The following is a 254,648-nucleotide window of genomic DNA, read 5'->3' as shown; positions in this document are numbered from 1 at the left end:
CTGACAGGAAATCATAAATCCAATTTACCAATTCAAATCATACACTGTAGGCACACAATTTGATTAGAAGTTGCTTAAGAGGAATGGTATTAAACATCCAGAAATCTAGAAATATGAAATCAATTTGAGATCCCCTGTTGATAGCGCTCATTACCTAACAGGAATAAAGAACTAGTTGACTTCAACAAGAATATTTTCTGTAACCACGCTGTTTGTTAAGAAATCATTATCTTCAAGGTAGTTCATAATTTTTGCACACTGCAGATCTTCCAAAATCCTATGGCAATTCAGCATTAGTGATCTGGGTCTGTAATTCAGTGAATTACTCCTATTTCTTGAGTATGGGTGTGACTTGCACTACTTTCTGGTCAGTAGCTATGGGTCTTTCATAGAGCAAGTGATTGTATAAGTTTGCCAAGTAAGGAGCGATTGTATCAGCATGCTCCGAAAGAAACCTAATTGGTGTACAATCTGGACTAGAGGACTTGCCTTTATTAAATTATTTAAGTTGATCTGTTTCATCAAGGCTATCTACTTCTGATTTACTCATGTTGGCCGCTGTTGTTGATTTGGATTCTGGAACATTCACTTTATCTTCATTAGTGAAACAGTTTTGGAAAACTGTGTAACTCGCAGTCATCAGTAATATTACCATGTCTACTGCACAGTGAAGGTATTCATTGTACAAAGGAATTACAGACATGGGCTGCTTGTGGGCATTGATTGAAATAAGTGGGGAAAGTTGAAAATTTTTACTGGTCCAGGTCTTCTGCTTACTAGACCATTAAACCATCCGGGCACAATGGTCATTACAACTGCCCGGACTACCCTAGCACACCTCCTGTCAGATCCAAAGTCTCAACTTACCCAGACATTACTTATGCAGTGCCCCTTGCCCATTGTACTCATTACTTGCAGCATTTTGCCAATTCCCCTATGAGTCCAAGCCTGTTGTCTGAAAGAATGGACACCACATAAAGGTATTGATTGTGCCTTGCTGCTGGTATACTTTACGTAGGATCAGAATCTCTTTGGATTTCTGTCAGTTTACAAGACAGGGTTCAGCATGGAAACTGTTAAAATACCTCACGTTGAAGACCACTCTGAATTTCAGGCTTCAGCAAAACATCACCAGTCTTGGATATTTTGCTTTCGTTAAAATTCGGCAGGTCCCCCCCCCCCCTCCTCCCCCTCCCCTCCCAACCCCCACCACCACCCTACCACATGTTGCTTCCACAATAGTGTTGTGTACCATGGAGGATCAGTATCATCTCTTATTAAGTTATTTGATGTCTCTCTCAACTGCTGTTGATATTATCTCTTTAAAATTAATCCCCATCTGGTCTATGCTTACATAGTCAGTTTGAAAGGAATGGATACTGTCCTAAGGAGGCATCAATTGAATTTTTTTCTACTTTTTTAAACAGATATATTTCACATTTACTTTTAGTACATTTGGATATTTGGGTATTCGGTCTTGCCACAACCACCTTATGTTTACTAATCCCTGTATCTATCATGATGCTCCCTTTTTGCTACTGAGCAAGGTGGCACAGTGGTTAGCACACCTGACTTGTATTCAGGAGGATGAAAGTTCAATCCCGCGTATGGCCATCCTGATTTAGGTTTTCCATGATTTCCCTAAATCACTTCAGGTAAATGCTGGGATGGTTCCTTTGAAAGGGCATGGCTGATTTCCTTCCCCATCCTTCCCTAATCCAATGAGACCAATTGTAACACTTATATTGATTAGGAATAGGTTTATTTATGTAACTGTGTATCTGCAATTTATGAAGTGTGTATCCTGTGTTGTTTGAACTCCTTGATGTATGGCAAGAAAATTAGAGTTTTGTAATGTATGTATGAAAAAAGCAAAAGAATATGTTGAATTTTTAAATTATTATAATATGAATATGTTTATGAAAAAAGTATGTTTGTTAAAAGCTGGTTCATACTTAGGGCACTTGTATTTGTAACATGTAAACACTGCAGGGAAGTCTCTCCACAACGAAAGTAGCATGGCATGATGTAAAAGATGGGTTTGGCAGTCGAACTGACTGGCTCCTTTGTGTGAATGGCATGCAGCGTGTGGCTAGCCTTAGCAGAGTACACCTGAATGGTGCTAAGAGAGGCAATTGGAAGCTGCATTAGAAGGGATTTGCCTTGGATGTGGATCTACCTGTTACTTGGTATTCATGGAATAATGGAATGGCTCTAATATGTTGAAAATCTGACACCAAAAAGAGATTTTAAAGAGCATTCGCACATCAAGAGCAGTGAGTACAGTTAGCGTGCCACCAATCTTTGCCACTGCTTCACAGACATCATACATTCAGTTAAGTAATTTATATGGGCATGGACCAGTTAAACTGTGTGTTGTTTCAACAATAATCACATTAAATGTCAACTCATGTTCGAAATCATAACTTCATTCCTGATCACAAACCTAAGCAGAGTCTTCACCTATGTGCTACTAAAACCGAGTATCCTGATTTAAATGAACAATTCTTGCATTCATGTGTTTAAAAGTGATTTTTTGTCTAAAGTAAAAGGAGTAGCAAAAGTTAAAGTAAGAGTAACATTTGGATGCCTTATTAATGAACTACTCCAACTGAAATTTATAAGGTAGGGAGTTTAAGTACAAAAATTCAAAGATCAGTTAATAGGAAAGTGAAAATCTGAATTATTTAAAAGCTAAAAACCACAAAAGTGAAGTTGGATAGGATTTTGCTTAAGTATTCTTAGTTTATTATAAAATATAGTTTTGTAGGATTACAGTGCAAGGTTGTGTAAATATTATTGGCAAGAATAAAGTTCAAGTACATATAAATCTTTAATGAACAGATTCATGGTAATACTGTTAGAAGTGAAGTTATGTACATTTTCAAAGATAGTGTAGGTTTGGTACCCGTCATGAATGGTTGCTTTTGAAGTTAATTAAACCCATTGTTGTACTTTATTACCTTGCAAAGTAATTTAAGTGAATGATTAGCTTTTAGAGTTAGTTTTTACTATTGCAATAATCAAAGATCCTTGGCTAGTGAAACTATACCAGTTTATAGAGCCACATCATATTCTCCACCTATTCAGAAAAAACTGAACATTACTGTTACTAAGGAAAACTGCTATGTACAGAGGAGCTTAAACAGTACATTTAAAATATTATTCATCTTTGTGTTTTTCATGTCAGTCAAGATAGAAGCCCCTCATGTCCAAAATTAGTTCTGCACGTCGTGCTGTGTTGTTTCAGTATTTGATTAAGTAATGCTCTTGAGTATGGCTGTCATTAGTATGAGCTAGGTGCAATTTTGCTCCCCGTACTTTACTGGGGTGTGTGTGTGTTATTGGTAACTGCTGCTACACAGAGTGCACTGTGTCAGTTTGTGTATCCTGTTTGCTATTCAAAGGGAAATCTCAACAAAAGTAACTTCAGTAACTAATATCCATTTTTCTCAAATATATATTTCTAAATTAATGTGCCTAATTAGGCTGGCAACCATTCTTTTTTTTTCATTCATTTATGATTTCACCAATTCTGTTAACTCCCAAAGTTAAAGCCCATTTGGTTTTCCTGTTAACTTCACAAAATTCGAAATTATTGTCTGATACCCTTTTCCATTAGATTCACGCATGGCCGAACTTTGAAATTCTCTCAGAGGGTAATATTAGCATGTTTCACGGCATGTTATTGTTATACGATGACCTCACTGTTTGGTCTCTTCCACTCAACCAACCTAACAACCAACCCTATTTGCTTGGGATTCTTGTAGCTAAGAGGTCAAGTATGTTTTTGCAACCATTTACACTTTGAGTGCACTCCTGAACTAACTTTGCAAAATAATTTCTGGAGAAAGTATTCATTATGGTTTTGGGATTTGTTTTCTCCTGTCAGTATATGGTATTCGACACAGAACAGGGTGCATTCCTGAAGGCATTGGAACAAATGAGGTGCCTTCAGACCAAACAGTTTCTCTTCTTCTGTATTCCCTTAGTGCCGTACAAGCCTTGGAGCTGATGTACCTAGCAAAGAAAATTATAGAAACAATACAGGACACACTTCTCCTGGTTGAACAGAAGGGGAAGCCTGTGTGTTTTTGCTGGATATGTGGAAATATGAGCAAATGTGCAAGCTGACCAATCACCCCAAATAGTCTAGCAGGCAATACTTGCATATTTTGCCATTTCCTTATAGACATTCATCTTAGTGTTGTCAGAGAGCCACGTAACTGTGGGAGGAGTGGCTTGCAGTGAGGCACAATAAGTTGTGGTCAGGGAAGACAACCATCTGGTCATGGTGGTTACTGATACTCTGTTCACAGTCCATAGCCTTAAGGAAATACTGTTTCTTCTTGGAAAAATAAATTACCATGCTAAGTTCATATTGAAATCAGACGCACTACTTGTGCAATTATTGTGCTGTTTAAGAAAGGAGATACTTTGTACTAGTCAGCAGTATGCAAATGGGCACACAAGAAGCTGAAAAAAGTTATTTCACTCAGCACACTGTTTAGCTACATATCTGAAGAAGGTAGCAGTGGCTCAGGCACCAACAGTGAAATGATAGAAGTTCACAGAATTTCTGCCAGAAGGCATCCAGACAATAGTAGTCACACAGTAGAACACTTACCTATACTCAGAGAAATTGGTCTACAATGACACCATCAGGCTGACATCATGATAGAGAACAGATTGATACAAGTGTAAACATCAGAGAGAACTGGCAGTTCACAGCTAGATACAAAGATATTCTAACTTTGTCTGGACCACTGCTTGCACTCTGGAGTCATGTGATGGGCACATGTGTGTTTTACTCTGGATCGGTCTGTATACCCATGTGCTTTGGACAAACTCGGCATGTTATAATGGATTTGTGTTGGAATCTTTTGGACCATGTTTTGTGCTAGCCTGCAGCAACCAAGTCGCTCCACACGCTTTGCAATCATTTGTGCGCATGCATGTGTGTTGGGGGGGGATGTTTCTATTTTGTGTCAGCAAGAAAATCTACAGATTTGTCTGTGGTGACAAGAAAATAAAAGCACTCATGCTAACATAGAACTCAGATACAAAACCACAATGAAATTTTCGCAGTTTAGGAAAAGACAATTGAAAAGGCAAAAAAAGGCATAAGGACATACATCATCAGTTCCAGCTGCAGGTCCTCAAACAGCTCATGCTGCAGAAGGATGGACTGCCACATTAGACCTCACCTTTTCAGCCAGATGAGGAAGAGTTGGACAATTACTATTATCAAGTGCTGCTCCATTTTAAAGTGCCTAAGATTGCCAATATTGCTGCACACCATAGACCTATCTTCTTTGTACCAGCACCAAAATCACTTTATTCTTTCACAAATTTCGGCTGCTAGTAGATAACGAATTCCATCAGTAATGATGATTAATCGAAACCCTCAGCTGCCAACAGGTATTGTTGACATACCTTAATGGGGACAGCTGAAAATGTGTGCCCCCACTGGGAATCGAACCCGGAATCTCCTGCTAACATTGCAGGCGCTCTATCCATCTGAGCCACCAAGAGCACAGAGGATAGCACGACTCCAAGGATAGAGCGTGTGCAATGTAAGCAGGACATCCCGGGTTCGATTCCCGGTCAGGGCACAGATTTTCAGCTGTCCCCATTAAGGTATGTCAACAACACCTGTTGGCAACTGAAAGTTTTGATTAATTATCATTTCTTTCTAGAGAAGTTGCATGGTCATCATTGGTATCTGTTCTTTCAGAACGGTTACTATCTTCATATAATCTCATGAGTGTTTTTTAAATCCATACTACTTTGCCAATTTACCATAAAAACACAGTAGGAATATACTGCGTGCACACGCGTGCGTGCACATGCGTGCGTGCACACGCGTGCGTGTGCACGTATGTTCACACTCGCCCCTCCCTTCCCCCCCCCTCAGAATTTTTCTTTTGTTTCCTTTACTGCTTGCTCAATATACAGATTGAATAACATCAGGGATAGGCTACAACCCTGTTTCACTCCCTTCCCAACAACTGCTTCCCTTTCATGCCCCTTGACTCTTATAACTGCCATCTGGTTTCTGTACAAATTGTAAATAGCCTTTCTCTCTTTGTATTAGACCCCTACCACTTTCAGAATTTGAAAGAGAGTATTCCAGTCAACATTGTCAAAAGCCTTCTCTAAGTCTACAAATGCTAGAAATGTAGGTTTGCCTTTCCTTAATCTATTTTCTAAGATATGTCTTAAGGTCAGTATTGCCTCACGTGTTCCAGCATTTCTATGGACTCCAAACTGATCTTCCCCGAGGTCGGCTTCTACCAGTTTTTCCATTCACCTGTAAAGAATTCATATTAGTATTTTGCAGCAGTGGCTTATTAAACTGATAGTTCAGTAATTTTCACATCTGTCAACACCTGCTTTCCTTGGGATTGGAATTATTATATTCTTCTTGAAGTTTGAGGGTATTTCACCTGTCTCCTACATCTTGCTCACCAGATGGTAGAGTTTTGTCATGGCTGGCTCTCCCAAGGCTAACAGTAGTTCTAATGGAATGTTGTCTACTCCCGGGGCCTTGTTTCAACTCAGGTCTTTCGGTGCTCTGTCCAACTCTTCACACAGTATCGCATCTCCCATTTCATCTTCATCTACATCCTCTTCCATTTCCATAATATTGTCCTCAAGAACATTGCCCTTGTATAGACTGTCTATATACTCCTTCCACCTTTTCGCTTTCCCTTCTTTGCTTAGAACTGGGTTTCCATCTGAGCTCTTGATATTCATGCAAATGGTTCTCTTTTCTCCAAAGGTCTCTTTAATTTTCCTGTAGGCAGTATCTATCTTACCCCTAGTGATATACACCTCTACATCCTTACATTTGTCCTCTAGCCATGCCTGCTAGCCATTTTGCATTTCCTGTCGATCTCATTTTTGAGACGTTTGTATTCCTTTTTGCCTGCTTCATTTACTGCATTTTTATATTTTCTTCTTTTATCAATTAAATTCAATATTTCTTCTGTCACCCAAGGATTTCTACTAGCCCTCGTCTTTTTACCCACTTGATCCCCTGCTGCCTTCACTACTTTATCCCTCAAAGCTACCCATTCTTCTTCTGCTGTATTTCTTTCCCCCATTCTTGTCAATGGTTCCTTTATGCTCTCCCTGAAACTCTGTGCAACCTCTGGTTCTTTCTGTTTATCCAGGTCCCATCTCCTTAAATTCTCACCTTTTTGCAGTTTCTTCAGTTTTAATCTACAGTTCATAACCAATAGATTGTGGTCAGAGTCCACATCTGCCCATGGAGATGTCTTACAATTTAAAACCTGGTTCCGAAATCTCTGATACCTTCTAGTATCTCCAGGATTCTTCCATGTATACAGCCTTCTTTTATGATTCTTGAACCAAGTGTTAGCTATGATTAAGTTATACTCTGTGCAAAATTTTACCAGGCGGCTTCCTCTTTTATTCCTTACCCCCATTCCGTATTCACCTACTAAGTTTCCTTCTCTTCCTTTTCCTGCTATTGAATTCCAGTCACCCATGACTATTAAATTTTTGTCCCTCTTCACTACCTGAATAATTTCTTTTATCTCATCATATATTTCATCAATCTCTTTGTTATCTGCAGAGCTAGTTGGCATATAAACTTGTACTACTGTGGTAGGCGTGGGCTTCGTATATATCTTGGCCACAATAATGCATTCACTATGCTGTTTGTAATAGCTTACCCGTATTCCTATTTTTTTTTTTTTTTTTTACTCATTATTAAACCTACTCCTGCATTACCCCTGTTTGATTTTGTATTTATAACCCTGTATTCACCTGACCATAAGTCTTGTCCCTCCTGCCACCGAACTTCACTAATTCCCACTATGTCTAACTTTAACTATCCATTTCCCATTTTAAATTTTCTAACCTACCTGCCTGTGTTATAATGTGAAGTTTAACAAATATATTTCAAGGATGACACAATACATGTAAGTCACAGATCAAGTAAACAAAGTAAAACGTGTGTACACTGTAACATTCAAATCAGCACTGAGTCCAAGTCTAGCGGCCGCTGGCTGGCTGGCCACTTAGGTGGCAGTGCTGCTGCATGGCTGGCAGACAGCACCGCATGTAGAGGATGGGCATAACTGCGCGGTGGCACTTTGAAAGATTGGCGAGTCACAATAGCCTGATTAAGGGATCCGACATTCCACACTCCGACCCGTAGAACGCCAGTTTACTTTCTCCTGATAACAATGTCCTCCTCAGTAGTCCCCGCCCGGAGATCCGAATGGGGGACTATTTTACCTCCAGAATATTTTACCCAAGAGCACGCCATCATCATTAAACCATACAGTAAATCTGCACACCCTCGGGAAGAATTATGGCTGTAGTTTCCCCTTGCTTTTAGCAGTTCGCAGTACCAGAACAGCAAGGCCGTTTTGGTTAGTGTTACAAGGCCAGATCAGTCAATCATCCAGACTTTTGCCCCTGCAACTACTGAAAGGCTGCTGCCCCTCTTCAGGAACCACACGTTTGTCTGGCCTCTCAACAGATACCCCTCCGTTGTGGTTGCACCTACATTAAGGCTATCTGTATCGTTGAGGCATGCGAGCCTCCCCACCAATGGCAAGGTCCATGGTTCATGGGGTAAGGGAGGCTGCCTCTGATATGGTCGGATAAGCTTGTGACAGGGCTGGAGTAGAATGTACTTGGGAGAAAAGGAGGGGGGGGGGGGGGGGGGGGGGAGATTGGGCAGGTCTTGCCCTAGGTCTTCCACAGCAATATGACCCCTATGTAAGGGGTTGGGAGTGGCCTAGGGATGGACAAAAATGATGCATAGGTAGTATGAACAATGGAGTATCACAGTAGGAGGGCTGGGAAAAATCTTGTGTAGAATGTCCCTCATTTCAGGGCATGATTATAGGTAATCAAGGCCATGGCAAGGGATATGGTACAGTTGTTAAAAGTCCAGGATGGTACTGAGTGACAAGGGGGCAGTTCTTGTGGCTGTGTTGGGGTTGGTGGGAGGATTTGAGGATTATAAGGATATGCCATGGGAAATCTGCCTACGGACTTACTTGGGGGGGGGGGGGGGGGGGTAGTGCCCATCTGTCAAGGCCCTTGTGAGACCTGGGCCAGGGAGTTCTCATCACTGCAGATACACTGGCTGCAGGTGGCCAGGCTACAGGCTGTATGGAAGAGATTATTTGGTGTGAAAGGGATTACAGGTCATCCCATTATGAACAAAACTGTCATGTTGGCACTGTGCATTTAGAAGTAACCGTGATTGATTACAAGCATGTTAATCAATCTTAGGCCATTTGGGTGACACAACTTGAAAGTTTGCCGTGTGAGAAAATCCTGTATGTCACCAGTCATATGCCGAGTGACTCACCAGAGACATGATAATATTATCAGGTTTGAGTCCTTGTGGAAGCATATGTGCCCAGTGACTGTACTTATTTCAAGTAGTAAAGGGTAAAGCAATCAGTTACAAATAATATTCATTGCAAATTTCAATTTTGGTTACTGTGTGGCCTCTTCAATGCTAAACAATATAAAGAACCACTTACAATAAAGTAACATACATGCCTTGATATATGTACAGTTGTATAAGCTTTAAATGTGAGTCAGTGATAAAATACGCACCAGTAAATGTAATTTAAAACATTGAAACCACATCTATACATACAGTCCCAGTGGGACTACTCATGTCAAAGGTTGAGTTCACACTGAGGCCACTGTTCAGATTTATAAAAATGTTCAGATGTGTGTGAAATCTTATGGGACTTAACTGCTAAGGTCATCAGTCCCTAAGCTTACACACTACTTAACCTAAATTATCCTAAGGACAAACACACACACCCATGCCCAAGGGAGGACTCGAACCTCCTCCGGGATCAGCTTCACATCACATTTACAACACAATGAACTTCAGTGTACATCATTCAGTCATATAGTGCTCTCTTCAGATTTGTGACATGTTGCCAACATGTATTAAATTTATTTTACACTTCATATGTTTGTTATTTTATTATTTTACACTTTATAAAAACTTGAGTACATAAAACAAATAGGTGGTTGTAACTAAAAACAGTGACTAATGTTTTACAGCTATACATACATAATGGTAACTGTGTGAACTAACCAATGGCAGTAGTTCTTGCTCCACACTTTACTATTAGACATAGTTTAAAAGGTACAAAGCATGTTGTTCAGATAACTAAGTTATTAAAATGTGTAATTAAAACAGTTTTACAATCTAAGTGCAATTGAAGGAATTGGTACAGACAAGAATGGAGTTATAATGTATCATACCAACAGCAGTATGTCAGAAGGACCTGAAATATATCTGCTTTATAATGTCCTCTCTCGTAGGTTTCACATAAAAACACTTTGTAGTTTAATCAGTTTGGTATTAAAGCTGATAAACTTTCAACCATATATTGTAATAATGTGGGGAATACATTATATTTGTTTGCAGAAAACATGCAAATCAGTAGTAGTGTAATCATAAACAGATCATTATTGTCAGATTGGTGTGTCTGTTGGAATCAGCCAATAGTAGCTGAATCCCAATGATTTTTAAAAAGTTCCCAAAACTGGGAGCTTCTCATGGCCACCTGCTCATTAAGCAGCATCTCGAGAGATGACACTTGCTGGTAAAAAATTTCATACTCCTGCAACAGGTCCATACATCTCCCTTTCTCACATGGATGGAGCATCCTCATATGTGAGGACAAAACTAGTGCACTATGTCTACTTTCAAGAAGTTGGGCAGCAAAATTACAATTTTCTGCCACATTTTTAAGATCTAAAACTACGTGTTCACTAGACCTGGCTTCAATTTGTCTACCAGTCGGGATGTTGATTTTTCTAGACACCTGACCTACAGAAAAGATTTTTTTTTGTTTTGAAAATCCATCCTAGTTATCTGTGGTAGAAAACATCAAATTTACTTTTCATTATCTACAAAGTGATGCCACATTGTCACTAATTTTACCATAGCTTGCTAAACAAATGTACTTATTATAGCTACAACAACGTCTTCTTCAGTATGCTGTTACACGTGTTGTCAACAAAATTTTGGAGGTAGTTATTAACCTCAGCAATATATTTTATTGTATTCAGCTCAGCTTCATGCTCTATACTTGAAAGTGGAATGTTTATTAACCAATTGATGATTAAATTAAAGTATGCTTTCTAGTGCTGACTGGGGAAGTGTGAGGTGAAATTTATGATAATGTTGGTACATGATCTTTTTCTGTAAATTCCAAATTCATGTTTCTGATTTAAAATAGTAATCTTGAAATCCAAGGTGTTGATTGATCTGTTTGACTCCATCTCACATGAGAATTCAATTTTACGATGTAGACCATTGAACTTGCTTACAATTGAGGTGCTGAGAACCATGAAGGCCTAAAGCAAACTGTCATCAGTTTTGAGATTATAGCATGTATACATGCACCTGAGATCTGTATATCTTATGATGATGAACCAGCTTTATCTGTAGACACTCACTGTGTATGTGAAGATTCACGAAAAGCTGCCTCACTGATTTCTTGGATATTCATTTTCATATGGACCCAAAGCATGAAGCATATTTTCTTTGCTGCATGCTGCTCAATTATTATCTAGGATTTACAACATAATTTAGTGTCTACATGATATACATGGTAGTAATATTTCATGATCAGAGGTGTACCAGCAGTCTTATCTGAACTTCAGTCTGCAGAATGTGCTTAATGAAAATGTTGATAATGAGGATGGTGGAATGCTGGAACAGGTCTTAATTGTATGTGTTGTGCATTCAGTTTCTATTCTTTATGATCTGATTGTAGTTTCACATTCCAAACTTTACAACTGTCAAAAGGTAGTATGTGGAAATTTTGTGAATTAACATTAATAATAAACATAACCGTAAATATGAATTGATATTCATAACATAAATTGAGTACATAGTTTTTTTGTAGAAAATTTGTGATGTTAAGACTTGATTAAAAACGACTTGGGCTTACAAATTGGTGGTTTGCCTTTAAATCTTATTTGCACCAACATTTCTTTTTCTCAAAACTAGGTTTCTGTGCTTTGGGCCCTTATGGTTCTCATTGTGTCTCAATTTTAACATCTTCATCAGTGTTTCTAATTAACAGAAAAGTATTGTCTCAAAGGTCCTGAAGAAATGTGTTCTCTAAATGACTGATAAAAATACCAGCTAACTGTGTACTCACTGATTGCATCATTGAACAATTTCTTTTGTGTTACGAAGTTCTGTTTAATGATTTGAATGGTGTCATTTATCAGAATGTTAGTGCATAAATCAGTTATATCTAATGAAACTAATATAATGTCATTTTTGACAACGGTTAATTTTTTCAGCTGGACCTTTATTTGTGCCCTAAGGGAAGGAGTATGTCATTTCATTACACTGAAGTGGTAAATTTATTTTAGTTCACATGGTTACCACCATGTATGTTTAACTGTAAAACAATATTCACTGTTTTTAGTTATGGCCACCTTATTTGGTTTACATGCACAAGTTTCTGTAAAGTGTAAAATAATAAAGTGACGAAACATATGAACAGTAAAATAAAGTTAACACATGTCAACATATCATATGTGTAAAGAGGGCACTATAGATTAGTATGACATACACTGCAGTCCCCTGTGTTGTAACTGTAAACAGTGGCCTCAGGGTGAACTCAACCTCTGAGTTGAATAGTCTGATTGGGACTGTGTGAAGGTATCTGGTTTTCATGTTTTAATTTACATTTACTGGTAGATATTTTATCATTGACTCACATTTACAGCTTATACAACTGTACATATAACAAAGCTGGTATGTTACCTTCTATTAAATGGTTCTTTGTCTCTTTCAACACTGAAGATGGCAACACAGTAACCAAAATCTGGATTTGCAATAAAAATTATTTGTGACTGATTGCAGTACTCTTTACTACTTGAAATAAATACAGCCTCTGCCCAGATCTGCTTCCACATGGAATCAAACTTGTTAAAATTATATCCTGGCTGGACAAGAGCTACGTACTATAAATACAAAAATACTCAAGTTAAACTCTGTTTTGAACCAGCACATCAACTTCAATAAGCCATGCATTGCAAGAAATATAACATTGGCGTATGTACAGGCGCATCTCAGAAACAATTACAGCAAGAAGGTGTTTAAATGCAAATGGAGATGGGAAGTGACTATTATGAAGTGTGAAATTGGGGAACTTTATTCAAAAAGAAGCCTCAGAATTCTCAGTACTACCATAAGTATATTTACAGAAAAACTTAGAAGTGTTATCTTTCATAATTTTCAAACATGTAATCTTACTTAATAAAACCTTCTACTCAGATTCAGACACTGTTCATCTTTGAACCTTATCTAGAAAAGGTTTTACAGTAACAAACATGTCACATGTCATTCTTAAACACTGAAAGGTTTCTTTACTCTTGTTTTTTTTAAATGAGTTCCATCCATTGGTCTGGAACATAAATGAAAGATAACTGTCTTCACCTTTTCTCAAATAACCCAAAATCACAGTCACAGGACAAATGCATATGACAAGGTACTAAATACTTATGTTCCACAACATAGAATCTTCCTGACTGTGCTAAGTGCATCCAAAAGCTAACCAAAGAGAAGTTTTTATTTTGGCCAAAGCAAGAATCTGAATACACAATAAGGAGAGGTGCATGGTCAGGAACCAGTGCTGTAATATACTGCCTAAAACATGAAGTAATGTCATACACCGCTCTACCAGCTACATGTTTTTTTGTCATCAGTCTACTGACTGGTTTGATGAGCCGCCACGAATTCCTTTCCTGTGCTAACCTCTTCATCTCAGAGTAGCACTTGCAACCTACGTCCTCAATTATTTGCTTGATGTATTCCAGTCTCTGTCTTCCTCTACAGTTTTTGCCCTCTACAGCTCCCTCTAGTACCATGGAAGTCATTTCCTCATGTCTTAGCAGATGTCCTATCATCCTGTCCCTTCTCCTTATCAGTGTTTTCCACATATTCCTTTCCTCTCCGATTCTGCGTGGAACCTCCTCATTCCTTACCTTATCAGTCCACCTAATTTTCCACATTCATCTATAGCACCACATCTCAAAAGCTTCGATTCTCTTCTGTTCCGGTTTTCCCACAGTCCATGTTTCACTACCAATCAATGCTGTACTCCAGACTTACATCCTCAGAAACTTCTTCCTCAAATTAAGGCCGGTATTTGATATTAGTAGACTTCTCTTGGCCAGAAATGCCTTTTTTGCCATAGCAAGTCTGCTTTTGATGTCCTCCTTGCTCCGTCCGTCATTGGTTATTTTACTGCCTAGGTAGCAGAATTCCTTAACTTCATTGACTTCGTGACCATCAGTCCTGATGTTAAGTTTCTCGCTGTTCTCATTTCTACTACTTCTCATTACCTTCGTCTTTCTCCGATTTACTCTCAAACCATACTGTGTACTCATTAAACTGTTCATTCCATTCAGCAGATCGTTTAATTCTTCTTCACTTTCACTCAGGATAGCAATGTCATCAGCGAATCGTATCATTGATATCCTTTCACCTTGTATTTTAATTCCACTCCTCAACCTTTCTTTTATTTCCATCATTGCTTCCTCGATGTACAGATTGAAGAGTAGGGGCGAAAGGCTACAGCCTTGTCTTACACCCTTCTTAATACGAGCACTTCGTTCTTGATCGTCCACTCTTATTATTCCCTCTTGGTTGTTGTACATATTGTATATGACCTGTCTCTCCCTATAGCTTACTCCTACTTTTTTCAGAATCTCGAACAGCTTGCACCATTTTATATTGTCGAACGCTTTTTCCAGGTCGACAAATCCTATGGAAGTGTCTTGATTTTTCTTTAGCCTTGCTTCCATTATTAGCCGTAACGTCAGAATTGCCTCTCTCGTCCCTTTACTTTTCCTAAAGCCAAACTGATCGTCACCTAGCGCATTCTCAATTTTCTTTTCCATTCTTCTGTATATTATTCTTGTAAGCAGCTTCGATGCATAAGCTGTTAAGCTGATTGTGCGATAATTCTCTCACTTGTCAGCTCTTGCCGTCTTTGAAATTGTGTGGATGATGCTTTTCCGAAAGTCAGATGGTATGTCGCCAGACTCATATATTCTACACACCAATGTGAATAGTCATTTTGTTGCCATTTCCCCCAATGATTTTAGAAATTCTGATGGAATGTTATCTATCCCTTCTGCCTTATTTGACTGTAAGTCCTCCAAAGCTCTTTTAAATTCCGATTCTAATACTGGATCCCCTTTCTCTTCTAAATCGACTCCTGTTTCTTCTTCTATCACATCAGACAAATCTTCACCCTCATAGAGGCTTTCAATGTATTCTTTCCACCTATCTGCTCTTTCCTCTGCATTTAACAGTGGAATTCCTGTTGCACTCTTAATGTTACCACCGTTGCTTTTAATGTCAACAAAGGTTGTTTTGACTTTCCTGTGTGCTGAGTCTGTCCTTCTGACAATCATATCTTTTTTGATGTCTTCACATTTTTCCTGCAGCCATTTCGTCTTAGCTTCCCTGCGCTTCCTATTTATTTCATTCCTCAGCGACTTGTATTTCTGTATTCCTGGAACATGTTTGTATTTCCTCCTTTCATCAATCAACTCGAGTATTTCTTCTGTTACCCATGGTTTCTTCGCAGCTACCTTCTTTGTACCTATGTTTTCCTTCCCAACTTCTGTGATGGCCCTTTTTAGAGATGTCCATTCCTCTTCGACTGTACTGTCTACTGCGCTATTCCTTATTGCTGTATCTATAGCATTAGAGAACTTCAAACGTACCTCGTCATTACTTCCTACTTCCGTATTCCACTTCTTTGCATATTGATTCTTCCTGACTAATGTCTTGAACTTCAGCCTACTCTTCATCACTACTATATTGTGATCTGAGTCTATATCTGCTCCTGGGTACACCTTACAATCCAGTATCTGATTTCGGAATCTCTGTCTGACCATGATGTAATCTAATTGAAATCTCCCCGTATCTCCCGGCCTTTTCCAAGTATACCTCCTCCTCTTGTGATTCTTGAACAGGGTATTTGCTATTACTAGCTGAAACGTGTTACAGAACTCAATTAGTCTTTCTCCTCTTTCATTCCTCGTCCCAAGCCCATATTCTCCTGTAACCTTTTCTTCTACTCCTTCCCCTACAACTGCATTCCAGTCGCCCATGACTATTAGATTTTCATCCCCCTTTACATACTGCATTACCCTATCAATATCCTCATACACTTTCTCTATCTGTTCATCTTCAGCTTGCGACGTCGGCATGTATACCTGAACTGTCGTTGTCGGTGTTGGTCTGCTGTCGATTCTGATTAGAACAACCCGGTCACTGAACTGTTCACAGTAACACACCCTCTGCCCTACCTTCCTATTCGTAACGAATCCTACACCTCTTATACCATTTTCTGCTGCTGTTGATATTACTCGATACTCATCTGACCAGAAATCTTTGTCTTCCTTCCACTTCACTTCACTGACCCCTACTATATCTAGATTGAGCCTTTGCATTTCCCTTTTCAGATTTTCTAGTTTCCCTACCATGTTCAAGCTTCTGACATTCCATGCCCCGACTCGTAGAACGTTATCCTTTCGTTGATTATTCAATCTTTTTCTCATGGTAACCTCCCCCTTCGCAGTCCCCTCTTGGAGATCCGAATGGGGGACTATTCCGGAATCTTTTGCCAATGGAGAGATCATCATGACACTTCAATTACAGGCCACATGTCCTGTGGATACACATTACGTGTCTTTAATGCAATGGTTTCCATTGCCTTCTGCATCCTCATGTCGTTGATCATTGCTGATTCTTCCACCTTTAGGGGCAATTTCCCACCCCTAGGACAAGAGAGTGCCCTGAACCTCTATCCGCTCCTCCGCCCTCTTTGAGAAGGCCGTTGGCAGAATGAGGCTGACTTCCTACAACCACATAAATATTGTTACATCATTATTAGAGGCATTATGTACACAGAAGTTAAATGTTCACAGCTGGTGTTTGTAAAATGCAATTCCTACAGACAAGTGGGGTGCAGGTAGACATTTTTGCATGTCAAAAGCAATGACCATAACAGAGTTATTAGTTTTTGAATATTCTGAATCAGTTTCGAGACTTTCATAGGCAGTACTAGCCTATTTAACATGAAAGTTTAGTTTTGCTTTTAGTTCCTTCTTTTTCTGAGCATCTTTCTCAGATGAAATTTGCTTCTTAAGGTGATCACAAACTTGACTGATGTCACTATGTGGTTTTGCAAAACAAATTTTGAAAAACTAATAAAATATTTTATGATACATGCCAATGCTACGAGGTTCCTTGTTGCAGTATTTGCACTTAACTTGATAAAGACTGTACATCATGCTAATATTTAGATCTGTACACAAATACATCATGTTGGGCTTCTTTTCCCTAGAATAGTGACTTGAATGCATAGGGAAACTATTTACATGAGCCCATACAAATTCCTGGTCCTCCTTGCTCCATTTATTTTGTTATGTCTCCCATGCTTATCCACCATAAATAAAATGTTTAGGTTTTAATGTCATGTTGCACATAAATCTGCCATTGTTTTGTATCATGCAATAGGGTTGAGAGTGTCACTGATATGATACGCGAGTTGAGGTGGCAGTCACTGAAACAAAGGCAGTTTTCTTTGCAGCGAGATATATTTATGAAATTTCAATCACCAACTTCCTCTTCTGAATGTGAAAATATTTTGATGACACCTACCTATGTCGGGAGAAACGATCATCATAATAAAGTAAGTGAAATCAGAGCTCGAACAGAAAGATTTAGGTGTTCCTTTTTCCCACGCTCCATTTGAGAGTGGAATGGTAGAGAAGTAATATGAAAATGGTTTGATGAACCCTCTGCCAGGCACTTAAGTGTGAACTGCAGAGTAACCATGTATATGTAGATGTAGAATGTATGTCTAGTGTTGTGTTGCGTAATAAAACACACAAACTTACCACAGGAGTTCCAAGTGTTTTCTTTCATTGAGTCACATGGGGTAGACATGTATTGCTTATACCAAATATTGCTAGGAAAGCTTTCTTATGATATACACGAAGACAGTAACTTGTTCTCGAAAGAACAGTTACTGTTGATGACCGTGCAGCTTTTCCCTGGAATAAATGATGACTAACTGAAAACCTCAGCTGCTGACAGGTGTTGTTGATATACCTCGATGTGGACAGCTGAAAATGTGTGCCCCGACCGGGATTCGAACCCAGGATCTCCTGCTTGCATGGCAGACACTCTATCCATCTGAGCCACCGAGGACACAGGTGAATAGCGCGACTGCAGGGACTTACCCCTTCCACGCTTCCCGTGAGACTCACATTCCCAACTGTCCACAATTCTACATATGTATTGTACCTTATAGACATTTGCCCACTCACTCATTACTCGCGCACGCTTTGGCAATTCCTGTAAGAGGTTGGGCAACCTGTGCGCATTCGCACAGACGAAGGTCAATGGCTGGGTAGCCTTTAACTAGCCGGGCTCGAATCCCGGTCAGGGCACATATTTTCAGCTGTCCACATTGAGGTATATCAACAACACCTGTCGGCAGCTGAGGTTTTCAGTTAGTCCTGCTTTCTTATGAATCTAATCATCTGCCTCACCTACAGTAACCTTATAAGTGTTAGGAGTCTGCTGCCTTCTTCTCTCTGGATCAGTGTACCTCCATTTGACAGGATTCATATTCACAATTACAAATATATAGGAATTATGAAGATTGTTGTTACGTAGATTCCAGAAATCATTAAATAACTTCTCTCCTGTGCCTGCAGGTACATTATTGAAGCATTTTCTCACACAGGCAGAATCTGAACCTTGTAATTTTACCTTTTTCAACACACCCTTATAATTACTGTACTCTTTACCACTGTTTAGCTTCTTCTTCTCCTCAATTTCTTGGTGCCAATTCTGTGGATTATGCTTCCTCTTTTGATAATCTCCACTGATTTTCACACTTTTGTCAATGTTTCTTATTTCTGTATTTGCCATGTTCACTATTTGTATTGTGTACTGAATGTGCCAATACTTCAAACATTCTAAACTTAGTTCCTAAAGTGATTAATATAACATATTACACAAGGCTTATATTTTGTGTTTACACTTTCATTAATTCCAATATAATCTAACTCTGCCCCCAACCATGTTCAAATTGCACTTAATTAACTGTTGTTTGTTTATAATTTAGTGCAGCATTGTCTATCCTGCTACTCAGCTGTTCAGCTTCTTTCTGTTAGAGGCAAGCTGGAGTGTAGTGGAATATTAGCTCGATTTTGACATTACAGACATCATATCTAGTGAAATTCAAGAAATTCTCGTTGTTGCATTACATCCAAGTGTGATATTTAGGGATTAGACCAATATAAATTTTGATAGTTCCCATACCCAGCAAGAGATGGCAGCAGTTACATCCAAATTTATACATTTGAGGGTTAGCCCATTTTTCTGCACATCTTCAGTTGTCACAAAAGTGGATAAGAGAAGTTCACCAGTTGTAATAAGTGAAACTGAATATGTTGCAACAAAAGAAAATTTTTTGTGACAAAAATACTATCATGGTCAGTAAAGATTTAACCACAGAAGCATATAAGCAAGTTAATGAAAAATTAAAAGAACATAGTGAAATTTTTTCACCTAAAGAAATTTACTTCTTCAGATTAATAAACCCAAGTAGTCCCACCCATAGGCACAGTTCACGCGGAAATGGCATGGTGCAGATGTTTGGCAGGGACGAGGCACAGTTTCATGCCACCTCCGCGTTGACAAATGAAGCAATTCACACAGACGTGGGATGGCAGAGTCACATCACTTTGTGAACTGTGCCAAATCCATTTGTAGCCATGAGTGGCACACTGAAACGACACAAGGTGCGCTGCTGTTTTCATGAATTTGAAGTTATTCAATGTGCCTAACAAAACTATTTTATATAGGTGAAGTAAAGCTACCTCTGTAGTTAGTTTCCCAGTAAAATTTTTACTTTTCACATAAAAATTAAAAACCACTGTTTTGAGATTTGTGCTTGTTCTCCACTATGCAGGCTCTCTCTTTCAATTTTGAGGAAGCTACTTGGTAAAAGAAACTAATTTTTCTGCAGCCTTATGTTCAGGTTTTCTTTTCATTATTGCCCATAGTTACAGTGGTATCATCCAGAGATTGTTGTGCCATGCCAAAGTCATCTGCATGAATTGGTACCTCAGACATTAGCAAGGACTTGCTGCAGTCGGCAACGACGTGTGAGCAGCGTTCCAGAAGACGATGCCTCCCTCTCAGCAGCAGCAGTACCCTCACATTTAGGTTAGAATAGTGTTAAGCATGCAAGAGCTCAGCCCAGTTCAAGATCTCAGCTATAGTAATCAACATCATAGTACAGGACCAAGTTGCTAAAGTTTCAGATGAACTTGTTGTTAATGTTGAACATTGTACCTGAAGAAATAGCTTGTTAATTAGTCCCTGAAGTGATGCTTTGCTAGTCCATGAAAGTTCTAAATTACCTAGTACTCCTATGGCAAAGAATTGTGTCAAAGTTAAGTAAATATTTTATTCATTTATGTGATAAAGTGAACTACAATTTTATGTGTTAAAATTTGATGAGCCTTCTCCCAGAGGAATCAAAGAAACCATTGCTTTGCCCAGATGAAAGTAGTTTTACACGTGTAACATAACACACATGCTGGAGAAGGCCCAGCCAGCTAAATTAAGATTTTAAAATACTGAGAGCATGAAAGTATTGTTCAGCCGCAGCGGCAGCAGTCCGACCACCAACTTGAGCAGTAATGGGGAATTCCTAACCCAGCAGCCATTAGTGAGTTCATACAAAGGACTGGTCAGCACAGGTACCAGGCAGAAAATTCTATGCTCATTAAAGGAACTGTGGTGGACAGAATACTTGGACAGTGCTACAAACTGAGACGCCTGTTACTTCTAAAAGTGAAGGAATATCAAAGTATTACGGGAGTGGCTTGAAAAGTTCTCAGAATCAAGTAGGAAAAAAGTACTTACATCACTGAAACTTTTTTTTTGTTTTTCAGTGTAGTTTCCTTGTGGATTAATGCACTTGGTCCAATGATGTTCCAGTGCCTTGATCCCATCTCAAAAATGAGTTTCTCCTAAAATGGGCCAAATATTGTTCCGAATGTCCATTCTCATGCGTTTTTGTCCAGCATCAAGAGCTGCACCACTCATCTTGCAGATAATTTTTTCATTTCTAATTCTTCAGTTAAAATGTGATATACCCTTCGAGATAACATCTGGCAAGTGTGAGCAATTTCACGCACTTTCAATCCATGATCCCCCATGATCATTTTGTGCACTTTTGCAATGATTTCTGGAGTACTGACACATCTTGGCCAACCACTGCGTGGGTCATCATCTAAGCTCTCCTGACCAAATTTAAATTCATTTGTCGTTTACTGAGTTAGGTGGCGCAGTGGTTAGACACTGGACTCGCATTCGGGAGGACGACGGTTCAACCCCGCGTCCAGCTATCCTGATTTAGGTTTTCCGTGATTTCCCTAAATCGCTCCAGGCAAATGCCGAGATGGTTCCTTTGAAAGGGCATGGCCAACTTCCTTCCCCATCCTTCCCTAATCCGATAAGACCGATGACCTCGCTGTCTGGTCTCCTTCCCCAACCCAACCCAACCCAACCCAACCCATTTGTCCTTTTGGCAACAGTTGAATATGGTGGAGCAGAATCCCCTAGTGTATTCCAGAAACCAACATGAATGTCCTTTGCTTTCATACCTTTCTTTATGAAGTACTTAATCATTGCTCGGATCTTGATTTTTTCCATCTTCGCGGGAGTGCACCAAATTACCAAGCAGTCATGCCACTTCTATTGAAGTCCTGATATTTCTGATATCTCTAATAATACACAAGTTAGCTTTTGAATGCAAGCAAATCAATTGAGAATCACATAAAGTTTAATCACAAATAAGCACTATGTGTGATCTTGACAGACATTGTATTAGACTGCAGCCTTGCACTCAAGCTATCACTAATGAAAATTGCACAGCCAGAATCAATCTAATATCAAGCTATAACAGACTTGGTGCATACCAGGGTCAGATCATCATGTCCTCCACATGAATGCTATCAGTGAATCCAGCATGATGCTGTCATCAGTCATCCATGTATTCTAGTATTTAAATATTTCTTTAATACCACACTATGCAGAAGTACACTATTAATTATTTATGTGAAATTTTATGTATGTAAAATATGTTGTTTGGTGCTGTCTGAACCAGAAAGAACTGAACTTTTATATTTTTGATTGTAATAGTATCAGGCAAAGCACAGTAGTCCATTTTACTGAGCTAGGGATTTAAAAGAGACTGTAAGTGGGAAAGGAAACAGAAAGTAGCCTATATGTGGTTGTGCATCTTATTGGCACTGAGCAGTACTGGTAGGGTGTCCAGTTGCCACCTGGTAGTCAGCGGATGGTGAGAAAAGGGAGTTCATGTTACGCAAGCGAAGAAGCAGTTAAGTTCGAGGAGTCGTAAGAACAGTTTTCAAGTGATGGATGAACTTGGGTGGCATGTGGTCACACTAGACACTTTAACAATTAATGGGACTCTGAAGATATTTGTGTGATGTGGAAGTTAGTTAAAACGCAGCAGCTGAGACGTATCATTGAGTTGAGCTTTACAAACAGTTAGTTACCCTTTTCACTATTAAGTCATTAATGAGATTTCTCACCCAGGATTGTCTGAATGATTTTGAATCCATGTTTCATCAAAAATAATTTTCTCCAATTGCAACTGCAAATGAGATTCATACTGTAGTGATCTAGGTCCAGAAGCCACTACATGACAAGCGGTATTGCATGGGGTCTCGAAGAAGGAGTCACAGCAACTCATGTGCATATGAAGTCTATCAAAAATTAGAAAGGGAAAAGAGTGGCACAAGGCAGGTAAGAAGAAGGAAGCAAATGGACTGCAGTTATGGTGTGTAAGGGTGCACTGCATCCAGCAGTTGGTATGTCGATAGCAGTGCAGAAATTGGCATCAGCTCCAGCTCCAGCATCCAAGGTGACTGAAGTAACGTCGGCATTTCTACTTACGGCCACTGCAGCATCACAGCAACAGATATGTTAAGTACTGATGCCAATACTGTAACTATGAGTGACATTGCAGGGCTGACATTGGAACTGGAGATTGTAATGATTAGAGATTCACCGAGATTGTGTGGATTGGAGACTGCAAGTGTACCAGAAAGTTGAAAATCTGATAGGGAAAATATAATTGGGGAAAACACGATGTCATGGTTGAAGCAAGCATTGATGGACTTAAAATTCAAAATCTTTCAAATGTAGAAACAGAAATGAATAACTCAAATGCTAGTATTTCAAATGTAAGAACCTATATGACTGCTTGCATCAATGATGTCAAGGTGGAGGTAGGGAAGGGACAGTCTGAATTAAAAGGCAAGCTAGGAAAACTTAGCTCAGAGGTAGGTGATATGATGGAGGAAAACTAACTAGCGTACAAACAGAAATGTGAAGACTTTCAAATGAAATGGGTGCATACAGAGCAAAGTGGAATCAACAGATAATTCAGTAGATATGAGAATAGGAAAATTGCCGAATCAACTGGGTGGCAGTGTGGGGTTCTGCATACAAAGGCAGAACAAGCTTAAGACAACAACTTGTAATGCTTTCAACAATTTATCTGGGAGAGTTGCTGAACTTAAAAACATGGTCACTCAATTTTAAAGTAGATGGAGAGCAATATGAACATCAGATTAAAGAAATAGGTTTGAAATTGGATGCTGTGGCAACAAGTCAAATTACAAATATAATAAATGTACCATGTGGTGGAGTATGTAATGCCAAGTATTTCGCTAGTGATGGTAAATATCATCTAATGAACTTTACTGCAGCATGTGGGGATGGATTCATGACAAGTATGTCAGATGATGCAAAGATCAAAATTGAGAAAAGCTCTTTGAAAGGGAAGCACAGTCCTAGGTGAATCTTATGAGTAGTATTTTTACTAATTATCAGGCAGTTGAGAAAGTGATCTTGAGTAAATTTTGGAGTGGGATCATACCAACCCAACTACAGAATGAATTCTTGAATGACCTGAGTTATCAAATTGGATGTTTATTCATTTGGGAATTTTGTGTGTGAGAAATCAAAAAAACTAGTTCATGTAAATAGGCCACTGGGTACCTTAACAGAGATAACACCTCTTAAGGGAAGATTATGAGAATACTAGCAGTTAAATTTGGTACACAGACAAGTCCATCAACAAGTTTTTAGATTTCATTGAAAAACAGGAGCAGGCATTAAAATGCAAGCCACAACAGAATTACAGTAATTGGAAGGGTGGTGGATATCTACAGGTGCAGGACAGTGATTTTCATGGACAGAACCAGAGTAATAATAATAATAATAATAATAATAATAATAATAATAATAATAATAATAATAATAATATCCCAATACCACAACAGATAAATGCAGACTTTGCAAACAACAAATAGAAACAGTAGATCACATCACAAGTGGATGTACAATACTAGCAAATACAGAATACCCCAGAAGACATGACAATGTAGCAAAAATAATACATCAACAGCTTGCCTTACAACATAAACTTATAAAACAACATGTTCCCACATACAAGTATGCACCACAAAATGTACTGGAGAACGATGAATACAAATTATACTGGAACAGAACCATTATAACAGATAAAACAACACCACATAACAAACCTGACATCATACTCACCAATAAAAAGAAGAAATTAACACAACTAATCGAAATATCCATACCCAATACAACAAATATACAAAAGAAAACAGGAGAAAAAATTGAAAAATACATCCAACTGGCTGATGAAGTCAAGGACATGTGGCATCAGGATAAAGTTGACATGATACCAATTATACTATCAACTACAGGAGTCATACCACACAATATCCACCAGTACATCAATGCAATACAGCTACATCCAAACTTATATATACAACTACAGAAATCTGTAATTACTGATACATGTTCAATTACCCAAAAGTTCCTAAATGCAATATAACACATACCATACAGTTAAAATGAAGTGACGCTTGATCAAGGTCCGCATCACTTTCCATTTTTAACCAGACTTAACGTCTGAGAAAGTAAAGAAATAATAATTTTAATAGGCAGAATGGGAATAATTTTCAAAGGGAAACTTCCGAGGTGGGAATATGTGAAATCACGAAAGAGAGTGGAAATCTCAGAGTCAAAATCACCATGGACCGCAAATGTGGGAGATAAGTTTAAAATATCTTGTTATCGGCACGTCTCAGGTCCTGGATTGGCAATCTGACTGGGCATGAAAAAGGACACAAGGCTATGAAAATCAAAGGAGGTATGAGAGAATGGGAAACAGGGCTCAAATCATGCAGATGAATTTAAATTCAAGTATAAATAAGAAATGGAAAGCAGTACAGAAGGAAAGGAGGAAGGTTTAGAAGTAACAAAGTGATTGACATAGGTGATATAGGGTTAAATAATCTATTTTGTATGGAAGAGGAAGATGGTTTTAAGGGAAATAATGTAGAAAAGATGGGAGAGCCAAAATCAGAGTCAGCAGTAGAACCAGTCTCAGTGGGAGGTGAATTTGCAGAAAAGTCCAAGGAAGCACTAGTTTATGGCAATAATGCAATAGAAGTGGAGGTCGTCAATGTAAATATTTGTGTCTGTGAAGGTGATGTTGCAATTGACTTATCAGCTGGAGATGAATGTATTAATTTAGTGGCAGAAATAGGTAATTCAGTTATAAATGGAGAAGTTGATGGTGATTTTTACTATGAAAATAATGCAGTAGCTGGAACTGATGAATCTGAGACAGGTATCTGTAGATTTGTTTCCTGAAATGGAGGTGAAGAAATTATACTTGAAAAGGATGAGGATGTAATGAATATGTTGGAGGTAAATGATGAAAATAGAGTTACTTGCATTCAATGAATCAATTTTGGGTAAGGATATGGATACAGAATGGTACATTAAAGATGAAGGTGATTATTTAGTTAAAGACTGGAGTTTGTATGGCTTAGTGACAAGTCAAAGTGGTGAGAGGACTGGAAAAGTGCAGAGATGAATTAGGTGTGGAGGAGATATATTCTGAATTATTTAATGATGAATGCAAGGTAAAAGAGTTGTCAGGAGTGAATAGATGTAATAATTCTGTGTAAAAAGATTCTCATGTTATTTCCATCCATGATGAGAATGAGACCAAAGAGATAGATGATGACATGAGTGCTGACTAGACGGAGAAAACTTGGAATAATTATATGACAGAGGATTGGTGATTCTGTAGCCAGGCATATAGGGAGTGTAGATTTATGTGGGAAACTGAAAGAGGGAAATTATGAAGGAGCTGGAGAGGAGGAAAATATGAACCAGGGACTAGTGATTTAATTGAGGAGTTAAGAGTAGAAAATAATGATGATGATGTCTGGACAGGAGGTGGAGAGAAGAGAAGAGACAAAAATTATTTGTTGTGGGAAAAGTGCTTAAAAAAGGAAAGTAAAGAAAGTTTACAGCCTATTATAAAATGCAAGTGGACAGGGAAAAAATATTTGCTCTTTCAGACTCAAGGAGTAATGTGTCAGTGGTAATGGAAAGTATTGTAAAGGAAATAAAGAGTGAGAAACTGACAGTTCTTGCAATTGAACGAGTGAAAAATCAAATCAGTCACAGGTGGACTCAGCAAGCCTGTAAAACAGAAGATGCTTTTAGAATTTAGTTGTAGTAATTATAAGTTCAACATGACATGCTTCACTGTAAATGTGTTGATGAAAGATATAACTGGAGGGACAGATTTTATTTGTAAATATGTCATTGCTAAACTGCAAGTGAACATGTTTAGAGTTTGTTTTGAAGGATGAAAAACACAGAGCAAAGTTCAAGGATATGCTCACTGGCAAGCAATGAGTGTGCACATGGAAACAGTGAACAGCTGGAATGAAGAAGGACTTGTGATTGAATAAATACCAAATGTGGTGAAACCAATAAAAAGTATCACTAGTGAGGGGAAAGATGAGCTTTGCAAGTTACTGAAGCAGTATGAGGATGTCTTCTCTGACAAACCTGGCAGAGTTGCTGATTTTGAATACAATGTTAAAGCAAAACAGCATGAGCCGATACATGTGAAGCCATATTATATTGCAGTTGCATATAGGGAAGCAATAAGGATGAGGCTGAACCAGATGTTCAAATGGGGTGCCATACGACACTGTACTCATGACTACTGCAGCCTGATAATTGATGGTGTTGGGGGTTTCAGTCCAAGTACTGGTTTGATGCAACTCTCGATGCTACTCTATCATGTACAAGCCTCTTCATCTCCAAATAACCACTGCAACCTACATCCTTCTGAATCCTCTTACTACATTCATCTCTTGGTCTCTCTCTACAGTTTTTATCTCTAAAACTCCCCTCAAATACTAGACTGGTGATCCCCTGAGGTCTCAGAATGTGTCATATCAACCAATCCCTTCGTCCAGTCAGGTTGCACCACAAATTTATTTTCTCTCCTACTTTATTCAGTACCTCCACATCAATGATGTGATCTACCCACTTAATGTTCAGCTTTCTTCTGTAGCACCACATTTCAAAACATTCTAGTCTCTTCATGTTTAAACTGTTTATTGCCCATGTCTCCCTTGCATACATAATGTCACTCCATACAGGTAATTTCAGAAAAGACTTCCTAACATTTAAATCTATATTTGATGTTGACAAATTTCTCTTCTTCAAAAATGTTATTCTTTCTATTGTCTGTCTACATTTTGTATCCTCTCTACTTCATCCACCATCAGTTATTTTGCTGCTTAAGTAACAAAACCCATCTATTACTTTTAGTCTCATTTCGTAACCTAATTCCCTCAGTGTCACCTGATTTAATTGTACTATATTCCATTATCATTTTTTGTTTTGTTTTTTTATGTTTTGTTTTGTTGACATTAATCTTGTATCCTCCTTTTAAGACACTACCCATTCTGTTCAACTGCTCATCCTAGTCCTTTACTATCTCTGACAGAATTGCAATGTAATCAGCAAAACTCTCAGAACTTTAATTCCTTTTCCAAATGTTTCTTTTGTTTCCTTTCCTGCTTGCTCAGTGTACAGACTTAATATCAGTGATAGGTTACAGCTCTGTCTCACTCCCTTCTCAAACACTGCTGGTCTTTCATGCCCTTCAACTCATAACTTCTGTCTCATTTCTGAACAAGTTGTTAATAGCCTTTTGCTCCCTGTATTTTACCCCTGCTACCTTCAACATTTGAAAGAGTTTATTCCAGTCAACATTGACAGAATAGGTCTACAGATGCTATAAATATAGATTTGCCTTTCCTTAACCTATCTTCTAAGAAAAGTCATAGGGGCAGTACTGCCTCATATGTTCATACAGTTCTTCAGAATCCAAACTCGTCTTCCCCAAGGTTGGCTTATACCAGTTTTTTCCATTTTTCTGTAAGGAATTTATGTTAGTATTTTGCGACCATGACTTATTAAACCGATAGTTTGGCAATATTCACCAGGTTTATGTACCACTGAGGTTTGGATGGTGAAAGCTTTTTATTGTCTTACTCTTAGTTTTCCTACCATTAGACTTTAAAAATGTACATGAGAATCCTCAACAAAATGCATGAAACAACATGATCAATCACAATAGGCACATCTAGCGAAATATAATATATCAATATAATCAATAGCTGGACAATCCTTTCTTGGGAGGCCAGACAAAATTGTGGTTCCTCACAAGGGTACAAGACTGTTCTTGAGTTGCAAAACCAAATGCCAATTGAATCACATTCTTGAATTCAGCAACATATGCAGAAGTACTGTACCCTCATGAGGAACCACATGTTTGTCTGGCCTCTCAACAGGTGGCAAGATCCATAGTTCATCAGTGGGGGGGGGGGGGGGGGGGGGGGGATCTGTAGTCATAGTAAATAAAACGGACAATTCAGTGGGGATATTGCTTGATACAATGAAATTAAACAAAGTAATTGTCAGATAACATGGTTAACTGAGTAACATGGCTGAATTGCTACAGAGCTTCAAGAATGTTAAACTGATATCAAGTAGAGATTTAACCTCACGATTCTGGAAGGTCGAAATGGTGGAATAAAGTAGGCAATATATTGCATAGCTACTACAAACAGCATAGTGAACGCATTATTGGGCCAAGATAGACACGAAGCCCGTGCCTACTACAGTGGTACAAGTTTATATGCCAACTAGCTCTGCAGATGATGAAGAAATTGATGAAATATATGATGAGATAGATGAAATTATTCAGGTATTTAAGGGAGATGAAAATTTAATAGTCATGGGTGACTGGAATTCGAGAGTAGGAAAAGGGAGAGAAGGAAACATAGTGGGTGAATATGGATTGGGGGAGAGAACTGAAAGAGGAAGCCGTCTGGTAGAATTCTGCACAGAGCATAACTTAATCATAGCTAACAGTTGGCTCAAGAATCATAAAAGAAGGCTGTATACATGGAAGAGCCCTGGAGATACTAGAAGGTATCAGATAGATTATATAATGGTAAGGCAGAGATTTAGGAACCAGGTTTTAATTTGTAAGATATTTCCACGGGCAGATGTGGACTCTGACCACAATCTATTGGTTATGAACTGTAGATTAAAACTGAAGAAACTACAAAAAGGGGGGAATTTAACGAGATGGGAACTGACTAAACCAGAGGTTGTACAGAGTTTCAGGGAGAGCATAAGGGAACAGTTGACAAGAATGGGGGAAAGAAATACAGTAGAAGAAGAATGGGTAGCTTTGAGGGATGAAGTAGTGAAGGCAGCAGAGGATCAAGTGGGTAAAAAGACAAGGGCTTGTAGAAATCCTTTGGTGACAGAAGAAATATTGAATTTAATTGATGAAAGAAGAAAATATAAAAATGCAGTGAATGAAGCAGGCAAAAAGGAATAAAAACGTCTCAAAAATGAGATCAACAGAAGTGCAAAATGGCTAAGGAGGGATGGCTAGAGGACAAATGTAAGGATGTAGAGGCTTATCTCACTAGGGTAAAATAGATACTGCCTACAGGAAAATTAAAGAGACCTTTGGAGAAAAGAGAGCCACTTGTATGAATATCAAGTGCTCAGATGGAAACCCAGTTCTAAGCAAAGAAGGGAAAGCAGAAAGGTGGAAGGAGTATATAGACGGTCTATACAAGGGCAATGTACTTGAGGACAATATTATGGATATGGAAGAGGATGTAGATGAAGATGAAATGGGAGATGCGATACTGTGTGAAGAGTTGGACAGAGCACTGAAAGACCTGAGTTGAAACAAGGCCCCGGGAGTAGACAACATTCCATTAGAGCTACTGACGGCCTTGGGAGAGACAGCCCTGACAAAACTCTACCATCTGGTGAGCAAGATGTATGAGCTAGGCAAAATACCCTCAGACTTCAAGAAGAATATAATAATTCCAATCCCAAAGAAAGCAGGTGTTGACAGATGTGAAAATTACAGAACTATCAGTTTAGTAAGTCACAGCTGCAAAATAGTAACGCGAATTCCCTACAGATGAATGGAAAAACTGGTAGAAGCTGACCTCAGTGAAGATCAGTTTGGGTTCCGTAGAAATGCTGGAACACGTGAGGCAATACTGACCTTATGACTTATCTTAGAAGAAAGATTAAGGAAAGGCAAACCTACGTTTCTAGCATTTGTAGACTTAGAGAAAGCTTTTGACAGTGTTGACTGGAATACTCTCTTTCAAATTCTTAAGGTGACAGGGGTAAAATAAAGGGAGCGAAAGACTATTTACAATTTGTACAGAAACCAGATGGCAGTTATAAGAGTTGAGGGGCATGAAAGGGAAGCAATGCTTGGGAAGGGAGTGAAACAGGGTTGTAGCCTCTCCCCGATGTTATTCAATCTGTATATTGAGCAAGCAGTAAAGGAAACAAAAGAAAAATTCAGAGTAGGTATTAAAATCCATGGAGAAGAAATAAAAACTTTGAGGTTTGCCAATGACATTGTAATTCTGTCAGAGACAGTAAAGGACTTGGAAGAGCAGTTGAACGGAATGGACAGTGTCTTGAAAGGAGGATATAAGATGAACATCAACAAAAGCAAAATGAGGATAATGGAATGTAGTCGAATTAAGTCAGGTGATGCTGAGGTAATTAGATTAGGAAATGAGACACTTAAAGTAGTAAAGGAGTTTTGCTATTTGGGGAGCAGAATATCTGATGATGGTCAAAGTTGAGAAGATATAAAATGTAGACTGGCAATGGCAAGGAAAGCGTTTCTGAAGAAGAGAAATTTGTTAACATCGAGTATAGATTTTTCTGAAAGTATTTGTATGGAGTGTAGCCACATATGGAAGTGAAACATGGATGATAAATAGTTTGGACAAGAAGAGAACAGAAGCTTTCAAAATGTGGTGTTACAGAAGAATGTTGAAGATTAGATGGGTAGATCACATAACTAATGAGGAGGTATTGAATAGAATTGGGGAGAAGAGGAGTTTGTGGCACAACTTGACAAGAAGAAGGGACCAGTTGGTACGACATGTTCTGAGGCATCAAGGGATCACAAATTTAGCACTGGAGGGCAGTGTGGAGGGAAAAAATCATAGAGGGAGACCAAGAGATGAAGACACTAAGCAGATTTGGAATGTAGGTTGCAGTAAGTACTGGGAGATGAAGAAGCTTGCACAGGATAGAGTAGCATGGAGAGCTGCATCAAACCAGTCTCAGGACTGAAGACCACAACAACAACAACATTTGAAGGATGAAGTTACAAGTTTAATGCAGTTCCTTTCAGACTCACCATATCTGTGACAATATATGTGAAGGTGTTAAGTCATGTGTTGCATGCAGAACTGATGAGCAGACTGGGAGTGTATGTTGATGACATGTTGATTGCAATGAATTCTTGGCATCGGCACTATGAACTAATGGAAAGGGTACTGACAGCATTAAGATAAGGTGGAATGACTTTTAGACTAGGGAATTGTAAGTTTGTAAGGACTCATATTTAATTCTTGTGGCATACATTGGCATCAGAAGGAATCCTGCCAAGTAGCTAGAAACTTAGGGCAGTCACTGAGTGCAAGTGATCAACCTCAAAAAAGCATTGAAAGTCATATTTACGACTTTTTTCTGGCTGTTGAAAAAGTACTTGGTGTGGAAGTGGAGTGAGGATTATGAGAGAGAATATATGAGAATAAAAGATAGTCTGAGCAACAGTAAACTGTTGCACTACCCCAACATGATGTTACCATTCTGCCTAGTGATGGATAGCTCAGACTATGGAATCAGATGTGAGATCTTCCAGGAGAAAACAGTGACTGGCATACTACAGCATGGAAGTGTGGACTTTGCCAGTCCTGTGCTAAACAAGCATGAAACAGGCTATAGCATTTCAGAGAAGGAGTTGCTTGCTATAGTGTATGGCTTCCAGCAGTTCCACCTTTATTTGGAGGGCTATGAGCTGATGGTGGCATCAGACCATAAGGCTCTGAGCTATCTGCAGGCGTACTGGTTGCGGAACAGGAGACTGATGTCCTAGGTGATGTTTGTTTGATAATTCAGTTATACAATCCATTGCATCAAAGGGGTTGAGCATTGCATTGCAGATGCACTCTCCCATTTATCCATTGAGGATGAAGATGGAAATGACAGAGAGAAGCAGGAGGAATATCAATTGCTATATATGAAAGGGGTAGAAAGGAAAAGGGACATATGAGCTGTCTGCAAAGACTTTAGGCACATGCAGAACAAGGATCTGGAATTAAAAAACACAAAAGTGAATTGTAATGGGAAAGGATATGAGAAAATATATAAAGGGATCCTTTTCTGCAGAATGAATAACCAAGTGAAGGACTGGAGAGTATGTTTTCTGTGGGACTATGTAGATCATGTAATTGAACACAAATATTTAAGTTATGTTCACTACAGTGCTCATATCAAATTTTTATACAAATAAGTGCATATTAACAACCTAGCAAAGAGAATGCACACACAGTTAGCCACCTGTGACAAGTACCAAAGAGTGAAGCACAGTACAGTGATGTATCAAGGGGAGATACAAAGTATTATTCTGAGCAAAGCAGAAGAGTTACTGGCAATTGATAATTTCAGTCCATTGCCAGTTCGTTGTCAGGGCATGAAATACATCTTTGTGGAGGTGGATATATTTTCAAAGTTCATGAAGTAGTACCCAATGTGGGAAGCCAGTAGTAAGACTGTGATTGCAAACTTAGAGAAGGATTAATTTATGAAGGTGGCAAAACCAGAAGGAATACTATTGAGCAATTGGTCACAGTTTATGTCATGTTCCTGTGATAGCTTTTTCCCAAAATAGGGGATAAATCATGTTAAAATATCATTGCATCAGCCAGCAAATAATACAGTGGAGCACTATAAGAGGGTGATATAGTGGTTGTGCAGGATATACATAAGTAATAAACACTCATAGTGGACAGAATTTGTACCAGCATTTGAGGATGTGCTCAACAGTGTGAAAAGGAATGCCACAGGCTTCTCACAGTTTGAGATCAAAACCTAAGTTCCTGATATCCAAGTTCATTGAATTCCCCCAAAGAAAAGTATTGATGGCTGCTGAAAGAGAAAAATCAGTGTGCAGAACAGATGGAAAAAATGGCAGGTGAAACAAAAGATGATACAATAGTCAGTATAGTACAACAAAATACCAGATTGGTGACAAAGTATTTGTGCGAATAAAAGAAATGTTGAGCAGTGTAGCTGAGGCAAGAGAAAGTATCTGAATTATATCATGGACCATTTTTAGTGGCGGCATGTCTGCATCCAAGTGCCTATCGGTTGAAGTATCCGGTATCCGAAAAGCTTCTTGGATTATGAAAATGAGCAAATTGCACTTGCATAAAATGAGATAAACTGTGTCACATGTTAAAATGTAATAAAATTTTGGGGGATAATATGAACATTCTATTAGGTTAAAATGTGCATTAATGGTAGAATTTAGGAAATGTATGGACACACATTTATTTTGGTATGTGGAGGTCATGTTATGTGTAAATACTTTAAATTACAACGTGTTACAAGACATTTGTTAGTCAGGTGTGTTTTGCTTTTATGTAGCATATAAAGTTGTGCATGTACAAGCTGATAAGGCTTTGAATTATTGGTCTAGGTGGGTAAAGGTATTTTAGTTTAATAATTTTGGAGGGGAACATTGTAATATACTTATAAAGTTCACTGGATGGTTATTTATCAATATTTTCAAATTGAAAGTAAAATTCAGGAAATAGAACTGAACTAAATTATGATTTCATCTGAAAGATTAAAAGATGAATATAATAAATTAAAAGTGAGTTGTTGCTTGTCAGAGGAATTTGTTTAATGAATGCAACCTGTTTTCATTTTATTCTAGGTTTTTCTTTTTAAAGGAGCATTTGAAAATATGGTTAAGCAATTCTGCTTTACCTTTGTTACAATAAATTTCAGCTCCTGTCTCATGTGTGAATGACGGGACACTAGTTTTGGTGCCACTAACATCTTTTACAAATGACTATAATTTCTTAGGGCTTTGTGAAAGATCATTTGACAATATTCTGCTGTGGTAATAACTGAAGACTCCATGCATTGCTCTCTTGATAGGTAAATGGGTTTTATTCAACATCTCTCTATCTACAGTCTTGTGCTCTTACACATATTATGCAGCAGTCTCTGGCTGATTAGAAGTTTATGTACAGTGACTGCATATCATGAAGTGTCCCTCCCATCATGAACTGTTCTCCTGGGCACATATCCATCCAGGGTATGGTCAACTACTCTTTTAAACTTGAGCCATAGTTCCTCTACATTCTCCTGTCCTGAGCTAAAAGTTTCAAGTTTCTTATTTAGATATGACTGCTCCTTTATCCAGTTTAGTGAACATATAAATCTTTCTACTTGTTTTAGCTGCCCTTTGTAATTTGGTACTCATTTTTGCAACATCTGTCCCATGACCACTAATACCAGTTTGTATATGGACATGCTCACAGAGGTCATGTCTGTTTTTTGTCATTTATATCTAATACATTTCGCCCATAAGTTGGGTTCCAAACTATTGGTCTTAGACAGTTATCAGAGAAGGAATTTAATAATGTTTCATAGGATATCATGTCACGCCCACCACTAAAAACAGTAATTATCTCAACTGGTTGTTGGGTGATTAGTCTCCTCTGATGATTATAGCATGATTAGGAACTTACATACAGGCAAACTGAGAGTTTTTTTCTAAAGTTTTTGGTTATATCAGGAGGTGAGTTTGGTGCCTGATAGAAGGATCCATTTACAATTTTGTGCCCATCCCTGATACTGAGTTTTGTCCAAACAACCTGATATGCAGCTTCAGTTTCTATGTCAGTGGATTTGAGTTTCTGGTCTACAATGACAAATACGCCATACACAATTTCCCATTTGCCTATCCTTTTGATATAAGCTTAAATTTTCCCCAAAAATCTCACTCTGTCAACTTCAGGTTTTAATCAGCTTTCCATACCTAGCTTTGCTGCTTTTTAGGAGTGCTTCAAACTCTGGCATTTTGTTGTGAATGCTTTGACATTTAATCTCTAGAATTTTAATATTGTCACCTATTGGAGGGAAGGGGTATTTCTTTGGATCTTATACTGATACTTTTGGGTTTTCTACAGCTATTGTTATCTGGAGCATATGGAGAGTCACCCAACCTAAACAGACACTTGTATGTACTCCACACACAGTCAGCTACTTGGGTAGCAGAACGTGTTGTTTAGCACACAGTTGACACATGTAGGGGGACCTTACAGTGCTCAACCATATTACACAAGTCTAGGAAGCCATAGTTTAGCTTGTCACAGAAATTTTGAAGTTTCTGGTTCAAACCTTCCACTTGACTCAGAAACAGGGGAAATGATCTGTTCTGAGTATAATGCTGAATTATGGTGAGCTTCATTAAAAGTTCATGAGCAAGGCCAGTATTCTCAACCTTCACTGCAAATGTAAGGAATGATCCAAGTACGATCTCAGAGCCCAGATGATGGGCATCGATTGTCCCAATGTGCACAACAATCTGCATTTGGTTACACTCTGTTTCCTCAATGGCTGCCAGAACAGACTCTTCAACATGTTGAATGAGACTCACAGGCATACACACTGAGTGGACACTGTGTTCCTTCCTATCCACTTCTGCCTTTTCCCTAACAGATACTGTTTGAACTGCATCTACCCTTTCATGAGTTGAAAATCATTAACTATATTTCATAATAATTATTCAATTGCTTAGGTTTATTCATTTTGACTTTGAGGATTGTATATAGCTGCAGAATATCAGTATAAGAATATTGTTGAAATGATACTGAATACAGGTGTGCGTGAGGTTGACGTATTAAGTACTCATATGACTTACCTTTTTTCACACAGAATGACATGTGTAATCGAACAAACATTCAAAACACATTTGGCAGATGTGTCGCCTTCCCCCACCTCTCCTCTCACCTTTAATATCACACAAATAGAAGGATTCCGGTTGTCACTCTGCTAGACAATACATCATACTTGTCTGTGGGATGGAGCGAGTGACAACCAACCAGTGCACACAGAAGTTTAAAATCTGTGTATTCTGAAGGTAATAACTCCATACTATCAGAATTATCATGCAAATTTTCATGCAAATTTTCATGCAGGATCATTGCTGGGGTTGATATCTTGCGAGTGTGCTTGTGCCTCTTTAAAGTATGAGATCAGGTGGGTCGTGTCTCCATGTAAGAGGAAAACAAGTCCCCACATGCACACTGCAAAAGCAGCAGGAGGTTAAGCTATCTCTGGCCAAAAACCGTTATGAAAATCAGCTGTATCGACCATTCCACTCTCAAATAGCATGTGGTGAAAAGGAACATTCTTTGTATTAAATACCTAAATCTTTCTGTGCTCTTAAAATAGCTCTGTATCATGCTACCACCACATGGAGGATTGCTAGTTTATGGCCTATGAGATGATGCAGGCATAAAATGCAGCCCTGGAGCAGCATGAGGGGGGTGCTGGGAGATAAGGTAAGCCTGGTGCTAGTGCACTCTGGGTACCATTAATGTGTGGCAGCACCACTAGTGACTGGAACACTATGGCAGATGGCCATCAATGTATTGCATGACTGAGCATACCACCTGTAGTGTGTTTGTAATTAAATATTACTGCACACATACCCTGTGATGTATTACAAATGTTACTGAATGCTTAAATAAATAGATTATGCAATACTTGTCTGTTCAAAGCAAGTGGATTCTTCCCACTCCTTGCAGTACAGTGTGACCATATAAAAAATATAATTGTTAACAACCCCGTCTGGCCATAAATGTCCTGATAATTAAAGCAGTTACAAACATAATCTCTAAAATGTGCCCTGTGTTGCAAATGTTGCGAAATGTTTGAAACATATCAAACAAGCCAGCTTTCCATTTTAGATTTACAAGGAGAGGGTCCAACATTTTTCATGGAAAGTTGTATTCTCAGTGCTATACATCGGAAGATCATCTATAAACAAACATATTTTATGTACCGTAAATTGTGGTGACTTTGTACCACATTTTAATGTTTTACTCAAACAACTTTTTTCTACATAGTTATTTTGAAAATCTGTGTAGCTTATATGAGATGTATACATGCTTCATCCAACAGAAGTATTATCTATTTCCTGAAATAAAATTTTCTGCCACAAATAACGCCATAAACATGGCAGAAAGTCACCCTGTAGGGGGTTGTGGCTTTGTGCCACTGTTTTCTTCTTGGTTTTTTCAATGCTAAACAGTGAGTGGCCTTGACACCAACTTTCAAGGTATATTTGTGACAATAAAAAGTAATAAGTTCCAAAATAATTATATTTTACTATGTAATTAACATATTACTACAATTTTTACTTCACAAAGTTACTGGACCAATACTTTTTTAAATTCATCAATTTTTTAAATTCATCAATACATAAGAGTCCTCTTTTTGATTTATCTCTGGAGTCTTAATTTTTTGAAGAATGTTTGCATACGAATACAAGATTACATCTGTGACTTTTGGCCACTTCCAAAATAAACTACGTTTTTGGAAAACATTCACATGAGCAGAGTCAGTTTCGGTTGCTGTAATTCACCAAGGGAACAGCTCTTCCTCATACTGCAAAATCACATAGTCCCCCCCCCCCCCTCCCTGTAAAGAGAGTTTTGGAGGGCATTACACATAGTGCATGGTTACTGTCATGCCACACACAGATGCAGACTCTGTAGTAAAGGTTGTTTCTGTTTCACTGTTTACTGACATCCCACTACTGCTATGCTGGCACAGAATGTTTTCTTCTTCACTGCTGTTACTTCAACAGTATGTTTGTGATGGTCTCTTCTTTTCATTTTTACCCATTGATTTGCTATTTACCTCTGGCTACACTTTCTCTTGCCATCCTCTTTTGTTTTGATTTAGTGTGAATGTTGCCAAACTTTTAGTTTGTTGGATGCTGGAAGGTATTGTCATGGTGCCAAGCTGTCGCAATATGTCTTTGCTAACATAATTTTAAAAAGTCAAGGAAATGTAGGTGTGATGAATAAAATATGCTGACAAAAGAGAACAGCAAGTCAGAATAACAACTAATATTTTAACAGCAGTAACACACAATCCAGATTCACTATGGGACAACTTGAATGTCTAAGGAGGATCAGCCAAATGAGTGTTCTGCAAACACTACAGTTCACTGTATCTTCACAGTATGCACTAATTGCTGAAAAGCCATGCTGCCTGAGAGATCTTAATCTGTCAACATGTGGCACGAGCCTTGCAAAAAATTCATCATTGATCCCTGGGCTACTGATGAGACTGACTCTAAATAGGTGCAAGTATCTACAATCCCAATTAGATGTTCTTCCACATTTACTAGAATACATTCCATTGAACATAATTTAATCTGTTGGTACCAACAACATGGATGTTCTGCCCATACCACAGAAATTAGTAAAAAAATTCCAACTCCTGACTCACTGCCAGTAATCTCAAACATTTCTGAGGAATTAATGTGTAACATACCATATACACAAGTAGTAAGCTGGTATGATGTGTGCACTTCAGTGGTTTTTAATATTCCAGTCTTTTTTCAATAAATTAACTACTTTTTGATTTTGATTAGTTTAATCAGGTAGCATATAATAAACAAAGTGGGTGTCACCCACCTTGAGTTTAATCAAAAACTAGTTAATTCATTGAAAAAAAGGTTGGACTATTAAAAACCACCCAAGTGCACCCAACATACTCACTCACAACTTACTACAATGCTTCACAGCATCTATGATTCCACAATGAATCCAATTAATTTAAAACAAAACTTCCAAATTATTAAATTCATTATCATTATTTTTAAGTTTCTTCATTCATTTATATCTATATTTAATATTTTCATCTTAAAAAAATTGAAAATCCCAATTACTAATTATTTTCAAATATCTGTCTGGCAAAATAATTTAAAATACATTATTAAGTTCCAAACATATTTTATCTCCATATCTAGTATGAAAATGTTCACAGCCTGTAATGCAATATAAAACATTTATTTGTAGCTCACCAATCTTTTTAAATATATTAGTATTATTAATGTTGTTGAGCTCCTTCAAAAAGGCTTCCATGAACATAGAAAAAAATTTTTTTAGTAATTTTAAAAACTGTATGGTATTGTATCGTAATTTTCTAGAACAATTCTCTTATCATACTGAAATGAGAAACCTTTTTTTAACTTTTGTTCACTTAGTTTTTAGTATTTATATCTCTAGTTATTTGATTGTACTCAAATTGTATTTTGTTCTTTACTTCATCCTCAGTTAATCTTATCATATATTCACCATTCAATTTTTGAAGATTATTATAGTTTAAAGTCAATCCTTTTACTTCCATATCTGTTTTTCCATCGGTTTTTCTCATCATAATAATTTTTACATCCTGTTAAAGCCCAATTTGTAATCCATTCATTATATGCTAAGTCATATGTCCAGTTATCTAGGATAAAATCCATTTACACAGTATTTTCACCATTATCAATATATACTACACTACCCATACCAAAATATACAACTGTTTCTCATAGTTTATCCAACTTACCATACAACCTAAGCCCTACATTTGATGCAGTGAATGCTGCTATAGAAATATTTATAGCTGTGGTATTTTCCACATAATAGTGCTTGAAACTGTATTTCATCTGGACCATATTGTCATTGATAAAATTTGTATCTATATTATCATCCAATAGTACAGGGTATCCATAAAGTCCCTTTACAACTTCAAAATTTTATTACAACAGCAGCTGTTGAAATATTTTAACAACATTTCTTTTATTGTAATCAGTTTTTTTTTTTTTTTTTGGAGGCTATGGCATTACAAATCCTTTGCTTTAAGTCAGAAATGTCCCATACCTGTGTTTGATAACTGATATCTTTTAGATACCCCCATAAAAAAAGTCCAAGGGAGTGATATCTGGCGAACACAGTAACCAAGGAATTGGCCCATCCCTCCCAATCCATCTGCCTGGAAATTTTTCATTGCTGAACCAACGAACATGCAGTCCCCAATGTGGTGGCGCACTATCTTGCTGGAAATTGGTAGTTGATTGTAAGTCAATCAGTTGTGGTGTTACATATTCGGTCAGAAGGTTGAGGTAAACATCTGCAGTAATTGTTGACTCGTTAATGAAAAATGGACCAATTATTCTGTTGCACATGATTCCACACCACACATTCACTTTTGAACTATCCTGGTGAAGCTCCCTAGTCACTTTGTGGTGTTCAGACCCCCAGATTCTCACATCGTGTCTGTTTTATGTCCCAGAAACATGAAAAGTTGCCTCAGCACTGAAACAAACTCGCTGGAGGAATGCTTCGTCCTACATAAGGCGTTCCAGCATTTGAGTGCATACTCTGTCTGGTTTGGCTTGTCATTTGGCTCAAGTGTCTGCAACAGTTGCACTTTGTAAGGGTACAATCATAAGTTCGTGTGGAGGACCTTATGCACAGTTGAATGTGGTAGTTGCAGCTGTCTGGCAGCAGTGCAGATGGACTTCGTAGGTGAATGACTGAAGACATTTCAAATGAGATTGATGTTTTCCTCAGATGTTCTTGGTCGTCCGCTCCTCCCTTTATCTGACACTGCCCCTGTCTCCATAAATTTTTTGTGCCATGCACGGACTGAAGGGCATGAGAGTGGTTCTCTTTCATACTTCGCTCTGAAGTTTCGTTGAGTCTGAACATCCAATTTTGTCTGAATAAACCGGGACACACATTGTGCATTCTCTTCAGGAGTTGCCATTTTATAGAGGTTCAGTTCCTTCCATCAACATAGTATCTGAAACACCAAATTTTACTATATATAAAAACTTTACTAAACAGTGATTACAATAAAAAAATATTGCTAAAATATTTCAACAACTACTGTTGTAATAAAATTTTGAAGTTGTAAAGGGAATTCATGGACACGCTGTATATTATAAATTTTTTCTAAATTTGTAACAGACTCCGTTTCACTCAGATTTTGACATTATCCAAAGTTTCCCGATAAAGAATTCAGACATATTTTAGTGACATTACATATTCCAGTATTCTCTTTCTCTTATCAGGATCTAAGTCAATATCTAATTTTTCTTTCACTTATTTGATTTACTTCTCATCACTTCAAATCATGTTTACTGGTGTCTAATTTCATTTTCATAAAGTTTTCCACATGATTTTTAAACAACACGTTGCTTTTATTTCTAAAATCCCATACTTCATACACATCTAAAATTTTATATCTGTCTTCTACAACTTTCTTTACTTCATCGGTTGTACAGATTCCTAGAAAACTTATTTTCTCATTGTTGTGATTACATCTATTTATTTTCTCTTCTGCGCATATGACACACAAAGGAAACAACAGGTTTTCATTTTTATCAATCTTTATTCGTCATGGCAAAACAGGATGACACAAATTTCTAGGTGCCAATAATGTACAGTTTATAAATCCATAATATTCACTGTTATAATATTTTGGTTCATATATTTTACTGGATGTTGATCAGGATAAAAATCGTAAAATTGTACAGTTGGATAAGGAACACATACATAGATATACCTTATTTTTATGATTATGCCACCTGCTTCAGCTCTTAATTTTATTGTGTTTGTATGGCCACCATAAGAAGCATCTCTTGAATTCAACAGTTCGACAGATTCTGGTTCTCTACTACATTATATCGAGTGCTCCATATTTCTGTACTTTTAATTAATGGTTTTTGATATAAATCATCCACTGAATCTTGATTTTTGTTGTTAATCAGTTCTAAGGCAGTTTACTCAACCATGCCAAAAACAGCCATGATACTGATAAACAGTATTTATTTATTTATCAGATCTGTCTACTTTTGCTCCAGCTATTTTTTGTTTCTTTACTGTTAAGTGTGTGTTGGATATTTTTATTGTTTAAAATATTTAACTAAGCTATGGACTCTTTACCATAATTTTCTTTCTGTTCTTTATCGACTATGGCAATCGTATTTTTATGCTAATATTTAGATCTGTAAATACCCATACAAACTCTAGTGATTGTTAAATGGCAGAATGGCTCAGTATTTGCTATTTCTACAAATTTTTTTCTTAGTTCAATACAAACTTTTCTCAATTTGTCTACATACTGCATTCGTAATTTTCTTTAACTTTTTCACTATACCATTCAATGAATCCTTCTCTGTCTTTTGGTTTCATAGTGCCAGCACATTCATATTTAATATACAGAATCAGACGTTTGTCATTTTCATCTTCTTTTGTATTGAATAAATGTGGAAAATATCCTTTCTTCAGATTCTCGAAATCAAATATTTTTGGATATTTACTAAGTTTGTATTTTACAAAATTACTGCTATCTATTATTTTTAGACCAAACTGTTTGATCTCCAATAACATTAATTTAGTCCTTGTGTAGATGTTATAGAGTTTTATTGTATGGGATGTTCAAAAAGTCCCTCCGCAGTGCCACATGATTGTTAGCCGCTCATACCATATGATTGTACGCCTGCCTGGGTTACTTCCATTCAATTGGGGTACACATTCAACACTTCATGTGAACATTTTTAAGTAAAACTAAATATTCAATAGATTAATAACTTGTACTTCACTGAGTTTCATTTCGGTATCTTCACTGTGGAATATGGCATGTGTTGCTAACAATCACATGTCACTGCAGAGAGACTCTTTGAACACCCCATATTTTGAATACAGTATTTGAGAATAAATTGTGAAACATATCCTTTTGAATAATTTGCTATGAATGTATAACTCTTGATTTCTTCAGATATCATCCACCTACAGACTTCTTCATTTGTTTTCAATTTATAAAGAGTGTCGCCATCAAAATTGTAAACAATTGTGAGATTTGGTGTATGTATTTCTATTCCTGTTCACTCATAATCAAAAAGCATGTAATTTTCTGTGTATGTACAAGGAATGTCCTCCAATTTTCCTTTTTCACGACATTTAAACTCTTAACTATATTATTGCAACTGGCATATTTAAAAACATGATACTTTTTAAATTCATCATTAAGATAGCAAGTGTTTTTTTTTTTTTTTACAATTCGGACAGCTGTTGACTATATAGTCTCCACGAAATTTTCTTTTACAAAAAAACAACGATTTTGCAATCTGTATTACATTTACCATTAATGTGTCTTAATTTTTACTTCTTTTTTACAGATCGTATATTTAGCAGTGCCACATTTATGTACTTCTGATCTCGAACAAATTTGTTTACATTCTGTACATTTACAATGTATGTCACAAACTCTTTGGTGATAGCTTAAATATTTTTATTATAACAGTATATATTGTAATTTTCACGATATATTTTATTTTCTGTAGTTTTGTGTTCAGTGCGAAAGTATAATATACTATTTTTCTTGTGTATTGCACTTACGTTTGTTCTTGCTGTTATATGGTTTATTACCTTTATCACAGAAACGTGATGATGCTAAGAATGCAAACATACTGATAATTACGTCAAAATGATTGCGATTTTTACACATACATATTTTTATTTCTTTCTCTTCACTTTGAAAGATAATTGAAATGAAATTTTCAGCACATTTGTTTATTTGAATATCCAATAATTTTGAATATCGTCTAGAGTAAATTTTATTTGAGTATCCAATAATTGCCCACATTTTGAATATCACCTAGAGTAAATCCTTCTTCGTTTAAATCATCTAACTGATTACATAAAATGTGGTTAGCTCCTTTTGTAATCTGTATTTATCTCCTACTAAAATTTTCTTAATTTCAACATCAGTTAGTTCTCTTCCTAAGATAACATATGTGTGATAAGTTAATGCAACTATTAATGCTCTAGGACAACACAGGTTATCAGTATGATTAATTCTGGTACTGCATGTATTAGTATTTTTATCATCAGCTTAAATCATTATTTTATTAACTTAACCATCTCTCGGAATTTTTAACATTTGAATATTAAATGTAGTATTTGTTATATCAATAGACTCATCAGATATTACAATATATCTGATTTTATTGGATAAAACTTGAACAGATTCTTCAGTGTTGCTAGATGCTTTATTTCCTGTAGATATTAGATAAAACATTTGTGGATTTGAAACCTTTATGTTCAGTTTAACTTTTCTTCCGAATTTAGTTCTCTTTTTAGCTACTTGTACAGTAGAATTGAAAGCTGTCGTTATATAACCTCTTTTATCAATAATGGTGTATCGTTTACTAATATAACGACCGTTAAATATTATTTTATAATCAACTGACCAAGATTGAAATGTTTAATTAAATTTAGATCTTATTTCTTTCATCTCAAATAAATCGTTTTTGGATGGCTTGTTCTCCTTTTGTTGCTGAAATGGAAAAATTTGATCAAGTCTCACGACTTTTTCGTCAAATCTAAAAAATAATTTATATTTGGCACACGTTTCTCTCTTGATCCAGCATTTTGGAATATTTTTTGATGAAAAGGGAAGTCATGTAAAATTGAATTAATTAATTCGGATTTAATTAATTTACTGTGTCCTCTAATACCAAGCAGTGAGTTAAGTTACTTTCATATTATTGACTGTCTGTTTAGGAATAGATACATTACGCAATATTATTAATTTCATTAATTCATCTTTTATTAATCTATTGTAACTAGTTACGTTATTCCTTCTACAATAATCACGAAGTTGGGCAATCACGAATTGCTCCATTTTACTGTTTTGTTTATTAAAAATAAAATGTAATAGGATTCTAAAAAGGTTATTTTCTTTGAACTGAGCTTTCTTATTTCTTGGTAATTAAGAGATTTAAAGGAAAAAGTACAAGATATGTTTTTTTGGTAACCTAATATGTTTTTAAAAAGCAAAGTATGATCGCTCTCACTGCACATCTAAACCGTCTTCAGACTGTGTCTGCTTCAGCTAGTGCTGAGACTTATGATTTTTGGTGTATTCTATTAAACATTATTTACATTTTTTGTTAAGTTTACCTTTCTGTGATGGGTTTGTATAAAAACAACTTAAATCTTTAATTCCTTGACAAACATTACATTTTTTGACGATGGTTCAATATGTTCTTCATCTTTTTAATAGAGTGTAATATCTTTGAATGTTCGTCATTTTGGTTCCATTGTATGTGATTTTTATAAAAATATGTAGAAATATTTTTCCTGCATACAAAAGGAATTCATCTTCCATTGTACAATCTTACGTGTTATTCATTTACACATTGCCTACACATAGTTCTATAACTGTCTTTTGTGTATCTCTATGAAGTAAAACTATCAAATGTCTTCTGACTATTGTAATATATACAAAATTTGGATTGGATAAAGACAGTCTGAAGACTGCCTCAGGAGTTGCCAGTCTGAAGAATGTAACGGAAGATGCTGGATGGCTTTATATAAAAAAGTTATTAGATTTTTTGCAGATTTTTTAGTTTTTGCAATGTATCTTTTAAAAAATTTATTACCTTGGGAACTAATCTGATGATTCATTACAATCAACAAGAAATGAAGATAAATCAGTTGTACTAGCTCTAACGAATTTTTTGTGAATTCATTCTACCCATAGAAAGTATGTCTTGAAAAAATACAACAATCCATTAATATACCTAAATGCAAAATTGATTCCTGTAGGGAATCCAGAAAATGGTCTATTTATTGTAGCACACGTTTTGTTTTTAAAATTGCATTCACCCATATCTGCATATAAAAATCATTGAAGAATGTATAGGTTTTATCTGAATGTGTATTGACTACGCCAGTTAACTTCACATTTTGATGTAATCCTGAGTTAGAAAGTGGTTTTGGATATCCTGAAAAAAATTGTAATGTTTTCAAATTTATTGTATATATTATACTGCCAACAACTAAAATAACTTCATCAATAGGTCTTTGATATATTCCATCTATTTTTTTGTAAATCTTGTGGTAAAAATGTTAACCAATTAGTTATTAGTTGGGCGCTGCCCAAGTCGGTGACTAAAGCCAGCTGTTGCTGGCACAAAGGCTGCTCCATATCACTACCTATCCACACCAACTTTTGACAAAAAAAATATATAAAATTCCATTGACAAATAAGTGTTCAAACTTCTTAACTTGACATAAAGATTCAATTGGGTCAGATGAAACAACAGGCAGTTTTTCGACTATGTTGGTATCGATAGTGTTTACCACACAAACTTTGATAGTGTAGATATAATCTCGAGATAATTCTGACTGTGAACTATTATAGTATGGATACATTATTGCCCCATAATCATCATCTGTGTGTTCTATACCTAATGCATGGCCAATTTAATATACCAAAACTTCAAATGATTTGTTTTATAATTTGGTGTATCCAACAAATCCCCAAGTACCTTGGCTCTTTGTCTTCCATGAGTATTTCCAAAGGATCATTAATCATAGTTGGTAAAAACGCATGACCTAACACATTGCCTTTTCCATCTAGATCCTTTGGACAACGTTGACCACATATTTCATAATTATGTAGATATGATTTATTTGTAATCAAAATATCAGGATTATTGTCATCTTGATGAAATTGGATAACAAAACACGTTTGCCATAAATGAATTTTTTACTTGTAACACATTTTCGTTACGTCTTTATAATATTATTTTATATTTTTCTTATTACATTTACACACAGTTGTTCTATAGTCAGTATTTCTGGCTTTTATGCCACATCAAGGTTGATTCATAAATTTTAAATTTTCTACACTTAACTCACCAGTTTATTTCAAAACCATATGTCACCTGAAATATGATTAATGCTTTATTATGTTCATCGTTACTGCCACACGGGGTAGTCACGCAGTGTGAGGCAGCTCCTCCTGTCAGAGGTTTAAGTCCTCCTTCGGGTATGGGTGTGTGTGTTGTCCTTAGCGTAAGTTAGATTAAGATAGATTAAGTAGTGTATAAGCCTAGGGGCCGGTGACTTCAACAGTTTTATCCCATACGAACTTAACACAAATTTCCAAAATTTCATCATCAATCACTTGAATAAGTTTTGTATCATCCTGGCAGCTGCAGAAGCAGTGGAAGCTGAAGCAGCCTTCCTGGCTGTGCCAGTCTTCAGAAAGTATCTGAATATCTAAGTAAACATAATCATTCAAATATTTCATTGCTTTACTCTTTTAATATGTAACTACTATTTTCACAAACAACAGTTGTAGAAGAATCTTCTTTTATATAGAAGTAAATATTATAAGATTAATCTAAACCCATCCATTTTGGATGTATCGACTATATTTGTTAATGAACTTGATCTATAAATAAATTTTTGATTTCAAATAAAAAAATTAAATAAAATTTTTGTTATTAAATACAATCAATCATCAACATGGAGCAGCCTAAAGGCTGCTTTAGTCGCTGCTCCATTCACAAGAAGCTTTCATATAATGATAACCATGTGTTTATGATAATTGGTGAACAAAATAATCCATGGCTCAAAACTAAAGATAATGTTGTAATTTTAGAATGTAAAAAAAAGTTCTCAAAGACATAGATGAAGATCACAAAACAATTTTTGAAAATTTAAGGTCCTCCAACTTGGAGAGTCTAACTTAGAATGAAAAAATACAGTATTTATCAATGAGGAAGCTGCGGCCTATTTCTACGATTTATAGCAGAGAATAAGAGAAAACTTACATATTATTTGCTATCGCAATTAATTTAGTATTTTGAATGACTACACTCAAGAAGAATTGATTCATGATCTATTTGATCCTGCTCAACAGATTATTCAATTATTTTCTTTTAACAACGTTTCTCCTGATTGGATAAGAATCAAGTTTTGTTAACCTTTTATCAACACATTCTTTATAAAGAATATGATACATTTAGTTATTACAAATCGAAAATTTTGATTAGTTAATCATTTAACACAAGAGTTAGCTTCAGCAGTGTCAGCTCAAGTAGCCTTCCTTGTTGCACCAGCCTCGTGGCTGTGCCATTCGCTACCTTCGTTCTGTTCCATCATTTTCTCCATGAAAGATACTGATAGTTGATATTTTAAAATGTTTTCCCAGTTAACTTTATCTTTAAATTCTGTAATAAAATCTTCAGACAATATATGTGTGTGTGATATATCATTCCAGTTTAATCTATCTTGAAATTCACTTATAAAATTGTCAGACAATTCTTGATCCCAAGCTATAGTATCTCAGTATAATTTATCTTGAAATTCTCGCACAAAATGTTTAGGTAAATCTAGCTCAGCTGATGTGTATTCCCAATCTAATTTATCTTCAAAGTGTTGCATAAAATCTTAAGACAAATTTTGACTGTATGATATATCATCACTAGTTACTTGATTTTGTTAGTAAAACCTTCAGATAATTTTTCATTACACGATATTCTAACACAATCCTTTTTGTCTTCAAATTCTCTGATAAATTCGTCAGATAATTTTTGATATCTTGATATATCTATTCAGTTTCCTTTATCCTGAAATTCTTTCTAAAATTTTTGATATCTCGATATAAGCAACTTGGCAAACTGATCTTGAAATTTTCTTATGAAGTTTGCAGACATTTCACGACGCCATAATATATATTTACAATCCACTTTATCATGAAATTCTCTCATAAAGTTTTCAGATAATTTATAATATCCTGAAAATTAATGTCTCCATGCAGCTACACCCAATGGATTTCCCTTTTTAATACAATCAACAACTATGATTCCATACATTTCATTTGTTGAATATAAACAATATAATTTCCAAAAACTTAAATTTAACACATAAGATTAATCGTAAGTTTTTGTTGTTTAGCTTATAGTTCATGCACTTCATTGTTCTTGTTCGTATATTGTTGTTTTTGTTAGTAAGATCATGCACATTTGATGAATTAGTCTCAGAGAGATGAACAGTAAGTTTTTTCCTCAGTCTAGCATATCCTTATACTACTGGCTGTTTTGCTGTAGCTTTTAATTCATTGACTTTTAGTGCTTGTAGGTTCTCCATTGATTAGAGTTACTTTTAATTAGAAAAGTAGAAGCTGACTATTGCAAGACAGCTGTAATTATGAAGATTTTATGCTTTATGTATGAAGATATCTGGGGAGCTAAATATTTAGCTGCCCATGATAATATAGGTTTTCATCGCCATTAAAGAGTTAATGTTAAATTTCTTAATGAAAATAATTATTAAAAAATATTTTTCTTAATACAAGTTATTTTCATTAAATTGCAGCTGTCTCAAGTACAATGAATGCAGTTTGCGATTCAGAATAATCTATGATGAATATTTAAGAATTTATTCAAAAGAACAAATACCAGTGAAATTTAGATTGGTGGTTTGTGGATATTTGGTTTCCACTCTTTGAAGGGAAAAATGTGTTGATAAGTAATAGTAATTTATTGTTTATTTATGAAAACCTTCAGGTGTCTAAAAGTTATAGATACCCGGAATAATGTAGATTTTCCAAGATATGAAAGAAAATATAAAGCTTTTCTACAGAAAAAGGAAATCGAATTTGAAGTAATACAATATTAGGGCACTATTTTGGATGTCTACCCATTTCTTGAAAATTAATGAAAAACTTGTAGTAAAAAGAATTTAGCCCAGAAAACATGGCTTAAATAATCAGTTGAAAATTTTTATGAATCAATAATGATGATGAACTACCAGAACAATGCATTGGTGGTTATCTCAAGTATACAGCAAAATATAAAACTATTGAAGTTCAACAAGGAAATTGCAAAATAAACTAAAATTTCGAGAAGAACAAAAACAATGATTATAATAGCCATTAAAAAGTAAATAATGTCTATAGCTAAAAAGTAAGATATCGCATGTAGTAAAAACGGAGAATGAACAGATTGTTTACATTGCACATTATTTCAAATTTGATGGTGTATTGTCTGAGAATAACCTTTCAATAAGATTCTCTAATTTCAACAGTGGAAGACCTAAACAAGATAAATTATTTTATGTCAGAAAATATCAATGTATAAATTATAAATTAGTAGAACATATACTTCATATTTTTTTTGGAATACATATAGTAGCTAATTGTGAAGATATACACAATATTCACTTCAAAAAGTAGTTGAATCGTAGTAACTGGATTGCGATTTTCTTACGCATATGAATCCACATAAATTTTGTGGAATCACCGGTCTCTCAAACGTAATGTCTGGAACAAAGGTTCAAATTTCAGAGGATGATGTCCACTGTCTGAAAAATTCCAAGGTGCTAGGAATTTGATAGCCTGCAGAAACATAATATTCCAGCAGATAATAATATATCCTCTGCAGAATTAAGAATACTAAAAAAGTCTAATAAAAATGATTTCCTACAAATGTCAGCCTTAGGTAGTACATCAAATGTTGAATCATCTATGATGAATGTATTTGATTTTATTCAGATGAATAAATAACAGCAAAATTTAAGAAGTTGTTTAAAATATATCTGGGTTCCATTGTTTGAGGAACAAAGTCTTGATACAGATGATATTTTATGTTTTATTCGTCATAGTCTGACTTATAATGCAGAGCCTGTGATGGCAGGCTCTGTAAAAATTGGAAATGTAAAGTAAAATTGTACTTAGTTTTTAAATAATTACAATCTTGACAATATCGAAAGAATACCTAATAATCCAGTTGCTTTTGAATATGAAAGAATACAGAATGAAATCATAAATACAACACCAAATGTTTTAAATAAGAAAACTTGGATATTTTTATTAACAGGAAGAAATGTTAAGAAACTTGTAATGAATTTGAAAAGAAAAGTTGCTGATGAAATTAATAATTTCTATATGAGGCTTGTAGATACACTATTTCATTACCTGAAGTATACAAGGAGTATGGAACAAAATAAATCTCGTCAACTTGAAAATAAATTAAAAATCGAAGAAGAACAAAATCCACAACAACAACAACAAGTAAAAGATAAGGAATGGACACAATTAAAAAGTTTGATGTTTGATGTAGTAGAAATCAAGACAGAACTAATTATTTACATTGTACATGAAAGCAGTATGCTAAGGAAAATTATTTCGAAGTTGGTGTTGTATTGCCTAAAAATTATCTTTCAAGAAGATTCACTAATTACAACAGAAGAAGGCCTAACAAAGATAAAATATTTTATGTCGAAAAATATGAATCTGTAGAATATAATTTGTAGAACATATTACTTAATATTTACTTTGGTGTACATGGAGTAGTGTAAAGTAAAGAAATATACAATATTCACCTCAACAGTCTATCTTATTTTGTTGAGAAATTATGTGAGCAGTCCAGTAATATTAGTAATGAAATAAATGAGATGAGAAAAAATATTTGCGAAGAGATTTTGAAAGTCTCCTATTGAATTTATTCGAGTTTTAATCCAGGAACAAAGTCACCATTTGACATTTGTATTAGATAATTTGACGGAAAAGAGCATAGACAAACTATAGAAGAACTTCTTGAATCTAAAGGATATAATATTCATGCAAAGAGATAAATATAGAATAAGTCAAAAGGTATTATAAGATGCCAACACAAATTCACACATAAATTTTGGGTATCCATAGTCTGTTTTGTCAAGTATTCTTAAGCAATACATATTTCAATACCTTTTAGATATAATCAATTATTCACATTATTAACAGTTAATTGATTTGAGAATACAGATGTATCTTCATGTGTATAACATACGGCTAGAAAGAATGAAAGTACAGGTTTTTTCTTCCTTATTTTAGCCATTTTATATAAAAATGATCACTAATAAATTATTAGACCCATATGCCAGACAGGTTAAAAAGTTGTGAAAATTTAATGGTAAACTGTTTTTGCTAATGAATCAGGTTCATATAATTAAATAAAATCAAAATCAAACAAAAAATGTTTTTATTTGTTGTCAGCGAGTCCATGCACATCCAATTCGATGAATTTATTTGAGTTTATTCAAAATAATAACAGCACTGTTTATAGCAATAAAGAAATTCTTCTAATAACTGAGAGAGGGAATAAGGCATGATTTGAAGCTAAGTACCTTTGTGATATTTTAGTATTCTAAGTCTAGAAATCTATAGGTGATAATGTTAGTGGAATAAATATTAAAAATTATAAGGAATCAAAACGTGAACAGCAGTTAGACTTACATCCAGTCACAAATTTTATTAATGAACCAGGCATATTTATGCTAGTTTTGAAGTCAGTTGAACCTCTTTCTGAAGAGTTTTGAGATTGGGGGGGGGGGGGGGGAGATGATGAAGTTTTATCTTTCATTAGGAAATATGGTCAATGTAAACTACAAACAACAACTGAAAATTTACTAGAACAAATTATAAGGAAATGACTATGTGTGTACTGAAGAAATTCAAAACTTAGAAAGACCAGAAAAATGTTTAGACAACAACTTAGTGGAAAGGTGAAATAATTAGAGAAATGGAACCACATGCCATTGTACTAAATGAAGATATTAATTTGAGACAGATATTTGTACATTTAAACTTAATTGATGTTGATTGTGAATATAATTATCATGTTATTAGTACATAAAGACGAAAATTACAATTGCAGTTATGTGGGATTGTAGACCTGAACTGTGAATAAATGCTGAGATTTGAGTACGAACCTAACTCAATAACTTTACACCAAAGAATGAGGAAAATTTGAGGATTGGTTACTGTCAGAACTATTTTAATATTTTCGATAACTATACGCAAGAAGACTTGATTAATCACATAATAAATCTCCATTAGACTGAGTTCTTATAAAATAACATTTTTTTTATCGACCTAACCGTTGTGTGAATTATCGAATCACAACAATTTAACATAGTCTTGATTCCCTTTGTATCTCAATACATTCTCAACTAAATATGCAGCTGGATAATTAGTTTTCTGTAACTCATAATCATAAGAATTTCCTTTTACTTCTTCATCATTTGAATCTCTTAATTTGTATGTGATTGGATTAGAATGAATAACATCTTCAATTTCGTAAATATAGGTGAACCAATTAGCTGTATAAGTTTTTTCAAACATTCCTTTAAGTTTACTAATTATAACTTTATCACCTGTTTTAAATTTAGCATAAGCTGAAGCAGATGCAGTCGCCAATCTTAGACCTTCAGCTGGGTAATTCATCAACCATAAAAACAGCATGAAAATATTTCATTTTTAACTTCTTAGGAAGTTTTTCTACGTTAAAATTACTTAGTGTATTAGGGTATATACGGATTATTTGTTGCATTTTTTGACTCCAGGGACAGCTGAAGCAGCCTTTGGGCTGCATCAAACACCTGATTTGTTCTTCATTGCTAAATTATGTCATTTTGCTCTTCTAATTCTTTATCAGCTTTTTTCTTGTGTATTACTACAATGGCAATAGCTGCAGTTCCACCTGTTAGTGAACCAGCAGTTGCTAAATATGGTAATGCAGACAGTAATCATGGACGAAATCCACCTTCATGTTTTATTAGTCTTGAACCTTCTTTCTTTTTTATTAGATATTGAATAATTTTTTTCACAACAGGTATACCTAATATTGTTGGTATGTGTGATGAAAAGAACCTCAAGTAGGATGCACGACACAGAACTTTAACCGAGAATTTTTAAACCTAAAAATTACGTATGTAATTATATACAGTTGCATTCATTATTCTTTTTATAAATAGCCGTTTTCATGTTGATTATGGTTGCATTTTCGATTTTTAACGTCGGTTAATATTTGACTGTGAAATTGAGAAAAATCGATCAATTATTCAGGCCTGCTGGCGGAAAATATTTCTTAGCTGCTGTCTGTAAAGTGGCTCGTGACTAACCAAGTATTTATCACTAAGCACTGTGGGCAGAATGTATTGCCACGCTATCAAACCACAGTTTACTGGATGGCTGCCAGCGAATGAGCTGGTTCACGAAACAGCTAACAGATGTCTCATTTTTGTTCTCCAATCAACTTCGTTCCTCAAATACCAAGTACACATTACAGTTTGTGAACGTTATTTCCTTGCACTGTGGGGCACAGCTGAGTTGCTATAGAACTGGTTCAGCTTGCCACTACTATTCTAATTTGCTATCGTCGTCTATTGCTTGAGCCCATGAAGAAGAAGACGAAGACGACCGCCAGGAGCAGCTCATCCATTGCATGTGCACTGGCAAAGATGCAGCAGAAGAAAATGGATGGATAACGAGTAGCAGCCAAGCCACAGTCCAACTGCGACATTCACCAAAAAAACCCGGCCAGGCGAAATGAAATAAAGAGAGTAACATCAGAAAAAAACCCACCAAGTTTCCTTTCAAAAGGCGCCGAAAGGTTTTGTTGTTTTTTAGAGCCATTTAAAGATTATTTATTTTTTAAATTTCTCCTAGTACACCCAAAGCTCCCAGAAAAGTTTCGTAGTAAGTAGTAAGTGGGTATGTTGTGTGCACTTGGATGGTTTTTAATTGTCCAACCTTTTTTCAATGAATTAACTAGTTTTTTATTTCGATTAATCAAACGTCTTTTACTTAACTTGAAACACAGACTAATAGATTTCACTTGTTGAAAAAACGTTGGACGATCAAAAACCACACAATTGCACCCAACATACCCACTTACTACTTACAAAGTACTGCTAAACATATTCATTACCAAATAGTTTGGATTTCAAAACGGGCTGTCAACTAAACACACTATTTATCTTGACTGACTATATTGCAGAATCAATAAATGAGAAATTGCTACCCTGGGTAATATTTTGTGGCTTGACTGAGGTTTTTGATTGTGTGAACCATGATATACTGATGTAAAAGTTAATATATTATATAACAGTAGTGGCAGCAGCACCATCGTTTCTATCTTACTTTAATGACAGAGAGCAATTCGTATCAGTTCCACGTCAATTACATAATGGCAGACTCTCATAATTTGAAGCAAGCAGATATGGCATACCACAAGTTTCGTTTTGAGATCATCTGTTATTTATAGTATAGATAAATGATCTTCAATTTGCAGTTTCAGAAGATGCAAGTTTTGTACTTATTTCAGTTGATATTAAGTATACGAATAAAAAATAGTACTAGTCCTTCTACTGACAAGGCAGCTAATGTAATGTTCAAAAGTATCATGCAGTGTTACCTAGTGGTTTTCTGCATAGTAGTTGCTCTTCTAAATAGCATCCCATATCAGCAAACCAGTTGTGTCTTTACATGTGGTTACTTGTACTTTATGTATTGGGGCTATGTACAACTCTGTTTAAAAAGAATAGCTTGTTGTAATCACAGGATCGAGCCACACATGTCTGCTTTCATGCCCAGTGGCTGATTCACTGGAGTTAATAACCCATAGTTGTGAGGCTCCACTCAAAAAAGCTATGCACTAGCTAGAATTGCGAATTACTAAGATAAACAGAAACACATAATAAAAGATAAATGAATAATTAAATATCAAGGGCTCTATTCTAGTGTATGTAATTTATGCAGATGACTGAGAATTATGTTGAATAATTTTTATTCAAGAAAAGACATCTCAGACTTACTGGCGATTAAAATTGTGCGCCAGACCGAGACTCAAACTCGGGACGTTTGCCTTTCGTGGGCAAGTGCTCTATCATCTGAGCTATGCAAGCAGTACTCACGACCCATCCTCACAGCTTGAATTCTACCAGTACCTCATCTCCTACCTTCCAAACTTCACAGACGCTCTCCTGCAGGCATTGCAGAACTAGCACTCCTGGAAGACATATAAAAAATGGGAAGTTGTCATACGATATTCATTTAAAAAAAGACTCAAAATACCAGTATCAAATATACTGAAGTTATGTTGAGAGCGTTAAAAGAATGGCAGCAAAATTGCAATCTCAATAGTCATCAAAGATAAATAAAAACTAAGTCCATTTTGTAATCACAATACACAAAATATTCACCTGCTCAAAACAGTTCAGAGTTAACACAATGATTTACAAATTAACACTCTTGAGATGATGGGTAGAAACTCGATCTCTGTCTATCCACAGTTCTCTAGAGTCCTACTCTGGGACACATTCAGATCTCTCTTAATATAAAGTCCCTTCAAAAGCATCGGCCGTTCACTGCCCAGAATCACTCACTTGATCAAACATCATCTGATACCGCATACAGGTCTGCCTTCTTCCGGAATGAAGATCGAAGTGTCCAGAACGGCTCCCTTGAGCTCTTCATTCGAGAAGTAACGGTCTCCACTTGACTCCCATATTGTTCTCCCAATGTCTGCTTTTACATTGGCTGAAGGCTGTCCCCACCAAAAACACACCGTTGTTAAGTTCTACAGACATGATTTGGTCAGCTTGAGTACTTTCCAGACTAAACAAGTTTATTAAAACAATATTTAAATAAATAATTGTTATAAATATTTGGTCAAATGCAAATTATTCTCAATAATTACAGTTAAAGGCATGTTCATAAATATATAAGCTAGTATACTTGTGCAAGTGCACTCACATTAAATGACAGTCATCTGTCATTAAACATTGTTTAAAATATTATTTATGCCTTCTTGACAGAAGTGTATTTTGGTTCTCTTTCCAATTGTGATGTCTACTAACACATGGGGCTGAGCACTTTGAAAATCATACTTGCAATCAACATTTAAATAAAGTTGCTAGAAAAGTAGTAAACTGTTAATTAAATAACTATACAAGTATGTCAAGAAATGGGGTATTCGTACTGCATTCATATGCTATGTAATTGTGGAGACTATGATATTCTGACAAACATTTAAATAGTAATGACGATGTAAAAGACGCCATAACACAACAACACAAAACAGATTATAGACGAGTGGCTTTCTGGGATGATAGCTATCTTGCAATGCTATGATATGAAATATCATTAGTTCTGCAGTTTAAAAGATATTGAAGTTTTGGTGTGAGATTCGATGCACCTCTTTTTTCAGAGGTCACCAATGTATTCAGAGTCAAAATTATTATAGATTCTCAAAGAAATGCAAAAAGCCATCTTTCAGCTTGTTTGAGACACAACCATTTTTGGTGCACCTCCTGCACAAAAGCCATGCGAGCAACAGCCGTCCAAATTTCCAGCCTTGGGATTTACTCAATTCGAGCGACGCTGCTCATCGTTGTACCTGGAATCACGTCTACCAGTCACCTAGCCAGACCTGCCACTGCACCCATGAGACCTGACCGTGCTAGCATTCAGCTATACAACAATTTCATTTTACCTTGTACCAATACTGGACGGCCAATTAGCTTGTCTACAAATGCATAACATTACAATCAACAAATGGCTCTTGGATTATCATGGAACTTTGACAAGGCAAAATTCAAACAATTCAGTAGTTCTTCCAGGACTCCATAAGCTGTAAGTTCCTCAAGCAATGAAATACAAGAAGTAGAAAGTATTAAGTTGTTGAGACTACAGACAGATCACAACCTCAGTTGACAATCAACTGCCTAGAATTAATTAAACACTTTTGTTCAGCCATGTTTATAGTACACATGATTACTTATATCTATGATTTGAAAATGAAGAAACTAATTTATTCTGTATAATTCCATTTACCAGTGAGTTCATGAATCACCTGCTTGGGAAATTCAATTTACACGAATAGTATTTTCAGAATACAGAAATGTGTTATGAAAATTATATCTGGTATTAATTGAAGAGTCTCCTGTTCAGAGCTGCTCAAAGAGCTGAGTATGTTGACAACTACTTCACAATACAGATATTCACTACTGTCGTTTGTTGTTATCTATATTTCTCTTTTTTGCAAAAAATAGTGAGAAATGTGAATATAACACTAGGAGCAAAAACAATATCTACAAAGATCTTGAGAGGTTAACATTATTACAGAAAGGAGTCAGATAGATGGGTATATATGCTTTCAAAAACCTACCAGAGCAAATTAAATATCATGTCGATAATTTACTGGAGTTTATGAATGAATTAAAGAACATTCTATTGTACAACTGCTTCTACTCCATTGAAGAGTGTCTTCGTAATTTACTATCATTCCACTGTTTTGCTCGTAGAATAAATTACAAGGGCCAATCAAAAAGGTTCAATTTCAAGGGTATACAGTCCAGAATCAGTATGCCAATCAGGCAAAAACCCGTGTGAGCATTGGGATAATCATCCCACTGACACACCAGGTTGAGGATATCTGTTTGGTAAAACATTATGTCCTGTTACACATCCTTGTTCAACAGGAATTGTTGACCTCTCGAGGCCTTTTTTAAGGGACCAGTGGTGTGATAATCACTAAGGAGAGAGATCAAGACCATAGGGCGAGTGCTTGAGTGTCTCCCACTTCAGTTGGCTTAAATTACGCACTACGACATATGCGATATGGGGACATGCATTATCATGAGCCAGCAGCACAGCTTGTCGCACCATTCCACAAATTGGTTTTCGACATACGTGCTGCCCCATACACGTTCTTCATCCTCTGATGGTGGTGTCTGTGCTTCGACAGCCAAGAAAAGAATAACAGCACACTGGTTCTGTTTGGGCATATTTGGTAATATTGTCCCCATAGTTCAGATTCTCACATTTACCACATGCAGGTCGGAAAGACAGGAATGCTACACTAATCTTTTACCTATATTTCGTTGCTTATACTGGGTATTTCCCCTAAGAGCTATCAGGCACATTTTTCTCTGGTGTTTCGGCAGATAGTTTCAATTTCTTTTTGCATTGAGTACCTGTAGTCTGCCAAAACAGTTCCTGCTCATCATATCTTCCATGTGACGCCCATTGTCAATTGAAAGCGTCGGTTTTCCCCATTACAAACAAAATTACTTTTAAATGGGGATTTTGTGTGTCAGATCGACAGAGCAGTCGGAAAATAGTGTAGTCCGATATTCATTTTATCGATATGTGTTAACAGTGGCATTAAAACTCGAAGAATAAACTGCAATCCAGCAGCGACTTAGTAGTGCTGCATGCTTGGCGGTGGCAGTCAGTACGGTCCAGGGCGATGCTGTCACTGCTGGGGTATTGGATATATTTCTAGTTTAACCGTCCCTGTAAATACATATCGACAAAACGAATGTCGCACAAGACTAACCTGGAGGCCGCTCTATCGAATGGGCACTTAAAATTCCGCTTTAACAATAATTCTGTTTCCAACAGAAAAATCGTCGCTTTCCGTCGATAATGAGCGTTGTATGAAAGACTTAGTGAGCAGGATTTGTTTGGGCTGACACCAGCTATACAATGCAAAAAGTAGCCGCAAATATGTGCAAAGACATCGGACAAAGTATGCCTGATGTCTCTTAGGAGAGAGACACTGTAACCCCACATTGGAGTCGCGCAACGTCACATAAACGCTGCCGCATTATCTTAAAAACAGAAACTTTATAATCTCCCATTATAAATGTACATCCTTGATTTCTTTCTACTCCCTAGCGATCACTCTCCATGGAATCCATGAAATACGACTACTGTAATGTAACTGTTATAGAACTCCTTAATAGATCTTTTCAGGATCGTTGGTTCAGTCATTCGGGAAACAAAAAAAGGCCTGTAACGGGAAACAAAAAATGCTCTGTATGTCCAGCAGGCTCTAGACTTTCATATTTGGGGAAAACTGAAATACGAAGTCTACAAGGAATTACCGACATCTATGGACGATATGAAATCCCATAAAACACTGGCCCATGGTACAATAATTCGTGATTTGCAATTGAAGTTCAATACGTAGCATCCTCTGTCCAGAACAACCTAAGAGCATGTATCAAGGTGAACATTTGGAACAATTCAAATGACAGTTTCACTAATAAATGTACCATTCATATATGAGTTACGTACTTCCTTACATTAGGACCAGTACAGCAGGCATTTATAGGATCTTTTTCGTTTATAGTAGGACAGCGACGCTGTTATCTTGTTCCTATTCGATCATTTTCCACGAATGTTACATCGTTGAAGTCCTCTTCGAAGGCTCTTTCTAATACACAGAAAAAAGTATTCCATTTAGAAAAACAAACAAAAACAAAGGCTGTGCCATAATAACGCGACAAATTGTGCTCTATAAGCTCGAGAAAGTCACACCTAGACTGGTGCAAGTAATCTTATCGACATTGGGCTCATTTGTAATATTTACTGTGAAAGTGAAAGTCTTTGAGTATCCAAAGATGTAATGTTAGAGGGTTTTGAATTGTGATGTTTGATACTTTAAGGAGCAGTTGTTTGCATCGGTTCGAAGTGGGTTTTGTGTGGTGGTGTGAGAGAAGCGGGGTGTGAAGAAGTGCAAAACTTTTTTGGTAAGTGTAATTTATACAGTTTGAAGAGATGTATAATGTCATGACTCACATGGCAACTTATTTCGCAATATACGAGCGAAGTGAAACTGATGTTATCGTTTTTCGTGAATTAAAGAGACTTGAGACTACTAAGATTATTCAGACATTAAGTTTTGTAAACTGTGTACATTTGGTAACAAAACAGTTGTTACGTCAACAACAGCAGACAATTGGTGAAAGTCAATAAGAAAAAAAATCTTATTTTGCGTGTCCATTTTATTTTAATTGAAAGTGATAATGGTAAATTTCAGGGGCGTTAATGTGTCTCATATTGTTGTTTCTCATGGTTAAATGGTGAAAATGAGCCCGTGTGAGGGATTTAAATCCGTTAACACAATAGGATAATAATCCAGGGCTATTATGTATATCAAGACACTATTACTGTATGTGAAAACTCGTATTATATGTGGCGCATGCACTGAAATTTTTGTGAGCAATTTAGGTATACGAACGTAGTCTCAGCTCAAACATTAGTTTAATCATTACAGCGCATAGTGGCATTGAAATATACAGATTAATGTTTTATAGTGTTAGAAATAAACAAGCACACCTGTAACGTCGATGCATCAGAAAAGAAGTGAAGTATACAGCCCGAAAACTATTCGACCAGGGGCCCCCATACTTCTAGGCAAAGCGGAGGGGTGAGCGCACCCCTCCCTAGCTCTCAGGGAAAAGTGAGAATATGATGTATTCAGGTGTTTTCCTTTCAAGAAAACGCTTTAGAAGTCAGGATTACACAGGTTTTTAACAATTTCGGATCGGACAATTTTTTATTGCCATTCGTGTAACAAAATATTAAAAATACACCATTCCCTGAAATCTAGCCCGACCCCCCCCCCCTTCCAAACGATCACATTCGCGCCCTCATTTTCAGCGACTTCCACAGTGATACACCACAAAAAAAGTATCTTTATGTTAACAGAATTGTGTACTGTATAACATACTGCTGTGCACTGTGAATGAACTTCCATGGAGTTGCAATGTAAGTGTTTAACTGTGCTAGAAGGTGTAAAAAAATCGTTTAAATAGCGTAAGGACTTTTTTTGTTTGTTGTGGACAGTTACATAGTACACATATGCCTGCATCTTCATGGACATCTCCTCACCATTCTTGTAATGGGTGTCTAGTGTTTTACAGTGGGAATTTTGCTTTAAAGTGTGTTTGGTGTAAAGGTTATATTTAGGGGGATTTGGCCCATATTAGGGGGTAATTATTGTGTTCTTAAATAACTTCATTAATTTTAGAAACCCGTATTTAAAATACATCATTGGAACATGTTTAAATTTGAGCTCAAGTACAGAATTGGTTAAAATTCTGGGATCGTAATTCTTTGTCAATAATTTTCAAATTATTACTGGGTTGCAGTCATTTGTGACTGGATCTATTGAATGCTATGTCTTGGCACCTTTGTATTTGTTCAGTCTAATACAACATCAAGTCTGTTGTTCAATTCACATTGAGATTACATTTGATTTTCAATTCTTTCGTTGCATGTCACTAGTTTTTACAAGAGTTTGTCATAACCGTGTGAAGTAAGCACATTGTCCTCACCTGTAATTAGGGCTCATTTCCAATGGACATTGATTGTTAATGCAGCAGTATCCTCAACTTTTGTGTTTTTAAATGTGTTGATGTTTGTTTAGCATCAGCGTGTGCTGTTTGTGCCTATATTTAGAATAAACGTTACTAGCCCACTGTAAGTAGAGTCTGAATGGGTTTGAAACTGAAAAGCTAATTATAGTATTTCAAACTGTCTAATTTATAGTTTTATTTAGTCCTTTTAAACATAATTTTGTTTGTTATTTTCCTCAAGAATGTGTGTTGGCTGTAAATTTTCTTCTGGGAGACTTCAGTTAATGCTTCATTTTCGATTAATTATGTGCAGGCGATTTCCTCCAGATCATGTTTTCAACTTTGGCACTAAAATTTGCATTAGAAATCATTATTTTTCATGCGCTGGGTGCTTTTGTGTAATACTTACTGTAAATTGTTTGAGTGTGTGAGGACATTGGGGTAAAAACATTAAACATAATGCAGTAAAACACAACCACCCTGAAGAAGTAATTTAAATGGTTAGCGTCTTCCCACGTTTTTCGCTGAGAGGATCTACAATCGTAAAACTGACTCTTTTCATATCATAGCAAGAGGTTAAAATTATGATGTACAAAACATCCAAATAACTAAGATTTTATTTATTTTGTGTATGATTTCATTTGTAAAAGTTTTTCTTTTGTTGTAGTGAAAGATTGATCTGTAGTGTAGCACGGGATCTTAAGTTGGGTTGTTGGACAGCTATAATTTGAGTTGGGGAAACAAGTAAATGTGAATGAAGAATATAGGGTGTGGCAGCACGTTGATCTGTATCATAATCTAATTTATATATCTTGTTATATTTAACACACTTTGCCATGAAAACTAAAATAACTAGGTAAATTCGGAAAACCCATTTTACATAATGGCCAAGTATTGGATGCGTATTATGTACATACATTGTATACAAGCCATGAAAAATGTAAGGGATCTGCTACATAACTACCACTGATGTGTGTATCCCATAGTTTTAACAATTGTGCTGTGGTACATTTAGCCCTCTACTTCCACCTGTATGTAGTCTGGGTCAAGGTAGAGACATCCCAGAGGCTTCAATATGACAGTAGAGTCTCTTGAAACTGTACCTATGGAGCACTAGCTTTTGGTGAAGCAGGTTATAGATGATAAATTTTGGCAGTTTTGGCACATCTGACTGTCTAAATTTTACTGGTATGGCAGTAGTCATCACAAATTATGATAATGAATGACAGAATGGTCACTTCGGAAGTGAAATGTATGGTAGTTGCAGTAAGATTTCTCGTTACATGCTGGAATGACCATTCTCAATCTGGGGAAGATACCTTACTGAAACGCATTATTTAAATTGCCTGAGTCTCAGAAAACATGACAGGGAAAAACTTGAACATTTGCAGTAGGAGCTGCTAGTGTATAACTGTCCAGAGGTTGAATATGTGTTTATGTGCTGCACCATGTATGCTGCCCACCCCTGTTAGCTGAGTGGTCAGTGTGGCGGAATGCCACGCCAAGGGACCCGGGTTCGATTCCCAGCTGGGCAGGAGATTTTCTTGACTCGGGGACTGGGTATTGTGTTGTCCTCATAATCATTTCATCCCCATCGCCTACGCACAAGTCACCCAATGTGCCGTCAATGCAATAAGTACTTGCCCTCGGCGACCGAACTTTCCCGAATGAGGGCCTCCCGGCCCACGATGCCGTATGCTCATTTCCATTTGTACCATTTATGCTCAGAGAAGTGTGTGACAAATCATGCCACTTTTTTCAAATACTTATGCATAGTTCCTGTTGATCCATTTCAGTAAAGACCACCAAGCAAGGTGGTGCTGTGGTTAGCTCACTGGACTCTTATTTGCGAGGGTGACAGTTGAGATCCCTTTCTGGCCTTCTGGATTGAGGTTCTCTGTGATCTCCCAAAATCACTCCAGGCCAATGGTGGGATGCTCTCATTAAAAAAGGGCATGCCCAATTCCTTTTCCCGTCCAATCTGAGTTTGTGCTTCATCTGTAATTATTGTCCCCACTTTTGGTGTGGTGCTTGTCTGATGGTGGCCCACATCTTACTAGACTACTTGAATTTGGCTGTCTTATGACGAAACCTTATAGTTACTGACACACTGCCTCTGGTGCTCCTGGACAACACCAAAGCGGCTGATCTCGTTTTCCGTTTTACCTGTGAAAGTGGTTTCTACTCTTCTCTCTCTCTCTCTCTCTCTCTCTCTCTCTCTCTCTCTCTCTCAGGTAGGCTGCATTAGCCTCCTCTCCCACTTGAGAGATGGGTGAGGTGCCCTGTTACCCACTTCAACCCAGTGGGTTGCATATTATGTACATACATTGTAAATAAGCCACGAAAAATGCAAGCTGCCCTTGCTCAGTGGTCTGGTCTGGCTTCTGCCCTTCACAACTTTTTAAATCCTGTTATTGTTTTATATCTGTTGTTTGTTTATTGCTTTGTCATCATTGTTCTCTTTCCTAAGATTTCATGAACTTGCCCAAGTAGCTAGTTTTCTTGCAGCAACAGAGGGGGAGGAAAAACAGGTTGGATGCAGAGGGTACATCTTCAGTTGCTTAGCATGCCCTGGGGTCTTCTAGCTGCTTCCTGGGTGGAACAACTCACCCACCTTCCCCTCCTTACCCCTCTCTCACTTCTACATGCTTTTATCTCTTGTTTTATTGATTCCTTGAGGGCTATTCATGGCTTGGTGCATATAGGATGGAGGGACTCACCACCCCGTAGTCTGGTCTCTTTAACCCCATCAGTCCTATCCAACCTAATGACTGTGCAGTCGATGGTATGTTTAACTGTAATCTTCCATGGTAGAGATCCCAGACAATAACTCTAGCAGTGGTCAGATGAGTGTTTTGGCGAGAATTACATTTTGTTGGGTGTGTCTTAATTAATGACTTATATGGATGTTTGATATCTGTTTCAGTTGTATCCTTAGAATATGCAGCTAACATAAAGTAGCTTGTGTATTCTTCAGACAGATGTCAAATATTAATTTTTAGAATACTAACAAAATGTAATTTATTCGCAAAACTCATGTTACTGATTCTTCTCTATAAACGGGATTCCAAAATTGAATTAACAGATCTATCCACAGAAAACTTCACCTGGCACTGGTAATGTAATATGTTTATGCAAATTATAATTGTATTTGTTAACGGTCATATTTTGGAGCAAAACAAGCCAGTAAACTGGACAAACAAGAAATTTTACAAGTGTTGAGCATTTAGTTGTTAATTTTCATGCATAATTTGGAGTAGGTGATCAAAACTTGCAATATTTTAGGGTTGTGTGGATGTTTCTGTTTCTTACAGATACTTTTTCTTTTTGGTTTACTTGTGGTCACTTTATAAGTTATGAATCTCTGTTGCAACTTTCCTTTTTTCTGGTCATTGACTACTAATATATTGCAAAATATTATGAATGTGATTTTTCTATGTTGTGAGGCTGATAACTTATTGTTGGAGAAAGACCCATTGTACACCATTGAGAGTATTATTAACAATTGTTTTACCCCTCTTCTTAGCTACTATCAGGCTGCAGATAGTTGGGCAGTTTTAGCGTTTGCAGTAAATAAGCTTGTTCTTACTGGGTACACACAATTTCTTGAATGTGCCAAGGTTCAGTGCAGGGTCCATTTCTGTTCTTGTCATACCTAGTTGAAACTCCATCTCGTGTTATGTGAAGTAGTTCTCCATCAATCCAAACATTATTAAACACCATTGAAGCGTCAAAAGAAAGTGAAACTTGAACTAAAATTCCAGATTCATTTTTGAATGTACTACTACTTCAATGTAAAGTTGTCCTCTACCCAAAGGTTGGCGTGGAAACCTCTAGTACTTTACTGAAATTTTAATGTGCCCTTCGGACCGCGGATGAACTCAGTAATTTATACATATACAAATCATTGCGAGAGATGATAGAAAAGCATTGCCTGTAGAGTTCTTTACAACACAGTTACTGAACATCCCTTCAGCCTAAAAACTGTTGTGGATATTTTAAACACTTCAGTTTTTAAATGAAAGTTAAAAAATTGATTTCTGTGATTGTGTGTGTGTGTGTGTGATTGTTTGTTTTTGTGTGTGTGATTGTTTGTTTTTGTGTGTGTGATTGTTTGTTTTTGTGTGTGTGATTGTTTGTTTTTGTGTGTGTGATTGTTTGTTTTTGTGTGTGTGATTGTTTGTTTTTGTGTGTGTGAATGTTTGTTTTTGTGTGTGTGAATGTTTGTTTTTGTGTGTGTGAATGTTTGTTTTTGTGTGTGTGAATGTTTGTTTTTGTGTGTGTGATTGTTTGTTTTTGTGTGTGTGATTGTTTGTTTTTGTGTGTGTGATTGTTTGTTTTTGTGTGTGTGATTGTTTGATTCTGTTAAAACCAAATGGGGGCTACTGATATATTTTTTGTTCACATGTTCTGTTTGTGTATTGGTGAGGAGTATGTTACCTACTACCTCAGTTTTAATGTTATTTGATAAATCCCTCCCAAGAATTGCTTATTTTGGAGTTTTTACTAAATTATTTTGAAAAGGGTCCATTCTGTGATCTGCATGTTGGTTGGGGTAATTGTAAACACCTGCAGTCATTCAGGATAATTTTACTATGTTGTAGAACAGTGTTAGATTACAGTTTCGCTGTTAGCAAATCCATACCTAGTCCAAGCTTTGAGATTGCCGTTTCCATTTACCCCTGAGATAATGGGGTAAATGTAATTTTTTTTATTATTTCAGTCAGAATCAAAAGATTAATGAATCAATGATCAGAGTTTGTATTTAAGGCCTGTTATGTCTTAAAATTACAAAAAGGACTTTTTTAAATTTGGCTGGCTAGTAATTACTTCAAATCAGTCCAAAATTTTTAAAAATTGTTTCATATTACCCTGCCTGACTCTTATACATGATTTTCTAACAGAGGACAGTTTCATTATACACATTTAGTTTTGCTTATATGCTATATACTTCACTGCATATATCACTTTTGGTGGGCTTACTATTTTCATTCGCCATGAGAAAGGCAAAGTTGTGCGATGTAGCTATAAATAATTAGAGCATATTCCATTTACAGAAAAGTTTAGTTTTACACTTAAACTACAATGCTGGCAGAATCGTTTTTGTGTGGTAAATTATAGTAGTGTTAATGCTGTGAGATGCTCATAGGGGTGTGGTGTAGGAATGGCATGGTATGGGCCTACCAAATCTGGGGTTCCCCAGCAGAGGCTAGTAATTGCCAATAGTCCTCTATAACCATAGGTTACTGTCATACTATAGTGCCTGTCATTTGGTGTGACAACAAAAGTTATTTTACAGAGTTCAGTGCTTTTGGATGAACTACCTAGATCGTGAGAATGTTAGAAACATACATAAAACTCCTACCTCAGCATGAGCTGGTCATTGGTGGTTTGGATGACGTTTGAACAATGCCAATAGTAGCAATGTCTGGAGCACCTTCCAAATTCCACTTACATTAGTTTTTGTTTAGATATGCTAAGCTCTCTCTGAATTTGTTTGTTAGCAGCTGCTTTGAGAGCACCATGTGAGCTGACAATTATGAAAGTAAGTGCTCTCTGTGGGCAGTTCGGTCTACTGGTGAGTACTAAACACATTCTCAGGCCATACCTTTGGTTATTAAGAGATGATGGCTGATTTGAAAGTGACCCCGATTAATGTACTGAAGAGTCCAAAGAGTGTTACTAGGATATGAAATACATGAAGAGACTTTGAAATACAACCTTTTAACTGGAACCAATAAGACCTAACAACAGGCCCCCACGCTTTATTTGTAATGTGACTGTTGGAACATATGAGGGTCTGGTACACATTTCAGTACTGAAACTGAAGGGGTGGGAAATGAGAAGAGACTAACCAACTTTAAATCTTGCCTGTGATGCTGATGGTGGCTGAAATTATTAAACAAGAATTTCTGTGTGTCAAGGTGCAAATGCTGTGTGTTGTTGTAATAGCCAAAGGCTTGGCGACACTTAGATAGCACGTAGAGTAACTGGAGTGAAATCTCGATCATCTGTAGTTGAGCCAGGATTACTATGCTTCTCCCCTCTGTTTGGGCAATTACTCTAGTGAACCACCCAATGTTGAGTAACATCTATCCCATATTTGCCAAGGAAAAAAGCAGAACTAACGACACGCGCAAGAGATCTTTCACGCATCTAGCAACATGGGGTGGAGTGCCATCCTGCATAAGCATCATACGTTCCAGGCTGGGGATGATGTGATTCTGTAACATATCGACATACCTCTCACCCGTCACAGTAGCAGTTTGTAACTACAAAACCAGAATCATGCGTTTCCTGGAAGAAAAAAGGCCCGATAACCGTAGGTGTGGTAAATCCAACGCATACTGTGACTTTCTCGTCGTGCAGTGGAGTTTCCACGACAGTTCTAGGATTTTTGGTAGCCCAAATTCTGCAGTTGTGGGCGTTGACAGACCCTCGGAACGTGAAATGAGCTTCGTCGGTCCACAACACGTTACTCAACCAATCGCCATCTTTTGAAATGCCCACACCGCAAATGCCCCCCGCTTCACTAAATCGCCAGGTAACAATTCATGATGCCGGTGGATTTTGTACGGATAACATCGGAGGGTACGCCTAAGTGCCAACCATACAGTAGTGCATGGAATGCCGGTGCGACTGCATGAGCGCTGACTTCCCCGTGCATAGACAAACCCGCTACAGTCTCCATTTCTTCCTGAACTGTCTCAGCAGCATTACGCTTTGTGCTCGGTCGGCCACTACGGGGTCTATCGTCTAAACAACCCGTGGCTTCGAACTTCTAAATCATTCTCGCCACTGCTGCATTTGTCAACGGACCTTTACCCGTTTGAATCCCCTTCCTATGGCGATAGGATCGTAACGTTGAACTAGCACATTCCCCATTCTGATAATACAGCTTCACTAAAAGCGCCTTTTCAGGTAATGTCAACATGATGCGACTGCTGGTGCATCTGATTCTCTCTCCCATTACAGCTCCTTTTATATACGATTGTCATGCGCAGTCACTGACGTTTTCCTGTCCAGCGCAATCTGTCGGACATTTTGTGAACTTCGTTTTTTATTTGGTTCTAATAAAATCCCATGTCATTCCAAGCATATGTGTCAATTTTTACTTCTCTATCTACATTATTCCGTGGTTTATTAAGTTTTCAAATGTATACTGACTTTTTGATCACCCGGTATGTGCTTGTAGGGCTGTAACATCTGATTTGAGTAGCTGTTTCAACAATAATCATGTGATTATATTCTTAACAAATTACTTTCATTCGCTATAGAGTTGTGCTCTATGAAAACACCAGTTTGGTAGTTTAGGTACAATATGTAAATGATAGGATTACCGGTAGCATTGGTAGAGAAAAAACATAAATGAACATGTAAGAGAGGAATTGGGAGCCAACAACTTCTCTTTGTTTCTTTGTTTTGCACATAATTAGAACCGCATATTATTCAGTGTTAGTACATTGTGTGTTTTTGTTAGTCCATTGTGTATTTTATCTTTGCAGAATATAAATTGCATTTTATAAGTATTAAAAATTAGTTTATCGTGTAACTTACGCCCTTTGTGTAACAAAAGCAATTACTTTTGATGTAAGTTAAGTTTACATGCACAAACATTAAAAAAAATGTAATTATTGTTGTTGCTTTGTAGTCAATAGAACATTAAGCATAAACAAAATCAAGAGTTTTCTCGTAATACTGATAAATGTGAAAGTGGTTTATGAATAATAGAAAAATGTTTTACATAAGTTCGATGGAATATTGAAATAATGTTAAATTTTTTATTTTTTTATTTATTTTACCTGAGGAAGTTGTTTTTTATAGTGCCATATGATAACTTCTGTATTGTTTTATTTTTAAACACTGATAATTTTTGTTTTGCTGTAAATACAGTTTATTTTTAAATAAGACAGGAGGATAACTATGTAGTACAAAAAAAGTTCTGTTGCTTACCCAGATCTTTATATATCCTCACTCCGTTTCTAGACAGTTGAACAGTTTCAATTTCTTGGGGAATGTAGTAAGACACCGTTCGCATGCATAAAGTAAGTGATCATTATTGGGTAAAGTCCAATTGGTATGCCACACACCTACCATACAGGTAATGCGGGTATGACCTTAACTGGGCAAAGCTACTAGGGAAACTGATGTAGTGTACACTTACATATGATAATCTACAGTAGTACGTTAGTTTCACCATCCTAGTTGTAAATAATTGTCCTACAAACTGGGCAGCATAACTGTGGCTAGGTTTCCACCGCAAGACGATGTGGTGCAAATCAGTCTGCAGTCAACTCAGTGAAGGCAAGCATATTATTTTGTGATCATCAAAGAGGACCTTGTTATTAGTAGCCCTATGGGCTCTAAGGCCAGCATTCCATAAGCAACTGTAATGGGTTGCAAGCATTCAGGGAAATTGTCTCATTCTTGAGTTGGACAGTGTTTGAAAAGGGATGTTCCATGCAGGTTGGGACACATACACACCTTCTTCCAATACAATTAAATATTATGAGTTTAGATTAACCAATGCAGAGATAGGAAATCATGGGAAAAACTGAAATAGCGCATCGCTTCATTGCAATTTGCATTTATTGTAACATTTGGTAACGGACTAAGAAAATGTTACATGTTACGCTTGACAGATAATAGCACGAGAACAATAATAAACACCTGATTCAGTTTTCCACACTTTCATTAAAGTTCAACAGGGGAACACACTCCCATAAATATGAATATGCGTGTAGGTGCATTAAAGAGCTGGTTATCAAACAGTCACTTATAACATCAAGGCAGGCACACTCCATGTAAAGAGAAAATAATTAGCAAGTTTACACATTAAGTAGAACATTAAAATGAATTACAGGAAAGTGCACCGTCCACAACACCTTATGGTGACAGTTAACCTCCAATAAGTTCCTCTCTTTACAATACGACATTAAGTATAGCTCAATAGTAATAAAAAAATTAGATTATAGACATGCGCATAAGCACAATCGTAAACTGGTGGAAAAACAATAAATTGGAAATTAACAAATCTATACTCAAAGGAGCTGCACTCCATCTAAACGCCCCAAAAATGGCAACTTAATGGCTACCTGGAGTAACAAATTATGAACAGCATGCTTATAGATTGACTAGAATAAAGGAATAAATAACACATATATGGCTTCTGACGGTCGACAAACTCTGTTGGGCTATTGAGCAGTGATTAATTTAAAATAGCAACAACATATGCTAATCAGTTAGCGGCATATTTAAAGACAAGCGTTGAGCAAGGACCCTGGTCAGAAGGTAATCAAAACTAGCAGGATTCCCTTAAACAGCATACACGCCAACACATCAGTTCAGCCGGCTGGCCGGCCGCAGCAACGCCATACTGCCATCTGGCTAGGGTAAGGAAACAGAGTGCGAAGCAAGAATTTCAAAAGGAACGCACTACAGACGAGGAGGAATTTCAGAGTACCAACCGTGACATTTCATCACAGTTCACAGGTGTCAACTAATCCATTGTCTAGCTGGGGCATTGACACCCTTTGTAAGCTTGCCCGTCATAGCCAGCACATAACCTCTGTTCACACCACTGCTTTATCCATTCTGGGAACAGTAAGGTCGAACACAACACCTGCCTACCATTTCACAAGCACTAAAACCAGTCATACTGTAAGAGTGCCAGGATGCTCTCCCTCTCTCCTGGCCTGTGTATGTTGATACATTGTGACAGTAAATAACTCTATGGCACAGTGGTGTCATGTTGGGCATACCTCGGTAACATTCATGTTACACTTGTTGCAACACATCAAGCAACAATACAATGTAAAAACAATATGTTGAGGGGAGGACGCGATCCCCAATTATTTCAGTAGAATTGTAGAGCCTCAAATGCTGCCACTCAGCTGCCCTGTAACTAATCAGATTTGCCCTTATTTGAGGCAGAAGCATCTTGTTATTTGACCCAGATACGTGTTATAGTGTATACATAAAATAATATGCAGTAATTATACACAGTAACAGAAAACAAAAAGATGTAAGGTAAACATGTTACAGTAAGGAGGGGACAAATCAACTCCTAAAAGTTTATTACATGTGATGCTGCCATGATTGCCAGTGTGTATTGCATTACCACTAGTGTGAGCTGTACACAGCCAGATGTTGTTACGATGTATGAGCAGTTTTGTTTCATTGACTGTACCTAACCTTTTCTGACCATGCCCAATGCATTCAGTTTTTAAAATTTTTATTACCATAAGGTCTGGATCCAGGAACTTTCTGCTACTCCTTTGAGTAGCCATCTTGTTGGTAAGATATTTGTAAATCACATTTTTCTCCATTGATCTACATCTACATTTATACTCCGCAAGCCACCCAACGGTGTGTGGCGGAGGGCACTTTACGTGCCACTGTCATTATCTCTCTTTCCTATTCCAGTCGCATATGGTTTGCGGGAGGAACGACTGCCGGAAAGCCTCCATGTGCGCTCGAATCTCTCTAATTTTGCATTCGTGATCTCCTCGGGAGGTATAAGTAGGGGCAAGCAATATATTAGATACCTCATCCAGAAATGCACCCTCTCAAAACCTGGACAGCAAGCTACACTGCAATGCAGAGCACCTCTCTTGCAGAGTCTGCCACTTGAGTTTGCTAAACACCTCCGTAACGCTTACCAAATAACCCTGTGACAAAACGCGCTGCTCTTCTTTCGATCTTCTCTATATCCTCTGTCAACCTGACCTGGTTTGGATCCCACATTGATGAGCAATACTCAAGTATAGGTCGAATGAGTGTTTAGTAAGCCACCTCCTTTGTTGATGGACTACATTTTCTAAGGACTCTCCCAATGAATCTCAACCTGGTACCGGCCTTACCAACAATTAATTTTATATGATCATTCCACTTCAAATCGTTCCGCATGCATACTCCCAGATATTTTACAGAAGTAACTGCTACCAGTGTTTGTTCCGCTATCATATAATCATACAATAAAGGATCCCTCTTTCTATGTATTGGCAATACACTACATTTGTCTATATTAAGGGTCAGTTGCCACTACCTGCACCAAGTGCCTATCTGCTGCAGATCTTCCTTCATTTCACTGCAATTTTCCAATGCTGCAACTTCTCTGTATACTACAGCATCATCCGCAAAAAGCCGCATCGAACTTCCGACACTATCTACTAGGTCATTTATATATATTGTGAAAAGCAATGGTCCCATATCACTCCCTTGTGACACACCAGAGGTTACTTTAACGTCTGTAGACGTCTCTCCATTGAGAACAACATGCTGTGTTCTGTTTGCTAAAAACTCTTCAATCCAGCCACACAGGTGGTCTGATATTCCATACGCTCTTACTTTGTATATCAGGCGACAGTGCGGAACTGTATCGAACGTCTTCCGGAAGTCAAGGAAAATGGCATCTACCTGGGAGCCTGTATCTAATATTTTCTGGGTCTCATGAACAAATAAAGCAAGTTGGGTCTCACATGATCGCTGTTTCCGGAATGCATGTTGTTTCCTACAGAGTAGATTCTGGGTTTCCGGAAATGTCATGATACGCGAGCAAAAAGCATATTCAAAAATTCTACAACAGATCGATGTCAGAGATATAGGCTTATAGTTTTGCGCATCTGCTTGATGACCCTTCTTGAAAACGGGAACTACCTGTGCTCTTTTCCAATCATTTGGAACCTTCCGTTCTTCTAGAGACTTGCGGTACACGGCTGTTAGAAGGGGGGGCAAGTTCGTTCACATACACTGTGTAGAATCGAATTGGTATCCCGTCAGGTCCAGTGGACTTTCCTCTGTTCAGTGATATCAGTTGCTTTTCTATTCCTTGGACATTATTTCGATGTCAGCCATTTTTTTGTTCGTGCAAGGATTTAGAGAAGGAACTGCAGTGCGGTCTTCCTCTGTGAAACAGCTTTGGAAAAAGGTGTTTAGTATTTCAGCTTTATGCGTGTCATCCTCTGTTTCAATGTCATTATTATCCCGGAGTGTCAGAATATGCTGTTTCAATCCACTTACTGATTTAACGTAAGACCAGAACTTCCTAGGATTTTCTGTCCAGTCAGTACATAGAATTTTACTTTCGAATTCACTGAACGCTTCACACACAGCCCTCCTCATGCTAACTTTGACATTGTTTAGCTTCTGTTGGTCTGAGAGGTTTTGGCTGCGTTTAAATTTTGCAGTGAAGCTGTCTTTGTTGTTGAACCACGGTGGGTTTTTCCCGTCCCTCACAGTTTTACTCGGCATGTACATGTCTAAAACGCATTTTACGACTGCCTTGAACTTTTTCCATAAACACCCAACATTGTCAGTGTCGGAACAGAAATTTTTGTTTTGATCTGTTGGGTAGTCTGAAATCTGCCTCCTATTACTCTTGCTAAACAGATAAACCTTCCTCCCTTTTTTATATTCCTATTTACTTCCATATTCAGTGATAAGTGAAATATCTCCAAAACGCCTTCAGTAACTCCATCTTTTCAATGTAACCACTAAAATTATTCAAACATGTATGATTCATAGTTCCACTATTAAAGCCATGACAATACTTCGTAATACATTCCACATCAGTGACTTCACCGTTACCCAAGACTGTCGCTGCCGCCCCAACATTTAGATTACTATGGCCTCTTTGTTACTGAGCTGCATCCAGGGCTACAGTGATGCAAGTATTGCCACCATTCATGTCTACACTTTTCATACTGTCATTTGCTACTTCTACTAAAGTCTGTACAGTTACTTTATTGTACATATCAAACATTGCATAGGGAGGTAAGTCCATAAGAGCACAGAGTAGTACACCTCCATACCCTCTACCTATACACCTCTTAGCATAAGCAATTTTAATATTAGTTATACAATTTCCGTTTAGATAAACCACATGTATGATAGCATCCTTTTACCTTACAAAAATTGCAGACAAGTCTCAATCAGATCAGGTTAAATAAATAAAATAGTTTTGTTGCAATATGTCTACCACTTACCTCCTCGACTGCCTTCAGACCTCCACTATTACCACAATCCTTACACTACCAAGCTTTGTTTATTAATGTAGATAGTACAGAATTCATCAGTTGCGCAACCTGGCTCATTGGTTGTCATCTTTGTTATGTTATATTCATTGATATTGTCATGCCCACTGTCCATAAATTTTAGTTTTTGCGTGGAAGCAATTGGAGTTAAAGCAGATGAAAGTGTTAAGAGGGCTGGCCCAGAAGTAACAAAGGAAACACAAATTTTGGAAAAAGTCTTTCAGCTTGATAAATTACACCCAACTATGTTAAATAACTTTGCTACCCTGTTTGTAGTGATAAGTCGAGCCCCGAAAAATAGCTATCCACCGCAGACTCCACCTCTTCATTTCTGGCAAAGCTTTTACCAGAAGGCGGTAAATCTGGTGCTTGAGGAAGCAATTTGAACTTGTTGATTTGGCTGTGGCGATAATGGGTATGTGAGCTGGTGCGTTGTTTTGATTAAACAAAACTTTTTCACTAATGCTGCCATTTTTGGTTGATTTAATTAGTCTAATACTACAGTAAGTTTCTGTAATTCTCACCACTGGTCAGTATTTCTTTTTGAAGATAAGCAATGAAATTTATCCCACACACATCGCAGAAAACTGATGCCATGACCTTGCTAGCAGATGGATCTGTCTTTGTGTTGTTTGAAGCTGATACCCCAGTCCAGTGTTTTGACTGTTCCTTTATCTCAGGTATGATGTAATGGGTCCATGCTTCATCCATGTTTACGAATCAACACAGCTTGGTTTTATTGCAGTGAAACATTACCAAACCCCGACTGAAACTTCCTCATGAGGCAGTTTGTTTCATTGTCAGTAAATGTGGCACCTATCTTAGCTGTCTCATATCCAAATTTTCAGTCAGTTTGTGATTTACAGCACTTTCTGAAATGCCCACAATTTGTGCTATCTCGTGCACTTTATCAACAGTCATCCTGTATCATTTTGTGGGTTTTATTCACAATTTCTGGCGTGGTCATGTAATTTGGTTGATCACTGCGATGTTCATTTTGGCAGCTCATGCAGCCTCACTTAAATTCAGCCACTTAATATTTTACCATTGTAAACAAAGGAGCAGACACCTTGAGTAGAATTTAGTTCATCTTTAGTATTAGTTGGCTAAGACTTTTCAAATGAAAGTGTTGTATCCCATAATGATGACCAATGCAAATTCACTGAGAAAGTTCACTGTTGATGACTGTCCTACAAATACTGAACAACCTAACATAAAGAAATTTCAGACTTAAGCTTTATAAAGTTGAAACTGCCTACCAAAGTAATTTGTTTGAAAGTACTACTATCTATACGTCAGGTCAGGTACTTCTGGGACAGCCCTTGTATGTCATATTCTCTGTCTGTATTAGCAGAGCTAATCAGTTTGGTAAACTGATTTACATAGAATTTATTATGTTTAACACCAAGCTTTTTAATTTTTCTCATAGTTCTGAAGTAAAAGAAAACTCGAGCACAGTTACTTCACTGTGAACAAACTCGTAGCAGCAGAGCAGTATACTCTCTGTATAAATAAAAGTGAAGCAATTGTGATCTATTCACAGGTTAGCCAACATTAGAGACTATAAATGCCTTAAAAAGAGAGAGAGAAGCAAATTCTGTTCGTAACAGCTGTCTGCGTGACAGGGGTATCATGTGCAGTCACTTGTAAACTTTAATTTTGAAACTTCCTGGCAGATTAAAACTGTGGGCTGGACTGAGACTCAAACTCAGGACCTTTGCCCTCTCCCAGGAGTGCTAGTTCTGCAAGGTTCGCAGGAGAGCTTCTTTGTAGTTTTGAAGGTAGGAGATGAGATACTGGCAGAATTGAAGCTGTGTGCTTGGGTAGCTCAGCAGTGGAGCACTAGCCTGCGAAAAGCAAAGGTCCCAAGTTCGAGCCTCGGTCCGGCAAATAGTTTTAATCTGTCAGAAAGATTCATATTGGTGCACACTCAGCTGCAGAGTCAAGATTTCATCTTTTAATTTTGCTTATTCTTTCAGTCAAACTTCCTGGAAGTGAAATTTCTCTTGTCCAGAAAACTATGGAGAAATTTTAAGTCAAATTTAAAAATCAATTTTTGGTACTTATTCATGTACTACTCCCTGTAAGGGCTGGGCTCATAAGGTGGTTTACGTTGTAAGTGCTTTGTGTAAAGACCTCACTAAAGATACTCTGGTATTGAGAGGTACTGGGAATATAGTCTTGCTTACGATTTAGGTGGTGACAGGATTTCTGCTCAAACTCAGCCCACTAATGTTCGCTTTACAGCTGTTCTGGCATTGTTATCAATGCCGTTTTGACTGCTGTGAGGTTAGTTAATGTGGGATTTGAGTGCTCTTGACAGCTGGCAAGGCATATATGTTAGTGGTGCCATTTGGGAATATCCATGTGTCTGGGTATGCTAAAACCAGAATAGGGTTGAGAAGGAATGGTTGGTGATGCTCATAAGTCACAGTATAGTAGGTGAACTTCGGCTCACTCAAGTCCTAGTTTGGGTGATAGTGTGTAACAGGGCTAAACTGTTTTTGATAAAGGCAGGTAGGAGGTATCCCTGCTTACGGTAGGTTCCGTTAATGGTGGAAGTCAATAAAGGGGAATGCAGATCAGAATGCACATTAAGCTCATTTCATCAAAATATTAAAGGAATGAAATTTGAACTAGATGAATTGTTAACAAATCTTTATAATGACCCAATTTGTATCTCAGAGCATGATTTATGCAGATAAGAAACACCAAGGCATCCTTTGAATGGATACGTATTACCTGGTTTTGATCCAAGGAGTTATTTTGCCGAAGGGTGTAGTAGACATATGTCAAATTAATTCATTATAGGCCACTACAGATCTGCTAGTTTAGACTACAGGGTTTTTCTCTTTAGACTTGGCACTGCTAGGCTTGGTTCTTATGAAGTTGATTTTGAGTGGGGATTTAGCTATAAATTTTGTTTGATTCCCCAGAGAAAAGAATGTTAATGGATTAGTTGACTCTAATGTGGTGCGGAAATGTACATGCCAATTAGAGTTCAGGGAAACAGCAGCACTGTTGTAGGCAATATCTTAATACACTTTTCTCTAGTTGCTGGATACAGCATGATAAAAATGGATAATGGCTTGTCAGATTATGTTGTGTTCTTAAACCTGAAGACTGGTTTTATGTGGCTCACCGTGCTAGTGTATCCTGTGCATGCCACATTATCTAGATAACTGCTACAGGGTACATCCATTTGAACCTGCTTGCTGTGTTCATTCCTTGGTTTCTTTCTAAAAAATTTGCCACTCATTCCACCCCCACTTACATCCTTCTATTGCAAAATGGATGTGTCTGATGCCATGTATCCTGTTAACCAAATATGTCTTTCAGTTTAGTTGTCATAAATTTATCTTCTCCCTTGATTAAAGTCAGTGCCTATCCATCAACTCTTCAGTATTCTTCTCTAACACCACAGTTCAAAACCTATTTTTCTTCTTGCCTAAACTGATCATCTGCATTCACTTCTCTGAGGTTACAATCCAAATACCTCTAAAAAGACTGGTTACACATTTATATTAGATGGTAAAATATATCTCTTTTTCAGAAACTTTTCTTGCTTTTCATTTACTACTTTTAGTTTCTCATTTCCTAATATAATTCCTTCAGCACCGGCCTGTCTTACTCCCTTTTCAACTATGGGTTAGCTTCAATGCCAAAACTGCAATCTGGTTTCCCTTGCTACTTTCAGTATTTCAAAGAATATATTCCAGTCAGCATAGTGAAAAGTTCTCTCTAAATCTACAATTAACATGAACACAAGTTTGTCTTTCTTTAACCTGTCATCTGAGATAAATTGTAAGTTGCCTAAATTTCTCTGGAACTAAAGTTGATCTTCCCTTAGGTTTTCTATCAGTTTTTCCATTCTGGTTTAAATAATTTCAGTATTTTGAAACCATGACTTCTTAAATTGATAGGTTTGCAGTATTCACATCTGCTGCTGTCTGTGGAATTGTAGTTACACAGTCCAGTCACATTGTGACCATAACCTATGTTAGATGTCAACATGTAGTAACTACCCACACGTGGCAAGTGGCAGCACTAGCAGTACTTAGGGGGATGTGGAAAATGGTCAATTCATTGTTATTATGGAGAAACTGAGTGATTTCCATGACATTCAAAAGGGCATGATCATTGACTTTTGGGCCCCGCAGATGGAAGCATTTCCAAAATGGCCAAGTGTGTAAACTGAAACTTCCTGGCAGATTAAAACTGTGTGCCCGACCGAGACTCAAACTCGGGACCTTTGCCTTTCGCGGGCAAGTGCTCTACCGACTGAGCTACCCAAGCAAAGTAGTATGGTGCCACCCAGAACCAGCATTGAGGCAACTGTGGTGCACCATGGGCCATAGATGGTAGGTGCGAGTGATGACTGCGGAGATGTGTATGGGCGAATGGGTGGTCAACTGTTAAGCAACTGACCACCCAGATGAATCAATGGGCTACCAACAGACTCTCCATGATGACTGCCAAACGAATGCTGCTGCATATGGGTACCCACAGCAGGTTCCTGGTTCATGCACCCATGATGACTGCTGTTGATCAGCGATGAAGGCTGGAATTTGCATACCAAAACCACAACTGGACAACCACTGAGTGGTGACAGGAAGCGTTTTCAGATAAATCACATTTTATTCTCCATTGCACAGATGGCCTTTGCCCTGCAACAGTCATTGGAAGGGTCTAGGCTGGAGGAGGAAGTTCCATGGTCTGGGGCATGTTTTTGTGGCATTCTGTGTGGTCTTGTAGTTCTGGAAGGCACAGTGGAACAGCAAAAGTATGCATCTCTCCTAGGGGACCATGTCCACCCTTACATTCAGTTTGTTTTTCCTCAGCATGGTGGCATGTACCAGCAAGACAATGCTCGCAGTGTACGTACAGGGATGAAAAAGCCCAAGGATGAGTTTACCATACTCCCCTGGCCACCAGACTCCATGGATTTAAACCCAATCAAGTTGGGTTGTGTTCACGCCATGTATCCCCAGCGATTAAATATATCACAGCTGGCCATGCCACTGGAGTCAGAATAGCTCCACAGCCCTCTTTGTACTTTCTGGAACCTCATTGATGCTCTTCCTGCACTTCTATGGTGCAAAAGGTGGTTAGTCAGGCTTTTGGCAGGTGGTCACATTAATGTGAGTGGACTGTCTATTACATTCTTCCTGAAGTTGTGGGGTATGTCATTTGTCTCGTATATCATGCTCACCAGTTGAAATAATTAAGTCATGATGGGCTTCCCCGAGCATCTCAATAATTCTAAAGGAATGTTTTATCTCTAGGGCCCTTGGTTAAACTCGTGTCTCTGTGTTCTGTCAAATTATTCTCACACTGTAACTCTCATCTTCATTTATTTTCCTTCCATTCTGTAATTTTACCTTTAATTCTCCTTGTGTATTTTTGTGTGTAGTTCTTCCACTGTTCAGCTTTCTCTTCTGATGGCCTGAACTAAAGTGATGGTGCAGCCAATATCACAGCTATAGGAGGGTGTGGTCAACAACCACACAAGAGTCTATTAACTTGAAAGTGATGTCCGCAGCTCGTGGTCTCGCAGTCGCGTTCTTGCTTCCCGAGCACGAGGTCCCGGGTTTGATTCCTGGCGGGGTCAAGGGTTTTCACCTGCCTTGAGATGACAGAGTGTTTGTGTTGTCCTCATCATTTGTTCATCATTTCTGAAAGTGGTGAGATTGGGCTCAGCAAAAGTTGGGAATTTGTATGGGTGCTGATAACTGCGCAGTTGAGCGCCTCACAAACCAAACATCACCAACTTGAAAGTGGCCAAGGAGCACATCGCTGAAAATTTGATGTATAACCAATTGACATGGCTGGAAGCCAAAGTATATTTTATTTAGTCATATTGTTGGGAGGTGATGCATTCATATAAAGAGGATTTTAGCATATTATTAGGATTCTGCTGGCTTTGTGCTGTTGCTAATGTAAGTGCTGAAATGAGATTATGTATGTTGTCAGTCAAGACTTGCAGGTTATTCATATTAACAGTATTATTCCTAATGTGTTCCGAACTTCAATAATAAATTTATTGATTGGACAGACTCCTTAGGGATTAGGGGATAGTTCTGGGATAGTGGACAGCAGTGGTGACTGTTCATTGTCAGTAGAATAAATTTAAAAACTGACATCACATTTATTTGTATTGGTGCTATACAAGACTTACAATGTATTTTGGTTTCCTGTTAGCTCTTTTTGTGGTGTTAAGGGTGTAAGCTCACTGGACAACATTAGTCACCTCCTTAAAAGAGCACATTGGTTGCTTTGGAACACTCTGTATAATACGGAACTGGTGCCACATGACCATATGATCCTCCACTGCTGCCGATATGTTATGTCAATAAAATAGCGTGTGTATGCCAGTTAGTTGTTGGGAGTCAGTGCAGTAAGTTCGGTTAATCTGCAGTCATGACCAAATGGCAGAAAGGAGTTTCGCTGTGCATGTGACCGTGATGCGAATGAAATGGGCCGATGTGTTGCCATGTCAACTCGTCTACAAGGAATGGTGTATCGCTTATACCCATGCAACACAGCATAAGAACCGGGATTTCAGCTGCCAGGGCCTGGAGATGGGTGTCACACCTAATCACTGACAATAGGTTTCAAACCAGGCAAGATATGCTACTGTCATGAATGCAAATCTACCTCAAATCAGTTTCCAAGCATACATTGTGAAGGAGCCTGCACGAAATGGCATTTTGACCCAGAGTACCTTGCAAAAGTTTGTTAGTCACAGTGACGCACAACTACATGTCTTCAGTGAACCAAACAGCAAAGAAACTAGATAGTAGCTGACTGGAGGTATGTAATGTGATCAGTTATCTCATGATTTTTCCTCTTCTGAAATAAAGTAATTCATTGAATGTACCAATAACTGAATGAGTTCTTTAGCCCTCAGTGTATGGTGGGTGTAGTTCAGGCTGGAGGTGTTTCTTTGGTGTTTTGGGTGTGTTTATCGTACCAAGAGTGGGCCGATTCATTTAGGTTACTGTGAATGTGGCATTGGATGTTAATTTCAACATTCTTGGAGACCATGTGTTGCCCTGTCTTCTAAATTTTCACAGTAAATATCCTGTGGATGCTTCTGTCATCTAAGATGATGATAGCTGTATTTACTGGACTGCACGTGTAAGGTTCTGGTTCGACAGACACTGGTGCACTGTATTGCTAGAAAATGCCTCAGACTGTTTTGTACAACAGATGAAATTCAGCAGTTTGGTAGCTGTAGGGGGTGTGGTCATCACTGAATGATTTCCGCTTTACATGGCATGTGCGAGGTGGTGTTAGCATATGTTCTCCTCAGATGACTTACTTATTCTGTGTGCGTATGTTTATTTTATTGGGAAGGTTACGATTAAGCAGTTATAATTTGAGAATGACAGTGTTATTAAAATTTTTAACCATAGGGATAATTATGACCTATAAACATTTCACAGCTTAGTGCTATTCTGATATGGAAAGGGACAAATATGTTAACAAAAATGTTGTATCGCCTCTACAGTGAACTGAAGCTAAAGATAGACAATAACAATAATTTGAGATAAAATTAATTTTGAATAGTGTTTAATACACCATAGAGAAAATTATGTTTGATAACTGTTTACATTTTATTGTGTTATTAAGTTAGTGGGAAATATATCTGGCCTCATATAAGTGTTGTGCATGTATAATTATTGTAAGCTTATGAGTACATAATGCTTGGTTCAAAACTATGGAATGTCAGTAAGATGTTTGGCAGAACACAGTTCTTTAGGTTACGTAGACTGTTAGTGTGATGTAATTGCTAAGTGACTGTCCAGAAAGTCATTTAAAACCTCCTTGTTGTTTTTCTGTAGTGATGGAAATACTTTACTTTTAAAGAATAATATATTAATGTAAACTGGAAATTTATTTCAGTTCAAACCACCGAAATTCATTGAGAGACCCAAAATGGACATTCCAGTCAAAAGTGATAATATGATGGAAGTCAATGGAGTTGGAAGCAATAGCAGTGATTACACTACTGATGATAGCTTAGAAAGCATCAGTCCAGATGATGGAAGTTCAAGTCAAGACCAAACAACTGAAGAGATACCCACCACATCGGATGATGTGCAAAATGATTCGTACCATCACAGTAGACGGGAAGAATCTGTTTTATTCAGTGAGATTGATAAAATGCGTTTAGCAGACGTTGGCGCAAGTGACACTCCAAATGGAACTGATGGTGTTCCAGACACAGAAGTGGACAGACAATGTCAGAATCACAATGGTGAGACTTCAGGGCAAGGCAGAAATGCCTTCACACATTTTACATCTGAGTGGTCATCCCTGTTGGATAAAATAGAGGACTCTGTCGAAAAAGTATCAAAGAATTATGAAGGTTGGAGACCTGAAACTGTTGGTCAGCAAACTGGGAATAGTTATTGGCAATATCAGACTTATAACCTTAGTACTCCGGGAACCAGCAAAAGGTTAGTTTCACTTTGTTGTCTCGAAATGTTTCTCTTAGAAACCACTTTTAATCTGCTATATCTTCTGTCTGATCTGGTGGGTGCACAATAGAATAAACATGATTTTTACATTATAGGAGTGTAATTTCTCCATTCTTTTTCATCCTTGGTAACAGTGAATTTTCAGTTCATAAGCATGTATTAGAGATATTTTACTGTCACTCTTATGTATATGCTTCAGAAAATCTTGTTTTCATCATCAAGCTTAGCATACTAAATTGAACTTACTTTGTTGGTGTCCTGAGAAATTAAGTTTCCTGTGAACAAACAAAGTGTAAACATGGCATAGTTAACTTTGTTTCATGGTTAATCACATCCAGATATGTAGTGTTGATTTCCTGTAAAGGAAATTACAGGTAAGTTTAACTAGAATATCAGACATTCAAAACTTGTTGTGTAAGACTTAGTACACAGTGGTAAGGACAGTGAGGCGTGGCAACTGTCATCATAGGAAAGTTCTGCAGGAGCAGAAATGATTAGTGAACAGGTAACACAGCAAACAGATTTACTAACTTCTCCAAATGTACGGACACTCACTACAACTGGTGCAACAAGAAACAGTCCAGCTCATGCTATTCACAAGGAAGAGGCTCCCTGCATTACAGCACAAATTATGGTATCGACTAGACAGTGGCTGCGTAGTTTCATATAGCGATGTGGCTCCGAGTGTGATTGGGCTGATCGGCTGCCGCCAGCCATCCTATATTGTGGCAGCAGAGGGTGCTCATGGCACTGAGCCGCTGGAGGTGAGGTTCAGCAGGCATGCATCATTGGCTCTGCCAGATCCCACAAGACTACTGGTGGTGTCTCACAGAAACTTGTAATTCCATTTCTGTGATGCCTGTGGGGTGAAATCAATAAGTGTTACCACATCTTTTTACATCTCCTGCTTTACATTCATATACTGACTACATAGTTTTATGTGAAAATACTGACTTTGTTTGTAATAGTTCTTTTTCGACAACATTTCTACAGTAGTTCTTCTATACTTTCGTGCTCTGTAACCACTTAAGAGTGTAGATTATATTATGAGAAGAGTTAGTTGCTACCCACCATATAGCAGAGATGAGATGCATGTGATCTAAAAGCTAAGCTGCAAGCACTGTAGCATTCTACATGGGTGTGACAACCAGCTTGGTGTCTGTCAGCATGAATGTCCACCGACTGTGGCCAAGAAACAGCTGAACCACCCAGTTGCTGAGTGTACTGCCCAACATGACCTCCTTCATTTCAGTGACTGCTTCACAGCCTGTGCCATCTGAATCCTTTGCACCAGCATCAGCTTTTCTGAATCTCGCAGGTGGGAACACTCGATGCAATATAGCCTATGTTCCTGTAACCCTCCTGGCCTCAACCTATTAGTCATTGTCCTTTACCCACCTATCCCCTTCCCTGTTCAAATTCCAGCATTACATAGCCCTCAATTCCACCAACACACTCAGTCTTTTTACTTCTTTCCTTGACCCTCCGTCCGTCTACCTTCTCAATGTGTTCCTAGCTGCTCTTCCCTCTCCCCACATTGTCTCTGTATGCTGCCACAAGAAGCATCTTACTGTCCCTCACCCCTACCCTACTATCCCTCACTGTGTGTGTGTGTGTAAAAGCTTACTTGCTGACTGTTTTTTTGTTGTGCCTGTCTGTGACTCAGCATCTCCGCTATATGGTGAGTGGTAACTATTCATCTCATAATATTGTCATTATCCCATCCTGGGTATTCCATTATGAGTGCAGATTGTCATACAAATTTTGCTGCTTTTTTTCCACAATAACCATTGCCAATTGGGAACCTCCTACCTGTTGTAAGAAGCTGTTAAAAGAAGGAAAAAGTGAAGATTTTCTTGCCCAAGGCAAGCTTCCCTAGTTAATGACACTACAATGACAAGGATTCCCTTAAATTTGGATTTCACTAAATTGGCACTCCAACAACACTTCTGACTGAAAAAATGCGTGGTTTGATACTTTCATAGATTTTACAGAAGTGTTAACAATGTAGGGAGGAGAACATCTCCATTGGCACGTAATTCAGTGTGTGTGTGTGTGTGTGTGTGTGTGTGTGTGTGTGTGTGTTTGTGTGTCAGTCACTTGCACCCCTAATCTGCTGAACCAGTCAGTGCCTGTTGGATGTCCAGTGATGTTAAATATTAAAAGACCTCCTTTCGTAGGTTCTGATGGGCTGTTGGGTATTATTAACAATTAAGCCAACTACAGAAGTTTGAGTTCAGGATGATAGAACAAAATACAGTTGAACAGCCAGAATGCATTTTTAATTGCAAAAAGAACATACTTCCTAAACTTTTTATTATAAGGGTCAGTTAAATAAGACAGATGCCAACAAAAATATGTAAACTGTTTATTATTTCAAAAGTAACCACTGTAACTGTTGATAAATTTACCCCACTGTGAGACAAGGCAGTTAATGCCTTCATGGAAGAATGTTTGCAGTTGCCTATGTAACCATGATTGTACTTAGATGTCCACCTCTATGTCCAAAGCAAGTTGATGTCCATGAATGTCATCCATTAGGACTCCAAAAATATGGAACCTGAACTGGAGTTCCTGAGTTGGGGATAGAACACTGCTGATCCTCAGTAATTGTAAGCCCTCTACATGCTTCAGTCACCACCGTGAGGCATGAGGGTGGAATGTTGTGTGTCATAGGAGCAAGGATCCTGGGGTAGCGATTTGGATCATGAGGATGGTACAATCCTGTATAAAAGAACTACAATAGAAAAGCATGCTACGTGTCATTGGGATGAGGAGTAGTGACGAAACATTCATTAAAGAACTACCTGTGGGGAACCTGGTGTTACCTCATTTGTATACGACAGAACCACACAAGTGGGTCTCTGTTGATGATTCCTCATTTCCTTAGTTGCTTATGTGAAGCAATTGGATCCTACACCAATTTACCAACTCCCAGCAGTTTGGGTGGCCTATTGGGTGGTATTAATAACCATACAACAGAGTGTGGCTATCATACACCATAGAAGTCTTCTCAAAACAAAGAAAGTACTAACAGTAACAGACCACATCCAGTGGTAGGCTATGCCCCTCCACAGGAAAGATGTCTTTCGCGGAGACAAGACTAAGGATGGTGTTCATCACTGGTAGGATATACTACACTATACCTATCCCAGTCACTTGGAGATGGCAGTTAGTAGCTGCTGTTCCTAAGCATTACAGAAAATTGTCATAGGCAGAACGTATTTCCCACTTTGTGGCCCACTTCTTTTAAACGAGCTCAAGAAGATGTAATTAGTCAACTTCGTAGGCGAGCTATACTTCCAGGGATTTTAATACACACTATGTGCTTTAGGAGTTGGCCACCCCCAGTCCCAGCAGTAGAGTTCTCAAGAGTCTCCTTGCATTAGAAGATACCTGTTCCCCGAACAGTAGTAAAGTGACCCATTTGAACTAAACCACAGGTTCATCCTCGGTCACTGTGACCTTGTGTTTCCTTATCCTTGTAGATTTATTGTTGAATGGCAAGTGAACACTGATCTATGTTGAAGAGGCTATTTTCCTAACTGGGTACATTTTTTTAGGCGGAAAATACTCAAATTGGGTGCCATAGAAATCTGTACAGTCAGCTATCAAAGTAGAGGAGGCACCCAGGAGTAGGTGGCGCACACAAAATATTTGATCCAGCTTGCTCCTAAGCACAGATACCAAAAACTACTGTGCACCTTAAGAGGCAGTGTGTTCCTAGGTGAATTTAAGTATTTTGTAGTCATGGGCAGGTAAATGACAGTGAAGAATCTAGTCCAAAACAATGGAAGAGAACGTACAGCCATTTGAGTGCTGAGGCAGGAAGTTCTTGGAAACCATAGAATTGAAGATTCATATTGCCAAAATCTGAATAATTCATCTCAAATATTATTCGTCCTTCGCTGTTGACTTTGCAATGATGTTAGTGAAAACTATGGTATGACTCAAACTGAGACAGTTCTGGGCTAGACAGTGTTTGTATTGCGGAGGTTGAAGGGTTGATTCTCCGAGCCGTTTTGGTGCAGTAGGGTGCCTGTCATCACCATCCTGAACATTGACAGTGTCAGACATTCTCAAAAATGTTTCTAATGTGTAGCGTTGTGACAGTGCCATAGAAGTAATTTTTGTAGGGCAAGGCTAATCTCTGCAGTTTGTTAAATGCATACTTTTATATTCAGTAATGGGATTGCTAACCTGCTGTTTCTCAAACGATTACCATTGCCATGTCATCAGTCTGTTAAAAAATGTTTGGACCATGAACCTGAGGCTTTGTTGGCCAGATGACCATGTACCAAACAAGGTGATGCAGTGGTAAGACACTGGACTTGTAGTTACGAGGACAGTGGTTAAAATCCCTGTCTGGGTTTCCATATTTAAAATTTAAATTTAAAAACATTTAATATATGTTTTTTCTTAAACTGAGATGCAGGCAGACAATGTAGTGCTTTTCCATGTTGGTTATACATGTGCTTGACAATGACAAGTAGTCAAAATTAGCTAGTCACACGATTAAATAAAAATCTCATTACAGCCTACTGTGAATCATGTTTACGTTTATTTTCTGTATTTAAGTTTTCCGTGATTTCATAAAATCACTGTAGTTTAATGTGGGGATGGCTGCTTTGGTAGGACATAGCCGATTTCCTTTCCCTTCCTTCCTCAATTGAAATCTGTGCTCTATTTCTAATGTCTGTCCAGGTTGATGGTATGTCAAACCCTCATCTTTCTTCTCCAAGTAACTGTGTGACTGAAACAGTTGTCTCTAGTGTTATCTTTATGAAGTTCATTGTCGCAGAAATGTATTTTTTGCAAGTAGTTAAATTCTTCAGGTGTATTTAGGCATTTTAAGTTTTTCAGTTACTAATATCTCATTAAATAATTAATTATGTTTGCTAATATAGATATTTCCACTGTTCCTTTCTTTTAGCTCTGTGCCTTTTATGAGTGAAGAGCAGGCAGATAAGTGGGCAAGTGCTCCAGAGTTCCATCCAGCATTCACATCGAGGACGGGACGTAAGAATTTCATAAAATACAATTCCATTTGTACTAATCCAGTAGTTCATTTGCTGTAATGCAATATCATTAAACAAATATTTCTGTCCTTTTTATAGGAGTTAAGACATACGCTGAGGCAGTAGATCCCTATGCACCGAGGACACAAACAAAACTTGCTACAGGTGTACAGTTCTGTCCATATTATCATGTAAACAGAGCTGAGTTGCAGCTTTGCCCATATCTGCATGGTGAACTTTGCCAGATCTGTCTTAATACCATACTAGATTTTGAGGATACTGAAGAGAAACGGGAACACATAAAGGTAAGAAGTTTGTTTTTATAACACTTTTGTGTAGTTGTTTGTTTGTGTGTAGTATAGAAAAATGTGTCTTACGGGTGTTACTTTGTGCCAATGGATGTGCTTGTTGAGTGAGAGTTATTCAATGAGTGTGATATTTCTTTTTGAAAGAACTGGCAGAGTTAGTAATAAAGGTATATGGAGCCATTTAACAAATTTCATTTTTCAATTAGAATTTGAGGTGACTAATACTATGATTTTCGAAATGTACATGTGGTACCAAACATGATCAGTGGACTGAACAACTGGAATGTTCGTGTAAAGGATGTGTGTCAATACTTCGACATTTAAGAAATTTCTTTAGTGCATGATTTTGGGTGTTACCATGGAAGAATGAGAGATTATTGAATTCCTGTAGAAGGATGCAAAAGTTAGTATCTGTACTACTGTGCTGCTAGTGTTGCATGTATCACTATTTGAAGTGAAGTTGACAAATGTTTGAAATTTACTCATAAGATCGGATGTTGTTACTTCAAAGAAACTAAGGGGTAGAAGAGAGCTTTACTTAATGAGTGATCATTGTCACAATTAAAACCTGTTAAAAGCCAGCATTTTGGTTTTATCACTAACATGTTACTTGTACCACCTTCAGTAACAATTTTTTTTTTTCAATCTTTTTTTTATCACTTAAAATTCTCAATTCATTATTGTTTTCAATGTGATACAGAAAAAGGGGTGGGGTTTATAATGAGATTAGTGCTTTCCAGCGGCAGGTGATTGGTTGCAGATTATTTGTTCTGTGTAGCTTATAAGCAGAATTTTAAAATCACTTTAGGATCCAGCAAAGAGAATTCCTGTCATGAGGAGTTTCTGAAATACAAAGAAGGCGATAAAGTTTTCGTAGAGATGTATGTTTGCAATGCAAAACCTTTGTTACCAAATTGGCAGTACAAGTAAAACCTTACTAATTCTAGGGAACTGGGACTGAATAGAGCTCAAATTTGGGAAAATGAAGTGACAGTTCAGAGACCTTCCATTTAAAAATAGATTCAGAACTTGATGTTCGCACTACTTTTGCGAAGAAAGTTGTTTTGTCAGATAACATATCGCTTAGTTTGATTTAGCAACAATGTTATAGTAGAAACTCAAACATTTGCTGTTAACACAAATGTAATACATAAACTACTGTACAGCTGTTACTACTTTATATATGTTATTTTTGGAAAAAGAAGCAATAGTTCTTTTTTTCTGAAGAACTTCTGTTCCTAGCATCATTGGCCCACCGTCTTAGTAGAAGCATAATTTCAGCTGGTGTCGTCACATTTTGTTGCTCCACGTAATACAGTGTGAACTCTAATGCTTCCGTTTTATCATTATGACTAATTTTGTTGGGCACCAGTATTATCCTCTTCATCACCAGAGTCTGTTTCTTTTATGTACCATTTCCACAATAACAGTCAGTCACTTTATACTGGTTGTCCTGGTTCGAACACATTTGCCCTTAATTGTTATGTTTTTCCACACCCAGAAATATGTCGATTCAAATCTAACAACTGTTGGTTTTATTCTGATAGTGCCATTGTTGCTTCTATCTTTTTTTTTATCCCCCCACTGTGTTTCTCTAAGAGAATTTTCCAAAAAATTTTGGTGTTTCTGATATTAAGTGGTCCACCTTCTGCAGTGCAGTAGGTAACAATCTTCAGACTAATTTTTTCGGGCAGCTTCTATTGATTGGTACTCATTGTGCGTAGAGTGCAGAAGTGATCCCAATAACTTATGCCAATACATTTTTTCCAGACATGCCAGCTTTCCTTGCTCCATTGGTTTTAAAACGCTAATAAGATTGGGAGTAAAAAATTGTGATATCTCTACTACAAAGTTCTTCAGCTTCGAGATGATATCCTGCGTTGTCTAGAGTGAAGATTGTCTTAAGTGGTAATTTTTTTGGTTGTCAACTGTTTCCTTTATCACCTGTCACCTGTGACTTCACCTATGCTCAGCTGTGCTGCTACCTTTTTATAGTCTCCCCACTGTGGAATATTTTTAGTGCTAAAACTTTCATCTCCTAAGAAACAAATTTTCTCTTGTTTTTGAGGGGTCAGCACTCATATTGACGCAAAATGGCAGGAACAAAATAAACATGATCTGACTACATGTACACAGCACACTGAACCTGAGCAGACACTGGCCAACTGGCAATGGGTGAAACAACAGTAATGGGTAAAGTGGGCACAATTGTAAATGATCTATGGGTGCACATCTTGGCTGCAGATGATACCCACTTCCTCCCCCCCCCCCCCCCCCCCCCCCCCTGCAGGTCCGGAGGTTGGAATAGGCCCGAGGTATTCCTGCCTGTCGTACGAGGCAAATAAATGGAGTTTCACATGTTTCGGCCTTTATGTGATGGTCCCCTGTAGGGTTTCACCTCCATTCTTAAAAATTTTCCCGAAGAGTGAGCCAATTGTGGAAGGGTGCCTTGCAAGGTGCATCGTGTTCATCGTGCATTGAGATCTTTAGCCCACTTTCTCATTGTCGCATTGCAGTCCTGCCCATTCTCCATCTCTTGGATGAGGACACCTTCCTGGGTGCGTTTTCCACCATGCACTATGCAGTGTCGATTTCTGTGTCAATGATAACCATAGACTTCGTTGCACCTTATATCCAGCACGGTAACCAGTCCGTTTTGGTGGGGCTGTCATGTACCCTGTTGGTTGTAGCTCCCTGACCACACAGGGATCACTCTGTTGATGCCTGCACTGTTAACTCCCCACGTATGCCAAGGGGTAGATGCCTACCCCATGGGGCATCGGGACTCCCGGCAATGGCCATCCTGCCAGGTGGCCTTTGCTGTGGCTGGGTGGCACCCGTGGGGAGGCCCCCTGGTCGGAGTGGGTGGCATCAGGGCGGATGACAAGCGATGAAGTGTAGTCCATCATCTCTTGCTGGTGGTGAAACACCAGCAGTCTCTAAGCGATCATGAGCTCAATTCAACGCACAGAAGTCTGACTGCAAATCGTTCCCCTCTCAGGCCACACTATGGGAGGATCGTCAGGCTCAGGATGGCAGCGGATCTTATTCGCCCCAGTACCTTGTATGTTCGAGAGCTGATGGGCAATCTTTCACGATGATGAAACCTCAGTTTTTGGTTGAGCATTTAGAGGACAAGTTCGGGGAGGTGGGGGCTTGTCCAAAATGAGATCTGGGTCAGTCTTGATCAAAACAGCATCCTGTGCTCAGTCGTGGGAGTTACTCGCTTGTGACAAGCTGCGTGATGTTTATGTAACCATCACGCCCCATAAGAGGTTAAATATGATCCAGGGTTTCATAATTCACAGAGACCAGTTGAACGATGAGCTGCGCGCCAATTTAGAGCGGTGAGGTGTACGTTTTGTCTGGTGTGTCCACCGGCATCTGAAGGATAAACAGGTTGCCACCGGTGCCTTCATCTTGGCCTTTCAGGGTGATATGTTGACAGAGAAGGTCAAGGTGATGGTCTACCGGTGTGATGTAAAGCCCTATATCCTGTCCGACGCGGTGCTTTAAGAGCTGGAAGTTCGGCCATATGTCGTGCCGCTGTACTTCCAGTGTCGTATGCCGAGATTGCGGGCGCCCATCACATCCCAATACTCCATGTGCCCTGCCTCCCATCTGTGTCAGCTGCAGAGAGCACCATTCGCTTTGCTTGCCTGACTGCAGGGTTCTCCAGAAAGAAAGGATAATAATGGAGTACAAGACCCTGGACCGACTGACCTACACTGAGGCTAAGAGAAAATTTGAACTCCTGCATCCTGTGTGTATGGCATCGTGATCGTGTTACGCCGTCGCTACAACAGTTCTGGCACCATCAGCTCTGCCAACCCAGGTGACCTCTCAGAGCCGGAAGACTACACCTGCCTCCTTGATGGTGGGGGGCATTTCCCTCCCTGTTGCTCCTGCACCACCTACTTCAGGAGCAAACCCCCCCCCCCCCCCCCCCAAACATCGGGGACATCCGTCCCCACTCCTAAGCAGGAGAAGCCTAAGTCTCCTTCGGCTTCTCTCGCTAGGAAGGGGTCCCTTGGGTCACTCCCTTCACAGGTTTCTTCTAGTGGGAAAGACACACACATCAGTGGCTGAAGAGCCCAAAAGTAGCTGGTCATAGGGCTTCACACTCGTTCTCAGTCCTGGAGACGGAGCCAGTGAACTCCTCCCAGCCAGGTAAACCCAAGCAGCAGTGAGCGAAATCCAAAAAGAAAACCCCTAAGACCAAGGAAACTGCTGTGGCACCCACACCACAACTACCTACAAGCTCTGTGTCCGAGGATAGGGTGGAGATTTTGGCGTCCTCCTAGGACCTAGATCTCGCCAGACCCTCAGACACAATGGATATAGACTGCTCAGGCAATAAATCGATGGCAGCAGGTGACCCAGAGGGGTAAACTGCCTCATTGAATGTTCCATGCCTTCCCAATCTCACGATGTCATCCTCCAGTGGAATTGCGGCGGTTTTTTCCACCGCCTGGCTGAGCTACGGCAACTGTTAAGCTTTAACCTGCTATCTGCATTGCCCTCCAGGAAACCTGGTTCCCAACATTGTGGACCCGTGCCCTCCGCAGCTATAGGGGATATTACAGGAGCTGTAGTGACTTTAATCGAGTGTCAGGTGCAGTTTGCGTTTATGTTCTACACTCGGTCTCTAGTGAACATGTGCCCCTTAAAACCCCTCTTGAAGCTGTGGCTGTCAGAATAAGGACGACGCAGGAAATAACTGTCTGCAATGTATAACTTCCTCCAGATGGTGCAGTACCCCTGAATGTATTAGCTGCACTGATGGATCAACTCCCTAAACCTTTCCTACTTCTGGGAGATTTTAATGCCCTTAACCCCTTGTGGCGTGTGCTTACTGGCAGAGGCAGAGATGTTGAAACTTTACTATCGCAATTCGACCTCTGCCTCTTAAATACTGGGGCGGCCACACATTTCATTGTGGCTCATGGTAGTTCTTCGGCCATTGATTTATCAATTTGCAGCCCAGGACTTCTCCCATCTATCCACTGGAGAGCACACGACGACCTGTGTGGTAGTGACCACTTCACCATCTTCCTGTCACTGCCCCAGCGTCAGGCACACAGATGCCTGCCCAGATGGGCTTTAAACAAGGCATACTGGGAAGCCTTCGCCTCTGCTGTCACCACTTAATCTTCTCCACATGGTGACAACTATGTGGTGTTTAGAGCAGGTAGCTACAACGATCATTTCTGCGGCGGAAAATGCAATCCCTCTTTCTTTAGGGTGCCCCCAACGAAAGACAGTCCCTTGGTGGTTGCCTGAAGTCGCTGAAGCAATTCAGGAGTGTCGGCGGACTCTACAGAGGCATAAGCAGCACCCTTCCCTGGAGCACCTCATAGCCTTTAAACAGCTCCGTGCCCGTGTTCACTACCTTATCAAACAACAGAAGGAGAGTTGGGAGAGATACGTCTCCACCATTGGGTGCCACACGTCACCTTCCCAAGTCTGGGCAAAGATCAAACGTCTTTTCGGGTACCAGGCCCCAACAGCTGTCCCTGGTGTTATCATAAATGGCAAGTTACGTACTGACGCAAACTGTGCGTCGGAGAATTACCCCAAGCCTTTCGCACACTCGAACGGCGACTGGAAGGGAATGTCCTCTCATTTACTGCATGCTGCAGTGAATCCTATAACACCCCATTTATAGAGTGGGAGCTCCTCAGTGCCCTTGCGCATTGCCCCGACACAGCTCCTGGGCCAGATCAGATCCACAGTCAGATGATTAAACATCTCTAATCTGACTACAAGTGACATCTTCTCATCATCTTCAACTGGATGTGGTGCAATGGCATGTTACCATTGCAATGGCGGGAGAGCACCATCATTCTGGTGCTCAAACCAGTAAAAACCCGCTTGATGTGGGTCACTATCGGCCCATCAGCCTCACCAACGTTCTTTGTAAGCTGCTGGAAAGTATGGTATGTCGGCGGTTGGGTTGGGTTGGGTTCTGGAGTCACGTGGCTTACTGGCTCCATGTCAGGGCCGCTTCCGCCAGCATCGCTCTACCACTGATAATCTTGTGTCCCTCGAGTCTGCCATCCGAACAGCCTTTTCAGATGGCAACAGTTTTGACTTATGTAAAGCATACGACATGACTTGGTGACATCATACCCTTGCCACATTGTATGAGTGGGGTCTCCCGATTTTTATCCAAAACTACATGTTGCTGCGTACTTTCCGTGTCCAAGTTGGTGACTCCCATAGTTCCATCCATATCCAGAAGTATGGAGTCCCTCAGGGCTCTGTGTTGAGTGTGTCTCTATTTTTAGTGGCCATTAACTGTCTAGCAGCAGCTGTCGGGCCCTCCGTCTCACCTTCTCTGTTTGCAGACGACTTCTGCATTTCGTACTGCTGCTCCAGTACTGTTGCTGAGCGGCGCCTCCAGGGAGCCATCCACAGGGTGCAGTCATGGGCTCTAGCCCACGGTTTCCAGTTTTCAGCCGCAAAGTCGTGCGTTATGCTCTTCTGTCGGCGTCGTACTGTTCATCCAAAACCCGCACTTTACCTTAATGGCCTCCACTCACTGTAATGGAGACTTACCAGTTCCTAGGACTGGTTTTCAATGCCCGATTGACTTGGCTCCCTCATCTTCTTCGGCTTAAGCAGAAGTGCTGGCAGCACCTGAATGCCCTCTGTTGCCTGAGGAACACCAATTGGGGTGTAGATCACTGTACACTGCTGCAGCTCTACAGAGCCCTTGTCCCCCCCCAGGGGGTCCACAACTCTTTTGTGGACACGTGCGTAGCGAGCACGGGACCCCGAGCTAATGTGGCCCTCCTTCCTTTCCGGGCTGCATACCTTCCCTTCCCTTTCCGCATCCCTCCCCGTCCCCCATCTTCGCCCCCCCCCCCCCTCACCTCTGGCTCTTTCCTTCCCTTTCTCCCCCTCTGGGAGTATGGTTTGTGCCTACATCCGGAGATGGACGCTCGAAACTGTTCCAAATTCCTTGCTTTTACACTTGCAAGTCCTCGTCCTTCCTCTGTCCTTCTCTTTTCCTTCCCCTTCTCCTTGCCCTTTTCTCCGCTGCGGCGTTTGAGACCCCCTTTTCTTTCCTTTCCCTTTCTCTTTTTTCCTCCCTGTGCGTGTCTGAAGGCCGACCCACGCACTTCCATGCGTAACCGGTGACGGGGTAACGCGTAATTCCCCGCCCCGGGTAGACAGGTAGGACACGTACGTACCCCCTGGTAACGGCCAGGCCCAGGGAGGGGTGATTACCCGAGCTGATACCTTCCGAAAGTGCCGATTGGTCCCTCCGTCCGTTTGTCGGGAGGTGTGACCTGAGGTGTGAACAATCACCTAAGGCGGGTGTGCCCTCGGTGAGGGCCCCCACAAGGGAGGAGCGCGCCATCGGAGACGCCGGTAATCATGGGGGATTCTTCCGCAATGGTTTCCTCACCTTCCACTATGTCTGCTCACAAACGTAAGTTCACTGAGTCTCAGCCACAGACGGTTCTTCCATCGTTGCCACAGTTCCTTGTTGTTTCTCGGTCTGACGAAGGTCACGACTTTTCCACGGTCAACCCTTTCATTATTCAGAAAGGTGTCGACGCAATTGCGGGTCCTGTAAAGTCTTGTTCCAGATTACGGAATGGCACCCTGTTGTTAGAAACACACAGTGCCCTCCAGGCTCAAAAATTGCTGCGTACTTTTCTGCTCCACACCTTCCCTGTCCGGGTGGAACCGCACCGTACCTTAAATTCCTCGCGTGGAGTCGTTTATACACGCTCCCTCGATGGATTGTCTGATGAAGAAATTCAGCACTATCTGTCTGACCAAGGCGTCACGGCTGTTCATCGGGTTATGAAAAGGGTTGACTCGAACATCGTTCCAACCCGCACTGTCTTCTTGACATTTGACAAAGTTCAACTCCCATCAAAAATCAAAGCAGGCTATGAGATAATTTCCGTTCGCCCTTATGTCCCAAACCCTACGCGTTGCTATCGATGTCAGCGGTTCAATCACACCAGCCAGTCCTGTTCCAATCCGGCCAAATGTGTTACGTGTGGCAGGGATGCCCATGAGGGTGCTTGTCCACCTCCATCCCCTCGCTGCATCAACTGTATGGGTGACCACGCTGCTTCCTCTCGAGATTGCCCTGTTTTTAAGGACGAAAAGCTGATCCAGGAAATAAGAGTGAAGGAAAAGGTGTCGACCTTTGCTGCTCGAAAGTTACTCGCCAGTCGACAGCCCACCGTGCCTCAGAAAGGAAAATACAGCGCTGTCCTTGCTTCTCCTCGGCCAACAAAGGAGGCGGCCACGCAGACTTGCGACCTCACATTTAGTACCACGGTCGTCAGATCGGCCAGCGCAAAGATCGCCCGTTCAACCTCACCTCTTTCGCCTGCCCACTCTATGGCTCACCCTTCGTCGGGTTCTGCTAAATCTCGAGCCCCAAAGTCAGACGCCAAGTCTTCAAAAAAAGAGCATTCTCGTGAAGAGTTTTTACGTACTGCAACTTCACAACCATCGGTTCCTCCTTCATCTAAACATACCTCCAAGAAGGCTACGAAGAAACACAGTTCCTCTCCTTCTCCGCCAAGGCGTGTCCCATCTACAGCACCACCTGGCGGAAATCGCCCTCGGCCATCTTCTGTGTCGCCGAGGCGCACTGTTGGTGGCCGGTCAACTGGCCGATCGTTGGTGGCAGGAGCTGCTCCTGACCAACCTATGGATCAGGATCTTCTGCCTTCGACTGAATGCCATTCCATGCTGTCGGTCGCAAGCTCTGAGCAGTCGTTGAGTTGACAGCACCCTTGGTGACGTTCCTCCATTTTCTGTTCACCCTATGTCCATTATCCACTGGAATATCCGCGGCATTCGCGCCAATCGGGAGGAATTGTCGATCCTCTTACGATCCTACTCGCCGGTCATCTTCTGTCTTCAGGAAACAAAGCTGCGTCCCCATGACCGCTTTGTTCTCCCTCATTTTCAGTCCGTCCGATATGACCTCCCCTCTGTTGAAGGCACTCCAGCCCATGGAGGACTCATGATTCTGCTCCACGATACTCTCCATTATCACCCAATCCCCTTAAACACTTCCTTCCAAGCTGTCGCCGTCCGTCTTTCCCTTTCTGGATACACGTTCTCTCTTTGTATGGTATACATTCCATCGTCTACACCAATGGCACGAGCTGATCTCCTTCATCTTCTTGATCAGCTTCCACCCCCCTATTTGCTGGTTGGGGACTTCAATGCCCACCACCCGCTTTGGGGATCTCCACATCCTTGTCCACGTGGCTCACTATTGCTAGACGTCTTCCACCAAGCGGATCTAGTCTGCCTCAACACTGGGGTCCCCACATTTTTGTCTGCCTCCACGGCAAATTTATCCCATTTGGACCTTGCGGTCGGTACTGTTCCGCTAGCTCGGCGCTTCGAATGGTTCGCCCTTGATGATACACACTCGAGTGACCACTTTCCATGTGTTCTTCGACTGCAGCCTCAACTGCCATATATGCGCTCGCGACGCTGGAAGTTTGCCCAAGCCGATTGGACACTTTTTTCGTCTCTAGCGACATTCGATGACCGTCGCTTTCCCAGCGTCGACGATGAGGTCACACATTTTACCGACGTTATTCTCACAGCTGCGGAACGTTCAATACCACGCACCTCCGAATTGCCCCGGCGCCCTCCAGTTCCTTGGTGGAACGAGGCATGCCGTGACGCAATACGTGAGCGGCGACGTGCTCTTCGCATTTTCCGTCACCATCCAACTTTGTCCAACTGTATCCGATATAAGCAGCTCCGTGCGCGATGCCGTCGCATCATCCGCGATAGCAAGAAGGCAAGCTGGAAATTCTTTACTAGCTCATTTAACAACTTCACTCCCTCCTCGGAAGTTTGGAGTCGGCTTCGACGGTTCTCAGGCGCGCCTAGTTTCTCCCCGGTCTCTGGGCTCACTGTCGCGCATGATACCTTAGTGGACCCCATCGCAATTTCTAACTCATTGGGTCAGCACTTTGCTGAGATTTCGAGCTCTTCAAATTACCCGCCAGCGTTTCTCCCGAAGAAACGTGCAGTGGAAGTGCGACATCTTGCTTTCTCCTCTCAAAATCGCGAAAGCTACAATACTGTTTTCTCCATGCGCGAACTCCAACATGCACTCTCTTCTTCTCGCTCCTCCGCCCCAGGACCGGATGGTATCCATGTCCAAATGTTGCTGCATTTATCAACCCATAGCCTGCGTTACCTCCTTCGCCTTTATAATCGAATTTGGACCGACAGTACCTTTCCCAGGCGATGGCGGGAAGCTATTGTCGTTCCCGTTCCGAAACCTGGAAAGGACAAACATCTCCCCTCTAGCTATCGCCCCATTTCTCTCACGAGTAGTGTCTGTAAGGTTTTGGAGCGTATGGTGAATTACCGTTTAGCTTGGTGGCTGGAGTCCCGCAGTCTTTTAACACCAGCCCAATGCGGATTCCGAAAGCATCGTTCTGCTGTTGACCATCTTGTTGCTCTCTCCACTTATATCATGAACAATTTTCTCCGGAAACGCCAAACGGTAGCAATATTTTTTGATCTGGAGAGAGCGTACGATACCTGTTGGAGGACAGGCATCCTCCGCACACTGTTCTCTTGGGGCTTTAGAGGCCGGCTGCCCCTTTTTCTTCGCGAATTTATGGCAGAGCGCACATTTAGGGTGCGGGTGAACACTACTCTCTCCCGTACTTTCTCCCAAGACAACGGGGTACCCCAGGGCCCCGTGCTGAGTGTTGTACTGTTTGCCATCGCCATTAATCCAATTATGGATTGTCTCCTTCCTGATGTCTCGGGCTCCCTCTTTGTGGACGATTTTGCGATCTACTACAGCTCTCAACGGACCAGCCTTCTTGAAAGACGTCTTCAAGGATGTCTCGATCGCCTCCACTCGTGGAGCATCGAAACCGGCTTCCGTTTCTCACCCAGTAAGACCGTTTGTGTTAATTTTTGGCGACGTAAGGAGTTTCTTCCGCCCTCCTTACATCTAGGTCCTGTCAACCTTCCGTTTTCCGACGTCGCTAAATTCTTGGGTCTGTTTGACAGAAAACTGTGCTGGTCCTCCCACGTTTCCTATCTTTCGGCTCGCTGTCTGCGTTCCCTTAACACCCTCCGTGTCCTGAATGGTACCTCTTGGGGAGCGGACCGGGTGGTCCTTCTCTGCCTCTATCGCGCCTTAGTGCGCTCGAAATTGGATTATGGAAGCATAGTCTACTCCTCTGCTCGGCCGTCTATTCTTCGGCGTCTCGACTCTATCCACCACCGTGGATTACGTTTAGTGTCTGGAGCTTTTTACACCAGCCCTGTGGAAAGCCTTTATGCTGAGACTGCTGAACCTCCGCTGTCCAATCGGCGGGCAGTCCTTCTGAGTCGTTATGCTAGCCATCTGTCTTCCATGCCTGCTAATCCAGCCCATAACCTTTTTTTCGACGCCTCCTTTGATTTTGGGTATGCAGGCCGCTCCTCCTCCCTACTACCTCCGGGAGTCCGCTTCCATCAACTGCTCCATTCTCTTTCCTTCCGCTTTCCTAAAACCTTCTTGACAACTTGGGGTACAGCACCGCCTTGGCACCGTCCCCGGATCGACTTGCTCAGAGACCTATGTCAATTTTCCAAGGATGGTACCCCTACACTTGTTTACCGTCGGGCATTTGCTGCTCTATGTGCACAAATGACGGAAGCCACATTTATTTACACCGATGGCTCGAAAACATCGTTAGGTGTAGAGAGTGCCTATATTGTTGGCGACACCCCAAATCACTTTCGGCTTCCCGACCAGTGTTCGGTTTATACTGCGGAGCTTTACGCTGTTCTCCAGGCTGTCCACTACATCCGCCGCCATCAGCGGATACAGTACGTAATCTGCTCAGATTCTCTCAGCTCTCTCCTAAGTCTCCAAGCTCTTTACCCTGTGCACCCTCTGGTCCACCGGATTCAGGACTGTCTGCGCTTGCTCCACCTGGGGGGCGTCTCAGTGGCGTTCCTCTGGCTCCCGGGACACGCTGGTATCTGTGGAAATGAGGCGGCCGATATAGCGGCCAAGGCTGCAGTCTCTCTTCCTCGGCCAGCTCTTCAGTCTCTTCTGTTTACCGATCTACGGAGCGGTTTATGTCGCCAAGTTACTCATTTATGGCATGCGCATTGGTCAACACTTCCCCACAATAAATTGCGGGAAGTGAAAGCCGTTCCTTGCGCTTGGACCTCTTCCTCCCGAACGCGTCGTCGGGAGGAGGTAATTTTAGCTCGACTCCGGATAGGGCACTGTCTTTTTAGTCATCGACATCTTTTAAGCGGTGATCCTCCCCCACTCTGTCCCCACTGCTCTCAGCTGTGGACGGTCAGACACCCTTTAATTGAATGCCCCTATTTTAATCCGTTACGCTCCCGTCTACAGCTATCGCCTGATCTATCGTCGATTTTAGCAGATGACACGCGCTCAGCTGACCGCGTTCTACAGTTTATTAGTGACAGTGAAATGACGTCAGTCATTTGAAGCTTTTTTTTGGGGGACAACCAACCCCTTTCTATAGTGGACTTTTAAGCATTCCTTCTGCCTTTAGTTTCTCAAATTTTCTGACTTTGTTTCCATTGCTGCTGATTTTAAATTTCGTTTTTTTCCTGTTTTCTACGTCACGGGCTGGGCGCTAATGACCATAGAAGTTTTGCGCCCTAAAACCACAAACAAAAAAAAAAAAAAAAAAAGAGCCCTTGTCCAATCTCGAATTGACTATGGAATTGTGGTTTATGGTTTGGCAGCGCCTTCAGCATTGCATTTACTCGACCCTGTGCTCCACTGTGGGGTTTGATTAGTGACAGGAGTTTTTAGGATGAGTCTGGTGACCAGTATACTGGTGGAGGCTGGTGTCCCTCCACTGCAGATCAAACATGCACAACTGCTTCCAGTTACACAGCACACATTTGTAGTTCCCCTGAGCATTTGAATTACAATCTCTTCAGTCCATCTCCCTCATCAGCGGCCCAGATTAGGGCTAACAATTGCGGTTCCTTCTCTCCGAAATGGAGTCCTTCCCTTTACCACCTTTACTTGCGGTCCGTCCATGGTTTACACCTCGGCCACAGCTTCGTCTGGACCTTTTGCATGGCCTTAAGTACTTCGTTAACCCTGCCGCTCTCCGCTGTCACTTCCTCTAGATTCTTGAAGCGTTCAGGGGCTCTGGAGAGGTTCACATCGACGGCTCAATGGCTGATGGTCATGTAGGCTTTGCATATGTTCATGGAGGACATATTGAGCAGCACTCCTTGCCAGTTGGCTGCAGTGTTTTCACTGCAGAGCTGGCGGCCATATCTCACGCTCTTGAGTACATCCTCTCATGCCCTGGCGAGTCATTTCTCCTGTGTACTGACTCATTGAGCAGCCTACAAGCTATCGACTAGTGCTACCCTCGCCACCCTCTGGTAGTGTCCATTCAGGAGTTCATCATGCCCTGGAACAGTCCCATTATTCCGTGGTGTTTGTGTGGACCCCAGGACACGTCGGAATCCCCGGAAAGAAACTTGCTGACAGGCTGGCAAACCAGGCAGATGTGGAAACTGCTACTGGAGATAAGCATATCCAAAGCTAACCTGCGTTCTGTCTTACACCGCAGGGTTTTCTGGCTTTGGGAGACAGAATGGCAGAACAGCGCGCACAACAAACTGCGTGTCATTAACGAGACTATGAATGTGTTGAAGTCTTCCATGCAGGCCTCTCGCAGGGAATCAGCTGTCCTCTGCCGGCTTTGCATTCGCCATATGTGGCTATTGTTTTGCGTACCTACTCCATCACAAGTACCCACCTCAGTGTCGCTGTGGCTCCCAAATGACAGTCGTCCACCTCTTGCTGGACTGCCCACTTTTAGCCGCTCTGCGGCAGACTTTTAACTTTCCCAGCACCCTGCCTTCGGTGCTGGGTGACAATGCCGCCACATCAGCTTGAGTTTTTAGTTTTATCCATGAGAGTGGGTTTTATGCTTCTCTGTAGGTTTTAGCACATGTCCCTGTGTGTCCTCCACCCTAGTGATTTTAGGGTGGAGGTTTTAATGCGTTGAAGAGTGGCTGGATTTCCCTTTTTATTCTCGTGGTTGGCCAGCCACTGTAATCTGCTTTCATGTTTTACTCTCTTCTGTTTCTAGCGTCTTTGTTTTCTTGTTCTCTTTTGTTCCTTTTAGTGTTTGTTGCTTGCCTTCGTTCTTGTGGCTTTTCCTTTCTTTCCGTTTTGTGTTATATGTTCCATCCGTTTCATTCTCACACTTGTGGCATCGTTTTATTAGGAACAAGGGACCAATGACCTCATAGTTTGGTTCCCTCTCCCGCCCTTAAACCAACCAACCAACCGTACACCCACTTCCTCTGTATTTTTGATTTTACATGTGGTGTTCTTTTGATTTTTTAACATAGTCATGTCATGCACCTTGGATCAAAGGGAGGTTTGGTTTTACCAGAGCTTGGATTACTGAGGTTTACAGTAGTTGCCTATTGAGAGAGATTCTGTAATATCAGTGAAAACTGGTGTATGTGCAAATTTGGAACATAGACCATGGGAAAACATTATGTAACTAAGCCACGTTGGCAGATAAAACAGTAGCGAGCAGTCCGTAGCTTGCAGTGACTACATAATATGCTCTAATGTATTGAAAGTTTAAATTTGCAATCCTAATCAGCTTCTTGATGGTAGGTATGTTCTGTTAACAGTTTGCCTCAGATAAGGGAGAAGTTTGTGTATTATGATCAGTTGAAGTATGATGGCAAGAAACACCAAATGTTCGATATATGAAACATTAGCTGGCCCTTAATATTTGCATAGTCTTTCTCATATCTACATATCAAGTTTTTAGTTTTTTTAGTTTTTAATAAATGTTACAGATTGTAGATTAGAATCCGGTATAAACTATTAACTTCTTTTAATTTAGGGTTGCCTTGGAGAACAAGAAAAGAGGATGAAAATGTCCCTTGCCATCCAGAAGTCCAAAGGGATCACTTGCAACATATGCCTGGAACCTGTGAAAGAAAAGACTGCAGGAGAAGCTCGTTTTGGTCTATTACCAAATTGTAATCACTGTTTTTGCATCACGTGTATACGAAAATGGAGGCAGGAGACACGATTTACAAGCCAAATAACCAGGTATTTTGATCAATTGAATAGCAACATTATGAAAACATTTTTGGAATATTGTATTAAATTTAATTGTTTGGATCACATCAATGTTGTTTTATATTAATCCATAAGATTTCCAATGCACATATTTCTTGATATAGTTTTGATCAGTGTTTATTTGTTCCAACATTTAATGTGAAAATGAAAATCAGGTTGTTGAGTATTCCTTTTGAAGTTAAAATTGAGATTGTTGAAGGTTTCTTTTGGAATAAAGGAAATATGTTTTATATTATATCTGTCGTTCTGTATGTAATTCTGTTAACAAACAAAATATGACTGAAAGAAAGTGGGAGAGTGAGAGGGATGGAGTGGCAATCACTCAAACAAAGTCGTTCCATTTCAGTCAGCATGGAAAAGCATGGAAAATTATTTGACCATAAATTTTAGTTTCACTGTGTGATTGGAAGAAAGTGATCACTGAAATGAGTAACAGGATAAAGACATTTGGAGAAAGTACCTCATGCAAACTGGTGATTGGGATGTTGGTAGTTTTTGAACTGTTAAGTGCAACTGCATAGTCACACTAGAGTAGTGAGCTTGCTCCGGTTATCTCTTGTACTACCTTAGCAGCCAATGAGCTGACGGAACTTAGCAGGAGCTAATGGAGGTGCCAGTCATTTGACTGTTGTGTACTTGCTTAACGTATCTGGGCAGCTTCTGAGTAAATAGAAGCTTCTAACAAATATGTTCCCTCCTGTTGTCTATGGTGCTATCACTGATGATGATGATGATGATGATGATGATATGGTCATTTGACAAGACAGTGAATAGATAAATGCACACTGTTCTATAATGTACTTCATATGTCTGCCTCAGAAGCAAATATATTAAAGTTGGTATAGAACCACGGTTCCCTCGTGCAAACTCTGTCGAAAAAAAAAAAATCAAAATCGTGCGTGCATGTGTAGGGGTCTCTCTCTCTTTCTCTCTCTCTCTCTCTCTCTCTCTTTCTCTCAAGAAGGAAGAGAGCAGGATTTCCTGCAGAATTTGTCATATGTCAGCCATTGTTTATTAACCTATGTATAAAGTGCACCACACACAAATAAAATGGTTTTGCACCATTCCGTTGTGGTTTTGCAATGGCGAGCCCATACTAATTCCTTCTTTGTTGCTTCAGCTAACACAGTGGTAAATTGTGTTGTCATATGTCCAAGTGAGTAGCAGTGATGCAATATAAGCTGTGAGCTAGGTAAAAAAAAATTTACAGTCCATGTAAGGAAATGACACACATGATGAGCTAGTCCTACAGTCGTTGCATAATGAGGCAGTTGTCAAAGAGATAATGAGTAATCGAATAAGCGGTTGGCTGGGATCTGATGCCGCTGTGCTATTTAATCCTTAGTGTGGATCATTACTGTGGGGTAACACCTGTCTGCGGTAACAGTGATGTAATGAAAGCTTATTTCACCATAGTTTCATTAAACAGTTACTGAGCTCATATGATGTAAGTTTATTTTATCATTGTTTAATTAAACTAAGATTAAACCATGAGTCTGCTCTTACATATTTATCTTGTTAACTTAGACACCTATTCTGTACTTGGATACAAAGTATACCACATGCCTAGTTAAGTTACGTAAATTGGTCCTCCCGCATTGGGGTTAATTCCACTGTTGATAACTTCCAGTGTTAATCATCTTGGGTTTGTGGTGGTGCTAGTGTGTACTCTGTTTACCTTCCACAGTGCTTAATTGATGCAGCTTCTCCTTGAAAATGGCAGGGTGTGCTCTTGTTGAAACTGTGGCAGTTGTCAATGAAGTCACTCGGCTGCATTCCCAGAAGTTATTTGAACATTATGATATGTCGGGAGAAACCCAGATCTCACGTTCCTCCCCATCTTTATGGGGAGGAAATGTATGTTGTTTGCATAGGTTGGATAAACTTCACAGCAGTAGGGTAAAATTGCAATGTGCATGCTAGTTTTTGCTGAGGTGTGGTGAGCAAAATATTGCAGTGTTTTCCCAAGTTGTGCATAGTATTAATTATCCTGCTTCCTATCACACCAAGCAACTCACTGGCCTACCTCTTGTTCGTGGAAGGATCAATTATACTTGTAGACAGCTTGATTTTTGTTTCTGTGAGGGGTGCTTTATGTTTACTTAGAGCTGATCCAGATACTGTTATTTTACTTTCGGAGAAGGACAGTGATACCATTGTTTTGGACAATCTAGATTACATTCGGAAGAGGCAGCGTTTACTGTCCAATTCAGTGTAACGTAGTATTGGTGCTGACCTCACAGTGTTGAGAGAGACTAATGACCTTGTGAATAAAAGTTCCTTGTTATGGAAGATTATCTAGTGTCTCAATTCTGATTGTGCTGTCTCCCCTAGGTTATATGACCTCCCTGAGGTCCACAAGGAAGGAGCTCCTCTTTGTCCATTTGTGAGTAACATTGGTGCTCAGACGTATCTTGTAGCGAAAAACCTTGTTATTCTGAGCCCTACAGTAGGTTGGTGTAAGCACCACATTAAGAACTTGGGGAGGATCTTCGTTTGCGTAAGGTGGGTGTCTACTGTATTCCTTGCAATTGTAGCAAGTCATATATTCGTCAGACTATCAGGACTGTGGAGCACCGGTGTACTGAGCAGAAGCGGCACACACGCTAACAACCAGCAAGCGAATCCACGCTGCAGAACTTTGTCTCACTGGGTACCGGTCGTCCTATGGAATATAACACGGAGATTCTGGCATGCGCTTCCAGCTACTGGGTTACTGTTATTAAGGAAGCTGTTGAAATTAAATTAGCAAGTAACCTTATGAATAGAGATGGTGGATTTTGTTTAAAGTCTGCATGGGATGCTGCTTTCTCCATTGTCAAAAAACAGTGGGACAGAGTTTGTTGCCTCGCCCATTGGTTATTAATTTCACTATTGATAACATCTGACATCAGTCATCTTTGGTGTTTGACGATGCTAGTGTCTGCGGTTCATGTGAGTGTTACCTTTCTGTAGTTTCTATGAAAACAAAGGTTTTAAACTCCCTTGCACAGCACTTACTTGGTGCAGTTACTCCTTAAAAATGACAGTGTGTGCTTCTATCAAAATATTGTCGGTTGTTGACAGCGTCACCTGGATGCATTCTCGTAAGTTATTTGAACATTGTATAAGTCGGTAGAAACTCAGGTTCATCTTTAAACCAGTGCCGCCACCTAAATTGTATATTATTCGCATTTACTTTGAGGACTACACACACACGGGGGGGGGGGGGGGGTGAGAGATAGAGATAAATATATATAGAGAGATAGAGATAGAGAGAGAGATAGAGAGAGAGATAGAGATAGAGATAGAGATAGAGATAGAGATAGAGATAGAGATAGAGATAGAGATAGAGATAGAGATAGAGAGAGAGATAGAGAGAGAGAGAGAGAGAAACCATCCTGAAAGACGGCACCCACTCTCCGTTGAAAGAAAAATTATTATGAAACTTGTGTAGACTCTTGGAACACTTTCTGAACTCAAACTTAATAGGTACTTCAAAGAGAATGACCTCCTATGTGCCAGTTAGTGTGGATTCTGAAAACAGGGTCAAGCAAAACCCAACTCGCATATTATTCACTTTCATCCTCAAAGCCATGGATCACAGCAGTCAGGTTTAACTTCTGAAAAGCATTTGACTCAGTTCCACACAAAAACCTAAAAATGAAAGTGTTATCACATGGGATGCAAAGATTGGTAACTTGCTTTAGATGTTTAGGAATGTAAAATTGTGCACTTAACAAAATGAAAAATGTGTTATTGTAGGACTAAAATATCAGCGAGTCACAGTTGGAATTGATCAACTTGTACAAATACCGGAGTGTAGAAGTTTGTGTGGATGAGAAATGGAATGATCCCATAGGCTCACCTGTAGGTAAAGCAGAGACTTTGGGTCATTGGGAGGACACTGGGAAAATGGAATAAGTCTACAAAGGAGATTGCTTACAAAACCCTCGTGAGACCCATCCTAGAATGTTGCTAAAGTGTGGGGTACCCATACTACATGGGCCAAACAAGGGACAGCCAACACACACAAGAAAGGGCAGTGAGAATGATCACAGGTTTGTTTGTCTCATGGGGGGAGCATCATGGAGGTGATGAAAAACCTGAACTGGCAGATGGTTGAGGATAGATACCCACTGTCTTGCAAAAACCTATTTTCAAAGTACTGTTAAAATATTTCAGTACTGCATTGGGGTGGTTATCTACCACAGATGACACAATAGGATCATCTGCCCTTGCAGATGCTTCTTGATGGGAAGGGGTAAATGACTTAATTGCCGTGTCTTTAGCTGCTTAGCGGAGAGTGGTATCCTCAAGATGACTGCAAAAATTGCTCAGTCCGGCTCACATGAGAACCGGATTGATAGATCACTTGCACTGTCAGGCAACCCTGAGAGACCACCAGCGGGTGTTGACAGCATCCCATCAGTACTTGTAGCAACAACTACGAGATGCCAGCATGTTTTGTGTGTGCCAAGCTTGCCTGAACACAACTGATGGCTTTGCACTTTTTGCAATTGTAGCAGTTAATGTGTTCAGAATGTTGGGTTGTAGTTCACTGAACGTGAGTGAGTGAACCAGAGTAAGTGAATAATTTTCTAATCCACTCTGCCATTCATTCCTATTGCTGTGTGCCATTTCTGTGAGAATTTTCACCAGAAAGAATGGAATGGAACAAAACAGAAAGAGCCTCTCGTTTCATACTCTTGTGCACATAGATTGCCTTCTCTACTTCATTGCTTTATCCTAAGCACTGAAGAGAAGATATTAGTATGCATACACAGGATTTGTTACATTTGCAAAGCAAAAAATCTCATACAGAATAACAAACTAGAAGTCTTGTGTAGCTTCACTTCAAAGATGTGTTAAGAAATAAGTGTACACTGAACACCAGTCACAACTGAATATGGTTTGCTTGCATCTGAGTGAGTGCTGCTTTTGCTAATGTTCATTCACTCATTGTTAATATCCTTACAGAGTGAGACTACATTCCCACAATTTAATGAATGAAGTTAAACTTTGGATGTATGCAGAATTTTGTAGAATATTGGTGCTAGTGTCTTTTTATTTCTATTTGACTAACAAAGGTCACACAGAAATGTGTCCCCCCCTGTTAAACATGCAGTGAGGAGTACATTCTTCAACAACACACCTAATGTCATGTATTAGTCACAGATTTCAAATGCAGTTGTACTGACATCCAATTCTACCAAAAAATAAATGAGACTCATTTGTAGGCAAATGGTACATATATCAACAGTCCAACAAAGCTTGAAAATAGGACTGCAGTGGTAAATATTTGAAGATCGATTCCATTTTTACGATATTTATAGTGATTATGATCACAAGTTCATTGAGTCAGTGAGTGAATTTTATTTATTTTGCATTTTTCAGACGGACTGTTATGATTGTTGCAGGAAATATTAGTGCTGTATTTGGGCTCAGGTAGATTGCATAACAGATTCTTGTGTGATGCCCATTTTCAAGAACAATCATTTGTTAACAGCAAAGAACAGCAGCATACACTCACAGCAGTTACTTTAAAATGTTCTGTGATACTGGTGCTACAGCAGTACATGAGTGATGTAATGATAAGATATGTACAACTTAAAAATTTGCCATCACCTGAACTGAAAATCAGAAAACCGAAGAGGAAACATACTGCAATTAATCACCTACTGGAAAAACCAAAAAAATACCACAGAAGTGTGAAGCAGTTATAAACTTCAAAGTAGTCATAGAAGGGCTTGTAAGATGGGTGAGGAGAAAACCTTGCATGGTATGTGTCTGTGATGATGATGATGATGATGATGATGATGATGATGATACTCTAAGAGAGGAAAAATTGAGAATATGAATAGATATGTAAAAAGGAAAGCTTCCTGTGTCAAAAATAAAAGGGACATTTTGCAATATATTGGGTTGGGCACAAGTTCATAGCATTTCCCATACATTCAGTAAACTCAATAGATACACATAAGAGACTTCAGTCGTCAATAATGTTCTCCTTAACTGTTTACAACAGTCTGGCAATGCTGGGGTAATGTTTAAATTTCATGATTGTAGAAATCGTCTGGTTGTGAGGCGAAGAATTCATCAAGCCATTTCAGAGCGCATTTTCATCCGGAAAGGAATTTTCGTGAAGGTTCTTAGATAGTGTGTGGGAAAGGGAAAATATGAGGACGCAGAACGACATCCCAACGCAACTCCTGTACAGTGTTTTTTGTCAGTCTAGCAGAGTATGGGTGGGCATTAGTGTGGAATAGCATCACTTCTTCTGGTTGTCGTTCCTTTATTGCGTCTACATGACGTCTCGGAAGTTGACAATAAATGTCAGCAGTGATGGTTACACCGCGGGGGATCAAGTAGTAGTACACCACACCATTGCTGTTTTGATGGATGCGTAACATTAACTTTTGTGCATACACACATGTCTTTGTACGGGGAGTTGCTGCTTTCTTTGGGCTCAACCATTCCTTTCTTTGTATGTTAGCATAGACACCATTTCTCATCACCAGTGATACAGGATAAGAATGGTTGATGTTGTTCAGGAGCCAGTTGATGATGAGCAGACAGCAGACAGAGATGCTTTTTTTAAAACATACAGCATACAATACACACACACACACACACACACACACACACACACACGATTTTTGACCCTTCCTCTTTGCATGCAAATGTCGTAAGATAGTGGAATGATCACAAGTTTGTCACATTTGCCAGTTCTTAGTTTTGTCACATTTGCCTGTTCTCAAGTACACTGATGTAGATCATTGTGTGTTAATGAATTTAAACACTCATCATCAAACCCCAAAGGTTTTCCTGGACATGGAGGGTTACTAATGTCAAAATGGTCCTTCTTAAAACAAGAAAAGCTATTTTCTTGGTGTGCTCTGTCTAATGGCATATCCCCATACATGGCACAAATGATTCTGGCTGCTTCCACTGTTGTCAACCCTCTATGGAACTCAAAGAGAAGACTATGTCAAATGTTAAGATGTCTCCACTTGGCCCACTATTTTCTAGCATCCACTGTTCCATTAACTCTGTCCAAATGAAAACATGTAAACTCAAATAGCAACAGTGAACTATAAATAAAAACTAAAAATTGATAAATAAACCTTCAGCAAACAGAATACCTATGTGCAAAACAGAACTGCTCTTGAACTAGTGCACCATCCTAATAGAAGCTAAAAGAACATTGTATGTTAAGCAGCTCCTGTTTTTCTTCCGATTATTCCAAGGCACTGGCTGATGTGCATTGCAAGAGTGAAATGTGTTAGTGGCCTGTGTTTAGAAAAATCTCTCTAATATTATTTCCAAAATCTCAAACTGCATATAAATTTTTATGAACATTGGGTAGTGTGCCACCAGGGCAGTCTAAAATAAGACAATTGAGGCCACAAATTTTCTGCCAGGTTTAAAAAAAAAAAAAAAAAAAGTAGAAGGCATAGAGGACTTGGATGCTTGAGGAAGGAAACTGCTCCCTGCAGTTTATGCAGATATCTTTCTGTTCAGAGGTACTACCGTAACTGAAAACTGTTTGGTTAATATGTTTTGTCTACTTCAGGAGTAAAATATGTGGATTTATTAGGACACTTACAGGATCTAATGATGTTACATCTGCACTCTGCAAACCACTGTTTAGTGCATGGCAGAGGGTGTGTTCCATTGTACCAGTTATAAGGATTTATTCGCGTTCCATTCATGAGTGGAGTGCTGGAGGAATTACTGCTTAACACTTTCAAGACTGATCACTTAGGAGAATGTTGGGCCTAGGAAACTGGCCATTTATGCTGCTGTTTAATGCATTTCTGTCACATATGTAACTGTTAACGTATACCAAAAATGGCCAAGCTTAAAGATTTATATACCATATTTACTTTAGTTCTTTGAGAGACTACAAATTTTGAAATAATTGTGACAAAGTACAATCATCTTCACATGAAAAAAGTTTGGGGTGACTTATTGAGCAATTTCTTCGTCACGACGCTCCAGACTTTATTGCACACCCAACAAACATGACGTATTTGTTGCAGAATTATAGCAAATTGGGAAACCCAATCAATACACAAATGAAACTGCAGCAGTGCGATCGTATTGGTTCAGCGATTAATGACAGCAGCTGTTATGTTTGCTAATGTTTCTTTAGAAATAATTCAAGAAATTGCATTACCAGTCAAGGGGCAGGTCATGAAATATCCATACATTGTTCTCAAACAAAATGAGTCCAGTTTTTGAGTAATAGATAGCTCGCACATTGAGAAAATCATGGCCTGACCTATACTCGGGCATGGTGTTTTTAACATAAAGTTGCAGCCTGAGCTATGCCCAAACTTGGTTTCCAACGTGTTAAATGCCTCTGTGTGTGTGTGTGTGTGTGTGTGTGTGTGTGTGTGTGTGTGTGTGTGCTGTAATTGATCTAATCTTTTCCTCACAATCTCTATGTGAGTGATAAGTAGGGGTTTGCAGCATATTCCGTGACTCATGATTTCGAGCCAGTTCTCGAAAATTTGTAAATAGGCTCTCTTGGGATTGTTTGTCTATCTGAAAGTCTGCCAGTTGAGTTTCTTCAGCATCTCTGTGACACTCTCCCACAGGTCTGTATGGTTACCACAGACTTCAACAGTGTTCCAATTTGGGTTGTACAAGTGATTGTTTATAAATATCCTTTGTAGACTGATTGTATTTCCGCAATATTCTACCAATAAGCAGAAGTCAATCATGTGCTTTACCCACGACTAAGCCTGTGGGATCATTCTATTTTGTATCCTACAAAGTGCTACTCTCTGGTATTTGTAAGAGTTGTCAGATTCCAACTGTGACTGACAGGTATTGTAATCACAGACTGCTATGTTTTTCATTTTGGGAAGTGCACAGATTTACATTTCTGAACATTTAATTTAAAGCAAGTTGCCAATCTTTGCACCACATGGAAATCTTATCAAGACCTGACTGAATGTTTATGCAGTTTGCCAAGAGGTCCTCAATCCGGTCACAAATTTTGCTTGATGCCCTATATGATCATACTTTTGTCGTTAAGTGTGGATGTTGTACTGAGTCAAATGCTGCTCGGAAATCAAGAAATACTACATCTACTTGACTGCCTTGATCCAAAAGCTTTCAGTGTGTTACATGAGAAAAGTGTGAACAGGGTTTTACATGATGGATGTTTTCATAATCCGTCCTCAGTGGTGTGGAGCAGGTCATTCTGTTCAAGATATCTCATTATGTTTTGTGCTCAGAATATGTTCTAAGGTGATACAACAAATCGATGTCAAGGATATTGGGCAGTAGTTCTGTGGATCACCTAGACTACCCTTGTTGTAGACGGGTGTGAGTTCTGCTTTCTTCCAGCTGCTGGGCACGGTTTTTTGATAAAGGGCTCTACAATAGATAAGAAGTAAGAGAGGGGCTAACTCGGCCACAAATTAAGTATAGAATATGACTGGAATTCCTTCCTGTGTCACGAACAGTGGGCCATCTGGGCCACCAGAATACATCTGACCCCTTGGTGGTAGGAGGCAAATTTTCCTCCGTTGCTCCTAAGGCACCTACTACGGTACTTTGGGAGCGAGGCCCCCCCCCCCCCCCCCCCCACCCCAAACGCAGGGTACATCGGTCTCCTCCCCCTGCTGGAGAAGCAACAGCCTCCTCTGGCTCCTCTTGTGCGGAAGGTGTCCCTTGGGGCCCTCTCTCACAAGGTCTCCACTAATGCCATGGTGGACACTCACCAGTGGCTCAAGGAGCCAAAAGCTGCTGGATGAAGAGCTTCACAGTCTTCCTCCGTGCCTAAAGCTGCTTCGGAGAAATCTTCCCAGCAAGTCCCTAAATAGAAGCGAGACAGCAAGCAAACAAAGAAGTAGTCTGCTAAGAAACAGGACCCTCTGGTGGCCCCAACACCACCACTCCATATCAGTTCTGCATCTGAGGATGCGGTGGAGATCTTAGTGTCCCCTGCCTATCTGGATCTCACTGATGCCTCATACACAATATAAATGGTCACAAATACTCAATTGGTGGCAGCAGGTGACCTTAAACATAACCTGCCTCCTTGTGCGCTTCATGCCTTCCCAGCCTCACGATAACGTCATCCTCCAGTGGAATTGCGGCAGTTTTTTCCATCACCTGGCTGAGCTACGGCAACTGTCGAGATTTACACCTGCTTTCTGTATTGCCCTCCAGGAATCTGGTTCCCGGCAATGCAGACCCCTGCCCTCTGTGGCTGTAAGGGATATTGCAGGAACAATAGCAACTATTGTAGAGTGTCAGGTGGAGTTTGTGTCTATGTCGTGAACTCGGTATGCAGTGAACCTGTGCTCCTTCAAACCCCTCTTGAAGCTGTGGCTGTCAGAATAAGGACGACACAGGAAATAACTGTCTGCAACATGTATCTTCCTCCAGATGGTGCAGTACCCCTCAATGTATTAGCTGCACTGATGGATCAACTCCCTAAACCTTTCCTACTTTTGGGAGATTTTAATGCTCATAATCCCTTGTGGGGTGGCACTGTGCTTACTGGCCAAGTCAGAGATGTCGAACCTTTACCGTCTCAGTTTGACCTCTGCCTCTTAAATACAGGTCCCCCACACATTTCAGTGTGGCACACGGCACATATTTGGCCATTGATCTCTCGGTTTGCAGTCCTAGCCTTCTCCCATCTATCCATTGGAGAGCACATGATGACCTGTGTGGTAGGGACCACTTTCCCATCTTCCTGTCACTGCCACAGTGTCAGGCCCACAGATGCCTGCCCAGATGGGCTTTAAACAAGGCAGACTGGGAAGACTTCACTTCTGCTGTCACCTTTTAATCTTCCCCACATGGTGACACCGATGTGGTGTTTGGAGCAGGTAGTACAACGATCATCTCTGCGGCGGAAAATGCGATCCCTCTTTCTTTAGGGTGGCCCCGACGACAGACAGTCTCTAGGTGGTTGCCTGAAGTCGTTGAGGCAATTTGGGAATGTCGGTGAGCTCTACAGCACCATAAGAGGCACCATTCTCTGGAGCACCTCATAGCCTTCAAATGGCTCTGTGCCTGCGTTCACCAGCTTATCAAACGACGGAAACAAGAGTGTTGGTCGAGATAAGTCTCGACCATTGGGTGCCATACATCACCTTCCCAAGTCTGGGCAAAGATCAAACGAGTTTTTGGATGTCAGACCCCCAACAGGTGTTCCCGGTGTTAACATAAATGGCGTGTTATCTACTGACACAAACATGATTGCTGAGCACTTCGCTCACGTCTCTGTGTCGGAGAATTACCCCGCAGCCTTTCGCACTCTCAAATAGCGGATGGAAGGGAAAGGCCTCTCGTTCACTACATGCCACAGTGAACCCTATAAAGCCCCATTTACAGAGTGGGAGCTGCTCATTGTCCTTGCACATTGCCCCGACGCAGCTCCTGGGCCAGATTGGATCCACAGTCAGGTGATTAAACACCTCTCATCTGACTGCAAGCGACATCTCGTGATCTTCAACCAGATCTGGTGCAGTGGTGTCGTTCCATCACACTGGCGGGAGAGCACCATCATACCAGTGCTCAAACCCGGTGAAAAACCCTTGATGTTGATAGCTATCGGCCCAACAGCCTCCCAAATGTTCTTTGTAAGCTACTGGAATGTACGGTGTGTCAGCAGTCTGGTTGGGTCCTGGAGTCAAGTGGCCTACTGGATCTGTGCCAGGCAGTTTCCACATGTCGCTCTGCCACTGATAATCTTGTCCCCCTCGAGTCTGCCATCCAAACAGCCTTTTCCAGATGCCAACACCTTGTTGTCGTCTTTTTTGATTTACAAAAAGCGTATGACACCACCTGGTGACATCATATCCTTGCCACATTATACGAGTAGGGTCTCAGAGGTCTCCCCAATTTTTATCCAGTATTTCCTCTTGCTTTGTACTCATAGTTCCCCACATATCCAGGAGAAAGGGGTCCTGCAGGGCTCTGTATTGAGTGTATCTCTATTTTTAGTGGCCATTAATGGTCTAGCAGGAGCTGTAGGGCTGTCCATCTTGCCCTCCCTGTATGCAGACGACTTCTGCATGTTGTACTGCTCCACCAATACTGGTGTTGCCTAGTGGCACCTACAGGGAGCCATCCACAAGGCGCAGTAATGGACTCTAGCCCATGGCTTCCAGTTTTCAGGTGCAAAGTCGTGTGTTATGCACTTCTGTCAGCGTCGTACAATTAGTGCGGAACCAGAACTTTATGTTACTTACTACAGTGAGGGGATAGTCAGTAAGGTAAAGTTCTGGTTCCGTGTTAATGGTACGACGCCGTCAGAAGCGTATCTCACTGTAGTGGAGACACACCTATTTTTAGGACTGGTTTTCAATGCCTGGTTTCCTCACCTTCAGCAGCTTCAGCGGAAGTGCTGGCAGCACCTCAGTGCCCTCCATTGCCTGAGCAACACCAACTGGGGTACAGATCGCTCTAAGCTGCTGCAGCTCTACAGAACCCTTCTTCAATCCTGCATTGACTATGGGGGTCTGGTTTATGATTCGGCAGCGCCCTCAGCATTGCGTTTACTCAATCCAATGCACCGATGTTGCGTTGGACTAGTGACGGGGGCTTTTAGGATGAGTCTGGTGACAAGTGTCCTGGCGGAGGCTGGAGTCCTTTCATTGTAGGTCAGGCATGCACAACTGCTCACCAGTTACGTTGCACATGTTCGTAGTTCTCCTGCACATCCAAATTACCATCTCCTTTTCCCACCCATGGCGGTTCATCTCCTGCATTGACGACACATGTCAAGGCTTACAACTGCAGTTCGTGTCCGATCCCTTCTATTTGAACTGGAGTCCTTGCCTTTACCACCTGTACTCGAGATCCATTCGCATACACCTCCATGGTGTACACCTAAGCCACAGCTTCACCTGGACCTTTCACATGGCCCAAAGGACTCTGTTCACCCCGCGGCTCTCCGCTATCACTTCCTATCGATTCGTGACGTCCCGAGGCCATGAAGTGGTTTACACCGACGGCTCAATGGGTGATGGTCACGTCAGCTCCGCGTATGTCCTTGGAGGACATAGTGAACAGCATTCCTTGCCCTATGGCTCCAGTGTTTTCACTGCAGAGATGGTGGCTATATGTCGTGCCCTTGGGCACATCCATTCATGCTCCGGGGAATCATTTCTTCTGTGTACTGACTCCTTGAACAGCCTACAAGCTATCAACCAGTGCTACCCTCATCATCCTTTGGTAGCGACCATTGAGGAGTCCATCTATGCCCAGGAATGGGTCGGTAGTTCAGTGGTGTTTGTGTGGACTCCAGGACGTGTCGGAATCCCAGGCAACGAACTGACAGGCTGGCCGAACAGGCTACACGGAAACCATTTATGAAGATCGGCATTCCAGTAACTGACCTGCATTCATTTTTATGCTGCCAGGTGTTTCAACTTTGGGAGACTGAATGTCAGTCTCAGTATGCAGAACAAACGACATGCCATTAAGGAGACTATGAATGTGTGGCAGTCCTCCATGCGGGCCTCTCGCAGGAACTCTTTCGCTCTCTGCTGGCTCCGCATTGGTCACACTTGGGCGACCCACAGCTACCTCCTGCGCCTCATTGTTGATGTGGCACCCGGTTGACAGTGGCCTATATTCTGGTGCATTGTCCCACTTTGACTGCCATGCAACGATATCCTCGGTTACTAGACTCGTCAAATAAAATCAGGAGCAACAACGCCTCATCGGCTGATTTAATTTTACGTTTTATTCGTGAGGGTGGGTTTTATCATTTGATCTAAGTTTTAGTGCATGTCCTTTGTCCCTATGTGTCCTCCACCCTAGTGCTTTTAGGGTAGAGGTTTTAATGTGTTGCAGAGTGGCTGGCTTCTCCTTTTTATTATCATGGTCAGCCTGCCATGGTAATCTGTTTTGTCATTTTAATCTCTTCTACCTGTTTCTTGCGTTTCTGTGGTTTTGTTCTCCCCTTTTGTCCATTTAAGTGTTTGTTGCCCTTCTGTCATTCTTGTGGTTTTTTTCCTTTCTCTTTGTTTTGTGTTGTCGGTCTCACTTGTTTTATTCTCACCTTTGTGGCATTGTTTTATTTGGAACAAGGGACTGATGACCTAACAGTTTGGTCCCATTCCCTATCTTTTGAATGAATGAACCTACCTACCTACGAGCCCTGGAGGTTTGTTCAGTTTTAACAATTTCAGCTGTTCCTCAACATTACTGACACTTAAACTTCCTTCACTTACCTTTTCAGTGGTATAAGGATTAAATTTGGGCAATTTGCGTGTGTTTTCCTTTGTAAAGGAACATTTGGAAATGTTGTGCATTTCAGCTTTTTCTATGCTACCCTCTATTTCATTCCTGTCCCATTTATGAGTGACAGGACACTAAATTCGGTGCCAGTAACAACCTTTACATATGAGCAGAATTTCTTTATATTTTGTGAAATATCATTAGCCAGAAGTCTGCTGTGAAGGCTTATGCATTGCTCTCTTGACAGCCAAATAGGTTTCATTCACCACCTCTCTATCTATAACCCTATGCTTCGTTTTACACCTATTATGCAGTACTGTGCTTCTGTAGCAGTATCTTTACAGTGACCATATACCATGGAGGGTCACTTCCATTATGAACTGTTTTACTGGGCACATGTGTTCACTGAAAGGTCACATATACTTTTAAACTTCAGCCACAGTTTGTCTGTATACTCCTATCCTGTGCTGAAAGTTCGTAATTGACACTACTACCTCTGTATCTGGTTTACTAAACATACATATCTTTCTACTTGTCTTGGTTGTCATTTGTATTTTGACGATTATTGTTGCCACAACCATGTCACTGTCCCTGATAACAGTTTTGGTGTGGACTTTCTCAAAGGGGTCTGTTTGTTTCTGTTGAATCAAATATATTTCAGTCATGAGTGGGGTTCCAAACTATTTGTTCTTTGTAGATATTGAGGGAAAGCATTTAGTAATGCTTCACAGGATGTCTTGTCATGCTCACCACTAGCAAAACTGCAATTTTCTCAGCTGATTGTTGGATTATTAAAGTCTTGCCCAGTGATTACAGTATGATAGGGGAAGTTGTCTACAAGTGAACTGAGGTGTTCTCTAAAGTTTTCGGCTACATTGAGAGGTGATTCTTTTGGGCAGTAGAAGGATCCAATTATGAAAGGTGTGCAATAAATAATGCAACACATTCCTTTTTGGAAACCAAGTTGATTTTCTTCAGGATTCCAATACTCAGTATTATTCTCCACTCGTTCCTCAACAAAACCCTGTTTTTCAATGTGATCTCCATTCAGTATGACTGTCTTTACCAAATTACTGGGAGGGTCTGTGTGCTTGGATGGTACCACTGTACTGGCCGATGTTGGAGCCAACGTTTTGCTATGTTAGTAACCTTCCAATCATCCATGTACTGCTTCCTGTGGAGTGCATCCTTCATGGTGCCAAACACATGGAAGTTGGAAGATGTGAGATCTGGGCTGCGGAGTGGATGAGGAAGAACAGTCAAGGAGTTTTGTGAGCTGCTCTTGGGTCTTGCAGACTTACGTGCTGCCTTGCACTGTCTCTGAGAAGGAGAAGCTAATTTGCATTTCTGTGGTGATGAATATGCCGAAGCTCTTTCTTCAATATCCTGAGGCTAACACAATACACTTTGGAAGTGACCGTTGCGCAGTGGGGGAGGACATCAAACATGATAACCCTGTCACATTCCCAGAAGACTGTCTCCATGACTTCAGTGTCTGAGGGTACGGCTTTGATCTTTCTCTTCGGAGGTGTGGCATGGTGCCACTTCATGCATTGTTTTTTTTTCCATTTTGAAGTGATGAACCCATGTTTCCTAGCATGTGACGAAGTTCGACAAAAAATAGAGTTCAGCCATAGGTAGTACTTCATAAGGGAAATGACAGTTTTCATTGACATTTTGTTTCGCCCATTCTGCAGTCTAACCCGACAGTTTTCTATCCTGTGTGGTGTGCGTAGAAACAGTTCATCACTTGCTCTGATGAATACAGTGAACCACAGGGAAACGAATGCACGTTCGTATAAGTCTTCTTTGGACTGTGTCCATGAAATGCACAAAACACTAACTGGTGTGGGATGTAACGGTTCAAATAAGTAACCACTTGAGAGATGGGAAATAAACTAAGTCAACTTGGCTGCTCTGGCACAATATGAAACACAGCACTCTGCATGGAACACGATTCCATTACAAATGGCATTTTGAAGGCTACGTGTAGTCTGCCACCTATTGGAACTTCATGAAACTATAGGGGCTGAAGCAGAAATATTCCATGGGTCTGCAATATTTCAACCTAAATTGGCTGAGAAAAGAGTGATGCATTAGTTATTGAACACCTATCATATAAAGTTATTGAGTCTTACCCAAACAAACAATTGGGTGTACAGCTTCAATTTCTGTATTGGTGGATGTGATTTTCTTGTCTACTGCAACAGGTACACCACCTCTTTTGCATGCATCTAGCCTTTCAATAAACACTTAAATTTTCCCCCAATTTTACATTTCAACCCACTTTCTGTATGATATTATGTAAGCTTCATTATGTAAGCTTCACTGTTTTTCAGGAGCACTTGAAATTCTGGCTTTTCATTAAACTCCGGGATGTCCTACAGCTATCGTTATCTGGACTGGTTGGAGAGTCAAGTAATCTAAAAAGTCCTTTGGTGTGCCACACAAACAGCTACCTGGGCAGCACCCTCTGATGGGTGATGCACACTTCACCCATTTAGGGGCCCTACAGTTTTCAACCCTATGGTTCAAGTACAGGATTTTCCAGCCTAGCGTGTCATAGAATCCATGAAGTCTCTGGTATGGTCCTTCCACTCGACTCAGAATCGGGGGACCACAATCAGTTCTGGGTATAATGCTGCAAACTGAGTGCCTCATTGAAACTCCGTGTGCAAGGCTGGTCTTATCACCTTTCTCTGCCAGTTGCAGAAATGCCCCTAGGGGGCTTGCCGCTCTTTGGCAGGTATGTGCATGGCTACCATGGGGCTCCAGCCTTTGCAGCATCTATTCCCTTCCATGCTGCATGCCTATCCTCTTGCAATTATTTTTCCCCTCCCTTGGGGAACATGACTGGAATGTTGTTGGAAATGTGTTTTGCATATTCAGTAGCCGATATCAGAAGTATCTCTACTGTATTTTGTTCCTACTTTCTTTTTTTGTTCCCCTTCTCCTATCCTTCCTCTGCTTCAGTGTTTGAGGCTCCTCTTTTGCTCCTTTGTCCCTGTGCACTCACGAAGACTGGACCATGCATCTGACGCGTAACAGGTGACTGGGTAATGCGTAATTCCCAGCCCCGGGTTGACGGGTAGGGATCCCACATACCCTTTGGTAAAGACCAGGTCCAGGGAGGGGTGATTGCATGAGCTGCTACCTTTCTAAATTGCTGATGGGTCCCTCTGTCAGGTGTTCGGGAGGTGTGACGTGAAGTCTAAGGCAGGTGTGCCCTCTTCTGAGGGGGATGGTCCCAGTTGGAAGGAGCACGCCAGCAGAGGTGCTGACAATCGTGGGGGATTTTCTCGCAGTGAGCCAATCATCACCTCAGTCTACATCTAGTAAATGTAAACTGAATGAGGCTAAAGATTCAAAGACCCTCCCAGCTGTGCCACTGTTCCTCACGGTTTCACGTACTGAAGATAGTCAGTCCTTTGCAACGGTGAATCCATTTCTTACTCAAAAAGGTGTTGATGCGATTGCAAGCCAGGCCCATCGAACACCGAATTTTTCCCATGGTGCTATTTACTCTGGGCTGCTCGATCGTCTGACCAAGGCAGAAATCCAAATGTACCTCACTGATCAGTGTGTCATTGCAGACCATCAGGTGATGAAAAAAGTAGATGCATCCTTAATGCCCACACACCTTTGATTCAGTGGTGCTTCTGTTCAAGATAAAAGCAGGCTGTGAAGTTACCACAGTATGACTGTACAATCCGAACATGATGTGCTGCTACCAGTGTCATTGTTACAATCACACTCGAGAATCCTGTAGACGTCAGGCCAAATGTGTAACGTGTGGTAGGGATGTTCGCTACGGCAATTGTCTGCCTCCTCCCTGCTGCATCAACTGCAGTGGCGACCGTGCTCCCTCCTCCCACGATTTTCCCATGTATCTCGATGAGCGGGCTGTTCAAGAGATTGGGGTAAAGGAAAAAGTGCCTTATACTGGCACTCGCAAGTAGTTGGCTACTGGGAAACCCAGCAATCTTCCATCTGGCACCTACAGTACTGTTCTTGCCACATCCCACTCCATGAAGGACATTGCTAACTATGGTTGTTAAATTGTCTTGTCATGGCAGCAGCCCCGTCCCCTCATCCAGTTGTGCATAAATCACCAAATATTCACCCCCTGGGGTGAAGTCACCTGTTACACAGCTGGCAGGCCAGAAAGGATAGAAGGAATACTCCTGCGAACACTTCCTACATCCATCCTGCCAGAAAACATTTGTGTCTGCCTCTGCCAACCGGAAAGGCTCCATGAAGTGCAAACTTGGTGATCCCTTCTGACAGTGTCGCCAAGTGATACCCTCACTTGGCTGAACTTAGTGTCTCTGATGCCCACCACCAAATGCTTTTCTGCTCTGGACTCAGCAGACTGACAGAAGGAGAATGCCGAAGTCTCAGTAGACCTCGTGGAGCAGGATCCTCATGCCTCTGTGTCGTGTAGCAGTGAGTCTTCAGAGCTGGCACTCGGCAGCTGCCGAGGTGAAACTCCTTCATTTTTCTCCTCTTTGTGACTCTCCTCCAGTGGAACATTCACGGCCTTTGATCCGACAATGAAGACTTATGGCTGCTCTTAGAATTTCAGCATCAGCTTGTACACTGCCTCCAGGAAACAAAATTGCATCCTCATGACTGCTTTCAGCTCTCACATTTCTTCCCTTTCTTGTTTGACCTTCCCAAGTTTCCAGCGTGACAGTAGCAGAGGGTGTCATAGTGGACCCTATTGCTATCTCAAACACCTTGGGCCGCCATTTTGCAGAGATTTCTTGCTCCTCCCACTATCACCCTGCCTTTGTCCATTGGAAATGAGCAGAGGAGGCTCTTCTCAGAGTACTGAGTACTACAATGTTGCCTTTACTATGATTGGGCTAGATCGTGCTCTCGCTACATCCTGATCCTTGGCCCCAGGGCCAGACAATGTTCACATTCAGATGTTTGAACACCTTTCTCTAGTGGGCAAGCACTTTCTCGTTCGTGGATACAACCACATCTGGGCAGAGGCAAATTTCCCAGAGACTGGTGTGAAGTCACTGTCATACCTGTACTTAAGTCCAGTAGCGACAAACATCTTCCTTCCAGCTACTGCTGCATTTCTGTCACCAGCTGTGCTGCAAGGTGATGGAACATATGATTCATGCCCAGCTGGTATGGTGGCTCGATTCTCACAATTTACTAACCTCTGCACAGTGTGGATCTCGAGTGGGCGGGTCTGCAATTGAGCATCTCCTCATTTTGTCCACCCTTGTCATGAATGGTTTTCTGTGGAAATCCCAGACTGAGGCCATGTTTTTCGATTTGTAGAAAGCCTAACGTGCGGCTTCCATGGTCACATGCCCCATTTCCTTCAGTAAATTTTAAAAGACTGAGTTTTCAAGGTCTCACCATTAACCTTATAATGGCCTGTCTCCCACCGGGCATCTCAGGCTCCCTTTTCGTTTGCCATCTATTGCAATTTTCCATCGACCTGTCTCATTGAACAACGTCTTCAGCGATGTCTCAATCACCCTTACTCGTGGAGCATCGACAATGGCTTACGTTTTTCCACTGAAATAACCTTTTGTATGAATTTCTGGCAACCTGCTGCATGCAGTCCGTCAGTATTCTGTGTGTCCTCAGTGGTACTTCCTGGGGAGCAAATCGAACCACTCTCCACAGTTTGTACCGGTCCCTTATCTGTTTGGAACCACATTAAGGGTGTTTTGTTTATGCATCTGCAAGTCTATCCCCTGCCTCCCCACCATGCTGTATCCACCATCATGGTATCTGTTTGTCCACTGATGCCTTTTACACTAGTCCAGTTGAGAGCATGTATGCAGAAGCTGCCAAACTACTGCAATGATTTCTTCTCAGCAGATGTGTGTGCCATTTGTCTGCCATGCATGGCCACCCATCCTAAGCCTCCTTCTTAAATGACTCCTTCGATCGCCACTTCTGTTATCTCCTGCAGTTTGCTTTTAGCACTTGTCTGACAGCTTAACTTCACACTGCCTGCAACATTCCTGGTGGATGTGAACCCTTCACCACCTTGGATTCGTGCAGCGGCTCGTGTTCACCTTGGCCTTCATTCGCTTCCTAAGGACACTACTCCAGCTTCGTTCTATCACCTTCAGTGTCATGAGCTTCGCACAGAACATTGCGATAGTACCTTTGTGTATGCAGATGGCTCTTGGACTGACTGTGGTGTCGGGTGTTTCTTCGTCATTGGCACTGTTATATCAGCTTCCAGAATACTGCACAGTATTCGCAGCAGAGCTCTTCACCGTGTATCAGGCCACGGAGTACATCTGGCGACATGGTCTTTTCAACTGCGTCATCTGCTAATATTCTCTCTGTGCACTTCAAAGCATATGTGTGCTTTACACCATCCATCCCTTAGTGCAGTAGGTCCAGGAAAGCTGTCATGTGCTCACTCTTGATGGAGCCATTGTGATGTTTATGTGGGTTCCTGGTCATTTCAATTGTACAGGAAACAAGGCCATTACATTGTTGCCAATGCTGCAATCCTCGTACCTCAGTCCACTAGTTACTATATTCCCTGCGATGTTGGTGTTGCTGTGTGTCAGCAGGTGGTGTCGCTTTGGCATCACCACTGGTCCCTTCATGGTAACAAGCTCCGGGTTATTAAACCTCTCCCAGCAGCTTGGATGACAACCTCTTGGCTCTCTCACCATGAGGAGATCATTGTAGCTATGTTACGTATTGGGCACTGTGTTTTTAGTCGTTGCCATTTATTAAGTGGTGTTCCCCCACCACTTTGTGCTCATTCCTCTCAACTTTTGATGGTCTGTTATTTCCTGACAGAATGCCTCCCTTTTTTTTTACCACTTACGTTCTCATTTGTGTTTGCTGTCTGAGTTACCGACTGTTTTAGCTAAGATCGACAACATTTTACTTTTTATCTGTCGTAGCAATATGGCAAAGGACATTTAATCTTTAGTTCAGGACAGCTGTTTCTCTGTGGCATGTTTTATAGATCTTCCTCTACGTACCTGTTTTTAACTGTCTTCTCTTCCGTCGATTGGGATTAACATGTAGTCGTTATTAACTCCTGTCTTTGTCTTCGTGTTCTGCAGTTCTGACATGGACGTGTATGACCCTAGTTGTTTTTGCACCCTAAAACAAAACACACACACACAAACAATTACAGAAATGATCTCCTTGGAGCCCAGATGACGAGCATTGCTTGTTCCAACGTGCGCTGCAGCCTCCAGTGGGTTGCAACCTGTTCTCTCAGTGGCTGCCCAAATAGCCCATTCACCATACTGAATGAGGCCCCTAGGCATACACACTGAGTGCACCTGGTGTTTCTTCCTTTTCTTGGTGCCATTTCCATAAGGTGTACCCTTATGTGCCTTACATTATTTAATTGACCCCTATTCTTTTGTGTCTGCCGCCTTTCGCCATGGGACAAAGCAGGTTTCTCCAAATAGTTGAAATGAGTCCCGTTGGGTCACTTTCAGTGAAAGACAACAGCACGAACTTGTTGGTTTATGTTATGATATAACACCGTGAGTATTCCCTGGTTCCTGTACACACTCTTTAGATCTACCATGGATGTGCCACTTCTGGTCAAGTGGGTGAGTAATGACAGATCCCATGCTTCCTGCAGAGCAGACAGGGTGCACAGGACAGAATAGTACTTGAGGTACCTTCAGTATCACAGGTACGTATGTCGCAGGAGCTCTTTCAACATACTGTTCTACTTGACCAGGATGACAACCTGCTCCAACCCAATTCATAATCTTAACATCTGACACTTCTAAGCTCACAAGGCACTTTTAGGCTTGGATGCCAAATGGTTTTGTTGCATGCTTCCCATTTCTGAATAGTCAAATGCACGAGCCACAATGCACCCCCATTGTGAATGCTGTTCTCTAACAATGCACGAGTTGGTTGACGTTCATAAGCAGCTGGAAACTCTGTCAAATGATTGACATGAGGTCATCCCGTCTGATAGGTCGCTGGAGTTGGTTGATGTTCATAAGCAGCTGGAAATTGCTCTGACTACTGTCAAATGATTGGCAGAAGGTCTTCCCTTCTCATTCCATTTGGTAGGTCACCGCTGACCTGCAGTTCTCGGAAGCCTTTCTGAAATCTACCCCTTTTTGTAGACCTCTTCAGTCCTTTTCCTTCACCCTTATTCCTTTCCCTTCAACACTTCCGCCAGAAAGAGCAACCACTGGCTCAGATAGCTTGTCTAATTATAGCCTCCTTTTATCTGTGCGTGTTCTGCTGCCGCATGGTAAGTAGAATGTTTACCTATCCAATTAAATTATATTATCAAAAAGTAATTGTTTTTGTTGTTGATATATTGAGGATGTGTAAGCTGTGGAAGTTGCTGTGGAAGTTGCTGTGTGTGTATTTTGTGGTCACTGGAGGGGTAGAGAAGCACCACATGAATTAAAATTTTGTCATTCTAGCTTTCTTTTCCTTTTGACACTGTCTACATCTCTATTGCTTGTTTGTAGTACTTCAAATGCATTTATTTGTCAGTTCCCCTCTTTTCCTCATCAGTTCCCAGAATTTCATAAAACTTAGGTGACCAAAGTAAAAGAAGAGTTGGAATTGAAATACTACTCCTCTGCAAACAAAAGTGGACTTGACATGGCTCGTTCCTAGAACTTGAAGAAAATCTATTGTTTTTGTTTCCGAAATATGACTTGGTTATCTATTTTTGTGTCACTTTGTGTTGAATAATACCAACTGTTTTGTATTTTGGGAGAGTATAGGCTGAGTACACCCAAAATACAACACTAGACCTTGTTTTACTGTAGATTGTGGTCAATTCAGATTTCGTTTTACTTTGTTTCATTGTCAGTTGCCCCACTGAAATGTAAAATTGGAAATGAAGATGACATCATCCTCTCTGTTCAGCACGTGGGATACCATGGTCCATTCTATGCAGAATGCAGTAACAGTTGAATTTGAAGCACATTTTAAATACATTGTTCAGTTAGTCTGGGGTCTGCCAGGTTCGTTAATTGTCTTCGTAAATGATAACCTATGATTTTTAGCCAGGGTTTCTGTCAGAGCTGTTACTAGACCAATTACCAGTTGTAAAATTACATACTGTGTTGTTAATTGGTAAAATAAGTTGTTCTACATCAGCAATTTCATTGCTTACCTGGTAAAGTCCTTCCAGATGTTTGCCTTTGTATATTTGTAAACTACTGGTATGAAACATTTTACTATCAATTAAAGAAAATGTTGCTATCTCATACTTAACTGATTGGAAGGACTGTGTTGTTTAAAGTTGCACCCGCAACAGAAATCTTCCAGTTTGTCATTGATTTAAAATGTGCACCAAATGAGTTACGTGTTTTACAGCTAGTTACAGAACAGTCAAGAATCCCTAATTGTTTCAAGGTGATCAGCTTCCTTCCTTAAAGACCTTGTTTCTTTGTCACCAAATCCTAAAACATTTCAGAAGTAAGATTATTTTGATTTAGGGTCCATTCCCCTCAGTCAGACTATAAAATAAACAATTTTTACAATTTCGTTAGGAAAACTAATAAAACAATCAGAATTGATCTTTTTGCATATTATTTATTGATACATTAAGCCTTCCATCTGAGATGAGATGTGTCCATGACGAAAGTCCTGCAGTCTGCAAATCTTACCTAAAATTAAAAAAAAAAGGTTCTTAATCTATAGAATATTTCACATGGAGTAATAGCACAGTTTGTTGAAATTTGAGAAAATAAAATTCGGATGTTTGAAACACATGTAGATCTGGCATACATTTTTTGTTCAAGGTTTTTTGTGATTACCAGTGAACATAAAATAAAAAAATTGCCTGTTAATCCTTACGGGACTGTCAGAGGAGGAAGTTAGCCAAATTTCAGAAAGATACCTTTATTAATGTGTCTGCAGTTCATTCAGTCAGCTTGAGATACAGTTTATTTCAAGTTAACGCAATAGATTGGGGCCTCACTAATAACAACATCTTTCTGAAGTATGGCTGAATTACTCCTCACAAATGTCTGCAAGGAGTAATAGGCTGATTTTCTTAGTTTGACTTATTTATAGGTTATTGCAAAAAAATGACCAATACCATATATGAAAACTAAATTTTTGTTTCAAATGTCAACTTTTTCAAATTTTGAAGAACTGTATTATTACTCCATGTGCAATATCCCGTATATTAAGAACATGGTGCTTTTTTATTTCAGATGAAATTTAAACACTGCAGGACTTGAGTCATGGGCACATCTCATTTTGGATAGAGAAATGTTAACTCCATGGGTTGAAGGGGGTGGGGGGCTGTGGGAGAGGGAGAGACTTAATGATGACCGAATTCCTTGAAAATTCAGAAAATGTTGTCAAAGAATCATTAAATAGTACAGAAAGATTTATGTTGATTGTGTCACAGGTTTTTCAAAAAAATAAGTGGTAAAAAGAGCTAATTTCATAGGCCAAGTGAACGGAACGGACTCTTAATCCCATAATTACTCAGAATGTTCGTTTCAAAGCAATGTGAATCCCTCATATTGTTGACATTCATTCGCCCTGCTTTATACATTCCAGGCAGATAAAATGCTGTAACAAAATTTTGATCTTAGTTAAATCAGTTGGCTTTTCATCTCACGCACGACTGAAGTTTACATTGGCTGTGTCAGTTTATTGCTTTGTGTAAGACACTATTATTCATCATTTTTCTGTCTTCCGGGTAGATCCAGATATCAGAAATTTTGCTGTTGTATACTCTCCACTACACATTTGTCTGGTTCTTTTTTTGTGAAGTATAGCATGATTTTTTTTCTGTAATACACATTCTAAGATTTTACTCTTCTTCCTCATCACAGCAATGTAAGTTTCTTCATTCTCATCACTGTCTTCAGAAAGTGAACTGTGTTCCACGTTACCCCCTGCTGTAAAAGTAAGAGAATTCTCCTCCCTCTCCTCAGTCATGGCCAAAGCATCTCTTGGCACAATCTCCATTATTACACCCATCTTCTTTGTCAGCAAGTTAATAAACCAATAGGAGTGTCTGAATTTCCTGAACAGCCCCTTACGTGTATAGATGGCATATTTTCCTCACTGCCATCCTTCAGAAACAAATTTGGCAAAATCCAAGAACAAGCCTTATGTTTTCCACAGTAGTATATGTGTGTCTGAAGTTAAGGGAAAATGAGTATGTGGAGACTGTACATAGTAATCAAAAATAGTTGCAGAAATTTCTAGGTACATGGAGGGTTCTTGCAACAATTTATTTACTTATTTCTAGATTATGTAGTAACCTGAAAGACGCATGAAATAAAATGCTAATGGGTAGTTAGACAAGATTTATTTGTGCGCTCTCTCTCTCTCTCTCTCTCTCTCTCTCTCTCTCTCTCTCTCTCTCTCTCTCTCGTAGATACAGTTTGTCTTTCACACCCATAATAATGTACCATTCACAATAGCAGCAGTACCGAGACACATACTCCAACACAGGAAGGTTGAAGGAGTGGGGTAAGTTGAGAGACCCATGCCGCTCCCTTCCTTTCTGAGAAAATAAATGAATGACTTCTCATCTGTTAGAACACATTGAGTAATGAGGGTTAAGCCATTTGCATGAGAGGGTATAATAGTGCCACAATCTCCAGATAACACCTATAACATCTGGTGTTCCCCATTGCTTCATACACTGAAAGTTCAGCCAGAAGCTTGTTAATGCTGATTATTACTGCTGTTCTAGCTGTAGAACAGTAACAAAGTCTCCTTGCATTCCCTAGATATCTTTCATCAAATACTAAATTGAACATTATGAAGACAAAGAAATCTGAATACCGTATTTACTCGAATCTAAGCCGCACCTGAAAAATGAGACTCGAAATAAAGGGAAAAAAGAATTCCCGAATCTAAGCCGGACCTGAAATTTGAGACTCGAGATTCCAGGGGAGAAAAAAGTTTTAGGCCGCACCTCCAAATCGAAACAAAGTTGGTCTATTGTAATAGGAGACACAATTTAGGCCGAATGAATGACGATACAGCTACAGTAGTTTGGTTCGAGTCGTAAGCTTAGCAGTTAAGCTTTACCAGGTAGCCATTGTTACGCGTCAGGCGCTCCGTCTGTATTTATACGGGTACCCTTCCTTTTTCACGTGCTTCGTCTGTTTTGAATCGATTGCTTACTTTGCTTTGATCTGATAAGTGCCATTTTCTTTGTTATAGGTGTTTACGTCACTCTAAGCTGAAAATGCATTATTGTACTGTGTCATGCATTGGTTGTCGCATTCTGATAGTGCGTGTTTACGGCCTGTCGCCGCTCGCGGCATTGCTTGCTTTTGTGCGCTGCGCACTACCACCGCTTACAATTAAAAAAGAGGAATTGTCTCATTAGCGAAACAATGGCAAGAGACTGCTATTTGTTGTTACTTACACTGCTGCTTTCTTTGATAATGATCAACAAGAACCAAATAATAAACTGCGTATGATAGAACATGTTCTGAATGAGAGTTAGGTGAAAATTTTTCTCCGTTTGAAAATCTTTGCGGCTGCTTCTTTAGTACATCAAATTCTACACAGAAATTAGTCATCGTAGATTTAAAAATCTAGTCAGTTGCCGTGCTTCATTTCTGACTGTATCACTATTAGGCATAAGAATAATACGAATATAAACATGACACGATACGTACATTCTTCCGTGTTTGCTGTTGTCTCACTCTAGTTTCGTAGTTTATTAGGCAGACAGGATTTAAATGAGATAGCAGCAAACATGAAAGAATACGTGGCAAAATGTTTATATGCGTATTATTCTTATGGTGAAGAGAATACTGCATTTGATTCACATTTCATCAGGTTCCTATTAGCAACCATCTCTTCTCACAGGTAGGAAAAAATTCGGAACGTAGAGTTGGCTATATTGGCAAACATCCCAAACAGTCTTTCCAGTCGGATTTTCGTATTACATTGAATTTCTGCTACATTCGAAGATGAACAATACTGAATTTGTATTTACTTCGTTGGATAATGTATGAAAATGCAGTGGTCGAAACTAGGGGCAGGAAAAAAAGCTCGTCTTCCACCTTTTTTTTAAAATTTATTTACTGGCGCAGAGGTTTTGGCGCCAGTATTTATCTTTGTGCCTACAAAGCATGCCTGTGTAGCGCTACATATATTAGACGGCAGAAGTTAGTTGTGGCGGCACCTACCAACATTTTTCAGAACTTCCGCTTGCTTTGCACTCGATTCTAAGCTGCAGGCGGTTTTTTGGATTACAAAAACCGGAAAAAAGTGCGGCTTAGATTCGAGTAAATACGGTATGACCTACAAACCTAAAACTGTGATTGTAATTGCTGTTAAATTTATCAGGCACTTTGCTACAGAAGGGCAATAACTTGTCAGAAGTCCATTCCCCATGTGTTGTGACTCTCTGGAACATGACACCACAATTGAAGCACAAAAGTATGAGGATACTTTGCAAAAATTGAAGAGTGCACTCAAATCCAAATGCCCAGGGATGTTGATGGACAGCATCATTCTGTTGTTTGATAATGTCCTCCAACATGTTACCAACGTTGTTTAGACTACGTTGTAGAAGTATTGGTGGGAAGTTGAGAATAATGTAATTTTTTTTCAAAATCATTCCTGTTGTGTGCTGGGTAATGTAGTTGTAGCTGTAGAAGCAACAAAGCTATTAAGTCATTCTTATTTTAAGTAAGAGCTGTTTAAAAATCTTTGTTGTATGTGGTCGTGAACATTCTCTGTCTTGCACACCGGTGCAGGAGGAATTTTTTGTGCTTAACATTATCTTGTGACTGTATTTTATTACCATAGATTTTTGCTGGAAAATAATGTGCTGGAAAAGAAATGGGTAAATGTGATAGTAAATTATTTCCAACTAAATACATTCTTCACATTTGGGAGCCAAAATTATGTCTGAAGTGAATGACAGGTGATTATTGTGTCATAGTATCTTCTCTAGTATTTAATGTTGGCTGTGATACTGAATCTTGGAATCCAAATATTCATAGCTAATCACTTGGCTGTATTTGGACCTAGAAAGATATCCTAGATGGGTGCAAAAGTAGTGCCTTTTGTAAAATTCTTTTAACTTGTCAACCAAACACTTCATGGTATATTAACAGGTTTCTAACGGCTTTGGATGACAATGTAAGTGCGAAGTAAATATACTAACTTCCACTTCTTTTACGAGATGACTAACTTGACATGACACACACACACACACACACACACACACGCACGCACGCACAGAGTCTCCATCCTGATTTTCCATTGTTTGAATGTATGTAATGATTCATAGGAACATAATTGTTCTTTAAAACAAAATCCTTGGTACAAAATAAGTTGAATTTTTTCAGATCATGTCCCATATGCCGAGTAGAGTCTCCATTTGTATGCCCTAGTTCTTTCTGGGTTGAAACTCCTGAGGAGAAAGCAGCAGTCATAACTAACTACAAAAAAGCACTGAGGTAAGATTTCTGTCATTTTTAAAAAATTAGTTTATGCAATGTAGGATTCACTTTTCAGATAGGTAAAATTAGTTTGTTTGCACTAAAACTTGCTGTTCACAGAATAAAAAGAAAGTAACCTTTGTTCAAACTTTCGTCTATCATGAACAGGGTGATTAGTTCTGTGAGTGTTAACAATCTATCAATTACTGTAGTGGATGACGTCAGATAATTGCTCATTGTCTGCAGTTGTAATGAGGGAAATAACTTGCAGTAAAATTGTGTTCTGATTCTTTGTCATCTACATTTTGATCACTAATGGTCCTGAGACCTTAAGTAATTTCTCATTACAAAGGTTGTAATGACCAGTTACAGGATGTTTGTAGGTTGAAACAGTGTCTGTCTGACTAGCACTTAAATTATCCCCCAGTGAATGTTTGTTGGAAACATGACATACCTGTTTATTCAGATTTCAAGAAATGTTATATTTTGTGCTAGGTGGAGTGCTAGTGCTTCTATACTCTGGTCATAATAAGAATAAACCTGACGTAAACAAACGCGATGATCGGTCAGAAGTAGTAGCACACATACACTGATGGTGTTATCCTCTTGAAAGTGGGTCATACTTACGTATTAGGTATATTATTACTGAATTACGTTAAATGAAACTTTAAGATATTATTAAATGAAATTTAAGATATTATTAAATGAAACTTTAAGATATTATAGTATATTAACAGCCATCAACATTTTTCTTACTCGCACTTTAGCTTTGTACTTTTTATTTCAAAAATAATGTACAGTCAAGTCTGTTTTGCTCCGATTGTCGCGCTGTTAATACACAGTATGAAAGTGGCTGAGGCTGGTTCCTGTTCCATTGTGAATCACGTGTTTGGAACACAGTTAAAAAGTGCTGAAAGATAGGTTGTTGTTAACGTTTTTCATAAATTTACAGAAACAAATTGGCTTTGAAGTTTTCAGAGTTACTGTATTTGATACAGTTGAGGCAGTTGTACACATAGGATGTGTAGCGGAATCGGCAGCATAGGACATTGATAATCCAGTGCAGTACATGGGCAGCTGGTCCAAGTCTCACCTAAGCGATTTTTAAGTACCTGCATCTCATAGTTCTAAAATTCGTTATTTTGTTATGAGCAATGCCCTATTTCTTGTTTCTGATTACATATTGCAGACAATTCCTGTTTTCATTTCAAATATGAATTCTTTATCATCGATATTTTATGAAAGATTGTTAATATTAATAAAGGTTGCTTAAATTAAGAAAACAATTTAATTTTTTAGGGCAAAACTGAAAAACCTAATTCTTTTTATTTGGACTATGTCCATTGTTCTGTACCACAGATTTAGTGTCTCACAAACCAGAGTGGTAAGTGTCCTGGAAACATGAAAAACAATTGTTTTCACAATATTGAGCACCATAGAAATGCTGCATTTTTACATTAGTCAATGTACTAAAACAATATGAACTCAACAGAGAGAACTGATCTGCAGCCAAGTTAAGGGATTTGGCCCAAGAAATAACAAGACTTCTAAGCTGTCAGACATACTGGAACTAATGCATGCAGCATTTTCATGTCACTGCCGAACGCTGGCAGAATATAGAATGACGTTTCATAAAATAAGAGGAGAAAATGTGGTGCCTGGGTGGTTTCGTGGATTCTGTTGTTCGACTCTCTATAAATGTAGCATATATCAGTTCCAGAAGTGAAGTATATTTCTTGGATTTGGATAAGGAAGGAGCTAAGAGATTACCAGAGAACTGACTGTAATTAATACCTCCAGTGGCTTCAGTATTAAACAGTATGGTGAAATCCCTGCAGTATGCTTTTGCATAACACATAGCTCACTCAGAAAAATTACCCTGATTTTAAGTTAGGAGTTTTCATCACTATTGTTTGTAATTAGAATACTGTGAGAACAAGAGCACTTCATGCTATTTGTCTGGTGACCTAAGAAGTGTGTGGTTCTGCAGGAATCTCGCCGAATATTATTTCATTCTCTTTAAAAATTAAATGGCATTCAGAGTTATGTTGTTTCTTTGCTCGTATCTTTTGATGTATGAACCGCAATAGCTCACATCATTAACGGTTAGTTGGACCAGCTGGCTGACAAGTGTTGTCCTAGTTTAATGCGCCGGTAAAGCTGTTGTCTCGCATTATCACTAAGTTCGTGTAACACAGCATAAAACATATCCTAAGGATCATATTTGGCTGTACTGGGCACAGCTTGGCTTCCGTTACATGTGAAATGAAATCCAGTGAGATTCGAGCAAACATGGACGAACACATGATGTAATGTTTACATCAGGTTTATTCTTTTGATGAACAGAGTATAAGTAGGTGTTTTAGATAATTGTCAAATCATTAAGACTGATAGATACAGCTTTGTTCGTATCTTCAGTGCAGTTATAACTGTAGTAAGCATAATTATTTTCAAGGATGCAGTTTGGATCAGTTCACAAATAAGATACTGAAAATTCTTAGCAGCACAGTTAACAATAAGTATTATCACCAACAGGTACTTCCAAGTGTGTGTGTGTGTGTGTGTGTGTGTGTGTGTGTGTGTGTGTGTGTGTGTGTGTGTTCATATGTTTTTGATCTCCATTTCAAATAAAACAGTTGATATGGATCTTTGAAACCAGTCACGTAATTTTTTTGTATGTTGTCAGATCAGTGACTTGGGACATAGCACATGTAGGGTGGGTGCATTATTATTTAAAATGTATTTAATGTTTTTCTGTTTTCACATGTACAGTAATGTTCACTTGCATTTGGTTTACATCACATTACAATAATTTCATCACACAGTGTTAAATTTCAAAAATTGTTTGTGTGATAAATCTTGAAATGGGGAAAGGCATACACTGTTATACTGCATTCCTTACAACAAAACTTAGGAGCCCAACATGTCAGTACAGAACTGAAACAAGGTGGGAAATCAGTAGTGTAACAGAAGCTGAAACTACGCTTTCATATCGAATGCAGCTGCCATCTAGTGACTCTACTGCTAACTACAGTCTTCCAACACAGCTGCTAGATGCCACGTAAGTCAAACTTCCACAGAAGTGGAGGAATACAAAGAGAGGTGGAACTGCTACAGCAGTCCCCTGGCTGAGCAGCACAGTTGCTCTAGATTTCTACAGCAGTTGACTGGAGCGAAAGTGTTAAGGGTCATCTTTAGCATTGTTTTCTGTTCATCCTGGTGTGAACGTGAAGCACTTGCTGTGTGACAGAACCTTTAAAAAAATTAAAAGTCTAGGTTGGAATATCAACTGATTTGGAAAGGATAGATTGCTTGCTACTCACTGTAAAGGTGACATATTGCTTTGTAGACGGGCAGAATTCTGATTGTAGTTATTTATAGGTCTCCTGACTCTGACTTCAGAGCAATTCTGCTCAAGCTAGAGGGGGTTCGTGGTTCACTTAGTAGAAAGTACCAGAAATTAGTTGTAAGTGGTGACTTCAATATTAATTTTGTATGTGACTGTGCAAGAGAAAGGATGTTTTAAGATTTTTTGAATTCATAAGATGTGATGCAGGTTGTGTTTTTTCCAATGTGGGAGCAGGGGACAGGAGCACTGTCATAGACAATAGTTTTATTCATTCTTCATTACTAGTTGGGTATTCTGTTAGTAAAAGGATGAATGGTCTTTCATGCTGTGATGCACAAATTTTAACACTAAAAGGTTTTTATACTCAAACAAATGTTACATATAATTACAAACTACATAAAAAAAGCTAATCCAACGGCATCACTGTTTGAGAAAGCTACTGAAACAACTGTGTGTGTGTGTGTGTGTGTGTGTGTGTGTGTGTGTGTGTGTGTGTAAAGATAAGTGATCATTTTATTTCACATAATTTGCTGTCAAATGTAAAGTTTGGTTTTAGAAATGGTTTAACAATTGAAAATGTTATATTCTATTTTCTCTGTGAGGTATTGATTGGATTAAACAAAAGATTTTGAATGCTATCATCTATTTTGATTTAACTAAGCCATTTGATTGTGTTGATCTCACAATATTGCTCCAGAAGTTGGACCCTTATGGAATACAGGGAATAGCTCACAATTGCTTCGCCTCGTACGTTAAGGACAGACAGCAGAAGGTCAGTCTCCACAGTACTGACAGTGGCTATGATGAGAGGTCCTAGTGAGGCATGGTTAAATGGTGAGTGCCCCAGGGATCAGTGCTGGGCCTCCACTGTTCTTCATTTATGTAAATGATATGCCTCCTAGTATTGTATGCGATTCTAAAATATTTGCTGATGACTCCAGCTCGGTAGTAAAGTATGTTGTGTGTAACGTTGGCCCGGTTTCAAATAGTGCAGTTAAAGACCTTTAAAGACATAAGTTCATGGCTTGTAGAAAATAAACCAATGCTAAATCACAGTAAGACTCAGTTTTTACAGTTTCTAATACAGAATTAACATACCATTAATGAGGCTTAACAGTTCAAGTTTCTAGGTGTTCAGATGACAGTGAACTGTCATTGAAAGCCCATGTTCAGGATCTTGTACAGAGGCTTAATGCGGAAGGTAAAGACTTCTCCACAGTCAACCCTTTCATTATTCAGAAAGATGTCGACGCAATTGCAGGTCCAGTAAAGTCTTGTTCCCGATTACGAAATGGCAGCTTGTTGTTAGAAACAGTCAGTGCCCTCCAGGCACAAAAATTGCTGCGAACTTCACTGCTACACGCATTCCCTGTCTGGGTGGGTGTGCACCGCACTTTAAATTCATCATGCGGGGTGGTTTATACACGCTCTCTCAACAGATTGTCCAACAAGGAAATTCATAACTACCTGTATGATGAGGGCGTAATGGGTGTACATATTCATGAAAAGGGTTGACAAGGACTTGGTTCCAACCCGTACTATCTTCTTGACATTTGACAGAGTTCACCTTCCATCGAACATTAAAGCAGGCTATGAGATAATTTCAATTTGCCCTTACATCCCCAACCCTACACGTTGCTATCGGTGTCAGTGGTTTAATCATACCAGCCAGTCGTGTTCCGATCCGGCCAAATGCGTTAAGTGTGGCAAGGATGCCCATTAGGGTGCTTGTCCACCTCCATCTCCTCGTTGCATCAACTGTATGGGTGACCACGCTGCTTCTTCTAGAGATTGCCCCAATTTCAAAGATGAACGGCTTATTCAGGAAATCAAAGTAAAGGAAACGGTGTCTACATTTGCTGCTTGTAAGTTATTCGCTAGTCGAAAGCCCATTGTGCCTCCAACAGATAAATATAGCACTGTCTTTGCATCTCCTCGGCCTACTAAGGAGGCAGCCACGCAGACTTGTGATCTCACCTTTAGTACCACGGTCATCAGATTGGTCAGCGCAAAGATCGCCCGTTCAGCCTTCTCACTATCACCTGTTCACTCTACGGCTCACCATTCATCGGCTAATGCTAAATCACGAGCCCCAAAATCAGACACCCGGACTTCCAAAAAAGAGCCTACCTGCAAAGATTTTTCTATCCACCCCAACTTCACAACCATCGATTCCTCCCACATATCAACATCCTGATTCCAAGAAGGCTCATAAGAAACCAAGTTCCTCTCCTTCTCCGCCACGGCGTGTCTCATCTACAGCGCCACCTGGTGGTAACTGCCATCGGCTGTCTTCTGTGTCGCTGGCGGCCAATCAAATGGCCAATCGCTGGTGGCAGGAACTGCCCCCGAACAAACTATGGATTAGGATCTTCTGCCTTTAGCCGAATGCCGTTTCACGCTGTTAGCCGCTGGCTCTCAGCAGTCGCTGAGTTGACAGAAACCGTGGTGAGATTGTTCCCTTTGCTGTCCACCCTATGTCAATTATCCATTGGAATATCCGCTGCATTAGAGCCAATCGGGATGAATTGTCGATCCTCTTATGATCCTACTCGCCGATCATCTTCTGCCTTCAGGAAACAAAGCTGCGTCCCCATGATCGCTTTGTTTTCCCTCATTTCCAGTCAGTCCGGTTTGATCTCTCCTCTGTTGATGGCACTCCAGCACATGGGGGACTCATGATTCTTCTCCATGATACTGTCCATTATCACCCAATCCCCTTAATCAGTTCCTTCCAAGCTGTTGCTGTCCGACTTTCCTTTTCTGGATACACCTTCTCTCTTTGTACTGTATACATTCCATCATTCACACCGATGGGGAGAGCAGATTTTTTTTTTTTTTTTATCTCCTTGGTCAGCTCCCGCCCCCTTATTCGCTGATTGGGGACTTCAATGCCCACCACCCGCTTTGGGGATCTCAGTGTCCTTGTCCGCGAGGCTCCCTATTGATTGACGTCTTCCACCAAGCGGATCTTGTTTGCTTCAACTCTGGGGAACCTACATTTTTGTCTGCCTCCACGACGAATTTCTCTCATTTGGACCTTACGGTCAGTACTGTTCAGCTAGCTCGACGCTTATATCATGAACAATTTTCTCAGGAAATGCCAAACGGTAGCAATATTTTTTGATCTGGAAAGACGGGCATCCTCCACACACTGTTCTCTTGGGGCTTTCGAGGTCGGCTGCCTCTCTTTATTCGTGAATTAATGGCAGAACGCACATTTAAAGTGCGAGTGAACACTACTCTCTCCAAAAAAAAAAAAAAAAAAAAAAAAGGGGGGGGGGGGGGTACCCCAGGGCTCCGTGCTAAGTGTTGTACTGTTTGCCATCACCATAAATCCAATTAAGGGTTGTCTCCTTCCTGATGTCACGGGCTCCCTCTTTGTGGACGATTTTGCAATCTACTACAGCTCTCAACGCACCAGCCTTTTTGAATGATGTCTTCAAGGATGTCTCGATTGCCTCCACTCTTGGAGCATCAAAACAATCTTCCGCTTTTCTCCCAGTAAGACGGTTTGTGTCAATTTTTGATGTCGTATGGAGTTTCTTCCGCAGCCGTACATCTAGGCCCTGTCGACCTTCCATTCGCAGATGTCTGGCTGTTTTCTGAATGGTACCTCCTGGGGAGCGGACTGAGTAGTCCCTCTCCGCCTCTATTGCGCCTTAGTCTGCTCGAAATTGGACTATGGAAGCATAGTTTACTCCTCTGCTCGGCCGTCTATTCTTCGGCATCTCGACTCTGTCCACCGCCGTGGATTGTGTTTCGCATCTGGAGCTTTTTACACCAGCCCTGTGGAAAGCCTTTATGCTGAGACCTGAGACTGCTGACCCTCCGTTGTCCAATCGGCGAGCCGTCCTTCTGAGTCGTTATGCTAACCATCTGTCTTCCATGCCTGCTAATCCGGCCCATCACCTTTTTTTCGACGCCCCCTTGGATTTAGGGTATGCAGGCCACTCTTCCTCTCTACCACCACCAAGAGTCCGCTTCCGTCAACTGCTAGGTTCTCTTCCCTTCCACTTTCCTAAAACTTTCTTGACAACTGGGGGTACAGCACCACCTTGGTTCCGCCCCCAGACCTGCCTGCTCCGTGACCTTTGTCAGCTTCCCAAGGATGGTACCCCTTCTCTCTGTGCACAAATGAAGGATGCCACATTTATTTACACTGATGGCTCAAAAAACATCATTTGGTGTTGGGAGTGCCTATATTGTTGGCGACACCCTTAATTGATTTCGGCATCACGACCAGTGTTCGGTTTTTACCGTGGAGATTTATGCTGTTCTCCAGGCTGTCCAATACATAAACTGCCATCAGCCGATACAGTATATTATATCCTCAGATTTGCTGAGCTCTCTCCTCAGTCTCCAAGCTCTTTACCCTGTCCACCCTCTGGTCCACCAGATTCAGGACTGCCTCCATTTGCTCCACTTGAGGGGCGTCTCTGTGGCATTCCTCTGCATCCCAGGACACATTGGTATCTCATGGTAACGAGGCGACCGATACAGCAGCCAAGGCTGCTGTCTCTCTTCTTCAGCCTTCTGTTTGCATGGTTCCCTTCGCCAATCTACAGAGTGTTTTCTGTTGTTGTGTTGCTCTTTTATGGCACGCAGATTGGTCTACACTTCCCAAAGTTAAATTGCGGGACATGAAAGCTCTTCACTGTGCTTGGACCTCTTCCTCCCGAACTCATCGGGAGGAGGCAATTTTAACTAGACTCTGGATAGGCCATCGACGTCTTTTAAGTGGCGATCCTCCCCCGCTTTGTCCCCACTGCTCTCAACTGTGGACGGTGAGACACCTTTTACTTGAGTGCTATTTTACTCCGCTACATGCCCGTCTGATATATCTTCCATTTTAGCAGATGACATGCGCTCAGCCAATCACGTCCTCGAGTTGTAGTGTCAGTGAGATGACGTCGGTCATTTGAAGCTCTTTTTGGGGCAAACAACCCCCCCCCCCCCCCCCCCCCCTCCATCTAAAGTGGTTTTCTAAGCTTTCCTTCTGTTTTTTAGTTTCCCCACTTTTTGAGTTTTGATCCCATTGCTGATGATTTCCAATTTGGTTTTTTCTACCTTTCCCTAAGCCACAGACCACGCGCTAATGACCGTAGCAGTTTTGCAACCTAAAACCAAAACAAACAAAAAAAAAAGAAACACTATAAAATAAGAGAAAAAGCTTGTTTATTTCATTAATTTACTGGGCAAACCTTCATGGTGCTTGCACTTCACAAAGTTGTCTAATCCAGGTACAGAACTGCTTTATAAGGCATTATTAATAAACACAGTAAATATCAAAAAGAAAACAGTATTCTTAAACTAAGTACTTAACACATATTGTACCCAGAAAACCGAACAGTAAAAAGCCGTTCACCACCTTCTGCCAGGTGTTGGCTAAGGTAAAATTGACGCTGCGTTGGTATCTTTGGCTAGAACATATTCGTCTAGGACAGCAGGCAACACAAATATGACATCCTCTACCAAATTTAACAAGTGTTTTTTAACTCATTGCTGTTGCTAATCTGCCCAACATAATATTTCACAGTTTTTTGTGCTTTGAAAAACTAGACACTGGGTACTTATTTCAGGATGTCTACGACCCGGGAGATCCGGGAATAACCCAGGAATATTTTCATCTGGGAGGAAACCGGGAAAAACCTGGGAATTTTTTGTTGTTTAAGTTTTCAGTTAATTTTTTGTAATTCTGACTGGTAAGAACCGATACTCTAACAAAGGATATTACTGTATCCTGCTACTGCAGAATAATACTGCAGCATTAAAACATGAACGAGAGAAAAAAAACGAAAATAAAACTTAAATTGCAAAGGAAATGTGCCATATAAAATAACAGTGTTCGTACAAGAGTCTGCCAACAGCAGAATGTGTCAAAGCCTTTTTAGTACCTTCTCCCGCTTCTGGCTACAGAAATTTGGCTGTTGGCTGTCTAAGTAGCAGTAGCAGCAACCAGCCACATTGTACCCGGAAACGTTTTACTGGCGCGCCCAAGCTGTCAGAACACACGTGCACAGCAGGCCCGTATCTAGTGGGGGGTGAGGCCAAACCGGGGTATCTGAACCGGGTGGCAATTTTGGGGGAGGGGGTAAATTCATATTCTTGAGGGAAAAATCCTTGTTTCACAAAGCACCTAGCATCCAGTGCACGTCGGTCTATCGATGATTCATATGATTTTGAAACACACCCATGCTGGTATTTGAACAAATTCTAATTGATTTCTGAATGAATTAGTTGATTTTTGAATGCGTGCATATTGTACGTGACATCTGTACCAACGGCAGACAAAACGGGACGGGGCTATACGAGCTGAGCGGAATAAAACAGAACTGGAAAATGCCAAGTGCTGCTTGTTTATGTAGTTGATTCGGTTTGCGAATGTTCAGCGTTGTTATAATCACTAGCGAAATCCATAGATTCAGACTATCAGAGTGGAATAAACGACTAACAGGAATAACAGGTAAGAAAGACTACGTATTATCTTCTCGGTGTATCCAAGAAAGTGAAATTTTGACAGAAAATTTTAGGCCAGATCATTACACTAGACAGGGCCAGTTGCTGTCCCCGGCTAGCAGCCACTTAAGTTCCATTCTGGAAGTAGCGCAGGAAACGCATTGTACGAACTCGTAATAACGCCTAACCGGTGAATAATCGCTGGATAACTAAACCGGTGATTATGGCAGGGGTAGTAAAGTTAACCGGAGAATGAGTTTTGACAGTGTTAGGAATAGTTACAGAATTAGTGATGACAGAACTGTTTGTTAGAACGAGGAAGGAGAAGAAACGGGGTCATCACGCAGATTATGGAAGAATATGAGGATTCCAAATTTATACAAAAATTTCGTTCTACTACTTTTTGGTCTTGCGCATGAGAAACTGGAATGCATGAATGAAATGTGAAACTATTTCCTAACGTAAAGCTTTTTGCTTATAGTAGGCCAAATAGGTATTTCGTATTGGTACTTCATGAATTAATTGTCGTATTATAAATATGGTCATTATTGCCAAAACAGTGTCGCTTATTTGGTGTGTGTTACAGTTGCTGAAATATTAGAAGGCCTATTTTGTTTTATCCTGAACACAGTGACAAAATAGACGTAATCAGATTGAGAAACCACACCAGTCTTGGGTACTAATTGTATTAAATGCTTTTTCAGTATTAGCCAAGGACATTTACATTTATCATGTAGCAGAAAGTTTGACGAACTTTGATAAGGTAATAGTTCTTTCGCAGACAGGAAAGAACGCCATGTAAAGTTGTACCAAGATTACAGAGAAAAATCACTAGGACCTAAGGATTGAAGAAATGTGTACTGTCTTGCCTGTCTCATGTCTTTACTGGTTTTAGGTATCCTATATTTAATTTTATGTTACACAGAAGAGCAAGTTATTAGCTAATAGGCAATAAAGAGTCCAGATTTTCTGAAGAGTTCTTGTTCTCCTGGTTACAAATATTCCTATCCAGTATTAATTGCAAGGGGTTGTACAGAATGTCAAGCCGGCCGACTGGGAGCAGGATAGGCACTACAGGACATTTCAATTTCCACTGTCCTGAAATAGTTTAATGGCATCCATTACAAAATATATACGTTTGAGTTCCACAGAGCAAAATACAGTGACATGCCCTATAAGAATGTTGTTTGAAGAGGCGTGGCACTGCAGTGCACACTTAAGACCAAATAACATGTCTTACATTTCCTCAAAGATGTATGTTTCATGTATCAGACTCTTCAGAAAGTTGTGCGCTACAAAATGAACCTCTTTTCGAAAAGTCTGTCTTTTTTTTCCCTCTCTTTCTTTTTCTCCACAGAGCAGTCTGAGTTATGGGGGGGGGGGGGGGGAGGGGGAGGAGGAGGGGGTGGTAAGACTGATTCCTGTGGCTGGGAGCTATTAAGTGAATTAAAATATATTCACGTAATTACAGAAGGCTAAAATATGTTACTAGTTTCAGATTTTATTTTATTTCCACCTTTCTGACAGTCAAGCATTAATCGCCTTGCAGAACAATAAAGTTATTTTTGTTGGTTTGCGAAAGTAATTTGGCTTTTATTAGGGTTTCCTGCTGAGGCATTGAAGGCATTGAAACAAAGTGTTTAATTCCACACTATTGGCTAGTTTCTACTGTTCGCTGCATTTCAAGTGCACGTACTCATCTTCTAGCACTTACTGCATTATGCCATAACAAAGAATGAAACATGACATAATACAGTACTGGTTGTTGTTGTTGTTGTTGTTGTTGTTGTTGTTGTCGTCTTCAGTCCTGAGACTGGTTTGATGCAGCTCTCCATGCTACTCTATCCTGTGCAAGCTTCTTCATCTCCCAGTATTTACTGCAACCTACATCCTTCTGAATCTGCTTAGTGTATTCATCTCTTGGTCTCCCTCTACGATTTTTACCCTCCACGCTGCCCTCCAATACTAAATTGGTAATCCCTTGATGCCTCAGAACATACCTTCTTCTGGTCAAGTTGTGCCACAAACTTCTCTTCTCCCCAATCTTATTCAATACTTCCTCATTAGTTATGTGATCTACCCATCTAATCTTCAGCATTCTTCTGTAGCACCACATTTCAAAAGCTTCTATTCTCTTCTTGTCTAAACTACTTATCGTCCATGTTTCACTTCCATACATGGCTACACTCCATACAAATACTTTCAGAAATGACTTCCAGACGCTTGAATCTATACTCGATGTTAACAAATTTCTCTTCTTCAGAAACACTTTCCTTGCCATTGCCAGTCTACATTTTATATCCTCTCTACTTCGACCATCATCAGTTATTTTGCTCCCCAAATAGCAAAACTCCTTTACTACTTTAAGTGTCTCATTTCCTAATCTAATTCCCTCAGCATCACCCGACTTAATTCGACTACATTCCATTATCCTCGTTTTGCTTTTGTTGATGTTCATCTTATATCCTCCTTTCAAGACACTGTCCATTCCATTCAACTGCTCTTCCAAGTCCTTTTGCTGTCTCTGACAGAATTACAATGTCATCGGCAAACCTCAAAGTTTTTATTTCTTCTCGATGAATTTTAATACCTACTCCGAATACCTAATCCTACAGTACTGGTACTGGTACTCGAAGAAAATGTACGTCCCGAAAACCACACTGAAAAGCTCCATATCAGGCCGAGGCCTACGTCATTGGGAATTTGGACATACGAATGTGCACTGTAAGGTGAACTATGCATTTTAGTATGGTTCACGAAATTCCGACGCTCTTGGAGTATCCTCTCATGTCTTGTTTCTTTTATGACAAGAAGTAAGATCTTTTAGTGTTTTCCACGTACGAACATAAGGGCTTCCTACGTCACTATAGCTGTGCAAGTGCGGTGAGACGCCTCTTACCTGGTGCTGTCTGGCAACTGCTGAAATGAGTCTATTTCTAACAAGTCACAGGAAAAATTGCGAACAGTTATTCGAAAAGAGTTATTTTCAAAGTAAATTTCCTTTTACAGAAGATAAACTGTGTGCAAGAATGTACTATGAATTTCCTATATCACAGTGCGTTTGCTCTCTTTTAAAAATCAACTTTTTGATGACGAGCCATTAAGAATTTCTATCCCAGAAGATCAGAGATCTACGTCGTTATTAAAAATTTTACTGGCGTGTTTGTGTGATGTATCTTAAAGTGTAACATGCGTTAAACAAATCAACATTACATGTGAAAGCTTAGCTTCTCTTGTAGCTTATTAAACTTAGAGACAAATATTATACGCGAAAGCTTTGCTTTTCTTGTAGCAACACTATGTATATTAATTTAAACCATTAAATTTTCCTGTTGTTGGAATTCAAATTTATACTTTCGTGATATGAAAATATGCAGCGTACATGTTGCTGCAGATCAAAGATCTTTCCAAAACGGGTTTTTTCGCTCTGAGTTTCGTTTTCTAAAGTGCCGGGAAATTCTACGCTGCTGTATAAAACCATACCCATTCGAAGGATACGTTTTACAGTTCAGAGGGAAAGTATACTATCACTTAACACAGAAAAAGTGTATTTTCACTCGGGAGAAAATGTATTTTTAACCAGGAGATTCGGGGTAAATCCGGGAATTTTTTTTCCTTGTCCGTGTATACACCCTGTTATTTTTACAAAATTAGTCTCCACAATTGTCATCTACATTGACATAACAACTGAGATGTCATATAAGGCTATGTTAGACTTGGACTTGATATTTCCACACATACAGTAATACACGTATGTGGTAATGCTTCCTGTAAATAGTGAATTTGAGCTAAAGCAGATGTGGTGATGTATTTCCACACACATTGCGTAGTGCAAGGATAATGTCCCAAGCACTTTCGCACATCTTTCCATTGATCACTGAGCCCGACAGTCATTGGAACAGCTTCTTCTGTAGGAACATACAAAATGCATAGTTTTCTCACAACGTTTGATACAATTTGTGCAAATGTTTCTGCAATAGAAACATGGTGTTACCACTCAGTATGCTCACCCATACCATCCTCTTGATCTCATCGCAAATTCCATCAACCACACCCTTTTGTGACCTCTTGCAAAGAAGCTACAGTCAGGTGGAAATGCTCAGTTCTTCACAGTGCAGGAAGTGCTCAAAAATGAATCCATGTTTGAACTGAGGTGCTGCTCCATCAGTTCAGCGATGACAGAATATAATTTTAGGGCTCTGTTGTTGAAACTCAGTTAAAATAGCTTTATTAAAGATAAAAACAATAACATGTAGAATCAGACAAATGTCATATGAAAACTGCCTTTAGCTCATTGCTATCAGGATAACAATAGAATAATGTGACAATTTCAGAACTTAGTGAACTTGAGTTATTTCCTTTTGAAACTTGATGCTGAAATTATCTGTAAAATGTGAATGGAAAATTATTTCTCCATCCTACAAATGAGCCTTCAGTACATGAATTTCTGAATGCTGTCTTACACTGTTCTAAATGTGGAGAGAGAAATCTTCAAGCAATGTTTTTAGAAAGGCAAAGCCTTCTGCAGTGGGCATGAATGGAGTCATTTGCATTGCAGCTGGTTTTCTACAGACCCACTGGTAGAATTTAATGTCCTTGGTAACATCAACTTCAGAAGTATATGTGGAAGTAGTGTTTACTCCACAGATTTGGAAATTCTGCTTTGCACTAGTGATATCAGTTTGTGGAAACTGTTTCAACAGCCAATGTGTCTGCATTGCAAGGAAATAATGGTATATTGTGAGAAAGTTAAATGACAAGTAACTTCCCATTCTCATGAAGTATGCACATGCAGACCTCTTCATCGTTCTCTTTTGTAGGAAGTACATAAGGTTCTGGATAAGAATGTGACTTAATACAACCAATTTTTAAACGTCAATATTCCTAACTCAGTAATTTCTAAACCTCATTGATATGCATGTTGAGGTACAGGCTGTCATCGATCCTGGTGGCCATTGCAGAGACAGGTACCAAGTGCAGGTTGCTCACTTAAGGCAGCCAATAAAACTGGCCACCCCTCAGATTTCTGTGTCTGGCTATATCCACAATTTGACAAGATTGTAGAATGCAGAAGTGTTTGGAGGAAGAGTTTCTCCTTCTCAAGCAGTTACAGTGCTGTAAGAGTTTGTGGTCTACTTGTAAACATCACGAAACGTGGATTTGGAGTCATGAGTTTGAGTCCACACACTCACTTATTTTTTTAACTGCTTTAGTTGTAAGTCTGACGTAACCGGAAAAGTATTCACTTCACATTCTGACCCATCAGTAATAGCAAAAGCTTCCGGAAACAATTCATCAAAGGAGCTCATGGCTGCATCGAGATCAGTACATTACACACTCCAGTTTCCTTGCCCTTTTGTGGCCACCAAGAGACTGGCCGTACGTCACATGCCACATGCATAACCAAGTGACTGCAGTGTGGCACTGAGACTGTATTTATCAGTTGTCATTTACTTGCTTGAATTTCCAGTATTTATCTTCCTGTTAAGTATTGGGTTTTGCCTACTCCATACTTGAACTTCATGAAAATTGTGTAAGCCTTGGAAAATAATCTCAAGTGGAGTAGAAGTTCAACATTTGTGACATAATAATCTCTGTCGATCTGTTGTGGATATTTACCAAAGAAAAATCACCAAACAGTCGTATGTTTTCAGAAGTTACATTATTTGTATGACTGGTTTTGGCATCTCATTAATGCCAGCTGCAGGCCCCTGCATGTTCCTTGAGGATTCACATTTACTGATACTATGCTTCATAGCGGATTCATGCTGGTATAGTCTTATCTGCGAGTGTGATATCTAGCTAATTACCTACATATTATGTAATCCCCTGGAGCAATTTCAGTCCTTCACATTAAACTACAGATTTCATTTGGCTATATTAACCCATGATATTTAATTGCATTCTTCAGACTGATAAGTGTTATCTTTTACATACAAGGGTAATCCCAAAAGTGAGGTCTCCTATTTTTTTATAAGTATATAGACCTGTTTATTTCTACAATGGTTTACATCAGTTTACAGGTTTAACATTTAGCTATTTTTCGACATAATCACCATTTCTGTTGCTGCATTTCCGTAGATGCTGTGGCAGTTATTGTATGCCCATGTCATACCAGCTCGCTGCCGTGCTGTTCAGAAAGTTATGAACCTCTTCTTTCACCCCGTCATTGGAGCTGAATCACTTTCCAGACAAATGTTCTTTTAACCTAGGTAGCAGGTGATAGTCACTGGGTGCCAAGTCAGGACCATAGGTTGGGTGGGTGATTATGTTCCACTGAAACTGTTGCAGGAGAGCAACGGTTTGCTGAGTGATGTGTGGGTGAGTGTTGTCATGGAGAATGTGAACGCCCTTGCTCAACATTCCTTTTCTCCTGTTCTGAATTGCCCTTTTGGGTTTTTTCAGAGTCTCACAGTACCTGTCAGCGTTAATTGTAGTCCCAGCAATTCAGCTCCGATGATGAGGTGAAAGTAGTAGTTCATAACTTTCTGAACAGCGTGGCGGCAAGCTGGTATGACATGGGCATACAATAACTGCCAGAGCATCTACGGAAATGCAGCAACAGAAATGGTGATTATGTCGAAAAATAGCTAAATTTTAAACCTGTAAACTGATGTAAACTATTGAATAAACAGGTCAATGTACTTGTAAAAAAAAAATGGAGACTTTAGTTTTGGGATTACCCTCGTAGTTAGAATGCCTTTTTTAGCCTGGTGAAATTTTAGACCCAAATTGACATAATGCCCAGGTCATATGTGGGGTGTTGGGTGTGTGACTGAATCTCGTGAGTGGTGTTTGTGTAGTGTAAGTTAGCTGTGTGACCTGACTTTAACTTCGGCTTACACCTTAAGGGGAATTTTTTGATGTTCTTACCACGTATGCAAATTCTATGATTTTTAAGGATTTTTGGTTGATGTCGATCAGATGATATGTGGGATTTGATTATATTCTAGGCTACTGTAGTGGGTAGCAAATTTCACTTTATAGCTTGATACTCCCGGCATATGTAGTCCTGCACTACTAAATTGGTTGTTTTCCTCATTATTTAGAAGGCTTTGATTTAGTATTGGTAAATTCATTGATTGTTTTGTAGTATGAGGTCATTTAACAACTCCATTTCCACTCAAAATATTGCTCCTTTTTGTGCTAGTAAGTTCCTTAACTATTATGCTTGTATTTTGTATTCTTGCCGGTTTTCACACTCTTTGCATACTTTTAGCCTGGTCTGTGCTTACACTTGCTTTGTGAAACAGCTTGCTATGTGTTAGTTCATATTTGGATGGGTTTAATCATTCTATAAATATCAATAGTATATCACCTTAAATCTCAAGAGAGTAGAAATTACATAGTCTATTGAGATTTTTGGGGGGCTCTGCTTGGTTAATAAGTATTTTGGGTTGCTTGCTTGTTCCATCCTAGTATTTGCCCACCGTTTGATGTTCAAGGGGCTGTAAGGCATATTTTTTTATTTTTTGATTTTACATTTAACATTATGCTGTCTATGTATTTCATGAGTATTCCTCACAAGTTTTTTCTTACTGTTATTCACTTAGTAATTTGTTGACTATTGGGGTTGCCTCTTATAGCATATTTTGATATTGTGAAAACTTATTCTGATACAATACTAATAGTGGGTGATATTAGTTCGGTAATAGATAAGCACGCCATTGTGTACTTCATAGGTCAAATCACGACTTTTAATTTGACCAGGGATAGTTCTTCTTAAGAACTATGGCGATTCTCATGTATATGAGTTAATATATACACTAGACAAGTTTTATCCTTTTGTGCATCTTATTTTGTATAGCGTCTATTTTTTGTTTCTGTGATGTTCAGCATGTTCTACTATAAATGCATTACATCAAAATAGTTTTGATGTGAACCAATATGTGTACATATTCTGTTCTGTTGTGCTTCGTATGAACAGGTGCTCTTCTTAACACTACATGTTGCATTTTGTAGGTTTTAAGTACTTTCATTATTACACTTCATTGTCTGTAATGTCAACTAGTGGTATACCTTGACAAATATTACACGTATACACACTCGTTTTTAACATGCAGGGACTTGAAGACGGCATTAATAAAATGTTTAAATTGGTCTCTTAAATAAAATAACTTCTGAAAACCTATCACTGTTTGGTGATTATTCTTTGGTAAAACTTTGTGGCATATTGTTAGCTGTGGGTTTAATAGAAAATGAAGGCAGCGATGCCAGGTCTAACCCTTTGTATTGAGTTTGAGGTGAATGCTTTTGGACAAAAATGTCAAAAAAGAATTTACGTGTTTCAAGGAAGATTGTGTTGGCATGAAAGATTTTCAACACTCACGAAGTCAAGATAATTGACGTGTAATGAACTGGAACATTTAACCATCACATGACATATGCATTCATTACACAAGGTTCAGAAGTCAGGTTTGGGATTACTGCATGCTCTAATTCAAAGCAAAAAAATAAATGGGTGAGTATCAATGCATATTTGTTTGAGCATCATCAGTCCACTCATTGGGAAGTCATATACAATATTGTTCCTGGTGATGATTTATGATGTGCTTGTTAACTTCTTAAGAAGAAATTAGCAGCTGAGCTCTAACAAAAGACATATACAGGGCTATTACAAATGATTGAAGCGATTTCATAAATTCACTGTAGCTCCATTCATTGACATATGGTCACGACACACTACAGATACGTAGAAAAACTCATAAAGTTTTGTTCGGCTGAAGCCGCACTTCAGGTTTCTGCCGCCAGAGCGCTCGAGAGCGCAGTGAGACAAAATGGCGACAGGAGCCAAGAAAGCGTATGTCGTGCTTGAAATGCACTCACATCAGTCAGTCATAACAGTGCAACGACACTTCAGGACGAAGTTCAACAAAGATCCACCAACTGCTAACTCCATCCGGCGATGGTATGCGCAGTTTAAAGCTTCTGGATGCCTCTGTAAGGGGAAATCAACGGGTCGGCCTGCAGTGAGCGAAGAAACGGTTGAACGCGTGCGGGAAAGTTTCACACATAGCCCGCGGAAGTCGACGAATAAAGCAAACAGGGAGCTAAACGTACCACAGCCGACGGTTTGGAAAATCTTATGGAAAAGGCTAAAGCAGAAGCATTTCTTAAACAGGAGATTGGAAAACCGATGGCTCGGTCGTGGTGGAGATCATGATCAACAATTCATGTCATGGCCTCCACGCTCTCCCAACCTAACCCCATGCGATTTCTTTCTGTGGCATTATGTGAAAGATTCAGTGTTTAAACCTCCTCTACCAATAAACGTGCCAGAACTGCGAGCTCGCATCAACGATGCTTTCGAACTCATTGATGGGGACATGCTGCGCCGAGTGTGGGAGGAACTTGATGATCGGCTTGATGTCTGCCGAATCACTAAAGGGGCACATATAGAACATTTGTGAATGCCTAAAAAACTTTTTGAGTTTTTGTATGTGTGTGCAAAGCATTCTGAAAATATCTCAAATAATAAAGTTATTGTAGAGCTGTGAAATCGCTTCAATCATTTGTAATAACCCTGTACTTTGGCAAATGGCAGTGTTGATATAGTATTTTTCATCTGGTGGCACAGAAAGGGTGTTGTGCTCTACAAACTTTTTGCTAGGGTTGTGTCCATTGAAGCTTGTATTATTTGCCAACATCTGACACATTCTGGTCACAGTGTAAGAAAAATGACCAACAAAGCTCTACCACGTATTGCTGCAATGCTGTAACTCACTCTGCTGAGGAGGAATCATATATGTTCAGGTATATGATAGGAATGATCATTCAATTTGAAGCAAGAGAAGTCCAGTAAACATGGGCTTAGAAATGCATACCTTAAGAGCTATGAGCATTTTTTCAGTCTACTTTAATTAGGAACAATACAGTGTGTCCCATGAGGAATGATCAGTATTCAGGATTATGACAAATGATCATTCAAAGCATGGGCTGTATTATGCACACCCTAAGGACTATGAGCAGTTCTTTATCTTCACTACTGAGGAACACCTCTTCTACTGAAGAAGTGCTCATAGTTCTTCAAGTGTGCATTTCAAAACCCTTCTTTGCTGGACTTCGATGCTTCGAATGACAGTTACCGTCATATCCCTGAACATACACTATATGATCAAAAGTATCCAGACACCCCCAAAAACATAAGTTTTTCGTATTACATGCATTGTGCTGCCACCTACTGCCAACTGCTCCATGTTGGTGACTACTGAAGTCATTAGACATTGTGAGAGAGCAGAATGGGGCACGCCACGTAACTCATGGACTTCGAACGTGGTCAGGTGATTGGGCGTCACTTGTCATACATCAGTACACAAGATTTCCACACTCTTCAACATCCCTAGGTCAGATGTTTCAGATGTGATAGTGAAGTGGAAACGTGAAGGGACACATACAGCACAAAAGCGTCAGGCCGACCTCGTCTGTTGACTGACAAGAAACCGCCGGCAGTTGAAGAGGGTCGTAATGAGTAATAGGCAGACATCTATCCAGACCATCACACGGGAATTCCAAACTGCATCAGGATCTACTGCAAGTACTATGACGGTTAGGCACCAGGTGATAAAACATGGATTTCGTGGTCGAGCGACTGCTCGTAAGCCACACATCACGCTGGTAAATGCCAAACGACGCCTCGCTTGGTGTAAGGAGCATAGGCATTGGATGATTGAACAGTGGAAAAATATTGTCTGGAGTGACGAATCACAGTACACAGTGTGGCGATATGATGGCATGGTGTGGGTATGGCGAATGCCCTGTGAACGTCATCTGCCAGTGTGTGTAGTGCCAACAGTAAAATTCGGAGCCGGTAATGTTATGGTGTGGTCGTGTTTTGCATGGAAGGTGCTTGCATCCCTTGTTGTTTTGCGTGGCAGTGTCACATCACAAGCCTATGTTGATGTTTTAAGCACCCCGCTGTTGAAGAGCAATTCAGGAATGGTGATTGCATCTTTCAACATGATCGAGCACCTTTTCGTAATGCGTGGCCTGTGGCAGAGTGATTACACAACAATAACATCCCTGTAATGGACTGGCCTGCACAGAGTCCTGACCTGAATCCTATAGAACACCTTTGGGATGTTTTAGAATGCAGACTTCGTGCCAGGGCTCACTGACTGGCATCAATACCTCTCCTCAGAGCAGCACTCCATGAAGAATGGTCTGCCATTCCCCAAGAAACTTTCCAGCACCTCATTGAAAATATGTCTGCAAGAGTGGAAGCTATCATCAAGGCTGAGAGTGGGCCAACACCATACTGAATTCCAGCCTTACTGATGGAGGGCGCCACGAACTTGTCTGTCATTTTCAGCCAGGTGTCCGGGTACTTTTGATCACATAGTGTGTATCATTCCTCTTGGGACGCCCTGAATGTTCTTTCAAATTAACTGAATTGGTCTGACAGTGCTCAGGTAGTTAACTGAGAGCCACCTGGTTGTGTGTTAAAGATGTCGTCAAACCAGGTGTGAACTGCATTGTCATACCGAAAGGAATTTTTTTGATGGTTCTTCAGTAAGTAAACATTTGAGGGTATAAGATCAGAAATAGTAGTGCATGATGGATGACTCCCAAACTAACTGCTGGATAGTTCTGTTTGTGACATCAGCAGAATGTTTTACTGCGTTGTAGCAACGCATGATGAGCTTTGTTGGTCATTTTTGTTACATTGTGACCAGAATGTCAGTTGTTAGCAAATAATACCAGCTGCAATGGACACAACCCTGGGAAAAAATTTGTAGAGCACAACACCCTTTCTGTGCTTCCAGATCAAAAATACTATGTCGACACTGCCGTTTGCCTGAGTATATGTCTTTTGTTAGGGCTCAGCTGTTAATTTCGTCCTAAGAAGTTATCAAACACATCATAACTCATCTACAGTAACAATATTGTATATGACTTACCAATTAGTGACCTGATGATGCTCAAACAAATGCGCAGTAATATTCACCCATTTACCTTTTGTTGCTTTGAATTAGACCAAGCAGTACTCCCAACCTTGACTTCTGATCCTTGTTCATTCAATGCAACTGTTGGATGATGGTTAAATGTTCCAGTTCATTTCACGCCAGTTATTGCGATTATCTGCATGTTCAACACAATCTTTCTTGAAACAAGTAAATTCTTTTCTGGCTCATTTTGCTGAAAAGCATTCGCCCCACACACAATGCGAGAGGATAGACCTGTCACCACCATTGCCTTCACTTCTCTATTAAATGCAAAGCGAACAATATTACAAATCCTAGGCATTCTCTACTTTTGTCTGTGCAGTGTTCATAAGTTTCAAGTATGCAAAATCCAACAAACAGCAGCAAAATAAACTATGATGCTTTCTGATATTTTATTGCTGCTTCACATTATAATGTTTCTTTTCTTTACTTGTTAGCTTCTTGATCCACTTTTGCCATCTTACTTCCCAAGTGTATGAAACTTGGCCACTAGATTGAGTCAATATTGAAACATATTTTGGAGTAGGAACAGGCCTATCAAATGCCTAACAAAAATCAACTTACAGAATGCTACACTTCGTATTTCAGAAACAAACAAAATTAGACGAGAACCGATTGTTCAGGTAGGCGTATTGGATGAGGAGGAGAGCATAGTGGTATGCTCATTACAGTTTTGTTCATTAATGAGAGTGAAATGGGAAGATTCATTCAAGTTGAGTGACAGATGCTGCAAGATGTGATGTGCTGTATTGATACATTTACCCTTAAAACTGCAACAACATGGATTCTAAGAAGCTAGGCAACCTTCCACCTAAATATTGTAAGATGGCAATAACAAAATAAAAAAAAGCTGATATGAAGGCTTACTGGCAGTTACTCTTTATGTGCAGCATTCACAAACTGAACATAAAAAAGGAGAAACAACAGTGGTAATTAACGTACCCTCCACATCATGGGGCATGCAGAGTTTGAATTTAGATGTAGAACTGATGTGACAGTCAAACAGTACACTTACATACTAGGTCACAGAAGCTGCTTCTTTGTGACTACATAATGGTTGAAATGTTCCTATAATACAGTCAATAAAAAATAAAAATGTTACATGACTTGACGAGTGAGATGCAGGGAATAACTAATAAACAATGGAAAAGTCATCTTTGTGTTTCTTCTTAAATGAGAAGTAACTGAAGACCACTCAAAAGATGAGAAAAAGATTTCTTAAAGATGTTTACATCCACTACAAAACAAGCCTGTTTCCTGATGCTTTGCCAAAATGTAAAATACACGTGATGTTCTAGGTGAAAGCATATCTAAAATTAATTATGAAAAGGTTCTTGCAGCAGTTCTTTTTTCTTAAAGCTGTATTGTTACAGGGTAAAACCATGCCGACTGTACAATTTTGGAAAAGGCAAATGCCCATTTGGGGATAAATGTTTCTACCTACATACATTGCCTGATGGAACAAAACCAGACCATCTCGATTTCAGAAGACCAAAGCGTATCAATGCAGAAGGATTGCCACATTTTCAGGTAACTTGTTTTTTTTTTTTTTACAAATAAATTTAAGAATGTTTCAGTATCGTTAATAAAGATTTTATTTCAGTTGTTCTTTTTGTGAACCACTTCCATAGACTTGAATCAAAATGACAAACATCAGCAGTGTGAAAAATTGGCTTCCTTTATTTAAGATAATCACTGTAATGTCTTAACCCAGTGGTGCAATTTACCAAGAATTGTGCTGATGTCTGGAAAGTGTTGCTCTTTAGTACTGTTGTGAAACACAAAATTGTCCAGAAAAAAGCCTATTGGTTTAATAATACTAAACAGCAAAAACTTCTCTGATCTGCAAGATATTATTTGAATTAATTAGTCCCTTGCCTCAATTACACAAATCTGTCTTGTTGGTGCCCAAACAGTATAAAGTATCGAAAGAGCAATGCATTAATATGTAGTTGTAAAAGGTTTTGAAGGCTATCAGTGTGAAAGATTTATTTCTCATAAGTATGAGGTGGGAGTTCAAAAAATTAAATGATTTATCTGACATAATAATGAATGTGCTTTAAATTTTATGTTGGGGTTTGAAATGAAATACAGTTGACACAAACATCATAGATCTTTCATTCCATAAAGTGCATCCCATAAGTATTTAACACATGCAAAACAGCATTAACATTAGTGAACATGCCTTGTTAGTAGCATGTAGCACCTATTTTGTACTTTAACGAAAGCAGTGACGTACCATAGGAAGGGCTCCAGGAGACACCAAAATGTGAAATCCATCTTGGTTTATGACTGCCAATTGCTGCCCACAATTCAAGGGCTGTTAGTCAGATCCGGATTCAGTGTGTCCTCATCTTATTCAGTTGTGTTGCAGACAACTATTGAGTATTTCTCGAATCTCTGAAACATGATTTGGGACTGACGTGGTAGTGCATTGTCTTGCTAAAGGTTCAGGTTCGTTGTGGAATATTAGAGGTGCACTGACAACACTGTGTACCATTACACACACTCACAAAGAACAGTAAATATTAGCATCTATTTCCATATTCTTCAAACATGCACTCCCAGTTAAATGAAACAAGTAGTTTACTGTTACCTGTCACTGTTTAATAATTGTGTTGGCTACAGTGGTAAAAGTATGTGCAAATAACAGTTTGGTTGGGATGCACGGACAGAAATGAAAGGCTGGATGCAGAGGAGGGTAAGAGACAGAGAAAGGGGGTGGAGAAGTGACTGGATGAGAGCGAACTATCAATGCAGGGGTTCTTAGGATTATACCTTTTACATGTAATAATTGCCCAAAGGCTGGGATAATAAAACTGGTCAATGCTTTAAATATACAGATGGATGTACAGTTTATCTACATCAAATAATGGCACAAACTGTACATCCATCTGTATATTTGAAGCACTGAGCAAATGTATTACCCCAGCCTTTAGGCAGTTATTACATGTAACAGATATAATCCTAAGAACCCATGCTTTGATAGTTTGCTCTCATCCAGTCACTCCTATCACCCTCTCTCTTTCTCTCTCACTTCCCCTCGCTCTGCATCCAGCCTTTCATTTCTGTCTGTGCATCCCAACCAAATGATTATTTGCGCATATTTTACCACTATAGCCAACATAATTATTGTACTTGAAGGTTGCAACATGTCACCCTATTGTGTAAAAGAGTATAAAGTTAAAGCTATATTAAGTTGACAAAATCGTATTTATACACCACCAGAAATATTTATTACAACACGTGCATTCATCACCACGAAACAAAGATCTCAAAATTCTTTAAAAATTTATTCCATAAAATCCTTTAAAGTTTATTCTGTAATAGTGTTCTACAATATATACATTATGTACTTGGTGATAACTTTTCACTTCTGCTATATGATCCTTGCACCTAATAGTTCTCGAAGCCATATTTGTTGAAAAAACATGACATTATAAATATGATGATACGGCAGTGAAAGGAACCTGTGATCACTGGAGGTAGTCTATTTTACTTATTCTATTCTTCTCAGGTTATCAGTAGAGTGGTGGCATCGTCTTGTCGCAACATTTCAATGAGTTTCATACCCATTATCTTTTGGCGAAGTGTCAGGATGCTGTGTTCTGCATATCTATATAGCTGCTTGGCCGTCATCCACTTCTGTAGGCCGGCCAGTCATGTTCCTCCAGAAGGGGGTACTGTGTCGGTGGTGGTGGTGGTGGTGGTGGTGGTGGTGGTGGTGGTGGTGGGGGGCGGTGCAGCCCGGTGTTGAGACCCGGTGAGTATCCAATCTGTCTGTGGATGCCACTGCCTTCAGATCGGAGTGTTCCTGATGTATTTTGTCAGTTGTGGGATTCCACACTGCACTGAGCTGAAAAACGCTATCCCTGTTTACTAAATTGTTGTGCAGACATATCTCCACTGCCTCTTTGAAGATAGTCCCAGAAACCATTGGCGCTGCACAGCTTCTTCGTTTTTTTTTTTTGACGGTGTGTCCCTTGATAATGCTATGTTCTGCTATTGCGGACTTGTTTGTCTGTCATAGTCATACGTTCCTGATGTGATGTGTTCAGTACGGTGCTGGGAGATACATTGTTGTGCCTGCCCGATATATTCCATCCCACATTCGCACTCGATACTCTTAATGCCCGGCGTCTGCAACCCCAGCTGGTCTTTGGTTGAGCCAGGTATATATTTAACTTTTTGCGGCGTGCGAAGGGTGGTCGTTATTTTGTGCTTCTTTAATATTCTTGCGATCTTGGCACTCAGCAGTCCAGCAAACGGCAGAAACGCAACACGATTTGCTTCGTCGTCTTCTGGTTTCTCCTCCCGCCTCTCCTCTGCATGCAAGCATGTGTTATTTATCTCTCGGTGTAGCCATTCTTTCAGAAGGTTTCCCACAGATGTGCTCACACAGGCAGCAAATTCTTGCTGTCACAGATCGACCTGGCTCTTTGTACTAAGGAGTTTAGTACCGAGTTACATTGTGCTGGATGGTGGCAGCTCCGTGCATTGAGATGTAAGTCCATGTGTGTCGTCTTCCTGTAGACCGAGTGTCCCAACGTACCGTCCGGATTTTTCTTGACTGAAATACCCAAGAAGGGAAGACAGCCTCTCTATTCTACCTTCATGGTGAATTTGATGCTGACATGTATGCCACTGAGATGGTGTCGAAACTCCTGTAGCTTTTCCTTGCCATGGGGCTACACTAAAAAAAGTGTCATTTACGTATCTGTAGAACACTTTTCGTTTACGGCGAGCAGTGTTCAGTGCCACATCTTCAAAGTACTCCATGTATAAGTTGGCAATACCTGGGCCAGGGCGGAACCCATGGCAACAGCATCTGTTTGCTCATAAAATTTCCCATCACATTTGAAGTATGTTGTGGTCAACATGAGAAGAAAGATGCTGAGTGTGTCCTCATTGAAGTGATCTCCGAAGGAATCATCCAGTGGCACCCGGGTGAAAAGAGAAGTGACATCAAAGCTGACTAGTAGATAATTCTCATTCTGGTTTAACCCTTGGAGTACCTTAACAAATTCGGTAGAGTTCTTGACATGGTGAGGGCAGTGACATCAAAGCTGACTAGTAGATCATTCTCATCCTGGTGTAACCCTTGGAGTACCTTAACAAATTAGGTAGAGTTCTTGACATGGTGAGGGCAGTGACAGACGCGTGGTTTTAACAGCTGTGCTAGGTGCTTGGCTACACCATATGTCGGAGAATTTATGGTGTTCTGTATAGGACGTAGTGGGACATTCTCCTTATTGATCTTCGGGTAACCATACAGTCACGGTGGAGCCGGTGCTGGAGGGTAAATCTTCCTGATGATGTTTCTGTCAAGTCCTGAGCTGTTGAGAAGATTGATGGTCTTGCGTGTAACAGAAGCAGTAGCGTTTTTCCCCCACTTCTTTGTATGCTAGAACTTGTAGTAAGGTTTCGATCGTCTGCCAGTAATCTTCTGTCTTCAGTAGGACTGTCGCATTCCCTTGTCTGCTAAGACCACTAAATCCCTGTCATCGTAAAGGTTCAACAGTGCCTTGTGCTCTTCTGCCGCAGTGTTGTTGTTCGGCATTCTTGCTTTCTCAAGTACCCTGCTGGTCTCTCTCCTCCCTCCTCACTTCCTTGGCCGCTCTCGGCGGGAGTCCACATATGGCTTGACTTGACGTTGCTGATGATGGTAACGTTCTTGCAGTTGGAGCAAAGTTCAGGCCTTTCGACAGCACGGAGATAGTTGGCTCATTCAGTGCTCTCTCTGATAGGTTGATGACGGTCTTAATATTGCTTGCTTTCTCCTCCTGTTGACATCTGCCAGGAAGTCAGAGGAACTTCTTGCACTGTTTGTCGGTGACTTTCTTCTAGTAGGGCTCACTGCTGGCGTCCAGCCACTCCCAGATGTGTGCTGGGAGAGTGGGGGCTAGGTACAGGTGGTGAGTGAGCAAAGTCTTGGCGTTCTTGTAGAGTTGTATTCTGGTAACATGTATGTGTTCCCGTACCAAGGCTGAACCAGTCTGTCATAATATGCATTTTGTCCTCGCCGTGTTGACAGGATGCTGCAAGTACGCAAACTGCGGCATCACTTCCTTATCTCAACACTTTAGCAAGAAGGCTAATCTGTAGAGCAGCTTTCCTTTCTTGATTCGTAGATTCTGCAGCATCTCCCCGCAGAGGTGTGGTATATGCGACTGCAGTCTCTCTCAGCGTATTCCAATGATGAATTCTTCTCAGGTTATCAGCCGAGTGCTTCAATTCCAAGAACGTTACCAAAACATGACATCATCAGCAACGTCGAGCAAGCCATATGTGGACTTGCACCAAGAGCAGCCGAGGAAGTGAGGAGGGAGATCAGCAGGGTAGTTGAGAAACAAGAATGCTGAACAACAACATTGCGGCAGAAGAGCGCAAGGCACTGTTGAACCTTCATGATGACAGGGATATAGTGGTCTTAGCAGACAAAGGGAATGCGAAGTCCTGCTGAAGTCAGAAGATTACTGGCAGAAGGTCGACACCTCACTACAAGATCTAGCATACAAAGCGACTGCTTGTGTGTTGCGCAAGACCAACAACCTTCTCAACAGCTCAGGACTTGAGAGAAACACCATCAGGAAGCTTTACCCTCTGGCACTGGCTCCACTGTGACTCACCTTTAAGTCGCAGGTTGTCTTGCCTCTACTGCTTCAGAAGTGGGATATTTCCTGCCTCTAGCATAGCGTTGGGTTTGCTCTCTTGCTGACTTACATCATTTTGTTTTTACCATTGACAACATGACTGCTCTTTTACATTTTTTAGCATTTTCCCTTTTATTGTTCTGACTTTTCTGAGATGTCATACTATCGGAATGGACCACATTTGAAACAAGGGACTGATGACCTTGCTGTTTGGTCCCTTAAACGCCAACCAACCAATCCACCGTGACAATGGCCTCCCGAAGATTCATAAGGAGAATGTCCCACTACATCCCGTATTGAACACCATAAACTCTCTGACGTGTGGTGTAGCCAAGCACCTAGCACAGCTGTTAAAACTACTCGTGGGTCACTGCCCTCACCATCTCAAGAACTCAACCCAGTTTGTTAAGGTACTCCAAGGGTTACACATGGATGGGAATGATCTACTAGTCAGCTTTGATGTCAGTTATCTTTTCACCCGGGTGCTGCTGGATGATTCCTTAGCTCTAGAATGAGATTTTCACTCTGCAGCGGAGTGTGCACTGATATGAAACTTCCTGGCAGATTAAAACTGTGTGCCGGACCGAGACTTGAATTTGGGACCTTTGCCTTTCGCGGGCAAGTGCTCTACCAACTGAGCTACCCAAGCACGACTCATGATCCGTCCTTGCAGCTTCACTTCTGCCAGTACCTCATCTCCTACCTTCCAAGCTTTACAGAAGGTCTCCTGCGAGGAGACACTTTCTTAGTTTGGCCCCATGGCAAGGAAAAACTACAGGAGTTTCTACACCATCTCAGTGGCATACATGTCAGCATCAAATTCACCATGAAGGTAGAAGAGAGGTCTACACCATCTCAGTGGCATACATGTCAGCATCAAATTCACCATGAAGGTAGAAGAGAGAGGCTGTCTTCCCTTCTTGGGTATTTCAATCAAGAAAAATCCGGATGGTACATTGGGACACTCGGTCTACAGGAAGACGACACACATGGACTTACATCTCAATGCTCGGAGCTGTCACCATCCAGCACAATGTAACTCGGCACTAAACTCCTTAGTACAAAGAGCCAGGTCGATCTGTGACAGCGAGAATTTGCTGTCTGTGTTAGCACATCTGTGGGAAACCTTCTGAAAAAATGGCTACACCGAGAGACAAATAACACATGTTTGCGTGCAGAGGAGAGGTGGGAGGAGAAACCAGAAGACGACGAAGCAAATCGTGTTGCGTTTCTGCCGTTTGCTGGACCGCTGATGCCAAGATCGCAAGAATATTAAAGAAGCACGAAAAAAACGACCATCTTTCGCGCACCGCAAAAAGTTACAGGTATACTTGGCTCAACCAAAGATCAGCTGGGACTGCAGATGTCAGGCATTTACAGTATTGAATGCGAATGTGGGATGGAATATATCGGGGAGACACAATGATGTATCTCCCAGCGCTGCACTGAACACATCAGGAACGTATGACTAGAACAGGCAAACAAGCCTGCGATAGCAGAACATAACATTATTGAGGGACACACATTGGAATTTGAAAATCGAAGCAGCTGTGCAGTGCCAACGGTTTCTGGGACTCTATCTTCAAAGATGGTGTGGAGATACATCTGCACAACACTTTAGTAAACAGGGATAGCAGTTTTAAGCTCAGTGCAGCGTGGAATCCTGCAATTGACAAAATACGTCAGGAATGCTGCAATCAGAAGGCAGCGGCATCCGTAGGCAGATTGGATAGCCACCAGGTCTTGACACCATGCCACGCCGCGGCCCCCACCACTACCAACACGGTACTCCCTTCCTGAGGAACGTGATTGGCTGGACTACATGAGTGGACGATGGCCAAGCAGCTATATAGGAATGCAGAACACAGCATCCCGACACTTAGCCGGAAGATGATGGGTACGAAACTCATCGAAACGTTGTGACCAGACTGCGCCACCACTCAGCTGATAACCCAAGAGGAATTCATCAGTGGAATACGCTGAGAAAGACGGCAATCTCATGTATTTTATTTTTAATTTTAGATGTACATTGAGTTTTTTGTCAGGATTCCCAAAACCATGTTCTGAAATAGTGTTTTGTTTCCCTCACTAGACAATGCCACAAGTTCCTCCAAAAAAAATCTTAACACAAATAAAGCCTAACAAAAAATAATTGCATTTAAAATGCATTCTCAATATGAATTGAAACCACTTGTGAAGTACCAAATGTACAGAACTCCATTTGGAAAAGCAGTTATGTTCAGAATGACTGTAACAATTTTGAAATTCTTGTCGTAGTAAACCAGTGCATGTCACCATTAGATCCAGCATGTTATAGTGTGTTTTGGTGTCAAAGAAATGTTGGGTGGTGCTTCTTTAATAGCTCTTCTTCCGGGTGATCAGAAAAAAAGGAAAATGCAACGTTCGGGTAATCTGGACGTGAAAAATGTTAGACTAAGTATGGAAAAGCATGTGGTAAACTGCTCTATGTACACACTATTTTAATTTACACAGTACAGTAAACATGTATTAGGAAAATTGGTAAGAAAATATTGTGTTTAAACAATGCATAACAATGAAAGAAAATCTGTCAAACTTACTAAAATATAGTGGACATTTTATCCCTACTTTTTAGATGAAAACCTCAGTCGTTGGTTTTTGCATTATGAAGAGTCTGTTATGACGCATAGTTGCGCCATCGTCTCATAAACATCAAATCAGCAGGTGTAGCAGTGGGCTGTTGCTCCAAACAACGTAGCACGAGGTCATGGGCTTCTCCTGCATCACGATGTGGCACCAGCTCTCCTTTGTCGCTTTCAGGCTCATTCTCACTTCTGTCACAGCAGCCCACTTCTTCTCGGTCGTGAGTCACAGCAGCAACTAAACTAAATCAGCGTCGGTAAGGTTCTCCGCACATGCCCCATCTGCTGCCATCCACACATCTACGTCACCTTCACTAGCTTCTTCCCATTCAGGGATTGTCTGTATCATATGTAGTAGATTTTCCTCTTCATTTTCAACTGGGCTGTCCTGAAATTCAAGAGATGTCCACAGTTTTCTCCACGATTTTCTCAGAGTATTTTCTGAAATATTCTGCTGTGCCTAAAGGAATGCTACAATTTTGGATCAGCGTTCTTAAAAGTTGTTTCCTGTAAATCAGTTTTAATGTTTGCAGTACACCGTGGTCCATCGGCTGTAGATGTGGTGTAACATTCGGCGGCAAAAACTTTGCCACAATTTCTCCATCACGTAGTTCCTCAGTGCTGGGGTGATACGGCGTGTTATCAATCAAAAGGATTGCACAGGGAAACAAATGATTTTCCTTATAAAACCGTCAAACAGAGGGAACAAATTGGCTGTGAAACCGTTCTTTGAACAGCTTACCATCCATCCATACTTCTTTCTGGTTGCGATAATATACGGGCAGGGTCTTCATGTTGCAGTTTTTAAAAGCTATGGGCCTAGCAGATTTTCTGATCAGTATGAAAGGCAGCTTGTGATTACCAGCAGCATTGCTGCATGCTAATAAAGCCACACGATCTTTGCACATTTTAAAACCAGGATCATGGTCTTCTGATTTTGATGCCAGGCTTTTTGTTGGCAATGCCCTAAAATTAAGGCCAGTCTTGTCAGCATTATGAATTTGTTGGGGAGAATACTTCCTCTCTTATAATTTTTTCCAAACTCACCCAAGTATTCCTTCGCTGCATCACAATCGGAAGAATGCTTCTCTCCAGTAATTGTCAGCTGATGGATTCCATGACGTTTTTTGATTCTGTCCAACCAACCCATACTCACGCTAAAAGACTTCTCATCATTCATTAACTTGTTCAAATAAACAGCCTTCTCTTGAACCAGTGCTCCACTCAAAGGAGTTCCCGTTTCTCTTTCCTCTGTACACCACAGGAAAAGAACTTCATCCACTTTATCGTACTGGGACTTTTCAAAGTCTGCTGAATTTCGAGTGTTTTTCTCGAAGACGTTGCACAGGACCGTTAAAGCTTCACTCGGGTCTTCCTCCAATCACAAATGGTTGCTTTACCAACACCCAGTTCCGTTGCCAGTTTAAATACATTCTCACCATTGTCTGCTTCAAAGCATTCAGTTTTTCTTTGAGAGTTAACGTTTACTCATGACGAAAGTACGTACACCACTCCACCTGAACGAATGCAATACAACTGTTAGGCGTGCCAGTGATAGATAACTAACATAACCAAGCACTTTGTGAGTTAACTGGCAGTGCACTGACCTCAGACACTACAAAGGTCTCAACAATGCACAACAACAAGGGCAGGGAGTGAGAGTGAGTGTTCCCACACTTGTTCCCATTTGTTACCGAGGTGTGCCTATTTGTGTCTGCTTGGTATACTTTATTCTAGAAATTCGTCACCATAATTCTGGCCAATCCAAACAAATCGTTAATCCAAAAAGGTCCGGTCACAATTAGTTCAGATTAATGGGACTCTACTGTATTTTGAATATTTTTGAACCTGCTTAGGGTTATCAAAAAAATTGCAAAGAAATTGATGCATATTTTTTTTTTTTTTTTTTTTTTTTTTTTTTTTTTTTTTTTTTTTTTTTTTTTTTTCAAAATGCTTCCTCATATTGAGGTACCATTTAATCCACTGTTATACATCTGAAGGATACCAAATTTTTACCAGATATGCATGACATGATGGCTGAGGTACTAGACCTATTTAATTCTGCGTATTATGTACGAGGGCGGTTCATTAAGTAACCTCCGATTGGTCACAGTGCGGGTTGTGGGGGGAGTAGCGACGCCATCTGTGCATTCACGCACTCAACAGGTCAGTCGGCATCAAGCCGTGGTCGAGTGAACGTCGTACCTGCGCTAGTTTAGTTTTTGTGGCAGTTTGAAATGTGTGCTGCAATAGAAAACCCCGCCAAATGTGAAGTGCGTGCTGTCATAAGGTTTTTTACAGCCAAAGGGTATTCTGCAGCAGCTATTCATCGTGAGCTTTGTGCCGTGTACGGACCAAGAGTTATGAGTGAAGGAGTTGTCCGTGAATGGGTACGTTTATTTAAAAGTGGACGAGAAAACGTTCATGATGAAGAGAGGAGTGGTAGACCATCATTGGTGACTGACGAACTCGTTCAGACAGTTGATGCAAAAGTTCGTGAAAATCGACGTTTCTCAATGTCGGAGTTGTCTACTGGTTTTCCACAGATTTCTAAGACTCTTTTGTACGAGATAGTGACAGCAAGATTGGGTTACCGTAAGTTCTGTGCACGATGGGTGCCCAAAATTCTTACCGACCACCACAAAACTCAAAGAATGGTCTCTGCATTAGACTTTCTGTCACGTTATGAGGACGAAGGAGAACCATTGTTAAACAGAATCGTGACCGGTGACGAAACCTGGATTAATTACGTGAACCCTGAGGCAAAAGAACAATCAAAGATGTGGGCACATTCAAATTCGCCTACCAAACCAAGAAAAGCCTCGCAAGATTTTTCTGCCAGAAAACTGATGGCAACGGTGTTTTGGGATGCCAAAGGGGTGTTGTTGGTTGAATTCATGGAACGTGGTACGACCATTAATCAAGACGTGTACTGTGAAACAATAGAAAAGTTACGACGGGCTATACAGAACAAACGCCGTGGTATGCTGACTTCCGGTATCGTTTTTTTGCACGATAACGCCCGTCCTCACTCTGCTCGCAGAACAACGGCCCTTCTTGAGTCCTTCAAGTGGGACGTTATCAACCATCCACCTTACAGCCCAGACCTGGCGCCAAGTGATTATCACCTCTTCATGCATTTGAAGAAATGGCTTGGGTCACAGCGGTTTGATGATGACGAAGAGCTCAAAGATGCGGTCACAGGCTGGCTCCAGGCACAAGCGGGTGATTTTTATGCAGAAGGAATTTCAAAGCTTGTGAAGAGATACGATAAGTGCCTCAGTCGCTATGGAGACTATGTAGAAAAATAGTGCAAAGATGTAGTTGTAAGATGTATATATTAAAATATTTTTATTTAACTTGGTGTATTTTTTTAAATCAACCGGAGGTTACTTTCTGAACGGCCCTCGTATATTATAAGGATAAAAAATATCATATCTTACATTTTAATTTTATATTTTTGTTTTCCTAATGAAAATGTTATTTTCCTATAATTTAGTTGATTCTGCAATAAAACTTAGGTCTACTACATAAGTATGGACTATTGCAATATTTGGACCCGAATTTTGAAAAATACAGCTTGTGGGGAAATTGCGAATGAAGACACGAATCCAATTAAACTGTGCCTCAGAACATTCCTGAAGCATAGTCTTCATCCTGCAACATGTCTTCCTCTTCAATCTTCCTCTTGGCATTCCTTTTAGCACTTCTTGCTTCTTTGGTAACTCGAAAAGCAAATCTTTCAGCTTCATGCACCTGTTGTCTGTCACATGCAAGCAATTGATCTTCCATATTAGAGACACATTTTGTGCCTGAATTTCTCAGGACTTGCACCCTTCCTATCACTCCATCACTGAAACATATCGCTGCATCTAGTACACCAATTTTTAATGTATTTAGTCCTACAAAAACATTCTTCGGTAATCATTCCATTATGCAATGGTATAAACTTTCATTTGTCTTGTGAGTGCCCCCTTGAAGACCTTCACTAAGCAAAGTAGGGTCACTCAGGTGTCCAAAAATGGGTTTTATTTCATTCATAACAGGCTCAGGAAGAGAATGCTTATGATGGTATATTTGACTACTTCCTTTTGCTTTTTGGTAACTACACCAAACTTTGGGGAAAAGTCCATGAACATGGTGGTCATCTGTGGACGACTTATGAAAGTAGGTGGTCCATACAGCTTTTCTCATTGCTGTAACATCATTCAGAGGTGCAGTTCGTCTAATGGCTAGTCCATAATAACTCTGAAGGTGGTCTATTTCAGTTTCTGTCAATCTGCCTCAGCGAGACAGATTTTCCATCAGATAGCAACTTTCCTTTCATTTCTCTATGTAGCTTTCTCAATCTGGCACCCATCCTCTTTTGCACATGTCCACAAAACCCCAGTTTTGTTACCAAGGTATCAGCATAAACATTGAACTCATTAATTTTATTGGAAGCTTTAGAATCCCTATCACCCAGGTACTTCGTATATCTAACGTTATAAACAGCCACCGACCTCTGAAATATTTTTAGAGCTCCGTCACACTCCATAACTCCACTGTCACCATCATAATTCTTAGAACACTGATGTTCAATATGTCCTTCAGTGTTACCATGACAGGTGTGGCAGTACTTAGATAAGTGTTCAACATCAACTACTTTCCCATTCTCCAGAGAAGTAGCACATAAAACACCGCTCAAGGAACGATGTCCTCGACGTTGCCATGTCCCGTCAGGTGCAACAGAAATGTCCCTGGTTCCACTAATATCTCCAGTTTCTTCTACTTAAAGTTTCATAGATGCTTTAGATACAACTGTGAAGGCACCTAAAAGTATTTTTATGTACTTACTGAACCTACTGGGAGGTGGAGGAGGAGGAAGGTCCATCAAACCACAAAATGCTTGAGCAGCCTCCTTTTCCTATTGCATGCATTGCATTCACAACTTCAAATTCACATCATATGAATTATGCACAATGTTCGAAGTCATTTTCGAGGTAGATTTATTGCAGGATCTATACAGAACAACTAATTTCGAAGCTAAACCCTTCCTGCTACTTTGTTGTTCAGTTATTTCCAAACAGATTACACCATCACATTTCACCACTTCCTTTATCAAAGACGATAAGATGCCCACATCAACAACAAAAAATCCACTGCAAACAGTGCCATTGTTAACACAAAAATTTGAATCGCCAGGAGGCATGTTATGTGGCAGTTTCTTCCCTGAAGAACTGATACACAAGTTACTTTAAACAGTGTGGCTTGCTTTGTTTGTGAACCTGTTACCACGTAATTTCCTTTTATTGAATTTCTTGATGTGTGGCATAGTTCGTATTTATTGCACACTAAAGGATATGTACTTCCACAAATATATGTAGCACTTGGGCAACAAACTTTTGTAACATGTGAACAAACTGCTTCAGTGAAACAAAAGTAAATACTAACAAAGATAATCATTTACAGACACTAGAATCCTGCACTGTTAACAACATATACAAAGTATCATACGTATAATCACTGGAAACAGAAAGTTCACAGTTCTTTTCGAAATAATACTGGTTTCTGTAACAGAAATAAATGGGGTGTGATGGCATACGTGACCATAACTTCAAAATTTGGTATATGTAGGTCATTTTTAATTTGAAACCCTAAAATGTATATATCAGTGTAATCAGGAAAGGGTATATAATTTAATAAAGGCATATAAATTTTGAGTTTTCAACCCTTTATAAGTACCCTGTATCCTTAAATTTTCTTTGGAGAAAATTGTTTCTGCCCTTTCTTTGATTTACTCATTCCAAAACTGGGGGTACACATCCTATTTCCAAGGAAAAGGTGAAATATCTGGGTCCCACTTTTGATGAGAAGATAAAATGGTTGCCACACCTTAAAGAACTCAAACTGAGATGTCTCAAGCCCTTGAACATCCTTAAATGTGTCATAGGTCTTGGGGAGTCGACAGGGCGCATCAGCTCCAACTTCATAAGATCTTTGAGTGACCCTGGCTTGAATACAGATGCTGGGTTTATGGATCAGACTGGTGAGTCCCTGCTGTGTATTAGACGTCTACTGCTTGCATTACCTCAAGATATAAGGCTTTGTCCACTCCTAAATCACTAGTACCTAGCTAAGTTGGGCAGCCGCCACTGGAATGGCTTTTCAGTCAGTCCACAGGCAGCAAGACCGTTCAGTATCTGTATGAGGGAGAGCCTTAAGTTACTGCAAGTAGGGGTACAGGGGTAGAGTAGGGCATACTCCTGGCTACTAAAGAGTCCCAGATTACGTAAGGAGATTTTACATCACCACCGAGACTTTATTACTGTTCATATTTGTGAGCAAAAGCAGTGAGATTTTATTGGCAGCTCTGTTGTCTTCCCCAACATTGTCTACGAGATAGGGCTCCCAGAGCAGTATTCAGTTGATAATGTGGAATCCTGAGGGCACTGGAGCAGTTGGAGACGGTGTCATGGCAAGGAATTCCTTACCTGCTCATATTCCCATGGTGCCCTTCCCCTATACATCAGATATACCCAGCAGACCGAATGTTGGAAGAAGTGCAGAAAGCTCTCCTTCCCTTGCAAAGGCAGGACAAGAAAATAGTTGGCTGCTTAGTTCCAGGGCACACAGGGATCCGGGGAAGAGAACTTGCTGATGCGGCTGCCAATGAGGCTTGCTCCCTTCAACCTTGTGTGTGCTGTTCAGTTCCCCTGCTGGCTGTCACCTCATTTGTGACAAAAAGACCATGTGGTGTTAAGAGGACCCAGGGCTGGAGGTGAGGCATAATAAACTACATTCCGTAAAACCTTCAGTGCAACCGGGGCTATCTTCTTCCGACTGCGATGAGTTGAAGATGTAGCCTTTACACAGCTTAGAGTGGGACATGGTTCATTGACACATTGCTTTATCCTACATTGTGAGGAGCCCCCAGTGTGTGACAGATGTGGGACACAGCTGTCAATATGACAGTTATAGTTGAATGACCTAAGGGTTGATCTGGGTCTCCCATAGGACTTGCCCTTTATTTTAACTGATAAAGAGGTGAGTGTGGTTTCTGTGTTAAGATTTTGTGTAATATTCAGAATTCTTCTCAAAATATTGGGTGCAATTTGAATGTGTTACAAAGTAGTTCAGTCACACATCATTTCTTTGAGGTTTACCCAGAAAGTAATGCACCACTTGTTTTTTTTTTTTTTCCAAAGCCGAAAACAATGCTAAGAATGTGAAATGTTACGTATGTGTTATTTGAAGTCTCCTGAGTGAGTGCACCAAATTTCTGTCACTTTTGACAGACAGTGTAACTGCAGGACATTTCAAAACGGCGTCAGTAGGTGATGTACGATACAAGCAACATGCCGTCATTGAATTTCTCACTGCAGAGAAAGAAACTGTGGGGAATATTCACAAATGCTCGTGCAAAGTCTGTGGAGCATCTGCTGTCGACAGAAGTACAGTTAGTCTCTGGGCACGGAGGATGAGGTCATTAGAAGGTGGTTTGGTGGAACTCCACAATTTGCAGTGGTTGGGGAGACCATCCGTGGCTCTCTCACCTGACACACCTGACCTAGCCCCTTCAGACTTACACTTGTTTGGGCCATTAAAGGATGCCATTTGTGGAAGACATTTTGAGGATGATGGGGAGGTGATTCACACAATGAAGCACTGACTCCACCACCAGGGCAATATTTGGTACATGCCCTCATTCCGCACTGGGGGAAGGACAGGATGGAGGATATGTGGAAAAATAGGGTGTGTAGCTAAAACAACATTCTTTTGTGTTTGTAATTCTCATTATGTTCAATAAAAAATTGTTGAAGAAAGAATGCAGTGCAATGGTTTCTGGGCAGCTGTCGTGAGTCATCCAGCCAGTCATCTGTCCCCTTTTCGAACTGTCTCTGCACTGGTATTTTATCCTTGATTTTATCTAGTTATTCTGATGTGTTTCTTCAGGGCTACCTTTCATTCTTGTGGGAGAGTCCAACTTGGTTTTCCAATTTATTGTTATTTTTTAATAGATTATCACCGTGCTCATCTGTGTGTCATTCATGCAAGGGCGCTGATGACCTTGCTGTTTAGTGCCCTCACCCACAAATCCATCATCATCATCATCATCCATTACAGATCAACCACAATTTCCTAAAATTCTCTCAGTAAATCCTCCACTTTCACTACTACAGTCCTTAAAGCTCATTCCATTTCATATCGCTTTAAAACGTTACGCGTACATATTAATAGACATGACTGTCAAGGAGCACAATACTAATGGTGTATTGGAACATTATGGTATTGTTTTTTCTGCTCACTGGCATTAACTTAAAATTATCTTCTTTTAGAGCAAGCTATCATTCGTTATATCAACTAGGAATTTTGTCTGCCATCTCCTATCCTTCTACACTCACTCAGCGGTGCCTTCTCATGCAATATAGCATGACTAGCAAACAACCACAGATTGCTGCTTACTGTGTCGATCGGATCGTTGATGTATAAAGACAAAGAGCTGTCCTATCACACTTACTTGGAGCACTCCTAATGATACCCTGTCTCTGATGGACACTTGCTGTCAAGGACAACACACTGGATTCTGTTTTTAAGTCTTTGAGTGACTCGTGTAGCTGTAGGTACCTTCATTATATTCTGCATTGGGGCACCATGGAAATCTAGGAATATATTGTGCTGATTTTTGACAGAAGCTTTTTTGTCTTGAGGAAGTTTATTATATTTGAACTGAGAATGTTAAAGATTTGTGTAGCAAGTCGATACAGGAGTAACCTGCACTTTTTTCCATTCGCTTGAATCATTGCGCTGGGTGAGGGATTTGTGATAAATGCAAGCTAAGTAAGGGGCCAATGCTGTGGAGTACTCTATTTAAAACTAAATTGGGATTCCATCCAGACCTGGTGACATACTTATTTTCAACTCTTTCAGTTGCTACTCTACACCAGGTATGCCTGTATGTATGTCCTCCATGCTGTATCCATGCGTGTTCATACAACCTTCTTGCGTGAATGATTTCTTAAATGAGAAATTTAAAATGTAAGCTTTTCTTTTCCTCTCTGCTACTGTGACGCCAGACTGGTCAGTATGTAACTAGATAGAAGTATTGGACCCACTTAGTGATTTTATATAGGACCAGAATTTACTCTGGTTCTCGGCAAGATCCTTTGCTAAGATATGGTGGTGGTTGTTGTTGTATGCTTCATGCATTGATGTTTGTAAAGACATACAAATCTTTAATAACTTTTGTCTATCATAATTTGTGTGTGCTTTTTTGAACCAAGAATGCAAGTATCTGCTTCCTCAGCATTTTCCGAATTCTGATGATGGGTCTATTCTATCCTTAATCCACGTTGTTGACACAAACCTCTCAAGAGCGCTAATCGAAGAATGTTTTTTCAAAAGTCAGTATTTGCAAAATTTTTTAAAATTTAGATTTTTAGTTACAGATCAGTGTTACCGTGCATGACCTATTGAAATTGTTTTGATATTTGTGTCATAACATTGAGTAAAAAGTTGTCAGGTTTCCACCTGCATCAGATAATTAGAATTCCACAAGCTTCTCACCAATAAGGGTGTACCAGCAGCCCACTGACAGTCGTACCACGCGACAATGGCCAAGGAGTGCTTGGTCGAAAGCTCATGGAATTTGAACCATTTGTTGTGGCCGGAAGCGTGAGAACTTTTTATTCAGTATTAGCGCCACAAGACTACATTTTTACATTAGATACCTCTATGGGGAGGAAATGTGTCACAGCATTAAACGTCTGGGAAAATGCAGCAAGATGGTTGATAAGAGTTCCTTACCCTTTCTACTGCACTGAAGACTAGTCTAAGATTTGTTATGGTATCTCATCACTTCAATACTGTCCCCTCCAGGAGGATATTTAGTCATGCTTGCTTCGCTTTGCTAAGAGAAAAATGCAAAACAATGGGCAAAAGCTGGATCTGCAACTAAAGGGGATGCTCACAGCTTTGCACTGGGATTAGGTACAGTTCCCCAACAAATGTCATCATAGAAAGGAACTACTGAGAATCAGAAAGGAAGGTGCATCTGTGCATTGCAACAGTATCACATTTTGGACCACAGATCCTCAGACCACATTGTTGTCAACTTGCAGGCGAGAGGGAGACACAGGTGCAATTTTGCCATTTAAGGAGTTAACTTGTACCTTTGCCGCAGGGGAGCCCTTTCTGTGAAATAATATAGGGTGTAAGACAGACAGGCCACCAGCAGACAATATGTGGCACAAAATGAGCCATATTCTTAGGAAAGCAAAGCTGCCAGCACCCAACATGACCAGGGCTGAGCCCAGTGGCTTTGGGTGCAGTAAGCAAAGATTAAAGTATTGTGATACTTCCTGCTGGCAAGAGCACTGCAACCATAATTATGGAATGTGCGGACTAAGATATGAAGATTTGCATGCTACAGGATGAAGGTACTTAACGGAATCTCCTATGTGACCCAACATGGGAGCAAGAGACATCTGAGCTTCTGAAGTGTCTTCTGTCTTCGACAGTGTGTTAAAGAATCTTCTCCCTATGGCACCTGGACCACCTGCTGTTTATATCTTACAGAAGATCCATGAATGGGACACCCTTTCATCATGTTGTATTCTTCATTGGCTCACAGACATGCCATCTGGCCAAATACTTGACCAGTCCCCTCACTCCACATGTGGGACACAGTGAACATTACAGAAATGACCTTCAGCCCATTTTATCAGCTGAATTAACTGTCTTTTACATAGTGAAGATTACATTATGGTCAGTTTTAATGTGGTGGCATTGATTAAGATTGTGCCTATCAAACTCTTTGGACCTAATATCCTACTTCTTTGTAACTGATGTATTCAAGATATTTAGGCATATTCTTGTATCTTATTTTCTGTACAGAGGCCAGTAATACGATTAGATGGAAGACATTGTTATGGAAAACTATTACCTCCAGCTGTTGCAAATATCTACCTGAAGAATTCAGAAGAGATTGCATTAGACACAGCACTATTAAAGCCTAGTTGTTTCTGTCTGAAATGTTGGCAACACATTCATCACGTAGCCCCACAGACATGAAGAACTTGTTCTTGGCAACAGTAATGTCGGTTTACCATAGAATTTGCAAAAGACAATGCCTCAGTAACAGAATCTGTAGAAAACCTACTTACACCAATCTGCACGTGAATTCTGTCAGTCATTGTCACAGAAGCGCACTGTGTTACAAACACTGGTGCATCGTGCAAGAAGATATTGGATGCCTGTAACCTGCCCCATGAGCTAACCCACCTATGTGAGATCTTCAGGAACAGCACATACAGCGTTTGCCAAATAAATGATTTGATATCAAATGAGATTTACAATAAGACCAACAGTGAAGAGCAGGTGAAGAAACTTGCTTTCTTGCTCTTCCATCGCTCTGTGTTGGGCAAGATAAGTTGCCTGGTGAACAGACAAGGCCTCCAACACAAATGCAACAATTACTGATACCAATTACAGATGCAGAGGTCACAGAACACTTGGGATCTACATGATACTTTGCGAGTGTGGCCAGTCTTATGTCGGACACACAGTATGATACCTATGATCTGCTAAAAACACACTACAGCTGAGCATGCTTTAAAAAAAATAGTCACTGGATCAAATTTGATGAAGCCTCTTTAACAACTTCTAGGACTGTGTAATTAGAGAAGCCATTGAAATAAAATTCACCAATAATGTTCTTAATAGAGCCGCCCTGCGGCTCAGCGTGGTGTGAGATCCAGTGATCACAAAGTTGTAGTGGGCGAGTCAACACATGCCCATATATGGTGATGCTGGGAGCACCAGGGGCAGCTAGTGTATACAGGATGTTACAAAAAGGTACGGCCAAACTTTCAGGAAATATTCCTCACACACAAATAAAGAAAAGATGTTATGTGGACATGTGTCCGGAAACGCTTAATTTCCATGTTAGAGCTCATTTTAGTTTCGTCAGTATGTAATGTACTTCCTCGATTCACCACCAGTTGGCCCAATTGAAGGAAGGTAATGTTGACTTCGGTGCTTGTGTTGACATGCGACTCATTGCTCTACAGTACTAGCATCAAGCACATCAGTACATAGCATCAACTCGTTAGTGTTCATCACGAACGTGGTTTTGCAGTCAGTGCAATGTTTACAAATGCGGATTTGGCAGATGCCCATTTGATGTATGGATTAGCACGGGGCATTAGCCGTGGCGTGGTACGTTTGTATCTAGACAGATTTCCAGAACGGAGGTGTCCCGACAGGAAGACGTTCGAAGCAATTGATCGGCGTCTTAGGGAGCACGGAACATTCCAGCCTATGACTCGTGACTGGGGAAGACCTAGAATGACGAGGACACCTGCAATGGACTAGGCAATTCTTCATGCAGTTGACGATAACCCTAATGTCAGTGTCAGAGAAATTGCCGCTGTACAAGGTAACGTTGACCACGTCACTGTATGGTGAGTGCTATGGGAGAACCAGTTGTTTCCGTACCATGTACAGTGTGTGCAGGCACTATCAGCAGCTGATTGGCCTCCAGGTACACTTCTGCGAATGGTTCATCCAACAATGTGTCAATCCTCATTTCAGTGCAAATGTTCTCTTTACAGATGAGGCTTCATTCCAACATGACGAAATTGTAAATTTTCACAATCAACATGTGTGGGCTGACGAGAATTCGCACGCAATAGTGCAATCACATCATCAGCACAGATTTTCTGTGAACGTTTGGGCAGGCATTGTTGGTGATGTCTTGATTGGGCCCCATGTTCTTCCACCTACGCTCAATGGAGCACGTTATCATGATTTCATACGGGATACTCTACCTGCGCTGCTAGAACATGTGCCTTTACAAGTACGACACAACATGTGGTTCATGCACGATGGAGCTCCTGCACATATCAGTCGAAGTGTTCGTACGCTTCTCAACAACAGATTCGGTGACCGATGGATTGGTAGAGGCGGACCAATTCCATGGCCTCCACGCTCTCCTGACCTCAACCCTCTTGACTTTCATTTGTGGGGGCATTTGAAAGCTCTTGTCTACGCAACCCCGGTACCAAATGTAGAGACTCTTCGTGCTCGTATTGTGGACGTCTGTGATACAATACGCCATTCTCCAGGGCTGCATCAGCGCATCAGGGATTCCATGCGATGGAGGTGGATGCATGTATCCTCGCTAACGGAGGACATTTTGAACATTTCCTGTAACAGTGTTTGAAGTAACACTGGTACGTTGTGTTGCTGTGCGTTTCCATTCCATGATTAATGTGATTTGAAGGGAAGTAATAAAATAAGCTCTAAAATGGAAAGTAAGCGTTTCCGGACACATGTCCACATAACATATTTTCTTTCTTTGTGTGTGAGGGATGTTTCCTGAAAGTTTGGCTGTACCTTTTTGTAACACCCTGTATATGGGCATGAGCAGCTCACTGGTAGTCATCCTACTAGACAGTGGCCACGGAGTGCCAGGTCTAAAGCTGGTGGAATTTTAACCATTTGACATTACTGGAAGCCTGAGATCTTTTTATTCAGCGTTGCCGCTGCAAGACTCTGCGTTCTTTCAGTATAAAACAGTTTTGAAAGTAAAATAGGGAGTGCAGCCTTTGTTGAAATATAGCAGATTTAAAATACTGCGGGATCTCTTAAAGAACCAAGTGGAGATTTGCTCCAAACTTCGTGTAGTTCTCTTCACTCATCTCTAAAAGGCTGTCTTCTGCATGTTCTCCATAGGACCTCATTGCTTGTGGTCAGTTCTTAATCTTCCCATGGGTGGAAAGCAGTGATAGGAATTGCAGGCATCTGTAATATGGATAATGTCTTACAAGAGGCATGGGTAACCTTTGGTGACCCGCAGGCTGGATTCACATGCATATTTCAGGTTACGGGCCACATTGTCACATAACATGATAGCAGTGCTCGTAACACACAGTCAAAACTAATGAGCCTGTGACGTTAATGTTTACAGGCCTTTGACGTTAATGTTTACGGTGTAACAGATTGATGTGAATGACACAGCTTTCCAAACAACCTATGCCAACAAATTATGGCTTGAAAATAACATTGTTCAGTGTAAGTTTATATTAACCCTCTCTTCATGTTTTCATTTATTTGTGTGTCGTAAACAATGTGCCTTTATCTATGATCTTTTGCGTTAGCTGGGTTAAAACTTTCATTAAAAAATTCTGCAACTCTGTTAGTGAAGAAACTTTGCTCATGACATGTAAATAAATGAAATTATGCGAAGATTCGATTTCAGGCATTTTGAAATGTCATCACGGAATAATAAATTCCTCTAAAAGTAACTTGTTGCAGCTGATTCATTATAAATTACTCAGTTTCAACAGCTGCAGTGTTCCAATACATTCATCACAGACAAGAATTAGTTGCTGGTAATTATACGAGTAAGAACTCTAAACAAGTGAACATAATGGTGATTTGTCAAGCTGATAATCATTGTCATCACTCTCTCAATACTAAGAATATTTTGGATGGCATTGGTACTGTTCCTCAATATTTCTAGTATTAACAATAAGATAACACTCGCCCTCAGACAGTCATTATATTGACGTATTGACAATAGTATTGAACGTGTGACGGTCTGCTGACTCACATGTTAAATTCGTATCATTGCTAATGGTACGCACAAGTCGTATGTTACTTATACTGCACAAAAAGGCCAAAACTGATCACACCAACGACAGCAGAGGTTTTACAGACAGTACTGTCAGTAAGACAGTACTCATGTGATGGAATATCAGCGCCTGTAATGCGCAAGTTCGAAGACATCTGTGACATGAAGGTTCGTAAATAACATATTTGGACTCATCCCTAAGCTTTCCAAGAGAACATGAATATTATCATACATAGTGGAATACAAAAATTTGGCCGTACAGCCAAAAGGAAACTTGTCTGGCTTCACAGCAGCTTGCCCAGTGAATAAGGCAGAATTTTGTCACCCGTAACTGTGACAATACAAGACACCCCATCTTCAGATGTTTACATTTATTTTTGCACTGTACTTTAACTTGACATCATAGTTCCTTATAATTCATTATAACAACTTGTACCCCAAAATAAAACTTTACAAGATCATGGGATTGCACATAAACTCGTGTGAAACATGGCAACTTCGTCTAAATCCAGTATGCTGAACACACAAATTTTTCAATTACCCATTAGGAAAGCTGAAAAATTACTTCGATTTAAAAAAAAAAAAAAAAATAAAAAATAAAAAAAAAAAAAAAAAAAATCAACAGCGGTTTAATGTGAGCTCTGAGTTTGAATTTTTAACACAAGATTGTTGATACCTGGATTTTATGTCACTGATACTGAATCTTAAGGTATTTTCCAGGTTGTTGTCTGTTAACTTTGTACACATGTTGCATTTATTTGCTTTCATACGAAAAGGAAGTTGTTCACACATACATGTGTTTCCAAAAAGACAAATTTTCCTTCTTGCAAATGATCTCAGTTGCGGATATTTCTCTTCGATTAAATAAGTTTTATAAAATTCGACCAGGTTTACTTCTTCATATTTAAATTTTAAAGACAAAGCTTTCTGAAGGTCAATAAGTTCCGTTTGGAGGTTTCTTGGGGCCTTTTCTATGTCACATGTTACTGGTTTAGCAAATATAGCAATCGTACAGTGTGCATTCCTGAAATCGGAAAACTTTGTAGTAAATTGCGCTATTAATGATTTCAGCGCATCAGCATAAGTAAAATAATTGACATTGTCGTGAGTTGACACTGTTGGAAAGTGGTAACAGTTTCCAGCTCTCATCTGCATTTCCCACAAGTGCATCTTTGTCTGAAAAGTTTTCAGATGCATGTATAATTCGTGAATTAACTGCCCTTGTTCCTGGTGTTTGTAATTTAAGCTCATTTAAATGAGCTGTGATGTCAGCCAGAAATGCTAAATCACAAACCCATTGAGGATTGTTTATTTCAGCCAGGGATTCCCTTTGAAAGCCATAAAATCATAAAAATGTGTTAGCGTTTTGCCCTTACTCAGCCATTTCACTTGGAAATGGTAAGCTAAATCTTCATGTTCGGAGCACTGGTCATTCAAATACTGTTTGAATTGGCAATGATTTAGTGCTTGGGACATAATGAAAATGATGCTCATGGTAACCTCATCCATGACATGTTTTGTTTTAATTGATTTAGCACACAAATTTTGTTGGTGAATAATGCAGTAAAGAATTGTTAAACTTTCTTTGTCAATAGTTAGTTCAGAAGATTTTTCATTTAATGTACCAGTAAAACCTTTTTGTGCTCCATCAGAGAAATCTCCAGTGAATTGACCCTGCTGCAGGTGGAAGGATTCAATGATTTTTTTTCAATTTCATGAAAAAATCTTAACCAGTATTGGTTTAATGGCTGCAATGCTAGTAATTCTTTTGTTACTTTGAAGTCCACATCTACACCCTGAACAAAAACCACTAATTGAGCTGTCTGACAAATCAGTGCTCTTGTCCAAAGCAATGTAAAATGCTTTGAATTGGCAACATGATCAAACTACCTTTTATAATGTCACCAGCCATCATTTTAGTTCATCGAACCACTGTTCATCGTGACACTTATTTGTTCACACCTTTTTTTTTTTTTTTTTCGGATGTGTCTAAGAGGCACTTCTTCACGAATTCACCTCCAGAAATAGGCTTTAATGATTTGGCAATGTTTCTGCTCACTATAAAACTTACCTCCTCCAAATTGTCACACTGTGACCTCAGTTTGGCAAACATTTGCTGTTGTGCATCCAAATGGGAAATTAATAACTTAATTTTGACTTTCCGCAGTTGCCCTGTAAGCTGTTATTGAGCAGTATGTTGCATAGAAAAGTGCCTTTTCATGCTATATTCTTTCAAAACAGATAATGATTCACTACACAACAAGCAAACAGGTTGTACATCGTGAAGAAGTAATCCTCAGTCCATTTCTCCTGGAATTGACAACTTTCAGCATCTACTTTCATATACTTAATGCCAGATATTTTGTGAACAAACTCAATGCACGCTCACACACTTGCACGAAATTAAGAAACAACTAGTGCAGAACTTCACACGTGAGCTGACAACAGAGAACTAGTTTGAAATTGCCACATTTCACGGGCGGTTGGCAATTTTAGTGGCAATGTTGCCTATTACAAGTGTTTGCGCTCTATCGATATGTAGCACATACATAGGCTGTAGATAACATGTGCATTTGACTCCTGTGCTGCAGCAGCGGTGGGAGGCACCTCTGTACTGTGCTACACATGCAAAGTGCTGATGAGGTATCGGCCACATCCACAGCGACAGCTGACGCAGCAACAGCCACTTGCTGAGATCAGTTCTTGCCTGTGTGGCTCCCCATGCCTTTGAAGCACTGGCCATCTGACACAATGTCAGACATGTCACCAGGCTGTGTTCTGTCTGGCCAAGTCTTTAAGCAAGACTTTCAGTGGTCTGCATCATGAGCTGCAAACCTGTGCCGAGCCTAGCCAAGCATTGGCAAGAAGACTCAAAAATGTGTCCCAGGAAGAGTACCGGTACAGTGTGAGCACCTTGTCCTCTCCTGCAGACATCGTCCATGGGCCAGATTGAAATCAATCGCGGGCTGGATCCAGCCTACAGGCCGCTGGTTGCCCACCTGTGTCTTACAGGCTTGCCGCACCATGAGGAGTCACCACATAATGGTAAGGGGTGGCTCACCAATCTCAGTGCAGAGGCTTGATATGAGGCTGGTTTCAAAAGCCCCATGGCCAGGCCTCATTCCCTCATGATGCACCATGTCGAACATTAATAAATAAGGAATAATGTTCAAATACAGTAAATACTACATTGTGAGATTGTACATCAATAACGATTATGACATAGTGGTGTGAACGTTGCTGTGGAGTATGTCATATAAACATTACACAGAATTGGGGCTCTATTTTACTCTGTGGTCATGAATAATAAAGATCAAATGTTTCATATGTAAACAAATAGTAAAAAAATACACATTATCTAGTCTTTTTATTCAGTTCACCCTGCTATCATTTCATAAATGATTTACTTGAAACATGCAGTTATTGAGTCCATCCTTGTGGCTACAGCACCTCACACATATACTTACATAGAAGAAGAAAGTTATTTTAAATTGCTTACATATAAAATTATCTGTTCTCAATTTTGTTGTAGGATTACGTTCTTTGGGACTTCATTGCAATGAGGGATGACCCAGAAAATTACCAGCCATCAGTGCCCGCACAGTATCCACAGAGTTTGGATTCATCGAGTACAGAATCTGATGTTTCATACTGACTAGCAACGCCTTCTACTTTGTGCAGATGTAATTTCTGTTTCTATACTATACATCAGTTTAACTGTAGCTTTAATTTGAAATCTTGTTTCTATTGGAATGAATTTGTATTTAAAGGTGCTGCAAATGTGAACATTGACAGTAACAAATGTTGTATCTGTTACAGACCCATGATCTTATTGTGCAAACAACTGTCCCGAATTGGGTATCTACGGAAGTGATGCTGGTGTATAGGAAGACCTGTGTCGTGAACAGATCAAACAAATACTAGAGCAATAGTGATGAGTCACATAGAAATATGGTAACAAACTGGAAAGTGGAGGGGATGTTATACCATTTTCATAGTTACGTGGCACTGCTGATGGCTGCATACAGTCCGTGAAAGCTGGGACATTGATGGGGCACGTGTTGACTGTGATCTGTGTCAGTACATGCACCTGTGCTGTGCTAGTACCTCATGTATTTTTCATCCAATTATATTAATTTAAAGTGTTTGAATTAATGTCTTTGTCATGTCCACTGCAATGTAATAAAATAAATAACTCACAGATGCAGTTTAATGAGATATATAGCCAACAGAATAGAAAGTGATGAGGCAAGAGGAAAATGCGAAAAGGCCAGAAAATGTACATGAGAAAAGATAAAGTGGATGAGTGCAAAATGAAGTGAATATATGTGGTAGTATTGCTAGAACCTGCATAAATTACCTAAAGTTCAGACAGACTTGACCAAAAGAGGCTCCTTTCCAGGTATATTTTGGGTAACTTATACTGCTTTATTAATTGAACTGGAATTGTGTGTTAGATTTGTTTCTGCTGTTAAGGTATCTCATAAACTGGAACTTCAGATTAATGTAATCTAAAATTCAGGTGAGAAATTTAGAGTATTCCCAGTCATGAGAGAGGTCCCGTGCCAATGAGGCCAAACAATATGAACAGAGGTCAGTGATCATAGAGTTTATAGGGCAGTTCCTGTGGGCTGTACTTTGTTTCATTTACAAATATGGTTCATAACAATTTTTATAAAGAAAGAGTGTCTGGAATTCCCAAAAATGTTTCTCATGTTTTTGAGGTTTTCAGGCAGGGTTGAACAAAACAAATGCTGATGCAGTTTTTTTCTCACGAATGTCTAAGACTTTGCCACAAATCTTCCTGACTTCTGTTTTGCTGGTGACAATGTGGAGGATATAGCAGGGTTGGAAATTTCTTTTTTTGTGTCCTTTGGACTTACACTTACACTTGAGCACAGATTTCAGTTTACATTTTAACAATGATAAGCAGTAGTAGTATGGTGCAAGGAGGTGGATTTTTTTATGTTCTGATGAAAGGCAAATTAACTGACAAAACAAACTATTAGATCAAACAAGTTTGAATATGCTACATTAAAACGGAACTCGCAGTGACAGTGTTATCTGCACACAGTTCAAAATGTTGTAACAGATTTGATTGTACAATTCTAGAATGTGATCAAAGTAGGAGTAGATTGATAAAATAGTAGAAATGTGAATATTAAATGAAACAGCAAAAGTGCATAGATACATCATTGTTATACTGGTTAAAGTTAACTAATTTCTGGAACTGCTTTGTATGCTAGGAAAAATAGCAAATCAGTGATTTTCTGCTTTTACTGTAAGTTCAAAAGTTGATATAGGAAAAATGGTGATTTGCTGATGAATTATATTCAGAAGTGAGCAGTTGGTAATTCTGTGTATAGGCACTGGATCAAACAGGGAGATTGCTATTAAAGGTAACCAAGCATTGAAAGTCGACAATATAGAGCAGGATGAAGATGAAGTACTCTTAAAGGCTGTGGTGTGAAATTAAGAAAAGTGGCATCTGACAATGAGAAAATGTTGTTCACTAGAGAAACCCAAAAAAGATTCCAATCCAAAACATGAAGATAAAACAGAAACAGCTCTCACTAAGTCCATGTTATTAGTATGAATTTTTACAGCAATTTCTTCTCATTGAGAGTGCTCTTGGCATTTAGAGAGAGCAGTAGGTTGAAATCAGTTGAAAGTAGCTTAGTGGTTTGGCTACGCTCATTACTGAAGGTGAGAAGACTTTCATTGTTGGCTGCATTGAAAAAGGTTTAGAACAATTTGATGTGAAGAAAAGTAGTGCAGTGAATCCACAAACTGCTTTCGTAGTGAGAGACAAGAAATGTCTTCAAGAATATTTTCCTCCGTGAGAGATATCACTTGCAAAAGCGACACTCATGACAACTCGTGGATGGTGACTGCTAGATTCAAAGATGATTTAGGAACAAATCTGATTTGTGGTGTGGGAAATATGAAAGAGTTAAAGTGTAATTTAAAAAGTTATTGTGGAAAAGAAAGTATGAAAAGTAGATCATGTGAGGAACTCCAGTGGCAAACTTCATAAAGACTAAAATAACAAAAGCACCAAAAGGATTGTTTGTTGTCGAAACAGGCAAGTGCGGTTCCAGCAGCCATAAGTCAAATGATTGCAATTAGAACAACAGTGGCAAGAGATGCATCAACTGAATCAATTTTGACGCTATGTAAACCTATGACTGAAAAGAAGCAAAATATAAAAACAGTGAATGAATTTAAACAGTGCTGCTAAAAGCATTAACTGTAGAGTCATTGAAAATGATTGACTGTGTCACAAAAACAAGTGTAGGCACTCATTGGCTGTGGAAGTCAAAATAGTGTTGTGGAAGAGGGAGGCCCTCCAGGCAGGGTTTGGAGGAAATTTTATTTCTTTGCGCCATATTTTTTATGTGATGTAAAGATTGACAGTAAATGGGGAGAAAAGGAAGTTCTGTAAAAGGAGGGATCAGTAGATAGTATACACATCCTAAGGCAACAAGTGATCTTCAACTTTGTAATGGACATGTGAGGGGTAAAAATTATAGAGGGAGATCAAGAATGGGTTACGGCAAGCAGGTTCAGCTGACTGTAGGTCTCAGTACTTATGCAGCGATGAAGAGGCTTGCATAGGATAGACTGTAGTGGAGAACAGCATCAAATTAGTCCTTCGACTGAAGACCACAACGTAAAAAATGATACCCCACCAGGTTTAAAATTTAGCTGGAAAAAAGTTAGTAGACAAATTTATAGTGTTCATTTTTGTGTGTTGGGGCATACATGTTGGTTTGAGTGCATTTATCGGTTATGTTTTATATGAAATTGTAGTATTTTTCTTGAAGGTATGTATTAACTGCATATTTGAAGGTTTAGACAGCCATTTGTGTTGTTATATAGTGCTGCAGTATTTGCGTTTCTGCCTTCCTTACTCTGAGGTTATGTGGCAATGCTTGTCTTATGCCCTGATGTCTTTTACATTGGCAGTACACCTTGTTGACATTCCTATTAGCACACTGGCATAGGACTAGCCTTCTGCTCTGAGGTTACCTGGTAGAACTTAAGAACAATGGACCTTGCCGTTGTTGGGGAGGCTTGCGTGCCTCAGCGATACAGACAGCCGTACCATAGGTGCAACCACAACAGAGGGGTATCTGTTGAGAGCCCAGACAAACGTGTGGTTCCTGAAGAGGGGCAGCAGCCTTTTCAGTAGTTGCAGGGGCAACAGTCTGGATGATTGACTGATCTGGCCTTGTAACAATAACCAAAACAGCTTTGCTGTGCTGGTACTGCGAACGGCTGAAAGCAAGGGGAAACTACGGCCGTAATTTTTCCCGAGGGCATGCAGCTTTACTGTATGATTAAATGATGATGGCGTCCTCTTGGGTAAAATATTCCGGAGGTAAAATAGTCCCCTATTCGGATCTCCGGGCGGGGACTACTCAAGAGGATGTCGTTATCAGGAGAAAGAAAACTGGCGTTCTACGGATCGGAGCGTGGAATGTCAGATCCCTTAATTGGGCAGGTAAGTTAGAAAATTTAAAAAGGGAAATGGATAGGTTAAAGTTAGATATAGTGGGAATTGGCGAAGTTCGGGGGCAGGAGGAACAAGACTTCTGGTCAGGTGACTACAGGGTTATAAATACAAAATCAAATAGGGGTCATGCAGGATTAGGTTTAATAATGAATAGGAAAACAGGAATGCGGGTAAGCTACTACACCCAGCATAGTGAACGTATTATTGTGGCCAAGATAGATACGAAGCCCACACCTACTATAGTAGTACAAGTTTATATGCCAACTAGCTCTGCAGATGACGAAGAAATTGAAGAAATGTATGATGAAATAAAAGAAATTATTCAGATAGTGAAGGGTGATGAAAATTTAATAGTCATGGGTGACTGGAATTCGGTAGCAGGAAAAGGGAGAGAAGGAAACGTAGTAGGTGAATATGGATTGGGGCTAAGAAATGAAAGAGGAAGCTGCGTGGTAGAATTTTGCACAGAGCACAACTTAATCATAGCTAACACTTGGTTTAAGAATCATGAAAGAAGGTTGTATACATGGAAGAACCCTGGAGATACTAAAAGGTATCAGATAGATTATATAATGGTAAGACAGAGATTTAGGAACCAGGTTTTAAATTGTAAGACATTTCCAGGGGCAGATGTGGACTCTGACCACAGTCTATTGGTTATGACCTGTAGATTGAAACTGAAAAAACTGCAAAAAGGTGGGAATTTAAGGAGATGGAACCTGGATAAACAGAAAGAACCAGAGGTTGTACAGAGTTTCAGGGAGAGCACAAGGGAACAATTGACAGGAATGGGGGAAAGAAATACAGTAGAAGAAGAATGGGTAGCTTTGAGGGATGAAGTAGTGAAGGCAGCAGAGGATCAAGTAGCTAAAAAGACGAGGGTTAGTAGAAATCCTTGGGTAACAGAAGAAATATTGAATTTAATTGATGAATGGAGAAAATATAAAAATTCAGTAAATGAAGCAGGCAAAAAGGAATACAAACTTCTCAAAAATGAGATAGACAGGAAGTGCAAAATGGCTAAGCAGGGATGGCTAGAGGACAAATGTAAGGATGTAGAGGCTTATCTCACTAGGGGTAAAATAGATACTGCCTACAGGAAAATTAAAGAGACCTTTGGAGATAAGAGAACCACTTGCATGAACATCAAGAGCTCAGATGGAAACCCAGTTCTAAGCAAAGAAGGGAAAGCAGAAAGGTGGAATGAGTATATAGAGGGTCTATACAAGGGCGATATACTTGAGGACAATATTATGGAAATGGAAGAGGATGTAGATGAAGATGAAATGGGAGATACGATACTGCGTGAAGAGTTTGAGAGAGCACTGAAAGACCTGAGTCAAAACAAGGCCCCCGGAGTAGACAACATTCCATTGGAACTACTTACGGCCTTGGGAGAGCCAGTCCTGACGAAAATCTACCATCTGGTGAGCAAGGTGTATGAAACAGGTGAAATACCCTCAGACTTCAAGAAGAATATAATAATTCCAATCCCAAAGAAAGCAGGTGTTGACAGATGTGAAAATTACCGAACAACGACTTACCTTAGAAGAAAGATTAAGGAAAGGCAAAGCTACATTTCTAGCGCATGTAGACTTACAGAAAGCTTTTGCCAATGTTAACTGGAATACTCTCTTTCAAATTCTAAAGGTGGCAGGGGTAAAATACAGGGAGTGAAAGGCTATTTACAATTTGTACAGAAACCAGAAGGCAGTTATAAGAGTCGAGGGACATGAAAGGGAAGCAGTGGTTGGGAAGGGAGTGAGACAGGGTTGTAGCCTCTCCCCGATGTTATTCAATCTGTATATTGAGCAAGCAGTAAAGGAAACAAAAGAAAAATTCGAAGTAGGTATTAAAATCCATGGAGAAGAAATAAAAACTTTGAGGTTCGCCGACGACATTGTAATTCTGTCAGAGACAGCAAAGGACTTGGAAGAGCAGTTGAATGGAATGGATAGTGTTTTGAAAGGAGGATATAAGATGAACATCAACAAAAGCAAAATGAGGATATGAGGATAATGGAATGTAGTCGAATTAAGTCGGGTGATGCTGAGGGAATTAGATTAGGAAATGAGACACTTAAAGTAGTAAAAGTGTTTTGCTATTTGGGGAGCAAAATAACTGATGATGGTCGAAGTAGAGAGGATATAAAATGTAGACTGGTAATGGCAAGGAAAGCGTTTCTGAAGAACAGAAATTTGTTAACATCGGGTACAGATTTAAATGTCAGGAAGCCGTTTCTGAAAGTATTTGTGTGGAGTGTAGCCATGTATGGAAGTGAAACATGGACGATAAATAGTTTGGACAAGAAGAGAATAGAAGCTTTTTAAATGTGGTGCTACAGAAGAATGCTGCAGATTAGATGGGTAGATCACATAACTAATGAGGAGGTATTGAATAGAATTGGGGAGAAGAGGGGTTTGTGGCACAACTTGACTAGAAGAAGGGATCGGTTGGTAGGACATGTGTTGAGGCATCAAGGGATCACCAATTTAGCATTGGAGGGCAGTGTGGAGGGTAAAAATCGTAGAGGGAGACCAAGAGGTGAATTCACTAAGCAAATTCAGAAGGATGTAGGTTGCAGTAGGTACTGGGAGATGATGAAGCTTGCACAGGATAGAGTAGCATGGAGAGCTGCATCAAACCAGTCTCAGGACGGAAGACCACAACAACAACAACAACAACAACAACAACAACAACGGACAATAAAATTACTCTGCTGTGCAGCAGTATTAATGGAAGTGAATTACAACTTACAAAAATATACTTTCATCATAAGGTTACCATAAGGCAAATACTATCTGTAACATGTGCCTGCCCGAAACATAATTTTAAATATTTCTTGTACTTTTAACATCTAACCAGTCTGTGTCTACATCCAGTCAGATTTCCTACTCGAGTTGTATTACGGGACTACCACAGTGAAAATTGTGCCATGAAAGTAACCACATAAGGAAATCCAGTTAGCAATTCATTAAAGCAGAAAAATACAGATGTTCAAAAGTGTCCAGTTCTGTACGTTCACAAGTTTTTATGTTCAGATACATAGTACTTCTCCAATAATGTGAGAACACATTTGATGCGAAAGCTTTCTTTAAGATTTCCTACTTTATTTTTGCTGTGGGTGCCTGCAGCTCAGACCGGTAAGAAGTAAATAGCTTATATAATATAGTAGATCTCGAGCCTGATTTGAACTGACAGGTAAGGCAACCATCACTTGTCTAAGTGACCATGTTACTACCAGTGTAGTGAGTCACTGCTGCATCCATATCCCTCTCATTACCACAATTATGCCTAATACAAATAATTTACAGTGTAAATGATTAAAAGAGTTGTAGAATTTGTGTGGAACAAACCATAGTGGATTATCAAAATGACCAGAATGTGTCAAGTGAATTTAGACCGACAACTCTGCATCACTCCAGTAAGCTAAACAGAGTTGCTAAATACGCCAAGTCTCAATTAGACTAGTGGCAGGAGGAATAAGTGCCTGTATTAGTTTGTTTTCTGAGTGGGGACAAACCATCTCTTGACTTCGAGTACACTTGGCACTTGAAAGACATTGTGAAGGCAGCCATCAAGTTGATCAAGGGTCAAAATAACAAAAGAGGAGGCCAGTTATTTTTATACTCCATTTGGTAACTGGGATTATGCGGTAAAACATAGCTATGAATAATATTTGGATGCACAAACTACAAATTGAATGTCATAAGGACATGAGGAATTATTTGGGTGGCTGGGTGTTTGAGTAACTGTAATTATTTAAGTTAGCTTTTTTGTCAAAGGAACTGCAAATTGAAAAAAAAAAAAAAAAAAAAAACATTCACCAATTCTGATTAGCATTTTCTTTAATGCACCGCCAGTGTTTATGCTTAAAAACTTTTTTGTTAAGAATGCTTTCATTGGCACTATTTCAAAACTGAGGAACACAAATTTGAAGTCAATGCCACAGCATGGATTGCAACACATAAGCAACTCCATAGAAACTTTGGAAGCTGAATAATGTAAAGTTCCAAACCAAGAAAGTGAGTTGTGCAAGGACAATAAATATAATGACTGAAAAAGCAAGTTGAAAACTCACAAAGAAATGAAACCAACAGATGTTCCATGTAAGTTGATGAAAGGAGAAGCAGTTGTCATCAAGAACATACAAAAAGAAAAATACAATGCAGTCAGAAATGTCTGCATGAAGTCAGCCTTAAGCAAAACCACTGTACTGTCTGTAATAACAGCAAGAATGTAACGGATAATATAACCATTGCTGATACTTTGTCAATAAAAGTGAAAAGTGTCTGATGAATGAGCTCTTCAATTTGCAGTGTTCTTAAAACAGAGGGAAACCAAAATATGAGGGTGATTTGGTAAGATTGGTAAATTTCCGTGAAAGAATGGAACATTTTTGTCGTCTTCATGGTTGGTAAGCTTGATTATTCCAAGGATAGTACAAATAATTTCAAAAATGTATAGCACACAGTTCATTGCTGGTATCCCTCTGAATTGGTCGGTGTGTCGACTGTGATAGAAAATGGAGATAACAGAGTTTCGTGCTGTTAAACATTTTCATTTGAAAGGTTGGACTGCCACAAAAAATCAAAATGGAATTGAATGACGTTCAAGTGGACTCTGCAACGTCACTGAAGACCATTTACTTCTGGATTAAAATATTTAAATGTGCTTGAACAAGCACCGAAGACAAAGCACACTTTGGCTGTTCATTGAGATCACCACAAAGGAAGCCACTGACAAAATCCGTGGTTCATGAGATTGATGAGACTGCAGGCATCTAAACTGAGCGTGGGCGTGATACTCTCCATGGAGAATTGGCTATGAAGAAACTGTATGTGAGGTGGGTTACGTGATTGTTCAGTCGACCAAAAGTGCATCCTGCACAACATTTCAACACGATGTCTGGTGATGTTGCTATTAATCTGCAAGACTTTTTCTGTTGATTTGTGGTTGTTCATGAAACCTGGATCTATCATTACATGCCAGACTTAAAACAGTAGTCAAAACAATGTACGAAGGCTGGTGAAAGTGCAGTGAAGAAGGCTAAGACCATTGTGTCTGCTGGTAAGGTGATAGCCACTGCTTTTTGGGATTCCTAACGAATAGATTACTTGAAAAAAGGGAGAACCATAACTGGGCGCTGTTGTGTTTCATAAATCAGTGACAACAATGGCCAAAGTACATGAATTGGGCTTTGTATTGGTTCCTCATCAACCCTGTTCCACCGAGCAAGGTGGCGCAGTTGTTAGACACTGGACTCGCATTCGGGAGGACGACGGTTCAATCCCGCGTCCGGCCATCCCGATTTAGGTTTTCCGTGATTTCCCTAAATCACTCCAGGCAAATGCCGGGATGGTTCCTCTGAAAGGGCACGGCCGACTTCCTTCCCCATCCTTCCCTAATCCGATGAGACCGATGACCACGCTGTCTGGTCTCCTTCCCCAAAACCAACCAACCAACCCTGCTCACCAGACTTCGCCCAAAGTGACTTCTTCCTGTTCGCTAACTTGAAACTTTGGCTTGCTAGGAAGAAATTTTCATCAAATGAGGAAGTGATAGTTGCAGGCAAATAGTATTTTGCAGTTTGACCAAACCTACATTTCTAATAGGATGAAAAAGCTGGAGGATGGCTGGACCAAGTATATATCCCCCAATGTGGATTGTCAAGAAATAAGGTGAAATCAAACAGTGGAAAATCCAGGATGCAGTGGACCAATATTATGAAAAGGGTAGTTGCTATTTACCATATAGGGGAAATGCTGAGTCGAAGATAGGCACAACAAAAAGGGTCCTTCAAACCAACACCAGCTTTTCTGAACTGCACAAGTGGGAATTCTCCCTGCAGTACATCGTACGTTCCTGGAACCCTCCTGTCCTCAACCTTCATTGGTCATTGTCCTTACCCATCTAGCTCCTTCCCTGTTGCAATTCCAGCATTACACAGCCCTCTATTCCGCCAACAAACCTTGAGTCGTTGTACTTCTCTCCTTTCCTGCTACCCCTCCCCTTCCTTCCCACTCTCCATCTAACCTCCCAACTGCACCTAACTGACCTACCCGACCTACCCTCTCTCCACCGTGTCCCAGTACACTCAGACAAGCAGCTTTTCACTGCCCCTGTACCTCTACCCTGCTATCCATCCCCCTCTCTGCCCCATCCTTCTCCTTACTACCACCACCTGGTTGCCTGTCCCATCACATGCTGCTGCTTGCAGTCTGACTTAGCCGCTAAAGACTGGTCGTGTGTGTGTGTGTGTGTGTGTGTGTGTGTGTGTGTGTGTGTGTGTGATGTAACAATTAACTTATGTGTAATTGTTGCAACACATGTTGAGGTTAAATACTTGTCTACTTGTGGTTGAATAAGCCTCAGTTGGTGACATCAACTTTAATTTCACTTCATCTGCTGACAGCATAGAATAGAATCAATTTTTTATTCACCTTTCAGTATTTTTCATATAATTTACTTCATCAGAGTTTATGTGGAGTTAAGTTTTATACAGTAAAAGATTACAAATACAGAAAATAACTAGCTTATTTGTAAACTGAAAGGCATTATTCGTCACTTACGAAAAACCTAATTATTACTTTTTCGGTATTCTTCTGTTGAATAAATTCCTCGTTTTTAGCCAAGTTTGTAATACATATTTATTTAGTGGACTGTATCATTCAAAGTAGTTTCTGCAGGACTTTCTATGTGCTAATTCTAATACATATGATTGCTCTCTTCTGCTGTTTGAAAATAACTTGTGGTTGCAAGTTTTTGTACTGAAGACGTGGTAAGAATACCCGATCAAAAATGCAATAAATACGGATGAACAGTGACGTCTTTGAGATTAATGGTCTACACCATATTCATACATCACAGTTTAATACAAAAACTGAAGTGCCACCACCAATAGAGTGCAACACCAACTGGTGGTGGATGACTCTGTTGCCCAGTGATGCAGCACAGTTGTTAACTTGATCTGAAGGGGGAACATGAACGCAATAACTTGACTGGGGACGTCGAACAGATGTGCAGAACTATAGACCTATATCTCTAACGTCGTACAGTTGGAGAATTTTGGAACACGTATTATATTCGAGTATAATGACTTTTCTGGAGACTAGAAATCTACTCTGTAGGAATCAGCATGGGTTTCGAAAAAGACAATCGTGTGAAACCCAGCTTGCGCTATTCGTCCACGAGACTCGGAGGGCCATAGACACGGATTCCCAGGTGGATGCCGTGTTTCTTGACTTTCGCAAGGCATTCGATAAGGTTCCCCACAGTAGTTCAATGAACAAAGTAAGAGCATATGGACTATAAGACCAATTGTGTGATTGGATTGAAGAGTTCCTAGATAACAGAACGCAGCATGTCATTCTCAATCGAAAGAAGTTTTCTGAAGTAAGAGTGATTTCAGGTGTGTCGCAGGGGAGTGGCGTGGGACCGTTGCTGTTCACAATATACATAAATGACCTTGTGGATAACATCGGAAGTTCACTGAGGCTTTTTGCGGATGATGCTGTAGTACCGGGTGATCAAAAAGTCAGTATAAATTTGAAAACTTAATAAACCACGGAAAATGTAGATAGAGAGGTAAAAATTGACACACATGCTTGGAATGACGTGGGCTTTTATTAGAACCAAACAAAAAACGAAGTTCACGAAATGTCCGACAGATGGTGCTGGACAGCAAAACGTCAGTGGCTGCGCATGATGATCGTGTATAAAAGGAGTTGTAATGAGAGAGAGAATCAGATGTGCCAGCAGTCACAGCACGTTCACGCTACCTGAAAAGGCAGCATTTAGTGAAGCTGTATTATCAGAATGGGGAATGTGCTAGTTCAGCGTTAAGATCCTATCGCCATATGAAGGGGATTCGAACGGGTAAAGGTCCGTTGGCAAATGCAGCTGTGGCGAGAATGATTTCGAAGTTCGAAGCCACAGGTTGTTTAGACGATAGACCCCGTAGTGACCGACCGAGCACAAGGCATAATGCTGTTGAGACAGTTCAAGAAGAAATGGAGACTGTAGTGGGTTCGTCTATGCACGGGGAAGTCAGCGCTCTTGCAGTCGCACGTCGCACCAGCATTCCGTACACTACTGTTTGGTTGGCTCTGAGGCGTACCCTCCGATGCTATTCGTACAAAATCCATCGGCATCATGAACTGTTACCAGGCGATTTAGTGAAGCGGAGGGCATTTGCGGTGTGAGGGTTTCAAAAGATGGCGGAAGATGACGATTGCTTGAGTAACGTGTTGTGGACCAACGAAGCTCATTTCATGCTCCGAGGGTCTGTCAACGCCCACAACTGCAGAATTTGGGCTACCGAAAATCCTAGAACTGTCGTGGCAACTCCATTGCACGACGAGAAAGTCACAGTATGGTTTGGATTTACCACATCTACCATTATTGGGCCTTTTTTCTTCGAGGAAATGCGTGGTTCTGGTTTTGTGACTGCTACCATGACGGGTGAGAGGTGCAGCGATATGTTACAGAATCACATCGTCCCCAGCCTGGCTGATAAACACCTGCTGGAATATGCAATGTTTAGGCAGGATGGCACTCTACCATATCACTAGATGCGTGAAAGATCTCTTGCGCGCCTCGTTTGGTGATGATCGTGTGCTCAACCGCCACTTTCGTCATGCTCGGTCTCCCAGGTCCCCAGACCTCAGTCCGTGCGATTATTGATTTTGGGGTTACCTGAAGTCGCGAGTGTATCACGATCGACCGACATCTCTAGGGATGCTGAAAGACAACATCCGACGCCAGTGCCTCACCATAACTCCAGACATGCTTTACAGTGCTGTTCACAACATTATTCCTCAACTACAGCTATTGTTAAGGAATGATGGTGGACATATTGAGTATTTCCTGTAAAGAATATCATCTTTGCTTTGTCCTACTTTCTTCTTCTTCGTTTCACCCAACTTTGGGGTACGTTGAATCAATCACTTCTGTGTGTTCTGTGCCTTTCTTTTCGCCCAGTACTGCTTCATTCTTTCTGATCTTGCTTTTCTTTCCTCATCAGAGATGACAATCGTTCTTTTCTTTCTATTTTGGAGCTGGAATCCCTCTTTTCTGTCTTTGCTTATCATTTTTGCGGTCCTGTCTGTGAGCATTTTTTCTGTGATGTGTAGTTCTCTTAAGTCTTTCTCTGTTTGGATAAACCAATTTGGTTTGGATTTTTTATTCCTGAAGTAGTCAAACATTCTTTTTGTAAGTCTATTTGGGTTCATTCTGAGAATGTGCCCATAAAACTCAATTCTTCTTTTCCTCATTGTATCTGAAAGTTTTTCTGTGGTCTTGTAGAGTGTTTCATTTTTGGTATGAATTAGTTTGTCGTTATGAAATTTGGGGCCTAAAATTTTTCTCAATATTTTTCTTTCTTTGATCTCTAGCCTTTCAATTGGGCCATGGTTAGTGATAGATAATGTCTCAGCTGCATATAGTGCTTCTGGTTTAATGACAGTGTTGTAATGTTTTATTTTTGAATTCCATGAGAGGGACTTTTTATTATAAGTATTTTTAGTAAGCTGAAAGGCTAGTTCAACTTTGTTTCTTCTTAATTCTATTGCTTTTTTCTCAAGGGTGTTCCAGCTAATCCATTCACCAAGATATTTGAATTCTTTAACAATTTCGATCTTTTGGTCTCTTACTTTAAGATATTTCATTGGCTTTTTATATTTGTGATTATTTTGGTTTTTTCAAAAGAAATTTTAAGGCCTATTTTCTCTGCTTATTTCTGTAATTCGAGGATCTGTTCTTTGGCTTCTTCCCATGTTTCAGCTAGTAGGGCCATATCATCTGCAAATGCTAGGCAATTAACCTTGATGCCTTTGTTTTTTGTTCCTAGTTGGATTCCACTATTGATTTTCTTGTTCCATTCTCTTACTATTTTTTCTAGGGCACAGTTAAATAACAATGGAGAGAGTCCATCACCTTGTCGTACTCCAGTTTTTATATCAAATAGGTCTGAGAGTTCTCCCATAAATTTAATTTTGGAGTATGTGTTGGTGATGGTTTCTCTAATTAGGTTTGTAGTTTTATTGTCTAGGTTCAATTCTTTTAATATGGAGATTAGAGATTCCCTGTCTATGGAGTCGTACGCCTTTTGAAAGTCAATGAATGTGATGACATACGCTTTTGCTCTCAATTTTTGGTAGGCCATAAGATTTTTGAGGTTTAGAATTTGTTCTGGGCCGGATCTTCCCTTCCTGAAGCCTGCCTGGTATTCTCCAAGTTGACAATCTAGCTGGGGTTCTGCTCTGTTCAAAAGGACTTTAGACAGTATTTTGTATGTTACGTCAAGGAGCGAAATCCCTCTGTAATTGTTGGGGTCTGTTCTGGATCCCCTCTTATGAATTGGGTGAATGAGGGCCATCTTCCATTCATCCGGAATTATTTCTGTTTTCCATATTTCTTCAAATATGTTTTGGAGAGATTCTATGGCATTTCTATTGACATTTTTCCACAGTTCAGCTGTAATTTGGTTCTCTCCCGAAGCCTTATAGTTTTTGAGATTCAAAATGATTGATTGTAGTTCCTCGACGGTGGGTGGTTCTGAGTTAGGACTTGTTGAAGTTGAGTTGCTGAAATCCATTTTTTCAATTGGTTCTTTACAGTTGAGAAGGTTTCTGAAATATTCCCTCAAAATTTTGCAATTATCCCTGTTGTTGTGTGCAATATTACCATTTTTATCTTGTAATTGGAGTGTCGGTGGGCTGTACTTGGTTATTTTTTGTTTAAAAGTTCTGTAAAAGCTCCTAGTCTTGTTTTTGTTGAAGTCTTCGTTGATCTGCAAAAGGAGTTGATCTTCTTGTGCTTTTTTAATTCTTTTGAGGTTTTTACTCACTAGTTTTCTTACACTCAGGAAATTTTGCCTATTATATTCATTTTTCTGAGATTGCATCTGTTGCCATGCTTTCTTTCTCCGCTCAATAAGTTTGTCACATTCCTCTGTCCACCATGCGTGTTTTTTGATTTTGGTTATAGTTGCTATTTGTTCAGCTTTGGTTAGTAGGCTTTCCTTCATTTGATCCCAATTTTGGTTCCTTATATCTTGAGTCGCGAGGGGAAACTCCTTCGAATTCATTATCTTTTCTGGATCGTATCTTCTGCTTTTGGGTTTACTGTTTCTATCTTTCCTTTTGGGGATAATTTTGAGTTTTATTTTAGAAAGATAGTGATCAGAATCCAAGTTTGCTCCTCTGAGTACTTTGACATTTTGTATTTCTGTATGGTGTTTCCATTTTATCGCCACATGATCAAGTTGAAATTCACCCAAGTGTGGGTTTGGTGAGGTCCATGTCTTCTGTTTTCTGGGTAGTCTCTTAAAGGCTGTGGATTTCAGGATCAAGCCATGCGCTTGGCAGAGTCCTACTAATCTGACTCCATTTTGGTTAGTTCTATTGTGCGCTGGGTAGTTTCCAACAATATTTTTGTATTTCTTCTCTTTTCCTACTTGAGCATTGAAGTCCCCCGTAAGTATGATGTTGTGTTTGTCTGGGATCTTTTGCACCACGTCATCTAGTTGTTCCCAAAAACGTTCCACCTTTTCCTTATTTTTCCTATTGTCTTCATTTATGGGGGCATGTGCATTCACAATTGTGTATACTCTATTAGCAGATTTAAAAGTGAGTGTGGAGAGTCTTTCCGATTGTGATTGAAAGCTGATAATGGAGTCTAAAATACTTTTATCTATTATAAAGCCCGTTCCGAGGTGGGGTGTGTTTTTCATTATTCTTTTGCCTACCTTTCCTTTGTATATTCTGAAACCTCCGGAATCAAAATTGTTTTCATCTATGTATCGAGTTTCTTGTAGTGATGTTATGAGTATTCTATGATGTTTGAGGGTATCTGTAAGATGTTTTAATTTTCCTGTTTTTAAAAGAGAGTTTACATTGAAAGTAGCTATGTAACTTGTTTTTTTACATTTCAATTTGCTTGATGTCTTATCATGTCCCGATTCATCTCTGTGCAATGCTGCAGACTCCCCAGAATCCGATAGTCTGCTTGCGCACCTTGGTGCGGTGGATTGTCCACCTGGGGTAATTTGTTTCACATTACACTCTTCCATGATTGATAGTATTATGTAAGGGGTGTCCTACTTTGTTATGCTAATTATTGCTATTCTGATCAGATGATGTGCCATCTCTCGGACATTTTTTGAACTTTTGTATTTTTTTGGTTCTGATAAAACCCCATGTCATTCCAAGCATGTGCATCAATTTGTACCTCTCTATCTACATTATTCTGTGATTTATTCAGTTTTCAAATTTATACTGACTTTTTGATCACCCGGTATATCGAGAGGTTGTAACAATGAAAAATTGTACTGAAATGCAGGAGGATTTGCAACGAATTGACGCTTGGTGCAGGGAATGGCAAGTGAATCTCAATGTAGACAAGTCTAATTTGCTGCAAATACAAGGAAAGAAAGATACTTTATCATTTAGCTACAATATAGCAGGTCAGCAACTGGAAGCAGTTAATTCCATAAATTATCTGGGAGTACGCATTAGGAGTGACTTAAAATTGAATGATCATATAAAGTTGATCGTCGGTAAAGCAGATGCCAGACTGAGATTTATTGGAAGAATCCTAAGGAAATGCAACCCGAAAACAATGAAAGTAGGTTACAGTACACTTGTTCGCCCACTGCTTGAATATTGCTCACCAGTGTGGGATCCGTACCAGATAGGGTTGATAGAAGAGATCCAATGGAGAGCAGAGCGCTTCGTTACAGGATCATTTAGTAATCGCGAAAGCGTTACGGAGATGATAGATTAACTCCAGTGGAAGACTCTGCAGGAGAGACGGTTGGTACGGGCTTTTGTTGAAGTTTCGAGAACATACGTTCGCCGAGGAGTCAAGCAGTATATTGCTCCCTCCTAAGTATACCTCGTGAAGAGACCATGAGGATAAATTCAGAGAGATTAGAGCCCATACAGAGGTATACAGACAATCCTTCTTTCCACGAACAATACGAGACTGGAATAGAAGAGAGAACCGATAGAGGTACTCAAGGTACCCTCCGCCACACACCGTCAGGTGGCTTGCGGATTATGGATGTAGATGTAGATGTAGACTGTGCTGTCAGCAGTGAAAGCAGTAGCACTCTGTAAATACATTATAAATCATACCCATCAGTGCACAGGTGATTGAGCCGGCGAACAATAGTGCTGTTGACCAGTGCACATGGCTCAGCCGGCCACTCACACGTAGATAACATAGCCATTTGAATTTGCTGTCATGTTGCAGAACTTTTCAGTGCATACTTAACATCAGCCACCTCCATAGGATCTCTACGAGGGTTAATTGGAAAGTGAGGAACGATCTGTTGCGAAATGGAAAATACAGTGGAAAACTGAATAAGCTTTGCCCAGATGCATTGGGCACTGTGTCTGGTACCCTGTCGATCGCATCATGTCGCTGTTTTCAGTTGTGAGATCGTAATGAGAACGTAAAGATGGCTAGAAATTAGCTTCTCCCGCCAAGTATGAGGGCCTGGCGAAAGATTTCGCCTGAAGCTGGCAATCCACATAACATAATTGTCATGTGGTTAATTGTACACAATTATTGTCGGCCGCACTCTGCAGCGGCAATGAAGATGCTCCTGCAGCGTTTTCGATGGGAAGTGTTTGATCACCCACAATACAGCCCGTAATTGCCTAACCCTGATGTTCATCTCTGCTCAAATGAACCACTGGCTATGAAGACAATATTTTGACACAGACAACGATCTGCAGTCCAGAGTAGAAAATTGTCAGAAGCCACTGACGACTGTCTTATATAACAAGGGAATTAAGAAGTTGGTACAACACTACGGCAGATGTGTTTAAGTCTGAGCGGTGACTGTGTAGAGAAGTAGCTGGAAGGTGTAGCTAACTGTTGGCCGGCCGGAGTGGCCAAACGGTTCTAGGTGCTACAGTCTGGAACCACGTGACCGCTACGGTCGCAGGTTCGAATCCTGCCTCAGGCATGGGCGTGTGTGGTGTCATTAGGTTGGTTAGGTTTAACTAGTTCCAAGTTCTAGGGGACTAATGACCTTAGAAGTTAAGTCCCATAGTGCTCAGAGCCATTTGTAGCTAATTGTTGCAAATGAAACAGTTTTGATTTTCAGTGTGGTTTCCATTTCGCGACCTACCGTTTTTTTTACTTTCCAATTAGCCCTCGTAAATGGCGACAGGCATCATACACACAGCAAGTTACTGAATTTTCAAGTCAATTTTATGGCAAAAACAATGAACAACGTATCTGAAGTGATGCTGTTCAGGCTAATGAACGAACAGCGAGCCTCCCACCTTAAAGAACGAAATGGCATTTTCTAGGAACTCGTCAAATTGCCACATGAACATTGTATATTTTGCTTTTGTTGTAACATCTCGGAACTCAACACTGAATCTTGCTGTGTTGGCCCACCACTTTTCACTGTCACGATTGTATGCTACGTGGCTTAAACGAGCTTTTGATAAGTTAAAAGGGAAGAAATAAATGTTGTTCTGTTCCCAGAAAGGGCATAAGACATTCTCCAAAATTGCACAACCAACTAGCACTAGCAATATAGAGGGTTTGTATAAAAAGTAATATGTGATTTTTTTGGCTGACGAGACTACTTGGCAGTGCGTGCTCGCCCAGGGGGAATAGTGGTGGGGGGTGTAGTCGAAAACGCACGGTGTGCCAGACGCCAGCGGCTGTTGTCTCGCCAGCATAGTGCGTTGAGTGGACGCATCTCAAAGATGTTGGTCATGGTGCAACATGCAGCAAACGATGGAGCAATGTTACCCCATCAGGTTTTGTGTGAAACTAGGAAAATCGGGTACGGAAACATTGGATGTGTGTTGACAAGTCTACGGCGATGATTGCCTGTTATAATCCCAGGTTTTCAGGTGGGTGAAGAGCTTTAAAGAGGGACAGAACAGTGATGAGGACGAGGACTACTATGGACACCCGTCAACCAGCAAAACTGACGAAAACATCAACTGTGTGCACGTTTCATTGTACACCAACTGTCAGATGAGTTTCAGGATGATAGCAAACGACCTCGTACTTGATAAAATGATAGTGCAAATCACCACCACCAAAGAATTGTCGATGAGGAAGATCTGCGCCAAGATGGCCCCGAAGATTTTGTCAGAAGTTCAGAAGGAAGCATGTGTGGATGCCTGCCAAGACAACTGAGAGAGGACAAGTTACTCTCTCACCTATTTTTTGTATACAGAGAATCATTAAAGGTTTTGTTCTAACCTGATGCATCTTTAGTGAGACTCTAGGAAGTTAATGGCCTGAGCAGGCGTTGATGGAGCCCGGTAGGGTGCTAAAAGCATGAGGTATTTTTATGACTCTTAGCTCGTAGAAACGGCATGTTGGGAGTTAAAAGCAATTGGAGGCAAGCCCATCCCTTAGTAAATATTGTTGGATAGGCCCACAGTCATACAGGGCAGACAGAGCAGCCACTCATTGAGAAATGCCACAATACCTGCAATGGTGCCAGCCAAGGGCTGGGCTGGGGGCGACGGACTGAAGGGATGTGTCTATGCAGTGGAGTTGTAAACCGGGCATTGTGTGCAGAGCCACGTGTAATAAAAGTTCACAAGATTTTGTGTTCGCCGATACTGCAAATAGGCTTGTGACCCACTTCCATCAGCCCCTTCGGTTGTATAAGAAACTCCGGCGTCTGAGAAACGTTTAGAGGTAATCTTTATTAGACCTCAAAGCAGGGACTAATAATTTACATAAAGGCGATTTAGATAACAATCTTTAAGATTGTGCCTGTTCACTTGTTGCTGTGGGAAGAGATGTGACTGGAGAAAAACACCTTCCCCTCCGTGAAAACTTAGTCAATAATAGGTGGTTTCACTTTCCTCAAGAGACGCAGGTTTTGTAACTCTTGCCGTGGTTCGACATAAGTTTTTGCTGTCGTGTGGGAGGGGAGATTTAAGATATGCGAAGCTCTCATGTTCTGGACTTAGGTTGGTTGGTTGGTTGGTTTGGGGAAGGAGACCAGACAGCGAGGTCATCGGTCTCATCGGATTAGGGAAGGACGGGGAAGGATGTCGGCCGTGCCCTTTGAAAGGAACCATCCCGGCATTTGCCTGGAGCGATTTAGGGAAATCACGAAAAACCTAAATCAGGATGGCCGGACGCGGGATTGAACCGTCGTCCTCCCGAATGTGAGTTAGGTCTGGTAGGAGAAGACTTCTGGGTGGCTATTCTGTATCTTTCCGCCATTGTGCCGATCGTTTCGGCACTCCAGAGCACCGAACGGTCTAGTGCTCGAATTAGAGCTCATGTATTATTCAGTATGCATTTCGGAAGCAATACCGTGCGGATCTTTTGTCAATGTTGACTGGAATAGGCTCTTTCAAATTCTGAAGGTGGCAGGGGTAAAATACAGGGAGCGAAAGGCTATTTACAATTTGTACAGAAACCAGATGGCAGTTATAAGAGTCGAGGGACATGAAAGGGAAGCAGTGGTTGGGAAGGAAGTGAGACAGGGTTGTAGCCTCTCCCCGATGTTATTCAATCTGTATATTGAGCAAGCAGTAAAGGAAACAAAAGAAAAATTCGGAGTAGGTATTAAAATCCATGGAGAGAAATAAAAACTTCGAGGTTCGCCAATGACATTGTATTTCTGTCAGAGACAGCAAAGGACTTGGAAGAGCAGTTGAATGGAATGGATAGTGTCTTGAAAGGAGGGTGAAAGATGAACATCAACAAAAGCAAAACGAGGATAATGGAATGTAGTCGAATTAAGCCGGGTGATGCTGAGGGAATTAGATTAGGAAATGAGACACTTAACGTAGTAAAGGAGTTTTGCTATTTGGGGAGCAAAATAACTGATGATGGTCGAAGTAGAGAGGATATAAAGTGTAGACTGGCAATGGCAAGGAAAGCGTTTCTGAAGAAGAGAAATTTGTTTACATCGAGTGTAGATTTAAGTGTCAGGAAGTCATTTCTGAAAGTATTTGTATGGAGTGTAACGATAAATAGTTTGGACAAGAAGAGAATAGAAGCTTTTGAAATGAGGTGCTACAGAAGAATGCTGCAGATTAGATGGGTAGATCACATAACTAATGAGGAGGTATTGAATAGAATTGGGGAGAAAAGGGGTTTGTGGCACAACTTGACTAGAAGAAGGGATCGGTTGGTAGGACATGTGTTGAGGCATCAAGGGATCACCAATTTAGCATTGGAGGGCAGTGTGGAGGGTAAAAATCGTAGAGGGAGACCACGAGGTGAATTCACTAAGCAAATTCAGAAGGATGTAGGTTGCAGTAGGTACTGGAGGATGAAGAAGCTTGCAAAGGATAGAGTAACATGGAGAGCTGCATCAAACCAGTCTCAGGACTGAAGACCACAACAACAACCGTACGGGTCTAGAGAACCGAAGCGCTGTTTTCAGTTCGCGTCGCGCAAGCCAATTAAAAGCAAGCGGTCGCAGATTCGCGCATGCGCACTGCAGCGCGCACAGCGCCACCAACACAAAGCGGCTAGCAGACGACACAGGCGCGCTATTCTTACAAGTACCGAAAATTGCGTTTACGTTGCCATAACGCATGACGCCGCATTCCATCGAGCTGAAGTGCCCGCCTTCATCGCTCTTGCTGCCTCCTTAACAGTATCAGGCGCAGCATATCCATTTCCATGATTCTCAGCTGAAATGCATAGAAATTTTTACAGTTTCCCTGACCGCATGTTTCCATGCATGCATAATAACGATAGCATATTTTACTGTCTTCTGCAGATTTTCGTAAATGCCGCATTATGTCATCCTATTCTCATTCACACTGACATCGTGTTTTGGACTTTACGTTTCGGAAAATTAGTTAGGAATAGTGTGTAGTACGACATTGTACTTATACATCTATAAAAACGCAGGAAAAATTGATTCTGAGAGTTTCAACGAATAAGAAGATGAACAGAATGTGGTTACAACTCGCTCCTAGAGATCCAAATGATTAAGTATCCAACTTCCCTACATGATACGACAACGATTTGGGTCTTAAAAACAAAACTGAAAAAACGCGTTTTCGAGAGCTCTCCTGCAGTTCGTTGAAGTTTATAATATGCGTCCCATTGATGAAAATGTTTCTTATATGGTGCTACAGTCTAAAAATATTGCGGCGGAGATATTTCATCTCTGTCTATTGTTGTTGAGTATTCAGTCGCAGATAAACAGTTGTGGCAAGCAAGATTATGAAGATGACTGCTCCTACCTACATTCCCAGTAATTTAAGTTGTGCTCTTAGATTCCTGTCTAACCGCAACTCGGAAATAGCTACATATTCGGAAAAAACATAAAGGCCATTGTCGGTTGTTCCACTCACAGCAATTTCATCTCCAGCAATTTCATATTTCGTTTTTTAAACACACAGTAATCACGAAATCATTACTAAGGAAGTGCGCTCTTACATGTAAGTAATAACGAATGTTGCAGAAAAATCTTAACTTACGCGAGTAACAATGTCTGAGAACGTGTTAGTAAATGAAGAGGAAAAAAAATTTTTTTTCATCCATCCGTGCGCGAACCACTTGAACACACCAAACAATAGAAACATAGCATTCAATTCTCGTACTATTCTTTAGAGGAACGTAGGCTGACTTCGTTGCCAAATGATGCTGCGTAAGTCAGAAATGCGTGATAGTTCGGAAGGTTCCCAATGTCAGGCTTCACATAATTGATTTCCATTGTTACTTGAAAGTTGTAAACACGTTTCAATAATTACTAACTAAACCATTTGTGGGAAGAAGTACACAAAGTCACTAGTAACGTCAGTTCACACTCATATAATATATGTAAGCAGAGCCGATGTCTTGATATTTAATGATCTTTAAACTCTTATTTGCATAAAAATGACACGTATTTTGAGAGAATATTGACCGAAAACGTCCCCCCGCCCCCCCCCCCCCCCCCCATGTAATCATTCACAGTAACAACCTAACCTACCCATATTTCTAACAAAGGAAAATAGTCTATTATGAAATCACTGCCCAACCGGATGCATCCTCTGGTGATTCTTTAGTAACACAATTACTAAATCCAAAGCTAAAATAGCTAAATATATGTTTAAAATAACAAATTATTGGTGTACATAAACCACAGCTCACCGATCAACAGGCCACACCGAAATCCAAAACCTCTCGGTACACTTGCAGTAAAATCGGGTGGGAGGACCGTTCGGTAACAGGTCTCAGAAGCTTACTGAATAGGATATTTCGAGAAAGAACCGAAAATGACGTCACTACCGAGACTAACTTCCTACACCAATCGGTGTGAACAATAAAACGATAAAGAATAGGGCCCATGGAGACAAAGCACATGAGTGCCGAATGGCACACTGCAGCGTCACCATGTCCAAGAAAGACTCGCATGAGCAAATCGAAGGTGAAAGCAATGCTGATTGTGTTTTTCGATTTCAAGGTCGTGGTTCATTGTGAGTTTGCACCTCAAGGCCAAACAGCCCTTTCTATTGCGAAGTGCTCAAGAGACTGAAAACCATGGTACATCACTTCAGGCCCATCACTGCAGATGTTTGGAAGCTGCATCATGACAACAGGCCGAGTCACACCTGCTTCATGGTGACCAGTTACCTGGTCAAGAGAGGGATTCCAATGATTCCTCCCCTCCCCCCTTCCTCCCCCCCCTCAAAGGACACAGTCCTGTGACTGTGGAGGTGGTCCAAGCCGCTATGATGAGGGCTTTGGAGTCCATCCTGGACTCAGCATTCATGGCACCTGGCACCAATTGAAGCATGAAAATATTGCATGCAGATGGTTGTTGACACTCTAGAGTCATACATTGAAGAGTACTAAGTCATTGTAGCAATATCTGCAATAGATTTTGATTCACAAGCTCAGTCTCGTTACTTTTTGTACAAATCCTGTGGACTTTTGGTTGAATGAATCAACTCTGATACTTTGCCCAGCACATTTCACATTTCTACTGTAACTTCAAACTCACAGAATAGGTGTTTTTTTGACACAAAATAGTACTATCCATTGAATTATTATGTTCAGGTATTCATATTTCTTCTGCAGACCTGAAACTACCCCAAATTGGAAGCTGAACATTCTATACACACTTATGATGAGCAGTGCAATTTTTGAACCAGTAGAACATTATTTTGTCTTTCTTGAGAATCGGACTTTTGCACACAAGTTGGCAGTGCAGTAACACATAGTGGGAAAATGCTGATAGTGAGTTAATGCCATCCAACAGTTCTTAAACATACATCCATCTAGCAAGTTCTGCATACTACACAAACATACTTTCAGGCTGAAATTACTACCTTGGACGCAAACTGCAACATTCATTCTAATGCAACCCATTTATAGGTTCCGAAAGATATTAACAGCAACTTTTTACGAAATTCGTATCCAATTACAGTTTGAAAATTGGGGTATGTTCACATAATTCGATATAAAATTACTGTCAGCAATAGTAAATGTATGTGATGAACCAGTGGCATCTTATGGGAGTAATAGTGTGTTTCCTTCTTATCTATGACATTTCAAGATGAGAAAGTCACTACTGCTAGCCCACAGCACATTTCAGCACATGAGCAGTCACCAGATCACAGCATGCTACGTATTTACCACCGGCCAGAAGCCAGGAACACTAACTTTGTGTTCTAATGAATACTTGACAACACAACTGAAGAGCACCCATAGTGATCCATATTGCAGAGTAAAAGTCCCACAGGTTCACTACAACTGAACACTTGAAGTTACTTGGCAGAGGCACATATTTGTTTTCCTCCTGCTCCGGAAGCAAGTGGAACAAAAAGGGACCAACTGGTAGTGATAAAAGATGTTTCCAAAAGTGTGTTGTATGCGGGCTTATTACCCGTTAAGAATATATTGGAACAAGACAGCATCAATGTATTCTACACAACCCATGCAAGAAACTGTACATCACGTCTCTCATTTCTGATGCAACTGTAAGGGCGTTTGTAAAGGAAAATGTTGTACAGTAGTTATAGAAATGTGTGGATCACTTTGGCTCAGCTGGTATAGATGACACGTTCAGATAGCAATAGATTCCCAACTAAACAATACCATAGCGACCCATACTCTTTTGGTGGGTGCCAGTATAACTTCCTTAACACCAATTTTTGCTCTAGACATGCCTTGGTGTGATGATAGTTTGATCAGTACAGACGTAACTCCAACAAGCCTTCCTATAAACAGAATGTGATCAAACGTCCAGGCTGGCACTGGATTTTTCAAGTGTTTCTTCACATAAATTATTTTTTAATGAAAATTCAATGAAATCCACACCATTAGCTGCTTACAGCCATTCAAAAATATCAACAGGGACAGTTAAAAATGTGTACCCCAGCCGGGACCCGAACCCGGGATCTCCTGCTTACATGGCAGATGCTCTATCTGACTGAGCCATCAAGGGGACGGAGGATAGTGTGACTGCAGGGACTGATTTCTGGCACACTCCCTGTGAGAACCCCATTTCCAATCCTCTGTCCATACACTACATTTGTAGTGTCCCTGCCTACCATACTCATCACTCTCGGTAGTCAAGCTACCGATTCCCATAAGAGTTCGGTCTATGTGAGTGCATCTGCACTGAAGGAGATCAGACCAGCCTGTTGAGTCTTCTGCACAAAAGTTGACAAAAAGCGTATCGAGTGAGCAGAGCAAAGGATAACAGTAGATGCCAAAGAGGCGTGCTGGACCAGCATGGCTAGAAAGATGATGGAGGAGGACTTCCTTTGGGATCTGGGAGCGTTGGTGTATGGTCCAGGCATTGTTAACTAGATGTATGCAACTGCAAAAGATGTAATGGAAAAGTTTAAACTCTTTTTCTCTCATAACCTCATTTATTGAATTGTCTGAAACATAACTTGAAGGGTACATACAACTTTGATCAGTATTTGATGCTGACATTCTAAATTGAATTCTCTATCAGTGTACATAGCTGTTTTGCTAGATCTTCAATAGTCTAATTTTGATGATTGCTTCTGTCTCGATATTTCAAGTGAAAAATATGGCATTTGTTTCAACATTTCAATATTTTTGTTAGAACTTAATACTTTCAAGTTATCGTGTATGCTGATGGAAAATACATTGAAAATGACTTAACAAAATTATTTAGTAACAGGTCAAACAGGATTGCTTCATGAATTTCTGCAGATGATCGGTGTTCTGACTGAAAGGGATCATTCCACATGGTGCAGCTGTTACAGGGAATGTCCAATGTGGACACAAAAATGATATCTCAAAGATAGTAGTGTAAGGAATAAAACCATATCATCAGATTTATCAGTTCTTTTTGCTTTACTTGAAAAAATCATGAAATTCATCTATTTTTCATGCACATGAAGAGGGCTATCCTGTTGTGTCTTAGCAGCTTGATATGGGCTTTGTCACTGCAACTGTCTTGGGCCTACATGTCTGGGAGTTAGTGGTGGACGATGGGGTGGTGACTGCTTACAGAGCAAAGAGGAAGGTAGTTCCAGGCAGTGCACGCATGTGTGTGTGGTGATGGAGGGTAGGTTTCTTCGTTTATGTATTTCAGACAGGGCCATTGTCTTGAGTGCATTAGGTGCAATGGTATTGAAATGTATACACTGGACTGTCTAGATGCATGGCAGAAGCTCTAAGCAGCACATCGTGGCAGCACTCTTCGGTGCATTAGGTGTATGGTACATTCTGTGGTGTAGGTTTAAGTACAGATGTTGCACTTATTTCTGTGCTGTCCTAACAGTAGTGGTAGTTTGCATCCTTAAAATGCTGAGCATCATAGGAGTGTATGGCGATGGCAGCAGCAGTGGTGGCTGGCTAGAAGTATCACCTCCATGCCATGTATGTGCAGAGTCGTGCAAACACACATGGGAGTATTGGATATTAGAAATGCATATGTCTCTCTGTAAAAGTGTTCCCACTTTTACTTTTACAAGTCCACTATGCTCTTACATCATTAGGGGACCTGATGGTGATGTCATTGTTTCTTGAGATTTGATTTGATTAGATTACATTTACTTTTCATTCCAATTGATCCATAGTGAGGAGATCCTATGTGGTGCAGAACATGTCAGAAAATAAGAATACACAATTAATGTTTACAGAATATGAACAGATATGCTAATGTACCTACCTTCCACAGATCTCAAATGAAATTGCCCTTGTGGATGTGGAATCGGAGAGAGAGAGAGAGAGAGAGAGAGAGAGAGAGAGAGAGAGAGAGAGAGAGAGAGAGAGAGAGAGAGAGAGAGAGAGAGAGAGAGAGAGAGGGGGGGGGGGGGGATAGCCTATATTTTTAATGACAAATTTAAGTAAGGAATAAATTTATTGGGAAGCAGTAGTTAGTGTCCTCAGTTCCATAAACAGCTTTCTGCAGGATGTTCTTGAGGTCAGGCCAGAAATAATTCATGTTGCATGTTTTTGGGCTTGAAAAACTTTAGCTTGGCTTGATGAGTTAGCCCAGAAAATATCCTGTATTACATTATGGAATGAAAGTTAGTATAGGAAGCTAGCTTTCCTATTTTTATAGCATGTATGTCTGACAACTTTCTCATAGCAAACAGAGATTTGTTTAGGTACTTAAGCAGTTCTGTGGTATGCTCCTCCCAGTTAACTTGATTATCAAGCTGTAATCCCAAGAATTTAACACTATCAACTTCTTCTATCTACCTGTCATATTTAAGCCATATACTCGCAGGAAATCTCTTAAAATTTGTGAACTGCATATAGTATGTTTTTTCGAAGTGTGGTTACAGATAAGTGGTGAGGAACCATTTATTAATGTCCATGAAAATCTCATTAGCCATCCTTTCTAAGGCTATACTTGATCTACTATTTATTGCAATGTTTGTATCATCTGTAAACAAAACAAACTTAACATCTGGTATTGTTACTGATGAAAGTTCATTGATATACACAAGAGAAAAGGCCGAAGGATAGAATCTTCAGGGACACAACATGTTTTACATGCCCAATCTGGGTTAGATTTGGGCAAAAACAGTTTTCAAATAAGTTACAGACTTTATTTATGAAAGTTTTGTATTTCTCATTCACACCATTAGCACTGTATGCATTACTCCAATTCATGGCTTTGAGGGGTTTCCCAATAACATTTAGCAAAAAGAAGTGTATGTCATGGTCTGAGAGGCTCTTGTTATTGGTTTTATAATATAATTTTGTTCATTAGACATTTCTATGAAGAGATTTTCGATGCCGATCTTTGAGCCATTAGCTATTTTAGTTGGAAAGTTAACAGTATGAATTAAGTTGAATAACAATGCTACTGATTCCAATAAGTTCTTACTGGAAGAGATTTCAAGAAAATCTACATTAAAATCTGGAGCAAACACTAATTCTTTTTTATTATAAATGGGACAATAGAACCTCAAAGTGATTTAGGAACAGATTAAAATTACCTGCTGGTGCTCAGTATATCCTTACCATTATGAATGGTTTATTATGAAATTGTACTTCTGTTGCACATGCTTACATATGCTGCTCTGGGCAAAATTTATGAATGTTACTAAATTTATGGCAATTCCCAGTCCCCCTACAAAAGGGAATAGCTGACCGACATCCTGCAACCCTTAAAACGTCTAAAACAGTATAGTGAGATGGATGACTCTAAGTCACCAATGCAGATAAGTAGTTAATTTATTTTACTTCTTAGCCATTGAATATATTGATGCACTAAAGATAGTTGGCATTTTACATTGACTTAGGTGGAAATAGTTTCTGCTAATAGGTGAAAATTTTTAACCCACAGCTTTGCTGATCAGATGTGCCAGAATTGTGCTGTTTAGTTTCTTTCTCAAACTGAAGGTTCATTTCAATCCTGACCTCCCTTAGGACTTGACTTCTTTCTGTCTTGCCTATCCTAAAAAAGGTGTTGCTCCAACACCTGTAACCATTGGTATTTTACCACTCATTGCAGTGCCTACCTTCCTTTAATTTCCTGCTATTAGCCCAGCCAGTTCATCCTTCCCTTTCCTATTGAGATGTAGGCCATTCCTGGTATAATCCCACCTAGTGAGTGAATCAACAGGAACCACACCAATATGTCACCCCATACCTGATCCAAGCAGACATTTCAACTCTAAATTAACTCCCCTGACAGAAGAGTTAAAATAAACTCAGTCATAATGTCTCAGAACAGACACAAACTCCACACTGGTGCGTCCTTCTAGCTGGGTTGGGGATTTTCTCTGCCTGGGGACTGGATGTTTGTGTTGTTCTCATCATCATCATCATCATCATCATCATCAAGAGTGACTAGATTGAATTGTGTAAAAATCAGGACTCTGTACAGGCACTGATGACCTGGCAGTTGAGTGCCCCACAAACCAGTCATCATCGAACACTGGTATGTCTGGATGCAATCTTTACCAGGCCACACTCTGTATTTTACCCAAGATATCTGTCAATACTGTTTCCCAGCCCACCCACAATAACCATGGTGTCTTCCTTGACAAAGTCTTTGGAGAGTTAAGCTAAATCCTCTGTTACGTGAGCCAGACTAGCAGTAGGTTTAAATGATTGGTGACCTGGTATTCTGGTCCTATTTCATCCTGCAGAAGTTGGCCTACACCTCTGGCATGAGAGCTACCTAACAACAAAAATTTCTTTCCCTTTGCTGGCTTCCCTACATTTTTAATCAGTTTTATACTTAAAGTTTGTTGTGCCCTGTCTACACCTACCTCTCCCTGAGGCTTGTCAGTTTCTAACTGAAGCAATAGATCAAACTTACTTTTTACATTCACCACAAAGCTGTCTGGAGAAGTTCTAAGTCTATTCCTTCCATTACCTGTTGCTACTTCCCACCTCTCTTTACGTTTCTCCTTCCTTAACCTGTCCAGATCTTTCCTAGCCTGACTTAACTCAGCCTTGGTTTGAGTGGAACATACGTGTTCTGCATATTACTTGTTAAATAAAAATGGTTTAAAATTGAATATCCATGTAATCTGTCAAATTATCATGCTGTGATGATTGACCCACATTTTTTGGCGTGTCCTGAAAAAAAAAGTGACTAGCTGTGGAATATTGGTGAATAAGGAATCAGTAAAAACCATATGTGGCAGTGGTGTGCTTACAGATGGGGCATAGCAGGACGGTTTATTTGTTGTTATATAACGCATTGTGGGAATTTTTTAAACACTCACAGTCCAATGTTTATGTGCTTATTCTTGAAAAATTGGTAGAATTCCCCCAAAACTCATATCTATGCATGTCTTATAAAAAAAATCAGTGAAATTACCCCAGAATCGTAAATAGTATCATATTATATTGCAGAAAATAATGTGGTTGCAAAATCTGCTTGAAATTTGGGAAAACTAAATTCAGTACATTGGGAACCATACTATACTGGAAATTTGGAACTGTTACCTGAATTTATGCTACTGCTGCTCCACCAAGGTACAGAATACAAATGCCAAGTCCCCTCTCAGTATGCTGGGGACCCGAGGGAGGGGGGGAGGGCGGTTGGTGGTGGAGGAACAATAGGAACCCACTGTACCAGTGGAGGAAAGAGCATGCAATTTTTTGGGTAATAAATTACCATCATTAACGGTACATATATATCAACTGGACCTGTCAGTCAGCTGTGTAGTTTTATTGGTGCAGCTAAAGTCAAAGGTCATACTTGTTCCAAGCACAGTAAAAGCCCTCTGCCCATGTGCTTGAGGAGTTAGCTGTGGGCTTTCAACGGGAGAGGTTCCCTGTAAGGAGTCTTGACAGAATCACTTGAGGTGGATGTAGCCACACCTCAGCAGTTGGTATTCGGCAGTTGTTTTGATGTACTGGAGAGTGGTGAAGGTGCCTGTTTTTGGCTGGGGGTGCACCATGAGTGTTACAGTTGTTACTGTGTTCTACTTCAATCCACTGCACTAATTGCATGTTGAAAATTTTATTTGCTCATGCTTTGAGAAGTGTGATGGGTGCTGTCTTTCAGACTTCACTGTGGATTAACATTTATTTTTATTATCTATTGTATAATCAGGAAGGTTTATGTGTAAGCAACAAAATGTCCTGTGTGTGGTGCTCCCTTAACATTATCAGCTGATGGCTTGTGTTTGCCAAAGCCACTTTCTATACTGACAGCAAAATGAGCTGGTAAACCATTTGCAGTGGAGTGGGTAATATAATTTTGATTCCTGAGAGCTGAAAAGATCACGTATTCTTGTTCCATCGTTTCCAAGAGTAAAGTTGTGGGTTATTCCCTTGGATGACAATTACATAAATCTCAAACTTAGGTGGTCCAATTTTAAAATCAACAAACAGTTGATTCTCATTAATTACAAATACTCAAAGCACTGATTTAACTGTTAAATTTTAATGGAACCTATAGTTAGCATGTTGCTCAATGTGGTTGTTGATTTCAAACTGAAATTAACTTTATTGTTGTAAAGGAAAACTGGCCTGTTAAACCTGTAGGAAGTTATTTACAGTCCATATCTAAAAATGTGTTGTAATTTGTCTTTGTTCAGTACTGCTCGTATGTCTTGTAATTTTAAGTGTGCTAGATCCCAGGCCATTTTGGGAAACTTGATAAATTGGAAATTTAAATTTTAGGTTGTTAATTCCCAAGGTCTAGTGTCCGTGTTCATGCAATTTTGGTGTAAAAAGTTTGTCATAAGGAAATTGTCCTGAAATCCCCTATGCTTTGCTGAAAGGGGTAGTGCCCATGTTTTGTAGTCCACAGATTTTGCTCAGTTAAATTTTAAAGGGGCCACTGTTCGGCATTGTGCAACCATTGCAGTGTGTACTTGTTATCTAGTCACGTGCACTAATGGCTGTTGGTTTTGTCTTAGGCTGAAGGTAATACAGCGGGTGGCCACTTTGCAGATCTGAAGCTCTACTCATTGGCTTTAGTCAAGCTGCCACTGTATGCTTTTTTAAAATATTTGTCACTAGTGCCTCAAAGTAATTAAAGAAATCTTGCTGGTTTTATTAAGAACCTGTTAAGTGGCTTAGTACCACCAGTCAGTAATTTAGCTGTTTTTATTTATTTTGATAAAACAGGTTACGATTTGGAATTATGACATAATTAATCCTGTCAAATGCTGTGAGTAACAATTAAATTATGTTAATAAATGTTTTGTAAATCTACCATCCAGTGGATCTCCACTCAAGGATCACTGTATCCAAGCTGTCCCATTCTAAAGATTTTAATAGGGTTGTTAGTTTCAAAGTAATTCCATCTACCTTCACCAATCCTTACCCCTTCCCCCCCTTTTCCTTTTAGTTAAAATGACAGTTATCACTTTAGGCTAAAAGCATTTGACCATTAACTAAAATCTGGGTAAACATGAACACAAGTACACAACTTAGCCACCATCTCCCCACAAATAATGGTAATTAAAATGACAGTTATGGGCCATTAATTTTAATTAAAATGACAGTTACAGCCTATTAATTATGACCTAAATAAAAAGTGAGGAGTTTCCTTACATAAGGACACTACAGCAGCTGACCAGTCTGTTAGCATAAAGAGAATAATGGGCCCTCGTCGATGAACCTACCTTACTCCACTACTCTCTCCAGGCACCAAAATCATGTACACCCATGGTAGACGGAAAACTAACAGCCCCCACTGCAGCAAATGTAGAACCGCATCTACCACCACCTTCAGCCCTACCACCAATGCTGCTGCTGTCATCGCTTCTGGCATCGATGCTATTGTGGGCCTGCCACATCTACTGTCATGTATGTTGCTGCACTCGAAGAAGTGTTGGTAGAGACTATAGTGGACAAGTTTGGGACAGCTGCAACCATCCAAAATGAAGATTGGGTCAGTTTTGATTAAAACAGCATCCCCTGCCAAGTCATTGGTGTTGCTTGCTTTTGGCAAGCTGGGTAACATTCCAGTGACTGTCACTCACCATAATAGTGTAAACATGGTCCAAGGCATCATTTTCCATCAGGACCTTCTCTTGCAGTCTGAAGATCAGCTATGTGCCAACTTGGAGTGATGGGATGTACACTTTGTCCATTGTGTCCTTAGAGGGCCAAAGGACAAAAGGGATTGCTACCAAGGAATTTATATTGATCTTTGAGTGTGATTTGTTGACTGAGAAGATCAAAGTTATGGTATACCAATGTGATGTGAAATCTTATGTGCCCCCCCCCCCCCCCCCCCATGCATTGCCATGAGTCACATGCTTTCACATTGTGCCACCAGCTCAGTCTGTAGCAATTGTGGATGACTGTGGTACACCAATGTTCCTTGTGCTTTGCATCAGCTTTAGAGCACCATTCTCCCTGCTCATCAGACTACCTGTCTTTCAGACAGAGGAAGAAAGTACAGGAATATAAGACTCTGGGCAGACTGACATACCAAAAGGCCAAGAAAAAGTATGAGCTTGTACATCCTGCATGGATGACAATGTCATATGCTACCACTATGACGACATTTCTCTCTCTGTCTAGGACTCTCCCCCAGTATGCATCCTACAGTGAGCCCTTACAGCTGCTTGACCGTGCCTGCCCCCTGATGGTTTGGGACTCACTTCTGCTGCTTCCTGCATACCCACTTTTGTAGCAATGGCTCTCCACCCACCTAGGATACTGATTCCCATCCCCCAGCCAGAGATGTATCACCCTTGTCCAGCTTCTCATACCAGGAAGGGGACCTTTGGGACAGTCCCCTCCAAGGTTTCTACCTGTCTGCAATCAGATACCAGCCAGTGGCTCAAGGAGCCACAGGTTGCTGGTCATAGGGCTTCAAGATGTTCTTCAGGCTATTCTATTGGAGAAGAAAGACAAAAAGAAGTCTTTAGAGATGAAAGAAATTTCAATGGTCTCCACGCCACCGGATCCCAAGTTCTGTTTCTGTGCCACAGCAGCGATCCCAGTAATATCTGAGGCTTGTTACTGCACCACACAAAGTTTCTCAGGTCTTTTGTGTGTTGATAACATAATTTCTCAACTGGTGGCAGCAGGTGACCAGGGGACATAACCTGCCTCCTTTGCCCTTTACATCCTCACTGTATACCAACACCACGATCATCTGGTGGAATTGTAGTGTTTTTTTTTTCACCACTTGGCTAAGCTATTGCATCTCTTAAGCTCCTCTACTGCTTTCTGCATTCCGTTCAGAAGACTTTTTTTTAAGTGATGTGGACCCCTGCTCCATGGGGCTACCAGGATTATTTTGAGAATTGTGCCAATTATGACAGGGTATCATCTGGAGAATGTACTTATGTTCTGGACTCTGTATATAGCGAACTTGTGCCTCCTGATACAACTTTGGAGGCTATGGCAGTTCAGGTAAGGGTATTTCAGCATTTTACCACCCATAATGTTCATCTCCCTACCAATAGTGGAGTGCCTCAGAACGCAGTGTCTGTATTGGTTTCTCAGCTCCCTCCACCTTTCCTCTTAGGTGCCTTCAGTGCCCACGCCCCATGTGAAGTGGAACCATCATCATTGGTCATAGTAATGGCATTGAAAACTTTTTGGCAGATCTCAACCTCTGTCTCTTGAATACTGGTGCCTCCACACACTTCAGTGTGTGGCACATGGAAATTACTCAGCCATTGATCTTCCTATTTCCAGCCCTGCTCTTGTCCCATCCAAACACTGTAGTACCTAAAATAACCTGTGTGTTAGCAACCACTTCCCAATTTTCATGACTCTTCCTTAGCATCACTTCCCTGTGTGCCCGACCAGATGGGCACTCCACAGTGCCAACTGGGATACTTTCACACCGCTGTCGTTCTGAGCTCCATTCTATATGGAACCATTGACATGGCCATCCAGAGTGCAGCAGCAGTCATTCTATTGGCAGCCAACTTAGTGACCTTTTATTCTTTGGGATCCCCTCCATTGGAACACAGTACCTTAGCGGACCTCACAAATTGCTGAGATCATTAGAGATAGCAGGCAGGCTCTCCAATGCCATTAGTGGCAGCCATCGTTTGAGCAACTCATTGCGTTTAAATGGCTCTGTGTCTGGGTCCAGCACTTTATGAAATGATGGAAGCAAGAATGCTAGGAATGGTACATTTCAGCTTTTAGACCATGTGTGACTCCTTTGCAGATGATCAGACGCCTCTATGGAAACCAGTCCTCTGCAGGTGTACTTGGCATTTCCTTGAAAGATGCTATTTTCACTGACCCAGGCGCCATACCCGAACATTTTATTCTGCTTTATGCTTGAACCTCTGTGGCTGAGAACTGTCAACCTGCCTTTCGTGTTCTTAAACAGCAGATGGAGCGACTGCACTTATCTTTCACTACACACCACCTGGAGCCATATAGTGCTCCATTCAGCGAATGGAAATTATTCTGTGCCCTAGCCCTTTGCCTTGATACAGCCCTAGGGCCAGGCCACATCCACAACGAAATGCTAAAACACCTATCAGTGGATTGTCAACGTCATCTCATTGTCATGTTCAACCCTATCTGGAGCATGGGTGAGTACCCATTTCAGTGACGAGGAAGTGGCATTGTCCTGGTACTGAAACAGGATAAGCATCTCCTAGAGATGGACAGCTATCGCCCAATCAGTCCCACCAATGATCTCTGTAAGTTGCTCGAATGCATGGTGAGCCAGTGTCTGTGTTGCCTCCTTGAGTCTCAGCGTGTTTTGGCTCCATCCCAGGGCGGTTTTTGCCAAGGACATCCTACTGCTGATAATTCGGTTCGCCTGGAGTCTGTCATCTAAACAGCTTAGACTGACTTTGACACCTTTTTGCTGTCTTCTTTGACCCAAAAAATGCTTATGACATCACATGGAGACACAACGTCCTCACTAACTTACATAAACAGTCTTGGAGCCCACATCTGATTTCTGTCCAAACCTTCTTGTCATACTGTACCATCCAGATTCGAGTTTGTGCTTCTCATAGTACCCCCCCCCCCCCCCCCCCCCAATATCCCAGAGATTGGAGTCCTGCAGGGCCCTGTATTAAGTGTCCCTCTCTTCCTAGTGGCCACTGATGGTACAGCAGCAGTATTGCCGTCCTTGTATGCCGATAATACATGCTTTTACTATTGTTCCTCTAGTGCAGGCATTGCTGCACACCAACTGCAGGACACCATTCGAAAGGTGCAGTTATGGGCTCTCACTCACGGCTTTCAGATTTCAGCAAACCAAGACTTGGGCATTGCACTTCTGTCGCTGTCATACTGCTCATCCACAACCAGACCCTTACCTTGACGACCATTACTCCATATGGTGGAGACTTATCACTTCTTGGGACTGGTCTTCAATGCCCAGCTGATGTGGCTTCCTCATGTTTGCCAACTGAAGCAAAGATGCTGGCTACACCTTAGTACACTTTGCTGCCTCAGTAACACCAGCTGGGGTGCAGAATGCACTACCCTTCTGCTACCTTACAAAGCCCTGATCCTCTCCCGTCTTGATTATGGGAGTCTGCCATATGGTTTAGCATTGCCCTCAAAATTGTGGTCACTAGACTCTGTACACCACTGTGGGATATGACTTCGAACAGAAGCCTTTCAAACTACTCCTGTGAACGGCCTACGGAGGCTGAGGTCCCTCCCTATGAATCAGGTACCAACAACAGCTACTCAGTTGTGCTGAACATGTTTGCAGTTGCCCTAAGCAACCTAACTACCACGTCCTTTCTCCTAGTAGGGAGATCCACCTCCCACAACAGAGACAAGAACTGGGGTCCAATTGCAGTTCGGCTGCTCTGAACTCCATTTCCCCCACTGTTGCCTCTTGTTAGGGAGCAATCATATATGCCCCCATGGTGTGTACCCTGACCCTGAATCTTTCTCGATTTATTCTTTGGACCATAATATTCAGTTGACTCAATGGTGTTTCACCACCTGCTCCTGGCTGTCCTCGATAAATTGCTTGGTTAGCAAGTGGTATTCATTGACTGATCAACGGACGATGGACAAACCAGTTTTGCATGCAAACATGCATGGTGCAGTGAACTATGCTCTCTCCTGAACGGATTCAGTGTCTTCACTGCTGAATTGGTGGCCATCAAACGAGCGCTTAGCCATGCTCCTTCTTGCACTGGCTAGAGGCTTCTTATCTGTAGCGACTCCCTGAGCAGTTTTTGAGCTATAGACCAGTGCTACCCTCTTCACTCATTAATCATGACTATCCAGGATCTTCTTTCTGACCTCCATCAAACTGGACGGCTGGTCGTCTTTGTTTGGATCCCTGGACACGTTGGGATCTCAGGGAATGAACATAAAAACCACTGGGCAATGTTGGTTATCAGGATGCCGATTTTCGAAATGGGCGACCTGGAAGTGAACAGAACAGTCGACTCTATGCCATCAATTGTCGGAGATCCTGAACTCAGAGTGGTCTGCCCTGGACTCGACAAACAGAGGGCAATAAAGGAGACCACAGCCACTTAGCAGTCTTCCCTTCTCACTGGGAGTCCACTGTCCTTTGTCAGATACACATTAGCCACACTTGGCTGCCCCATGGCCACATTCTCTAACGTGAGAACCCACTTCATTGTCAATGTGGTGCCCACCTGACTATGGTTCACATCCTGCTAGACTGCCAAAATTTGGCTGCTTTGCAGTGATCGCTTAACCTTCCTGACACACTGCATCTGGTGGTAGTGGAAGATGCCAAAGTGGGTGACCTGGTTTTACGTTTCACCTGCGAAGGTGCTTTCTATTCATGTCTGTGATTTGGGCCACTTTGGGTTCATTGACTGCCTGAAGGGTTGGAGGGGCACCCCTCGGCTGCTGTGGTCCAGGGGACACACAGCAGCCATTGCTCGGCTGTCTGGCCTGGCCCTTACTCTTCTCACCTATTTGTTCTCCTTATTCTTTTACGTTTGCAGTTTTTTAATATTTTACCTTTCCTAAAATTTTATCATATTGCCTGTGCTGCTCGTTTACTTGGGGTAACAGACGGTTGGATGTGGAGGGTGCATCACCCACTGCATGCCATGCTCCGGGGGCCTCCGACTACATTCCAGTCATAGCAGTTCGCCCACCTTACTCCTCTCACTCCCCTCCTATTCCTCCTTTATTTTATCTCTATGTTGTTGTATCATGGTAATAGTCGGGCATCTCAGGATTTGCCTTTTGTATCCTTCTTAGGATTATTCCTGATTTGATACATACGGGATGAAGGACCTTGCAGGTTGGTCCCTTTAACTTCAGCCAGCCAGCCCACACTCACAGCTTTGGCTCCCTCCCCCCCCCCCCCCCCCCCACACAGGGAGGTGAAATATGTTGGTGTAAGGTGGCGTAATTTGGCACCATCACAATGATGGATTTCCAGTGGCCACCCCGTAGGTGGGGCTGACAGCCAGAAGACCCCTCCGCTGTCACAGACTCCAGTGCTATTTTCACTTAAACCTGTGACCATTCATACAGCCATTTTTAGTATGTATTCAATACCTCCTGTAAGTGCTATTTGGTATGGGTTACAAACATCTGAACAATATTCTGAGAGGAGATACTCAAGCGATTTGTAAGCTACTTACTTTGTAGAATGACTACATTTTCCCAGTATCCTGCCACTAAACCGAAGTCTGCCACCTGTGTAACATATCAATGAGCCTAAGTGAGCATTCAATTTTATACCGCAACTCATTTTTCCACCCAGATATTTGTATGAGTTGACTGATTCCAGTTGTGACTCATTGATACTTTAGTCATGCAATTTAATCTTTCTGCATTTTGTGACGGGCACAATTTTATGTTGCTGAATATTTAAAACAAAATGCCACTCTTTGCACCACTTCGACGCCTTACCAAGATCTGAGTCGATATTTGTGGAGCTTTTTGCACATAGTGCTGTATTATGGATAAATGAATCATTTTCACAAAGTCTCAGGTTACTATTAATGTTGTCTGGCATTTGAGAAATATGAGAGAACAGTAAGTTTGATTTCACATGTTAGATCTTTTTGAAATCCTTACTGGTTTGCATGGAGGTGGTCAGTCTTTCAGAGATAACTATGTAGTGGAGTCAGTAGCATTAGGTAGTGTCATCCACAATTTTAGAGAAGAGAAACGCCTCCACAGGCCTCATCAAAATTATGTACATATTACAGACAGGTAAGAATACCAGCACCATTAATTACAGACGATAGCAGTCATCATTTCAGAAGGGAGGAAGCAGATGTTAATATAGAATTCACCAGCTGTGAATAACAACGTAATTTTAAATCTGGGTTGAAATATACGAGGGCTATCCACAAAGTACATTACGTTTTGGAATTAAAAATAAAGTATTGGAAATTTTTTTATTATATACAGATGAAAGCCACACTTAAATACTACTTTTCTACATAGTTGTCATTTAAATTAAGGCACTTATCGTAGCGATGGACGAGCTTGGAAATTCCTTCGTCGTAAAATTCGGCCGCCTGCGCCTTCAACCACGTGGTTACCTCTTCTTGAAGCTGTGCGTCGTCGTCAAAATGCTGCATAGCCAACCACTTCTTCATTGCTGGGAATAAGGGGAAGTCGCTCGGTGCCAGGTCGGGACTGTACGGCGGATGAGGAAACAACTCCCACTTAAAAGATTCGAGAACTTCACGAGTGGCATTTGCCGTGTGGGCCCGGGCGTTGTCGTGAATCAGCAAGATCTTTGAGCCCAACTTTCCCCTGCGCTTGTTTTGTATTGCTCTTCTGAGGTTGTGCAGAGTTTGGCAATACCTTTGAGAGTTTATTGTAGTGCCTCTTTCCAGGAAATCCACAAAAATCACACCTTTTCTGTCCCAAAAGACAGTCGCCATCACCTTCACGTGGTTGAAGGTGCAGGCGGCCGACTTTTACGACGAAGGAATTTCCAAGCTCGTCCATCGCTACGATAAGTGCCTTAATTTAAATGGCAACTATGTAGAAAAGTAGTATTTAAGTGTGGGTTTCATCTGTATATAATAAAAAAATTTCCAATACTTTATTTATTTTTAATTCCAAAACGTAATGTACTTTGTGGATAGCCCTCGTATATTTATTAGGCTGAGTTACGCTAAATGACGATCTGTGCCCATGTCCAGCAGGCAGATTGGTGGGTGAACCTACAGTACTCTGCAGCAGGAATCTAGCTACAGCTGTAACAGCACAAACATTGTTTGGAGTGGATTTTTTGTAACCGCCCGAGACCAGCTGCCACAGTCAGTGCTAGCGACATGTCCATACGTTTTTGTCACTCGTCATGATGATAGTGTCATTAACTGAATGGCTGACGATGAAGGCGGGGTCATCAAGCGAGCAGATTCCAACGCCCGACTTCTGGCTGGCGGCATCTAGTGTTGGCCGTTGCTAAGAGCATGGTGGCTATTAGGGTCCCAATTCGATTCTCAGACTGAGCGTTACTAGGTTCATAAACATATGGCAAAACAGTCACTTAGAATGATGCTGACTGACGCTGATGACTACACTGATAGATGCCGACTGAGCGACAATGTTTTTTTCCATTGTGATTGCCCTCAACAGTAGTCGCTGACTCGGTGACATTTGCTGACAGCGAGAGCGCTCTTTTATGTGCAAAGACTTGGCGTGGTGTTGTGTAGACGCCCCAGGTGTCACGTGGTCCCTCTGTCATAATAACGAACTGGCATCCTGGATTTCAGTAAAACTGTTGTTTACCTAACGGTTATCATACCAGCTGTGCTGGGACCTGAGAGGTGTGGTAATGATGAAGCAGCCTGTTGAAACAATCGGCGACGATTATGCAGATATCAGGCAGTGACTTACAAGAGCTGACTAGCGGCGTTATGATTGAGCTCAGAATAAGACCTAATATTCTACAGCAAATACTGATCAGCGAAATTGGATGGAAATTTTGCGGGTTACTTCTGATAGCCTCATTGTAGACAATTGTGTCTCGTGCTTTCTTCCAGCCGCTGCCCATGGACTTTTTGTTCAAGGTCATGGTTAAAATGTGAGCCACAGCTGCAATAATTCATTATAGAATCCGACAGGGCTTCCATTGCCCCCTGGCGCCTTGTTTAATTATTCAGATTTTAGTTGTTCCTCAACACCACTGACACTAATATTGAACTTACTCATTTTGCCATGGCGTGTGACTAGGTCAGTACTTTATCTTCCTCAGTAAAGGAGCATTTGAAAACGGAGTTCAACATTTCAGCTTTTGTTTATTACCCTCAAATTCAGTTTCCGTGTCATTTACGTGAGTCTGCCACTAACTTTGGTGCTACTGCAGCCTTAACATCTGGCCTGAATTTTTTTTTGCTTTTAATGGGAGATGTTTCAGTAATACGCTGCCACGGCAGGTACAGAATAATTCAAGAATTGTCTTCTTTGACAGCTGAACACGTTTCATTCAGCATATATCTATAGATCTACGCTTTCACACCTATTATGCAGTAGTCACTGTTTCCTTAGAAGTTTCTTTACGGAGACTGTGTACTGTGTGGGATCCATCCCATATTAACTGTTCTTCTCTATACGTATCCATATTTCTGCGTGCTTCTACCCAAAGGTAAATGTTTTGTGGTCCTCAGTGAGATACCACACATCTGCCTCATCATCTTGTTTGCTGAACATACAAAAGATTCTGCTTGTTATAGTTGCAGTTTGTATATTGATAATCAATTTTGCTACAACTGTTTCATGGTCACTGATACCAGTTTTAACGTGAGCATCTTCAAGTAGGTCAGGTAGGTTATTGTCATTAGATCCAATATATTTCTGTCATGAGTGGGTTTTCGAATATCTTTGCTAGGTAGTTTTCAGAGAAAGCATTTAGTAATATGTCACTCTCATCACTTTAGAAACTGTAATTATCCAAATCTGTTGTAGGCTGGTTCAAGTCTTCACCAAAGATGACAGTATGATTGGGGAACATGGAGGGGGCGGGGAACGGACAAAATGACTCAAAAACCACAAATACAACACACTGCCATTCCTAAAATGATGTAGGAAAACCGTTGGCATTCGAAACAGCTTCCAGTGGTCTCAAAATGGATATATACAGGTGCTGTATGGCTTTCAAGAGAATCTTGCACCACTTTTCCAGCAAAATGGTAGCAACTTCCGATATGGAGGTAGACACGATCGCGCACACTCGTCTGGACAACAAAAGTTCAATAATTCTGAGATCTGGTGATACTGTCGGTCAGGGAAGATGGGACAGTTCATCCTCATGGTCACAGTACTAGTTCTGGATGATGTGAGCTGTGTGAACAAGGGGCATTTCGTCTTGGACCACAGCATCACCGTTGGGAAATGAACATTTTACTGTGCGATGGGCCTAAGCAGCTGAAATGGTCACATAATCATTAGCAGTAATGCGACCGTGCAGAGTAACCAAGGGGCCCAAAGAATACCATGAAATGGCTGCCCAGATAATTCCAAACCCCCACCATGTTTCTCTCTTGGGATGCAAACTCGACTGGTAGTTGTAAACAGTGAGAAGCGGGACTCATCCAACCAGTTGACTTTCTTCCATTTATCCCCCCCCCCCCCCTTACCAGTGGGTTCACAGTTCTTTCGTGAGTTTGTGCCTAGTGCCTGTGGGATCCCAAGCTATTGTAGCCCATTCTTCCTTATCAGATTGCATTTCCTTCCCCGTCCTCACTCCTTCCCAGTCCTCGCGCCTTCCCCGTCCTCAGTGTTCTCACTTACGTCGACCTGGCTATCCACCTGGTTTCCCTTAATCCTTGCATGTTTGTTCCCATGCCTTTTCTTTTTCATTCCTCCTTTTTGGCGTTTTTGGTCCCCTTGTGGGATGAACTTCACCCTAGCGTCTTCTACGTGGATTCCTCTTAGTCCTTCCTTTCCCTCTTCCATCCCTGCCATAGACCCCCTCTCCCTTGCTAGGCCACCAGCGCATGTAGCCGTTCTGTGTGGTGGGGCTGCTATGTACCCATCTGACTGAGCCCACTGACAACACAAGGATCACACATCTGATACCGACCGGGGGGGGGAGGGGGGATGGCTCGCCACTGTGGCAGGTTTGTTCTTGGCTATCGCTGGGCCCCAGCCATTGAAGCATCTTTCCCGTTCCGTGCTGCATGTCTGCCCTCTTGGTATTCTTTTTCCCCTCCCTTTGCGAACATGTCTGGAGTGTTATTGGGAATATTCTGCATTGTCTGTCACTGACATAAGAACTGTATCACCTCTGTTTTCCATTCCCTTTTCCTTTCTTTGTTTCCCTTCTCCTCTCATTCCTCCACTTTGGCTTTTGAGGCTCCTCTTTTTCTTCTCCCTTCCTGTGCGCTCCTGAAGGCCAGCCCACGCATCTGACGCATAACAGATGACTGGGTAACGAGTAATTCCGAGCCCTGGGTCGACAGGTAGGGTTCACATGTACCCCCTGGTACAGGTCAGGCCCACAGAGGGGCGATTGCCTGAGCTGCAACCTTCCCAAATTGCCGATAGGTCCCTCTATCAGGTGTTCAGGAGGTGTGAACAATCACCTAAGGCAGGTGCACCCCCTTGTGAAGGGAGCCTCCAGTTGGAAGGAGCGTGCCATGGGAGAGGCTGCAAATCATGGGGGATTTTCTCGTAATGAGCCAATCATTTTCACAATCAATGTCTACAAAACGTAAACGTAATGAGACTAACGATTCAAAGACCCTTCCAGCTATACCAGACCCTTCCTCGTGGTCTCACGCACTGAAGACGGTCAGTCCTTCGCCACAGTAAATCCGTTTATCATTCAGAATGGTGTTGATGCAACTGCTGGCTCTGTCTGTCGTTTATGTAATGGCTCTTTGCTTTTGTTTGCCGCCTCGCTTCTCCATGGTTACCCTGTTCGTGCGGGGGCCCATAGAACTTTGAATTCTTCCTGTGGTGTTATTTACACTACGCTGCTCGACGGTCTGACCGAGGCTGAAATCCAATCTTACTTCTGTGATCAGGGTGTCATTGACATCCAGTGGATGATGAAATAAGTAGATTCCTCCTTAGTGCCCACCTGCACTCTTTTTCTCACCTTTGGTAGAGTAGTGCTTCCATCCTAGATCAAAGTAGGCTATGAAATTATCACAGTCCGACCATACAATCCAAACCCGATGCTCTGCTACAAGTATCATTGTTTCAGCTACAGTAGAACGTCTTGTCGACAGCCAGCCAAATGTGTAACCTTTGGTGGCGATCGTCTGCCTCTTCTTCCCCACTGTATCAACTGAAATGGCGGCCGTGCCGCCTCCTCTCGGAATAGTCCCGTGTATCTTGATGAGCGGACTGTCCAAGAGATTAGGGTAAAGGAAAAAGTGCCTTACCCACTCGCTCGCAAGTTATTGGCCAGTCGAAAGCCCTGCATTCTCCTGTCTGGCACCTATAGTTCTGTTCTTGTTACACCTCACTCCATTAAGGACATGGCCACACAGACATGCGACCGCAAATTCAGCTCTGAGGTTGTGAAATCGCCCAGTGTCAAGGTAGCATCGCCATCGCCCCCCCCCCCCCCATCCCGTCCAGCTGTGCAACAAGCCATAAAACTCTCACCTCAAGGGGCGAAGTCTCCAGCTAGACAACCGATAGGCTGGAAAGGACAGGAGTCCTCCGGTGAAGACTTCTTCTGTCCCTCCAACCAAGCAACACCTGAGTCTTCCTCTGCTAACCAGAAAGGCTCAAAGTTCACCAGAGGCAAATGGTCTTTTCCTTCGCCAACTCGAAGATCCTCTTCGACAGTGTTGCCACGTGATACCTTAGCCCGGCCAGCCTCTGTGTCGCCGGTGTGCACCACCAACCGATTTTCTGCACTAGACTCCGCAGAACGACAGCACAAGCAAGTCAATGCTTGAAACTTCCTCGCAGATTAAAACTGTGTGCTCGACCGAGACTCGAACTCAGGACCTTTGCCTTTTGCGGGCAAGTGCTCTACCAACTGAGCTACCGAAGCATGACTCACGCCCGGTACTCACAGCTTTACTTCTGCCAGTGCCTCGTCTCCTACCTTCCAAACTTTACAGAAGCTCTCCTGCGAACCTTGCATAACTAGCACTCCTGAAAGAAAGGATATTGCGGAGACATGGCTTAGCCACAGCCTGGGGGATGTTTCCAGAAATTCAAGTCAATGCTTCTTTGGACCCCATGGAGCAGGATCCTTCTGTTTCTGTGCCCTGTAGCAGCAACTCTTCGTAGGCTGTCACCCAGCAGCCGCCAAGGTGACACCCCTTCCTCTCCTCCTCACCATGACACTCTTCCAATGAAATGTTTGTGGCCTTCGGTCCCACAAAGAGGAATTACGACGGCTCTTAGCATCGCAATGTCCCCTTGTAATCTGCCTTCAGGAAACGAAATTCCGTCCTCACGACCGCTTTGAGCTTTCACATTTCTTCTCGGTTCGTTTTGACCTTCCCCCTGAGGTCGGCATTCCATCTCCTGGAAGTGTTATGCTGCTCATACGGTTGGTTGGTTGTTTGGGGGGAAGAGACCAAACAGTGAGGTTATCGGTCTCATAGGATTAGGGAAGGATGGGGAAGGAAGTCGGCCGTGCCCTTTCAAAGGAACCATCCTGGCATTTGCCTGGAGCGATTTAGGGAAATCACGAAAAACCTAAATCAGGATGGCCAGACGCGGGATTGAACCGTCGTCCTTCCGAATGCGAGTCCTGCTCATATGGGATGATGGTCATAATCAACCCATCTCCCTGACTACCCATCTTCAAGCTGTTGTAGTTCGCCTTGTCCATCCGCACCTGAGTTTTTCGCTCTGTACCATTTTACCATTTATAACCCCCTCACCCAACCACCCCCCCCCCCCCCCCCGTCATTCTTTGTCATCAGGACAGACTTCCTTCAGCTTATTGGCAGCTACCTCCCCCATTAGTGCTACTCGGTGACTTTAATGTGCATCATCCCCCTTTGGGGTTCTCCCAGTACCTGTCAGGAGGTGCCCTCTTGGCTGACCTTCTTGATCAACTTTACCTCTCCTGCCGTAACACTGACACACCCACTTTCCTTTCTGACTTCTTGCACACCTATTCCCATTTGGACCTATCCTTCTGCACTGCCCAGCTTGTCAATCGTCTTGAGTGGTCCATTCTCTCTGACACCTAATCGACCAACCATTTCCCATGTGCTATCCGTTGACTGACTCGTACCCCACCTGCGTGCACACCCAAATGGCAGCTTACTAAGGCTGACTGGCAGCTTTACTCGTCCCTGGTGATCTTCGAAGAGCAGGATTTCCCCAGTTGTGATGACCAGGTGGAATATCTCACAAACGTTCTTACTGCTGCAGAACGTTCCATTCCTTGCACTTCCTTTTTACCACGCTGTGTCCCAGTCTCTTGGTGGACTGAAGCATGCCACGACGCAATTCGCGCACGAAGACGTTCTCTCCACATGTTTAACCGTCATCCTACGATGGCAAACTGCATTCATTATAAACAAATGCGGTGCATAGTGTCGTCGCGTTCTTCGAGGTAGCAAAAAAGCTGGCTGGATTTCATTCACTAGTTCTTTTAACAGTTTCACCCCTACCTTTGTCGTGAGGTCTAACCTCCAAAGGCTCTTTGTAACCAAGATTCATTCCCCAATTGCTGGCCTGACAGTAGCAGACGATGTTATCGTGGACCCTATTGCTATCTCCAACACCTTGGGCCTCCATTTTGCGGAAATTTCGAGCTCTTCCCACTATCACCCTGCCTTGCTCCATCGGAAACGAGCGTAGACGGCTCGGGCTATGCCCTTCTCTTCTCAGAATCGTGAGTGCTACAACGCCGCCTATTCTATGAGGGAGCTAGATCATGCTCTCAGTTTATTCCGATCCTCCGCCCCAGCGCCAGACGCTTTCCACATTCAGATGTTGCAGTATCTTTCTCTTGCGGGCAAGCACTTTCTGCTTAACACACACATCCGCATCTGGACAGAGGGCACGTCTCCCGGACGTTGGCGTGAAGCCACCGTCATACCTACACGTGAGTCCAGTAAGGACAAAAACCTTACTTCTAGCTACCGCCCCATCTCTCTCACCAGCTGCGTTTGCAACATGATGGAATGTATGATTCATGCCCGGCTGGTATGGTGGTTTGAGTCTCACAGTTTACTAACGACTGCACAGTGTGGATTTCGAGTACAGTGTTCTGCATTTGACCATCTCGATACTTTGTCCACCCATATCACGAATGTTTTTCTGCGGAAATCCCAGACATTCGCCGCGTTTATCGATTTGGAGAAGGCCTATGACACCTGCTGGAGAACAGGTATCCTCTGTACTCCTTACATGTGGGGCTTCTGTGGCTGTCTGCCCTGTTTTCTTCAGGAATTTTTAAAAGACCGAGTTTTCAAGGTGCGTGTGGGTTTTGCCTGGTCGGCCATCTTCATCCAGGAAAACGGTGTGCCTTAGGGTTCGGTCCTGAGCATCGTCCTCTTTGCTGTTGCCAGTAGCCCTACAATGGCCTGTCTCCCGCCGGGCATCTCTGGCTCCCTTTTTGCTGACAATTTTGTCATCTATTGCAGTTCTCCACCGACCTATCTCACTGATCGGCGTCTTCAGCGGTGTCTTGATCGTCTTTACTCCTGGAGCATTGACAATGGCTTTCGTTTCGCCACTGCAAAACCGTCTGTATGAGTTTATGGCGGCGCAAATGGTTTCTGCCACCATCTTTATATCTTGGGCCTGTTGCCATTCTGTTGGTTGAAACTACGAAATTCCTGGGGTTCATGCTCGACGGGAGACACTCTTGGTCCTCCCATGTGTCTTACCTGGCAGCCTGCTGTACGTGGTCCCTCGACATGCTAAGTGCCCTCAGTAGTACTTCCTGGGGAGTCGGTCGAACCACCCTCCTCCGTTTGTACCGGTCCCTTGTCTGTTCGAAACTAGACTATTGGTGCTTTGTCTATGCGTCTGCACATCATTCGTCTTATGCCGTCTCAACACTATCCACAATCGTGGCAGCCATTTGGCCACTGTGCCTTTTACACTAGCCCAGTTCAGAGTGTATGCTGAAGCTGCTGAACTACCATGTCCTACCGCCGTAACCTTTTCCTTAGCAGGTACCCATGCCGTTTGTCTGCCATGTGTGGCCACTCATCCTATACCTCCTTCTTCGATGATTCCTTTGATCCCCAGTATGGGGTGCACCCCTCTTCTCTGTTACCTTCTGGAGTCTGCTTTGGGCGTTTGCTGTGGCAGCTTATCTTCACACTGCCTTCAGCTTTCCCAGTGGGTGTGAACCCTTCACCACCTTGGCTTCGAAATGTGGCCCGTGATAACCTTGGCCTTCCTAAGGACACTACTCCAGCCTCGCTCTATCGCCTTCAGTTTTACGGCCTTCGCATGGAATTGCTCGATAGTACCATTGTGTATCCTGATGGCTCTCGGACTGCCTTTGTCGTTGGTACCAACGTTTTTCAGTATCGGCTTCAAGAACACTCCTCAGTATTTACAGCAGAGTTCTTCGCCCTGTATTAGGTCACGGAGTACATCCAGCCACACAGTCTTTTCAACTGCATCATCTGCTCTGATTCTCTCTGTGCCTTTCAAAGCCTATGTGCTGTACACCATCCATCCCTTAGTGCAATGGGTCCAGGAAAACTGTCACTTGCTCACTCTTTGTGGAGCCACTGTACAGTTTATGTGGGTTCCTGGTCATGTTGGTCTGCCAGGAAACGAGGCTGCTTGTAACGCCAGAAATGCATATCCTTCTATTTCCATCTATTGTACTATAGATTTTTCCTACTTTTGTTACCTGAAGATATGACATTTCTGTGTCTTTATATATTGTAATTGTTTTACTATTTGTATATATATATATATTTATGCATTTATGTCGATGTATAATTGGTTTGTTTTGTAAATACTATTTGTATTTTTACGCTGGGTCTTGCCTAGGGAAAACTATGCTATCGAACGAATACATCGATAGGTTGTGTGGAGAACCAAAGTGTTAAGGATCTTTGGTAGTGTTAACTCTGCCGCATGGAGGCGGGCAGAGAGAGTCTGGCTGGAGTAGGGCGGTGGAGCAGGTGTGTTGTGTGACGCTCCCGCGAGTTTCCGCGCTTTCGGGGTTTGGCAGCATGTAATTGCGCTCGACTTGCTATGATAGTTTCTGACAAGGTGTCGCGGACGGGAAGCATCAGCTGGCGCACATCAAGAGCCCATTTCGCCTGGTGACCGTGTCGAGAAGAAGGCGCGCCAACATCCAGCTTCTGCAACAGCGACGGCCGACAATGAGTGACTGTCGCCATCTCCCCGATCGGCGACTGCAAACCTTTAATCAACCAACAAGGAAGACTAAAAGCACGTAAAATTTTAGAACTGTATGGCAGACCTCAGCTTTTCAAACCGTTAAATTTTTCTCACTAAATTACAGCAATGTAGCATGAACCTTTGTTGCTCATTGTCCCAATTGTATTACCAAGCAGGGTCCCTTCCTTTTCCGGAATGAACCCGAGTGTCGTTGAAATTCAAACGCCAGCATTAAAGTAATATCATTCCATTTCACTGCCTTAATTTCGAAGTTCAGTTAAGGTATTCATAGCTGGCTACAATATTTAGATTACACAAGCACAAATTAAGAGTGCGAGTTTTGTTACCATATTTTAGCTTACCTGTGACTGCAGCTCAGCTTGGTACGTACTAAATTTTACTTTTGTTAATTGTTTAGAATCATTTAATTCAAGTTCAAAGTTACATCTCTTATTTCTAAATTGCGTAGATTCAAGTAGCTTTTGAAATGATTGTTGAGATAGCCCAAGACTAACCTTATTATTGAATTTCGTAGTGCTTCAGAAACAAAATTCACTATTAATTTCAGTCACTAAATTAACTTTCAGTTTTCGATTTTATTAATTCTTTTGCTAAATTAAGTCAGAATGTAGCGAAATTTATTACTTCTGGCAAACATTCAGTTTTCACACAACATGTGTCAACCTTCAGTTGCCACGATTTAGTACTAATTATATGTGCAATAACCTTTCATTTTCAGTTATTATAGTAGTTGTGCATAGGACTGGCGACCGTAATTTTCCCCAAATCTCAAATATCTAATTAACGCCAATTAACTGTTAACGTAACGACCGCACATTTACTTTCTTTATTAACTATACCCCATTTCAAAATTAATTTCCACGAATTTCATTTGCATTTTTCCTTTCATTTAGATGTAACCCTTTCCTCCATCTTTTAGCGACAATTTAACTTCGGTGACGATTGCTTCTCCCAAATTTCCTTTAGGTGCATGCGGTTTAATTTTTGACTGTCTTTAAGGTCGATAAGTGAGGGGGAGGTTACACGTAGCGACCTCGTGTCAGGACCATCATCGGATTTGAGGTTGTTCTGGACACGAATTTTTTATTGTGCAAATCTCGTAACAAAGTACTGGTTACGAACAGGTCGTTACGTCAGCGAGAATAAGTAGTGGGAGGAATCCTAATTAGATTTGAGATTTGTCATTTATATTGAAAATTTGTAAAATGAGTGAAGGCAACAATTAACAGAATTTGGTAGACTTGGGTACGGAACAATCGGTCGAACAGTGGGAAACGCGCACCGCGGAACCCATTGTTCAGGGGCAGGCGGCTAGCATGAAAGACGCGACCGCCGAAACGCAACAAAGAGCAGAAATGGAGTTCCAAACTTAAGAAAATGTTTCGGAATCGGAAGTGAAAATCAAATCTGAGCCCCTTGATGACGAATACGGGGGGACAATTAAAGAGGAAGCCGCTACGGAAGTAAAACCGGTGGTTTCCGGGAATTTAACTGATTTATTGAATGTTTTGATTAACGAAATCAAGAGTCAATCGGCAGAAATTAAAGCTCAGTCTGCCAAGCAATAAGCTCAGTCTGAAAAAATTGACAGGAAGCTAGACAATCAGAACAAAGCTATTAATGTTGTTAACAACAATGTTGGAGTTGTTAACACAAAAGTTGATAAAATCAAAGAAGATATTGTTGTAATTAATACCGAAATCGGTAATCTTAAACAGGAAATGAAAGGCGTTCAGGCGGAAATTGCGAGCATAAATACTCGTTTTGATTCCGAAATTAGCAGAATCGAGAAAAGTGTAGGAGAAGCAGTTGCTCTGATCATCGAGAATAAGGTGACGGAACAAATTCAATTAATGAAAAAAGAGCATCAACAGAAGGTGGAAACTTTAAAGGCTTTAGTGTCCGAAGTAGATACTAAAGTGAGGAAGCAGGCTAATACCCGCGAAGAGAGAAAGGGGGAAGTGGTAACGCTTGCGACAACCACTTGCCAAGTAATTAAGAGAGTGTCGGAATTAGAAAAGAAACTTCATGAAAAACAGAGCTATGTGCCAATCTGTGCACATAGTTTGGAACTGTTGACGAAAGAGGAGCGGTTCGACCCCTTGAAAAAAGGCGGTATACACGCGACGGATTTCATTAAAAATCGTGAAAGAGTTTTACCCAGATCATGGACTAATGAGTGAAAAATTAATGCGGTTATTGACGTGTTGGCTGGTGATGCCAAGCGTTGGGGCTTAAACCTCAACATCAAGAACCTGACTTCTGACGAGTTCAAAAATTTGTTTCTGGCTGAATACTGGTCAGAGCAAAAACAACAAAGTGTCTGGCGCGAATTTGTCGTATCGAGGCCTTTAGATGCGAATTCGCGTGGCTCGATGAAGGAGTTTTGTGAGGGCTGGATCCGCAAGTTGGAATATTTGCGTGATCGCCGCACGGAATCCGAAACAGTCTGGGAAATCTACAAGAAGCTTCCAGATGATACAAAACGCTACGTAGGAAGCAATTACAAGACAATCAATGATTTCCTGGAAAGAGTTGAGGACGAGGACAATTGGCGCAATAATCGCGACAGTGGTAGAGGCCGTGGTAACAACATCGGGTACCACAACGATAACCATGGGAATAATGCATACCGCAACCATGGCAGCAATAACAATAATGGTTCGGACCGTAATAACAATCGGTACAATGCAAATAATAACAGGAATGACGGAAACCAGTATCATACTAACGTGATACGGGCTTCACAGAATAGTAATAACGCCAGAGGGTGTGATCTGCCGCCTCAGCAGCATCCGGGGAGCAGATCTGCTGGGACGAGACAGGGAAACTATTAGCCGCGCCGGTGAGGGGCCGACCGGGCGTGGAGAAATTTTGGCGGCCCAATAACAGGAGGATACCCAGGGGTCGTCCTTATGAAAATTCCGTATGGAATAATCAATGGCGGGAGAGTGTGCCGGAGTTAGGAGAAAGGAGTGCTCCCACAAGTAGTAGATCAGCTGTAGACACGGTAGTAGAAAATACATTCACTGTCAGTGAGAACAATTTAAGTAGTGTTCCGGAAATCGATTATAAAGTGGCAGCTGTAACACCCACAGCGGAACTGGAGATTGAGTTTAAGAATGATTCGTAATTGTTGAGAGAAGATCAGATGTCGGATAACACGTCCGTCATCGAGCAAGGGGATGCAGAGAGGGATGAGGTCCGGTAAAGGCAATTCGGTCGCTTATACGACGAACTAAGAGATTATAGGGGCCTGTACGGGAGAAGTGTTCATGGGGAGCGCGGGCAGGATTTGCCGCGTCTCGTCCCGCAGGAAGATAGTGTTTGTGAAGTGATAGAAAGCTCTGGCCCTAACCGGCAGACCTTACCGAAAGTTGTAGTGGTAGAAGTAGCTGACCCGTCCGACGCAAAACTCCAGTTTAAACATTGCGAGAGTATTAAGGAGAAAGATTACGAGAATTTTAGTGATAGCCAGACACGATTGGTAGAAAAGCACGCAGATTACAGCGTGTATGAGGTTAGAGCTGACGTTATACGGTCGGACGGTAGCAGTGTGGGTTGAGCAGATCCAGAGGAAGTAATTGCAGATACTACTGGGCACATTCCTCCAGGTAGATTGGCAGATGAGATCAATCTCACCAAAGAGGAATCAACGAAGGTGACAATTAGTGAATTGATAGCAAAGGCCGGCCGGTGTGGCCGTGCGTTTCTAGGCGCTTAAGTCTGGAACCGCGTGACCGCTACGGTCGCAGGTTCGAATCCTGCCTCGGGCATGGATGTGTGTGATGTCCTTAGGTTAGTTAGGTTTAAGTAGTTCTAAGTTCTAGGGGACTGCTGACCACAGATGTTAAGTCCCATAGTGCTCAGAGCCATTTGAAACATTTGATAGCAAAGCAAGACTCACTAGTTGACGAGTTAAAGGAAAAGGTTTCGGTATTGGAGGTGAAGCTACAGACTAAGCCTCAGGACAAACGTGTTGAAATTAAAACTGTATGTGAACAGAGGCCGAAAAAGTCGCCAGATAAGCCGAATTTAGGATCAAAGCCGGATAGCTTCCTCTGGAGTGACCTGGATATAGACGAGGATTTATTGTGGGAAAATAAAGAAACAGTCGAGGACAAGTGTAGACAGATAGTAGTGTCTGTTAATATGCACGACCTACAACTAAACGTGTTGATTGACACCGGTGCAGAATTGAGTGCTGTATCTGGGAAAATATTTGAGTTACTGAAAGGCAGACCTGGTATCGTAGTTACGCCAGTAACAGGAATGAAAATTATCGGTGCTACTGGGAAGGCCAGTAGACCGGTCACAAGACAGATGTTTGTCAACTTCGAGATATGTGTGGCACGATTTGAACAAGAGTTTGTCGTCGTGCCAGACTTAACTAAGGAAGTAATTCTCGGGTTAGATTGGCTATTAAAGTACCGTGCAGTGATTAACTGCGGAAGCAAAACTTTGACATGTACGTCACAAGGTAACACAATAGTAGTTAGTTTTGACGAGGCAGGAGACGGGGTGCCTAGGCAATACCAGCTTATACACATTGTTAACTGGCCGGATGCCATTGACGTAGGTATGAATTTGAATTACTGTAACGTGAGGAATCTCGGCATTGACAATAGTGTAGAAAGTGAATCGGAAAGTATTGTAGACGGTGTGTCAAACGTCACACACGAACAAAGACGAGGCCTGTATGAAGTAATAATGAGGAGTAAGAGTGTGTTTTCAGACAAACCGGGACTTGTGGAGGAAATAATCAAATTCTCTCCACGTATTGACATTAGTATTGGTGAGAAAAAAGATAGTTTGCGAGAAGTAATGAAACTAAAAGCCGATGCTCGCATTCGTCGTCATGACGCTAAAGCGCGTTTTGCTAAGTTTGCAATCGGAGACTTAGTACTTGTAAAAGCTCATGAGAAATCGAGTGAGATAGACAATGAAATCTCTAAATTTAGGTTTGTTTATAATGGACCATATAAAGTCATTGGTATACCTCTCACAAAATCTTATTGCTTAGAGTATCCAAGCTCTGGAAAACTATTAGGTATACGGAACACTGTAGACTTGAAATTGTACCAACCTAGGATTGATTAATACCACAGAATGGGTAATTTGTGCAGTATGTAAATATAGAGTGTAATATTTAACGATTTGCTAGATTACCATGCTTTTGCCTGACCAAGAGGACATTAAAGAAGTTGTAATTAATAAGTAATTAATTTTGACTAAATGATTTAAGAGTAACTGATTATTAATCAATTGAAAAATCCAAGCTGCTAGTTTAAGTTTTCAACTGAGTCACAGTAGATTAAGGAATGTAAATATGTTTTTGTAACTAGCTGTAAGATTTCATGAATATGTGATTTACTAGTCACTGCCGGTATACTTAGACGCTGTTTTAAGTTTCAGGCTAGTACATGCGTGTGATGATGGACAGTGTTGAGTTATCCACTGTGATAGTGTTAATGGACTCCTTGAGATTACTCGGGAGTGAGTTTTTCCGAAAGAATTCAGTGAAACGGACGTTCTGGAAATGCCGTTACACAGGCGAGTGAGATCAAGCGTGCCGCACAGGCGAACGCAACAATACTGGCCAGGCGGAGCCGCTGTCGGCTCTCTTGCCGCTCTCGGCATTCTTTATACTTGAGAGTGGGGAAGGCGGAGTTGTTTTTCTTCCCGGGCAGCTAATGTTAAAGAATTCTGCTGTCAATATTTGTTTTTTTTCGATCTGCTGTATATTATTTTCTTGTTTAGCTTTAAGTGGACTCTCATGACAAGAATATTAATTATGATAATGTTATATAAAAATGTGTATTCTATGTAATTAATTATTAATTTGCGTATTTTGATCTACCTGTCTTTATGACCATGTACTCTGATTAATTTTGTAAATAGTATTCCATTTCTAGATACTGATAGGAATTTTGCTGATTTTAGAGTAGCTAAACGATTTTCTATGTTTTCTATGAATTTTAATATATTGTCAACCTCTTTTCTTCTGTGCAAGATGACAGAGTGGAATAAGGTTAGGAGTGTCTCCACTCAATTATTATGGTCTAAAAATTGGTTTATGGTTAATTAGCCTAATGCTAAATTTTCTTGATGTTTTGAGCATATGCATTTCCGCTGTTTTTTTTCCTTTTTGGGACATTATCTGAGGCTGTTTACGTTACACGAACATCCTCAGACAATGAGGGGAACGTGTAACGCCGGAAATGCATATCCTCCTATTTCCATCTATTGTACTACACTCCTGGAAATTGAAATAAGAACACCGTGAATTCATTGTCCCAGGAAGGGGAAACTTTATTGACACATTCCTGGGGTCAGATACATCACATGATCACACTGACAGAACCACAGGCACATAGACACAGGCAACAGAGCATGCACAATGTCGGCACTAGTACAGTGTATATCCACCTTTCGCAGCAATGCAGGCTGCTATTCTCCGATGGAGACGATCGTAGAGATGCTGGATGTAGTCCTGTGGAACGGCTTGCCATGCCATTTCCACCTGGCGCCTCAGTTGGACCAGCGTTCGTGCTGAACGTGCAGACCGCGTGAGACGACGCTTCATCCGGTCCCAAACTTGCTCAATGGGGGACAGATCCGGAGATCTTGCTGGCCAGGGTAGTTGACTTACACCTTCTAGAGCACGTTGGGTGGCACAGGATACATGCGGACGTGCATTGTCCTGTTGGAACAGCAAGTTCCCTTGCCGGTCTAGGAATGGTAGAACGATGGGTTCGATGACGGTTTGGATGTACCGTGCACTATTCAGTGTCCCCTCGACGATCACCAGTGGTGTACGGCCAGTGTAGGAGATCGCTCCCCACACCATGATGCCGGGTGTTGGCCCTGTGTGCCTCGGTCGTATGCAGTCCTGATTGTGGTGCTCACCTGCACGGCGCCAAACACGCATACGACCATCATTGGCACCAAGGCAGAAGCGACTCTCATCGCTGAAGACGACACGTCTCCATTCGTCCCTCCTTTCACGCCTGTCGCGACACCACTGGAGGCGGGCTGCACGATGTAGGGGCGTGGCGGAAGACGGCCTAACGGTGTGCGGGACCGTAGCCCAGCTTCATGGAGACGGTTGCGAATGGTCCTCGCTGATACCCCAGGAGCAACAGTGTCCCTAATTTGCTGGGAAGTGGCGGTGCGGTCCCCTACGGCACTGCGTAGGATCCTACGGTCTTGGCGTGCATCTGTGCGTCGCTGCGGTCCGGTCCCAGGTCGACGGGCACGTGCACCTTCCGCCGACCACTGGCGACAACATCGATGTACTGTGGAGACCTCTCGCCCCACGTGTTGAGCAATTCGGCGGTACGTCCACCCGGCCTCCCGCATGCCCACTATACGCCCTCGCTCAAAGTCCGTCAACTGCACATACGGTTCACGTCCACGCTGTCGCGGCATGCTACCAGTGTTAAATACTGCGATGGAGCTCCGTATGCCACGGCAAACTGGCTGACACTGACGGCGGCGGTGCACAAATGCTGCGCAGCTAGCGCCATTCGACGGCCAACACCGCGGTTCCTGGTGTGTCCGCTGTGCCATGCGTGTGATCATTGCTTGTACAGCCCTCTCGCAGTGTCCGGAGCAAGTATGGTGGGTCTGACACACCGGTGTCAATGTGTTCTTTTTTCCATTTCCAGGAGTGTATATATTTTTCCATATTTTGTTACCTGAAGATACGATATTTCTGTGTCTTTATATATAGTAATTGTTTTACTATTTGTGTATATATATATATATATATATATATATATATATATATATATTTATGCATTTATGTGTATGTATAATTGGTTTGTTTTGTAAATACTATTTGTATTTTTACGGTGGGTCTTGCCTAGGGAAAACTATGCTATCGAACGAATACATCGATAGGTCGTGTGGAGAACCAAAGTGTTTATGATCTTTGGTAGTGTTAACTCTGACGCATGGAGGCGGGGAGAGAGAGTCCGGCTGGAGTAGGGCGGTGGAGCAGGTGTGTTGTGTGACGCTCCCACGAGTTGCCGCGCATTCAGGGTTTGGCAGCATGTAATTGCACTCGACTTGCTATGATAGTTTCTGACACGGTTCAAATGGCTCTGAGCACTATGGGACTTAACAACTTAGGTCATCAGTCCCCTAGAACTTAGAACTACTTAAACCTAACTAACCTAAGGACATCACACACATCCATGCCCGAGGCAGGATTCGAACCTGCGACCGTAGCAGTCCCGCGGTTCCGGACTGCAGCGCCTAGAACCGCACAGCCACCGCGGCCAGCTCTGACACGGTGTCGCGGACGGGAAGCATTTCGCCTGGTGACTGTGTCGAGAAGAAGGCGCGCCAACATCCAGATTCTGCAACAGCGACGGCCGACAATGAGTGACTGTCGCCATCTCCCCGATCGGCGACTGCAAACCTTTAATCAACCAACAAGGAAGACTAAAAGCACGTAAAATTTTAGAACTGTATGGCAGACCTCAGCTTTTCAAACCGTTAAATTTTTCTCACTAAATTACAGCAATGTAGCATGAACCTTTGTTGCTCATTGTCCCAATTGTATTACCAAGCAGGGTCCCTTCCTTTTCCGGAATGAACCCGAGTGTCGTTGAAATTCAAACGCCAGCATTAAAGTAATATCATTCCATTTCACTGCCTTAATTTCGAAGTTCAGTTAAGGTATTCATAGCTGGCTACAATATTTAGATTACACAAGCACAAATTAAGAGTGCGAGTTTTGTTACCATATTTTAGCTTACCTGTGACTGCAGCTCAGCTTGGTACGTACTAAATTTTACTTTTGTTAATTGTTTAGAATCATTTAATTCAAGTTCAAAGTTACATCTCTTATTTCTAAATTGCGTAGATTCAAGTAGCTTTTGAAATGATTGTTGAGATAGCCCAAGACTAACCTTATTATTGAATTTCGTAGTGCTTCAGAAACAAAATTCACTATTAATTTCAGTCACTAAATTAACTTTCAGTTTTCGATTTTATTAATTCTTTTGCTAAATTAAGTCAGAATGTAGCGAAATTTATTACTTCTGACAAACATTCAGTTTTCACACAACATGTGTCAACCTTCAGTTGCCACGATTTAGTACTAATTATACTTGCAATAACCTTTCATTTTCAGTTATTATAGTAGTTGTGCATAGGACTGGCGACCGTAATTTTCCCCAAATCTCAAATATCTAATTAACGCCAATTAATTGTTAATGTAACGACCGCACATTTACTTTATTTATTAACTTCCCCCTTTTCAAAATTAATTTCCACGAATTTCATTTGCATTTTCCTTTCATTTAGATGTAACCCTTTCCTCCCTCTTTACCGACAAATTAACTTCAGTGACGATTGCTTTTCCTAAATTTCCATTAGGTGCATGCGGTTTAATTTTTCACTGTCATTAAGGTCGATAAGTGAGGGGGAGGTTACATGCTGACACTGCTGCCAAGGCTGCAGTCCTCATACCTCAGCCCACTAGTTCCTGTATTCTTCCAATTATCTCAGTGATCTCTGTGATGCCTTTTGTCAGGAGGCAATGTCCCTTTGGCATCGCCACTGGTTCTCCCTTCATTGAAATAAGCTCATGATCATGAAGCCTCTCCCAGAGGCTTGGACGACCTCCTCTCGGCCCTCCCGCTGGAAGGAGGTTATTTTAACTAGGTTGCATATTGGACACTGCCTATTAGCCATCTTGGCGCTCTCACACCACATTGTACACAATGCGACCAAGTTTTAACTGTCCGCCATTTCCTGACAGAATGTCTTTTTTTTTTTATTTATATGTTTCCACTTGGGTTTGCCATCTGAGTTATGGTCCATTTTAGCCAATGGCTCTGAGCACTATGGGACTTAACTGCTGTGGTCATCAGTCCCCTAGAACTTAGAACTACTTAAACCTAACTAACCTAAGCACATCACACACATCCATGCCCGACGCAGGATTCGAACCTGTGACCGTAGCGGTCACGCGGCTCCAGATGTAGCGCCTAGAACCGCATGGCCACTCCGGCCAGCCTTACTTTTTATCCATCAAAGCAAATTTTTAGTTTTGGACCTCCATTTCTGTATGGTGTCCTCAGTAGCCCTTTCTCCACGTCCCTTTTTTTAGTTTTTTTCGTATGTGAATTGGCATTGGCATTTAGTCGATTTTTAACTTCCCTCTGTTTTCGTGTTCGATAGTTTCGACCGGGGAACGTATGTCCCCAGTTGTTTTTGCGCCCCAAAACAAAACAAAACACATCTGATACATGAGCTGTTGCCTCCTCATGTATGCCTAGGAGTGGTTGCTTGTCTTTCTGGAATGTCAGAACTCCTGGCAACTGCTGCTGTGCCAGACAGCCCTTGCCGTGGCTGGGTGGCGCCCATGTGGAGAGCCCCTCATCGGACTGGGTGGTATCAGTGTGGATGCTATGCGTATGAAACACATCAAGCTCCCAAAAACCGGCCTCTCTTCTGTGGCCATCTCATTAGGTGGTAACAGATCAATGAATGCTGCTTTGTATGACCCTGCGACTTTCCTCTCCTCGTTACACCCTGGGAGGAGGGCCAGGCTCTCTGGCCTGGGTGAAACACTTTCCCAACTACTTGGTCTGCACTAGGATGGGCGTGGATACATTTGCTGCCATAAAGACATTATTTTTTTATGGAAAATATTGAAGACACGTTTGGCGAAGTAGCCTATCAATAAGATGCGGTCAAAACTACTTCTGCCACTCAATCTGCAGCTCTTCATGCTTGTGATGATCTTGGCGACGTCTCGATATCCATTACACCTCACAGTCTTTGAATATTATTCAGGGAGTCATTTTTCATAGGGATCTCATCCTTCAAACAGATGAGGAACGCTGGGCTGGTGTGTTCAGAAAGGTCATAAGGACAGCTGCACTTACACAGGTGCCTTTATTCTGACATTTGAGGGAAATACCCTGCCAAAGAAGGTGGGTTATGTGTTATTGGTGTGATGCGGAGCCATACATCCCACCACCAATGAGGTGTTTTCTGTGCTATGTGATGAATGTGGACATCCACTCCATGAGGAGAGCTCCTGTGAGCCGCCGCCTGCGAGTATTAATCGTCATGACAATCACTGTCCATGCTCACCACGTTGCCCAGCTTATAAGAAACAAAGAAGCTACAAGAGTGTAACTCACTTGATCGTTTGTATTACACTGAGGCTCATCAGAAGTAAAGTCGACTTCACCCTGTGTCGATGACTTCTACTTTTGCCACTGTCACGTCCTTTACCCCTCTTCCCTCTTCCTTACTGCAGTCCCGCCCCCTCACCTCTCTCCGTCACTTCAGTTCCTATCGCCTCCCCCCCAGGTGGCACTCCCCCTCAGCTGAAGAAGGGTCCCCCTCCTTCAGTGCTCGCAGGTGATGGGGCTCCCTGCTGGGGCCCTCCCCCCACAATCTCTTAGGCGAGAGGCCTGCTACCATTACTTGGCCATGGGACACACAGTCGGTGTGCTCCCAAGGTCGCCTGCTCCTTTTCCATTCCAGATCCTGCAGAAGCCTGTTCGCTCTCTGTGCCCAGCTCTTCCTGACCTGTGAAAGAGGAGGAGGAGGAGGAGAATCTACGTAAGTCCCAAGACAAGCACCCCTGTGATCCCAGAGGTGCCATCTCCCCCCCTCGCAACCTTAGCCTGATCTCTTATGTATGGATGTCACCCTGTCCTGATGGATAGGTATCTGGTGGAGTCATAGGCTCTAGCCCTTTTGCCTCCCATTTGGATACCCACTCCATGCTCATTCAATGGAACTGTAATGGATACTACCATCACCTCTCAGAGTTGCAATTCCTTATTGCCTTTTACTACGTTAGCTGTGTCGTTCTCCAGGAATCTCATTTTATTGATGCTCACTCACTGACCCTTTGTGGGTTCTGTGCATTCTGTCAGAATTGGGTTGGCTTGTTGAGGACTTCCAGTGGCGTCTGGACATTGGTCCATACGGATATTATTAGTACATGGATCACACTTTGTACTTCATTGGAAGCATTTGCTGTCCAAGTCCACTTGGACTGTGGAGTCATGGCTTAAAATCTCTACCTCCCTCCTGACTGGCCACCTACATCTGTTGCCCTAACTGCTGTCTTTCGGCAATTCCACCCTCCCTTCCTGCTGCTTGGGGATTTTAATGCCCATCACCCTTCGTGGGGCAGTGCTGTTTCATCTAGTCTGGGGCTCCACGGTGATGTATTTCTTTGGACCACGAGCTGTGCCTTCTTACTGATGGTTCCACTACTCATTTTAGTGCCCTCTCCCCCTTCCTTCCTTAGACTGGCCGCCACATGATGACCTCTGTGATAGTGACTACTTCCTGTTGATTCTCTTGTTCCCTTCCCATCATCTGATGACCAGGCTTTACATCGTGCTGGTTGGTCTCTATATACCTCCTAGGTCGTGTTTCCACCTTCTTTGTCAGGTTGTATTGATGATGTCATCTGTGATTTGTCCGATATGATAATCCATGCTGCCAACACTGTTTTTCCCTGCTTGATGGGCCCTGTTCACTGTCAGCCAGTTCCATGGTAGAGCATGGCCAGTGCAACTGCTATCCGTGATCATCCTTGCACTTTACCCCATCTTAAGTGGCATCTGTCCTTTGCTGGTCTTATTAAATTTAAACATCTTCACGCCAAGCCTGTCAGTAAATGAAACAGAGCAAGTGGGTGTGTTGGTAACACTCTGCCTCCTGTAGCTTCTCCTGTCCCTCCTTCACACATCTGGGGTAGAATCTGCAGTCTCCAAGTTTGTCAGTGGCAGTTTTCCATTCCGGACCTTGCCCATCGAGATGACCTTTGTACAGATCCACCAGTTCTTGCAGAACACCCCACGATCCATTTTGTGATGGCGTCAGCCTCCTATCCAGCCGCCTTCCTTCTCTGGAAACAACAGGCTGTACTTTCCCCTTACGTTTTACCCCTTGTCAGTCAGAATCCCACAATGAACATTTTACTGAATGGGAGTTTCTTCTGACCCTCTCTTCTTCCTATGATTCAGCCCCCAGCTCTCATTCCATCCATAACCGTTTCCTTCAATACCTTAATCCTCCTCAATGACAATATCTCCTTTGGGCGTTTAACTGTATTTGGCTCCAAGGCATTTTCCCGTCTCAATGGAGAGACAGTATTGTGGTTCCTGTCCTTAAGCCCAGCAAGGATCCGTCGTCCCTTGGTAGTTACTGCCCAGTCAGCCTGACAAATGACCCTGAAAGCTATTAGAATGCATGTTGGCTTGTCGGCTCAATTGGGTTCTCGCATCTCGGGACCATTTATCTCCTTACCAGTGTGGCTTTCAGGACAGACTGTCTCCGATCGATCATCTGTTTTGATTGGAAACCGCAATTTGGCAGGCCTTTTCTCGGTGCCGCCATCTTTTCTCAGTTTTCTCCTATCTTGGTAAGGCATATGACGCAGCTTAGCACTGTCATATCCTCCGTACACTTCATGACTGGGGTCTTCCAGCCCTCTCTCGACTTTTATTCCCCAATTTCTGTCCCACCGGTCATTACAAGTTCAGGCTGGTACGGTTCTCAGCTCTCCACAGTGCTCCATATTAAGTGTCCTTGCTTTGCTCATGGCTGTTAATGGACCCACGACCTCTGCCAGACTGTTGGTTTCCTGTGCTCTGTATGTGGACGATTTCTGTGTGTGGGTAGGTCGCACAGGGTGACCTTTGTGGAACAACAGGTCCAGGATGCCATCTGGCCCACTTCCACGTGGAGCCACTCACACAGTTTTCAATTATCTATCCTTAAGTACTGGGTGGTGCATTTCTGCGGCTGTACTTTGTTCCAGCCATATTCAGAGCTCTACCTCGACGTCTAACACGTGGCCGTGGCCCCTTCAGTTCCATTTCTTGGGTTTTCTTTATGACAACAAGTTTACTTGGTTGCCCCATATCTATCATCTGAAGTTCGACTGTTTTGCTAAATTCAGTGTCCTTTGCTTTCTTGCCTGCACCTCTTGGTGTGTGGATCATGCAACCCTTCTCCACCTTTACCTTGCATTAGTTCTGTCTCGTCTGGACTATGGCTATCAAGAGCTGCCCCTTCTACCCTGCTCCTCTTGGACTTATTCGCCGTCAGGGTATCCCTTTAGCCACCAGTTCCTTTCGCATTAGCCCTGTCGATAGTTTTCTCGTTGGCGCTGGGATGTCTCCTTTTTTGGTTCGATGGTCCCAGCTCCAGAGTTCCTATGCCATCACTATCCACTCTTCCCCTGCTAACCCCTCTCATTCTATTATTTTCGTGGCTTTGGATACTTGCCCACCTGCTGCCCCCTGTCAGGTTGGTTTACCGGTTGGGCTCCGCCTCACTTCTGTTCCCTGTGATTTCCATCTCCCCTCCTAGTCCTCTTCTCCATATACTCTCCTGACCACTCCCCACTCTTTTGGTAGTTCCTTGGCCCCATATTCAGAAGAAGCTCTTTCAGGGTCCAAAAGCCTCCATCAGTGCAGCAGTGTTCCGTTGTTTGTTCCAAATGCTCTTACGGAAGTTTCAGGATGCCATTGTTTTTTGCACTGATCGCTGTAAATCCCGCCAATACGTGTGATATATCTGTTGGAATGGAACACCATATCTTGCTGTCACGTATGGTGTATTTACTGCAGAACTCATGTCCATCAATCGAGCCTTCTGTTTCATTAAATAGTCCTCCCTCACCAGAGTTTTGTTATGAACAGACTCCATGAGTGGTCTTCAAGCTAAGTGTTTTTCCTGCCACACCATGATCTTTGCCAATCACGACCTTCTAGCCAGTCTTGGTGATGCTGCCTGTTTGACTGATTTCCTTTGGGTCCCTGGCCATGTAGGTATCTGATGTAATGAACTTGCTGATCCTCTGACTGCATGGGTGTGGGGGGAGGGGGTGGGGGTGGGGTGGGGGCGGGAGGCACCTATCCCGCAATCCATGTGACACCTCTGGGGGTGGATTTGCAGCTCTATACGAAACCCCTTTTTGCTAAGTGTTGGCTGTCCCTTGGGAGGCTACCCCACTGTCTAATAAACTTTGCTCAATCAAGTAGACTCCCACCACATGGAGGTCTTCCCTCTGCCTCTCCCGACGGGAATTTGCCATCCTCTGCCGTCTTCATATCAGCCATACTAGGTTGATCCATGGCTTTTTACTCCGTAAATGGGGCCTCTCCCCCCTCCCACCCTTTATAGTTGTGGAGCCCCCTCTCACTTTGATCTATATTTTACTGGACTGCTCCCACCTTTTGGCCCTTCATACTGAATATACCCTCCCACCTGCCTTGTCCCAGGTGTTAGCAGGCCCTTGCATGGTTACGTCTTTTCTCAGTTTTCTTCGTGATAGTGGTTTGTCCTCTCAGGTTTAAATCTTTTCGTGTGGAGTTGGAGTCCCTCAGTATTGGCGACGGTTGTGGAGGCCTTGGCCTTACCTGTACACCAGCCAGCTTCTCCATGCCTTTTCTCTAAGTTTTGTCTTGTCTTTTGTGCAGTTTTGTTTCCCCTTTTCTTATGTCGTTTCCCGCTGGTGTTCTCCCTGTTGTGTTATCATGGTACAGTGTGGGAATTGGTACGAGTCGGTGCCAGCGATGATGCTCCACCGAGCTTAGCGTTTATGGGACACCCCTGCTCTCTCTATTTCTCCCCAATCTTTCCTGTTCTCTCCTCTTCTTGCTGCTCTGACGTTCCTTTTACCTTTTTGTTTGCCGTTTTTCCCTTCTCCCTAGTGCGGCATTCAGTTCTGCTGTGACTTTTGCATCCGTCGTCCTCTTATTTTTAGTCGTAAACTCCTTCAATGACTGTCCGTCTCGATCAATCAACACATACATCCGTCCAAGTTGTGACTTAACAGATGATGTTTTTCCGGTTTCCCTGTGTTGGTATAAAATTTAGATATGGTGCCTCTCGAAATATCAAAAACTTCGGCTTCTTTGGGTACAGAAGCACCTGCTATGTGAGGATGAACAGTCTGCCCACGTTCGCAATCACTTAGCTCTGATATAATGCACTCAAAACCATACACAACAGTGTTCTGACCCAACAGACACTTGAAATGTATTGAAGACATTGCGTTGATGCCGTTGGTGGTTAAATACAACAGCGCAACATACTGGATTGGCTAACATCTGCATTTATGTTCAAGCATGCAGTTTTGGCTGTGTTTCCATATTTTTGTCCAACACTTGTATGTACTAGCGAACTATGATCTTCTCTGAGACTGCTACTAAGGTAGCAGAGTATGTGTATAGTCCACATGTTGGTTCTGTGGAGTAGAGAAACCCCTTCACAGAAAAGCACTCCGTCTACAGGCCACAAGTGGCCCATCGGGACCATCCGACCGCCGTGTCATCCGCAAAGGAGGATGCGGATAGGAGGAGCATGGCGTCAGCACACCGCTATCCCGGTCATTATGATGGTATTCTTGACCTAAACCGCTACCATTCGGTCGAGTAGCTCCTCAATTGGCATCACGAAACTGAGTGCACCCTGAAAAATTGCAACAGCGCATGCCGGCCAGGATGGTCACCCATCCAAGTGCCGACCACGCCCGACAGCGCTTAACTTCAGTGATCTCACGGGAACCGGTGGAGCCACTGCGGCAAGGCTGTAAACCGCTTCACGGGCCATAAAGATTATCTACTAATTACAGAGAGGTGAGAATAACAGTAACGGTAATGACATCCACGTAGTATTAGGAAAGCTAACTGAAGCCAGAAGTGAAAAAAAGCATAATTTTAAATTTCGATTGAACTGTACAATGCAAAGATAGACTCGATACCGGTGGTAGAGGCGTGTTTAGAGCTGTAAATAACACGATACTATCTAGGTTAGTACATTTTCTGAATGTGAAATGATTCAGATGAAACAAACTGTGTGTGTGTGTGTGTGTGTGTGTGTGTGTGTGTGTGTGTGTGTGTGTTTTAAACCAAGGACCTAGAAAGGATGGAGAGACTTCGTCCTGCCATAGTCCTCAGTGGTTCACAACGCCACAACAGGCCACAGTCCATCCCACTCCACCGCCGCTCCACACCGAACCCAGGGTTATTGTGCGATTAGGCCCCCAGCGGACCCCCTCCCCCCCTCCCGGGAACATCTCACTCCAGACAAGTGTAACCCCAAATGTTTGCGTGGTAATTATGGTGTACGTGTACGCATATGTGGAGACAATTTTTGTGCAGCAATTGCCGACGTAGTGTAACTAACGAGGGGACCTACTGGGAGGTGCATCGAGTTACGAGCTCCCACTTCGCCTGCTTAAAGTGTGGATAGGCACCTATCACACACTAAAATTGTAAGTGCCAATGCAGCATCGTTTGTGAAATATTGCCTGTTAAAGTTTGGGCAGCTCTCTATATACAGAAAAGTTTCACTGTTATGGCAAGTGAGCGAGTAGCCGAGTGGCAAGCGAGCGAGATTCCCGTCCAGGCGACCCTGGTTCGAGACCTGTCTATGCTATTTTTGTTTCCTTTTTTTTAAATGTCTGTTTTAATTTGTAATTAATCATGAAAATTCCGCAAGGATTTGATTAAAAATAATTACAAGTCTCTATAAATCAAAATTACACATTGAATGGCAAATTTTGTTTCAATCTTTTGCGTTTTTTTTTATTTTAACAGTATTCCATAACGTCATTGTAGTGGCGCTTGCTGCAGACTTGAGAAAATACAGATGCGATTGCGACGAAAATGAATGAGCATTCGTACAATGTTCATGGTGTCAAAAATACGAATGTTTTGATTGTTTTTATAACAAGTATCGTCCGTCGGAATGTACTCGTCAAAATATAGGAAATATCGATTAACTTTCCATTAAATGAAACATATTTTTAATCCCTCATTCGTTGGTATTTCTTTAATATTCCCTACCTCAACGGAACAAAATTAAAAATACAACGAAAAAAATTGAACAATAATAAAATATTTCAAGAAATTACATTACAGTTAATTTCCGGTTAGAATAAAAAAAAAAAAAAACGCAAAGGATTGTAAACTTTAACAGGCAATATTTCAAAAACGATGCCGCATTGGAACCTACAATTTCAGTGTGCGATAGGTGCCTATCCACACTATAAGCAGGCGAAGTGGGAGCTCATAACTCGATGCCTCTCCCAGAAGGTCCCCTCGTGAGGTGGAATAAGGGGAACTAGCCCGCATTCGCCGAGGCAGATGGAAAACCGCCTTAAAAATCGTCCACAGGCTGGCTGGCACACCGGACTTCGACACTAATGCGCTGGGCGGATTCGTGCTGGGGAATGGCACGCCTTCCTGCTCGGGAAGCAGTACGTTACACCACGCGGCTTGCCGGGCGGGCTTAAACCAAGTGTTAAAGGTGGACCGCGCATGATAACTGGGTGCTTTCATAACCTTCCTGCCTCTGGCTTCGTAGTAGCGGAAAATTTCACGGAAAAGTTAGAGAAAGTCGCGTGTAAATTTCCTATTTGTCTTCATGCCGTAGTGTTACGGTGCGATTTACTAGCTACATGCGACAGGAAATTTGAAATTTATTGATGCAATCTGGTTTGGATGCTGTTAGATTTTTCATTCAAGTAGAACAGCAGAAATTAGGGAGGTGCAAGGCAACCATGTTTCGCCGTTGTTATGTGGGGAGACGAGGGACGGCCATGGGAGAAGGGAGTCCTTTAAAGTTGGCGGAAGCAGTGTCATGGAGATGGTGGAGTCTCGAATATTCTAGAAAGTTGACGTAGGGATACTTCGGTAAACTGAGAAGAAAGAATCAGTTTGAGAGGAGAGAGATCCCTGGGCCACAATAGAATAGACTCAGCCTTGTTCCTGAAGTGGAGGAGACACTAAATAATCCATGAGTAAAAGAATTATACATCCGAAAATGCTCGCAATAATAGCCCTGTGGGCGTATAAGCATTACGCACTGTTGACGCTAGCAAAAGTATTTTAATTGCAGGTGTTACGGAAAGTGACGTATATGACATCACATGCTGAGAAAAGTTTACAAACAGTAATAGCATCCCCTTGTTTGAAGCTGATTGTAGTGGGGTTAGCTGAGAACAGATCATGTCGCTAGGGGACAGTTTTTCTCAGTGGCGCAATAAGCTGGATTTGTAGTTCATCTGAAGTTGCTAAGTGAAACCATGGACTGCCACGTAGGACATAACTTTGATTGGTGCACAGAAGCTTTAATTTTAATGGTGACAATAAATGTGGTTAGATGAAGTGAATAACACTTATGCCATGTTACTGTGTAATGTCTCACAATGGCACTATAGTGGCTGGCACGAAAATAGGGCTTTAAGGTCATCTCGCTGTCTTACAGCATTGCCAGTTTTGTTATAGTGATAATTTCAATTGTTCGTAAAAATTCAAAAAAGAGTATTGGGCAACTCTATTTTTAGTCTAGAATATGATGGAATACTTTCCAAAAGAAAATTCTCACTAACTGCTAGGAAAGAAAATGAAAACTAACGTTATAAGAAATTTTGGAGGAAAATAATTCTTTACCTGTGGTAGTAACAGAGTCCCTAATGTTATTGGACTGAAAAAGAAATACATGAACATCCTCAAAGTTTACAGATGCATATGCTGCGTCTTTTATTTCGGAAACATAAAAGTATTCTGAGATAAAAAATAAAATGTTATAAGAAGTGTGAAACTGTACCTTCTACGTAGCGAAAAATGTAGTCGCTGATGAATTTTCGTTCCGTAGAATTGCGAAGAAACTTCCCGCGATAAAGTTGTTAAACTACGAAATTATTTTTGGTAACATTTCAGACATTATTGCATCCTATCACGTACAGAGGCAAATTACTTCCGCGATATTCTGAGCGCAGCAACGCGCGAGTCGTTGTAGGCCGTCGCCAAGAGTTTTGTTCAGACGGCTCTGTTTAATATTAACGAGTATATTCCCTACTTCCCGAAAACATTTTGCTGGGTGCTAATACATATCCTTCGTCATTGCAGCCATCACTCAAAACGGAAATATACGTTACGCAAAAGTAATTGTTATTTTGAAGCCAATATTTTCACTGAAGTCGAGCAAAATATTTGTTCGAAAGGTTTTGTGAAACCCAAGTTTTATCTAAATCTGCTGTAAGCCTATTATTCTCAACACGCTCTACGTACTTGGTACAGAAAAACCTCGTTCTTACTACTGCAATGTCCCTGTCTTGTGTTACAAATTTCGTCCATCATTACAGTTTCTGAATTAAAAACCAAGTGGGCGGAGAAGACAGAGCATTGAAGTGACTGGCCAGAATAATCAATTTTATCACTGTTCTGTGTCATACTAAAGTAATACAATTCTACGTTCTAGATTTTTGTAAAAGTCGTCAAATATCATAGATTTCTATGCTGTTCTCGGAGAATCAGAATAGGTGCTGGGACTGTTCTGATGTTACTGCACTGTTTATGTATACAGTCGATACAGAAGCACCACAACGTTTTGTCATTTTATGAACTGCAATACCCTTACTGCAAAACAGCCAGTAAATCCTTCTATGAAGAAAAGGTTTTAACTTTCGAATGTACAAGTAAACCGAATGCAGTAAGATTATATACGAATGTAAAGACATTCAATACAGGTTTTTAAGAAAAACTGTTGTTAATTAATGCAGAAATGACAGTCTTATTTTAATTGACAGTTACTGTCGAGTAAAGTAATCGCCACTGCATGTGATGATTTTATCAGACGTCTACTGTAAGGGAAAAAGATTCACAGTATGTCCTCTATACCTGAAATGAATAGATAAACATTTAAATCAAGTCAGCTTTTTACCTAAAGTGAAGGATCTTCTGGCTCCGTGTCTTCAGATTTACTGTCGCTTGTTTGAGCCAGGTGTATAATCACAGATTCCACTATGGTGTCACTTAAACCCTGGTTCAAGAAATCAGTTTCTTGCAATGCTTTTGCGTGTTTTACGCACCTCTACCAGTCCTGCTGAGTAACATTGTCAAGGGCTTCGTGTGTTAGCTTCACGACATCAGCACGTTTGAAAGTAGTATTTCTTTCCGCTACTTCTCGCTTTACTTGGGTCCATATCGATTCAGTAGGATTATACTGGCAGTGATATGATGGTAGATGTACCACTTTGTCTCCCATTTCGTTTGCCAGTTTATCTAATTAGTAAGTCTTTTTGACACCTACGATTTCTTCCTTAGACAGGAGTTCAGCCTTCGTTTCATCGTCTGAAAATGAAATATTCTTTCTCTTTAAGCACTCCATAATATCTGCCTTGCGCCAATTTGAACGTGGCAGCTTTTCTATCTGAAAGGAGTGGTAGCTGGCGTTATCCGTCACGATAAATACTGACCCATCTTCCAGCACAGACAACAGTCGAATAAACTAATTCTTAAAAACTTCGCATTCATTTCTGAATGGTAATCCGATTTGCAAGACCTTTTCCCACCACGGAAAACAAGTTTGGCCTCTGGTATGAAGCCTGTGGTTAATGAACCAGCGTGGGTGATGATTAATCAGCCACCTCTACCAGTAGGCACTTTCAAACCGCTGTTTCCTTTGGAGTCGTGCCATATATACTTATCGGTGTGGTTCTGTGAAGCCCAAGTTTCATCCAAGTATACTACAGGCCTGGTGTCTTCAGCACGCAAGAAGTGCATTGTATGCAAAAACTTTGCTCTTGCAGCTGCAATGTCTCTGCGTTCCATTAAGAATTTCCGTCCGTCATTACACTTCTTGAATCGGAAACCAAAGGAGCGGAGAAGACGAAGAACGAAGGTTTCTGAGCCCGAGTAATTAATTTTTTCACGATGGTCAGTCTATTTTTTTAACTGTTGGATACTCTTCTCTGTTGCAATATCCAAGTACAGTTCTACGAACGAGCTCTTTGTTAAAATCGTCAAAGTCGGTCGATTTCCGTTCACGTTCGTATTCCTTTCTTGGAGAATCGAAACACTCATTCATGTCTGGAGATTCTGCAAATGACACAGATTTGCTGATACGACCAATAGTTGACTTGGAGACACCATACGCTTTAGCAGTAAGTTTATAAATTTACACAAAATTTAAGTTACTCCTCGCTTCTTCATTATCGGCCAGATCAGTCAAAACCTTAGTACATTCGATATGATAATTTTCGATTGTTTACGAATGTCTTTCCACACACCGACCGGAGGAGTACTACAGTACGCCGTTGCTCGTGCATTGTTGTTCACCACCGAACGCACGTCAAAGCACCTTTCTAAAGGCAGTAAGACACTGAGATCAGGCGTGAACACTCGATATAGCACGGTAACACTGAGCTTTCAGCTGCTCTGACCTACCGCACCCCAGCGCAGCAAAACCGAGAGGCGGACGAATCACAGCCCGCAGCCCCTGCTGCCGGCAGACAGCGGCCGTGACCTTGAGGACTCTACTTTCGTGTCGGCGACTCTAGTAAGTAGACCTGTGCTTAATATCTTACTATGTATATTCTCATTGTTGTGCCTTATGGTCGCAACTGAGTGGCTAAACGCAATATTAGTGGAGATATCGTTGTGAATGGTGGTTCGCAGTACCTCAATTATCCTGACATTTAATTTATAAACTCCTATGTAGCAATATATTTTGTACAGGCAGTACTGAAATTTTGCGTGTCGCCAAAATGTCAGGAAATCTTATTTATGCCGTCATTGATGGGCTACCTGTTATGGCACTAGTCAACTCAGAAGCTTCTCATTAATCTCGAATGTTTATAATTGCCAGCTAAAGAAGACTATGATCCGTGCTACTGAAGTGATAGTGCCGAAAGTCGCAAATGGGAAAAACATCCAGCCAACAGTAACACGTATTGCAGGAATAACTATAAATGATGGAATACTCTCCTTCGGATTTCTAATTTATTCAGATTGTAGCTGTAAAGTTATTCTTTGAAGGGACTCTTGCAGGAATCACAAGCGCTCATAGATTGCAGAAACTCAGAGCTCGAGACTATTTGAACAAAGACACACCAAAATATTTCCCTGGAAATTGTTTGCATTTGAAGATATTCGCCAACATAGAGATGACTTCCAGTCATCAGTCTAGATAGTCAGATGAACTGAAGATTCTGTCGACTGGAAAAAACTACCCAGGCTCACAAAGAAATCTACGCACCAGCAACGGTCATAAACATTGTAGGTAGTCACGGAGAACTGACATTGAAGATTACCCACCAGTTAGTCAGTGCTTGTATAGCGTATCGCTGATAATCTGGGATAGGAATGACAGCACATGAAGTTTGTGTGTCAATTACCAGTGACTGAACAAAACCACGAAGAAAAATGTCTAACCATTGCTGCACATTGGCGACACCCTAGAATGCATGAGAGGAGCAAAGTATTCCTCAACCAAGGCCATGCAGACACGCTACAGGCAAATCAAGACCGATGGGGCTAACTAGGAGGAGACGGTCTCCACAGTTCCTGATGGTCTATTTGAGTTGAAATTTATGCCATTTGGGTTATTTAACGCTCCAGCCTCCTTCGAGCTTACGATGACAACCTGCTTCAACACCTTAAATGGAAGATATGTGTTTGCTATCTGGATGATACTGTC

At 40.9% G+C, this 254,648-nt stretch overlaps 1 protein-coding gene and 1 non-coding gene across 2 annotated transcripts; one reads left to right on the top strand and one right to left on the bottom strand.

The window, feature by feature from the left end:
- Positions 1-18,212: 18,212 nt before the first annotated feature.
- Positions 18,213-18,286, bottom strand: Trnaa-ugc (transfer RNA alanine (anticodon UGC)). The gene has a single exon. It is a non-coding gene; the product is annotated as a tRNA-Ala (tRNA).
- Positions 18,287-60,584: 42,298 nt separating this feature from the next.
- LOC126470138 (probable E3 ubiquitin-protein ligase makorin-1) lies at positions 60,585-182,765 on the top strand. Its single transcript, XM_050097754.1, has 9 exons — positions 60,585-60,720; positions 83,274-83,830; positions 88,785-88,870; positions 88,969-89,174; positions 104,084-104,295; positions 132,831-132,941; positions 156,047-156,203; positions 182,097-182,247; positions 182,384-182,765. The coding sequence occupies exons 2-8, from the start codon at positions 83,307-83,309 to the stop codon at positions 182,217-182,219; spliced, it is 1,419 nt and encodes a 472-aa protein (XP_049953711.1). The 5' UTR covers positions 60,585-60,720; positions 83,274-83,306; the 3' UTR covers positions 182,220-182,247; positions 182,384-182,765.
- The last annotated feature ends 71,883 nt before the right edge of the window (positions 182,766-254,648 follow it).

The sequence above is a fragment of the Schistocerca serialis genome, chromosome 3 (genome assembly GCF_023864345.2).
Source record: "Schistocerca serialis cubense isolate TAMUIC-IGC-003099 chromosome 3, iqSchSeri2.2, whole genome shotgun sequence".
Classification (NCBI taxonomy): domain Eukaryota; kingdom Metazoa; phylum Arthropoda; class Insecta; order Orthoptera; family Acrididae; genus Schistocerca; species Schistocerca serialis.
Note: the sequence above shows the minus strand (reverse complement) of the source record. Positions and strands in the feature narration are given on the sequence as shown.

What these genes read in the sequence shown, in the direction of transcription:
- LOC126470138 (XM_050097754.1), top strand. Translation starts at nt 83,307, where the DNA reads ATGGACATTCCAGTCAAAAGTGATAATATGATGGAAGTCAATGGAGTT. An exon ending in AGAAACGGGAACACATAAAG is followed by an intron (nt 89,175 to 104,083) that starts GTAAGAAGTTTG and finishes CTTTTAATTTAG; the next exon opens with GGTTGCCTTGGAGAACAAGA. An exon ending in TTTACAAGCCAAATAACCAG is followed by an intron (nt 104,296 to 132,830) that starts GTATTTTGATCA and finishes GAATTTTTTCAG; the next exon opens with ATCATGTCCCATATGCCGAG.